We start from the raw sequence: 288358 nt of genomic DNA, 5'->3' as shown, positions 1-288358 counted from the left end.
AGAGCACCACTGTTGCCAATTCTTGAAATTTAAGTGTGAGTCTCCTGATATGGGGGGTTTTATTTAAAGTTCCAGCTCCTGGAGTCATGTGACTATGTAGAGTCTTAAAATTTTATTTTAAATTAAGTTTGAGCTCACTATTGTGGGGGAGAAAAGCTAGAAAATATGAACCCTCAAGGCTCGGAAACCAGAAGGCAAATCCCCATGCCCATCCCCAATTTTTTAAATGATTTTAAAGCCCATCTTATGATTTTGGGGGGTCGGGTTCATGATTTTTAAGCACTCAGAGTTTGCAATACTGCTCACTGCACCAGGGAATCAGATCCCTAGTATGCCTAATGCCAGAGACAGTTTGAAAAGGAAATTAGATGTAAAGCAGTAAAATACATGGTTTGCAAAAGGTGTAGATGTGTGATCTGTACATTTACAACAGACACAACCAAACCTAATTACACTAGTTTTTTTTTTTCAGTTGTTCTGTTCTGTTTAGCTTGCTGTTCTGTCAGGGAGAGAATGAACAAGAACATGTTTACTTCCTTTCATGCTGGAATGAAAGTTTTAATTTTGATTTATGCTGAGCTTCTCAAAGATGCAATTTTTATGCAAACAAGTCTGAGGCACCAGAAGACGTTTCTCAGCCCGTTCCACTTTTGATGCTTTATTACAAACCGTGTGCCATTGTCTCCAGGCTCTTTTTGGAAGGATCTTCAGTGATTTGATGATTTTCTAAGCTGCTCATTGTGTGTTTAGTGTTGAATAATCTCACAGCCAGGATATTTTATTATTGGATGCTATCCTTCCTTTTTAACAATAAAGATGTGGTAGATCATCTTGGCTTTGCAGTATTTAACTTGTCAAGTTCGGTTGTTGTCTTAAGCTTTGTCTACACAGTGATTCTAGCCACTCGTGTAGCTGAACTGGTACAAACCTCTGATTAGAGTTGATTTGGACCACTGCAATTTAATCTGGTCTCACGTCAAAGTAAATTGCACCAATGCAAATTGCACTGTAGCAGAACAATTCATATCTACATTAGGGATTTGCAGTGATGCAGCTATCTCAGGGTAGACAAGCCCTTAGTCATTTGACAGTGTTGTTTTAGGGACAGATTTTCAGTCACAAGCAATCAAATTTATATTCATAAATGTGTGTACAATTGTACATGCACAAATGAATATTTGCAAGTGGGGCACTTAAAACATCCTATTTGCATACACAAATTCCAGTTTTGCACATGTAAACAATTGGACATGGAAGATTAACGGCTCAGTTTAGGAACAGTGAAAAGCATCGTCCTCTTCAGTACAATTAAGTGAAATACTGAAACATTAGAGAAAATATCTGAAATATAGTTTCAAAATTAGTCATAGCCCAAGCAATAAATTCCTTTTAAAAGGAATCTGTCAGAAAAAAAAATCTACACTAATATTTGTAATAACTTCCTAAGAAGTATTACAGGTTTTCCATTCCTTCCTTATTGTTTACCTCTAGAAACAACGTCATGGTCACTTTATGGCCTTCTTGGGTCAGAAGGCGTTCTGTAGCACAGGATCCCTCCTACAAACAGCCTACCCCCATTTCCTGCCACAAGCTGAGGAAAGTCCCTGAGGTTGTCTGGCTCTTGCCATTGAGAGCATTGATAGTGAGGACTGTGAAGCAGATGCAGAATTGAATAGTGAGACCACACAGGTCACAGGGTTTCAATGTGAGGTGATGTCCCAATGAGGAAATGAGCCAACACTCTGTATTGGACCAGCAGAAGCTTATGGCCTTATGGTTAGATATAGGCAGAAGGCCTTGCATGAGGGACAAAGCAGGAATATTGTGGCTAGGTCTGCTTTTCAGAGGAAGGGCAAAGTCTCCCTATTAATGAAAAGATGGAAATGTTTGGGTGTCTAGATGTAGAGAAGAGTCCAAAAGGAATCTGGGACTATGCCTACCCTACAAGCTAGGGCTGTGATTCTTCTGTTCATGTTCACATACTTGCACTGCCGCTCATCGAGCTGTCACGAGTATCACTGCCAGTATAGCCATGGTAGCACTGGCAGAGGGAGCAGAGGCATGCCTGGGCCGTGGCAAGTACAAACCAGTGGGTATGTACTCTGCACAACTCAGTCCTGCCTCTGCTGCCACTGCCCATGCTACCACAGCTACACTGCGATTGATACTCATAATAGCTCAGTGTGAGCTAGCACAAATGTGTATGTGTGAGCAGTAGACTTACAGCCCTAGCTTGTAGTGTAGAGAGAGCCTGAGACTGCAGCCCTCTTGGAAATGGAAGGCACATGTCTCCAAAAGAAGGAACTTTGCTTTCTACCTGATCAAAGTATTTCCCTCTTTCGACTAGGCTTACGCCAACTGCCCAGGAGGTTATTTCTCTCAGATATTCAGGCAGCTGGTGGTGATTTGTTTCCTCCTGATGCATGAGGTGTATAGTTAGGTGTCATTAACATTTCAGTCTGGAACATCTTCTCTTTCCCACTAGTGGTTTGACAGGCGTTGACTAGGATAGCGTCAATTCTTGTGGGACCTGGCATATGAAAACTCTCAGGTACCAAAGAGTAGCTGCCCATCTCAAACCTCTGGGAAAAGAAACAAGTGAAGTCAGGCTAATGTCAGCCTCGTGATTCACTGTGTGTGTGCAGCTGGGCCAGCTATACCTTATGACTCACTACATTGAGGGATGCTGATATTAGGACAGAAAACCCCAACATTTTCCAATGCTAAATATCTGATACAATATTACAGAGAGCATGGTGTATAAAAATAAATTCACATTTACAGATCTATTTATATGAAGGTGTTAGATGTCTCCTGGAACTTTCATATCAGAAGGGTTGTACCAAAATCAGCATGGAAATTGATCCTTGCCTATGGGCGACTGCATGGTGTGATAGCCAATCAGAGTTACCTCTGTACACCTTCCAGGTCCACACTTTAGAAGTGTTACTAAACCAACAGTTGCTAAATCCCAGTTTTGAAAACAAAGTCCCAGGAAAACACATATGCTTAAAGATCAGAATGTGTACTCAGAAGTTGCTTGTGCAGATGTATTCTGCTGTTGAAATGTACTGCAAATAAAATACATTGAAAAGGTTTATTTTTAAGATTCAGTATTAAGAGTGCACGCCCTGAAAGAAAGAGCTGGTTTATATTGTAGTAACTGTAAAAGCAACCAGTATGATGAACACAGTATAAACACAGGAGAAGAAGAGAGAGAGAGAGGCTGATTATCAGAATTAAATATAAAATAACACATTTTCAGGAACTAACACAAAACTACTCTGTTTTGACATGCAAAAAATTTCAGGTCCCCCTTAAATGATAAACCAAATCTGCCACTTATTAATCTTTGAATGCTGTGAAACTGCCCTGACTCATTTAGGGACTGATCCAAAGCCCACTGAAATCAATGGGAGTCTTCCAATCGACTTCAGTGGGTTTTGGATCAGTGCCCAAGCTCATGCAAATCTCACATCCCAGAGCAATAGAGATTCTGCATTAGTGCGAAAGATTTAAAAGGGGGGATTTATGCTTTGTTCAAAAATATATTAAAAACAATATCATACGGATAAAAAATGTGTCTGACCTTCAATTTGCACTGCAGGATGCTGTCATCTCACTCGTTCCGCTCTCTGCCATTTTTGAAACAAGGGGTTGTTTTGTCAGACAATTCTCTCTGAAACTGCAGCAAAGTTTTATCATGGGACTGAAAAGGCAAGTAATACTGCTGTTAAAATCCAGTCTCACTGAAGAATAAATCTACTGACATTACTAAGGTTACCCTTCCAGTGTATTGCAATGTGTTTTACTAGATTTATGATGAATACATGTTGATGCAAAAATAGATTAGATTGGATAGAAGATGTGACAAACAGTGTAATATATTCTCTTTGACTCTGCTTTGAGCTGCTCTGTCTATGCTAGAGTGAGTGCTTGTATACACACAGTATATCACTTCCCTTCAGCAAAGATAATGATATATTTTTCCATACAATATTTAAAATTAAAATGGCTCTTATTTACATTTTAGGAAAATATTATAGAACAAGTTTAGTGTGAACATCATGCAAATTAAATTAAAATGTATATCTGAAGGAAATTTGCATATAGTCAGGGCACAGAGGATTGTTTTTCTTGAACATGCTCCAGCTTTTTCAATATGGTTTTTGACACACAAGCAGATAAGATGTTTACCCCAGGGTCACAGCACATAATAGCTAATGAGAATTCTATTTTATGCCACTCTTTCATTACAGCTAGGAAACATATATCCACATTGGGGGACCCTCAGTTCCTTTGGGAATGTAGCTCATGGGAGGAGCAAAGTCCCATTGCTCCATCTTGCATTTTTCTTCTTGGGATAACTCCATCTGAAGGAGAAATTCCCTGGTCACCGCTCTTCTGCAACAAAATACAAAGCTCATCTGAACCGATGCCCATTGAATTTAGTGGCAAGAATCCCATTGGCTTCTGTGGGCATTGGAACAGGTCCTAAGGGCCCAAACCTGCTCTCACTGAAGTCAGTGGGAGTGTTGCCTTTGATCACTGGGAGTAGGATCAAAGCCCTAAATACAGCTTTGGGAAATATCACCCTCCATGACGGAGGCTGCAATTTCAAAGCCCATGCAAGTGTGGGGAAAGCTGTTGAATTCCTCATCTTGTTGGCCAGTTTTCAAATAACTGTTTGTTGTTTATACTTTACAGTTCAGACACACAATCCACTACTCCTATAGGTGGGCAGGGAGCTGTGAAGTGATGTGAAAGTTCACTGTAACCCACGTGATTACATTGTAGGTCTAGTTATAGCTCCTTCATCCTTACTGACTAGCGGATCTGATCCGTAGCGCACAACCTTGTTTTCTTAGAACCCCCTTAAGACTAGCATGGGAGTCACCTCCCACCATTTTCCTGATCCCTGTTCCCTTTCACCATACCCTGACAGAGTTGCTACATTTCTATTTCTTGTGTGTGCATGGACAGTCTCTCTTTCTCAGCTCAGTACCAATCCTGGAGATGGGCTGCCAGCAGGGCATGGGCTAATGCCAAGTCAGCCATCTCCCTTCTCCCTCTGCTTTTATTTTTTGCATGATCTGAGACATAGACACCTCTGTGAGGCATCAGATCCCCAAGTGCTTGAGAACCCATTTGGGGCAGGCAGGCATTGGGTAATGTGAACAATTTTCAGTAGTGGGGGAGCAAGGCTGAAGCTTGGGTGCTTGCAGATATTAGGGGAGTAATCCTCCTTTAAGGAAGTAAACAAATACCAGAAAAGGAGCCGTGCAGAGATTGTTCAGGACAATATCAAGCTGCCAGTCAGGCCTGTGCCTAAGGCCACCTTGGCTTTGCTGCCATCAGAGTCTATATGGTGCACTCTTCAGCTTGAAATTCTCATTACACTGTGATTGGCAAGTTTTCAAAATTTATGTTCTTTATTCTGCAAAGTGAAACCACATAAATGAGGTTAACAGCCTCTCCAGGAACTAGACATATTTACAATTCCTTGTTTAAAACTGTAGAGTAAAACTTGCTTTATGTGAGGTAAATAGACAAAATAAACCACATTACAGCAGAGATTTTTTGGCATGGCTGCAGATCTCTGGTTTTCATAAGCTGGAAATGAAATATTTGCTTGCATACCAACCTTTGACCACTAAGAAGGTCTCATGTGCGGCATGCCTGTAAAGCATGCAATAATCTGCAATCTGTCGAAAAAGTTCCTAGGGCTAGTCTATTCTACCACGCTACATCAGCACAGCTGCATAATTACTCCACCTCAACAAGAGGCGGAAGCTATGTTGGCGGGAGAGCATGTCCCGCCAACATAGCATGGTGTGGACATGCTCTAAGTCAATGTAACTTATGGCGCTCAGGGGGGTGGCTTTTTCACACTCCTGAACAACGTAACTTACAACAAGTTAAGCGGTAGTGTAGACAAGGCATTAGTGTTTGCCTGCCAGAGAAGAAATTGGATCAGTCCTGTATTCCTGGTAAACTGTCCACTACATAAAGAAGCACTTATACAGGGCCGAATTTCAAAACCCTCTGCCTACCTTCGGAAGGCTCAGAAATCACTATGCAAGGATTGGGAAGGTGAATTCTGCAGTCTCCAACATACCATGCATCTGGACTTCACATGGGACCTCCTTGGGAACACAGAGGGGGGACTGTATGTGGGATGGAGAGTTTTAAGATATCACATGGCATGAGTTGATATACTGGATTTTACAGCCCTTAGAGGAAATTAAAATAGTGAGCTGTAACCAGGCTGTGCTGTTACTCTGTGCTCTATATCTTGTTTGGGGGAACATTTGGTCTGCCCTCAACATCTGCATAGCTCCCTAGTAAACAGGCTAGAATTTCCCTCTTCTTATATTTGGAAAATATGCTAAAGTAGTCATTATGTGGGAAATTAATCCTGTATTATGGAAGTGACTGATGTGACTCCTAAGGGTGAATCCCATGGTGCATATTCTCAAGGGTCCAGACTTTGAAAGGGACTGTCCTGAACTGCTAATATATGTTCCTTGAAGCTTGGTCTACAAGTCTGAACAGTCAAATCTTCTTTGTAGTCACTGTGGTTTTTCGCCTTCTCTATAGTCACTGTGGTTTTTCTCTGCAGCATTGGGGCATGGGTCACTTGAAGGTTTAATCTAGTGTAAATGGTGGATTCTCTGTAACTTGAACTCTTTAAGTCATGATTTGAGGACTTCAGTAACTCAGTCAGAGGTTAGGAGTCTACTACAGAAGTGGGTGGGTGAAGTTCTGTGCAATGTGCAGAAGGTCAGACTAGATGATCAAGATGGTCCCTTCTGACCTTAAAGTCTATGAGTCGTGCAAAACCACTTGCATCTCACTACAAGTCTGGTCCTATTGAAGGCTGAAGATATGGCTACAGTGCATTATTTTGCAAATACCAAGAAATATTTTGCAGTTTTTCCTGCAAAAATATAGTGATTACCCACCCTTTAATTTTTTTCTGAGAAAAGTATGTTTATGATGAGATAACAAAGAAAAGAAAGTATAATTTTCCCCATTTTGCCCTGGGAAACTGAAGCACAGAAAGATAAACCGACTATCCAAAGTTACACAGCATATCAAAGGCAAAGCCAGGGACAGACCCTAGGTCTCCTGACTCCCAGACCAGGTCCCTACTCACTGAACTATGCGGCTCCCTATAATCAATAACCATTACTGTGCCAACTGACTTTCATAAAATAGCTCTCATGAGTCAGGTCAGTCTGAATGTAGATGTACACTTTAAGGATGTAGCTTGAGTCCAGAATAAATCCTCTTCTGGTTCCCTGAAGGAAACCCTGCACAATTCTGTACTATTCTGTCTAGGTTCTCGTACCCCCTCCTGCACTATGGTATCTGAGTGCCAAAGCAACATTCCAAACAGGATGCTACAGTGTAGGGTATTCCCAGATCTATACCAGGAAACTCCTTGAGGCAAATAGGTGATAATTTGTAGGAAAAGGCCAAGGAGGCAAGCTCTGGATGCAGAAGATGTTTTTATTACATTCCCAGCCCTGATTCTCTGCTGCCTTGCCCACTGTGTTGTCACTCACAGACATACCAACAGCTACCAAATCAGAATTATTCACTCTCTCACAGCACGGTCGCAGATTGACACCCATTTTACATGGCTTTTAAAGGGGCATGCCAATGGTGAATAAGAGCCTCTGCATCAACTGGCATAAAAGTCTATTGCACTGGCATAGTATCTGGCTGCCTGGCTTGAGGATGATGCCTGTCCCTTATGTCAGTATTCTCGGTGTGTGACTCATGCTCCTTTAAGAGGCCATTACATGATCATAAAGGTAAAAGAGTCCAGTAGCCTATTCTGGGGCTTCCTGCTCCTGGAAGGCATGTGGCATATTCACTCATCAGTGTAAAACCCCACTCCCCTCTATGAAAAATGAGTGGTTAATATGACTAGGGATTCCTTTTGTTGCAGTGTGAATAGAATATTCAAAATATTCAATTTGAGTACAATTTGCACTAGTTGAGGTTCTTTGAATAATTCAGATGCATTCATTTACTCTTGATTAGTGGATCACATTCTGCAAAAAGTGAGTATTTATTTTATTTTATGATATGCAGCATTAATAATGTATTACTTTTCTCACAAGCAGCTTTTTAAAGAAAGCAAATACAAAAAATTTCAGGGAGACAAGGCTTGTGAATAGAGATTAAGGAACCATGGAGACACTTAAGCTGTCATTTGAAGAGGTCTATTGTAACTGCTATTCCTCAGGGAAAAAAATATGCAAGTCTGATAATCATGGGAGAGTGAATACCTTGGGTTAAACAGGTTATACAAAGTTAGACAGTTATAACAATGGTTTCAGTACACATGAAAAACAAGTGGCAGAGAGGAGGTGGTTTTCCATAGGCTCTTTGTGACAAGTACATGCTCAGCGAATAACCTTTTATATTGTGTATGAAGTAGTAGACTGAGCCTCTTTGGATTATCAAATAGTGAGTGAAAATAGTAATGGGTAAATAAAGAAATAAAGACAATTAGTAGGGCCACTGGAAATAGTCAGCCTGGCAAGCGAGCTCTGCATCACAGATTGGGGGGGTTGGGTATTTCTAATACATTCTGCAGAATTTTAAGCTGTTATTCAAAGAAGAAAAAAGTTTCTATAGCCTCTGGTGGTGAAGATATCCTTCTGAAGATTCTGCAGACATAGTAGAGCAATAGCTCTCAAGAGATGCGAACTGTACCATTAATCTCAGTTAGTTGTTAGCACTGTTAACTGTACAATTGTACTCAGTGGGCATCACAGTTGATATTTTCACTATTGGAATCATCCAGCTAATGGGCTTTATTCTGTGTGGTTGGATTTATTGGCGAGCATGTGCTAGAGCAATACAGTTAAGTTTTAAAGATACTGTGAGAGGCTGAGAGAATCTCTTTGAGATTCAATAAAAGCTTCAATAAAAGCTTCTTTATTTAAAAGTGTCTTTTAAAAAAAAAGTGCAGCACAATACTAAAAACACTCTTTATACTGTTTGTGGGAGTTTTTAATGACAGAAGCTTATAACCCAGAGTTCGTGACTAAAGCCTGGCCTTTGCTGGCCTCTCCAATGGAGACAGTCGCCCACATGCAGCCCATCCCATTTATGAGCTGAATTTACAAACCATTCACTTAAAGGATTGTATTTTTCTTTAAATCTCTTATTATCCTATTTCAATTCCCCCAAAATAATAATGCTTCCTTTAACTGATTATGAACAGACAGGCCAGAAAAAGAGAGCCACCCAGCTTTTCAATTACATTTCTCAGGTTACCGTATGCTTTTAGGGTAAGATTTCACAGACGCTTACCAGGAATAAATGTTCTAACCTCTGAGTCTCCCTCCATTTTAGGGAGCTCTGACTGCTCCGACACCCAGGGCAGACAACTGTACTCCAGTTCACCCTGGGTACTCTAACTGGATACACAAACCACTGTACCAGTACAGGAAGGAATCTTTCTGACTATTGGTGCATTGACCTATAACTCTTGAATTGACTTTTCTCCGGGCTAACTCCTTTGGTACTAACTCAGAGGTCTCAGAAGACTGGGAGAAGGGCAAACATGGTGTCTAGCTTTAAAATAAGGGAACAAAGAACCTGGGGAATTATAGACCACTCAGCCTAACTTAGATACCTGAAAAGATATTGGAACAAATTATAAAACAATCAGTAAGCACCTAGAGGATAGGATGAAAAGTAGCAGCCAACATGGATTTGTCAAGAACAAATCAAGTCAGACCAACCTAATTTCCTTCTTTAAAAGGGCTACTGGCCTAGTGGATAGGAAGGAAGCAAGCAGTAGACTTTATATCTTGAATTAAGTAAGGCTTTTGACACTGTCCCACATAACATTCTCATAAGCAAACTAGGGAAATGTGGTCTATATGAAATTACTATAAGATAACAGGTTGAAAAACAGTACTCAAAGAGAGAGAATAATAGAACTGTAGACATGTAGGGCTGGAAGGGAACTCAGAAGATCATAAAGTCCAGCACCTTGCACTGAGGCAGGACTAAGTAGGAGGGCTTTGGCTTCCTAGACCACGGGATGCTATTTGAGGAAGGACTGCTAGGCAGAGATGGCGTTCACCTTTCGAGGAGGGGAAAGACCCTATTTGGACACAGACTGGCTAACCTAGTGAGGAGGGCTTTAAACTAGGTTCGACGGGGACAGGTGAGCAAAGCCCGCAGGTAAGTGGGGAACATGGAGACCTGGGAGATGGGTCGGAAACGAGAGGGAGTGTGGGCTATATTAGCAGAGAGAAAGGAGGGTCAGGACAAAACTGGGAGGAAAGATCAAACCAGTATCTTAGATGCCTATATACAAATGCGAGAAGTATGGGTAATAAGCAGGAAGAACTGGAAGTGCTAATAAATAAATACAACTATGACATTGTTGGCATCACTGAAACTTGGTGGGATAATGATTGGAATGTTGGTGTGGATGGATACAGCTTGCTCAGGAAGGATAGACAGGGGGAAAAGGGAGGAAGTGTTGCCTTGTATATTAAAAATGTACACACTTGGACTGAGGTAGAGATGGACATAGGAGATGGAAGTGTTGAGAGTCTCTGGGTTAGGCTAAAAGGGGTAAAAAACAAGGGTGATGTCATGCTAGGAGTCTACTACAGGCCACCTAACCAGGTGGAAGAGGTGGATGAGGCTTTTTTTAAACAACTAACAAAATCATCCAAAGCCCAAGATTTGGTGGTGATGGGGGACTTCAACTATCCGGATATATGTTGGGAAAATAACACAGCGGGGCACAGACTATCCAACAAATTCTTGGACTGCATTGCAGACAACTTTTTATTTCAGAAGGTTGAAAAAGCTACTAGGGGGGAAGCTGTTCTAGACTTGATTTTAACAAATAGGGAGGAACTCGTTGAGAATTTGAAAGTAGAAGGCAGCTTGGGTGAAAGTGATCATGAAATAATAGAGTTTGCAATTCTAAGGAAGGGTAGAAGGGAGAACAGCAAAATAGAGACAATGGATTTCAGGAAGGCGGATTTTGGTAAGCTCAGAGAGCTGATAGGTAAGGTCCCATGGGAATCAAGACTGAGGGGAAAAACAACTGAGGAGAGTTGGCAGTTTTTCAAAGGGACACTATTAAGGGCCCAAAAGCAAGCTATTCCGCTGGTTAGGAAAGATAGAAAATGTGGCAAAAGACCACCTTGGCTTAACCACGAGATCTTGCATGATCTAAAAAATAAAAAGGAGTCATACAAAAATGGAAACTAGGACAGATTACAAAGGATGAATATAGGCAAACAACACAGGAATGCAGGGGCAAGATTAGAAAGGCAAAGGCACAAAATGAGCTCAAACTAGCTACGGGAATAAAGGGGAACAAGAAGACTTTTTATTAATACATTAGAAGCAAGAGGAAGACCAAAGACAGGGTAGGCCCACTGCTTAGTGAAGAGGGAGAAACAGTAACAGGAAACTTGGAAATGGCAGAGATGCTTAATGACTTCTTTGTTTCGGTCTTCACCAAGAAGTCTGAAGGAATGCCTAACATAGTGAATGCTAATGGGAAGGGGGTAGGTTTAGCAGATAAAATAAAAAAAGAACAAGTTAAAAATCACTTAGAAAAGCTAGATGCCTGCAAGTCACCAGGGCCTGATGAAATGCATCCTAGAATACTCAAGGAGCTAATAGAGGAGGTATCTGAGCCTCTAGCTATTATCTTTGGAAAATCATGGGAGACGGGAGAGATTCCAGAAGACTGGAAAAGGGCAAATATAGTGCCCATCTATAAAAAGGGAAATAAAAACAACCCAGGAAACTACAGACCAGTTAGTTTATCTTCTGTGCCAGGGAAGATAATGGAGCAAGTAATTAAGGAAATCATCTGCAAACACTTGGAAGGTGGTAAGGTGATAGGGAACAGCCAGCATGGATTTGTAAAGTACAAATCATGTCAAACCAATCTGATAGCTTTCTTTGATAGGATAACGAGTCTTGTGGATAAGGGAGAAGCTGTGGATGTGGTATACCTAGACTTTAGTAAGGCATTTGATACGGTCTCGCATGATATTCTTATCGACAAACTAGGCAAATACAATTTAGATGGGGCTACTATAAGGTGGGTGCATAACTGGCTGGATAACCGTACTCAGAGAGTTGTTATTAATAGTTCCCAATCCTGCTGGAAAGGCATAACGAGTGGGGTACCGCAGGGGTCTGTTTTGGGACTGGCTCTGTTCAATATCTTCATTAACGACTTAGATATTGGCATAGAAAGTACGCTTATTAAGTTTGCGGATGATACCAAACTGGGAGGGATTGCAACTGCTTTGGAGGACAGGGTCATAATTCAAAATGATCTGGACAAATTGGAGAAATGGTCTGAGTTAAACAGGATGAAGTTTAACAAAGACAAATGCAAAGTGCTCCACTTAGGAAGAAAAAATCAGTTTCACACATACAGAATGGGAAGAGACTGTCTAGGAAGGAGTACGGCAGAAAGGGATCTAGGGGTTATAGTGGACCACAAGCTAAATATGAGTCAACAGTGTGATGCTGTTGCAAAAAAAGCAAACATGATTCTGGGATGTATTAACAGGTGTTTTGTGAGCAAGACACTGGAAGTCATTCTTCCGCTCTACTCTGCTCTGGTTAGGCCTCAGCTGGAGTATTGTGTCCAGTTCTGGGCACCGCATTTCAAGAAAGATGTGGAGAAATTGGAAAGGGTCCAGAGAAGAGCAACAAGAATGATTAAAGGTCTTGAGAACATGACCTATGAAGGAAGGCTGAAAGAATTGGGTTTGTTTAGTTTGGAAAAGAGAAGACTGAGAGGGGACATGATAGCAGTTTTCAGGTATCTAAAAGGGTGTCATAAGGAGGAGGGAGAAAACTTGTTCACCTTAGCCTCTGAGGATAGAACAAGAAGCAATGGGCTTAAACTGCAGCAAGGGAGGTCTAGGTTGGACATTAGGAAAAAGTTCCTAACTGTCAGGGTGGTTAAACACTGGAATAAATTGCCTAGGGAGGTTGTGGAATCTCCATCTCTGGAGATATTTAAGAGTAGGTTAGATAAATGTCTATCAGGGATGGTCTAGACAGTATTTGGTCCTGCCATGCGGGCAGGGGACTGGACTCGATGACCTCTCGAGGTCCCTTCCAGTCCTAGAATCTATGAATCTATGAATAAGTAAACCTAGACCACCTCTGACAGGTGTTTGTCTAAGCTGTTCTTAGTAACCTCCAATGACCGGGATTCCACAACCCCCTTTGTAGGCCTACTCCAGTGCTTAACTATCCTTATAGTTAGAAATTTTTTTCTAATATGTAATCTAAATCTCCCTTGTAGCAGATTAAGCTCATTTCTTGTCCTCCCCTCGATGAACATGGAGAACAATTGATCACCATCCTCTTTATAACAGCCCTTAACATATTTGAAGACTGTTATTGGCTCCCCCCTCAGTCTTCTGTAGGATTGAGCCCTAAATTAGACATGCCTAGAACATGAAAATACAGACATGAAAAGGAAACAGATTAAAAGAAATAATATTTTTTGCTCCCTCTAATAATATACGTTATCATAGTTTTCAAGTGAAATAGGCCAAAGGGAAGGAGTGGACAGTACATGAATGGAAATAGCACTCAAAAGTCATGCTGTATCTGTTAATATATTTTTCAGTGTTGGTTTGTTTTCTTAAGCATTTGGCATTTTACTTGCTGTGATGGAGAATTCAGCTTTATAGTTTTACCCCTCTCTCTCTTTAAATCTCGAACTTGGCTCACAGGTCATCAGAAAGTGTTTTGCTGCAGGTCATCTCCATATTGAGCTGCCTTCTCCAAATTAGTGGGTAGTGTAACCCTTGTCAGCTAAAATGTAATCATTGATTTTTAAGCTTTGCAGCACTTATGCAAAATATCAATGTCAAAAGCAATAGGCACAAAACTGTGACTGTCAATTTGACTGTGTGGTAGACTCAGTGAAAACTGCAGCATGCAGTTGGCAAGAGAGGAACATTCTAACTGAGTTTAACACCATGAAAAGTCGTTATTGCTTAAAGCAAATCCTAAAGCAACGCATTCTGTGTACAAACTGAAGTTTGGTGGTACTTATGGAAGTAACTGCACTTTAGTTACTGCAGCTGCCAAAACTAACTAAGGATATTTCCAAAGATGTGCCTTTTTCGTCAATATTATTTTCCATTTAACTTTATCTTGTGTCTATTATTATGGTAATGTTAGTAGAGTTGTAAAGGTAGCTGTGCAAAGAAAGAGCTTTGCTAGGGGTGTAAGTCCCTGTAGCACTTCCACAGCTAGCAGTGTTCCTTCTCTTTATTTGCAAATATCTCTGTTAGTTTGAAGTGTATATGGCAGGAACTGCTGAATGTTGAATAGTTTGGAGAAGATGCAAGAAGCGTGACTCAGAGGCTAGAGCAAGACAAGGTTACAATAGTCCAGATGAAAGGGACTGTAACATGAACCAGGATTTGGGCAGTGAGGATTCAGTGAAGAAGGTGGATTTAGAAATGTAGAGGGAGGAGTGACAAGAGTTGGGAACAAGTATCAGAGGGGTAGCCGTGTTAGTCTGAATCTGTAAAAAGCAACAGAGGGTCCTGTGGCACCTTTAAGACTAACAGAAGTATTGGGAGCATAAGCTTTAGTGGGTAAGAACCTCACTTCTTCAGATGCAAGTCTGAAGAAGTGAGGTTCTTACCCACGAAAGCTTATGCTCCCAATACTTCTGTTAGTCTTAAAGGTGCCACAGGACCAAGAGTTGGGAAGACCTTGGACGTAAGGAAGAGGAGTAGTTGAAGATATCTCCAAGGTTTGAGTGATGGGGAGCTTAGTGGAGTTCACAGTAATCCTGGGCATAAAAAGAGCCAAGAGGATTAAGGAGGACTGACCAGACGTTCATGTTTGCCATAGTTAGTTTATGTAACAAGAGTGGTTTTCCATGAGGAGATATTGAGGAGAAGTCTGGACAGACTGGAAGCAATCAGAAGGAGAGGTGGATTTGAGAATCGCTATCTATATATAAACTGTATTGCTCGTTCTGTGGCACTGTGTGAGGTGGCTGATGTGAAAGATGAAACAGAAAGAGAAGAAGCTATCAGGAAGATCACCCACCCTTCCAGTCCCTTTACACCTTGAAAATCCACATTTTTTTCACTCCTACCACACTTTATTGCCTATGGCTGAGGAAACTTCCCTCCAAATAGTGCTGGCTGAAGCTGGCAGGTGTCTTGATATATCTGTTTCCAGTATTTGTTGTGAGCACAGCTTGCTCAGACACAAGAGTGCCAAGTACTTTACAAGCAGGTTAACTGTTTTAAAAATTAAGACTCCCTTCCCAGTGTGTGATTCCATTTTAATGAAATATAGACTATTTGCCAACTTGTTTTTACACTATAGAAAACTGCTCCCAGCATCTCTCTCTTGTTTAATTTCTTCTACACAAGAGGAAACATTATTTTTTTTGGTTGGTTCCTTTGTTCTACAGGTGCACACTCCTAAGCACAGCTGGCTCCTATGCCCTTTCAGAAAGATTTTTCTCAGAAAATAAAGCTAGTTGTCAATACAGCATTTAACAAGAGGGGTAGGGGCAGAAAGGAAACAACTGTAGTTCCTGCATTGTTACTTTTCTAAAATATATTCTGTTTGACGCTACAGGTGCACACTTTTGTGCGTGGCTGGCTCTTGTGCTTGTTAAGTAAAATTTGTCATGAGGAAAAAAATATTTGCCAACTTGGCTTTAATGAAAAACATATTATTGTACATACATTATATATCAGCCTTCCAATACGCCATTGGCAGGAGGCTGGCATGAAAGGGAAAACAGGACCAGTGCACCAGCCAAAATGTTTTGCAGAGGTTAGCAATGGCAACAGTGTTGCTTTCTTTTTTCCCCTTCCAAGCAGAGATTCTGCTCTCAGCTGAGTTGGTCTAGCAGCTAGTCAACCTCTCACAATCAGATCCCATTGTTCTCCTCTCAAGCTATGATTTTATATAAATAAATTAAAACCAATTTATAATTTCTAGAAGCTGACATTCCTAGTGTATTGTGGCTAATCTTTTTTGAGGAAGCACTAGTTACATTAAGAGTACCATGACTAGTCTCTCAAATATACCCGAATGTAACAACTCATTAGAGCCTCCCTCAAATCACACCCTCTCACCCTTTCTAGTTAGTTGCTTAGTTGCTAAGACCCTAGCTTAGCCATATGCCCCTAAAAAGAAATACTCTTTTTGATCTGCAACCATCTCACTTTAGCTCATTCCCATTTGTTTTTCGCATGATCCTTTTCCTTTCCCCCATCCTTGGCATCACAAATTAGGATTTTAGCTCACCCCTGACTATGATACAATATATTCAAGTTCATTCATTCATTCTTCATCCAATTTTGTACTGGGGATTTCATAGCCTGGCAAATATGCAGCAACCTTTGCATTACTGATAGCTAGGAAATAAAGCTGCCTGCAGCATAGATCCTGTTGATATTCTGATTACACTAGGAAATCTCTTGGCTTCAGTCTCCAGAATTCAACTGAAGCCATAGTTTGTCAAAGCACTGTAAATAGACACAATTCAAATTAAGAAAACTGACTATTCGCTTACATATACTAGAATGAAGTAAAAGTTTTAACTTGTGCATCTTAATACTTGTGTTGCTCAAAAGGATGAGACTACTGTAGTTAATTTTTATTTCATTTTTGACTTAGGATAGAAAATCAATCAGGATGCCTGTCAAAAGTTCCAACCCCCTTTTACAGATATTAAAAACACAAATTGTGCAAACAGGACTAAAACTAGAGATCCCTTCAAATGTGCCAAATCATCAGGACTGCTACTGGCCACATAGTACTTGAAGAAGCTAGCTTTTAGACCTGGATGTTTTGACAATTAAACTTAACTCTGCGATCTCACCCAGCCTGACCACTCTGTTGTCACTCCAAATGTATAACAGCTTTTGGTGAAATGATGGTTACTTGGAACCCATATGACCTGTTTTTGCCAATCCAGTTTAATGTTGACTGCACATAAACTTTTAGCCATATTTTAGCACATGTTAACAAGCACATACTAATGAACATGAACAGTGTGAATTCTACTGTAAACATTACACAATTTTTTTTCTAGGGCATGAACAGTTGTTGCTGGTTGTAATGTTCCCCAGGGGTACCCAGGGTTGTGAGACACTTCACCACTAACTGTCTTTGCATGAGAAATTCTTGTCTGTGCCAACTGTGGGTCAACTCCCCACCAGCCTGTGGCAACATAAGCACTGCCTTCCAGGCCTCTTCAGGCCTCATTCTCTCTCTATAGATTAGCGATAGACACACACCAACCTCTGAGCATTCCCTGGAGTGTCCAGCCTCTTATCTACTGAACACTGAGAGAATTTACCAGACTGGCTGTTCTCTAAGGAACACCACATCTTATCATAGAATATTAGGGTTGGAAGAGACCTCAGGAGGTCATCTAGTCCAAAGCAGGACCCACCCTAACTAAATCATCCCAGCCAGGTCTTTGTCTAGCCGCGCCTTAAAAACCTCAAAAAATGGAGATTCCACCACCTCCCTAAGGTAACCCATTCCAGTGCTTCACCACCCTCCAAGTGAAATATTTTTTCCTAATATCCAACCAAGACCTCCTCCACTTCAACTTGAGCCCATTGCTCCTTGTTCTGTCATCTGCCACCACTGAGAACAGCCAAGCTCCATCCTCTTTGGAACCCCCCTTCAGGTACTTGAACATAGAACACAGTTCTGCTGAACACACACCACTTGGATATGTAGAGAAAACAAGAAAAAGCTTATTATCAAAGACCAGAGATTCAAGTGAGAGTGAGTAAGAATATTGGGAATAAAAGGTTTATTTCTTCCTGCTACTTTTCTCTTTGAAGTCTTCACAATCCTTCGTTAACATTCAGTTCAGGCTGGAGAGTGGAAGGCCCAGTGTGCACCACACAATAATCAGTTTACCTGTAAACAGACAGATAGATAAACATTTCTTGCCTGAAAGAAAACCTGTTTATCCACCTTTCCTGGTGACCTGTCCCTAGACACCGACCTTAAGAACATCATTTTCAATGTATATACGTAACTCCTTACACAACATCCATGTATCCATTTGACAATGATAGATGACCAGTGTGACACAGGCTTTTATTAGCACCTCACAACAGCACCTCTGGTTTGGTGAACTAGAATGTAAATACCAGACCAGGGGAGCCCAGAAACCCCTATGCACACCCTTCCGTGACTCTTGCCAGGTAGCACTGGGAGGTTCCTGGGGCAAAGTTGTGTTTAATGTTCGTGTTCTAGCTGCATTTGTGTTGGGTAATATGTTGGGGCACAGCTAAAGATTTTTCTCAACTAGAATTTAAAGGGGTGTTAGAAGGGGTTCAAACATGTTCAAAACTACAGTGTAGATGAGATAGCCTTCAACTCCATCCACTTAGCATATGTTAATGTCTTCATTGCCTTGGTTATACAGGAGTGTCAGAATCTATTAGCTAACACCATCTAAAAATGCAGCTTTATCTCCCAGTCAAGACAAACCCTGAAAATTCAATTGTAGACAAACCCGATGAGAGTGGAAGACAGGACATAAGCTTGATATTTTCCGAGACTCTGCTTAGAAATTGTTTGGTGGTTCCACATTTAAACACCAAGTTACTGACTATAATTGGAAATACACTTGCCGAGACCTTTTATTTCCAATATTAAATGGACAAGAATGTGCTGGATGTGTGTTTTTATTCTAGGTCTCTGGGCTAAGTTTGTCTTTAGTGTAATTGCTGGCACTTATGTGCAACTACAGTTTGCTCTGAGTTCTGATAGCATAAAGCACAAAGCCTGAGTGTCTGAATTCCCCCTCGCTGCACAGAGTCTAAAAGGCATTTATATTCCTGACCCCTTTGCATACAAATTCACCACAATTTGACAGCATAAGCCCCAAACATTGTTCACTTTTTAGATCCCTTCCACAAATTTTAATAGTATATTTTGATGGAAATTAAGACTTGCATTAAAAAAACACACTAGACCTCTAGAATTGCTCTTGATATGTTGGAATGACAGCTCCTTGGATTAGAAAAATAAACATGAAGTTAATTTATCTTTATGTAAATATTTAGCAGTACTACATTGGCAAAACACTTCTGCAATTCAATGGGTTGAAATACAAAAATGATAAAAGATGTTAGAACAAATCTAAGTAGACTGAAGTACAGTAATTGAGAAAAATGCTCAAATAAAAAGGCTACCTTAATGTACTGTCTTACTTTAAAAGGTTGACTGCTGTATGAATTAGACTAGGTAATACAGCACATAAGCCTGAGACATGATGCTGTGGATTATTCTGCAGCATTAGAATACTTGTTTAGAATATTTGGGACTTGTTTTCTTTGCCAGTTTCTTGAGCGCATTTTTTTTATGAAGCCGTCAGCCCAGTCTTTCTAATCTTCTGAGATGTCAAGGTCTCATATTAGGCTTCCTATATTACTGGGCAGCCACAGTGCCAAACGTCTTAGTTGCTAGAACTGGCTCATTTTTTAAAATTAAAACAAACGCTCATCAGCAAGAATAGGCAACTTAAAGTTTGTGCCTATTTACAAAATTATACAAGTCACTTTAGCGTTACACTGACATTTACATCTTTTATTCATGGTGCACCAATCTTTAAAGCAAAAGCCTATTGGACAACAATTCAGTTGAATGGTAAATGTATGTAGATTATGTACCTTATTGTGTTTCCTAATGATAGAAGTCCCAATTTTTAAATTTTAAAACCTTTATGCATCTCTGTACTCTCTTTGGTTAAGATCACTTGAAATAGCTTTCATAACATTGATCCTCCATATTTCCATAACTCAGGAATGAATTTTAAGCCACAGACATTACCTATAAATGGTGAGACTGATACTTGGGCTGGAGATTTTAAATCTAAAGTCATGCCCCTTTTCCCTGCGAGAAGAGAGAAGACTTTTATATAGGGACTCTCTGATATTAACTAGACTTTAGCCTGTAGGCCTACAGGGAAGTAGGGATTTTTTAAACAGGCAGAGCCATGTTCTGGAAATCTCTAGTATTTCATTACAAACTTTGGTTGTGTTATGGACTGGGATGTAGGCGGTCTGGCCTAGTAGTCAGAGAAGCAGTTATGGCTAGTGGGTGAAGCAGGCATCCAGGTTGGGGAGCAAAGCCAAGAGTCAGCACCAAAGTCAAAAGCCAGATACCAGAGCCAGGGCTCAAGTCAGAGTCAGAACCAGAAGTCAAAGCTGAGGGTCAAGCCAGAGTCAGGGTCAGAAGTCGGAGCTGGAGCCAGGATGTGTAACTGATGATTGGAGGTGAGGCAAGCGTCAAGCATGGAGCAGGAGCACAGTGAGAACAGTAGTGGAAGCAGGAACAGAGCAGGAATTAGGAACAGGGTTGGGTGCAGGAGACAGGCACAAGCAGGGTCCAATGCAGCCACAATATGACATCACTTGTTGCTCAAACTTCCTGTGCCTCTCTCTGGCTTAAATAGCATGGTTGGACCAATTGGTGAAACTAGTTATCCTCCAATCAAGGCTCCTGTTGGTCATGCCTTGACTGAGGCTATAGTTCTACTAGTTTCTCAGTCCATCAGGTTTCAGTAGAGAGTGAGTTGAGGGCAGGATTTGGTGGCTGTGTAGGGACTCCCAGGCGTAGGATATCACAGGTTTGTTGTTTCAATAGATGCCTTTCTACCAAAAAAACCCCCAACAAAGTATATATTGTTCACTAACCAAATTAACACTGTAGCCTGCAATGGCTGTTCACTGCAGTTTGGCATCTTTGTTTACAGTTTGGTAAAGCTGATCATTTTACTTTACTTCTGATTCCCACCCCCCACCCCCTTTTGAGTATTTCTATCCCTCAGTATACAACACAGTCATTGTTTATCTTCAAGCCATGTAATCTTGTGTCAAGGCTGCTTCCCCACTCTGAACTTTAGGGTACAGATGTGGGGGCCTGCATGAAAACTTCTAAGCTTAACTACCAGCTTAGATCTGGTCCACTGCCACCACTCCCAATGTGCTAATTCCCTTCCCTGGGTAGCCTTGAGAGACTCTTCATCAATTCCCTGGTGAATACAGATCCAAACCCCTTGGATCTTAAAACAAGGAGAAATTAACCATCCCCCCTCCTTTCTCCCACCAACTCCTGGTGGATCAAGATCCAACCCCCTTGGATCTAAAAACAAGGAAAAATCAATCAGGTTCTTAAAAAGAAGGCTTTTAATTAAAGAAAAAGGTAAAAATCATCTCTGTAAAATCAGGATGGGAAATAACTTTACAGGGTAATCAAACTTAAAGAGCCCAGAGGACCCAACTCTAGCCTTAGGTTCAAAGTTACAGCAAACAGAGGTAAACACCCTAGTAAAAGGTACATTTACAAGTTGAGAAAACAAAGATAAAACTGACACGCCTTGCCTGGCTGTTTACTTACAAGTTGAAATATGAGAGACTTGTTCAGAAAGATTTGGAGAGCCTGGATTGATGTCTGGTCCCTCTTAGTCCCAAGAGCGAACAACCACCAAAACAAAGAGCACAAACAAAAGCCTTCCCCCCCCACCAAGATTTGAAAATATCATGTCCCCTTATTGGTCCTTTGGGTCAGGTGTCCGCCAGGTTACCTGAGCTTCTTAACCCTTTACAGGTAAAAGGATTTTGGAGTCTCTGGCCAGGAGGGATTTTATAGTATTGTACACAGGAGGGCTGTTACCCTTCCCTTTATAGTTATGACATCTTGTTTCATTGTCCAGTGGGTACTTTACTTTATTTCCCATTTGCTTAACCTACCAGCACCTAAGCCATTTCTTTACTCTGGATATGTTTCTCCCCCACACCTGCAAATTAAAGCTGGTCTATGAATGTGTGGCTAGCAAAACAGATGCAGTTGCGCAATGAATAACTTGATTCTAGTGCCTTGGAATATGTTTGTGTGCACTTACTACGCATCTACTCAGGGCCGGCTCCAGCATTTCAGCCGCCCCAAGCAAAAAAAAAAAAAAAAAGCTGCAATCGCGATCGGCGGCAGCAATTGGAAAAAAAAAAAAGCCACGATTGGTGGCGGCAGTTCAGCGGCAGGTCCTTCACTCCTAGAGGGAGTGAGGGACCTGCCGCCCCCAAATTGCCGCAGGTGCCGCCCCTCTCCCTTGGCCGCCCCAAGCACCTGCTTGTTAAGCTGGTGCCTGGAGCCGGCCCTGCATCTACTAGAGACCACATTAGAGCTCATGGCTTAGAGCTGAAGAAGTTTGGTGCAGTGCTTCAATGCCACTTGATTATCCATTAATCATGTAGTTTAGATGGGCATGCATATTATATTGCATTATTATAGGGACTTAGGCTGAGTGTTGCAGTGCCTACAGTTTAGGCATTTTGCCTAAAGTGGAATCTTCATGCATTGCACAGGAAGAGTTAGGTCCTGAAGAATGTGATTCACAGAAGCCAGGAAGCTGAACGGGGAGCCACCTAGGCTACCCAATAGGAAATATAGAGGAGAGAGATGTGGCTTAAGGCCTGCCCCACAAAGGGACTTGTGTACCTAAAATGACAGTTAGCTGCCTAAGTCCCTTTGTGGATCTTACCCTTAAAGGCTTCCACATCATACTATTTACTACTGTTGTCTAGGGGTAAAGGCAGAATCATAAGTAGATAAAAGCTCCAAATAACATGGTCTTCATAACATAATTTGAAGTAAAGGAATAAAAGAGGTCTAGGATTCAGGTCACGTGCACATCACCCAGTAGGTCCTGTGTTTCAAATCCAGCCTTGGTTAGTAGAGAACAAGATTCATTACCAGCGGAGGCTAAGTGACTAATAATAATAATTATTATTAATAATGCAACTATGTTCTCAGCTCCATTGTAGTGGACAAATGTCCACATCACTAAGACACCCCCCAAACATGACATATTGTCATGCTTGACAAAGAGTGCATGGGTTGAGTGGGTGTGGGAAACTAGCCCTTAGAAGGTTTAGGTGTGCTGACGCTGGTGAATCTGCTTTTAGTATAATGGATGACTTCAATCTCTGGTGTTGTCACTTTGGCAGCTTCCACCCATACATAATTTGATTATTTTTAAGTACGAGGAAGATGCTTGAATAGCTCCTTTATATACATATAAAACTTTTTTTTAGTTTAGTCAGTCATACCAGAGAGGAGGATGCGATGCAATACCTTTGATTACAGTTGCTTCTAAAGATACTGTTCTCTCAAAAGAGCCAGCAGTGCCCTACTCCACACCCAGCTTAACTCCTGAATATTAAATTGTGGGGGCATTGGAAATGCAATGGCACCTACAGCTAATGTTAACAGGGTACTGATTATTATGTTTAACATATCTATTCTTTTTGGACCCCACTGCCCCCTTGTTTCCTTCTAGCCTTCTTTTTGTTCATGCTTTAACTATTCTTGCTGGTCTTATGTTGATTGATGAGATGGCAATTTAGCGTGAGAACAGGCCAGACTTCACTAGTTTTTATGCAGTTCCTGTATCTCAGGTGTTTTAAGTGGCAATGAAGCCTGTGATCCACAACTTATAGTTTAAACCCTTAGGTTACTTTCTTACTTCCGTGATTTTTGGAGCATTTTGCCCTTGCTATTATGTCAAACTTCTGATGCTAACTGGTCTAGTGGCTAATCATCATAACTGACCTAATTACTCCTCTTTTAAACGCCCTTCTCTGTCTCAGCTGGGCGATTTTTCAGTGTCTTAACTTTCTCCAATCCTCCCTTGCAGTTTAAATATTAGAGAATATTGTTTCCTAAAAATGTAGTGCTTATCTTTTTAATTCTTCTGGTTCCAGTAAGACAGAGTAGTGGGTATAGTGGAAGGCGGTGTCAGAAAACAGTCTCTGTTTCACATGCTGTGTATGATGTTGGGCAAGTTATTTAATGTTTCTGGGCCTCAGTTTCTCAACTCTAAAGAGGCACTATTTCCATCTTTGCCCTTATATAGTGCTTTTTAGTCAAGGATCTCAAAAACATTGTCCAAAGTCTTTCCATCTGAAAATGGGAACCTACTGGGACCCTAAGTGCAGGTAAGATGTATGGTCTCTCCACAAGCTGCTGCAAGAAGTTATCACTTTAAAATATAGAAAAATTGCTTCTTTAAACCTCTTCCTATTGTGATATAAAAAAAACACCAGTTTATGTGGCGATAATTGAAGGCACCTTTTAGTACAGTTTTATTGTATTTAGTTGCTTTGTGATCTCCTTCAGCATTGCACATTGTCTTTTTCCCGGTCTGGCGACTCATAGCATAAGCATGATTAATTTTACTCTTATTACTTGAAATTTTTTTCTATACAGGTACTACTATATGGTCCTCTTCACTCAGAAAGGTTATCCCATTAGATTCTGAGGTATGTTTTAGGAGTAGTCCATCCTACAACTTAAACTTCACAGACAGGTATTCAAGTATCTCCTTGATATGTGACATAATTTCCATTCCAACAATGCCTCAGTGCTCTTCCATAGCCAGAAAACCCTGTTGCTGAATGCTGTGTCCTTGTTCATGCATGGGTCTCTATTATATTTGGCTGTGGTATGAAATGCAGTTGTGACCTGCAATATCCTTGAAAAACCTTATTGAATTAAGTTTGTGTCTTTGGAATCTGTTGTATTAAATACAAGGGTTATGTATTATTCTGGGCTAGGTTTGTAGGTAACCTCTCTGGGGGGAGATGTGATATGAACCCTGGAAAATGTTATGAACGTCAAAGGACTGCATTGAACAATGTGCCTGACAAGAATGGACTTTGGGGACAAATGGTTTGTCTCTAGGGGGAGGTGAATGCAAATTACCCACTTCCAAGTAATGCAAAACCCCAGACTTTTGAAGATATGCCCTGAGGAGAGGACCATTGTCTGCTGATTACCTATTCCCAGAGTCTCAAGAACAAAGATTCAAACTGTATAAAGGAAAGACTAACCTATTCATGAGGGTGCTAGTTCTGAGCTAAGGCTGTTCTGAATTCATAATCATGGAAAACCCCCTTTGTGGGAGTTGAAGGGCTGACTCCTAACCAGAGTCCTTGTTGTAGTTAGGGGGGATCTTTGGAAATGTACTTCCTAGAAGGGGCTATGTGGTAGCTTGTAACTCCTGGCAATGATAGCTCTTCATAGCCTCTGGAGAGAAAGCAAAGCGCACATGCAGGCCTGTTTAGGTGGTTTGGCTTGCTGGGAATATAACAGTGTAGTCAGAGAGTTTTGCAGCCTTGAATAACCCTAATCAGGAAACACGGGTCTCTGTCCAAGAGAAGTGCTGGCTGGGGAGCTGGTAGCCTAGCGTGGGTGTCTTTGGTGGACCATGTGGGTGGGGAGGGGTGAATCATAGACTGGAAGGGACCTCGAGAGATCTTTTAGTCCAGTCCCCTGCACTCAAGGCAGGGCTAAGTATTATCTAGACCATGCACGACAGGTGATTGTCTAACTGCTCTTTAAAATCTCCAGTGATGGAGATCTCGCAACCTCCCTCGGCAATTTATTCCAGTGTTTAACCACTCTGACAGTTAGGAAGCTTTGCGTAATGGCCTACCTAAACTGCCCTTGCTGCAATTTAAGCCCATTGTTTCTTGTCCTATCCTCACAGGTTAAAGAGAACAAATTTTCTCCCTCCTCCTTGCAACAAATTTTATGTACTTCAAAACTGTTATCATATCCTCCCTCCTCAGTCTTCTCTTCTCCAGACGAAACAAACCCAATTTTTTCAATCTTTCCTCATAGATCATGTTTTCTAGTCCTTTAATCGTTTTTGTTGCTATTCTCTGGACTTTTTCCAATGTATCCACATCTTTCCTGAAATGTGGCGCCCAGAACTGGACACAATACTTCAGTTGAGGCCTAATCAGCGTGGAGTAGAGTGGCAGAATTACTTCTCATGTCTTGCTTACAACACTTCTACTAATACAGCCCAGAATGATGTTTGCTTTTTTTGCAACAGCGGTACACTGTTGACTCATATTTAGCTTATGGTTCACTTTGACCCCAGGTCCCTTTTTGCAGTACACCTTCCTAGGCAGCCATTTCCCATTTTATAGGTGTGCAACCGATTTTTCCTTCCTAAGTGGAGTACTTTGCATTTGTCCATATTGAATTTCATCCTATTTACTTCAGACCATTTCTCTAGTTTCTCCAGATCATTTTGAATTTTAATCCTATCGTCCAAAGCACTTGCTATTGTTCACAACATCTATAAGTGTACTCTCTATGCCATTATCAAAATAATTGAGGAAGATATTGAACAGAACTGGATCCAGAACTGATCCCTGCAGGACCCCATTTGATATGCCCTTTCAGCTTGACTGTGAACCACTGATAACTACTCTCTGGGAATGGTTTTCCAACCGTTATGCACCCACCTTATCATAGCTCCATCTAGGTTGTATTTCACTACTTTGTTTATGACAAGGTCATGCAAGATAATATCAAAAGCCTTATTAATGTCAAGATATACCACATCTAGCACTTCCCCCCTATCCATAAGGCTTGTTACCCTATCAAAGAAAGCTATTAGGTTGGTTTGACATGATTTGTTCTTGACAAATCCATGCTTACTGTTAATTATCAACTTATTATCATTTTCTAGGTGTTTGATCACTTAATTATTTGCTCCATTATCTTTCCGGGTACTGATGTTAAGCTAACTGGTCTATAATTCCCCAGGTTGTTTTTATTTCCCTTTTTATAGATTTGAACTATATTTGCCCTTTTCCAGTCCTCTGGAATCTCACTTGTCTTCCATGACTTTTAAAAGATAACCGCTAATAGCTCAGATATCTCCTCAGTCAGCTCCTTGAGTGTTCTAGGATGTATTTCATCAGGCCCTGGTGACTTGAAAACATCTAGCTCATCTAAGTAATTTTTAACTTGTTCTTTCCCTGTTTTAGCCTCTGATCATACCTCATTTTCACTGGCATTCATTAAGGTAGATGAACAATTGCTACTAAACTTTTTTGGTGAAAACCGAAACAAAGAAGTCATTAAGCACCTCTGCCATTTCCACATTTTCTGTTACTGTCTTCCCCGCCTCATTGAGTAACGGGACTACTCTGTCCTTGGTCTTCCTCTTGCTTCTAATATTTGTGTAGAATGTTTTCTTGTTACCCTTTATTTGTCTAGCTAATTTAATCTTGTTTTGTGCCTTGGCCTTTCTAATTTTGTCCCTACATACTTGTGTTATATTCATCTTTTGTTATTTGACCTCGTTTCCACTTCTTATAGGATTCTTTTTTGAGTTTCAGATCATTGAAGATCTGCTTAAGCTAGAGAGGTCTCTTGCAATACTTCCTATGTTTCCTGTGCAGTGGGATGGTTTGCTCTTGTGTCCTTAAAAATCTCTCTTTGAGAAACTGCCCACTCTCTTGAACTGTTTTTCTTCTTAGAGTTGCTTGCCAAGGGATCTTACCTATCAATTCACTGGGTTTGCTAAAGTCTGCCTTCTTGAAATCCATTTTCCTTATTTTGCTGCTTTCCCTCCTACTATTACTTACAATCATGAACGCTATCATTTCATGATCGCTTTCACCCAAGCTGCCTTCCACTTTCAAATGCTCCACCAGGTCTTTCTGTTTGTCAAAATCAAATCTAGAACATCCTCCAGAACATTCCAAGAACTTGGTGGATAATCTGTGCCCTGCTGTGTTATTTTCCCAATAGAAGTCTGGGTAGTTGAAGTCCCCCAACACCACCAAGTCCTGTGCTTTGGATGATTTTGTTAGTTGTTTATAAAAAGCCTCATCCACCTCCTCTTAGAATCATAGAATCATAGACTATCAGGATTGGAAAGGACCTCAGGAGGTCATCTAGTCCAACCCCCTGCTTAGCGCAGGACCAATTCCCAACTAAATCATCGCAGCCAGGGCTTTGTCAAGCCTGACCTTAAAAACCTCTAAGAAAGGAGATTCCACCACCTCCCTAGGTAACCCATTCCAGTGCTTCACCACCCTCCTAGTGAAAAAGGTTTCCCTAATATCCAGCCTAGACCTCCTACACTGCAACTTGAGACCACTACTCCTTGTTCTGTCATCTGGTGCCATTGAGAACAGTCTAGATCCATCCTCCATACCTTTCAGGTTGTTGAAAGCAGCTATCAAATCCCCCCTCATTCTTCTCTTCTGCAGACTAAACAATCCCAGTTCCCTCAGCCTCTCCTCATAAGTCATGTGCTCCAGCCCCCTAATCATTTTTGTTGCCCTCTGCTGGACTCTTTCCAATTTTTCCACATCTTTCTCGTAGTGTGGGGCCCAAAACTGGACACAGTACTCCAGATGAGGCCTCACCAATGTCGAATAGAGGGGAATGATCATGCCCCTCGATCTGCTGGCAATGCCCCTACTTATACAGCCAAAAATGCTGTTAGCCTTCTTGGCAACAAGGGCACACTGTTGACTCATATCCAGTTTCTCATCCACTGTAACCCCTAGGTCCTTTTCTGCAGAACTGCTGCCTAGCCACTCGGTCCCTAGTCTGTAGCAGTGGATGGGATTCTTCCGTCCTAAGTGCAGGACTCTGCACTTGTCCTTGTTGAACCTCATCAGCTTTCTTTTGGCCCAATCCTCTAATTTTTCTAGGTCCCTCTGTATCCTATCCCTACCTTCCAGGGTATCTACCACTCCTCCCAGTTTAGTGTCATCTGCAAACTTGCTGAGAGTGCAGTCCATGCCATCCTCCAGATCATTAATGAAGATATTGAACAAAACCGGCCCCAGGACCGACCCTTGAGGCACTCTGCTTGATACCGGATGCCAACTAGACATGGAACCACTGATCACTACCCATTGAGCCCAATGATCTAACCAGCTTTCTATCCACCTTATAGTCCATTCATCCAGCCCATACTTCTTTATATGCCGGCAAGAATACTGTGGGAGACCGTATCAAAAGCTTTGCTAAAGTCAAGGAATAACACACCCACTGCTTTCCCCTCATCCACAGACCCTGTTATCTCCTCATAGAAGGGAATTAGGTTAGGTTGCCCTTGGTGAATCCATGCTGACTGTTCCTGATCACTTTCCTCTCCTCTAAGTGCTTCAGAATTGATTCCTTGAGGACCTGCTCCATGATTTTTCCAGGGACTGAGGTGAGGTTGACTGGCCTGTAGTTCCCCAGATCCTCCTTCTTCCCTTTTTTAAAGATGGGCACTACATTAGCCTTTTTCCAGTCATCCAGGACCTCCCCCAATCACCATGAGTTTTCAAAGATAATGGCCAATGGTTCTGCAATCACATCCGCCAACTCCTTTAGCACCCTCAGTTGCAGCTCATCTGGCCCCATGGACTTGTGCTCATCCAGCTTTTCTAAATAGTCCCGAATCACTTCTTTCTCCACAGAGGGCTGGTCACCTCCTCCCCATGCTGTGCTGCCCAGTGCAGCAGTCTGGTACCTGACCTTGTTCATAAAGACAGAGGCAAAAAAAGCATTGAGTACATTAGCTTTTGCCACATCCTCTGTCACTAGGTTGCCTCCCTCATTCAGTAAGGGGCCCACACTTTCCTTCACTCTCTTCTTGTTGCTAACATACCTGAAGAAGCCCTTCTTGTTACTCTTAACATCGCTTGCTAGCTGCAACTCCAAGTGTGATTTGGCCTTCCTGATTTCACTTTTGCATGCCTGAGCAATATTTTTATACTCCTCCCTGGTCATTTGTCCAATCTTCCACTTCTTGTAAGCTTCTTTTTTGTGTTTAAGATCAGCAAGGATTTCGTGGGCATTCACCCACGAAAGCTTATGCTCCAATACTTCTGTTAGTCTTAAAGGTGCCACAGGACCCTCTGTTGCTTTTTAAGGATTTCACTGTTAAGCCAAGCTGACCGCCTGCCATATTTACTATTCTTTCTACACATCGGGATGGTTTGTTCCTGCAACCTCAATAAGAATTCTTTAAAATACAGCCAGCTCTTCTGGACTCCTTTCCCCCTCATGTTATTCATCTGTAGCTCTTCTTGGTTAGGTGGTCTGTAGTAGATTCCCTACCATGACATCACCCTTGTTTTTTACTCCTTTTATCCAAGTCTGCTTCCTGTTTCCATCTCAACCTCAGTCCAAGTGTATACTTTTTTGATATATAAGGCAATACCACCTCCCTTTTTTCCCTGCCTGTCTTTCCTGAGCAAGCTGTAACCTTCTATACCAATATTCCAGTCATGTGTATTATCTCACCAAGTCTCTGCGATGCTAACTATGTCATAGTTTCTTTATTGACTAGCATTTCTAGTTCTTCCTGCTTATTGCCGATACTTCTTGCATTAGTATACAGACATCTAAGATACTGATTTGATTCCCCCCATATTCTCTCTTGTCTTTCCCTTTTACCTGTGCTGAGACTTAACCCTGGGGCATTAAAGCGTTCCATGGAGAGCTGTTCTGGGACTGATACTTTCATTATGTGGTACACTGTAATTGCCAAACTGTGGTGATCTTCTGCTACTTATTGTCCCTTTATTAGGATTCAGAGAACATCGCCTGTCATGGGAAGATTTGTTGCTGTGTGTCAGAGCTTCCTCAAATATAAGGGGCCTTGTTGGCTTGAAACTACACAGTGAGATGTAAATTTATGCTGCCCTACTTCGTCTATTCCCCTTGTAACCTGGGGGGATTGACCCTGATGGAGGGCTTCTTTATCATGGGGAAGGGCTCTAAGGTACATTGAGGGCTTGATAAGCTTCATTACATCTGAAACTTCTGCTGGCAAAGAAAGACTCTAGGCTGGATTTGAACTGACATGTTCAAAACTAGCATTTGGATGATAGAGCCTTTGTATTGTGGAAAAATCCACTCCTTGAAGTCTGCCAAATGTGATGCAAACCCTTGTCTATAGCATCTGAGTGTGTGAAAGGGCTGGGGGTTCTTCCTCCTGTAGCTTTCATCTTGGCTACCTGACATCTTTTGCTATGTTCTTCAAGCAGTGGCAAGGATGCATGCAAGATGTCCCTGTGGGAGCTGAGGGAAAGAAACCTCTGTAGGTAGAGTAGTAGGGTAGCTACTGCAGTGGTTACAGCAGCTGGTATGTTGCCCATCTTTTATATCGCTCCTCAAGCCCGCTCTCAAAATCCCACTACGTGCTTAAGCAGAAGTCTGCTTTGTACAAGGGATGTAAGACATCAACCCCCCCCCTTTACGTTTCTGCAATATTTATTGAAAAAGGCCAGAATTTGGCCCTTTATCAGGTGATGAGGGCTTGTGATATCCCAGATAGGGTACTGCACTGCCTTATTATGCATCTTCTCTGATTTAATATACTGCTTGCCAGGTCCATCTGGTCTTTGAACTTGAGGCGTCTGATCTAGAGCCAAAATAATCAACTCCTTCATTGAAAGTTTCTATTTTGAGTTCCATTCAGACAGATCCCTTTAGGTTTTTAAGTTGAGAGCTAGATATGTTTCCAAGTATTGTATGGTAGCCAACTCCTGATTTGATATTAATTTATTGGCAATGTGACCATGGAAAATACTGAAGTGTATTGTGTACAGTTTTGATGGCAAAATGGCAAATTTGTGATGGTAGCGGAGAGTGGAGCAGGCAGACAATCTACACACACAACTTCCTCTAAGAATATCTACAAGTGAATAAGATGTTAGGGTCATTATTACAAAAGTGTCTTTTGAAATACTGTAACTGGATATTAAATCATTTTGAAGTAGGATATTGGGCAGTGATGTCTCTTGCTCTTTATTTTGATTGTGGCTTCATCACTTTGTACACAAGCTGAGAGGATATTCGTCTTAGCTCAGTAACATTTTATGCTCAAATTGAGAAGCTATACTTTAGGTCTTTAAACGAATCCAAACCTTTTTTAATGAATTACAATGAAAAAGAAGCATGTCAAATGAAGAATTGTGTGTGTGTGACGTAATTAATATTAACCCCAATCCTACAAACTGTAATACTCAACTTTCCACACGAGTAGCTCTATTGACTACAAGGGGACTACTACTCGTCTACATGAAGTTGAACATTTGTACATGAAATTAAACACTTGCCTGACTTTTATTTATAAATATCTTTACAGAGGAAGAATTTGTGGGGGTGGGGAGGAGGGAGAGAATGTAGGAGAGTTTATTTTAATTTGTGAAATACTATTTAAAACCCACATGTTCCTAGAAGGGTAATCATGAAACCTAAAGAATAAAACAATCCAGAAGCGCAACCTTTGGTTTTGTGATCTAGTTTATTAACAAGCATCTTAATTAACAAGACAACATGCTGTACAGAACCTGGAATAGAACTACTGTGGATTGACTGGACTTCAAATGCTGTTGGACTATGGCATATGATGTCCAAGTGCATGATCTCTAAAGCATGATTAGGGCTGTTTCAATACACAGACATACACTGCTCACTTTCAGATCCTGTAGTATACTACAGAGTGGGGAAATTTCCCAAAAATACAAACTCAAATATTTACAAAAGGTTTTCACTATCGCTCTAAACTAGGGTAGACATAAGTTATACACATTTTTCCTACATTTACCAAATAAAATCTTTGCCTTCAACTTTATTTTGTTTGTTTCTATACAAACCAACCTCCTCCATTATTAGTCTACCAGTGTGGACCCATTTTGGACACAAAGGGGTAACCCATCAGCTAGAAAAATTTCATTGCTACCCTGTTAGGTACAGCTGGTGGTCACCACCAGGTGGGATGTGCCATTTTTCTGTATCACACAGTGTTTAAACAGTATTGGGGATCCAATTAAAAAAAATAATACAATCACAAAAAATGGCCATAACTCATAGAAACATAATTTAATTTGGGCCAAAATTGGCAGAAAGCCTCTGAATACAATTGATAATGCAACTATAGACTCAAAATATTGCTGTTTTGGAAAGTTTGGAAAATATTTAGCCCACAGTGATATTTTTATGCATTTTTACTTTTTCACCTTTGGTTAAAGCAAGTCTGTAGTCACACGACAGTATGAGCTTATTTGTACCATGTTATACATCAAAAATATTTGTCATTGTTTGTAGAATAGACTGATTTGAGAAAAGCTTTTCTGTCTACTATTTTGATGAAGTTATGTACACAAGACCTCCTACCCTGTGATTATAAAAAAATGTATTTTTGATGTTATCTGTTTGGCTAGAGCCATAACTCTAAAGCATACATGATACAACTGTAATGATCTTACTATCACTGAATCCAGTGACAATACATATAAATTACTTATATGACAGTCATGACTCTTAGTAGAAGGTTTTGTGTGAATAACAAAGTATAACCATGTACCTTTATGTAACACCTACATATAACCATGAGCTACTGCATGTCTAATGCATCACCACTTCAAGCTATATATACTCACAAAAGTAGTCACAGTAATTTGCAGGCAGTTGAAATGTTTCAGTTTCCCCTCAGAATCTGTGTCTGATGTGTTAAATGCTCTGTTGCTGCACTTGCTGTCACAGTTGCATGCACCGGAGCACATCGGATCTTCCCTGTGACATTTGTTCCTCCTTGTTGCACAGCTACACTACACCAAGGTGAGGATGGCATCTGGAGCAGGTGGCAGGCAGCACCATCATTTTAGGATATTCCATGCTATCTATCACCCAATTGTTGATGACAGGAGACACTTGAAGAAAGTGAACAGTTACATGATTCCATATGTATGACTGATAATTTGCACGTTTCCGGCGCTGCCTGAAGGAGGCTATTGTTGGTGGCAGTTTCTCACTTGTGGTGTTCTTCTTAGCAAACAACACATAGGCTATTGTTGGTGGCAGTTTCTCACTTGTGGTGTTCTTCTTAGCAAACAACACATAGTATACATTATGCAGAGATGATTGCTTCTTATCACAGTACAATAAAAATACCAGTGAGAATTAGGGTGCTGACTCTGAAAAAGCTGCCATTACCTATCATCAAATCTTACTAGTGATTCTGCTTGATTCAGCTATTCATTGGTTCTTCATTAAGTCTCTGGTTAGGTAAGGTCTGTCCATGCCATGAATTCAAAGTAGTAGTTCTAATTTATAAAGCCATCAAAAGGCAGAGGCATCACTACCTCCTAGACTGTTATATCAGCTTTTGAAATGTGATCATGTCTCAGTGTTTCTGCTCTTTGCCCTCAAAAATGGCTCATGCAGTTAGATTACTGAAACACCACAGCTGATATTTCATGCTTGTTCCTCAGAAGGGAAGAAATCACTTTTCTTTTGAACAAAGCTAGGGGGAAAATGAGCAGCATCCACAAACGTGTGTCACTGGCCTTCCTCTGAGCTGACCAACATACAGCTTAAAAAAAAATTAAAAAAAAAAAACGAAGAATTATTAGCCTTTCACTTTGGTTCTACACAGTGGTGCTGCTGTGAGCAAGACATGGATACACAAGACACACAAAGGATGTGGTAGCATTTGTGCTTAAAGGTAAACTTTCTAAGCACTCTAAAGTTCATAGGCAGAGTGAGATTGGCTTGGAGAAGGCTTTGGGTAATATTTGTGATGCAAATTTGGGGTTATAGTCAAGGGACTCCTGAGATACAGCTCTCGTCCCCTCCCACCAGACGAGTTGTGTTTAATTTTAAAGTGCTCTAAAATGCAAATGCGGAGACAGATTGGCATGAGACGTGATATGCCAGACAAAGACCCAGAATATTGTCCGGGGTACAATTTTTCGGTCAGTGACTGGAGCATCCCCTTTCCCCGACCTGTTTTTACAATGGGACAAATTACTGAGGGAACTCCAGCAGAGTTTTAATTGGTGATAGGAGAGATCTGCCACCTCTCAGATGACTGTGCTGAGAGGAAAAGTAGCTCTGTCTCATCTTTAGCCCAGTGGGTAGGGCAGTCACCTCAGATGTGGTAGACTCTGATTGAGTTCCTTACCCTGCTAGCTGAGAAGGCTTCTGCCATCTCACAAGTGAATGCCCTAAACTAGGGGATATTCTGATGGGGGTTGCTCTTCATCTCTTGTTGAAGCCATTCCACTTTAATTAAATATTAATTTGGCCACAGAAAACACAGAGGTCATTTTATAGTCCAGTGGCTTGGGTACTTGCTGCGGACATGGGAGAGGTTGTTCAATCCTCCTTCAGTGTTGAGAAGGGATTTGAATGGCAATCTCCTTACCTTTCATATGAATGTCCTAGCAGCTGGCTGATGTGGGGTTCCCTCTCATTCTTTCTGCTTGAAGCTGCTCCTCTTTAATTAAACAGTAACTGGGCCAAAGCAAACATGAGAAGCCCTCTATAGTTCAGTGGCTTGGGTATTGAGCCAGGAGAGTAGAGATCCTGCTTCAGTCCCTGGGCTGTGAGGTAGCCTGATGCAGGTTTTCCTCTTGAAGCTGTTCCACTTTAATTAAATAGTAATTGGGCCAAATCAAGAACCTGATGTGAGAAGTCCTCAATAGGCCAGTAGTTAGGATATGAAGCTGTGATAATGGACATGGTGATTCAAGTCCTCCCTGCCCAGGCTGTGGAGGAAAAAGCATGCAAATAGGAAGGCAGCATCTCATGCTTCACTTTTAAAATAAATTTTAATTGGGACACATGAATCTTTTGTCCCCAATGGTTAGGATACTCACCCAGGCTGTGAGAGACCCCAAGTCTTCATCCCTGCTCTGTGAAGGGATTGGGACAAGGCCTTCCCACCTCTCTGGGTAGTTGGAGATCCCTGTTCCAACAGGCATAACAGGCTTTTGAACGGGACCCTCCCCAAGCAAGTACCTTAATCACCAGACTAGGGAATGAGTCTAACCCTTTTGCTGGTCCAGATAATACTTAACAAAAGTGGAACAGCTTCACCAGTCAAGTCTGAGGGAACCCCACCTCTCAGCTGTAGACCCCTTTGTCCAATGATTAGAGCATTCAGCAGAGTAGGGGCTTATTCGTGTTCAAATCCCTTCTCCTCATCAGGCAGAGGGGGAAACTGAATCAGAGTCTTCCATATCATACCACTGGACTAACGCTCACAGAGGACACTTCTGCCTCCTTCCCCCTCTCCCTTCGGCTGTTTTGGAGGTGTTAGGCAGGGCCCTCCCAATCTCCTAAGAACCAGTTTAGGCACCTAAAACACCTCACTCCAGAACCTGGGTTCCTGACTGCAGATTGCATGCAGAGATAGGCATCCAACACCGTGAAAAACAGGGCTTACCAACCCTCCTCCCTGCATTGCTTAGGAAGCTCGCTGCCCAGTGGGCTGCCTTTTGTGGATCCCATTAATTGACGAGAGCGCCTAAATGCCTAATTCAGGCTTTGGAGATCCAATTATTTTCTAGACATCTAAAAGTTAGGGATGGCAACACTGTGTATTGCCAACTGTAAGTCCCTTTTGGGATCTGGGCCACAGGGCTGAGACAGGGTATACTTGTTCCATATCACTGGCAAACAGCACTGGGACAGTAAGAGAGCTGAGAATGGGCATACCACAGGCATATAGCTGAGATCAGAGGAGGGGGTTGCTGAGAGTGGGCATACTCAGCTCATACCACAGACACATCACTAAGACCCAAAATTGCTGATAATGCACATGCTTTTTGAATGCCACAAGCACTGACATCAGGGTGGGGAATGCATAATAGACACCATCAGTGCAGGCCACAGCCTCACACCCAAGACCAGGGTGGGGAATTGAGACTAAGCAGATTCAATGTAGCCATAGACTCAGAGCCCTGAGACTGGGGGTTAGGGTGTCCAAATGGCTGTGAGAGAGGCATGCTAGAGCGCCCCTTCCTCCACCCTCCTGTTGCTCAGGAGGCAGATGGGAGCGAGAAGAGCTCTAAATTCCTTCTCCACCTAGTTCTCTGGGTGCTCAGCTGCTGTCTTTAGCCAACTTTTTTTTTCTCACACCCCTGAATGCTGAAATAGAGTCACAACCACTGGCAGCATGAATGTTTGGCAGTATAAGATACATGTCCATTCCTAGCTCTGTAGCCACTCTGTGCACAGGAATGAATCTCTTCTTTTGGCCAACACGAGTTTTGAAATAGAATTCATCTATCCCAACAATAGCGCAAGAACTTGGGCACGTAGGTCCAACATCGAGTCCAAGCTCCACATTAGTACCCTGTTTACTTAACGTGTTTGCTTTGCATGAGCAACATCCAAGAATATGTGTGAATCTGCTTTCACATGATCTGCCTCAAGTTCTGATATTGCAGGCAATACTTTCACTGCTCATGCAATGTCATGAAATCCATAAGCAATGTATACCTCATGACCAGGTGACAATCTCTGGTTATGCTTCATGATCCAGTCACTAAGGAGAATGTTTGCAGTGGTCAATTTATTCTTTGAATTTGCTATCATCTTCAATCATTGCTTTGGTAATGGTGTTAACATGGTGGGGTTCCAAACTTCTTGCATTTGGATATTTCCCCTGCAGGCTATTTCTCCTGATTTGATTGATTCTTCATTTGCATAACTGTCACCAACACCACCAGTGTATTGACATTTGCGTCCAAGGATAATGTTCAGCAGCTGATCAGACAGCTCCCCCCAAATTTTGCACTTGGCAGTATCAGTGCACACCATCTGTAGAAGCATCATGAGGTCAATAATGGTGAATGCTGGCTCATCAGATGCTGGTATCTTGACCATTGACAGATTTTTCTCCAGCCAAGGCAGCATGTTGCTCTTTTGGGTCTTTCCTAGAGATCTATCCAAATTGGAGAGGGAAAGTGGGACAGGTGCCAGCTCATACTTCATCAAACACTGAATACCTATATCTCTGGACTGGGCAATAACTGTCAGCTTGCTTAATATCTGATGAGCAATAGTTATTGCTTGTGTTGTCTGCTTCTTTTTTGTTTGATTGTTTTGTTGTGATTGATTTAAGATTATGCCTTTTTATGGGCTCAAAGAGGTCTACCTCACCCCTTTTCAGCCTACTGGTTACAAACTGCTTCATTTCTTGTGTGCCATTCTCTCTTATCATGCACAAACTTTTTGCAGTTTCAGGTGGGGACACAGTAGATGTTACAATGGTCACAAGTGGCTGTCTGTTGCCTGGGTTTATTTCAGGTTCAATGCAAAAAGGATTTGTCATTCTTTAAGTCACAACTTTTATAATATCTTGGACAGTAGTTTTGTCTGCAGCCATATGCTTTGTGGTAGCGTCTTTGTGGGGAATCTGTTGATGAAGGCAGCATTCCACACATCTGTTTTGTCATAGCTGTTACAGCTGTCTTAAAATGTGTTGTCAGATGATACTTGGTCAGAGCCTTTTCTTTTGTGCAAATATGCTGATGCTTCCCACAGTCCTTGTTGAGAGAGAGTTTGATGGCCATGTCATTCCATAAACTACTGAAGGATAGGGCAGTCCAGTATACTACTCCCTGCCTATCCACTAGGGCAGGGGTTCTCAAACTTCATTGCACTGTGATCCCCATCTGACAAAAAAAATTACTACAGGACCCCAGGAGGGGGGACCAAGTCTGAGCCTGCCTGAGCTCCGCCGCCCGGGCAGGGGGTCAAAGCCCAAGACCCACCACCCCAGGGGGGGGGGCAAAGCCCAAGGGCATCAGCCCCAGGTGGTGGGCCTGTAACCTGAGCCCTACTACCCAGGGCTAAAGCCCTCAGGCTTCAGCTTTGGCCCTGGGCAGTCGGGCTCGGGCTTCGGTCCCAGGCCCCAGCAAGTCTAACACCAGCCCTGGCGACCCCCTTTGAGTCCCGATCCACAGTTTAAGAAATGCTGAACAAGGGCATGATATATATCTGGCTTCTCCTCCTCCAGTAGACTGGCTTCTGCTACATTTACACAACCCCATTTAGCATAATTCACACAACCACACTGGAAGTCAAGTGTAACCATCAGTGCAAATGTCCATGGATTGTTATCGTCTCTCTTACCAGCTATGTAATCATCAGTAGTTGGGAGAAATCTGTTACATTTTTGTTCTGAGAACACTATGTATCTGAATAGTTTTTTTCCTTGGGTAACCTAAGTGTCCATAAGCTGGTGAGGAGTGATTGGGTGCTGTTCAGGAAGTCTGCCAGAACATTCGGTGCTTCCAATCTGTTTTCTCTGTGTGCCTTCTTCACATGATCAAATGCTTCAATGCATGTTTGAGCTTTCTCCAATATTCATCTCTCCTCATCTGCTGGGGGATCATTGTTCATGAAATCATCAAGTGCAATCCATTTCAAGCAATTTATTTCCTCATTCATAAATTTGTGGATTCTAACACTATTGTTATATGCTTTCCGTCTAAGAGCATGGCTGTTGACTGAAGCATCACAGATATTGACTTCCACAATGATGTCGCCAAACCCACTTTCCTGTATCACATGGCCTATATCACTCATGGAATTCATTGCATGACATATACCTCCCATTTTAAGGTGGTCATTGTCAAATTTGTTTTGACTCCTCTAATAAATCAACTTATGCTTTGCAATAGATTGCTTCATCATATACAACGTAGGTCAGTCCAGAGAATCAAACGTATCTTGAAAATATTTCATCATGTTTTACTCATCAGTTGCCAATGCTGGAATCACTAGACAGTAGCCAATATTAATAAAATAGCGGACAGAAAAACTATTCTCAGATCATCCCATTCTACAAATAATGACAAATATGTTGATGTATTACCTGGTATAAACAAACTCATACTATGTGACTAAAGACTTTTGCTTTAACCTAAAGCAAAAAAGCATGGGGAAAATGCATGCAACATATTACCTGGGGCTAAATATTTTTCAAAACAGTACTATTTTGATTACATAGTTGCATTATCAATTGTATTCAAGGACATTCTGTTAATTTTGGTCAAAATTGAATTACGTTTCTTTGAGTTATGGCCTTCTTTGTGATTCAATGTTTTTTTCAGATTGGATTCCCGATAACATTTAAACATTATGTGATATAGAATAACTGCACTGCTTCCTGTATTTACATCCATGCTGGTGATGACCACCAGATATGTGCCTAGGATAACAGCAATAACATTTTTCTAGCTTATGGTTACTTTAACTCTTAAATAAAACCTGTTTTTTAAATCTGACTGGTAAGACTATATTATAATGTCGCCTGCTAAATATTGGTTATTGATTGCAATGATTTAAAAAAGTTACAAAAACTGATTTCCTTTAGAGACTCCGTTTCAAATATCTTTGTCACACTACTTGCCATGCAATGTTGTTTACTTCCTTGCCCAAATCCAGAAAATGTTTTTTCCCATGAAAGGAATAATATTTTCTAGACAAACTATGCTAATTAGTAATACAAAATGATTGTTGCCAAAAAGGTGGCGGGGGGAAGGGGCATCTGAGGGAAAAAGTGTCATAAAATGACATGATTTCTTTCTTGAAGGAAAATGAAATTTTGACATTTTTGTAACACTAGGCAACAGAAAATGCAGTGCTATTGCATAACTGTTATTCCTTCTTTCTTGGCAGAATTAAGTTTACAGTTCAGAATATTTGAACCATTCTTAAAAGTACATCCTTCAAGTCTAGTTTACATGTTTTACTTCAAAATGGTAAGCCCTGGTCTACAATACAGCGTTAGGTTGATGCAAGGCAGCTTACGTCAACCTAACTCTGTAAGTGTCTACACTAAAATTTCACTCCTGCCGATGTAATTTTTCCGCTGCACCGACTTAATAACTCCACCTCCATGAGAGGTGCAGAGTTAATGTTGATGAGGTTAGGTTGATGCAGTGTCAATGTAGACACTGTGTTGCTTACATCAACTGTTGCTGGCTTTCAGAAGCCATCCCACAATGCCCCACACAGTTAGTTCAAATGCACCGCTGACACAAGGAGTAAAGTGTAGACATAACATGTGATGTAATTACTGCAGCAGCTGTATGCTGACATAAGTTAGGTCAACTTAATTTTGGACTGTAGACATGTCCTAAGTCTGTGCATAGTGTTAAAAAACAAAATGAAACAATTCCTCTCCCTGACTTCTTTAAAATGAAGAAAGGACCTTCCCACCCCCTTTTTTGATTAAATATTTACAAATGCACCAGCCGTGCCTCTGTCAGATTTTTTTTTAAAATTACAGTTAAGACTGTGCAACACTCAGTTTGAAGAAGGCAAAGGTTTTCCTTTATTGTTACACTGTATGAAACAAATCTATTCATATAACTACCATTGTACTGTATACCATATATAGGATTGTTTCTTTTCCACAAATTCACACAAATAAAGTAAAATAAGTTAAATGACTAAATAAGATTACACAAAAAATGTACAGTCTATGTCTGGATAAATTGTTTATATGTAAGATGTATAAAAAGTCTACAATGATGTTAGTCCTCTGGGTACTGACATAGGGCATTTCCTCTTGCCTTTTGGGAAAATGTTGCTTCAAGCAAAAAAAAAATTATAGATATATATAAAAATTTTAATTATTCTGTTGTTATTGCTTGTTATAAGCAAGTCATAACATCGTAACTGATTTTTGCAGACTTATACTTCATTTTCTATGGCATATTTATCGATGTTGAAAAATGTTTTACTTCTCTCGTGACTCCTTTATATTCATATATTGGAATTTCTTAAGCAATATACCATAAAACTTTTGAAACATTTACAGGAAATCACAGTCATACTAAATTTAGCCAAAGCTGTTCCAGATAGGCATCTCTTTCTTCTAACTAACAGAAAATAGGTAATTTTTAAATTAATATATCATTCTAGGCTGATTAATGCAAATTCATAACTAGGCAGCAACAACCCACAGTATATCAAGTTCGATTTTGCTGTAATTCTGGGAGAAACAGTGAAAATTAAGTGTAATTCTTTGTAAGTAGTAGTACTTAATTTGAATGTCACACTTAAAATGATCGACAAAGTCTGAAATAAATTTAGAGTAACAGCCAAGAGAGCCATCCAAATGGAATTCAGACCTTTAATAGAGGTCCACCAATAAAGAAATAACTTACAGATTTGGGGATAGATGTTGAAAATAGATCCTTCTGGAGTCCCCTTCCTTCAAGGGAGTTCTTGTGGGTGCAGGAAACTTCCTTCAGGGGAGTTTTCTGTGGGGCAGGATGCCTCTGGTTGCAGGATCTCATCCTGCACTGATCTGTGTGGGTAGACTCCTGTGTGATACAGCACCCCACAAAAGCCAACAGGACTGTTGCTTGAGGAATAATAGTAAGACTTTTAAAACTTGAATCTTTGTCTATTCCAAGTCCTACTAGATGTAGCAGGAATCCTGGAAATTCTCAAACTTCTTCACAGGATGGACTGTATCTTAACAGAGAGCACTTCACTGAAGGCACTTGAGAAATTTGTCATTGTAAGTTTTCTTTCTTTAACTTCTTAGTTTTGGTAAAAAATGAGACTCTAAATCAAATTCATTTTTTCACAGCATGACTGCATACAGAAAACCTTTAGATCTCTGAAAATTTGCCCTTAAAGTTCTCTGGGGAAGGATCAAGTCTGTTTCCTAAACATTACCATACTTTAGAAAGCAGAGTTGTATAGAGCAGTGTTTCTCATTCTTTGTGATACCAGGAACCAGCTTGCTGCCTTCCTAAACTGTGTCAGGGAGATCTCAGGGACCGGTGCAAGCCAACAAACCGGTCCTTGAGAAATATAGAGAGTTCAGTGATCCCACTTCATACAGAAAGGGTGTGATTTTTTGTGGGGAGGATAAGGTATGGAGAAAATCAACTTGAACAACAATAAAAATAGACTAAAAGGACTACCCAAAGTTGAAAGTCATTTTTGTTTCGATTTTGGAAAAATTCTGCCAATGAATTTCCAACTTACATCCAGTAATTTTAGCAGTGAAATGCTGTGCCAGAGAACGTTCTCTTGCGATTTCCAACCTGACTGGAAATCTTACAGGAAGAATTATTTTTGAGAGTTTTCCAGCACAAATTTTCAAATAAAGAAATATAGAAGCCTTTATATAGATTAAGCCTGGATTAATTTGTCAAATTCTTACTTATGCCTGAACTAGAAGTAGCTATTGTGTGTCAATATCCAGAGGATTAACATTTTTTCCAGGATTTACATGCAACTGGAAGCCAGTGTGCCACATCTTTCTTAAACATTATTGAGAAATATATATAAAAAGGAAAAATACACCATTAGATATTCTGAGGTTTCATTAATTAAACCCTATCAATAGGTTAAAAGAGAAGCTTCTTTTATTTTGCACATTAAAACTACATGTGATTTGAATAGATTTACAGTGGGAACAACAATATATAAAGCTACTTATACCTGCTGGGCACATAAGAGAAGCTGTCTTAGCATTCATTGGAACCCTGAACACCTGGAATTTCTATAAATTTTACAAGCAGCTTATATTACAGCATTTTTACACACATTTTTGTTTATAAATTACAGATTTAAAGTTACATTAAGAAGCCTACACAGAATTCCATCCACAGGAAGTAGTCACACATTCCCTTCCCCCTCCCTCCCATCAAACTTAGATTGTCTCTTGATTTAAAGTAGCATTTTAACTGATTTTGTTATGAAAAAAATTGTTTGATAGTGGAATGTATGCATCGTTCCTGACATAATGGATGGGTAGAAACAAAATGCCAGGAGGAAAATACTGTAATTCTTTCATCTAAGAAAGACATCTTCTTTGTGTCCAATATAGGATTTACTAGCTTTCTTTTATGCTATGTAAAGAGTATCTCATCCAGCGTTAGGTTCAGGCAAGACTGCCTAATCTTTCCAGTACATCACCTTGAGCTCCTGTAGAATAGCATAATTGGGGTGTATTTATAATTACATCCATCCAACATTCACCTCCTGGCTTCCTCTTTCTTTGCAGAGTAATGTCAGTAATTTTCTTCAGTAAACTAAGCTAGAATGACAAGAGCGCCTTAGTCTAATAGGTTTAGTGTGCCGTATCTAAGGTTATATTTAATTCTTTACTGAAAACCTGCAGTGACTGACTATAGGGCTGTAAAATTAACATTTAAATCACCATAATATTCTCTAGACAACAGTAGTTTACAGCCACGGTACTGCATCAGCTGTAAAATCTACCCAGTTTCCTTCTGTGTTTATGTAATCCCCAATTCACAAAGACATTAACCAATATGAAATTTTCAAGGTAAAGACATGATTAGTGATGGACTCATGCCTGAAAACTGGCAGGTGGAATATGGGTTGTGACATAGCTTGCATTAGTCTAGAAAAACAAATCTTGGAAAGCAAGAAACTCTCTTTGTAAAATTGCAGTCCAGTCATCACTATAGAGGTATCTATTTAGCAACCGGACATTAAGGTCAAATAAAATATTCAGTTTCATGCTTCATTTAAGCTATTTTTTTTCCAAAATCCGAATACAGGTAAGCTGAGTGAGTACAACCTTAAAATAAAAAGCAAGAGAGATCAAGAAGACTTTTAACACACTTCTCTTTCCTGTCATAGAAAACATAAAATATTGTAAAAATGCCTTGCATCCAAAGAATTAAATCACTCATTTAATCACTGATTTCAAGTAATAGATTGACAAACTGCCTACTTGATCTCTATTTGCTATTGACTGATGAACAAATGGAAATGTGCCTGATGAATGTGTTAAATATAATGTACATATAAAACAAAAAAGAGAATTTGAGAGTCATCTATATGACTATTATATAGATTGTGATAGTGCCCAAAATGTGTTAGGAAATTACCAGACAGAGGAATGGTCCCTGCCCTAACAAGTTATTATTTGTGCTATGATGACCCAGTTGGGGAAATAAAATGAACAGGGTTTTGTTTGTTGTGCATACTTTTGACCAACAATTATGGTAAATTTCCTTTAACTCAGTACTAAGGACTCAGCTCTTCAAATTCAATTCAGAATTCTATTTACATAAATATTCACAAGCCTAACAGGTTTGTATATGCAGTAAAGTTAACTGTTAGGATGTGACTATATACACTTACACTTTAAAGCCTGAAATAGCTGATTTTGATAGACATGCTTTTATAGCTGGTGCTCATGTATAAAGGCGTTACTCCCAGACACTGCTGCCTGTTGAGATGGAGTGAAGTTTGCCAGGGGAATCACCTTGACTGGATCTTCAGTGGTACAATGTCTTTCACAGGTGTTGTAGAACTGGGGCCGTGGACCACCTTGGCTTTTGTCAGTATCATCCTTCTGCATGGGCCTTCCAAGCGCGTGTCTTCCCTCGGGTATGGTTCCTCGACCCCATCCTTGCTGGAAGCCAAATGATGGCAAAGGAGGGTTGGATTGTTGGTACTGTGTCAAAGAAGGTGGCATCCAGCAGTTGTCAGAATGGCCTAGGATAAGACATTCTTGTGTGCAGGTTTCGGAAGCTTCAGCAAGGGCTTTTTGGAGATTAATTTCAATAGCTGGGGAGGGGGAAAAATGACAAGAGATTATCTAGAGTTCAAAAGATTCTGTTGAGAACAGAGTCAGGCCTACTGATGTGGACCCCAATCCTGCAAATGCTTATACATGGTTGCAAGGGAACTAAGCATATGTGTGTGTGCATGCGACGGGCCATAGTGCTCATTAGCAGGTATACGAAGAAACATTAATATTTACTCTAGAGACTATACCACATCTTATATCCATATAATTAAAGTTCTCACAGTTCTACTATTTTCTCTCCCTGGACACAAAACTATCACCTGCATTATACATCAACCTGTAAAGATTATAATAAATTAACCCCCTATTTACTAGAAAGTTTGCTCAGAATTGGCTTGTACAGAATTTACCATTGTTAAATAAGACCTTTTTGAATATACTCTTTGAACATTTGACCCTTTTAAAAAAGGGCAAAGTAAAATGAATCTGGGCACATAGTCTATTGGATTCAAAGATGTGATTGAGAGTTTTAAGAATGAAAGACACTGTAACAGCTATCATAAAGGGAATTGATTTCTCCATGCCTTCTATATTTGAAACCTTGACGAATCAGAGGGTAATAGCAGGAGAAACTGTAGCCCTCTTTAAAGTATGAGGTGTTGAATCACAATAACTTGTGTAAATGTAGCAGGTTTCATGCACTTGAAAAAGGCTTATAGACATTTTAATTTGTTCAAAGATACGTTACTAAAACTGCATGACAAGTTTTTACAGTACATAAAATGTAACATACTGTGCCTGAAATAATGCTGGTCAGTTACCTTGAAAGGCTGTTAACTTTGCTATTTAATGAAACTTTTAATGATACATTTAGTTGGATCTACCAGTGCATTATCTGCAAATGCTTTCAGAATGTATGTATTTTTTTGTGAGAACACTGTTTGAGTAATCATCCCAAAACAGCCAAAAGGCTTTTAAAGAAAGATACTTTGTGTTGGCGGCATATCACTAAATAAGCAGGCCCTTACCAAAAAGGATAATTTTTTAAACCTTTTTTAACCTCTGAGCCTTTACCAGAAGAACTTTTAGAAATGGATTCTACCATGTTACATATTTAAAAATAAATTATGCAATAACTACCTCTAAAATTAAAGCAATGCAAGGTTCTGAGTGAGAGATATTTTGGCTTTTTTTTTTTTAGGTATATATCAAATAAACACTGCAGTGCTGATTTTGGATATTTTTAGAAAGTCTGAGTATGGCTAAAATGTACAAAATCTACCTTCATGCAAGGGCTGTACATCTATGCTTAGAGATGTACTGTAATATGTATATACTGTTGGACATACAGAATACAATTATTTTTGTTAGACTGCTACTGCCAAATAGGAATTTTTCTACTATAAAATATCTTGGCTAGCATTATGAAAATACCAAACTCTGGATTACTCCACATAAAATACACTGAAAAAGTGTGCGTTTGGTAACGAAATATCTGGTTGTTCAAAACAGCAAGTTTGTTCTGATAAACTGGGCAGTTCAGCATCTCTCTCGTCAGTTTGTCTCAATATTTTTTTTAATTTAACCCTGACAATGATTTGGCACTCCTGAAATACACATCCGGTTATCCTGGGTAAAGGGCCAGATGGATAGTACTAGGCATAAATGTAGGAGTCAGTGAAGTGTTAAAGCCCAGGCACACACACACACACAAGTTATTACAGATGGACTATTCCAGTCTTTCCAGCATCTGACAGTAACTTTTAGTAGACACATCTGTTAAGATACATGTAGTCAAGTTTGCTTTAAGTTCTTATATAATGGGATTGCATGTACTACTCATTTACACTTGTGTAAAATTGGGGTAAGTCCACTGACACATATATGTCATTGACTTCAATGAGTTATTCTGGTTTTATACCAATGTGAATACAAGTAGAATTTGACCATTTTCAAGCATTAGTGAAACCTTTGACATTTCCAGCACCTATGCTTAATCCCTCATTTTAAATTAAAATGGACATGTGTCTATGTACACATGAATACTTACTTAAAGAAATCAAATTGTTTAAGATTTTTGGCTGTATACAAAAGATGATATAGTCCTTAAACTGTACTAATATCTCAACATCTGAAAGGGAATAAGCATAGCAGTAAATGGCAGACAGCAATGATTTCCAGTGAAGACACTAGATGAGGCAATGGTGGACTATAAGCCAATTTCGGAAATGTCCTCTAGAGCCATTTTGGCAGATCAGTTAGAGCGATGTTTTGCCAGATTAACACTGGGTTCTGAACACACTTTAAATCAGGGATCTCAAACTCAAATCACCACGAGGGCCACATGAGGATGAGTACATTGGCCCGAGGGCCACACCACTGACACCTTTTCATATAAACATACAAAAGCCCCCCCCCCAGCCTTTGGCCCTGCCCCCACTCCACCCCTTCCATGAGGCCCCGCCCCTTCCCCACCCCCAGTACAACCCCTTCCCCAAAGTCCCCACCCCAACTCTGCCCCCTCCCTGCCCCTATTCCAACCCCTTCCCCAAATCCCCGCCCCTATCCCACCTCTTCTCCACCTCCTCCCCTGAGCATGCGGCTCCCCGCTCCTCCCCCCTTCCTCCTGGAAAATGCTAAGTGCCACCAAACAGCTGTTTGGCGGCCGGAAACACCTGGAGGTAGGCAGAGGAGCGGTGATGCGGTGCGCTGGAAGAGGAGAGGGGGAGGAGAGCTTGGCAGCCGCAGGAAATACCTCCGGAGGGGCGGGGAGCTTGTGGGCCGCAGCAAATAACACCGTGGGCCGCATGTTTGAGACCCCTGCTTTAAATGTTTGCAGAGAGACATTCTCTTAACTGACAAATATATTTCTCTGATTTTCAGCTTAGGCACAAATTTAACAAAAGAATCCTGGCAAAATCTAAGTATAAGTCATAAATACTATACAGTTATTTCTTAGACTGCAAACTGTGCAGTTCTGATCTTGTGTGCAGGAGTGAGGCCCTAGATCAGTGGTGGGCAACCAGCGGCCCGTGGGCCGCACGTGGCCCGTTAGGGTAATCCACTGGCAGGCTGCGAAACAGTTTGTTTACATTGACTGGCCGCCACTTCCCGCAGCTCCCATTGGCCGGGAACAGTGAACCGCAGGCATTGGGAGCTGCGGGCAGTCAATGTAAACAAACTGTCTTGTGGCCTGCCAACAGATTACCCTGATGAGCCGTGTGCAGCCCGCAGGCCGCAGGTTGCCCACCTAGATGGTAAACTCTTTGGGTGTGTCTACACTGCACACTAAGCCTTGGTCTGTGGGACCCAAGGTTGTGGACTCAGTGTTTCCAAGACTGTGCTTGAGTAGGGTGACCAGATGTCCTGTTTTTAAAGGGACAGTCCTGTATTTAAGCCCTCCTGCTGGTGTCCCGACTTTTTCTTAAAAATGGATAAATTGTCCCGTATTTTCTGTCTCCCCCACATCAGTACTGGCGGGTCCTGCTGCTGACCAGATTCCTGCTTACCAGCTGCTCAGGGTGGGTGTGTAAGGCTGGTGGCGGATGAAGATGCAGCGCATGAGGACAGCTGCTCCCCCTGCATGCTAGCTCTTGGCCAGCAGCCCCACCCCACCCCGTCCCTTTTCCGGCTGGCAACGGCTGGACCAGCATCTTGGGAAAGCCCAAGACCCGCTGGCCAGGAGGAGCTGAGCCCTGCATGTGCCAAAGTCCCACACAGTGCTGGGATGGGGAAGCCTCTCCGCCCCTCAGCTAAGCTCTGGAGTGGCGGGAAGTGATTTCCAGCCTGTTCACGCTCCGAACCTGCAGGCTCCACTGCAGCACCCCAGACAGAGGCTTAGCACGATCTTCAGCCCCTCCGCCCTAGGTCCTGCCCCAGGAAGCACCCTCCCCTGCTGAGCCATGTCTCTGGCCAGGTTCGCTGAAGTCCCTGAAGTCACCCTATGCTTGAGCATCCACACTGCATTGTAAACCTGGCTTTACAAATGCTGGACCTGGGTCTCATAGTCATCCTGGGTCTCATAGCATTAGCATCCATAATGCACTACAGAGACTTTCTGACTTGGGTCTGAAGTTTGAGCTGTGCCCGCACTTCAAAATGGCAGGACTTGGACGTGAGTCACAGCTGGACTCAGGTTCTGACCTTCCCCCCACACCGGGGTCCTAGGACCTGGGTCCTTAGTGCTTGTTAACCCAAGTCAGACTGAATTGTGCATGGAAAGAAGGGGGGGGGTGAAGGGTGGGCTCAAACCTGAGTAGAACCTAGGCTTAGTTTGCAGTATAAACATACCCTCAGTGGCCAGGACCTTACCTATCTATATGTTTGCATAAAGGCTAGCACAGTGGGCCCTTGAGTGTGGTAGTGCCTGGAGACCCTAATCATTATAACATATGTATAATGTACAACTTTCACAAATTGTACTGAGGGATAACACCATCTCAGCTAACCATCTTTTCTGGGGAGTTGAGGGAGCAGAAGAGGAAACAAAATACATTTAGTAAACTTAAGCAAACCCACAAAATCTCCTCTGCAGGATGTCTGACTGTAGAGTAAATGTCCCTCACAGTGTAGTCAACTCTTTGTTAAATAAATGTATATACTATGCTCATTTTAAAAACACGAATTGCTTATAAGGATCCTTAACTAATTGTCTTGCTTCAAAAGAACCAAAGATCTGAAAGATAAAAGATAAAATAATTGTTTAAATCTAAATTGGCTGTGTATAGGAAGGACCATCAGTGTAGCTCTGAGACAGACATCCTCAGGAGACTGGGTATGTTGCAGGAAATCAAAATAATTCAGGATGTCACAATGAATATATTGTGCGACAGGCAAGGTCCCCAATATCTACATGTAAAGGGATCCTGGAAAACCTCAATAACTGATCTCACTGGTCTACAATTTTTGAGAAGTCGTCTGCTTCAGAAATAAAATGTGCTATTTATTATGTATTTTGATGTGCTGAATTCAAATATGACAATTAAAACAACTGATTGGCTACTGTTTCTAAGATATTTAAGTTTTTACATTTTATGTCTATGTATATTGTGTAGATAGTAGAGTTTTAATCATAAATTGTAAACCTAGGTCTTTTCATGTGTTTATGGTTGCTTTACATGGTAATATTTCACCTGTCCTGTTAATGTAACACTTTAAAAATCAGCAAAAGGGTTATATAAATAAAATTTATTATGAAACAAAAGGCAAAAAACTATTCTGTACATAGTTTAGTCCTATTCAGTGTCTACTCGGCGCTTCTTGGCTTGTCTCTTGTATTCATTAAATGGAGCATCTCTTGTCACTGTCCAGCAATAGTCTGCAAGCATTGATGGGATCCATTTGCCCTGATAGCATTTCTCCATTGTTGCAATGTCCTGGTGAAATCGCTCGCCGTGCTCGTCGCTCACTGCTCCGCAGTTCGGTGGAAAAAAATCTAGATGAGAGTGCAAAAAATGTATCTTTAGTGACATGTTGCAACCAAGGCTTTTGTATGCCTTGAGGAGGTTTTCCACCAACAACCTGTAGTTGTCTGCCTTGTTGTTTCCGAGAAAATTTATTGCCACTAACTGGAAGGCTTTCCATGCCGTCTTTTCCTTGCCACGCAGTGCATGGTCAAATGCATCATCTCGAAGAAGTTCACGAATCTGAGGACCAACAAAGACACCTTCCTTTATCTTAGCTTCACTTAACCTTGGAAATTTTCCACGGAGGTACTTGAAAGCTGCTTGTGTTTTGTCAATGGCCTTGACAAAGGTCTTCATCAGACCCAGCTTGATGTGTAAGGGTGGTAACAAAATCTTCCTTGATTCAACAAGTGGTGGATGCTGAACACTTTTCCTCCCAGGCTCCAATGACTGTCGGAGTGGCCAATCTTTCTTGATGTAGTGGGAATCTCTTGCACGACTATCCCATTCGCAGAGAAAACAGCAGTACTTTGTGTATCCAGTCTGCAGACCAAGCAAGAGAGCAACAACCTTCAAATCGCCACAAAGCTGCCACTGATGTTGGTCATAGTTTATGCACCTCAAAAGTTGTTTCATGTTGTCATAGGTTTCCTTCATATGGACTGCATGACCAACTGGAATTGATGGCAAAACATTGCCATTATGCAGAAAAACAGCTTTAAGACTCGTCTTCGATGAATCAATGAACAGTCTCCACTCATCTGGATCGTGAACGATGTTGAGGGCTGCCATCACACCATCAATGTTGTTGCAGGCTACAAGATCACTTTCCATGAAGAAGAATGGGACAAGATCCTTTTGACGGTCACGGAACATGGAAACCCTAACATCACCTGCCAGGAGATTCCACTGCTGTAGTCTGGAGCCCAACAGCTCTGCCTTACTCTTGGGTAGTTCCAAATCCCTGCAAGGTCATTCAGTTCACCTTGTGTTATGAGGTGTGGGTCAGAGGAGGATGGGAGAAAATGTGGGTCCTGTGACATTGATGGTTCAGGACCAGAAGTTTCATCCTCTTCCTCGTCTGACTCAAGTGAGAATGATTCTGGTGCATCAGGAACCGGAAGCCCTTCTCCGTGGGGTACTGGGCGTATAGCTGATGGAATGTTTGGATAATGCACAGTCCACTTTTTCTTCTTTGACACACCTTTCCCAACTGGAGTCACCATGCAGAAGTAACAATTGCTGGTATGATCTGTTGGCTCTCTCCAAATCATTGGCACTGCAAAAGGCATAGATTTCCTTTTCCTGTTCAACCACTGGCGAAGATTTGTTGCACAAGTGTTGCAGCATATGTGTGGGGCCCACCTCTTGTCCTGATCTCCAATTTTGCAGCCAAAATAAAGGTGATAGGCTTTCTTAACCATAGTGCTTATACTGCGCTTTTGTGATGCAAAAGTCACTTCACCACAAACATAGCAGAAGTTATCTGCACTGTTCACACAAGTACAAGGCATCTCTGCTCACTTTGGCTAAACAGAAATGTGTCCCTTTGCAAAATCAAACACTGACAAATAAGAGAGCATGACACTGTATGATTTCTAGAGCTGATATAGGGCAATTTGTTCAGCAGAGTGATGTAAGCTTCGTTATGATTGCATCATCCATGACTTCTAGGAATAACATGATGCAATTCATATCATGTATGACGCAATACCAGCTTCAGATTGCATCATTCATTGTTTTGCCTAAAAAGCAAGTACTGTCCAAACCCAGTCATAGATTTATTCATAGATCCACTCAAAGATGTATTTTAGTCATTTCTGGTTTATATTGAGATCCCTTCACTTTATAACTCACTTATCCTCCGCCATTCCCAAGTCAAGGGTCGTATATACTGACCCAATAGCATATCTTGAAAACTAGAGCCAATCAACAATTTTAAGCATCATTTTCGTTCTCAGTGACCCAGAATTAGTAAAGTTTGACTACATTTATTTCAGAAGCATTTTGGCTGTAGAGCAATAAAATGTGCTAGCAAGGATAATTGGGATGCAAAACAGTCTGTGCTTGGTAAGGAGCAAAAAAAAAAAAAAAGAAAAAAAGAAAGAAAAAAGACAGCAGTATGAAATATTATGTTTTTAGCCCAATGAAATAAGAACCATTGTTGGAACATAATTCATCAGCTCTTGGCTGAACCTAAAATGAAATATTGTGAGTATTCTGCATGAATATTCACCAGGCACCATCTTTTTTGTACCTGCTTTTTCCAAGCAGTGTTATGTATCTTCTTTCTTTCTGTGACTAATTCATTCTCCTTTTTCCTTCTATTTTGTCACTCTCTTTTCTCTACCATTTGGGGCCTCCCTGAATAGCAATTTGGCACTGGTGCTTCATTGATGTCTAAACTAGGATTTAGTCATACAGTATTTTTTTTTATGATTCCCTATTAATAGGAAAGAGGAGCTTCACACAGGTGAAATATTATACTGAGAGTACCAGCTGAAGCATAAATATTGCACCTGATTTCTGAGTATTCTGATTGTGGATCATTGTTACTGATCTAGAACAGAAAAAGATCATTGTCTTTATGTAGTTATGTTCCCACTCACCATAAGATTTAGCTCTCTCATCTCAGAAGGGGGTTGATGGTTAAATTGAGAGGAATAAAGAGGCTGCACAACTAAGGTAAGTGTGAAGTTCAAAGTTTAGGAGGCCGGTTGCCAGAGGCAGCATGACTGACCATGGTGCTTTCTGGATTCACTCCCTTGGCTTCCCTGTAGTGGCTGTGGCATTTGTGTGCATGTATATACCTGTGACAGGTAGAGCTGGTGAAAATTTTTTGTCAAACTTTTTTTTTCAGAACTGCCAGCGAACTAAAAATCCATTATTCACAAAGCTTGATTGGTAAGCAGCACTGACAAGTCACTGTTGGATTAAGGGTGAGATGGAATTTTCCTGAATCCCTTCTATTGATTGATAGGCAAGGGGTCAAAACACTGGTTCTCATTCTGTCCCTTGCCTCATTAGTATTTTTGTGAGAAATCATGGGTACATCAGCTCACCAATCTCACTGGTCCTGCCTCCACCAGATGAACTGAAGAAGGCCCTTGATGCTTCCTGCCTTGTAGCTTTTGAAGATCATATTTTCAATAGCCACGTGTTGCTTTCTACTTGCTACTGCAATGCAGAATCTCTAGAGAGTTCCCTCTCATATGCCAGAAGGGGTGGGGCTATTTTCCCTGAAACTAGGAAGAGGAGGATATATTCTCAATATTTGCATATAATAATAAACAATATTGGAAAAGGTAGACCTAGATTGGGTTCTGATATATCCATCCGTATGGACCCCCACTTTAGAGCACTCATATACCCTCACCAACTCTTGCATCTTTCCCATTTATAGTGTGAGTTGCGTTTTAAAGAAAGAGAGCATTTTCAGTTCACAGAATGGACTGGACTCATTCACAAAAATACACTTACTATTTTTATTTGAACTTTAGATTGCTTTTGGCAACTAAATGGGGGATCATGTTTATTTTATTTGTCTGCCCCAGAATGAAGAATGCTTTTAAAGGACTACTCTGCCAGGTGAATTCCTGTCTTCTCAGAGCAGTCAAGTCTAACTGGAAACACAATAGCTAAAAAGCTTCCTTCATTGTTCCACAGCCTTTGTCATTTGTAGGGCAAAGCAGTTTTCAATAAAGATATGTAAAAGCCAAGTTTCAAACTCCAGTATTTCCACTAGCCAGTCTTCAGTCAAAAACTGATCATTTAACCTTATTTGCTTTTCTAAATATGTGCAGATAGGCTTTTTACCAAAGAAAGAGCAGGACGGTACATACAGTAAGTATAAAAGTTGATTGACTACTTTTCCCCTCAAGCATTAATTGCTTAGGTTGGAACAAAGAATCATAGAAAGGTGATCTTTTCCTCTCAATATGTAAAGGAACCCAAGAACACAAAATTGACACAAACAGGCATAGACACATGAAATCTGTATCAAGTATCAGGGGGTAGCCATGTTAGTCTGTATCTACAAAAACTACAAGGAGTCTGGTGGCACCTTAAAGACTAACAGATTTATTTGGGCATAAGCTTTCGTGGGTAAAAACCTCATTTCTTCAGATGCAATCTGTATGTTTGCAACAAAACTGTAATATTTCAGCACCGCTATTTCAAATCCACTGTGAAGAACACTTTTCTGAGAGCATTTTAAAAAGCAAGGGTTGTTATCAACTCCTAATTCTCATTAGGTTTGGCTTTGATCTAGAACTTCTGTTTCTCACTGTTGAGGTTTGTACACAGTTTATGAATGACTATCAGTTCTGTGACACCTGATACTGAGAAAGATGGTCATATGGGTAAGAATCAGTCAAGACATCTGGTTCTTGTTACCATTGTGCCACAGACTTTCTATGTGCCCTTGAGCGAGTTACATGAGGTCAGATTTTCAAACGTGCTCAGCTTCTATGCTTGATGCCTGAGTTTTCAAAAAAGCTGAGCACGCAATGTGCTAAATTCTTCTGAAAATCCCTATGCCTCAGTTTCCCCATCTGTATAACATGGGCAAGAATGCTTATCTATCTCACGGGCACGTGAGGCTTTATTCATTAATGTTTGCAGCGCATGTGGATATCCGTAGATAGAAATGTATAGACATACCTAATCTACCTTTAAATGTACTGTATCAGTGCTGGCTTTGTGCCTGCTTTGGTGCATACAGAGGACTGCCTTTAAAAAGGAAAATTAGGAAACAAGTTAAACACATAACTTAAAATATTTAGGCAGCCTAAGTTATCTAGTTGAAGTCTTAACAAAAAGCCAGGCCTGAATATGACACGTTCCGGATGTGAACCATCCAACATTGCATTCAGCACACTCTTGTTTCATTACAAAGAAAGCAACAATTAGCACATAATTAAGCAAATTGCCCATAATTATGCCATCGCTGAGCTATTTTTCATATTTTCACAACACAGCCCATACACGAATACATAGCTTGTGGTGCCAATGTTATTCTGTCAGCAGCAAGAAGTGCCTCTCATTTACTGAAGCATTTCTTATTAAAAAAGCTCCAGTAGCACTTTTAGTGCTATCTGCTCAGCAGGAACTCACCAGAGTGATGCTGATGAGAACCTTAAACTGCTCATGTTGGCCAACAGCTAATAAGAAATGGATCTCTCTTTTTTTGTGCAGGAGGTGGTACTCAATCTAAGATGGAATGCAGCCCTAAAATAGGGAAATTATGGTCCAGAATTACCCTGGTGACCAAAATTAGCCACTTGGGTAACATATTTTAGCAACCTTAGCTATGTAAGAGACCAGAAGCGACAGTAAAAATTGAGGGGGGGGGAAAGAAAGTTGAAATGGTCTGTTAGTATAAGCTGCGTTGCTTTAATGAGGTCAGCAGCAAGATGCTTTAATGTAGAAATCCTAAGTGATTGCTGTTATAATATACTCTACCTTTTTGCTTTAATAATAAAATACCTTTGGGAGCAGATTGCTATGAATATTTAAGTTTCAATAAATTGAAGAAAAATAAGAGAGAGTGATTATTCCAGGCTTTGAAACCCTTTATTCAAAGACCCACTAAAGCACTAGGCAGCTTTCTTTAATTCTTCAGTCTGATATACAGGTCCCATTCTCTACTGGGACAAGAAAGAAATCATACATTAACAATGGGAGACCCTCATCTGTTCTGTTTGGGTTCAATCTGCATGTGCATTGAAGAATTTAGATACTTATCTGAGCTATCAGAACTTTCTGAGCCTGCAGTCTTAGGCTGGAGATTTTGCAAGAACAGGCTTCCTGCCACCTCTGATTTCAGTCCAGCATGAAATGAATTGTTTCCTGACATTTTACGTCCTGACCAGAAACTGAAAAATCCTTCCCAACATTTTGATACCTTGAACAATAGTTTAATTCAATATCATAACTCAAAATAAGCAGAATTGGGGTGAGGCACTTAATCCAAACTGAACTGTTCAATCCTATAAACAGAATATGCCCTTACATTTTGGGAGAGTTGCTTTGGATATAGCTCTACAACTCTTACTCAAGTAAACAGGAATGCTTTAGTTCAACTCCCGACAAATTTCAGAAAATGTAAAGGTAGATCATTGGCAGGGTTGCTGGAGGGTGACGGCTCCACCCCTCTTCCATTTTCTACCAATGCATTCCTGTTCTGAAATTTAAGTAGAGGTTATGTCTTCACTGCAAAAAAAAAAAGTAAGTGTGGTTTTACACTGAGATAGCTAACTTGAGTAGGCATCTCAATGTAAAAACCTAGTGAAGACAAGGCCTGGGTAGTTTTACCTTGATGTAGTAGCTCAACACAAATTCAGGGGGCAGTTATAGAAATCACCATGACTAGCTACATTGAGGTTAAAAACTCCTTGTGTCCATTAGGTTTTTATGTTGAGACAGCTATTTTGATGGATAAATCCCAATACTTTTTGCAATGAAGACAAAGCCAGAAATAAAACTCTAATAAACAGTTCAAAACATAAACCTTTTTAGGAGACTTCCAGGATCCTGCATCAAAAGTAGTGAAGCCTGAGGCAGAATATAAATGAATTGGATTGTGTCTATGGGTTAGGGACACGCTGAGACTGGGCTAATGGGAGCAGCCAGGCAGTTGATTGCACTGTTAGGGAGGGAAGATGTTTTGAGGTAAAAATAGTGCCACCAAATATTTTTTTCTTTCTTACTGTTAAGGTGTACCGTGATATATAAATCCCTTGCTTATGAAGAAGAGAGTAGACTCTTTAAAGTGGAAAGGTGTAATTGAATAGTTTGTTCTCAGTGACCAAAAACCTTATTTATGCTCTCATCAGATGTTTCTACAGCATGTCAAATCTTGTTTAGATGCAACTCCTTGTTTTCCAATGACAATGTACCTATCCTTAGTTGACAGAAGACAAGGACAGACTTGCTGGGCCCCAGATTAGGATGCTATTAGGTAACAGTGAGCATGCAAGTATATAATCCAATTCTTGGACCTGATTTTTTCAGAGGTGCATCGTACCCACAACTTTCATTAACTTCAGTGTGACTTATGAGTCCTCAGCAACTGTGAGAGGCAGGCTTTCAATGTCTACTTAATGAACCACACAAGCTAGAAAATACTGCTATGCGCACTGCTACAGTAATTCACAAACATATTGAAAACGACCAGTAGGCCCTCAGGCCAGGCTAAACAAACAAACAAAAATCAAATGGGGCAGCACAGGCCATTTATTAGATTGATCAGGACGTTTTTTTCAACATGCCAAGCATCCTGGGCCAGTGTGCCCTTATCAAAGAGCCAATCCAGGGTCTGGTAACTGTGCAATTTTAAGCCTTCCTTTGCTATGACTGGCCAGCCCAATACATGATATTGCCAACCTGAAAAGCTTCAAAATCATGACTCAGACCCCCAAAATCATGATATTATTGGCACAAAAAATGAGTATTTATACAAAGATTATACCAGTCCTTTTGGTTGGTCTTTTGATTTTCAAACTCTCTCTGTCCCCCACCAAAGTGTGTATGATTATTACAGTGTTGCCTAAATTTATACAGCAAGGTGATGTTGGTCTCTGCTAAAGGAGTTCTTGCTGGAAGACCCAACTGAGATCAAATTACAAATGATACAGTTATAAATTGCTGTCTACAGGGACTAAGCTTCCAACTTCTTCCCAGACCCTAACATTCTAATGAATTAATTGTGTGCCCCCGCAGCCTGACATCTGTCCTGGCCCCTCAGTGCGCCTGGTCTCCTCCTGCAGCTCCAGGGTTTCTTCGTCCCACCCTCACACTTTCTATTGCCTGGATGGAGAGAGGAGTGACAGGTAATATAGGATTGTCCATTTAAGAGTACAGTCACATTTTATATATTATTTATAAATGAAAAACTTAATATGCAAAATGTCAGTAGATTATAAGCATGTTACAGACACAAGTAGCATGTGGTACTAGATGTTTATCGGCACATCATTAGAAGGGATTATAGCTAGTTATAAGCACTAGTTATAAATACCCTGTTGGCCTCTTTGACTCTATAAGAAACAACTGATTAAACACCTATTAATCATTTACTAGCTCTTTATAAATGGAGCCTTAATATAAAGTATGACCGAGATTAAAATTGGATTTCATACTAGGCAATAATTTAAATGACTATACTGCTCGCATCTGTTTTATGGGATTCAGGGCCAGATTTGTAATCATATTTAAGCACCTAAAATGCAGACAGGAGTTTAACACCGTTTGGAAGTCAGGGCCCAGATTTTAAAAAGTATTTAGGTGTTGCAATGCCTAACTGACTTAGGACCCTAGATCTCGTTTTCAAAAATGTCTTAGGCACTTAAGCCCAGATCCTCAAAGGTATTTAGGTATTTATATGGGAGTTAGAAACCTAAACACCTTTGAGGCTCTGGGCCTTAGGCACCAAAGTTCCATTGACTTTCAATGACACTTAGGTGCCTAAATCCAAAATTTAGATCCTCAAAACCCCTCCTTAATGCTTAGGGGAATAAAGTTTTGCCGGTAAAGTCCCCTAGGTGCCTAAATTTCTGCCAGTGGGCGTACACAATGACTTAGTGGTTCTCAAACTATGGAGTGGGAATGTGTCAAGGGAGGCAAGAGCTGCGTGCCTCTTTAAAAAAAAAAAAAAAAAAAGAGCTCCCACTGTCAGCCCTGGGTGGCTGGGGCTTGTGCAGAACAGCCGTGCACACCCGTGAGGCAGGGGGGAGGGGATACAGGGGACAGCTGGAGCCCTGCTGCTCCAGGCTGGCAGTGGGAGCCAGGGGCAGCACTGGGGGGGCTTGCGGCAGCTAAAGCCACCCCAAAATTTGCCTTAGCACTCTGTAGCCACCCCTCCCAGCACAAAAGTCAAATGGGCTGACCCGAGCCAGGGCTGGAGCCGTGCACACCCGTGCCCGCTCCCCAGTGCAGGGGCAGCTGTGCGGTGCTGCAGGGCGCAGTGCATCCCCAGGCAGTGTGGGGGTGATTGGGAGGTTAGGGGAGAGGAGCTGGGTGTGGGGCCATCACCACCTTTACTTTTCCACTGCTCCCATATTGTTTTAGTAAATGATGGGGAGGTGCAATCATTTTCTCATCGCTCAGGGAGGCTCACTATGATAAAGTTTGAGAACCCCTGTCTTAGAATAAAGATACCCTTAAGGTAAACATCTCAATACAGAGAAGAATTAGGCTATGCATTCACTGAAATACAATGCATCTCTTCTACTTACAACATTTTATGTTTTTTCTTGGAATTCTCATGCAAGTGAAAGACAGCAAAAGTGATTAGCTAGGTATACAAAATATGGTTTACTTCCAAACTAATAAGTTTGGACTGAATGATACTGCAGCATCTGCAGTCTTGAACTTTCCTGCTTGAGCTCACTCAGCCTCTGGATTCACATTTAAATTAGTGCCCTGGGTTTTATTTTGTTGTAAATTATTCCAAATTATAAATATGACATTTTGCTAAAGAGCCCCACTGCTAAACTGTAAATTACTTAGATATTTAGTACTGTAAAGTTATGATTAACTCTTCAATGTTAATATAAATATGTAAAGTGTAATGAATAGCCTAGAATTTAAAGTATATTATTAGAATAAATGGCAATATAAGTGCTTGATAATATTTAAGGTATAAATATCGTGTTTCATTTAATATTTAATTATCTAGCTCACTTTTGTACTGCTCCTTGTTCATTATTGATAAAGGGTTCATTTATTTAAGATGTACTACACATTTAAATCAAAATCACTTAGGATATAAGGTGAAGCTACAGTGAGATAGATGCTTCATGCTCTAGTAATAACCGCTGAACTAACCAAAGAGAAAAGAGTGAAATTTGCAGTTTCCTTCATATCTGAGAAGACAATGGTGACTGTGGCCTGAATGATAAAGCCAGCTCTTGTAATGAAGCAGAGTTTTTGGCAATAAACCAAACATCTGGGTATAAACATGCAGCAGGACAAAAGGTTTCAGCTGCCACTTTTCAGCTAGCCCATGGAAAATTTTTACTTTTTTTTGTCCAGGGCACTTGTGACACTGCAGATGATTTACTGTGCCTTTTGGTCTATACAACTTTACTCTCTATCTTTCAAGATTTAACTCTTGTTTGCAGTAAGAGAATGAACTCTTCAATGTGAAGCTGGAGCAGCTTAAATAATTATCAACAGAGATTGACTGCCTCATCAACTGATGCCCCTAAGTTTAGGGTAAGAATTCTGCCCCAATAGCATTAATGGGACAACATGGATGATCACAACTGTAAGTTTCAGTTTCATGTGCAATTACATGGGTTTAGCTAACCATCTAAGGAGGTGCTTGCTTAAGTGCCCACATATTCTTGGGCTTGATTCACTTTAAGGCAGTGTTTCCCAAGTGTGGAGTGAAGAGAACTAGCTTTGGGTCATGGAAAGAGTTTTCAGTTGTTCTCTAGAGTCTCAGCTTTTGTGTTTTATAAAACAGTCAGTCTCTAGCTGGTATGGTTGCACAGAAAATATTCTAAATGTGAAGCGAGTGCAATCAATGTATAGGTATCTGCCTGTGTTTGGAGAGAGCCTGATACAATAGCTATCACAGTAATTTCAGTGGGTGCTAACTCACCTGATGATACTTTAAATGTCAGTTTTGTTTGCTATTTCACTGCTCATAAATGCATGTCAGAAAGGAGAGGAAATATCATACAACTCCATCAATTTTCTCCCCAAAATGTGGGGTAGAGAAGATGTATGAATAGAGACATATAGGGCTCTAACACTACATCGTGGGTGGATTTCAGGAGGAAAAAATTGTGCTTAATGTCAATTTCCTGAAGTGGGGTTTGTTTTCAAACATTTGGGAAACACTACTCTAAGGTCCGCCTAGCTTCCACTGCCATGAACTTTTGTAATGGGACTGCTGCCCAGAGCAAGCCCACTTTGATATCTGGGAGGAGGGATGGCAGTGCAAGTCATCTGTAAGCACCAGTCTGTACTGTCTGGCTCAGATTTGGTCAGCAGCACCCCAACCTGGAACTAGCCAGGGAAGAGGCCCTCTGATTTAAAAAAATCTCTCCTCTAGGAAGACACACAAGGCAAGAATTTGTTTTTTCTGAGACTAATCCCGCTGGGACAGTGGTTCCCACTGGGGTGCAATTAACATGTAAACCACACTATTTACATGACTAGCAGTGATCCTTATGAAAAGATTCCTGCTTGGAAAAGGAAACCTGCTTGAAAATATCAAAGGAGTATCATTCAGATTAACAAAAAAGAGCTTGGAAGAGAAATAACTGCATGCCTATTTTCATTAGCAAAAACACAGTTGGATATGTTCTCTGCAACAGAAAAGGTGGTGCCATGCAAACGTGGCACTTCAGAAACAAAAGAAGGGATAATTGACAGAAAACTGCTTAAACCCTGGACATTTTGTAAAAGTATCTATATTCACTTTTACCATCACTAATTATTCAAGTATCGTACCTCATTAGGAAAGCATATAAGAATCAATTACCACCAATTAAACAGATGTGTATTCACTTACGTTCAATTATTTATTTAATCAAGACCTAGTACAACATGGTATGTACTTTCATTATATACATTCTTTAGGAGAATCTTTTGTCTTCTGGGGATTTTTGGTCAATATTATTATTTTAGATGAACTTGTGATAAGGTAAAAGTAGAGTGAAGAGAAAAAGAAAAGAAATCTTGAATACTGTGAGTAAAAACCACTTTTAAATTCCTTTACTAAACATCATTTTAATTCAGATACATTTTTGCATCCTATTAAATGTAGTTTATTATCACTTATATTCAATTATTTTTCAACTATTTGGAAAATGTGGCTTACAGATGAAATCTTGTTACTGCTGTACTGAAAACACGGCAGTTTTCTTCCCCTGGAAAAACTGAGAAACAGGTGAAAAAATGTAAAATGCAGGGGATTTTTGTTTTACTGGTAAGGATATCCTTTACTGCGCAAGAACTCTGTTTGCTTCAGAAAATGTAAATGAATAATCCCCAGTGCAGCTTTTTGTATCTTCTGCATATAAACCTGGGTTAAGTATGTAAAAGAATTTCTTGATCCCTTTAAAAGTACCAAAACTGTTATATAGCTGCAGGATTTTACTAGAAATTACTGAATACACCACGTGAGGTGGAAGAAGTTGGTATATAGAGAGCTCAAATCCTTAAATCTTTATAGCCTCTCTTGCCTAGGCAATATTGAATGTTACATATAAGATGTCCCTGTAAATGTGTCTGCTACCGACATGGTAACTGGTTGCAGGCTGAATAATTTTGTTCTCCTCCAAATGTGCTGTGCGTGTGTGAACACAACTATGCACCCACCCTTTGCCTATCATTTACTGAGTTTAAAAAGGAAAGAAGATGTGTGAGAGTGAGAGAGTTCAGATCTCCCAATTCTGGAAAGAATAAGGCTAATCTAATTAAACATCTTTCAAGAGGTAATTTCTAAGTGCTGTTAATGGCAGTGTGATGTTGCACTCTATATATTTCATGGAAATATGCTTATGAGTGTGAATATGAGGTAACTGGAATATGCTTTATGCAAAAGGTCTCTTGTAAGGTAACATAACAAAGGTGATAACCTACTGAATATATTCCTCTTATTTGTATGCATGTATCATTCTTGTATCTGAAGCTAGAAATATGAAGTATAACTCTGAGGTCCTATTGTAATTATGCAAAGTGTGAGCCATTAATGGTGGTTTAGAATCTTGATGGCTCCCACTGACTTGGACAATTGGTTGTAAATAGTTTATTTACCTGCACGACTTCCTGTGTACGTGTGGGCCAACCCAGGAAGAATGGAGACTAGGGGTCTTACAGTGACATGTGACCATGTCACATGATACTGGAATCCATCTTAATCCTTTGAGGTGGGGTGGGGACAAGCATAGACAAAAGATTCCCACCTTGTGCCAAAGCTATAAAAGGGGGTGTAGCAGGACAAAAGGGGCTGCCAGTCATGAGAAAACCCCTGCTTACCATCTGAGATGTCTGCTGGAACTAACAAGGACTGTATCAGGGGAAAGGATTGGACCCAGACTAGGAAGGAGTCTAGTCTGTGAAAGAAGCTTATTGGAATATCTCTGAGGGTGAGCTATTACCTGTAATCAGTTTCTTAATGTATTAGGCTTAGTCCTGCGTGCTTTTGCTTGGCAACTTACTTTGTTCTCTCTGTTATTACTTGAAACCACTTAAATCCTACTTTTTATACTTACTTATAACAGTTGTGCATATCTCTCTATCAGTGATATAGAGGGCGAACAATTTATGAAAATTTACCTTGTATAATCTTTATACAGAGTAAAATGGATTTATTTGGGGTTCAGGCTCCCAGAAAGGCTGAACACTGGGTGTTGGGAAAGTCCCTGTTAACTGAGAAGCCCCTGGCTGAGTGGATCTCAGTTAACTGCAGAGAGGCGTGGCCCAACCTCTGGATCTGTGCTGGAGCTGACTGGAGTGTCTAACTCAGCAAGACAGGAGTGGAGGGGCATCTGTTCTGGCAGGAGGGTTGTTTTCAGTGGTATCTCAGCTCATCGTGTGACAGTCTCGAGGGGAGTCTCTGTGACCGAATCCGTCACGGGCAGTCCTGGAAAATGAGGGCCTCTATAATCCATAGACTAGGTACAGCACAAGCAGCAATAATGCAGACTGCACTAAGTCTGGACTGCAAGAACAACCTCTAAGATCTCAGTGCTCACCATACCATTCACCCTTCAAACTCTCCACTGGTGATCACTGAAATGATGCCACAAGATGGCTAGAAACTGATTTTGAGATATGTAAGGTTTTCTTTTCTATGTAACTAAGCTAAGGAGGAACCTTCCTCACTGGTCTTCATAAAGTATCCTGATGATGAATGTAATGCAAAGCATTTCCTCTCTTTTAAAAAAATCTCTTTAAGATTGCTACAGTTGAATGGAAGAATTTCATACAGAGTGCCATAAAAAGAGAAAAATCCTACAGCCTCTGGAGGGAGGTTGTGCTAAGTGTGCTAAACTCAGGGTCTCCGATATATGGGATATGAACAGAGGTGTCCTCTTTTACAGTGGTCTACAAGGGGCTATGGGACCTTGCTCAATAATACGGATTGTGATGTACAGAGATATTATAAACAGTAGTCAGTAAAGGTGAGCTGACCTCTTGATTACCTGCCCCATAGCTCAGTGCACAATCTCCTATTCTCTGGTGTATATATATATATATATATAGTGAGTCTCCTTCTCTCAGAACATTGCCCAGACTTGGCAGTGCAACAGAAACATTCTGAGTCAGCTGAAATACAGAGTCATGCACTATTCAGTATAGCAGAGAGCTGTGGTGCTCAATGTCAACAAGGATACTTGTAAGAGCCAACTGAGTCAGATAGTTTTATAATGTGGACACCTGTCAAATTGGAAGTAGACTGAAACCACTAATTTGTTTTACAAACTGGTAGGTCACTACCCAGATAGTAATTGCCATGGATAACTTTGGCCCCAGTACTCGTATCAGCTCTGCGTAGGCAGACCCTTGCATCTGTATGGAGCCTTGTTGACCTAACTGGGGTCTGCCAAGGCAGATTGCAGGATCGGGAACTTTGTTTCTAATTACTTGGGCATCATTCCAAATGGTGAATTAGATGTAGGGACTTGTTAGTCATTGCCACCCCCTTGAGCCATCTACGGCCCTGCTAATATGTTTAAAGAAAGTAAAACAATTAAATTTGTTTTAAAATCCCACATGCAATCAACTGACAAATGGTACATATACAACTTGAAGGGATACATTTAGAACAAGAAAGGCTCACTTCTGCTCTAAAAAGTGCTCATACTGTTTCTGCTGACTTTACTGACAGTTGCACAGGTACATCCAAGTGCAAAACTTGGCACTAAACATTATTTAAATCTGTCTTCTTTAAAAAAAGAATATAAAAACACAGAGTCAAATGTGTATTAATATTGTATTAAATTAAATTTTAATTGAATTATCTCTTTAAAAAAAACCTTAATTATCTTTAACTACACTGTAGCAATGCATTTCGGCATCTACCCATGGCTCAGATATTTTCATTAAGACCTAATATTCAAGACGAAACAATGAAAGTTTGCTGCCAAAAAAGCTAGTGTACATTCTGCCTTTGAGTTCTCAGCCAGGGCTGAGAGAGAATGCTTTGAAATTATAGTTTCATTTGGATGCATACTGTCGTCCAGAAAGCAGTCTGAAATCAGATGCTGCTCTAACCACAAACACCGGGACAGCTATAATAATATTCTAAAAACCTTCATATGGATGTTATACTGCTATTATAATTAAATTTGTATTTTCTTTATTAGTCATACGATCTAGGAAAATAATCAGTTTTATTAATGTATTTAGCTTGATTTTTTTAAAGAGCCAATTCCAATGGCTCCTAGCAGTTTTACAATATTTAAATATACAAACCAAGGGTAAAATCAACTAAATATATATTAACTACCTATACAAGCTACCTATAGTAAATTTCTTTCCCAATAAAAATAAATTAAATCTTCCTAGAATAATCCACTACACATAACTTAACCCACACCATCTCTAAATTCCTGATTTAAAAAATAAGTATTTTTCAGCATTCCCTAAAGATGAACAAATATGGGCTCCACCATTATAAAGGCATGAGTGGGGTACCTTAAACTAAACTGTGATGGAGTGCCTGCCCCACACTGGGCTCTAAGGGATTAATAGAGCCCTAGAGAGGCTGCGCAGGAGGCAACCAATCAGCGTAGGGCTGAGAGGAGCAGCCAATCAGTGCCTGGCAGGCCCATATAAGAAGAGCTGCAGGGCAGAGAAGAGATCAGTAGCTGACTGGAGCTCAAAGGGGGAAGACCAGGCTCCTAGCAGGAGGAAGGAGTGCCAGCAACTTTGACAGAGCAGTACTGCAAGGAGGGACCCGGGGAGCTAGAGAGAGCTCCTGGCTGGCTGCTAGGGCCTACAGGATGAGACCCTGAGATAAGGGCAGAAGAGGATGCTGGAACTGCATGGAAAGTGGTTCCCGGACAATGGACTACAGTTGCCACCGAGGAAGTGGGTGGACAGAGATTGCAGGTTCCCTGGAATGGGGTACACATGGTGTGACACAGCCAGAGGATGCTGTAGTCCTGGGAGTGGCACGGGTCCAGGAACAAAAGTGATGGTGGTGAGGCAACATCACAGGAGGGCGCCCTGAGCAGAGCTAATTCCCATGACAGCTGGCAGGAGGCACCAGAGTGGTGAGACCCGCCCTGTCACAGTACCCAGAAGTCAATACAGAGCATTTAGAGAATGTGTTCTTTGCACACAGCACCTCTTAATATTTGGGCAGTTGCATTCTGTATTAACTTTAGCTTGCAAAGTGAAACCACGGAAAACAACATATAAATATATGTGTATGCACATGTTTCTGGGCAAGTGTTGCTTTCAATTAATATTTTGGCAGAGAAACTCAATTTAATTATATATAAATGTTTGATTTTTTGCCTTGATATTATACAAATTATATTTATTATACTGAATATTATCTATATCATATTTAACATTTGTTTCGACATTATCAAAATGAAACATTTTTGCCATATCAAAATGACATTATTCAGCATTATTAAAACAAACTGTTTCAATATTTGTTTTTTTAAAACTCCTGTTTCACAATAAATTTTGAAATTTCCATTTTTTGTTCTGATTCAGAAGGAAAAACAATTTCAAAATGTCAGAATTTCCTGCAGGACAGACATTCCTTTTTCTGATCAGCTCCACACAAACAATATTACTGAGACTGAAATCCTAAGAAACCTACTGAACATTTTAAAATCACACAACAATAGAAAAAGTCTTCATTTCAACCAAATACCTGCTATATTATGATCATCACTCATTACTAAGAAATATTATTGGCACACCATACTGCCTAAAAAATTTGCTATGGATTAAAATGAGCACATTGCAGAAGAAGCAAGAGCTAACTTAATCTATCACATTTTCATATTCTCTGTGACTCCCCATCATTGACATAGAAGTACAAACCCTACATTGCAGCTTAAACCTGGAAAATCCAATAAAAAAGATCATAATTAGCCTAATATGTGGGGGTCAACAGATCAGATTTATTAATGAAACAGCACAATTTAATTTTCCTGAACTGGTTGGTGGAGCTTCAATTCTGTTGTGCTTATTAGTCTGCTTAATCATGTTGTACAACCTTGGCTGGAAAGACAGAGTGGCAGAACAAGACCTTGGCATACAGTGTGTCTCACAGCAGGACAAAGCAGCTCCCCTCCCACAGCCTTTTCCCCCCCCTCCCAGTGTGAGACTTTCCTCCATATGGCTGACACAGGGATGGGTTTGTCACTTGGAAAACCCTTTGAACCACGGAATTCTTGATCACTAGACAAGGTTTGTAACCAGTTATCAACACTAGTGTTCTGCCACTACCACTTTGTCAAATTGCCAAAGCACACCCTCAGCTGCATTTTAAATCTGCTCTTCCTTTCATTAAAGGAAAGAAAAACATGGAATTCAGAGAAAGGGCAGTGTTTGATTAACAACTTTCTTATCAGTGCATAAATGAAATTTGAAAGGTAATAATTACATTTGTAATTACTTAGACTTAAGTCTCTTATGTTTTCTATTTCCTCTGTTTCTGGGCAGCTGGAGCAATGACTCATTAATAATAATAAAGTCATTTAACCCTGCAGGCACATTACAAGGAGAAAGATGTCATTTGTTATCAACGCAAATAGAACAATCATTGGATGGTACAAAAAGACCATATTCATTGCAGAGGATAAAAAGGACATTTTGCACTCATTCTTAACATGACATCCCAATCTGCTTCTTAATTATCAATAAACATAAGGGGACAGCAAACAGTGTATGAGGGACTACTAATGGTGTATTGTCCTGCAGTGACATTTCCATAATCACTTTAAATCTACCCTATACATATGTACTAGTTAAAGCTTTCTGCTGATGAAATTGTACCCCCCAGTAAGAAATAAATTATGCTTTGCAGTTGTAGTGCATTACAGCCCTCTTTAATGAGTGTGTGAATATGATACCTAACTGAGTTATATGGTCTCTTTATGTAAGTGATACAAGTTGGCATTCTATTGCACTTGTGATTGATTACAGTCTGACTTAAAAATAATTTGATACACTTGCAGAAATCTGGGAATTAAATAGAACACAAGTACACTTATCACATCAGTATAAGAGGCCAATTATAGTCACCTAAAGTTATGAGCTTCTTATGGTTTTTGTAAAAACAAAATAATAGTAACAGTAATTCTACCCTATTAATTGTTCCCAACAGTAAATTATGTCTATTTCACTTTTATAAAGCCACTTTTAACATGTGTAGGAGTCCAATTTTTCACCACATAGAATCAGTCAAGAAAAATGAGCTCCAAACAGTTATTTACATAAAGCCAACTTTAAAGATATTATCTGATGTACACAAGAGCTTCTATTCATTCAGATGCAATTTTTAAAAAATAGGTATACAAAGAGAACACTAAACCTACAGACAATATTTTGCAATAGCATTGGATACGATGATAAAATCATATATTAACACAGGTTACTACTAATTCAGTATTCCTGATCATATTTTTTAAAAAGTATGGTCTTGGACCAAGGAACTCCTGAATTCGTATCCCGACTCTGACACTGATTCTTCCTTTAGCCTTGGGCAAGTCACTTCATCTCTATGCCTCAATTTCCAATCTGTGGAAAATAGAGGAAACATGTATGTCTCCCTATGACTATTCAGTTAATATTTGCAAAGTGCTTTGAATATATAAAGAGATATATAACTACTTAGCAGTTTTATCATTATCACGTTGCTCAGAAAAAATCAACTCAATGTATCTGATGTGTATTAAAAGCAGGGAGTGCCTACAAACACAGGATGGCAACAAAGCCAATTGTGAAGAGATCTGTTTTTTTTAATACTGTTCTGATTCTCATTACATCAATTCTGTGAGAAATACCTAGTATCAGCTACTTTAAGTACCTAATAGAGTATTTCAGATTTACTGGACAATTATTTTAAAGAATTACCGAGATATCTTTCTGTCCATGGAGTAAAATGTCTAAAGAAGGAAGAAGGGACAAGACACTCTATCTTCCCCCTAAAGGAAATATTTATTTTCAGATTTATCCACAAGGAATTCAGCTCTGAGGAAAATCTAGTGAATGTCACACTATGATATTACAATGGGAAAAAATGAGACTGAGATTTCATGTGAATGAAAATCACTGTAATTGGAGCTTTATCTAAATCAGGCTAGAACTTTAAAATTCCTCTTCGTGTTGTACATATCTTACACATTTGTCTAACCATCCTGCATATGAAAAGGACCCTAGTACAAACCTAACAACATGAAGTCTAAATTACTCCTTAGTACAAACAACCCCTTCCAAATCTATTCATATTTTCTGGAGTTACCATCATACATTAGTGTAAAACTTTATGAAATTTAAGGTAAATATATTTCAGTGTATGACACAGACTTGCATATCAAGAATAAGAGAGTCAAATCCATAGCTTACGTTTTCATTATTAAGATAGTGGCACCACAGAAAAAACTAAATGTGAAATGAAATGTCTTGTGAGGCATCAATTTAGTGTTTAAAAAAAGAGGTCTAGTCAAACTGACAAATGGAAATAATAGGAGTGCTACAATTTTCACATCAATTTGAGGTAAAATGTTTTGAATTACAGTCATTTTTATCCTATTTGATAAAGAAAATTATCTTAAATGGGTGATAATTTAAACCAGCATAATCCAGATTTCATTGTGCATCAATCAGACATAACTGTGATGTAGTGTGTGTCTGAATGATTTGTAGTAACATACAGTATTTTTGAACAATAGTTCAGTGCTACATTCAGAATATGCATTTGAAAGAAGGAACGGAATGGCCAATTGGAGCTTACTTCATTCATTGACTTATGTACATTCACATTCTCATAAAACCAGAAAATCACCTACTGTGACACAGTTTTACGATCTCCTTGGTGCTCACTAGGCACCACTGGCACCTTGAGAAAATGCACCCTGACTCTGAGAGTGTACTGCTAATGCAGCTTTCATCACTTCAGACATTCATCTGTGTCCAATTTGTGCATGGATGTTGCTTCTTTCCTTTTTTATGCCACTCTTCCAACTACTAAGACGTGTGCTCCATGTAAGTATTTTTGTCTACAAGACACTAATGAACAAATGCCACAACTTCCCTCCTTTTGTCTGTTCTACCTCACCAGAAACTACATGCTTTTACAAAATCCACTCTGTTTAGTTTTCATTCGCATCTGGTTTCTTTTAAACCAAATATAACATCATGTCCCAGCTTCCCTGTAAAACTATCTTCATTTCTCAAAAATGTAAGTAAAGTGAAACCCACCTCATTTAAATCATGGTGCGCATGATGCTAATGGTGGCTGTTCCTTTTTCAACCTAAGAATAAAAAGCTAAAAACCCTTTTAGTTCCTGGCCAACTGTAAATCCTTTATGCCGGGATGATGCTTGATACTGGTATATATTTTTCAGTACAACAGCTAAGCAAAAGATGTAAAATACTGTAGAATAGAGAGTATATCATTTTGTTGATCTGCTACTTTTGTTAGATGTACATTGGGTACCACATATCCTCAGAAGACTATAGTATGATGACCTTAAGAAAGCACAAGTCTATGCCACTTAAATTGCATTTAAAATTATTTTGAAGGCTTTGCGCTGGCTTTTGGCACAGGGGTGAATTTCAGCCTTTGTGACTAACAAAAGGGTTGTCTTTACACGGAAATGGTTTCAAGCACAAATTGTCGGGGTGGGAAAGAAAGATTAAAAACAGACCCAATTCTCCAAGAAAATAAACATCAGTGCTTAAAAACAGAATGATTTACAACTGTTCTTTAAAGAATTTTTTTTTAAATTTGAATATAGAAATTTCTTCCTTACGACAGCACATTATCTACATAAACTGAGAATCCCAAGGAGCTGCAGTATAACTAAGGAGCTTCCAATTTCATAGTTTTGAACAGATCTTCCTTGCAAAGCACAATATAAAATGATTTTCCAGATTTCCAGATATATATTTAATAGACCCTAATTGTCTTTGTTAAAATTTAACTTTTATTCCTCTTGATGACTGTTCATATGATTATGTTGAAAAAAATATGCATTGAAATCATAGATTTAATCTCATTGTAGACTAAATTTTATACTTATTCTAAGAAGATCTAACATAATAATGCTGTAAAAAGAGGCTTGTAATCAGCATTCAGATTGTTCAGCAATTTAACACTTCTGTTCCCTGTTTTGGAATATATGCCTCAATCAGCCATTTCTCAATTGTATTTGACAGTTGTTCTCTGTTGCCTATGTCCATTATGCAGGGATGTACCCATTAATATACTGCTCTCAACATTCATAAAATCAAGAGTTATTGCAAATAAACTCCTGAATTCTAAACCAAAAAAGTCCATCTAATGGCCAGGTTAGTTTGCTTGATATTTTCTTACTTATGGATTTATGCTTGGGGATGTCACTAGAAGTATAGAGAGAGTTAGGATGATCCAGTGGTTAAGGCAATAGCCTGAGACTTAGGAGATCCAGATTCAATTTCTTTCTCTACCACAGATTTCCTGTGTGACCTTGGGCAAGTCACTTAGTCTAGCTATGCCTCAGTTCTCCACTTGTAAAATGGGGATAAAGGTACTTCCCCACCTCACAAGAGTGCTGGGAGGTAAATAGATTGAAGACTGTGAGGTGCTCAGATACTATGGCAATGGGGCCCACCTAAAATAAATATTGAATATTTTCATACACCAAAAATTACTTTACAGCACCTCCATTTGAGGACATACTTAAAAAGTGCCCAACTTCCATTGTGAGAGAGAGCTCAGCACCCAGCTCTTTTGAAAAAATGGCCTTTCATGTCTGAAACTGCAGAGCTCTTATGAAAATCTGGGTGCCACGGTCTTTGGGATATTCTGGCCATCATAGGTACACATTATTCAAACATCTGCACATCCAACTGAAGTGATCTCAGAATGGTTCCCACCAGAAATGAAAGTTCAGATACTAAAACTAAGCCGTACAATTTGTTAGAGACCGCAGATCCAGGAGGGCACGACTGGTTTATTGTTTTATATAAGCCCTAGAGAAAGTACAACCTACAAATCTGGGCTAAGTGCTGCTATGGTGAATGTAGAAAGCTTTCACTGTGCTTGGCACACATACCCGAGTGTGAAGAATGTGCATACCTGAATCTCTGAGAAACCCTTTAAACTTCTGTGGGATAAATGCAACCATTTTTAAGAGTGGTGGGCGGGAAAGAAGAATTTATACCTGTTCTGACAATTTGCCAAATGGGTCCTTTAAAATCTCTCTGTAGTATTTAATTAAACAATATTGAATAGAAAAGAGCCTAAGAAGAAAATTACCAGCATAAAGCTTATTAACAGTGTTCATGTGCCTGTTATTGCACCTTTCCACCTATTTATCCCTTAATTAATCTATCTTCCCTTAAAAATGCCATTAATATCCTTACAGTTAATTCATTATAGCCTATTGCTTTCATTCAAGTCCATGTTAGCAGAATATATTCATCAAAAATGATCAGACATGAAAAGGCAGATTGGGATTCTGACAGAGAATAATTTATCATAGCTGAGAAGAAGCTTCCCACCAACTGGGATGTTTGAAAGTTGGAAGATGAAAATGTAATGACAAGAGAACCTCTGCAGAAAAGAAAATTAAAGGCTGGGGGAGAAAAAAAACAGTTTATGGCCCAAAATATGCAGGGTTACTGACACTGCTTCCATTTCTTTTTACACTCCCAGACCTTACGCCTCACTCTCCTGGCAGCCTCAGGGCAGCAATAATCATTAAAGTTTTTTCTCTACCTCATTTGCATAGTGCAGAAAGTACAAGGTGTGCAGTGGCAACTCAACATACTAAAAGGGTTGACAGTGAATTTCAAAGCTTTTCAGAAATGTTATTGATCCACTCAGAATCACAAACTGTTAATCAATACGTACATTTAGCAAAGGGCTTCACCTTAAAGCTACATAAAGCAATGTCACTGGATATTTTTTTCACTCACAACATACTTACTGTGATTATAATTTCTATAACGGTGACTAATAGAGTTCTAGGAAACTGGCAGTTCCAAGTATTATATCACACTTTCTAGGAATATACAGATTATTTGAGTCTCAGGAGCAGAAGCGTACAACAGCATTTATAATGTGCTATTATGTACTACTATAATGGAAAACTGTCCCATTGTTTTTGCCATTATAACTCTATTATATTGTAGAATTGGAAAGTTTCCTGTTACTGTCAGGTACTGGGCACTGAAGTAACATTAATTGTAGAGATTTGTTGTAAAATCTGCAAACACTTGAATAACCACATTGTGGACCAAATTCTGGTCTCTCAAGGCACAGATCTGACTGGGGGATTGGGGGGTGGGGTTCCCTCCCCCGAACCCCACGACCAGAGGCTACTGTGTAAATGCCAACTATTCTCCCAAATTCTGGAGCAACTGAAATGATGAATGACACAGACACTTCTCCGGGATCCACAATAATTTTATAAAATTCTTTTTACGCAAACAATTTCAGGTACTTGCCCTGATCCCCATCTCTTTTTGTGGCATTTTGTGAGGGTGATTGCAGTCTCAGGGTTATGTTCAGCTATATCCCTGAACAAAGATAGAAGGAGACTAGAACCTGTGCCAGACTGTTCAGGAAATAGGGAGTTCACTTCCTGACCCTGGCCAGGTCCCTTGCACAGGTATTAGGGAATGATCAGACCCTAAATAGTTAAATGTGCAGGTTCCATCTGTTCAGTTCCCTCTGTACAATTCTATGTTGTGTTTTCAGTGGCAGGCCAAAGAGGAATGGAATTCTGTATTTGATTAATTGGTATTTAAAGCATGATACTGCCATTATTCTGTTGTTGCACTTCTGCATGCATTCTCAGGAAATACACTTATGAGTTTTAATCACTGCTTTTCTACTGTATGTTAAGGACACCTTGAAACCATAAGAAATCCGCTGACATAAAGCCATTATATAAATGCTCGGTAGAACTGCTTAGTATATACCATTACATTACATATTTTTTTTAAAGTTGTACGCCAAGCACTCAAAAGTTAGGAAATGTGAGTGCACCTGATTCAACCACTCTGTGCGTATGCATTATGATTCAGTCTTTCGTTACATGATCATATACTTTTTTTCCCATCTGACCTCTGCCTCACTCAGCGAATGGATAATTATTCAATATTTCTCTTTTTTCTGTGAAAATTAGTGTGTGGCTACAGACCCTTATTTAAAGAATACCACCCAAATCCTGCACCAAATACAGAACTATTAATTTCCTCATGGATATTTTTAAGGTGCTGTCATCATGGTATCTGAGTACTTCACAAACATTAATGGATTTATATTATTTATCCTTGTGAAATTCCCATTGGGGAACTGAGGGACAGAAAGATTAAAGCCAAGTTGTCAAAAGCGTCCACTAATTTTCCTCACCATTTTATAGCACTTTATATAAAATCAAAGCACAGCTCCAATCTATATCAGTCACAATAGTGAGCACCCAACAATTCTGTAGATCTGATTTCAGGTGTCTTACGCGGGCACCCATAAAAGATGGAACACACAATTAGTGGCCACCCTTGAGCCTGAGGGTGGAAAATTTCAGCCAAAACTGTTGAAGTTTGGCAAACTGTAAACAGGGTCCGATAAAGGGAAGTGTGGCACTACCAGCTTCCCTACTAATAATACAGTACAGTAATTAAAGATAATAGAATGTGTTTTGACAACAAATGATTATAAATACGCATTTCTGAGCTTTCTGTTGATTTTTACTTTAGAATGTTTATCAGTTAAATACAAATAATATGTTTTGAAATGACGTAGTAGTTTCAACTTTTTTCACATCCCTCACAATGAGCTGTTATACATGCAGTTTATAGCGGTTTTTTAAAATATTTTTCTGATAACTTTTTATTGCTAAATAAATCTGTTTCCATCTATTTTTGTTAGTTTATGAAATAACAAGTTTTTATAGTAAATTTTAATTTCACCAAAATCTAACTTTACTTCAGTCAATTTTGTATGTGCTTAAACACTGCAAATGTCAGGCTGTGGCATGAAATTGTTGAAATACACAACTAATGTGGCTTTATAAAATGCACTTGTTACAGGTATCATAGCTACAGGAGAGAGAAATATTGATTCAGGTTTGGGTCATTGTTGGGGTGTGGAAGGAAAGTCACTGAAGCCCATTTCACATAGTCCACAGTTTCACTGACCTCAATGGAACTACTCAACGTGCATAAGTCTGTAAATGGTAATTACTTATGCTCACTCCTGAGCTGAAACTAGATTTGAACTGGTGATCGAAAATCTCTGTACCCCATTACCATTCCTTTCAAGAATGATCTCTGCACCACTTTACTTTGAGCTTTGAAACTATGACAGTATTGTACAGATATATAAGACACAATGCCTGCCACCAAAATGTAATCTAATTTAGATGTAGCCATAACAGTTCAAACATACATCTCCAAGAACATTTGCTGTCCATAACTCATAATACCATATACAGAGCACACATTATCATTCACTGTATGGGAAGTCTTCTCCAAAGGACTTAAAAAAAGAATTAAGAAAGCTAAGCCCTTCCTAAGGCTGGTTTCCAATATCCTTTATTAATGTTCTTCACCGGAGATGCAATGCTAAAGCTGCTGGACATTGCCAGCTGAAGCTAATGGGATTTCTTGGTGCACAGTACCTCTTAGGATCTGGCCCTAAAAGAGTGTACCATTTGGTGGTCAGTTATCACATATGCTATCTTGTCTGTATCACTGTGGGTAAAATTTGCTCCTGTACAAAGAGCCAGTATAAAGCCTGCTTAGTGGGACTTGAATGATATATCAGCTTCTTCTGGCCCTTTACACAGGGCGGGGTGAATGTCTCTCTTTCTATTTCTAGAGAGAACATGGTGAGAATACAGGCAAGAGTCCCTTGGCATAATACCATTTTCAGTCAAACATAAAAGCATAATAGAATACAGCAGAAACCCTCCTGTTTTATAATACATATTAATGTGCAAATTTGTTACAACAAACTTTTTCCACAAAAAAACTGGTCATGGTTCATTTCAAGAATAGGCACAAATAAAATTGTTATAACAAAATTAGCTCTCTTTGGGGGTTGGACTAGATGACCTCCTGAGGTCTCTTCCAACCCTAATCTTTTATGATTATATGATATGAAATTTGATAATCATAACACAATTTTGACCAAAAGGCCCTCTTTCATATGGTGATCAATTTATACATGCATCTGAGCCCAATATATTCATTGCTGCAGAAAATGCCAGTCAACTGCGCTTTCAGACATAGTGTAACTATTCAATAAGAACCACTGCAGTTCAATTAATTATATTGTACTACAACTCTACTCTGAATTATCTGGGATTCCAATACCCCCATTCACATATTTTTCAATTAGCATAGTGCCCTGTTTTTCTTTGCTACTTAAGTACTGTCAGTAAAGTTAGTGTTATAGGAAAAATATAGCAGCGTGTTCAAGGTGCTGGACTGGGTTCTGCCACAAACTTCCAGTGTGATCTTGGGAAAGTCACTTAATCTCTCTGTTCCTTCCTCTCTCCTCCTATGCAAAATGCAGCTAGTAATACAGTGTCACTGTGAGGATAAATATATTAATGTTGGTGAGGCCTCAAATGGTATAGTGCTCAGATAAAATATCTGTTTTTTTCAGTATTAAACTGAAATACGCTATCTGGTCCTAGCAGAAGTGTCTTTCTCCAGCTTTGTGTACCCCACACAATGGCCAGACAAAACACTAGGCCCTGTACTGGGGGAGGTATGAGGGGGCTGTGACAGTCAGGATTCAGACACCTCAAGGGGAGAACAGGAGGTTTGAACCTCCTCAAAATAAGTAGTTAAACCAGCTGATTGCATACTGTGTTATTGAACTAAAAAAGTATATTCAGTAAAGTCTTTTATGAAAGCTGGTAATGTTCGGAACTCAATAATCATGATGAGATATGTATACAGATTGCGGTTATGAATTTATGTTTTTGTGTATATAGTAAACTGTGCTCATAATTTTTGGTGCAGTCAGGAGGGAGGAGCTGCCTCCCCAACCAAAGGAGACTAGCTCCAAGCATCCACCCTTGAACAACCCAGGAAAAGACAAATAATGGGTCATTAGAGTTAAGAGGAAGACATTGAGACATCCCAGCTAGAATTTCCCCACCCTGAATAACCATGTGTCACCATGACATAAGAGAAACTAAAAAGAAGAGGAAAAAGCCCTTTTTAAAATGAGGCTTAAAACTGAGGTCTTCATCCAGAAACCGTGGGACAGTTACTTGGCGGGAGCTGTCTATGAGACGCTAGCTGTCCTGTATGGTAGGCGGTATGCTGGGAAACTGTTCAGAGGCAACAGGTAACTTGTGTTAGAAAAGGGAGTTTATCTAGTTTGACAGTGTAAAGACTGAGCCTGCGTCTTTGTGTTTCTGTGACTTGCATATGGTTGCTTTTCCTTACTGTTTCATCTTTGAATCTGTCATTTTTCTACTACATAAACTGTTTATTTTTACCCCAAGCAGATCTGTGCTGTGCAAACTGTGTGGAGGGTGTGTGCCAAAGTAAACTGGTATCTGGGGCTGTTTTCACATCTTCAGGGGTGACAAACCAGTTTGGAAAAGTCCAAGTGCCCTGTAGTTAAGAACTCGGAGTGGATGGATTTGGGGACCCTTGGGATGGGAAGGGTTGTTGGTGTCATCCTGCAAGGTGTGACTAGGCTGGTGGAAGCCAGGGGGAGACCTTGTGCTTGTGGGCAGGCTACTAGTGTCAGGGAATTGACCCATTGCCACACAGCAAAAAGGCACCCAAAGTTACAGGGCATGGCAGGTGATGACAGAACCACTTACTGGTCTGGGTGATCCCCAAAATGTCACAAGGGGATAGGGATTACTCCCTCCCAGAACACCTGGGGGCACCAGTCACCCCCAAATAAAGTTGGGAGGAGGCAGAGCCATGGCCCTGTCCCCACAGGCTAAAGGAGCCTGTGGTAAACATCCACATTATTCCTGAATTCTTGGGTCCTCTGTGAGGGATTTTTCCCCATCCCCCAATTCATTCTGTGCCTACCTGGCACAATCAGGTCCTACGGAGGAATATGTTACAAACTAAACTACAGAACAACAATCCCAGGCAAACATGCAAGCCCTCCTCCCCTTGTCTGTAAAGTACTGTACCAAATACAAACTGGCTGAGCTCAGAAAGTATAGGGTTAGATGATGGTACATATCCATCAAGGGGACAAGTGTCCGTAAAATGCTAATGCTTTCACCAAAGGGAAAGTCAGAGAATTATATAAAATTCTCACAGTGACAGTTTTTAAAGCTCTTAGACCAGAGGTGAGAGCATTAGAGCTGAACACTAGTCACTGATTATGTAGATCAGGGTCATCCAAACTTTGACCCATTGACTGTGTACACCTTTAGATTACACTGTGTCCCACCAGAAACTACAGCTCCCAGCATGTAATACTCTGTTTTAGTCCAAATGATCTCCTATCCATCATTAATCTATAGTAATCAACTTATTTTTAATATTCCTACTGGATTTCCTACCCAGAAGCTGATGTCCATGAGAAAGCAGCAATGTGAATTGTGAACATGAAGGCCTGGGAAAGTTCCATGCTGTAGGTACTGTATTAGGGATGTCGCACAGCAAAACTGCCTTCTACTAACTAATTCTGTTCTGTACTGATAATCTACGATGATGGGGCAATGTTAGTGTGTCCTGTCAAACACTGGGAAGCTGTGATATGTTGTGCGCATATTTAATAATAAAAGATCTATGGTAATACTTTTTATCTCAAGGTGTTCTACAAGTGCGTCTCATTCAATGACATAAAGAGAATTCCACAGACAGACTATCACTGAAGATTCAAAATAGAATTGAGTACAGAATTTTAACCCATACTTAATAATTTCTGCTATTTGCTGATTACATATGTACATTCATTTTGAAAACAATATTTTTTTTCATTCCAGTCAGATAAAACAATGAAGATGCCGTTTAGATTCTGTACTGAGTTTGGGGTAAATTAAAGTGAGCCTCAAGCGCTAAAACAATCAATAGCATTTACTGATTTTGAGCTTCTGTCCATTTGTAAGTGACATGCTAACAACTAGCTTTTCACAGTCATTATTAAACCTATACATTATTCCGAAAGACCAATCCACTCTTTCAACAATCCCGCTACCATAAAGAGTTTCTAACAGTCAGAGGGGTGAAATTTTGGAACAGCCTTCCGAGGGAAACGGTGGAGGCGAAAGACCTTTCTGACTTCAAGATTAGGCTTGATAAGTTTATGGAGGGAATGGTTTGAAGGGATAACGTGATTTTAGTCAATTAGGCATTAACGTGCCATCGCGGGTAAAATGAGGGTCCGGCTGTAGAATCTTGCCTGTATGCTCGGGGTACTGCTGATCGCCATATTTGGGGTCGGGAAGGAATTTTCCTCCAGGGTAGATTGGCAGAGGCCCTGGAGGTTTTTCGCCTTCCTCCGCAGCATAGGGCAGGGCTCGCAGGCTGTAATATTCTGTTGTGGGTGGGTCAGCTTTTGTGGCCTGCATCATGCGGGAGGTCAGACTAGATGACCATATTGGTCCCTTCTGACCTTAAAGTCTATGAGTCTATGAGTCTATGAGTTAATGAATTATTTTAATACAAGATCATAAAAAAGGCCTAGAGTAAATGATTTGATAGTGGTATCAAGCCCTGGTATATTTCCAAAGATATTACCCATCTTAACTTAATTAAATTCAATTACTTAATAAAGTTCTAGTTAGTAAACCAATATTCTAATTTCTTGGAACTCCTCTAATTTTAATGAACTTGTTTGGAACCAGATTTTTTCCCCCTTTGTGAACCAGATTAGAATGTAGTTGGAAATGTCTCCATTGAAAATACAATCTCTTTTGGAACTGATTACCTATATAAATCATCAGTGGATTCCTCTTTTAATCATACACAATCCACAGATGCAAGCACCAAAAGTAGCTCTGAAAATCACATATGGATTAATCCAATTCTACTTGAGTGAGTAAAATCTACTTTCACAACCTAAGTGTCCTTAGCTGAGATAATGAGGACCATCTCAATATGAAGAGTCTATTCAGTGAAAGGTGGGGAAGGTCTGATAAGCTGTGCTCCTTCTCACCTATCCCTGCAGTCAGGCTACATTTTTTATCCCGTAAAGGTGCATACTTTTCCCTGGACAGTCAAGTTACATACAAATGTGGCTATTAAAGGGGAGAAAGGTAGTGCATTCTGAAGGAAGGGAAGTATACTTACAGTAGTGAGTAATCTGCTCTGCCTTTCTGATCACTGCTCCCTCTTCAGAAATAGTACAGACACTCTTACAGATTACTTTGATACAGACAACAGAAGATAAAGGGCCAAATTCTGAATTGTTGCATAAAGTAACTTAGACTCTATTATACTCACTCATGCTCCCCTGAAACAATTTACAGTTGCTCCACCCACGTCTGAAGGCATTAGGTTGCTGTCACATAAACAACGAGGTGCTGGAAAGTATAAGGTAAAGTAGGTTGGGGCTACTTTTAATTTACACCTTGCTGCTCCTCTGCATGCAATTCAGACCAACACAGACTCCCCTCCACATGGCAGAATAGATGAAAGTAGGCCGAGGGAAGTCTAAATAGGAAGGAGAGGAAAAGAGGTCTAACCTACACCACCTAATGCAACAATTCATACTTTGATCCCACACTATTAATGTTACAATGATTAGCTAAAGCAGGCATTGATGGTGAAGGGAGAGAGAAAGCAAAAAAGTGTGTGTATGTGCACCTGGGTGGGAACAGACAGAAATTTGCTTATTCAATGTACAAATATGTTTCTTTTTCAAAAGCATTCTAAGAGTAGAGGAAATGTTTGTGTGGCTGGGTGTAAGATGTGGGTGATGACAAGGTAGATAGATACATACTGACATGTAGTTAGTATGACTGAATATAAGGTACGAATAGAAACTCAATTCAACGTTACAAATGAGAAATAAAAACATACTGCATGTTGTATGCTAAAATACATTGTTAGTCATGAAGCTCTGGGCACATACACCACATTCTGTCAACTTCCTCCTCCTTGTCCTTCAGAAAGTGAGAAGGAAATATCATCTATATTTGACAGAATTCCCATTCCAGCAACTCTACTCTGCAATATTCAGACTGCTTTTTCATACATCAGTGGGTATCCTGCAAGATAACTATCTGCCTGCACACATCACCTAAGCGTGTATCTGCTACTTGGACTCAGAGATGAGCCATTAAAATCAAATATTCAGAAAGTGATCTGATACCTGTCACCAATCCATGTCTTTAGTCACACAACATAGCTAGAATATAACAACATTTTCTTGATCAGAAAAAGAAATAGTCATTCCATGCTTCATAGCTTTCCTCATAAGACTGCTGCAACTTCCCACTTCCAGTTTAACCATCATCCAACCGCACTGCTGATCTTTCTGGTCTCACCTTGTCACATGCTCTCCTATGATTCTTTCACTGGATCCAAATCTCCTTCCACATAACAATCGAACAGTTTGCCCTTGCCTTCAATGTTCTACATAGCTGTGCCCCTGCTTTGATCTTGTCTCATGTATCTGATCATTTCCCTGCTCAGATACAAGATATGTATCACTTTCCTATCCTTCTCCTAAAAGCTGCAAAACACTTCACCTCTACGCTACCTCTTGCTTCTAGAATGTCATTCCTAATCCTTCAGGGAATACAGTCTCCCTGCTTTCCTACTTCCTCCTCTGCAAAGTCCACTTCTTTCTATTGTCTCTCACTCCCAAGCCAAACTAATAAATGAACATTAGGAAGTGGATATCCATGCCCCTGGAGTTCAAGGGAGCGAAAAGGATGGCATGAGAAAGAGACAGGCATGACCCTCTCCTTCCTTCTTTGAGATGAGAAAATGTAAGGTTGAGAAGAGGAGATGGCCTCCAGGAGTTCTCATGCCAGCACTTGTAAGTAGATCCTGCAGATGTTCACCAACCACTATTCAACACCGTCCCCGTTACTGTGATGAAATGAGGCTGTCTGGTTCCCATGATGGTTGCTTTGTTGTGAGCAATTTGCAGACCTTGGTAGAGATTTGTTCAGTGAAGTGTATTTTCCAATTTGAGTTTTAAGAAAGAATTAGGGAGGCCATTTGTCTAAAGAGTTTTAAATATAACCAAATTTGAGAAGTCTCACAAATTCATAATAAGCATCCCGAGTGCAATCTGAACTCTTCATCCAGCAAATAATCCATTGAGGATGCCTATTAAATTCAACATAGCTAACATAACTTTTGCTGGTCCTGCAAACTAATGGGAACTGCAAGGACAAATGTTATTTGCATATAGCTATGTTGATAATAAATTTGGGATGTCATCAAAATGCTATCACAACACAACAATTCCTGCTGGAGCACCTGGATACAACCGAAAACAATGTAATAGTGAGCATATTTCTATTTCATTCAAATATTGGCATGCTGGAAAAACCTCTAAAACCTACAAATTCTTGGCACAATCCAATTTGCAGTACGAATACACCTGAAAAGATACATTAAAAATTAAAAAGCTTAGGCAAGCCATTGTAATAACTGCCATTGAATTTGAAGGGTTAAGATTATGTCCACTTCAGTGCCAATGCTACGTGAGGTCATGATTTGTTTGGATCCTACTTTGCTGACAAGTAATTGTTCACTATTTTTTACTCCCATCATTTACCATTTATATAATGGTCCCCAATCCTGCAGACGTATTTTTCACGAGGGTCACCTCCCTACTTTCTGTGTTTGCAACAGAAATTGAGGAGGGGAAATGATTTGCTTGCCATATAATGATCATGAAGGAGTGTTGCCATCAAAAATTCTATTGATCCTATCCTACCCTATCAGGTCCAAAACAGTTTTGAGGCCTTCAGGGTTTTAGTGTTTCATTGGAGGTCCTGTTAACTTTTTAAGAGCATGCACTTTTATGTAAATCCTTTGGCCTAATGTTCCATCTCTTCTTGAGAGATCACCTTTCTCTTTGGTAGTTACTATATTAACTAGTCCAGCAAAAGGGGAATAATCAGAATAAAGAATCATGAATGTCCAAAACAAACTTATCATGAAGCTAGTGGCTTCACTCATTGTATTTTTTTTCCAATTCACAGAAAGGCTTAATAGGGATGCCAAGTTTTATTCTTGTTTGCAGTGTTGAATGAGGATATGTCTACACTGCAATTAAAAACCTGTGGCTGGCCCATGCCAGCTAGCTCATGGGGCTGTTTAATTGTGGTATAGATGTTCGGGCTCAGGCTGGAGCCCAGGTTTAGGACCCTGCGAGGGTGATGAGTCCTAGAGTTCAGGCTCCAGCCCAAGACTGGCGAGCCTAAGCCCTACACAGCTATTTTCAGCCCCATAGCCCGAATCCCGTGAAACCAAATCAGCTGACTCAGACCAGCCGGGGCTATGCTGCAGGGCTTTTATCCCCATGTAGACATATCCTCAGTCCCTGCCCTCAAAGGAAACCTTCAAAAGATGAGCATAGGAATGTAAATTCATAACTCTTCTGGACACTAAAAAACATGATCTTAACAGAGATGCTGGTTTTATGGCTCATTAGAAGAATTTGTAACACACCCTACTGCCTGCTAATCCTTCATTGCCCACTTCATTTGAAGCAGTCTCCTTCAGTATGTGTGAACCCCTTATCTTTAACAATCTGTCCCATCTTGTATTTAGATTGGACTATGCCTGCCAACCCTCCAGGATTGTCCTGGACTCTCCAGAAATTAAATATTAATCTTTAATTAAACATTATGTCATGTGATGAAACCTCCAGGAATACATCCAGCCAAAAGTGGCAACACTAGCTTGCACACTGGTTACCTTCTCCAGACCAGAGCAAGAGCTTCTGTAAAAGAAGTTGATCCAATAGAACGTATTACCTCACTTACCTTTTCTCTCATATTTGATTCTTGATCATCCAAGCCTTTATGAGCATGCTAATACTGAAGTGTGAGCCCAAGAGCTGATGCTTAGGTCTAGGGAGTGCTAGCTCAATTCTAATTTTGGTACTGGATTTCTTCTTCTTCTTCTTCTTAGTTAGAGAAGTTTCAAGGTTGCCTTATATGTCTTATGAAGAATTGTTGTGGTAAAGTATACAAGAAGAATGGATTACTGTTTTCAGAAGAGAAGATCGAAGATGAATACACAATAATTAATTAAAGCACCTATTATGCCAAATAGTGACCATATCAATGAATAAAGTGGACACTTCTTAAAGTTTATACTTGAAATACAAGCCACCAAATCAGCCCTTTTCCTTCTATTAGTGATCGGACACAAAACATCTAAAATTAGCATTAAAATTAGTCCAGACTGCTATATATTTGTCAAAATAATCCCATAGTCTAACTGTTTTTAAAACTTCTCTAATAATATGTCAAGATCCCACAGTCTGAGATATATTTTGATTTCTTATGCTTTGGTACATAAATTCCAATGACAGTTTATGCTATTCATTGTATAGCACTTGTGTCACCAACCAAGGTGAATACTTCACAAAGCATCTTGGGAAGGAAGGAAAAATAGGTGAGAAGAAAAAACTGACATTGCAGTATTGAGTTTGGCATGTGTTTCAACAGAGATGGCTGGGATTAACTGAAATTCGTTTTGGGGATGCACATCATGTTATCACAGTTCTGACAAGATCAGCAAGTGTCACTGCAGATGCTAGTGACAAGATGCCAAAAGGACAGATAAAAGAATAAAAAATAAACCCGTGGGAAGGGACTGTGATGCTTCCTTTACTGTATTTTACTGATATCGGCTGCAGAATATAAACCTGTATCGCAGGGGTGGGGGAATACTATTCATGACAAGGATTATCTTGCCTGGAGCTACTTGGGCATTATGGTGTCTGTTTTAAGTGAGGAGACTTCAGATCATTTCAGATCACTTTTCACAGATCTGCTACAACTGATTGAAACAGTTGCTTTAATTTCCTTCTTGTCCCTAGAGGGAAGATGAAATGGCATTTTAAAAGGTGACAATGGAACACACAGGGCCTACAAATAATTAATTTCCTATGTAGGCAATGAACTCTGAATTCCATTTCAGAAAAGGTACAAAGCACAGTCCTGTTTCACTGCTGTTTTTATAGACAAGAGGGGAGTAGAGTGAGGGTGGTAACTCCTTCAGTATAATAAGTGACCAATTACAAAACACAACAAATGATCAGCTGCAGTTTGCTTCCCATGACAATTGAATGTGGTGGGCTTGCACTGATTAAACAAAAAATGCTTTAAAATTAAGCAATTGTTGAAAGCTACTAAAATTCATGCCACTGCAACATGCATTTTTAATTCCGGTAACAGCATAAGCAAAGTAACTGGCAAAGTTCATGAAGAAATGAAAACACACACACACACACACACACACAAACCCCAGGTTGTACTCCTAGGTGGAAAGTCTAATCTGCATTTAAATAGAATTTTTCCAAATAACAAACAAGAGCCTCAAGCAACATTTTTTCAGAAAGGCTTGCTGCTAGTTCATAGTGTTTTATTATAGAGCCTAATCCTTCTATCTCTAATCCTCTCTCCCCTTGTATGCTCACTTCCCTACCAGTTTATCAAGGCATCTCAGCAGTTCCGAGCTCATGGCATCAACAGTCACTGGTGGTATTTCCTCACTAGAATTTTGTAAGTGCAGACTGAAACAATTTCAACTTTGTAAGGTCTGCAATTCAAGGTGAGCTATGATGAACCAAGCAGCCTTTATTAAAAAGAGATTGGGGGTTGGGGAAGTCTGAACTGAAAAAGTTGGAGTTGACTGGCTGAAGAGGATGCACTCACATAAAGTAATACTAATTACAATGGAAACATAACACTTCCAGAGTGTAACTAGAATATGCTGTGATTGTTATGTAGCTGCAAAATGTTACTAAAAACGTCTCTGATCCCTTTGAAAACGTCACCATTAGAAATATACTTCTACTCAGTCCTAAAAAGTTAAGAACAGAATACTAAATTATACATTTTACTGAATTTATGTCCTAAAATCGCCATATAAAAAAAACACTGTTTACTATTTATTTCATGAGGTTCCTAGTAGTTTGTGCCTCTCCAAGTAAGTTACAAAAGCAATACTTGCAGAAAGTTATGCTCCCTAAGTAGGAATCAAAAGAATGCCAAAGTGAAAACAAGGTCAATTATAAGTTAATTTCATTTTGGACAGATACTGTGCCAACAATGAAAGTCTTTTAATATAAAAATGGATAAGCTTAGTTCTATCATATCTAAAAGGGAAAGACAATTTGGAAAGTTGTTGGTATTTGCCAAATGTTGTTAGCTCATGTTCAACAAAAAAACAAATCCACTACAATGATTCCAGTCAAAATGGATATAGAGAGTTTTACAAAACGCTTGCACTACATTACATTTTTTTAAAAGGGACTAAAGTTATAAATATAGAGAGGTTTTAAAAGCCTGATCCCCCTCCTATGAGAGTCTTGCATTGAGTTCACTGGATGTTTTAACAGGTCCACAGAGAATTTCAATATATTTCAACTTAATAGACATTACATTATGACAACTACTAATAGTGTCAATGGAGACTATAGGATGGTAAATGTCAGCACAAGTGATTAGAGGAACACACTGCTACTCTAAACAACAACAAAATACTAGGAAGTATTTACCAAAATGGGTAAATATTACAGACCAAATTTTCAGCTTAATCTTAATTAACCCTCAGGATTTTGCACCATAAAAAGTAAAGAATTTCTAACTAGGTAATTTGCAAGCACAATTTAACTAAGCCATTTAACTTTGACATTTAACTAAGAAGTGGGAGCATATAATTGCAGGTGCAAATGTCTTCTGCCTACAAACTGTAGCTGCAAATGCTTTAAAAATCTAGGGTGAAATCCCACCCCCATTGAAGTCAGTGGCAAAACTCCCATTGATTTCAGTGGAATCAAGATATCAATCCTGGCCTTCAAAATGAATGATATCTCACCTCACAATTCTCCTTTAGTTTGGAAGGATATGCTATAAATTTTGAGGGCTGTAAGAAAGGGACAGTGTTATCTATGGGAACTGCATCAAGGATGGGGAAGAGGGCAGACCCCCCAAACATAATCATGTGAATCTGTGATTTCAGATGGTTTCTTATAAAAACGTAGATGGTTTTGACTTGGTTTTTATTAATTACTATTTTTATTTTTATTATTTTTATTATTATTATTATTATTATTATTATTATGGCAGCATATAGTGAGCCGGTGTGGCACCCCTCCGTCTCCGACAGGGCCGCCCTTCCTCCAATCCCAGCGTGGGCGGAGCCACCGGGTCCGGGGCCCGCCCCTCCGAGGTCACGGCCCCGACCCGGAAGTATAAAAGCCCGCCAGCAGAACTCAGTGAGGCCCAGACCGCCAGAGAGAGCAGACGTCCCGGGCCAAGCTCCCGCTTGGGAGACCGCCGCAGGCCGAGAGCCGCCTGCTACACACCCGCGCCGGTCAAGCCTACCTCTCGCCAGGTACCCCGAGGAGGACTGGCCCAGCCTGCCCCGGAGCCGTTACCCCGAGGAGGACTGGCCCAGCCTGCCGCGTGCCAGCTACCCTGAGGAGGACTGGCCAAGCTTGCCCCGGACCAGCTGCCCCGAGGAGGAGTCAAGCCTGCCCCGGGCCAGCTACCCTGGGGGAGAGCCGCCGGACCGGCCCCCAAGCCCCGCACCCGAGGAACCGATGCTCCTGGACTGGCCCGAACCCGACATCGCCAAGGAGGTAGGCCCCGAGGGGGAACAAGGAAGTAGCCTGGGGATAGCCGACCCCGGTCAGGCTGCAGAGGCCTGTGAGCCGATCTCAGTGTGTTTCGGTCAGGATACCCCACTGACCGGCAGCGACAGTAGCCGCTGCTAGGGCCCCGGGCTGGAACGCAGTGGAGTGGGTGGGCCTGCGTCCCCCCCTGCCACCCGCACTCACGGGTGGCAGGCTTTCCCCTCACCCAACGCTCAGGTAGGAACCTGGGCCCCTTAACTGCTTGTTTGCTCAACCCCTGCCCCAAAGGGCTTGAGCTGTGACTGTTTGTGCCCCGCCCTGACCCAGGGCCTGGGCCCCTTAACTGTTTGTTTGCTCAACCCCTGCCCCAAAGGGCTTGAGCTGTGACTGTTTGTGCCCCGCCCTGACCCAGGGCCTGGGCCCCTTAACTGCTTGTTTGCTCAACCCCTGCCCCAAAGGGCTTGAGCCGTGACTGTTTGTGCCCCGCCCTGACCCAGGGCCTGGGCCCCTTAACTGTTTGTTTGCTCAACCCCTGCCCCAAAGGGCTTGAGCTGTGACTGTTTGTGCCCCGCCCTGACCCAGGGCCTGGGCGACTTAACTGTTTGTTTGCTCAACCCCTGCCCCAAAGGGCTTGAGCTGTGACTGTTTGTGCCCCGCCCTGACCCAGGGCCTGGGCTCCTTAACTGTTTGTTTGCTCAACCCCCTGCCCCAAAAGGGCTTGAGCTGTGACTGTTTCTGCCCTGCCCTGATCCAGGGCCTGGGCCTGTTTAGACGGTTAGTTAGCGGGCAGCCCCTACCTAAGGGCCTGAGCTCCGGAACTGTGAGCCGCTCAGCCCTTGCGTAAAGGGAACTGAGGCTAGACTATCGGCAATTTAGTGAGCCGGTGTGGCACCCCTCCACCTCGGAGGGTAGAGCCCCGGCTCAACCCTACTACACGTGGCGCCCAACGTGGGGCCCTTGCCCAGCATGTGGGCACGAGCCCTAGACCCCTGTGAGAAGGGGTCCGGGGGGGAACGATCCCCCGCCGGAGACATGGATTTAACAAAGTTTTTCACACTCCTGACGGAGAGCCAGGAGCAACAGCAGGCGGCCCAGATTCAGCAGCAGCAGCAGCAACAGACCGCCCAACTGCAACAGCAGCAGCAGCTCATCCAGCAGCTGGGAGCCCAGCAGCAACAGCTGATACAAGACCTGACGGTGAAAACCCAGGAATTCCAGCAGCAGTGTCTACAGCAGTTGGCGACCGCTCTGCCCCGGCCCGCGGGGCCCCAGCCAGGAGATCCGGCTGGGGCTCCTCGTTCCACCCTGCCGGTAAGGCTGACTAAGATGGGGCCACAGGACGACCCAGAAGCCTTCCTAGTGACTTTTGAAAGAGTCGCACACGTTGCCGGGTGGGCGCCGGACCAGTGGGCCACTCTCCTCGCCCCGTACCTGACGGGGACAGCCCTTGCGTAAAGGGAACTGAGGCTAGACTATCGGCAATTTAGTGAGCCGGTGTGGCACCCCTCCACCTCGGAGGGTAGAGCCCCGGCTCAACCCTACTACACAGCACCAACTAAAATCAGGTCCCAGTGTGGTAGCACAATACAGAGACATAATAAGAGTACCAGTACAGAAGTTTAAATTGGCAAGTCAGACCAAGGATGGGGGAAAGGGAGTATCATTATCATCCCATTTACAAGTTGAAAATTGAGACCCAGTAACATTTAGTGGCTTGCCCAACATCATGGAGGAAATCTGTGGCAAACCCAGAACTTCATCCCTGATCTCCTGATTTTGCTTTGAGATGGAGTTCATTTGAATGCAAAGCACAAACAAGTATTATATTGAGCACCTGGCTTGGACCAGGAGAGGGGCAATCTCACAAACACAGACAAAGCAAACTTGCCAGTTTCTACTCAGCTTTACATTTTGAATAATTAGAATTCCTTACTCCTCCCCCACCCATCTTACACATTTATTTGTTGGGAATGCCAGTGACAGTTAAAGGCAGTGTCACGGCCCACTGTATCAGCACAATAGTGATTAGTAAAGAAATTGGATGCTGACATTTAATTCCCCTGTCACTAATGTGTAGAACAAGAATTACCACTACTATATTTTGCTTGCCATCAGCCACAGCTTAAAGATTTGTTGGAGAGAAAATACACTTTCAAGTTTGGAACACTTACTGAAGATTTAAGATTAATAAATATCAGATTTAACCTACCAGTTTTGGAAGGTGCCTGGTTGATAAATTCTGAGAGAGAGACCTATATGGTTTGTCTGCACTTTACAGAGTATTACAAAACCTCCTGACAAGTTAGTTTTGTATTTTGGCTCAATAAGTTGACTCTGGGCTAACCCAACACTGGGCACAGTGAAGAGAGTTCTGATGAGATGCTCTACTCAGTTCCAGCGATCTATATTTTTTAGATGGAAGCATGCTCCCAATTGTGCAGGGTCGTCTTTGCACCTGATGAATTGTGCTGACTGCACTACAATCTGTTAGTCACTTTCGCATATCAAGATATATGAACCTACTATAAGTCCACCCAGTTCAACTGCAGTTGAAAAAAATGACCCTGCACAATTGGAGAAAATGCTACAGTTATATAGACGAAAAAGCCCAGATGATCAGTGTGTGAGTTAAAGGGCTTTGGAAGTACAAAAAATAAAAGGAATGCTATAGAAAATGTTAGAAGAAGTTGTCATAAAACGGCCTCCTTTATTACCTTTCCTCCACTGCCAGTTTTCTCCTCTAAGAGACTGTCTCTGCTGCAAGCTCCCTGTTCCTCAAAGACCTTGCTTCTTGCAAAATATTCTGTGTGTTTCAGTCTCCATATTTTCCTTCAGGGCTTGCTCGCTCTCAGCTGAACCTTCTCTCTCATCAGAGAGGAGACCCGCTCCAGGAAACTGAACAGGTTTGTTAAATCGAGTCTCTGTGGCTTAGCTTTATAGATGGGCAGGTGCCTGGTTGGGGAAAAGGTAAAGTGTGAGGTTGGAGAATGAAGATGCCCATCGTCTGGGATGATAAAGAGTATGTCTGAAGAGTCAAGATGGGGATTCAAGGAGCCAAGGTGAACATCTTCAAAGAATGGAAGCAGCAGTTGGAGCTTGACAGATTAGCTGGCTTTTCTTTAGAGAAGTGAATTAGGTTATGGCAGATAAGCAGAATAACTGTGTTTCATTGACAAACTTTGCAAAATTGCTACATCTGAACTCCTATATGTGAGTGTGGAATTTGGAGTTTGTAGTGACTGTGGTTATATAGCTACCCAGTCATTGTTTTAGATTCCCAAAAAGTCAGACTATCAAGGAAACATTCGTAAAAGGAATAATTTATAAAATTATTTCTTCTGCATAGACAAAAAAGATATACCTTTGCTCTTAAGAATGATTGTTAGTTTTGAACTAAACTCAATTACTCGAGTGTGTGAAATAGCAGAAATACAGTCTGAAGTGCTTTAATTATGCAGTCGCTTACAATGCCTCATACTCACATGTGCCTCAAAAAGTGCTGCTTAGAAACTCACTAGAATATGCAACCATTAACAATGTTTACCCTTTTAGAAGGGTTCTATTTCCAGATTTGTCAATGTCTCACTGTGTAGTCTTGGGTGAGTCACTTAACCTAATATGTCTCAATATTCTCAGCTGTAAAAGAGGAATAATGATTATTTGCTATGCACCCTGCTGTCTTGGATGAGTGCTGAGTATAATTATAATTAATTATAATAAAATATGTTTATGTAAGTAGGATACATTTTGAGTTGAAAAAGTAATCAGATGATAGTGGGTTAGATAGAGCACCTCTAAATCTATCTGTGAAAAGAAATAGATAACCTGTTACATTTGCTCCACCTGTGTATGTTACCAATGCTTTTATAATGAAGTTCTTCTGGATTTAGCATGTGGTAGATTAAGAATAATCTAATTAGAAAGATTACAAAAATCACAAGGTCATGTTTGGGAAGGAAAGGTGGAACACCTTGCTTATGAAGACTATCCTCTTACTTAAATGTTAAAGAGAAAAAAAGTGTAACTGGTCAAAGCATGCAGTTTTCCCCATTGCTCTCTAACAGGTAACTTGCCAGATTGTTCAAAAGAAAAGGCTGGGACTGCACCTTCTGAACAGAAACTGAACCTCAGGTTTGGTGTGAAAAGTTTATTATTTGACTAATACTTTGATGAAGAAGATTAATGGAAGCTCGCAAATATGATAAGGCCTTCTCTTATGGAATGAAAACTCAAGACCACCATAAACTGCATTCTTAGGCCTGGTCTACACTGGGGGCGGGGGGGTAGATGTAAGATACGCAACTTCAGCTACGGGAATAGCGTAGCTGAAGTCGATATATCTTATTTCGACTTACCTCCCGTCCTACGGCGCGGGATCGACGGCCGCGGCTCCCCCGTCGACTCCGCAACCGCTGCTCGCCCTGGTGGAGTTACGGAGTCGACGGGAGCGCATTCGGGGATCGATATATCGCGTCTAGACGAGATGTGATATATCGATCCCCGACAGACAGATCGCTACCCGCCGATCTGGCGGATAGTCTGGACATACCCTTAGTGTTCTCATTTGAATTCCTAAACTAAAAAATCCTTCAGACACTAATATAATCTATCCTCTCAGTAAAGAAATGCAAGAATTAAAACTTACACCATAACTGTATTAACAATAAATCAAATCATTCCCCATTCCTTTAAAAAAAAAACAGTAGATGGAGTCAATAGAAATGTTTAAGGAGGGTATATCCTTAATTATCCCTCATAATAACTAATTTCCTTACATTTGTGCTTTCAGCACCAAAAGCCATCATCTCAATACTCCTTAAGGCATTTTGCTGTCCTACTTACTATATCACTATAAATAGATTTTCCAAACTGGGATTATATTTGCTAGAGATCTCTTAACCAACATTTTTTACTAAGGAAATTTTTACTAATTTATGGAGTTTAAGATAATTAGTTAGTTGGGAAGGATAGATAGCTATTTTAGCAAAAGTAAGATTTAAAATGTGTAGAAAATTCCTTTAGGCCCATATTTCCCAACAACTTTCCTTTCCATCTGCCTTGATAGCATCACCATCTTATGATCTCAAACTAAAACCTGCATTCACTGAAAATAATGTTGGGCAGTGATTATTTTAGTGCTGCAGGCTAAGAAGATCTGCTACAGAATTCTGTTTCTTTGGTACTGATCCAAATCTTACAAGCTCCCTTGGCTGTAACCCAAATCTTGCAAGTCTCTTTCTAGAGGTCTTGATCTTATGAAGTCAGTTTATTAATTTACCAGAATCCTCCTACATTTTCTAAAGTCATCAGTACAGAAGAAAATGAAGAAAGATTAGTCTGAGGACAATTAGTTCGAGTAAACTGATATGAAGTGACTTTTCTGTACTTACAATGCAGACACCTGGAAAACTATCCTAGCCTGGTAGAGAGATCTTGCATTTATACATGATGACTAGGAATCCCCTAGAAGAAAGTTAGTGTTTTTTAATTTGAAGGATTGCTAAAGGGGCTGCAGAAAATGAGGTGACTTTTCACCTTCTTTTGTTTCAGAGAGAATTCCATTCACTGTGCAATTTACATCTGGAGTCTTGATGTGTCTTAAACAGCTCAAAAGCCCTTGAGTTTGATTTCCCTATGGGACTGGAAAAATACTGAAGTGGCTGCATAGGAAGGTGATTTGCTGCTGCACTTATGCATATAGTAAACACTCAGAAGAGCATATTTTACAAATCGGACTTTCGGCTAGACTATTTTCAGTATACAGCCATTGCAATTAATTTCCGGTGTTCCAAATTAGAAATCAGGAAATGCCCATATTTATGGACCTGATCTAAGCAAATCTCTTGGTTGTAGAGATAAAATTGCCTTCTTATGGATTTTTGAATTCTTTATGATAACTAGCCTTGTTCAGAAACATGAAATTCAGGACTGAGGGAAAGCCTTCACTTTTCTTGTGCACTCTGAATTATCTGGAAAGAAGGCTCTCTGGAGAGTGAAAAGGCACTTTATTTATTGCATTTTTAAAGTAGATCCTGAATTCTTTTTATTATAATTCCACTGCACTTTATAGATTTCTGGCACTTGAGAGGTTTTATGTTTTGAATAGGAGGAAACTGCATGCCAAAAATAAATTAGAACATCTTTTGAAATGGCAGACAGAATCCAATTGTCTGATGCTATTTTGCCCCCCGACATAAAATGTTTTATTCTTATTTCCAGAGGTAGTAGATTTTTACATTAGCTATAGTCAGAGACAGTTGTTGAAAATTCCAGCTATCCTTTTGTTTTCTGCCCTAGAGGAGTACTTACATGTTGAATAGCAGGAATTAAAAGTTCACCCGAAAGAAGGCGGCTTTTCCTTAAATATACAAACTCTGAAGAAAAAACTTCAGAAATGAGAAAATTCTCTGGAAAGAAAACTGAAGGGATCTAGTAACTTTTTCCATTCTCACTCTCTTAAAATCCTCCTATAGGTCACCATCGGTTTGTAGGTGTGTGAGGACAAAATTTGATCCTAAATTTCAGCAGATGAGAAGCAGAAAGCATTCCAAAGTAGGTTTACCAGCTTCTCTCTCAGTCATTGGAAAGCTTAGTGTGGGCTTTGTGATCAATAATCAATTGATTATTGCAAATCACTCTAATTAAATGAAGAAGCCACTTCTTTATGGATCTGAATGTCCAGGTCCGCTGGACTTTGTCTCCTTAAAAACGTCCACCTCAAACTTTCTCTACACTGAACATGACTGCATCATCTTAAAAGAAATAGTTATGAATTCTACAATACGGGGCAAATTTCTGGCTCTGCTGCATTCCTAACTTCTATTTTAAGCCCTTGAGCCTTTCAAGTGCTGAGCACATTTGACTGTCAATGAGCCAGTATAATCTGAAGGTGCCAAGCACCTGGCATGATCAGAACCCAAGAACTTGAAGGTTTCTCCAGGAGACACAGATTGTAATATGAGTTGTGAAAGAGCTCTTTGATTGTCAAGAGGCAGAGATTACCTAAAAGTCACTATTCCCCCAAGACTGTCTGTAGCAATTATTCTCTTTGGAGGAGGAAAAGCCTGTAGTATTAAGGATTCTCTAGAAGGAATCAGTAAGCTCCTTTAGCTAAAGGAGCTCAGGATAAGGAGCTGAAAATCCCCCAAAGAAAAATTCTTATTTCCCCTGCACCCTTAATAGGGTTGGGGAACAGAAATGATCACACAAAAGTGCAGCGATCTGGCAAAAGAAGTTACCAAAGGAAAATTGCCTTGAGGGTCATATGGTTGTTCTTAATCATTTTCAATTTCCTTACAATGGTAAGGAAACATACTCAACCTGGTATAATATGAAGAATGAGGGAAGAAATACCTTTTACTTGAAAACCCAAACTAAATAAGGAATTTTGATTTTGTAACAGGAGAAACCTGAGCAATTACTGAGGCCTTGGCTACACTTGCAAGTTACAGTGCAATAAAGGAGCTCATGGTGCACTAGCTCACTACCCATCCACACCGGCAAGGCATGTAGAGCCCTCTGACTCCGCGGCTACAGCGCTGCTGGTACTCCACCTCGGCAAGTGGAATAACATTTGCTGCGCCCCCGCTGGAGCGCCGCAGCGCCAGTGTGGACGCCCTGGTCCTATAGTGCGCTCTGATCAGCCTCCAGAAGTGTCCCACAATGCCTGTGCTAGCCACTTTGGTCATCACTTTGAACTCTACTGCCCTGCCCTCAAGTGACCAACCATCAGACCCACCCTTTAAATTCTCTGGGAATTTTGAAAAATCCCTTCCTGTTTGCTCAGCCAGGCATGGAGTGCTATCAGTGAATCTTTCCAGGTGACCATGCCTCCATGCACCAGGCGAGCCCCAGTATGGAGCAATGGCAAGTTACTGGACCTCATCAGTGTTTGGGGGGAGGAATTACGATACCTTCAGGCAGATATCAAGGGACATGATAGAAAGGGGCCATGACCGGGACGCACTGCAGTGCAGGATTAAAGTGAAGGAGCTGCATAATGCCTACCACAAAGCCCACGAGGCAAACTGCCGCTCCGGTGCTGCCCCTGCGACTTGTCATTTCTACAAAAAGCTGGACGCGATACTTGGGGGTGAGCCCACCTCCACTCCGGGGACCACAATGGACACTTCAGAGCCCAGTGCAACAAGGCAGGAGGAGGAGGAGGAGCTGCAAAGCGGGAGCGAGGATGCTGAGGCGGAGGAAGACACCCCGGAATCCCTAGATGCATGCAGCCAGGAGCTGTTCTCAAGACTGGAGGAAAGTAGCCAGTCGCGGCGGCCGGTGCTTGGGGAAGGACAAACAACAGAGGAGGTTCCCGGGAAGCAGGTTTTATTTTGGAAAGGAAGTTATTCGGTGCGGGCTCTTGGAGCGAGGAGGGTTAGGGCTGCATACATGCCTAGATGCGGAATAGGGCGTTGATGTGCTCTCTCACATCGCGGTAATCGGCCTCAGTGATCTCTTCAAAGGTCTCATCCAGAACTTGGGCAATGCGCTTGCGCATGTTTCTTGGGAGAGCCACTGTGGTCCTTGTTCGAGTCAGGCTAACTTGTCTGTACCACTGGGCCGAGAGGGGCGGGGAGACCATTGCTGCACACAGGCAAGCTGCATATGGGCCAGGGCGAAAGCCGCATTGCAGTAGAAGACCCTCCCTTGCTTCCCAGGTCATCCTCAGCAGCGAGATATCTTCCAGGACGAACTCCTGTGGAAAATGTGGGGACAGTGTTCAGTGTAGGGGCCCCCTGCTACTGTTGGCTCTCCCCAAGGCACAGAAATCCAGAGGACAGTACGGCTGTGAAACAATCAGGCATGCTTGACCCTGTGCTTACTCTCCATTTTGGGGCTCCCGTGGTTTAAGTGTGCTCGTTTTGGGACGGGCAAATTATGCTATTGTGTAGACTGTGCTTGCCCTTAAGTATGGGGGAATCATCGTTCTGTCTGGTGTGAACAATGCTGCCTCTGTTAAGTGTTGCATTTTGCCTTTACAGATGCAACCTTGAGATCTCAGCTGTCTGTGTTATCACCGGCCAAAAGACTCCAAAGAATCAGAAAAAGGCCACGTAGAAGCAAGGAAGACATGTTGCATGAAGTAATGCAGCATTCAAGTAATGAAAATCAAAAAGTGCAGGAGTGGCGGGAGAGTGAAAGGAGGGTCCACCAGCAGAATGCGGATCGCCAGCATCAAAGCACAGAGCGGCTGCTAAGCATCATGGAGCGTCAAGCAGACTCAATACAGGCGCTCGTAGCTATGCAGGTGGAGCACTACCACGCCTATCTCCCCCCCCCCCCTGCAGCCCTTGTCCCAAAACTCTTTCTCTTGTGCTCCCATTTCATCTCCAACCCACTTTCCCCATCATTCGGGTTTTACCGCCACCAGCTGCCTCCAACACCTGTAGCTTCACCACCCAGCCCTGAAAACTATGACCCTTACCCACTGCACTCAACCCCCATCACCATGCAGTATAGCCATCCTGGAGTGCAGCACTCATTGCACAGCACTCCAGACAGGACATACGCAAATCTGTGATTGTACCATTCCCCACCCCACCCCCTTGCCCTTTCTGTTTCCCAAGGAGTTGTGTCTCTTTTCAATAAATGAATTTTCTTTTCAATAAATGGATTTTTTGGCTTTGAAAACATTCTTTATTATTGCATAAAGTAAAAGATACCTTAGCCCAGGAAAGAAACAGGCACTGCAGGTCAGCGTAGCGAACACAGATTCCTACTAACATTGGAACCACTGCACTTCACTCCCATGCAGGGCACCAGACATGACTGGTGGCTTTCAGCCTCAAATTTCTGCCTCAAGGCATTCCTTATCCTTGCAGCCCCGTGCTGAGCCCCTCTAATAGCCCTGCTCTCTGGCTGTTCAAATTCAGCCTCCAGGTGTTGAACCTCCGAGTTCCATGCCTGAGTGAATCTTTCACCCTTCCCTTCACAAATATTATGGAGGGTACAGCACGCGGATATAACTACAAGGATGCGGTCATAGGCCAGGTCCAGCTTCCCATACAGAGAGCGCCAGCGGTCCTTTAAACGGCCAAAAGCACACTCCACAGACATTCTGCACTGGCTCAGCCTGTTGTTGAACCGCTCCTTGCTGCTGTCAAGGCTCCCTGTGTAGGGTTTCATGAGCCACGGCATTTAAGGGTAAGTGGGGTCTCCAAGGATAACAATGGGCATTTCGACTTCCCCTACGGTGATCTTCTGGTCTGGGAAAAAAGTCCCGGCTTGCAGCTTCCTGAACAGGCCAGTGTTCCGAAAGATGCATGCGTCATGCACCTTCTGGGCCAGCCTGCGTTAATGTCAATGAAACGCCACAGTGATCCACAAGCGCCTGGAGAGCCATCGAGAAATACCCCTTCCGATTAATGTACTCAGAGGCTAGGTGGGCTGGTGCCAGAATTGGAATATGTATGCCATCTATCACCCCTCCACAGTTAGGGAAACCCATTTGTGCAAAGCCAGCCACAATGTCATGCATGTTACCCAGAGTCACAGTTCTGAGCAGGATGCGATTAATGGCCGTGCAAACTTGCATCAACACGATTCCAACGGTCGACTTTCCCACTCCAAACTGGTTAGCGACCAATTGATAGCTGTTTGGAGTTGCCAGCTTCCAGATTGCAATAGCCACCCACTTCTCCACCATCAGGGCAGCTCTCAATCTCGTGTCCTTGCGCCGCAGGGTGGGGGCGAGCTCCTCACACAGTCCCATGAAAGTGGCTTTTCTCATCCAAAAGTTCTGCAGCCACTGTTCATCATCCCAGACTTGCATGACGATGTGATCCCACCACTCAGCACTTGTTTCCCGAGCTCAAAAGCGGCGTTCCACGGTGGTGAGCATGTCCGTGAATGCCACAAGCAAACTTGTGTCACATGCATTACTCGAGTCGATATAATCGTCGGAGCTCTCACTGTCACTTTGGATCATAAGGAATAACTCGACTGCCAAATGTGACGTACTGGCGAGACTCGTCAGCATACTCCTCAGCAGTTCGGGCTCTATTCCTTCAGACCAAAAGGGAAGACAGAACGCGCAGTACAAAAAACATTGAAAGATGGCACCAAATGTGGACGGAAGCAAAGGGAATGCTGGGATGCGAACCGATGCATGTTGGGACAGGACCCAGAATGCCCTGCATTCCATGCCCCCTTCCCACAAGCCACAGCGCTAGAATGGGAAGAGGTGCTCTGTGGGATAGCTGCCCATAATGCACCGCTCCCAATGCCGCTGCAAGTGCCGCAAATGCATCCATGCCAGTGCGCTTGCAGCTGTCAGTGTGGACAGACTGCAGTGCTTTCCCTACTGCGCTCTCCGAAGGTGGGTTTAACTCACAGCGCTCTACATTTGCAAGTGTAGCCATGCCCTGAATCTCTAAAGGAAACACATCCCCTTAAAGAAGAATGTTGCTCCTGACCCTTGCTTAGACAAGTACTTGGGAAGAAAACTATTATATAAGATAACATTTTCAAATGCATCTAAGTGACTTAGGAGCCTATGTCACATTTTCATAAGTGACAGGCCAAGTACATTGGAAACTTGTATCTGTATAGTAATGTTCCTTAGGGGTGTTACTTTAAAAAAAAAAATTCTATTCCAGCAAAAGCCTTAGTGTGCCTACTATAGTAGTAGTTGAGAAATGCTTTTGCCAGTATAGCTTATTTCACTCTGGGAGCCACTATAAGTGCAAAGCCAGAATTTAGCCCATTTAGTACATAAAACAGATCATCAGCAGTTTTTTGCCAATATGAGCTGCATCTATACTATGAGAGTTTGCTAACAATACAGGCAAACCTTTATTAGTGTAGACTAGCCTAAGGCAATTACGAGACTAAGTCCCATTGATTTTCAATTCAATATTCATTGTTTAAAATGGGATGTCTCTATATGAATCCTTTAAACCATTATAAGCTTCCGATGCATTGTTTTCATTCCCCTTACTGGTACCACTTTAGAGGTGGGGGAAGGCAGTCAAATGCCTCAATTTTAAGATTCTACTTAGAGGACAGGAAATACCTAACTGAAGTAAAGTAATGGCAGTGTTTGAATTTCTGAAATCAATATGCTGGCTGCTAGATGAAATGGGACACCAGATCAGAGAAAATTTTACATTTACAGTACAGCTCCCTCCATATTTTATTCCATTGAGATTTTACTTTCATCTTATAGAGTAATTCACTTAGCATGATCATGTTATTGGTCCAAAGCAAACTTCTAGAAGAATTTTGTATCTTTCAAAATTCACTTGTGCTTCGTGTGTACAAATTTAAATTCCTGTTAGGAGGGGATGGGGGCTAAGGGAAGAAAGCTTACAGCCAAAATGCAGCCAATTTATTACACATCTATAACTCATCAAAGTTGTTCTGATTATTTAGCTGTCAATTATTTACAAGAAGCTGTACCTTCAATACCTTCCTTTTCATGAGCTTATTTTCGCTAATGCCAATTGTTTAGTCAGGTGAAGAGGGGGGAAAAGGCAAGCATTGTGGGTAAATCATAACAACAACATGATGAGGATATGTGGCATGACTTAGTTTACCTAGATTAATCTGTAGCAATGTGGCTATTTTACTAAATTCTATATAATCTTAACGGAGAATGCCTAGCAGTGCATCTGTAAGGCATCCGTAACAATGGAGCCCTGGCCCAGTTAAGGCCTTTAAGTATTACAGTAATACAAATAATTGTGTCTTGTAAACTCTTGGGGCCAGATCCTCCCACCCTTTCTCATAACGTACAGTAAATTTCTCTGTGAACAGTCTCATGTTGGTCAATGGGGTGACTCAGCATAAGGATGGTAAAATCTAATCGCCTAGCCAGCTATATGGTTTCAATGTGTATGAACAAAAGCAATTTTGCTAGTTGACATTTCTTTCTGTTTTTTAATCATTAACTGTCCAAAATGGAGGTTGTAAAAAATTACTCACTGCAGTATTAGTTAATTGTTAGCTTTCAGAATGAAATTATACTTTGTGATTTTCCTTTAGATGAGAGAGGTCCTGATCCAAATAGCCCTGCAAATTCCAACTTCTAAAGCCACGTTGCTTTGGCAGCTGGCTTTCATGTCCTTCCCACTCTGAATTAGAGAAATGAGCTCATGAATTCGTCTCTGATATTGCTGATGGATCAAGGAGGGGCTTATTAGAGAAGAAAAAATAATACCAGCACTTTGCACTCCTGAAATGCCCTTCATCCAAAGATCATAAATGACTTAGCAAAATATATTGTAGGGGAGGTTTTAATGAATAGCTGCCAAAAGAAGTGGTTTAATGCTCCACCCTCCGAATGAAAAGCATGTACTTTTAGTGGAGTGATAAAAGCACATATAAAAGATGATCATGGACATAAAGGCTAAGTAAAATGGTCTCCAATGTTGCACATGCATTCAATTATGGGTGCTATTTTATGGGTATGAATAACTGTAGTTAGAAATAATACGAACATATGGATGGCCATTCTGGTTCAGACCAAAGGTTAAGGCTAAGATTATGGTTGTCGGAATCCATGACATTTCTTGCTTCAGCCACGGGGCGGTAGGGCTGGAGCTGTCAGCGGCCCTGGCAGCTCCCAGCCGCTGTGGAGGGACCCAGAGCTCTGAGTCACGAGCCCGAGAGCTCCCAGTGTTTTAATCTCTCCACATATGGAAGCTGTTCCATATCCCTAATCATTTTTGTTGCCCTTCCTTATTTTCCATTTCTAATATATCTTTTCTGAGATGGGGTGATCAGAACTGCACATAGTATTCAAGGTGTGGGTGTACCATGGATTTATATAATGGCATTATAATATTTACTGTCTTATTATCTATTCATTTTCTAGTGGTTCTTAACATTCTGTTAGCTTTTTTGACTGCTGCTGCAGATTGAGCAGATGTTTTGAGAGAACAATCCACAGTGATTCCAAGATCTTTTTGAGTGGTAACAGTTAATTTAGTCTCCATCATTTTGTGTGTATAGTTGGGATTATGTTTTCCAATATGCATTACTTTATATTTATCAACATTGAATTTCATCTGCCACTTTCTTGTCCTGTCACCCAGCTGTGTGAGATCCCTGTGGAACTCATTGCAGTCACTTTTGATCTTAATTAATTTGTATAACTTCACCACCTCACCTTTTATCCTTTTCCAGATAATTTATGAATATGTTGAACAGCACTGGTTCCAGTACCCCGCTATTTATCTCTCTCCACTGTGAACATTTTTGTTTAAATTATTGAATTTAAAGGCCAGATTCTGCCTTGTTCTTAGATGGGTGGTGAACCTGGGGAGGGCATAAAAAACTTATTCCAGCCCCTACACAGTCCATCTAAGGACCAGGCAAGGGACTGCTCCTGAGGGCACATGGCAGGACAGAGGAGCTGGAAAAGAGGTAAGACCCCCTATTACCCACTGGGCAGGGAATGTGGGAGGGTTGGTGGGGAAGATAAATTAACTGTATCCCACCAAGGGTTATATAAGTGGGTGCAAAGACGCTGCATGATTGGCAGAACAGGAAGACATTCTTCCTGCAGAGCCTTTCTCTGGGCCAGTGCAGCTCTGTACTACTCCTCACTATTCATTTGGTGCAATTGGCACACTATATCCCAAGGCACATTACCTGGTGTCCTGGCCCAAGCAATCAGGTGTCTTATTTATAATGAGGCAAAATGAAAATAAAGAACAATTATGAGAAAAGTGTACTCTTTTGATGATGTTCCATGGAATTGCATACGCTTATGCCTGATATGATGTTGGATGTGGCTTTTCAACAGTGAGGGAAAGCCAGCCTAAAGAAAGAAACCCTATAAAACATGATGGGGATGTGGTCAGCTGAGAGGAACAACCTTCTCCTACCAAGTCACAAGTGGGCAGTTGTGAGTCGATATTTGAGTGAAAAAATCAGTATTGCAGTCAGGGGTGACTCTAGGCACCAGCTAACCAAGCAGGTGCTTGGGGCGGCAAAATATATGGGGCGGCAAAATATATGGGGTGGAATAATGCTGGGGCTCCAGCTCAAACCTGAGGCAGAGTCTTGGGCTGGATCCTGACCACCCCGGGGGGGCGGTAAACAGCTTGTTGTTCTGCCGCCAGGGTGTGGCGGGGCAGAGAGCCGGCTAAGTGGGGAGCGTGTCCCTGCCGCTCTCCCATGGGCAGCAGCAACCCCCCCTCAGGCGGGAGCTGGTAGCGCAACCCTGCCCCAGCTGCAGAGGACGGGCTGCTCCTCCTCGGCTTGTCCCCGCCGCTGCAAGCCGAGGAGGAGCGGCCCGTCTTCTGCAGCCAGGGCAGGGCTGCGCTACCATCTCCTGCCTGGGGGGTGGAGGGTGGCTGGTGACCACGGGAGAGTGGCGGGGATAAGCCGAGGAGCAGCGGCCCGTCCCCTACAATCCATCCAAAGATTTACTACTTCAGCTGAAGAGTCCAGAAACAAAGAACTGTTATCCAAATCTAAAACTGAAGAATAATTATTGGAAGGTGGAGAGACTGACATAGGATTGGATCCAAGTACATGGCCGACAATAATTACTGATGCAATGCGAATGATTATTGTGAAAAAAGGTCCTTCAAAACGAGATCCTACATTTGAATATCCATTTAATGAGTCGCATCATCGATTTATGCCATCCAGTATGAAGAAAAAAATTAAAAATGGGGAACAAATTAATAGATCGTGGTTAGTGTATTCACGGACCAAAGATATAGTTTTTTGTTTTTGCTGCAAACTGTTCTGTAACTCGGACATTCTTCTGGCAACTGCAGGTTTTAATGACTGGCTAAATTTGCATCAGCATTTGAAAGACCATGAAACATCAAAAAATCATTTACGCTCATTGACAAATTGGATTGAGCTGTCAAACAGATTACGTTCCGGTACAACAATCGATGTGGTACAGCAATGACAACTACATTCAGAAATTCTACGTTGGCAAGCGGTGTTGGAACGTTTACTGGCAATCATTAATTTCCTAGCCGAACAGTGCCTCGCATTCCGTGGATCCTTGGATATTTTACATAAGAATAACAATGGAAATTTCTTAAAATTGGTTGAGTTACTGGCAAAATTTGATAATGTTATGGCTGAGCATGTACGGAGAGTGAAAGTTGGAGAGATTCACACCCATTATTTGGGTAAAAATACACAAAATGAGATAATAGAATTAATTTCTAATGGCGTGCGTAATGAAATTTTATCGAATTTGAAACATGCCAAATATTACTCAATTATAGTTGATTGTACTCAAGATCTGAGCAAAACTGAGCAAATGTCAATAGTTTTACAATTTCTGAAAATTGTTGAAAATGCAGAAGTGAAAATTTGTGAACACTTTCTTGAATTTATACCAGTGAACGAAACTACTGGGAAAGTCCTCACAGATGTAATTCTACAGAGATTGGAACACTGTGAAATACCTTTAGAAAATATGCGCGGCCAAGGGTACGATAACGGCTCAAACATGCAAGGACGACATGCAGGTGTACAGCAAAGAATATTGAATTTAAACAAATCGAGCTTTTCTCATTCCTTGCCATGCGCATTTGCTCAATCTGGTTGTCAGTGATGCTGCCAAATCATCTAAAGATGCCGTTTCATATTTTACCACAGTGCAAGCAATTTACAACTTTTTTAGTGCTTCCACACACCGTTGGGCAGTCCTGAAGAAGCATCTTGAACAAAAACTCACACTTAAACCTCTAAGTCAAACTAGATGGGAAAGCAAGATAGACGCTATTAGACCATTCCGATATTCATCAGGAGAGATTTACAATGCACTATTCAAAATAAGCCAGGACTTGTCGTATGATCCTTCATTTCGACATGAAGCTGAAACATTGGCTCAGAAAATGATGCAGTTTCAATTTTCATGTTGCACGGTTATTTGGCATAATATTCTAAATCAAATTAATTGGACCAGCAAAGTTATGCAGAACATAACCATAGACATATCCGAAGCAAAGACGATTTTGAATAAAACGCTGGAATATTTTAAAAAAATACCATTCAGATGAAGGATTTGAAGAAACTGTCAAAGAAGCAACAACAATAGCAGAGGATCTTGATTTTGAACCGACGTTTGAACCTCAACAATTAATTCGTCCTCGGAAAAAAACAAGACAGTTTTGTTATGAGGCTCATGATGATCCTATTATCGATCCAAACGAAAAGTTTAAAGTTGAATGTTTCTATTGTATTTTGGAGGTAGCTATAACTTCCATTGAAGAAAGATTTTGTCAGTTGCATGGTCATTGTGAAACTTTTACGATATTGGAAATATTAAAAATCAGTTTTCCAAAGAAGACCTCATGAAGCACTGCCAAGACCTACATTTAGCGCTCAGTACTGATAACGCTGCTGACATTGATGCAGTAGAATTGTATGATGAATTAATAGCTTTATCTGAGCTAATAAGTCCTAAAACTTCTCCTCTAAAAGTATTAGAATTTATAGCAAGAAATGATTTTTTCACTCCAAACACTGCTATAGCATTACGCATTCTTTTAACATTACCAGTATCAGTGGCTTCTGCTGAGCGCAGTTTCTCAAAACTGAAATTACTAAAAAATTATTTGAGGCCCACCATGTCTCAAAATCATTTGTCTGGACTCGCATTAATTTCAATTGAAAGTACTATTGCAAAAAAATTAGATTTCACTGACTTATTAAAAGACTACACAAGTGTAAAAACCAGAAAAATTCAGTTCATATAAATTCTTTTAATTTATAAGAAACTGGAAGGCACTAACGTTTTTCATTACAGTGTATAGTTGAACTCAAATTGTTTGTAATTGTGTTTTTGTTAAAATTAAATGACTACGCAAGTATAAAAACCAGAAAAATTCAGTTCATATAAATTCTTTTAATTTATGAGAAACTGGAAGACACTAACATTTTTCATTACAGTGTATAGTTGAACTCAAATTGTTTGTAATTGTGTTTTTGTTAAAATTAAATGTTAAAATTACACTAGTAGGAAATTGTTTTATTTCACTAACTACAAATTCTCTGTTTTCATTTTTTTTTAATTTTAAACAGTCAAAACAAAACTGCAAAGTGCAAACATGTTTAAACGCCAAAAAAAAAAAAAACCGCGCGGGGGTGAGGGGGCAGCCAAAAAATTTTTTGCTTGGGGCAGCAAAAAACCTAGAGCCGGCCCTGATTGCAGTACACCACAAGCACTCAAGAATCATGAGTCAGGCCCAAAAAATCAAAAGATTTGCTTTAAAAATTATGAGTTTAAAAAATAATAATATTTGGGATTCTTCTGTTTATTGAGCCTTTAGGATTAATGTTTTCAAGCTGTTCTCTGTAATCATGGGGGCTAGAAACTTTTTTAAAAAGAAAGCTGAAATTCTAGCAAAAGAACATGATGCCAGGAGATGGGACTTTCAGAAAAATGCCAAATACTACAAAACTCACAGTAAAATCATGAGAGTTGGCAACACTGGTAAAGAAACATTGTCTATATACCACACAACTGCTACAGTTTATTGAATCATGGAACCATCTAAACTAAAACCTTTATGCAAAATTGTACATTTTACTAATGTCTCCTGCAGTTATTTCGGTGTTTTGCCAGATTATTTGCTACGTTTAAGTGCTTTATCACAGTAATTGCTTGTTCTCAAGGACTACTACAATGAAATAATAGCATTCATAAAGTCACTTAGAAGTCAAAAGTAAATAAGAGTTGAACTGAAGTAATTAGACCATGTAATATAAATGATTAATCCATTAGAGTTCACAGCAAAGGTAAGAAGCTGATATTACATGTACAATATTGCTAATGGAGAATGGATCTAAACATTTTAATTAGATGGAATTAAGTGGCCACCCCTCTTAATTAGAATGAAGACAGAATTTAAAGTAAATCAGAGGGAAAACCAATTTAAAAAATAGCAATATAAACCTCCCCCTCCCCCTCTTCTGAGCAGTCCTACATCCTGACTGGATCTCTCCATTTGTTTTCTTTATGTCCCTGCTGCCCTCAACACCATTCAGGCCAAGCACCTTCTTTCAGCTGAGGATGACTGGGCAAGATTCACTTTAGAGCCTTCACTGCCGCTTCTCACTCAGCCAGAAGGGTTATTGTTGAAGCTGAAACACACACCCCTTCAGGAGCTGAGCATGCCAATTTCCTTACCACTGTAGGCACTGGCCAGCCATAAGAGTGAGATGGAAATAAAAAGAGAACAGAATTGCTCACTGTCAGACCACTAAGTTACCCACAATAAAACATTTATTTCACCATTATTCTGGACAATAAGGAGACACAAGTTATTGACATACATGTATCTACCCTTTACCCATTTATACTTTATCTTGGTAGTCTGTAGTATCTGTGATAGTATCAAAGATCTGGGAAGATCATTTCAAAGGGAAAAGTCTCTCAATAAACAGCAAAACATAAAGCTCTACTCTAGCTGTATGCAGAACCTTAGCATTGCCCAAGATACTAGGATTGCACATCAACTTTAGCCCCAAAATATCACAATTTTAGACTCATTTCTAAAGAGAAAAGCTTGTTCATTTGAGGAACACAAGTCACCTCTGAATATTAAGATTCTTAATGCAGTTTGGCATTAACATAACAAATCACACTTCTCCCACAATCTTACTAGGATCCATGTAGAAACCATGGCAACTATCTTGATGTACAAATTTTATTCTCACAAAAACACACCACAGAGTACTGCAAGGATTGCTATCTAGACATTCTTAGAGCTGCAATCACTTTTTAGCTGTCGCCTCATAATATTAGTAATTGGAGTTTAGCTATATTATACCAATCAAGCAATAACAAAAAAGAAACTGTTGCTAATATCGGGTCTTCTGTGCTTTCTATGTCAAGATATCCAGTAGTGATTAATAATATAGCTGTCTCAAGTAACTGAGTAATTAATTACACTAGTTTGAATTTTACTGAATAAAGTCAGGTAGCAGACTTTCACAACCTGGTCTTCCTTTCTTCTTATGCTTATGGGCACAAAGGATGCATGTAATTAAGATCATTTAGATAACTAAATCATAACTAATAACTTTGAACAGTATTAATCATCCAGTTTTGAGAGGCCTGCTGCACTTTAGAGATCTCTTCAGCACATCTATCACCTCAGTGTACCTAAACATTTTCCCAAGCACTGCAGTTTTTCCAGGATGCTATTTAAAATACACTGAGGAGAACATCACTGTCCTAAATAAACTCTTCCATTGCTCCCCGCTAACAAAGAGAATGCCCTGCCTGTAAGAAAGAGGCTAGGGCATTCTCTGTGGGATAAATAACTGCAAGTTCCCACTCACAGAGTTTCAACTGCGTGGATGGGATAGGAAGGGGAAGATACAGTTTGATCTCCATAGTCCTGCAGAAACAATGTGTGGACTCACTCGGAAAACTTGTGGAGTTCAGGAGTTCTGCAGAGCCTATTGTCTCATCCACATTGTCTTCCAGTTCACTAGATAGCAATACCACCTATTCTACTGCTGTTCCTGGACCTCCCCCTGCTTCAGGGGGATAGGGGCTTACATAGTTACATGGTTCTCTGACAAACTCAACCATGTTCAGGAATAGATTTGTTGAAAGTCACAAACCTTCTAAGTGAACCTTTGTCCAAGGTCATTGTTTTGCATCAAAATTTTACAAAATGCATGACATGGTATGATTTCCACATGAAACCAAGAGAAACTGGACATGTTTTGTTCAAAATTCAAAGCAAAATGTGGGGGTTTGCAAATCCAGGGAGACTGAAACCCAAAAACAAGCATTTATATTTGCATACACACATCATCATCATATCTCACACAAGTTTATTTGTAATTACTGTTTCAGCTGTGTATTTAGACAAGATATTTTTTCATATTAGGGGGCATATTTTGGTGCTCAGTACAATCTTCCAATTTTATGCATCTAATATACTATTTAAAATATAAAGCTGTATTTCTGAGTGCACAAAATTATATTTGGAATTCCACAAAGTTAGAACCTTTGTTTCTCTGTGACTTCTGAAAGTATTATTCTTAATACACACAGCTTGTTTGGTTTCCTACATATATGACACCTTTGAATTTAATTTACATGAGATGAGAAATCTCATTTGAATAATACAGTGTAGAGTCTTAATAAAGTGCAAAGTGTGAACATATAAACTGGGACATCTTTACTTCATACTGGGTCTCCAGGCCTATAACCATCATTACAGACTAAAAAATCTGTTTTGTCTATCTTTCATAAACAACCGATGTCAGGTTGTTACACTACTGTTGTTAGTAGTGAATAACAGCATATTATTATATTGTGTATATTATATTATATATAGTGAATAACAGCATATTAATAACACCTCACAAGTACTTAAAAATAGAAATAAACATACTCTTTATTTCTTACTATCTCTAGGGAGAAATAATGTGATTATTGTCTAGTGGTTTTATTTGTCTGTGATGTACATGTGTGAAAATTGAGGGGTGCACTCGTGTAAATTCTATTTCAATATAGGCACCAATTAAAACAGAGTATTTAACTGTCATAACTATAAAGGGAAGGGTGACAGCTCTCCTGTGTACAGTGCTATGGAATCCCTCCTAGCCAGAGACTCCAAATCCTTTTACCTGTAAAGGGTTAAGAAGCTCGGGTAACCTGGCTGACACCTGACCCCAAGGACCAATAAGGGGACAAGATACTTTCAAATCTTGGGGGGGGAAAGGCTTTTGTGTGTGTCCTTTGTTTAAGGGGTTGTTCGCTCTTGGGACTGAGAGGGACCAGACATCAATCCAGGTTCTCCCCATCTTTCTAAACAAGTCTCTCTTATTTCAAAATTGTAAGTAAAAGCCAGGCAAGGCGTCTTAGATTTACTTTGTTTTCTCAACTTGTAAATGTACCTTTTACTAGAGTGCTTATCTTTGTTTGCTACACTCTGAACCTAAGACAGAGGGGAGTCCTCTAAGCTCTTTAAGTTTGATTACCCTGTAAAGTTATTTTCCATACTGATTTTACAGAGATGATTTTTACCTTTTTCTTTAATTAAAAGCCTTCTTTTTAAGAACCTGATTGATCTCTCCTTGTTTTAAGATCCAAAAGGGGTTTGGATCTGTATTCACCAGGAGTTGGTGAAAGGAAGGAGGGGGGAAGGGTCAATTTCTCCTTATTTAAGATCCAAGGAGTTTGGATCTGTATTCACCAGGGAATTGGTGAAGGTCTCTCAAGGCTACCCAGGAAAGGGAATTAGCTTTGGGATGGTGGCAGCGGACCAGAACTAAGCTGGTAGTTAAGCTTAGAAGTCTTCATGCAGGCCCCTACATTTGTACCCTAAAGTTCAAAGTAGGGATACAGCCTTGACATTAACGATTTCACTATTGTTCCCCCACTGCAATTTCTGTACACTAGCGCAATATATTGGCACTTTTGCCAGGCGCTGATTTCCCATTCCATTGGAATGTTGGTACTTTAATTACAATGTACTGGATACATGGGGCATTATTGCACATAGGTTCAAAATTGGGTAGGTGATTGATTTTTTGTTTTGTGAGAGACTAAATGGATCATTACTTAATCTGTGGAAAGCTGTGAGTGGCTGAAATGTTATGGTTTTGCTTTTCTGATTCCTACTACAGAAACCTCAGAAGGCTTTGACTCAAAGATTCTTTTCCCTTTGTATTTAATTGTCCTATATCCTGGAGTTCTTTGGGGCTTCTAGTTATCATATGTCACTGTCTTTTCTTCCAGATGACTTGGTACAGAGTCTAGTCAGCACTTTCCCCTAGGATGCTATCAGATCCCAGAAAGGTCCCTCAATGTTGCACCCCTTTGGCAAATTATTTCAGGCTTGTCTTGGATTGAGATCATGATTCAATTATGATTTGGAGTCTGTGGGTCAAACATACTCCTGGTCTGCCCAGCAAAGAGAGTTGCCTCCCTGACTGGTTTCCATTGGTTCAACACTTTACAGGACTGCTGACATTATAATGAGCAACTAGTTTATAATGGACAACTACTATAAAACACATATAGACATTGGGCCTTAAGGCTGTAGCTTTACATTGAACCATGTGATTTTGGTTCATTCTGTGTCTACTTCAAGTTTTTAAACAAGAATTAATAATTTCCAAACAAATATTGCTACAGCTTTTTTGGATAGATCCCAAACTCTGTAGAAAAATCTTATACTCTCAGTTATAGGTTACCCTTTTTAACAGCCCTTGTGGTGAGTGAAAATCTGTTTCTCTTCTAAATGTATATTTCTGGTTCAAGTCAGTAAGGAGAAAGTGAATTACAAATGGATTATATTAAAAAGATTTCTTGCCTTGCTTGAACTGTTTTTGCTACTCCAAAATAATTAAAAATTCTCAGGAGAATAGCTGAATTTCTTTAGTCTTCTTACTGTTGGCATAGTCTGCCAGTGGGGCAAATGATTGCAGAGGTGTAATTGAACTAATCAAAATAAGGCCAGAGCTTTTATCAAGCCTGTTTTCTATTATGGATTACAGCACCATTTGATCTGTGAATTCCTAATGTTCAGTGCTACATTTTTTTGGTGTTTTGTTTGTTTGTTTTTTAGGAAAAAGTCATGCAAGAGTGTTCAACTTGCAACTGCACAATGACATTTCAGTTAATTTAAACAGAGCTAATAGCTTTATCTGTCTTTCAGATCTGTCTCCCAGAAGATACGACTATTTTCTGAACAGTGGAAGCCCTGGAGAAGAACCCTTTAGCCCCATCATCCTTCTAAATCCTTATAGGAAGAAATTTACAATACTGTGCTGAACTCTGACTTTTGCTTACAAAGCCTACAAGAGAACAGTGAACAGTCGCTGCTTGATTAGGGGTTAGTTCTTCACCATCTCAGCTCAAATAGAATGACCCTTAATAGCATTCTCTTTCCCTGCACAGATAACTATTCTCTGCTGTGTAAGTTACTGTCTTACAGAATGCTTACAGAGAAAGGAAGAAACTAACAAATAGAAGGAATGTATGCAAGCTATTACCATGGTGAAGCATGATAAGACCATAAAAGGGAGCATTTGGGGACATGTGGAAACACTTTCAAAGGACTTCCATAATTGCACCTGAAATATCTGTAATCACATATCATGTGTATGTTTAATTATCACGGTGGAGAAATGTCTTCAAAATACCCATTTGTGCATGACCCATTGTGCATGCAAAAAACTCACACTTGACACACAAACAGGAAAACTGTGCTCTTAACCTGTTTGTGTGTTCAATTTAGCTAAGGTGTTTACACAAATAGATGCTTGTTTGCATGCTCAAATAAGGATTTTTAACAGCAAACATTTTAACTCACTTATAAGGCAGGAGCAATTAAGGAAGCCTTAAAAAAGTTACCAGCAAGGACATAGCAAATACAAATGGAGATTAAATTTTCAAAGCTTTTTTTATTCTTTATTCACCAAAAAAGACACAAATAAAACAGAGAAAAAGAGTGCTGAAAATAAAATATTATTAATATAGTTTGGCTCATCAGCCCCGTGAACTCTAAAACTTGTCTTTATCAATCCAATTCTATTTCTCAAACGCCCATCTTATTGTCATTTGACTATGCCAGGAGATTGATCAACGAGTCAATTACTGTTTATTATCCTCCTGCCACGGCTATTGTCCTTCATCAAAATGTATGAACATCAATAAATAACGGTGAAATAGAATTAACCTGGCATGCCAGAGGGGTGGTTGCAGCATTAAATGATAGCTGCAGTAGACTGTGATTATCATTTCACTGCAGGGAAGCACAGCTGTGTTCTGCTGTTAGAGTAACATTCACAACCATGGAATAAATCGGAATCAGTGTTGGAAACCCTGACTCAAATGCATCTAGCATGAACTAACCACCCAAGAGCACAGAAATGGCTCTCTCACTTTCCTACATGAAAGATAACAGCAAACTCATCTGTGTTTATCATCTTGGAAACCTCTCCCTTCAACTATCTTTTATTTTCTTAGACCAAATCCATCTCTTCAATATTTTTCCCTGCTTCACACTTTTGGGGACCTTAAAGTAAAGCAATATTTATATTATATTTTATTTACTTTTATAAAACATTACCACAAATATGAACTGTTCTCATACAGGTGGACAATACTGTATTATATACTAAAGTATCTTTTGTTATGTCAAAGCATATTACTCACATGTACAAATTAAGCCATATGCCCCTAGGAAGAATGCAAGTAGTGTGACAGCCATTTTATAAATAAGACATAGACAGGTTTAGTGATGGTCCCAAGGTGAATAAGGTAAAAATGGTGAATAAGTGGAATTGCCCAACATTCCCAACTCCAGTCCTCTGCTCCAATATCCAATCTATACTTCCTTCTGATTGAGTCAGCCTAATGTATCAGACTATAGCCTGGTTTCACAAGCCAGTAGTGAATTTCCACTTTCTCAACTGTAATGTTTGGATACTTGGAACAGATCCATGTTTGCACTAATTAATACTGCAGCAAAAAGAGTATATCCATGTGTTTGACCTGAATTTCAATCTCTTTGAAGACATAACATTACAGGAGACACACATAAATGAACTACCATCACGGGAAATACAAATGAGTTCACCCTTTAGTGAGTTGGAATTACCTGTGTTCAGGGTTCTAAAAGTGGAACATGGACTTGGAGGTTACAGAGCAAAAGGGAGACCCAGCATTCTTTAACATTTATCCTACTTGGATCAAAGGGACTGGAATATAAGGCCTGTAAGAATGATTTGGAAATGGTATAAAAGAGAATGTTAATGTATAGTCCTCCAGTTCTGTTTTACTTCAAAAAAGGGAGTTGGCTTATTGTAAAGTACAGTTAATCACAATGAGGAAATGACAACATCAGGGCCGGCACTTCCATTTAGGCGACCTAGGCGGTTGCCTAGGGCCCCAGGATTTGGGGGGGTGGCAATTCAGCAGCGGGGGGTCCTTCCACACTCCGGGTCTTCGGCGGCAAATCTGCGGCAGGTCCTTCACTCGCTCTGGGACCCGCCGCCGAAGTGCCCCGAAGACCGAGAGCGCGGAAGGACCCCCCCGCCGCAGAATTGCCGACGACGACTGGGAGCGCGGAAGGACCCCTGCCTAGGGCGGCAAAAACCCTGGCGCCGCTCCTGGACAACATCATGGCACTACTGTGACAGTCACAAGGCTGCTAAACCCTAAACTCTGTGAGCCATCTGTGATTCCAGTATGCTGCACTAGAATCAAAGTAGCTAGTCAGCATGTTCCAAGTCCCTATATGCATGCATGTTTCCAGGGAGAGATCCTGAAGAAGAGTAGGGTGGCTCATGAGTACTATGATGCTGGAGGTTTGGGAAGTAATAGTACAGGCTTATCCTCCTTGGGCTACTCTTTTTTTTCTTTACGGGAAGGAGACTCTTAAAAATTCATAAAGGGTTGTCCCTCCCTGAGAGTGGAGGCAGTTTGGGAATGTGTGTGGAGGGTGGGTGTGGAGGCTCTGAACATGACTCCTGTGCTGAGCATTAGCATCACAGCTAGCTGACAGCACATGCACAGAACTACCATGGTGGTAGCAGCAGCTTTGCAGTCACAAAAAGTACCATAACAATGGGCTTGAATCCCGGATCCAAAACCACCCCGAAGTATGGGAAAATTTAGGTTCAGATCCTAGTCACTGTAAATTACATGTATATTACAATTTAGTTTCCCTATTTTGTAGCTTGTGTTCCAAAATATATCACCCCAACCTTTGGTGAACTTTGGAGGAGAAGAAATTAAGCACAGAAGAGAAATCATGTTGCAACATGTGGCAGACATTTAGAGAAATCATTTGGGCACAAAAATCATTGTGATGATTATATAAAATACCCCTCCCCCCACTCCCCTGAGAGGCGGTGAGTTGAATGCTGCTTTAATGAGTTGATGGTGAAATCTTTATAGACTCATAGATTTTAAGGTCAGAAGGGACCATCGTGATCATATAGTCTGATCTCCACTTGGACAATACAGGTTACAGAACCTCACCCACCCACCCCTAACCTCTGGCTGAGTTACTAAAGTCCTGAAATCATGGTTTAAAGACTTCAAGTTACAGAGAATTCACTATTTACACTAGTTTAAGCCTGCAGGTAACCCGTGCCTGATGTTACAGAGGAAGGCAAAAAAAACCCAGAGTCTCTGCTAATTTGACCTGGGGGGAAATTCCTTCCCGACCACAAATATAGTGATCAGTTAGACCCGAGCATGTGGACAAGACCCAGGAAATAATTCTCTGTAGTAATTCAGAGCCCTCCCGTCTAGTGTCCTGTGTCTGGCTGTTGCAGATTTTTGCTACTGGCAATCACTGATGGGTAGGTTGGATGGATGCGTGCGCTAGAGAGGAAGCAGATGCGCTGTACTGTGCAGTCTCTGTTTGCATTATAGTATGTCAGCTTATGTCCAAGCCAGTCTGCCTATGGAGGAGGAAATGACATCAGAGAGCAGGTGAGGTTGAGGTTATATAGGGTCATGAAACTGAAGACCTGTAGCTTGACTATAATCCAGTAAAATACAATAGGCTCAGTGAGGACCGTGAGATGGTTGGAAGGGGAAGATGACTTTCGCAGCAGGATAATGAGAATTACCATGCAGATAGTACTGTGAAATTACACCTCCTGGAGCTCTAACTTGTATTGGATTAAACTTGATTACTTCAGTAACTTAACTAAATCATGTGAAATGTGCCATGTGCTATTTTGTCAGATGAATACATAATTTCTGATTGATTTATGTCTTTAAAGATTGAAATTGGCATCATTTTTGGAGGGGCTTCTTGCCATAAAGATAACTCTAAAATCCCAGAGCATATGGCAAAATTTAGATTCCTTCCTCCTTATTAGTGTTCTCATTTGGCATAATTTGTCATTTTCTGATTACTTTAATAGCAGAGAAGTCCTAATTCAGCATGCATAATTTTTCAGCAAGGCCCCGGCATAATTTAAGCACACAAGGTCAATGGGACTACTCTGGGGCTTAAAGTTATGCAAAGGCCTAAATACCTTGCTAAATTGGGGCCACATTCATAAAATTATTTACATATGATTCTCCTTTCCACTGAAACAATCAGACCAAACCTTCTAAGCAGATTTCCACTTGCTTTAGTGACAAAGGTAAAATGGAAGAAGAAAAAAACTAGTCTTTGCTGATGCAATGTAATATATTTTGGGGTGTAACTCACAAACTGTTACAAAAACATCCTTAACATATTGTGTATGTCAAAAATAATTTGCATAAGCAATGGATGCAACTTGAAATATTGCCTGGCACATTTAAGAAGATCTTTTGAAAAAGTGGTTCTTCAAGACCTGCACATGCTTTATAGGAAACTTTGTGGGTGGAAAAATTGATCCCACTGATTATTCCTCACTTGAAGTCTGCAAACTGCATACCATCAGATTAGGCCTGAATAAAGACTGGGAGTGGTTGGGTCATTACAAAACCTAAACTTAATTTCCCCAATACTAATTTCTTCCTACTGTTACTCACACATTCTTGTCAACTGTCTGTAATGGGCCACTCTCTTACCACTTCAAAAGTTATTTTTCCTCCCTTGGTAACCTGCTTAATTGATTTATCTCGTTAGACTGACCTCACACTTGGTAAAGCACCCCCATCCTTTCATGTATTTATACCTGCTCCTGTATTTTTCACTTCATGCATCTGATGAAGTGGGTTCTAGCCCATGAAAGCTTATGCCCAAATAAATTTGTTAGTTTCTAAGGTGCCAGAAGGACTCCTCATTGTTTTTGCTGATACAGACTAACACGGCTACCACTCTGAAACCTTCAGCTCTCAGTACACAGGCGCATCTCCCATCGACTTCAATGAGAATTGTGCTCATATATCAGAGGGCTGAATTTGGTCTATTATCCTCCATTTGTGCCACTACAGTTGTTGCCGTTGAGAAATATTTATGATGTTACAGAGAGAGATTTTATTACTACAAATGCTAAACTGCAGGACTTCATGAACTGTTCAGAAACTAAGATCTTATTTAAATCAATGTAGTCTATATAATTTTTTAAAAATAAGAAATAACCACAATAGCAGTCTTGTGCTTTGTTTCTACTTTTTTTTCCAGTTTTCTATGAGGTAAGAGCAGTTCATTAGGAAAACAGACTAAGAGATGAATTTATTATAATGAGTGAGTAGCCATACTGAGAAACAAAAACAAAGAAAATCCTATATTGTTGTTGTTAGGGGTGAGGGGCAGGGAGATTTGTGCCTCCAAGAGATACTATTTAGTACCAGGCATTCAAGCTACATGACTATAAATTAGATAATTTAATCAAATACTCTTGGTACAGCTCATGCTAAAAATTAACCTGTAAATCACAGCATTTATATATTCCATTGTTTGCAGTGTTGTTGTAGCCATGTTGGTCTCAGGATATGAGAAAGACAAGGTGGGTCAGGTAATACCTTTTATTGGATCAACTTTCGTTGGTGGAAGAGAAAAACTTTCGAGCTTCCCAGAGCTCTTCTTCAGGTCTGGAAGAGGTAACCAGAGGAAGAGGTGTCACATCTAAATACAAGGTAGGACAGATTGTTAAGCATAAAGGATTAACACACATTGCAAGAAACCACTTAAAATGAAGTGGGCAAGTAATACCTCTGCAGTCATGAATAAAGGAGGTTTAGTAGGTTACATATAGTTGTAAAGAGCCTGTGGCAGGGTGGACTAGGCCCTGCTGGAGGCCTCACAACCCTGCATCACCCTGTCCCAGAATAGAGCAGCGAGAAGTCCTCCAGCAGCCAATCCGGGGCCAGAAGAGCCCTACAGAAGACAAGCAGCAGAGCAGAGAAGTTCAGTTGCTGTCTGGAGCTCAATGAGGGAGGACTGAATGCCTGGCTGGTCGGCTGGATGAGCAGCAGGACTGTGGAAAGATCACTGCAGAGAGCTCACCAGGCAGAACTGAGCCCAGGGAAGGCTGGCAAAGAGCCTGGCTGGATGGATGAGCAGCAGGACGATCAAAAGGCCAGTGTGGGCAGGCTGAGCCCAGGGGACTGAACTTGGCCAGACCAGACAAGGATACCGAAATGGGCCCTGCAGTTCTGGTTGCAGACTGAGCCCAGGGAGGGTTGATGAAAGGCACCAGCTCAGGGTACCGAGATGGGCCCCGGCTTGGTGGTTGAAGAAGGCCGTGCCTCTGGGAAGAATCCTAAAAGCTACAGCCCCATACCAGGGCCACGATAAGAACTTGGGATTGTATATCCCGGAAGGGGGGGCAGTGTATGTGGCTCAGCTGAATCACTGAAGACCCGCTGAGAGAACCATTGGCTGGGGTGGCACTCGTGAGAGGCGGGTGCCACCCCAATATAAGAACTAAAATCAAAAGCAGGCTCACACCCAACCAAGAAAAGGGGGCCATCCACAAGAGGTGGGTGCTCCCCCATGAAAAAGAACTGTATGAGGGCACTATCGGCCAAAGAAAGGGGGCGCTCGCGAAAGGTGAGTGCCGATCCCGTTACAGACCCATAAAACTAATGTCTACATTGAGACCATGATTGTTAGTGTCTAGCAGAGTTATGGATTTAAGTTCCCAGGCTCGTCTTCAGAAGGTGTTAGGCAGGTTTCCTTGGAGGATGAGGACTGATTGGTCAGATATGGAGTGATCCCTTTGTGAAAATTGTTCACAAGGTATTTTTGTCTTTTTCCAGACCTGAAAAAGCGCTCTGTGAAGCTCAAAAGTTGGTATCTTCCACCAACACATGATGGTCCAATAAATGTTATTACCACACCTGCCTTGTCTCTATATTAATATAAACATTTGGAGTTCATTTAGAATTAATTTTGAAAATAAAAAATGATGCAAGTTTTTTATGAACCTGCAAAGTGTTCAAATCCATTTTAAGCTGTATTTGGGCACATAAAGCTTCTGGTGCCCTAATGTAGTCTCTTCAAAAACTAGAGATTTTTACACAAAATAAAAGAGAGGCATTTTGAGTAAGGGTCAGTGCTCCTAAGATTTGTTGCCTTGGAGGAGAAAGAGGAGTGCCTGTGTGAACAGCTTTACATGCAGGTATCATCACCAGGGATTCAATGGTCTGCTCCCTGAATTTTTAATGTCTGACTCAATACATTCAAACTGTAAAGCTCCCTTTAGTGACTCAGTTCAAAACATGTTCCACAATAGTCCCTTTCAATTACCAAACAAATATGAACACACTAATCATTAAATACAAAGCATGAGAATATTTCCCTTAATCCCCGGCCCAAAGAATCACCAAGTTTTTTTATACGTTTTATTTTCAATTCTAGGATCTATGTTCAGATGTCACTAAGGCCCTGTTACAGCATGTGCTTGGAGAACTGGAATTATAGACACTCCAGTTCCTGCTTTCTGTTGCCAATTCCTCTAATCACGAACAGTAAGTCTGACAGAAAGAGGGAGAGAGGTGTCAAGTTTAAGATTTTCCCTGTTTCTAACCAAGGACCAAAAACTTGCATGGTCATTCAACCCTAGTAAGTGGGCTGAGAATAGGAGAATTCCATAGGACACACGTGGAGAAAGGTTTCAGAGGTAGCCGTGTTAGTTTGTATCTGAAAAAAAACAAAAAAAAATGAGGAGTCCTTGTGGCACCTTAGAGACTAACAAATTTATTTGGGCATAAGTTTTCATGGGCTAGAACCCACTTCATCAGATGTATGAAGAAAAAGATATAGGAGCAGGTATAAATATATAAAAGGATCCTTCCATATAAGTGAGAGAGTAGAAACAGAGCCTCACCATCATACCTGCTCTATCCTAAATACCCCAAAGCCCTCACCATTTTCCTCCATGATGGGGGGAAAGAAGATCAGACAATTCACAGAGTGGTGGAACATCTGGCCTTACTTCTGCTTAGCCCTGATTCCTTACAGTTCCTGGAAGTTCCTGGATAAATTCCTGGAAGATAGGACTATCAACAGAATTGGTAGGGATGCAACACCATGCTCTGAATGTCCCTAGCCTCTGTTTGCCAGAAGCTGGGAGTGGATGACAGGGGATGGATCACTTGATGATTGCCTGTTCTGTTAATTCCCTCTAAAGCATCTGGCATTGGCCACTGTTGGAAGACAGGACACTGAGCTAGATGGACCATTGGTTTGACTCACTATGGCCACTTTATGTTCTCATGGATTCCAAGCCACATAGAATTTTCAATGCTCCTTCCTTGGCATTCCCAAATCCTGCCTTCTCTGCAATAACAGAATCTGTGCAGAGGGCCCCCTTCATGCACATGGAGAAAGGGATTTATTTCCATATCTCTCAATGTGTCTGTAAAAAGCACAAAGGCTATACACTAATGCATACCTGAGATTTGCCCCAATATTAGGATATAGATTTGAGAATAAAAAATATTAAATTAATCATCCACTCTACCTTTAGATTGTCTGGCTGCAATAAACTTAATACTAATCATGGCCTTCGGTTTGTTTTGAAGCATAGGGCAGAGGTTGGAAGGAGGTGGTCTCAAAAGAGTTCAGACTGTCAGCCTTTTTTTAAAACTTCAAGAACTTGAAGGCAATTTCTACAAGATTTTTTTCCCTTACAAGTTAAATCCTTTTCTCCTCCTCCTGTTCCACTCCTCTTAACAAAAAGCAGCTCATAAACCAAACTCTAATCAACCTGAAAATCCCAATTTTATTTCTTCAGCTCCCTAGGGGGTCAGAACATTTTGCAGAAATCTTTTATTTTCTAAACTCCCCCACTTCAGGACTTCTGTTTGCTGCCTACTTTCTCTCCAAATAAAATTACTTTCATTTAGGATTATCACCCTCCTTCCCTTTCATGCACACACACATGCTTCTTCAGCCTCCTGTGATTGAAAGTATTTAAAGCTCTGCAATTTAATTGGAAGAAACATGATGTGAGGGATTAGCAACCCCTCAATTCAATATGCAGAATTATGTTTACACAGCCAAGAAGAGATTAATCTATTATTTCTCTAATTTTGCTCCTGTTTTCAAATCACAAAAATCGAACACCCAGCCAGTATGCTGGGTACTATATGGAGAAAACATGCCTGCGGCACAAGATAGTATCACTAGCCATAAACACTGTTAACAATGATTATGCTGAATTTTCCTACAAAACGTGTATAGTATAAATACATTGTCTTACTTGAATCCTCTTCCCCACCATACAGATTTCATTTTCGGAACAAGGTTCTGATCCCTTGATCACATGGCCGGCTCCAGGCACCAGCGCAGGAAGCAGGTGCTTGGGGCGGCCAATGGAAAGGGGCGGCACGTTTGGGTCTTCGGCGGCAATTCGGCGGCGGGTCCCTCGGTCCCTCTCGGAGAGAAGGACTGGCCGCCGAATTACCACCGAAGAATGAAGCGGTGCGGTAGAGCTGCCGCCGAAGTGCCGCCGATCGCTTTATCTTTTCTTTTTCTTTTTTTTCTTTGCCGCTTCGGGTGGCAAAAAAGCTGGAACCAGCCCTGCCTGATCAAGAAGTCAGTTGATGTCAATGGACTTTGGATCAAATCCTGAATGAACTTTAACAATAACAAACCATGAATGTGTTGGTTTTAGCCTCTTATTAATGTTGCTATTGTATTTGTAACATATACATTTGATCCAACTCCCCTTAGCAAAACACTGGTTTGGCTAGAGAATATTTTGCTTTAAAATTTGGAATAGATCAAGCATAATTAACTGTACAAATGAGATAATAAATGTTGTTTCTTCCACTTAGCATATTACATTTTTTAAAGTGCAGGACAGTTTAAAATCTGATATTTTTGAAGTTACTAAGTCCCTTTAAGGCAAATTTATGGTTAGAATAATGGCAAGAATGAATAATAAAGCAGTCTTAGAATAGTAGGATAAGGAGAAATGCAGCCAGGACAAACAAATGAAAGGAATGTTTCCTACAAGGCCCCCTTCTGTGGTTCCCAGAATGACTAGCACTGCCTCTAAGGTGGTGAGATAAGATTTCTATTGCAATTTAGGAAATCACTTCCTACAAATGAATAGAGTTATGCCTAGGGCATCAGTGTTGAAGGACATGAAAGCCCCACAGCAAAGACTTTAAAAAAAAAGTGTCTTGTTTGCTTCATCCTCTTACCTACTTGTTTGCTTTTATTATTTGATATGAACAGCTCTGTGCTGCAAGGGGGAAATCGAAAAGAAAACTTCAAACAATTAAACTTCACTTTTCAGTCAGAGGCATGCTCAGACTTTCTTGCTGCAGACGTAGTTATTTCCTTTAGACCTATTTGACTGGCTACGGCCTGGTCCCCACTAAGCCCCCACTTCGGACTAAGGTACGCAAATTCAGCTACGTTAATAACGTAGCTGAATTCGAAGTACCTTAGTCCGAACTTACCGCAGGTCCAGACGCGGCAGGCAGGCTCCCCCGTCGATGCCGCGTACTCCTCTCGCCGAGCTGGAGTACCGGCGTCGACGGCGAGCACTTCCGGGATCGATCCCAGAACATCGATTGCCTGCCGCTGGACCCTCCGGTAAGTGTAGACGTACCCTAACATAAAGAAGTGGTTTTGCATGGTCTGTGGCTTTCTGGAGTTTTTTAACCAGGAATATATTTCTTTGATTTTGAAAGATGGTTTCAATATAAGACATTCAAATTCATGCAAAACAGCTGCTAGAATAAAAGGAAGGTTGGAATGTACGTTTGAATAACAAGACACACAAAATAAAATCATTGAGTTGGATTTTTCTTACGATGGAATTGTTAGTATTTCTCCTCTAGCAGCAGGACCGTCTGGGGCAAATAAAAATCAAGAGCATTTCTAATTTGTGGCAATATTTTACTTTAAACCACACAACTCTTCTATGAGAAACAAGTCCCAGCCCAAATACTGATGCCATGTGGACACGTACAAGTACACCTCTACCCCGATATAACGCTGTCCTTGGGAGCCAAAAAATCTTACTGCGTTATAGGTGAAACCTTTCGAACTTGCTTTGATCCGCCGGAGTGCGCAGCCCCCCCCCTCCCCCCGGAGCACTGCTTTACTGCGTTATATCCGAAGTCATATTATATTGGGGTAGAGGTGTATATCAAAACTTTTTTATATCTGAGCTACTGCTTACATTCACTAGATCCAACCAGGTTCTTATCCAGAAGTCATGAAGTGGTATGTCTCAAAATAACAGCAAATCAAAACTTTTTCTACTTATCTGATTTGTCCACAGATAGCTCAACTGTTCTAGTGATATTTATAGGTAAAGGGTGAGGGGGTTTGGGATTTTTGCTGTCTCACTCTCTTTTTCAAATCACAATAATTTTATTCCTTCAATACTGTACTAAATTTAAATTAATTACACAGATTATCATCATTGTTCCCGTTGTGTACGCATAATTTCCAGTAAACTACTTGCATGAGCGACCATGTCTTTATTCAACTGTAGAACGCCATGCACACCTCTGGAACTATCTGTAAATGTTAAATAACAGAAATAATGCACATAAATACCCAAACATAAGAACCAAGCTGCTACTTTTTTCTGCCAAAATGTCATTTCTGTGCATAAACCAGTTTGTGCTGAAAATCTCTAGATCTGGTTTAGACAGGATTATTAGTTTGGTTGGATAATGTGAACTAAACCACTGAACCTTAATTAGACTCTTTAAACATTTTTCTTTATATTCTGTGTCATTGTTCAAACAGACTTCCAATAGAGTAATTCAACAACGGCAGTTAACAAAGGAGTTCTTCTGAGGAACTGATCTCAACTCCACACTGAATGTTATGAGCTTAGCTCCTTCAGGACATTTAAACGGTATTTGTAAAATATTATTTAGAACACTAATGGATTTTTTAGTATAAAATTAATATGGATGACTGTAACTTGCAAAATAATGGTCTGTGTTAACCAGTTGGCTAGTTTACTGCAATGGAAAATGTTGCATGCATCTGGGCAGGCTACATTTCAGGGAGATGTATCTATCTGTTCTTCCTGTGAGGAAGATTGCACAGTTCAGATACAACTCAATGAACTGTGCAGATGGTATCACTCCATCACTTACAAAAGTACAGGTAAGAGAATAGGGATTTGCATGAATGTGCTGATGCTTTGGAGAAATGGAGGACTACTTTAATGTGTCCTTCACACAGCAGATGGTACGTGAAATCTGTTTCACAGCTGATAAGCATTCTAAAGGCTTGTAAAGATTTGTGGCCACTGCTCTAGTGACAGAGCAGAGTTATGTGATCAGGTCAAAGGTACCAAAATTCTATGGTAACAGCACCCATTTTATAGAATACTTAAAGCACAGGTTCTTGAACTATGGAAATATACCTCAGTTTTGGTTAAATCATGGACATGATCAAAACAGTTATATGTCCCCCAAAGAACGAAACACTGCTCATGTTATTTGCAATACTGTCCCTTAAGGTTACTTTCACAAATAGGAGGAACTTTGGGGGAAAAAATCTAACGAGGATGAAAGATCTTTCAACTGTGGCGGTAGTGGCTTTAGAAAAGGAGACTCCCCATGAAAGCCAATGATTGAATGGCCTGGGTACTGAAGAACCCTCTCTACCACAGAAGTTGTCCATACAAATCATATTTGAGAAACAATGACAAGGTGTCATGGGGCCTGTTACTGTGATGAATATCCATTGTTGTTAATGACATTTGCTACATTTCCCCAAGTAAATATAAATATTTAAATATATAAAATAAAGATAGGGTGACCTACTGAACACAGTATTCCAGGTGGGAGCATAACATTGACTTATACAAAGGCATTATACTAAATAGTTATCCTCCAATGAATGTCAAATAGCAGGTATAAACATAATTTTAGTTTTGTAAACTGTCTTTCATGTCAAATATACAGCACTAGTGAAATGGTGCCACCCACGAATAAGGTATGGTAGTGAAAAGCAAAACCAGGACAGCGCATTCCACTCAAGAAGGAAACCAACTCTTACAAATAGTGCCATAAAAGCTGTAGTGTCCACCCACAGTAGAAAGAATTTTGGTTTTCAAGTCTCATCTGAAGGACAAACCAACAGAAAATTACACAGAACTCTGCTTATCTACCAGAGAAGCATGAAGGCTAATTTAATCCTTTCAGGATTCAAATCTGAGATTGCAAGGAGTGTGAGTGTTGCAAACATGATATGAACACCACACTGTCAGTCCACTAGTGTTTTATATAATCATAATTTGCACTCACAATTTTTCAGTTTTACTTTTAACCTCCTCCCTTATCTTCACTCACAATAACGCAGGAATTGTCACACTGGAGCTGACTACTTGTTCATGTGGTCAGTTCATCTGACAGTGACTCAAAAAACAACAGAACATACGCCAAAGCTTAGGCTGCTCAGTGACCCCAGGAGTATTCAACAAATACCTATTTTGAGACATCTTTGCAAACAGTAACCTATTCTTCAGAGATCAAAAGTCTCAGTTCATTCATCTCTTTTCTAAGCCTACAGTCCCAGTCTTTTCAATCTCTCCTCTAAGAATGTCTTGCCATACTGCTAATCATTTTGAGGCCTGTCTCTAGATAGCCTATTATTTCTGTTATTTCCATTTTGAGATAGGGTGACCTACTGAACACAGTATTCCAGGTGGGAGCATAACACTGATTTATACAAAGGCATTATGATATGTTTAGTATTATTTTCTTTCTGATTACTCATGTACCTTCATGTTTTGCTTACATTTTTGACTAGTGCTGCATACTGACCTGAGGTTTTCAGTGAGCTGTATAAGCTTACATTTGGTTATTTTCCTGAATGGTTACAGTTCATTTAGTACCCAGGAAAGTGCATGAGTAGTCAAATTATTCTTTCAAATGTGCATTACCTTGCATTATATAAACACTAAGTTTACTATTTATCAACAACAAATCTATCATTTTGCTGCACATTCACCTAGGTTTGATAGGACCTCTGAAGTTCCTCATTCTTCTGTAGTCTAGACCAGTGTTTCTCAAACTTTTTTTTTCACAGACCACTTGAAAATTGCTGAGGGTCTTGGAGGACCACTTAATGATCTTTCCAAATGCTGTTTGTACCGTTAGCTAACTATTGTAAAGTGCTTCGGATAAAAGTGCTACATAAAAAAAAACCTTTTAACTGTTTTTGTTCTACAAATAAAAGCACACAACTCATATTTTAATATCAGTATTCTTACCTTTCTAATGTGAGGATGTGCCCTCTCTCTCCTGCTATGGCAGCCCCCAAGCTGGGTCTGGGAAGGAGGGGGGTCTCTCCCTCTCTCCCCCACTGCAGTAATCACAGAGCTGGGGCTGGGAAGAAGGGCCGTCTCTCCCTGGCAGCCACAGCCCTGGAGCTGGGGAAAGTTGCCTCTTTCTCTGCCCACCGCAACCCTGCACATCCCAAATTCCCCCCACCCCCGCTTCTCACCCTACTGCTCCCTCCCACCTACTCCCTATTCCCCCCAAGGCCACCATCTCATCTTACATGTGCGATTTCTCCAGGGTCCAGAGACCTAATTAGTGGAGTCATGCCTGTGCGGCTCCACTAATTAGGTGGGTGGCCTTTTATTCACTCATGTGCGGCCACCCAGGTGCGCACCTTAGAGGGAACTATCCGTGGACCACCTGAATGGAGCTCATGGACCACTGGTGGTCCACGGACCACAGTTTGAGAACCTCTGGTCCAGACCAACCCACATAACTATGTGTCATCTGCATATTTCACAACCTGCTTGCTAGCTCCTTTTTATATCATTAACAAATATATTAAACTGAACCTTGAAGCAAACCACTTTTACTCTTTCACCATGTTGAAAATTGCCCATTTATTCCTGCTCTTTATTTTCTGTCTGTTAGCCAATTTCTAATCCAAGACAACACTTAATTTGCACTACATGACCACTTAGTTTCTTTATTAGCCTCTTGTCTGGGACTTTGTCAATAGCTTTTTAGGGACCAAATTAATGGCAGCTGGCTCTAGTTTATCCACTATTTCATTAATATGTTCCAGGAATTAACAAACCAGAGAAGCATGATTTTCCGTTATAGAAGCTGACCTGGTTTGTACATATAGTCTATCATCTTCATCCGTATGTTTTATAATTCTTTCAATTATTGTTTCAACTAGTTTTCATGGTACTGAAGTAAAACTCACTGGCCTGTAATTTCCCAGGATCAATCCTTGCACTTTTAAAAAAGAGAGATATAACATTTGCTGCCCTTCTTTCTTCTGGTGCTACTGTTAATTTTAACACATACTATTAACCACATAAATAAGTTCCTTGAGAACTCTAAGGGCTGGTCTAGACTGAGAACTTGCATGGGCATAGCTATGTCTCACTGAAGTATGAAAAATCCATATCCTTGAGAGATATAGCTATGCCGACCTAACCCCTTGTGTGCAAAGTTCTAAGCTGATGGAAGAATCCTCTTGGGGGGCTGGATCAATTACAGCAACAGGAAAACCCCTCTCGTTGTTGTAGTGAGCATCTGTGCTGGAGCGCTACAGTGCTGCAGCTGTGCTGCTGTAGCGTTTTAAATGTAAACATACTCTAAGATGACTAGTGTCTAGTCCCCAGGGCTCAGTACTCTTTAATCAATCAATTTGATCCTGCACCAAAATTGCCACCTCAGTTTCTAACAGCACCTCATTTTGATTACCTGTTGTGATGTTTGCACCTTTCATGCAGAGGGCCTGCAGCTGACCCTGCCCAGTTGTCAAGCAGCCGATGAGTGCACCTGGGCCACAGCAAAACCACCTGAGTGGGGTCTTAAGACCAGCAGCTGTAGCGGCTCAGTGGCTGCTCAATGCACATGTCTGCAGATTCTCTGCCTTCCTGTGCCTGCCTCACTCCAAGCCCTGCACCCAGCCTTGCTCCAGCCTAGACCCTGCCCTGCACCTGCTTTCCCTGACTCCAATTAACCCAGTTCTAGGGTGACCAGATGTCCTGATTTTATAGACACAGTCCCGATATTTGGGGCTTTGTCTTGTATAGAGCTGCCTATTACCCGCCACCCCATTCCGATTTTTCACACTAGCTATCTGGTCACCCTACCCGGTTCTGATCCTTGGCTCTGATTCCTGGCTTTGATTCCTGCTCCCACCATTTGACCTGATTCCTGCTCTGACCTAATTTCCTGGTATGTTCTCAAAGACTCATAACAAGATTTCTGAAGACAGTACATACGTTTTATAATCACTTTGGTGTATATATTTGATTTCACTGTCCTGGTTGCCCAAACCTCATTAAAATAAATTCTTGAGAAGTGAGTTTTTATACAACCCATATATCACTGTGGTGCTAATGAAAAATTCGCAAATGGCAACTGACCAGACTGTTGCAATATGGGAGATTCAGAGAAAAGGCAAGGCCACAGTTGATTTTACTGATGCCTAAGTGTGGTATCTTCTCATTTATAGAATATTCTCAACCAGCTATATTTGAATGGACTGGAAGTGAATTATAAAGACTCACTCCTACCTTGCAAATATTTCAGAAAATTCTAATTCTATATTAGGTCCCTAAAATGTTATCCATAGTTTGACTACTGTATGCACAAAATAACTGATAAAGCATATTGATTACTACTCTTGTTAAACCTACGTTTCATTTTTGTGCTTCAGTTAAATGAATAGAAATTCATTCACATAAATAAAGTTTGTAGAAACCATTAATGACAGTTAGTCCTGGAACCAAAAAGGCGAGAGGCTATTCTTGATTTAGTCCTAAGTGGAGCACAGGATCTGGTCTGAGAGGTGAATATAGCTGATCTGCTCAGTAACAGTGACCATAATGTAATTAAATTTAACATCCTTGGGGGATGGGAGGAAATACCAAAGAAGCCCTCCACAGTAGCATTTAACTTCAGAAATGAGAACTACAAAAAAATGGGAAAGCTAGTTAAACAGAAATTAAAAGGACAGTCACAAGAGTGAAATGTCTGCAAGCTGCATGGAACTTTTAAAAACCACTATAATAGAGGTTCAAATTAAAAAGAATAGTAAGAGGACCAAAAAAATGCCATGATGGCTTAACAACAGAATAAAAGAGGCAATTAGAAGTAAAAAGGCATCCTTTAAAAACTGGAAGTCAAATCCTACTGAAGAAAATATAAAGGAACATAAACTCTGGCAAGTCAAGTGTAAAAGTATAATTAGGCAGGCCAAAAAAGGATTTGAAGAGCAAACAAAAAAGACTTAAAAACTAACACCAATTTTTTAAGTACCTCCAAAGCAGGAAGCCTGCCAAACAATCAGTGGAGCCACTGAATGATAGAGGTGCTACAGGAACACTCAAGGCAAGGCCATTGTGGAGAAGCTAAATTAATTCTTTGCATTGGTCTTCACTGCGGAGGATGTGAGGAAGATTCCCACACCTGAGCCATTCTTTTTAGGTGACAAATCTGAGGAACTGTGTCAGATTGAGGTGACAATAGAGGAGGCTATGGAACCAATTGATACATGAAACCGTAATAAGTCACCAAGACCAGATAGTATTCAACCAAGAGTTCTGAAGAAACTCACATATGAAATTGCAGATCTGTGAACTGTGATATGTAACCGATCACTTAAATCAGTTTCTGTACCAGATGACTAGAGGATAGCTAGTGTGACCCCAATTATTTTTTAAAAGGCTCCAGAGGTGATCCTGGCAATTACAGGCTGGTAAGCCAAACTTCAGTACCAGACAAACTGGTTGAAACTATAGTACATAACAGATTTATCAGACACATGATATGTTGGAGAAGAGTCAACACTGCTTTTGTACAGGGAAATTATGCCTCACCAATCTACTAGAATTCTTTGAGGGGTTAACAAACATATGGACAAGGGTAATCCAGTAAATATATTGTACTTGGACTTTCAGAAAGTCCCTCACCAAAGGCTCTTAACTTTGACAAGGTCCCTCACCAAAGGCTCTTACGCAAAGTAAGCAGTCATGGAATAAGAGGGAAGGTCTCTCATGTATTGGTACTGGTTAAAATACAGGAAAAAAGGGTAGGAATAAATTATCAGGTTTCAAAATGGAGAGAGGTAAATAGCAGAGTCCCCCCAGGTTTGGTCCTGGGACCAGTGCTGTTCAACATATTCATGAATGATCTGGAAAAAGAGGTAAATGGTGAGGTGGCAAAGTTTGCAGATGATACAAAATTACTCAAGATAGCTACATCCAAAGCACACTAGGAAGAGTTACAAATGGATCTCACAAAACTAGGTGACTGGGCAACAATATGGCAGATGAAAGTAAATGTTGATAAACGCAAAGTAATGCATATTGGAAAACAGAATCCCAACTATACATACAAAATGATAGACACTAAATTAACTGTTACCACTCAAGAAAAAGATCTTGGAGTCAAGGTGGATAGTTCTCTGAAAACATCTGCTCAATATGCAGCAGCAGTCAAAAAAGCTAACAGAATGTTATGAATCATTAGGAAAGGGATGGATAATAAGACAGTAAATGTCATAATGCCACTATATAAATCCATGGTATGCTCACACCTTGAAAACAACATGCAGTTCTGGTCGCCCCATCTCAAAAAAGATAGAAAGATTAGAAATGGAAGAGGTACAGAGAAAGGCAACAAAAATGATTAAGGGTATGGAACAGCTTACATCTGAGGAGGGATTAAAAAGACTGGGACTAAGAGGGGATATGATTGAGGTCTACAAAATCATGAATGGTGTGGAGAAAGTGAATAAGGAAGTGTTATTTACCCCATCAAAAAACCCAAGGAAGGTCACCCAAGGAAATTAATAGGCAACAGGTTTAAAACAAAAAAAGGAAGTACTTCGAATAATGCACAGTCAACCTGTGGAACTTATAGCCTGGGGATGTTGTGAAGGCCAAAAGTATAACTGGGTTCAAAAAAGAATGAGATAAGTTCATGCAAGATAGGTCCATCAATGGCTATTAGCCAAAATGGTCAGGGATGTAACTCCATGCTTTGGGTATCCCTAAGCCTCTGACTGCCAGATGTTGGGACTGGATGACGGGGATGGATCACTTGATAATTGCCCTGTTCTGTTCATTCACTCTGAAGCATCTAGCATTGGCCACTGTCAGAAGACACTGGGCCAGATGGACCACTGGTCTGATCCAGTATGGCCATTCTTATGTTCATATTTAGGTAGTTGAATCTAAAACATTCTTAATCAATTAACTTATTTGTTTGTGTATATACACTCGCATTATATTTCTACTGAGAAAAATAAGACTTCTGAAAAGATTGTTTATTTTTATCTGCTATACATACTGCAACTATGTGTTCAGCAGCTGCTTTCTAAATACAGACCATTTAATCCCCACAAGGTATTTCCATGTACATTAATGTGTCTTCCATTAGCCACACAACAGCCTTTGACCACCAGGCAAACAAGGTAGGGAATAGCTAATTCTCCTAGTTCTTAGGGATCATGATGCTGAATATTTGTAACAGTTTGCTTAGCAAGAGTACTACAGTACCAGACAGTGATATCCAAAAGACAGTGATCAGATCTAATGCATGCTCATTCATTCTAATTTTAACTGAAGAAGAGAAAGAGAAGCCTAAGTAGAACCCATTTTGTTGGTTTCACTTTTGTTAGTGACTCCTTTTGCCTGATCTTTTATTCTCTTGTTTTCCTTGAAAAGAGATTGTGGCAAAATTTATATCTCATAGTGTCTATCTTGTGAGCTTTTCTAAGAACTACATTACAGAAATCGGGTTTATGTATCATAGCAGGTCTTGTAGCTGATTTCCTCATATGCATGCTTTTGTTTGTTTGTTTGTTTTCTCCTACCCTAAGATACCGAGTGCAATTTCCATCCCATCATTTTGGCTAAGAAGCAAAGCTGACAATTTATTACAGCCCTCCTGTGCCAGATAATGGTCCAACTGATGGAATGTGACAGAGCAGCTTAACTTCAAGAGCCAATGCTTCTTCCTATAACTGCTGTCACTTTTGCTTTTCTCCGTTTCACCTTGGTAAATGATTTTCCTGCTGCTGTTTTAATTTTGATATGTCTTGTTAACTGAGGAGGTGTCCAAGAAAGTGAAAAAAAAATAGGTAGATGTAAAAAAAATATTTTAAAAGGTACATCATTTTCTAACATAATCACAGTGACAGAGTAGTGTGGAGAAATATGCTATACTTATGAATGAATGGGTAGTGTGTTAACTTGACAAAATGCCTTACCTTCAAGACTATAATTAATCCTTTACATAAAAATAGACGGCTTTTAATACATGCTATCTCCCTCTTCTTTGGTGTGAAGCGATTAGTCCAAAAGAGATACAGAGTTTTCAAAAGTTTTCTGTGACTGTAGGGCATTCCAGGTAACTTATTTTCTATTCCTAGTCATTTTTCTTCATCAATTAGTTTGTAAAATCAATATAAAGAACTTAAATTGGCAGGTAGATTCTCATTCTGGAGAACCGTTTGTTATTTGACCACAATACTCAGGTAAGTTTGTCTTTCTCCCTCATACTACCATCTTTTCAGTCCTGATTTCATACCAGTATTACAAAATATCAATACAATATAATGCTCTAAAGAGACAGTAAATGTATCTTTAGAGGGTTCTACTAACAGTAACAAATCAAATAGATAAAGGAACAATGCTACACAAATAAATGACTCATCTGAACACACAGCCCCAGGTGACTTGAAATCATTGTTTCAAAGGCAGGAGATTCTTTTTCTCCAGAGGAATTTCACAGTTATTTTTAAAAGAACTGCTACAGACTCAAGGAGTGAGGTAATTGATTTTTTGAGACTGGATACCTCTTAGAATTCTGTATATATGGAAAAGGATGACAAACTTCTTACTAAAAAGAGTCCCGTTTACAATGAGGTACAAAAAAAGTCTATGAAATTAATAAAACTCCAGAAAGTTTTAAAACATACCTTCTACAATATAATATATACACACACAAGTACATTTTGAAAAACCCTCAGATACTTTTTTCTGTATACCAGGTTTTTTTAAAACTAAACCGAACACTTTCTCCTTCCATGAACTTCATTGGCTTCAGTTAGAGCTTCTGGGGATGTGCTTCTTTATCTGCTTCTCTCATGCACTCGATAATCAACAGCAGCTATAATATTTTTCTTCAGTGAAAATACTCCCACTGAAAAAATATTCACTTCTATCTTTAAAACAAACCATTGACAACCATACTGTTAATACAATTAATCTTTTCTAAAACAACAGTACATCTGTAAATTAAATAATAATACATTATTATTATTATGTATCTGCATTAGAATGGCACCATAGGATACCAGTCAGTATCAAGGACCCCCCTGACCCCCCCCCAAGTGAAGAGCTGTGCAAAAACATAACAAAAAGAAGGTACCTAGCCCAAGAGTTTATGCTTGTATGTTTATATAGCAGCTTCCATCCAAAGGATTTCAACATCCTTTACAAACTTTAAATATTTATCTTGACAAGACCCAGTGAAGTACGCATGATCCTCATCTTACACATAAGGCAATTGATGCTTGTGCCTGATTTGTGTCGGATACCTCTTGGAATTGGCCTCAAATTTCTCTATTTGATCCCAAAATTGAGGCACCCAAAATCACTGGTCAGCTGCAAAAATTTGGGGCTAACTGACCTCTCTAAGGTCCTACAGGAAATCTCAGACAGAAATGAAAATAAAACCAACGTCTCCTGACTCTGAGTTCTATGCCTTCAAGCACAAAAGCATTCCTATTATCACTTTGTTCTGAAAAGTAGAAAATTAAGCATGAATACAAAAGAAAATAATTCTGCAATGAAACAGGAATCTTCTCACAGCATCAAAACAACCCACACCTTTGTGTTCTGTACTCTCAAATCATACACTTCAGTAGCCATAATTAAATTATTTTTGGTGCCCCCAATGGCTAAATGGTTTTGAAGGGTTCCACGGCCCACATCAATTTCAACATAAGTATGAAAGAAGCAGCAAGAGCACTTACAGATGAGTGCACTCTGAAGCACGAGGGGGAGGTTTTCTTTTTAGAATTTTATATTTCTTTGTGTAGCTTCTTTCCAGGTTGTAAGCCTTTTTGAACTCAAATTTCTTTCAGGGACAAAATGTATTAAAAGAAGAAATGTTACCACTGTAAAATAAAATGACAATGTGATTGTATTTTAGGGCTAATTCTTGTTCCCCTGCCCAAGGAGTATTTTTGGTTGCCTACTATACTAAACAAAGCAGAACAGATGGATAACAAGTAAAAGAAGAAAATTTTCACATTAGAAATGTGTTATAAGCAATTTGGGGCAGAGACCATCTTTTTGTTATGTGTCTGCACAGTATCTAGCACAATGGGGCTGAAACCTCTAAGCTGTACTGCAATTCATCTACAAGTGTGAATGAGCTTTTTAGTATAATCTGTACTGTATTGCCACAAAGTCCGGTAGTACCAGTATTGCCAAATGGAGTCAGTATTTCTATTGAATCTGAACTCCAAAATGTTTCTGGGTGCATTAACTGTGCTGTACAAATTAAGAACCTGATCCTTCAAACCCTTACTCCTGTGAGTAGTCCATATGACTTTCTTGGGCTTGCTTATGGGTCCAATCTAGCACCTACTGAAGTCAATGGAAAGACTTCTATTGACTTCAATGGGCCCTGGACCAGACCCTAAGTGCACAGCATCGCCTCTAACTCTAGGTTCATTTTTTGTGTACATGGACTTGGCAGACAGCTACATGTCTATTTTCAAATTATCCTGTGATACTACATAGGAGTGCCACTGATTTCAACAGAAGCCCCTAGGTGCACACAGAAATGGGGAAAAAAACCTACTTTACTCTTATTTACCATTTTAAATAAAACACCCACAAATTAAGGCTCTGATTACATAACTGATAATACGTGAGCAGATCGTTGTTCCAGGCAGAGAACCAGTGAAGTTCAAGGGGAAGGAGGGATGTGAGGCTCTACGCCAGTGTAGCAATTGACCTGCACTCTATTAATTGCAGGTTTGCAGCCACACATTGGACTCAACTGATTTCTCAATTTAAGGGTATTTTTTTTAGCAATTAAATATTTACATATCTGACACACTTTTATGCACTCACACAGTGCAAGTCAAGACCATCTGCAATGGGGAATAAATTTTGGCAAGTGATTAGTCCATAATGTGTATAAATTGCTTTTGTTTTTTATTTATTTTATTTTATTTTACATAAGATAGTTGAGACATTCAGCTTTGAGTATTGGCTGCTATACAAGTTCCACAATAATTTTTTTATAATGCATAATTATTATCTTTACACCAAGGATGCTTTTATCCGTGTTGGACAGGGATATACTCATCTACCGTCTTTTACTATTAATAGGAGTTTTAAGAATCTAAATCAGCATCTATTGTAATGCAACTTTATCCCTAAATATATGTTTATACAATTCAACTTCATCCTACTGAGTTAATATTTCACATTTTAAAAAATGTCGAGGTAGGTAATTGTACTAGAGTGTCTCAGCTCCAAACAAGCTGTTCTGACCTACCTAGTAAATAGTGCATCTTAACATTGTCTTAGACCAGCATGTATACATATGATTTATCATGCTGCTATATACAGTTCTGTGAGATAGCCTTTTGAATTCGTAAATTTTCGTAAAAAAAAAAAATAGACAAACTGAGCACAGAAAACTACATTCACACAATAGATACTGTAAGAGTATCTATTTAAGCTCTTAAGCCAGGATGTTCAGAGTTAAGGCTGAAACTCTGTTAACCCACCACATTGTATTCATGCAGCATAGGTGTCTCCAAAGAGTGGGTGATTTTGCACACCATATGTCCTGCAAAGTGGTCCTAAAAGGAGGGGCTATAAATTGTCTAGAGTGAGGAAATTCCATTTTATCATTCTTTGAATGCTTGTGTCTGTGTGCATGTGCATGCATCATTTAATGAACATTTCCTCCACTTAAAGCGACCCAGCACAGAATAGCGTCTCTTATAGGAACCAGGCAGGATCCTGTTATTTCTCCATTTAAAAATGCTTTGTAGTGTACTCCTTCAAGTTCCTGTAAAATTACACATACGCCTTTTCCACTGAAAATGCAAAAGTGTTACTATTTTGCTCAACAATCCAGGTCACACTGACCTTTATGATGACACTATTTGGATAACTGCAATATGAACTCATTTGGGGAATAACTTTAGACATCTGCTCAATCCTGTCTCAGTCCTATTTTTAATGTAAACAAGGTCATTTTCTGTTATAACTATTAATTATATGAAACAAAGCAATGCTAAAAACTTTAGTGGATTATCAGATGGCCTTTTAATTATAGTAGTGCAGAGTACTCCAATAGAGTTTGTCAGAATTTCCATTACAATCCTCTACTTGTGAGGGGCATATAATTTGAAGTAAAAGGTCACTGCCATCTGAAACTTGACTGAGGATGTCGGTGGTTTCAGAATACTGGTCACTAATGTGGCCAAATGACTGAATTTATTTCCTTTTTTTAGGGGGAGTGAGGGGGAAATAGCATGATCTTAGGCCAGCATTCCCCTAGTTCTAGTATTTGTGGTTGTCTCTTATTTCAGATTCAAGTCCTTATATTTTTAATAGCTTTTTTATTTTATTGTATAATTCATTTCATAGCCCCACTCGACCAACCTTCCTCCACCTAGGGAAGCCAGGTGGATCAGAAACCCCCAAAGGCAAGCTGTTTCCCTCACGTCACACATTGTTTTTATAATATCCTCATACAAATGGTCATAGTGGATCACAAGTTGAATTATGCCCTGAAGCATCGGGAGTTTCCACTCTTCCAATATTCTTTCTTATTTTTTAAATACTTATTTCAACTCAGGATATTTTGTATCCATATAAATGTCCAATCCTTTTTTGAAACTCTTAGCCTATATTATATCTTTTGCCAATGAGTCCCACACATTAATTGTGCTTTGTGTGGAAAAAAATATTCCTGTTATCAGGTTTGATTTTTGCCAGCTCCTCTTGTCCTTGTGACTAACAAACAGGGGGCATGATTACCTCTCTAAGGCCTGGTCTACACTGGGGGGGGGGGGGGGGCGGGGGCAGATCGATCTAAGTTACGCAACTTCAGCTATGTGAATAATGTAGCTGTGTTGACGTACTTAGATCTACTCACCGCGGTGTCTTCACTGCGGTGAGTCGACTGCTGCCGCTCCCCCGCGCCTGCGCCTCTCGCACCCGGCGGGTAGTATAGACATACCCTAAGACAAATAGTTCCAGTCTTTTCAATCTTTCTTCATATCAGGAGTAGTCCTCTTCATTTCTGTTGACTAAATGGAGGGAGACCTAGATCTCTAGGAAATGGATTAGGGGTTGCTGTGCTGGTGAATGTTAGACTGGATGGCATGGGGTAGGACAATTCTTTGGCATTGGCAGGGACTTCAGTGGTTTTGGTCTGGCTTTAAATGGGCAAAGAATGAATGTTGTAGTTGGGATGGTTCTATGGGCAGCTGGGAACACAGACTGTCCAGTGGTTCAAGAGCTAGGCAGCAGGCTCAGGAGACCTGGGTTCAATTCGTTGCTCTCCCATAGACTTCCTGTGTAACCTTGGGCTTAGTCGCTCTCTCTCTCTCTCCCTCTGTGCCTCAATTCCCCAATCTGAAAAATTGAGGATAACTGCACTCTCCTACTTCACAGGAGTGTTGTGAGGACAAATACATTAAAGACTGCAAGGTACTCAGATACGACATTAACGGGGGCCACAGAAATAGTTAGACAGATAGTTGTGTAGTGGTCGAGGAGCTACATTTTGCAAACTAAAAGAAAATCAATCCAGAGAAGAGGCAGAGGAAAAAACAAAACAGACAAAGGATTAATGGTTAATGTTTTTTTTAAAAAATGGGGAAAATCCTAGTGGTCAGGCAGAGAGCTTGCATGTTTTCAGACCATTTGGGTTTTTTTTTGCCTTTTTAGATTGGAAGCTCTTTGGGACCATGACCTAGCTTATGGTTTTGTACAGCAACAGGTGCATTTGGGGGACTATCACAATATGGTAATAGTAACCCCCAGGAGACACAATCTCTACCTGTGCCAGTGCATCTCTTTTCATTGTACATGACAGAGCATGGCAGTTTTGGCTACTGAGATAGCTGCTTCAGCAAAGCATGATCTTGCCAGAACAATGTATTGTGGGTGGTATACCTGGCCATAATGTAGTGGGAGACTGTTTATTTATGCTCCTTCCTAAAATAGAAATGGATGAATTTTAAAAATAAAACCCAGTTCATTTATAGTGACTTACACACTTCCATGAGAGACTGAAACAGGGAGGGGTGTGTATATGTGTGTACATGTACTAGGGTGGGATTATGTAACAGGATGAAATACTGAGATAAGAATAATCTTACCAGTGTAGTACAATAGGCTAAAATAACTTCAATGAAATATATGAAAATGCCTGTGATGTACAAAGGTATTAGACAGATAAAAACAAAGACTATAGACAAGTAATAACATCTGTCAGCTAAATTGGTTTATACTTTCTGTCAAATAACTCTTAAAGACCAAAGCAGCATGGGCATTTCTAAGATTCTGAAAATCATTTGAGAAAATATAACCCTCAAAGTGCAACTTCTTCATGTATCGACTCCCTAGGTTCGCCGGGGGGTGGTGACCTAAACCCTGAGATAAGTGGGGAAGTGGGATACCGGGAAGAAACACAAGGAGGAGGGATGCAATGGGGGGGGGGCTCCTGATTCATACTGAGAAAGCAGGGCAATCGGCTAGTTATCTTAGGTGCATGTACACAAACACAAGAAGCCTGGGAAATAAGGAGGAAGAATTGGAAGTCCTGGCACAGTCAAATAACTATGATGTGATTGGAATAACAGAGACTTGGTGGGGTAGCTCACATGACTGGAGCACTGACTGGATGGGTATAAACTGTTCAGAAAGGACAGGCAGGGGAGGAAAGGTGGAGGAGTTGCACTGTATGTAAGAGAGCGGTATGATTGCTCAGAGCTCCAGTATGAAACTGGAGAAAAGCCTGTTGAGAGTCTTTGGGTTAAGTTTAGAAGCAAGAGCAACAAGGGTGATGTTGTGATGGGCGTGTGCTATAGACCACCTGTCATAACTATAAAGGGAAGGGTAACAGCTCTCCTGTGTACAGTACTAAAATCCCTCCTAGCCAGAGACTCCAAATCCTTTTACCTGTAAAGGGTTAAGAAGCTCGGGTAACCTGGCTGACACCTGACCCCAAGGACCAATAAGGGGACAAGATACTTTCAAATCTTGGGGGGGGAAAGGCTTTTGTGTGTGTCCTTTGTTTAAGGGGTTGTTCGCTCTTGGGACTGAGAGGGACCAGACATCAATCCAGGTTCTCCCCATCTTTCTAAACAAGTCTCTCTTATTTCAAAATTGTAAGTAAAAGCCAGGCAAGGCGTCTTAGATTTACTTTGTTTTTCTCAACTTGTAAATGTACCTTTTACTAGAGTGCTTATCTTTGTTTGCTATACTTTGAACCTAAGACAGAGGGGGTTCCTCTAAGCTCTTTAAGTTTGATTACCCTGTAAAGTTATTTTCCATACTGATTTTACAGAGATGATTTTTACCTTTTTCTTTAATTAAAAGCCTTCTTTTTAAGAACCTGATTGATTTCTTCTTGTTTTAAGATCCAAAAGGGGTTTGGATCTGTATTCACCAGGAGTTGTTGAAAGGAAGGAGGGGGGAAGGGTCAATTTCTCCTTATTTAAGATCCAAGGACTTGGATCTGTATTCACCAGGGAATTGGTGAAGGTCTCTCAAGGCTACCCAGGAAAGGGAATTAGCTTTGGGATGGTGGCAGCGGACCAGAACTAAGCTGGTAGTTAAGCTTAGAAGTCTTCATGCAGGCCCCTACATTTGTACCCTAAAGTTCAAAGTAGGGATACAGCCTTGACACCACCGGACCAGGAGGATGAGGTAGACGAGGCTCTTTTTGGACAATTAACTGAAGTTTCCAGAACACGGGCCCTGGTTCTAATGGGGGACTTCAATCACCCTGACATCAGCAAGTTTTTCGAGAGTGTTGGGGACAACTTCCTGCTGCAACTACTGGAGGAACTAACCAGGAGCTGTTCTCCTCTTGACCTGCTGCTTACAAACAGGGAAGAATTGGTAGGGGAAGTAGAAGTGGGTGGCAACCTGGGCAGCAGTGATCATGAGATGGTTGAGTTCAGGATCCTCACAAAAGGAAGAAAGGAGAGTAGCAAAATAGAGACCCTGGAATTCAGAAAAACAGACTTTGACTCCCTTAGGGAACTGATGGGCAGGATCCCCTGGGAGGCTAATATGAGGGGGAAAGGAGTTAAGTAAAGCTGGCTGTATTTTAAAGAAGCCTTAGTGAGGGCACAGGAACAAACCATCCCGATGTGCAGAAAGAATAGCAAATATGGCAGGCGACCAGTTTGGCTTAACAGTGAAATCTTTGGACAGCTTAAACACAAAAAGGAAGCTTACAAGAAATGGAAACTTTGACAGATGACTAGGGAGGAGTACAAAAATATTGCTCGAGCATGCGGGGGTATAATTAGGAAGGCCAAAACACAACTGGAGTTGCAACTAGCAAGGGATGTGAAGAGTAAAAAGGGTTTCTACAGGTGTGTTATGAGTGAGAAAAAGTTCAGGGAAAGTGTGGGACCCTTAATGAATGGGGGAGGCAATCTAGTGACAGATGATGTGGAAAAAGCTGAAGTACTCAATGCTTTTTTTGTCTCGGTCTTGACAGACAAGGTCAGCTCCCACACTGCTGTCCTGGGCAACACATTATGGGGAGGAGGCGAGCAGACCTCAGTGGTGAAAGAACAGGTTAAGGACTATTTAGAAAAGCTGGACATGCACAAGTCCATGGGTCCAGATCTAATGCATCCGAGGGTGCTGAGGGAATTGGCTGATGTGATTGAAGAGCCATTGGCCATTATCTTCGAAACTCATGGCAATTGGGGGAGGTCCAGGATGATTGGAAAAGGGCAAATATAGTGCCCATCGTTAAAAAAGGGAAGAGGGAGAACCCGGGGAACTACAGACCAGTCAGCCTCATCTCAGTCCCTGGAAAAATCATGGAGCAGGTTCTCAAGGAAACCATTTTGAAGCACTTGGAGGAGAGAAAGGTGATCAGAAACAGTCAACATGGATTCATCAAGGGCAAGTCATGCCTGACCAACCTGATTGCCTTCTATGATGAGATAACTGGCTCTGTGGATAAGCGGAAAGCAGTGGATGTGATATATCTTGACTTTAGCAAAGCTTCTGATACGGTCTCCCACAGAATTCTTGCCAGAAAGTTAAAAAAGTATGGATTGGATGAATGGACTGTAAGATGGATAGAAAGCTGGCTAGATTGTCAGGCTCAACGGTTAGTGATCAATGGCTCGATGTCTAGTTGGCAGCCAGTATCAAGAGGAGTGCCTAAGGGGTCGGTCCTGGGGCCAGTTTTGTTCAACATCTTTATTAATGATCTGGATGACAGGATGGATTGCATCATCAGCAAGTTCACAGATGACACTAAGCTGGGGGAGATGTAGATACGCTGGAGGTAGGGATAGGGTCCAGAGTGACGTAGACATATTGGAGGATTGGGCTAAAAGAAATCTGATGATGTTCAGCAAGGACAAGTGCAGAGTCCTGCATTTAGGATGGAAGAATCCCGTGCACCACTACAGGCTGGAGACTGACTGACTAAGCAGCAGTTCTGTAGAAAAGGACCTGGGGATTACAGTGGATGAGAAGCTGGATATGAGTCAACAGTGTGCCCTTGTTGCCAAGAAGGCTAACGGCATATTGGGCTGCATTAGTAGGAGCATTGCCAGCAGATCAAGGGAAGTGATTATTCCCCTCTATTCAGCACTGGTGAGGCCTCATCTGGAGTATTGAGTCCAGTTTTGCTCCTCCCCCCCCGAAAGGATATGGACAAATTGGAGAGAGTCCAGCGGAGGGCAACAAACATGATCAGGGGGCTGGGGCACATGACTTATGAGGAGAGGCTGAACTGAGCTTGTTTAGTCTGCAGAAGAGAAGAGTGAAGGGTGATTTGATAGCAGCCTTCAACTACCTGAAGGGGGGTTCCAAAGAGGATGGAGCTCAGCTGTTCTCAGTCGTGGCAGATGACAGAACAAGGAGCAATGATCTCAAGTTGCAGTGGGGGAGGTATAGGTTGGATATTAGAGGGTGGTGAAGCACTGGAATGGGTTACCTAGGGAGGTGGTGGAATTTCCATCCTTAGAGGTTTTTAAGGCCCGGCTTGACAAAGCCCTGGCTGGGATGATTTAGTTGGTGTTGGTCCTGCTTTGAGCAGGGGATTGGACTAGATGACCTCCTGAAGTCTCTTCCAACCCTAATCTTCTATTATTCTAATGCTGGGAACAATGATTTGTGCATATTGGCCTGGGATGCCGATTCAGTAATTCTATGCTTCATCATGACCAGTGGCCATTATTTCATACTTCCCAATACTGATACTTCAGAAGAAGGTGCAGAAATGCCAGAGTACAATGAAGTACACGAGAGAACAAATTACTTACAGATTCAGGCTCTCCATGCCTTCAAGAGGTTAAACAAGCAGCCACGATCACCAGGGCTTAGTAATACCTTGTCCAGCTACTCTCTTGCTGTAAGCACCCTGTGTTTCAGGGACTATGGAGAGGCTGGCGTAGCCTTGCTCTAGTTGGAGATTCTCCTTTATACCAGCATAAGTCTTCAGAGTTCTGGTTAGGCTGGTTGCTGGTTGCTCTGCACCACTTCCATGTACAGTAGCCAGAATGGACACAAGAATCAGGCCCTAAGGATTTTTGGTCAGTAAAATATCCTCCAAGTAGAAATGAGCCTGGCAAATCTATTTCAACACTTATGCATAAATACTGATAAAATAAGTAGTTACCATAACTACTGGTATATTGATACTGACCTGTGTGCTTTAGTTTGGTTAAATGTACAAGCAAGCCAGAGGTATGTATTGCATACACATTAATTGGCAGGAAATATTTAATGATTACTATAGGTTAGGGGTCGGCAACCTCTGGCACGCGGCTTGCCAGGGTAAGCACCCTGGCGGGCCGGGCCAGTTTGTTTACCTGCCGCAGGTTTACTCATCCGCAGGTTCGGCCGATCGCGGCTCCCACTGGCCGCGGTTCGCTGTCCCAGGCCAATGAAGGCGGCAGAAAGCAGCGCGGGCCGAGGGATGTGCTGGCCGCGGCTTCCCGCCGCCCCCATTGGCCTGGAGCAGCAAACGGTGGCCAGTGGGAGCTGCAATCAGCCAAACCTGTGGACGCGGCAGGTAAACAAACTGGCCCGGCCTGCCAGGGTGCTTACCCTGGCGAGACAGGTTCCAGAGGTTGCCAACCCCTGCTATAGGTCTAGACCAAATGTGCACTGGTGCTTAGCTTGCAAGCTTCCTATCTCACACCTCCTCTCCAAAAATGAAGGGCATAGATGTAGATCATTGCATTTTTCCAATGTATTATGTGAACCCAGTATTGTCAGTGAAGAAAGCATGGATTACTACAGTACTGGCCTGTAAAACTCAATAGAGAAAACAAGTCTCACTAAAAATCAAATATCAGTCAGCTTCTCCTGCACAGAAACAAAGTGAAAGGTGAACTGTTTTTATATACGGCATGACTGCAACACTCAAATACACTTCATTTTTCATGAGGTAAACTGACAGTGACATTTAATATGCAGAACAGAGGACAGATTTTCAAATCTATGAAAATCTTTGACAGGTGAGATACAGAAAGGCACTGAGATACTATAAAGATGTCAGGGCAAAACAAATCTCAGTGTTCTCAAATGGAAAGGACAGGATTTTAAAACTTTTCTATTATTTAAAACTTTTCTATTTTATTATATATTCCCAACCCAATCAACAGCATTCAGTTACTGTTTATCCTTCCTTGCTTTCAAAGGATTGGTGAATATCCTGCGAATTTAGCGTGCGAGCTCTTTCTTTAGCTCCCATTAGAATAGATTATATAAATTCACAACTTTAATGACATGACTGCTTGAACAATTATTATTATGATCTATTTCTGGTACCATTCTCAATAAGCCTAGCACTTTCCAAAACACAACAGAAAGAGATTCTGCTCTAAAGAGCTATGTTTTATTCAGAGTCTCACATAATGCCAAATCCCTGTGAGGTTCAGGAAAATGTAGATATTGACATTCTACACTTCAAACACATAGGTCAGAGGGGTTACTTTAGATACCCTTTCAGTTCCAGGGACGTCACCAGACTCTGGAATCTTAAATATAAATCCAAATTGTATTCATTTTCCATGGCACAACATTATTTTAGTGTTATGGAGGGGCCCTAATATAATGATCGAGCTAGGAGATACCAGGGCAAAAAGCAATTTGGCATCTATAGATTTAAGACCTTCCTGCAGATTTTCCTGTGTTCTGCAAGATGTGAGTAATCATTAAAAGTTTCCAGCCCTTCTAGTTCTGAAGATAGAATACTTACAGTACATGAATTCATGGCTATTTTCTTTGTTGAAACAATATAGCATTTAAAAAGTGTGAATTGTAGGTAATGTATTCAGCCGATGATATAAAAAAATTAAAATAAGTATATTAGCTTCCATCATTAACCAATAAATCACCACGTAATGTATATAAGATGATGTTATAATGAAAGGAAAATGTATATAACCAATGAACATTTATGTTTCATAAACATAAAACTATATCCTGAAAAGCTAACTCAGATGAGTATCTTTGATGGCACTATTTGTGTAAGGATAAGGCCAATATATAAAAAAAAACCCAAGAATTTACAAACTATACTTCCGCTGAATGAGTAGTTCCACTGAATTCAAAGAAATAATATCTACGAGGTTAATGCATGTTAATGTTATCTAAGACTCCACACCTATCTCATAATTCAGATTTTTACTTATTCCTGTTTATACACACCTCAAAAACATACTGTTTAAAAACCTGAGATTTAAAAAATATGAGGGGCTAATTTACCATATTGGTAATATTTACACCTTTTACTGACCAATTTAAGGTAATATTTTTAAATGACCTCCTTTGCCTTCTTTGTGTCTTACAATGATATTGAACATTAAAATATGAGTCATGCCACCTGAAAAAAAAATCAAAATCCCACACATTTAGAGATGAGCACCACATATTCATTTAAACTCCCTAGGCCAGAGGTTCTCAAACTGTGGTCCGCGAGCTCCATTCAGGTGGTCTGCAGATAGTTCCCTCTAAGGTGCGTGCCTGGGCAGCCGCACACAAGAGAATGAATGGCCACCCACCTAATTAGTGGAGCCGTGCAGGCATGGCTCCACTAATTAGGTGCCTGAACCCTGGAGAAGACGCATATGTAAGGTGAGGTGCTGGCCTTGGGGGGAATAGGGAGTATGTGGGTGGTGGCAGTGGGGTGAGAAGAGGGGATGGGAGGAATTTGGGATGTGCAGGGCTGCGGTGGCCAGAGAAAGAGGCGACTTTCCCCAGCTCCTGGGCTACAGCTGCTGGGGAGAGACTGCCCTCCTTGCCAGCCCCAGCTCGGGGGCTGCCGCGGCGGGGGAGAGAGGGAGAGACCTCCCTCCTTCCCAGCCCCATCTCAGCAGCTGCCACAGCGAGGGAGAGAGGGCACACCCATCACATCAGAAAGGTAAGACTACTGATATTAAAATATGAGAACAAATAAACATAAATTATTATTACGTTTTTTTTTATATAGCGCTTTTATCCAAAGTGCTTTACAATAGTTGGCTAATGGTACAAATAACATTTGGAAAGATCATTTAGTGGTCCGCTGAGACCCCCAGCAATTTTCAAGTGGTCAGTGAAAAAAAATTTGAGAACCACTGCCCTAGAGATTTGAAATGTCCTACTATATCTCGAAACAATATAGCAGACATGATTGTCACTGAAATCATGATCTTTGTATGAAACCACGCTTCCCTGGTTCTCATGTGTAATCCCATTGAAGTTACTGAGATTGCTCACATGAATCTAGTCAGCAAGATTTTGCCCTATAATCCCATTAATATATCTATATAGATTACTTGAGATTGACATGGATGTATTACTTATGAGAAGCAAAACCATGAGTGAGTTAGATAGTTCATCCTAATCGAGTGCCAAGGAAACCTTTAAGAGACACACCAAATAATTGTGTATTTTGTTTCGCTTCTATGTTCATACCAAATATTTTTCAGAAAATAAAAAAAACAATTTCAGACTTTTTTAGAATTCTGAAAAAAACCCAAACTCCGACCGTATTACTTGTATCCCTCTGCCTGCCACATATAGCTGCTTGAGTATCATGAGTCCAATATGAAGAGTGAAACTAGAGCTGGAGGGAGATGGGTACAGGTGGCTAGAGGGAAAAAAACATTCTGGAAGCCTCTATATAACTTAAAATAGCTTTTTTTCTGTAAAATTATTGTCTCTCTTTTTTTAGGGTTAGATTTTCCCTGATCTACCAGTGTTAGAAACAAAAATTGTAATCCATTGAAAAAAGAGGGACTCTCAGCTCTCAGATAATATAAAGCACATATTTGTTTCTCTCTCTGATGGTTCACTTGATACTGAACCTTAAATCTATTACTGGCCCAGTAATGAATGCTACCATTACTGCCAGCGTGATGTTGATCAGGTTATTAGTGGTGGTGTTTTTAACATATGAAAGCTACTCAGAGATTTTATATGTTAAAGGTCGTCCCAGAGAAGCAGAGTGCTATTAAGATGAACAAAGGTAAATATACTTGATCACATAGGTATTGCTCAGTATACATGGACTAGGTACACAAACAAAGTGTATCTACAGAAGTGTCTATACCTCATTATATATTTTGCCAGTTTCCATACAAATCTCTGTATGGTAGAAACAAATTGTCCATACCAATGAGAACAAAGTGTTTTTGTATGTCTTTAGTGTTAATTAAAATAAAATTATAATGCTAAAACAGAAAAAAACAGATTAAATTATTGCAGGAAGCATACAAAAAAGGATGTTTTTACCACAAATCTGTACTTGCAGTTATTTTCTTATTATTCAACAGCAGAGGAATACATACTTTAAGTATATAAATATGAAGAAGTATATAAAACTGCAATATGTACACATTTGGGGAATAACTTTAGATATCTGCTTAGTCCTGTCCTAGAACTATTTCTAATGTAAACAAAGGCATTTGCCGTTATAATTATTAATGACATGAAACAATGCAATACTAAAAATTTAGTAGATTATCAGATGGCCTATTAATTATACTGGTGCAGTTCCTGGCAGGAGAGTTAAGGGTTTGTCAGCATTTCCATTATAATCCTCTGCTTTTAAGGGGTTTATAAATTTGGCTGTAAAAACTCACTCTTGGCTGAAAACCTCTGCCCTGAACAGATTTTTTTTTGTCCATTTTTATATTAATTAGTAGAAACTTTGTGGCAAAAAAAGGGGGGGACATAATTGATTTCTGAATATTGTTTCATAATGTGCACTAGGGATTGTGTATTTCAGAGGAAAAATAAGACCGTGATTCAAGTCCAGCACTTTTTTAGCTTGATATAAATACTCACTCAGTTTAGACTGGTGGCCTGTCTTTCACATATTGCTTTTTGGTTTTGTATTTCTTACCAGTCCCATGAAAGAATCCAACTCAGCCCGACTAGTACTAGTTGCCCCACTATGTGGCAACCTATAAGCCACTAGTTGCCACACTATGCTCTATGTTATAGGCTCATTGTATAGCCTTGGACAGAGATGGCCAAATTATTCATTGCAGATTTAGCCACTTTCTCTTTGCAAATCATCCACAATCTGGTCCTGATCTCTGAGAACATGTTTACTATATGTATTAGATGACAAACTTATGCAAACAAATTTTATTGTATGGGTTGTTCATGAATAGCTAATTTGTCTATTTGAATATTTTTTCGTGGCGTGCAATGCAACAGACCATTTAAATCACATGGTATAGTTTCTGCATCTTGGCTGTTTGACTAATACTTTTTAAATGGCAGTTAACTAATACTAAATGAGGAATGATCCATAATAAACCTGTGATTGGAATTTTCAAATGTATAATAAATGTGAACATTTTTGTTATTTTGGGGATTTCCAAACAGTTTAATGAATAGCTTAAAAATCGCCATTTGAATGTTTACAAACAACAACTAAGATCAAACCTATTTTTTATTCCCTGTTTTTATTCCCAAATTAATTTTTATATTAGTCAACCACCACATGACTTGGGCGAACCTCTTTGCCTTAGCTTCAACAAATGTAAAATGGTGATAATGACCCTTACAGTGCCTGTCTCACAGGGTGTGTGTGAGAATTAATTAGTTCCTACAATACTTTGAAAATGTATAGTGCTATATAACACGCTATGTAAGCACTAATTATTATTAATATTATGATTATTATTATTTTATTTACATTTCAAATTTGATTGAACCACCAATAATTAATAAAACCTCATTTGGTGCCAGAAATGGAAAGCACGAAACAAGCTTCCAAACAAGAGCATCTATTTCAATGGAAAAAATGATACAGGACTAAATCTGATCCAGTGTGCCAATGCTGAATTGACGGATTTGGCACATGGAGGTTCCATTGAGGATGAAGCTAAATAAAATCCTCCCTCCCAGGCCTTGGCTGCTATTACAGCCTTGAGATTGCAACAGTCTTTACAAGGAGTTCATCATACCACTTCTGGGCCTGGTCCCCATCCCTAAACTAGTGGTCTGCTGTGGCCTAATTTTTAGACCCAACCAGGACCTGAACCAGACTCAAGCTTGAGAGGGTCCAACTGTTCTCCCACCCAACACGGCCCAGAGCCAATACTTGTAGTTGAGTTCTATCGAGTTTCGATCATGTTGCAGGGCCCTACCCTAAACCACGCTATATGAGGATGTCATTGAGCAGGATTTCCTGCTCTTACTCCCTGAAAATGGTTGTTGTTGCACAGTGTATCTGCACACACATGATCCACTGTACCTGGACATTTCCAGGGCTGCAGAAGAGAAGGGGCAGAATTTGTCACTCATCAAAAGAAAAAAAATTCAACAGGAAATTCAGACTCCATGACACAAGATATTCTGGTAGATGGGAAGGAGTAGCACAGGCACATCATTAGTGTTAAGGCTGGTGCTCATATGTAAAAACTGCCAAAGTAATAATTTATGGTACTAATATACCAAACATTGCCTTCTTATTTTTCTGTAAAAATGTAATAGTCACCCAGAGGCTCAGAACCAATTAGTAAGAAAAATTAAAAAAAATTGAAAAGATAATTAAACATGGTTCCCTTCAATTTTTTTCTAGCCAGCTAAAAAGTGCAAAGAAAGAAGTTTTGGATGAAAATTCAAAGTCCACAAATGGATGAGCCCAATCACTGTGCACCATATAATTAATATGTTGTATGTAAATCAACCATTTCAAGGTGCTAAATACAATGAATACATTTACCTGTATTTTTGTGTTGGCTTGCCAACATAAATTGCTTTAATTGTGCTATTTATGGTAAAAGCATTAACATAAAGCATCCATAAATCAGGCCCCTTGTGTTTTAAGCTATTTAATGCGTACAGCTCAGTCACAGTAATGCTACGCATGGAGAAATACACAATATTTTTTCCGTTTTATTTGTTGATAACATTGCTCCTGAGGGACACTAGCATATTTGAAGCATGGTTATGTATGCAACATATATTCTTCTTGTCTTTTATTTCTTTCCTATTTTTTATTTTTAAGCAAATTTGAAATTAAGATTCTGAGAATAGATGAAATGCACATTTGTTTGTTTGTTTTTTAAAGAGATTTGAATGGCAAAATGCTCACTCATGCTTTCAGGCAAATCCCCCTTTCTTTTGAATGCAAAACCCATTTTAGTTCAGAAGATAGATAACAGATCGCACAGGAAAGTCTAACAAGCTTCTGTTGAAGGGATGAGCTGCATCTTTTTATTTTTTTAAATTCTAGTCACTCTACATATGACAGCTCCAGAGCAGTTATAAATCCTTTAGACTCCACATCAAAAATCACCATCACAATTGCCACTAATTGGCAATATGGTTGGCAGATAGGCCAATGACTGAATGGGCCCTGCAGAATGAACTCCCCTCTCAGCCTGTCAGACATGGATCCTCCAGAATACAGTTGAAAAACATTTATTGGACAGTACTGCCCACTGCCTGTGCTGTACTTGAGGACATCAGTCTTTTGTACTGTCAATCTGACACCTTTCAGACACACTGACAATCAGTCAGAAAAAAATATTAAAATAATTTCCTTACAGTGACAACTTTCTAAGGACCCAATTTCAAACTGTATCCTCTATTCGTTTGTACTAATGACCACTGGCAATAAACTAGCAGGCTGTAAACAGATCCAGCACTTTCCAATGCAAGAAAATAAATGGGATACAGTATGATGAAACAAAAATTACACAGTGGGGCCATGACCTATAGAAGTAAAAATAATAAATGGGAAGATTAAGTTAGGGGGTTCAAGATTCATTAACTGACTAATGCAAATGCAAGGAATGCTGCAATAAAATGTAATGAAACAAACCCAGAATTTCAAGTAGATAGTCCATAGAAAACTTATAATTTAATATGGACATCAGAAAGCATATTTAACCCAAAGCATGAAGTGTTAGGATAGGACTTTGCATTTATAACTAATTTACAGTTTTTGGACAACAGCAAACGTGAGTAACATTCATTTTCTTGTGCAACTCACCCTGCTCTCAGTGCCCATTCAAGGATAATCAGCATTCCATCCAGAGAGCCCAGTCTTGCCAAGACCCCTGTGAATAAGGCTGCCAGGTCAAGGACCTTTCATAAACTAGAATTTCCATGTTTTGTTCCATATTTATTTATATTTGCACATAGGCTCTGTAACAGATGCACCAAGATCTAGAATTGCTTGTTCTTCTCCCAGCTGATGATTTAGTTAAGACTAGAATCTAGACATGACAAACTTCACCTTTCAAACTAGCATTTATATCAATGTAGATTTTCTAATAAAATATTAACGTCACTGTCAGTTCACCATTAGTACACTAAAAGACAGTCTTTGCATTGGGTCAGAAGTAAACCCTGGGTAAATCACAATTTTTTTTTTTTTTTAGAAATTCACAACAGAGTAAAGGGCCAAGTATTTTACTTCATGGCGTATAAACAGAATTAATTTTACAACCCACCTAGATAGCATGTAAAGATCCTTATATACCACCCTCTGTTGTGCATATTCACAGAAATCTATTCTTCCACACGCAGAAGAATGGTACACATAGGTACATAACAGCTGAGCTGTACAGTTTCCTAAAGTGATTTTTATATGAAATACTTTATTATATTTATTTTTTAAAGATTTTTTTAAAATCATGATTTGTGGGTATTTTCATGATTTCTGTGCACCAAAAACATGATTTACATAGGGCCCTAGTCACAAGGCAATTGACTGTGGTCACACCATGGGCCAGATTAGACATGCCATTGCATAAAAGTGCAAGCAGGGCTCCTTGTAGCTCCCACTCAGAGCCAGGCACAGTCATAGTCCCTCCACTCTCATGAGCACATGGACTGCTCCATCTAGTCACACTGATGAGGGCAGGGAGGGTGTAAGGTCATGTCACCATCTTCCACGTCAGCTGCATTTAGGAAGGATACCACATCCCCTAAAGGGCTGTAACAGTGGGCAGTCTCCTCTGACTACTCCCACTTGGGTAAGGTGGCTCTATAGTGCCCTACCTGAACCCAATCTGAAGATAAAGTAAGAATACGTAGAAGCCATCTAGTCCATTTCTGCAACTACAGACAGTTCAGACAAAGTACCATAGCTCTAATTCATCTCCTAACAGACCAGAGTGGAGTAGTCTAATGGGAAAATCACTCCGCATATTAATACAGACATCAGATTTCTCTCTAACTATTCCTCAGCATTCAAGGTTAATTGTGCAATAATTGAACTCTTCTACAGTATATTTATTAAAGGTTAAAATGTACATGTCCGTGTAAACACTTCATTAGTTTGCTAATATTATTAGGCATAACAGCAGCATTCCAGTTCATAATATAAAGCTGCGAACAGAGTAACTGTTTTCTAAATATTAGGAAAATAAAATACATCATTGGGAACTACAATGACTGACACTGTTAAAAAAGAAATGAGAAATGTTTTAATTCTGGTATTATTCATTATATTACCAAATTGAGAACATTTGGAATACTGCAGGATGGAAAACACTAAAATTTTTGAAAACTGTATACATACTGAAAACAATTAACATTTTCCTAATACAAATGACAGTAAACAGAATTTTAGATTTAGTTCAAAATAATTTCCACAAGAAATCCACAGTCCCCGGATGTCCTAAAAATGTGTTGAGGGATTAAAAACTGGAATCCAATTTTTTGTGTGAATTAGGGCTGTCAATTAATCACAGTTAACTCAAAAAAAGTAATCGCACTTATAACAATAGAACATCAATTGAAATTTATTAAACATTTTTGGATGTTTTTCTACATTTTCAATATTGATTTCAATTATAACACAGAATACGAAGTGCACAGTGCTCACTTTATATTATTATTTTTGATTACAAATATATGTACTGTAAAAACGATAAACAAAAGCAATAGTATTTTTCAATTCACCTCAGACAGGTGCAGTAGGGCAATCTCTTTATTGTGCAAGTGTAACTTACAAATGCAGATTTTTTTTGGTTACATAACTGCACTCAAAAACAAAACAGTGTAAAACTTTAGAGCCTACAAGTCCACTCAGTCCTACTTCTTATTCTGCCAATCGCTAAGACAAACAAGTATGTTTACATTGACGGGAGATAATGCTCCCTGCTTCTTATTTACAATGTCACCTGAAAGTGAGAACAGGCATTCGCATGGCACTTTTGTAGCCGGTGTTACAAGGTATTTACATGCCAGATATGCTAAATGTCCGTATGCCCCTTCATGCTTCAGCCACCATTCCAGAGGACATGCTTCCATGCCGATGTCAGTTAAAAAAACAATGTGTCAATTAAATTTGTGACTGTACTCCTTGGGGGGAGAATTGTATGTCTCCTGCTCTGTTTTACCCGCATTCTGCATATATCTTGGATGATGACCCAGCGCATGTTTGTTTTAAGAACACTTTCACAGCAGATTTTACAAAACGCAAAGAAGGTACTGATGTGAGATTTCTAAAAATAGCTACAGTACTCGACCCAAGGTTTAAGAATCTGAAGTGCCATACAAAATCCGAGAGGGACGAGATGTGGAGCATGCTTTTAAATGTCTTAAAAGAGCAACACTCTGATCCGGAAACTACAGAACCCAAACCACCAATAAAGAAAATTAACCTTCTGCTGATGGCATCTGACTCAGATGATGAAAATGAACATGCATCAGTCTGCACTGCTTTGGATCATTATCAAGCAGAACCCATCATCAGCATTGAAGCATGTCCTCTGGAATGGTGGTTGAAGCATGAAGGGACATATGAATCTTTAGCGCATCTGGCACGTAAATATCTTGCAACGCCAGCTACAACACTGCCATGCAAATGCCTGTTCTCACTTTCAGGTGACATTGTAAACAAGAAGCAGGCAGCATTATCTCCTGCAAATTGTAACCAACCTTGTTTGTCTGAGTGATTGGCTGACCAAGAAGTAGGACTGAATGTACTTGTAGGCTCTAAAGTTTTACTTTGTTTTATTTTTGAATGCAGTTTTTTTGTACATAATTCTACATTTCTAAGTTCAACTTTCATGATAAAGAGATTGCACTGTAGTACTTGTATGAGGTGAATTGAAAAATATTTTTTGTTTTTACAGTGCAAATATTTGTAATCAAAAATAAATATAAAGTGAGCGCTGTACACTTTGTATTCTGTGTTGTAACTGAAATTAATATATTTGCAAATGTAGTAAATATCCAAAAATATTTTAAATACATATTCTATTATTGTTTAACAGCGCGATTAAGCACAATTATTTTTTAATCGTGCGATTAATCACGATTAATTTTTTTTAATCGCTTGACAGCCCTAGTGGGAATGATTTAAAAATGTGTTGATGCGTCTATATTTATGTATTTTTAACTAATGTTGATTATATAGGTTGGATCCATTTTAAACTGAACACCATTTTTTTTTAAATTGAAACTATATGGGTAATTCTGTAAAGTAAACCTATTTTGGAGAAGAAAGGAAAAGGGTTGGTTCCAAAAAGTTGTTAGTCAATATGTGTTACTATTTTGCACTAAAATATAGAGAGTGACACCCAATGCAGACACCCCTTCTTGCCAATAAATCCCTATCAACTGACAACAAGGGAATTTAAGAAAATCTAAAATATCAAAACCAAAACCCCTACCTCAAGCAGAGTTTTTATCCTGTAAATGGAGAGATGCCAGAGACTCCATGAAGTCCACTAGGGATTTCACTATTTGCAACTGATTTTATATGGAAGGTGCTTAGACACTATGCTGATGAATGGCAATATAAAATCCTGATAAATAGATAGATAGTTCATGAACATACACACTAGCTGCACTGATTATGAATGTGTCCGAATTAAGAAGAGCCCAAATAGAGTAAGTGTAAGAAAAATGGTAACTACTTATGACTTCTCATATTCTGGTAGGCTGTCTAGAGGTTATAGCAAAGGACTGAGTGTTCCTGTCCCTAACTCTGCACCTAGCTGTCTGTGTGATCTTGGAGACACCAACATCTCTCTGTTCCTCATAGGTAAAAAAGAAATACTTCTTACATGTCCTTGTATAGACCTCAGAGATGAAAAGTATAAAGTATTGTTTTTAGACTGTATCACTGGTGGGCATTATAAATAACTTTCAAATGGGGCCTTGACGGAACAGACTGTAGCTTGTGAAGACACTCCTTTACTTTACCTCTTCCTCTAAACAGATATGAATACTATATTATACTGTATATAGCAACCTATAATAACCTAAACCCTGCTGTATTTAGCAACCTTTTATACTGGATAACCACATGCTGAAATTTTGGTGTTTTGCGGAAAAGATTTTAATCAGTCAGCCTAACAGAAGGGACATTCTGAGGGGCATCACAAAGTCACATTCGGCTACACAAAATTTTGTTATGGGAAGCACCATGGGCATAATTCTAATGTCACTTATAAATTGGGAATGGTGCCTCTGAAGTTCATACCAATGTGAATCTTTTGTAACTGTGCAAGAAGACTCAGACCCTATATCACTAATCTGGTGAGTGTTCTGTAGCTTGTGAGTGATACGCTTCAGTTTAAGACCTAACAACAGGATTATATGGAAGTAGAAAACTGACTACAGTGCTATATCTCTAAGCTGAAATATCAAGTTCTCTGTTGATAGAAGGATCATCTTACTGACACTTAAAGATGCATTTTAAAAAAAAATGTACTCAGTGTACGTGCTTAATTTTCAGTGCAAAGATAAGAAATCAGAATTTTGCTCTTGCCTTATGTATTTGCAGTGGGCCTGCTATTTGCTCAGCTCATTGTTTGCACAAGCAAAAATTGTTCATTGGAAAAGTAATGCAAGAAAGGGCAAAGACACATTTTTAAACCTAACTGTGATTTGTGCATGTTGAGTAAACACATGAATTTCCTTATAAAAAAAGTTTTTGGAATCACAGCTATAGAGCTGTGTTCAAGCTCCTTTTTGTTTGTTTAACCACTTTTCAATTTTATGCAATTGATTTCCAGTGTTATGCTCCTGCTGTCCACAGACTCCAATGTAATATGGCTTGCGGATGTTTCTCGCTGTATTTCATTTGCAGCTGCACAGAATTTAAAGCAATTAGCTGTTAATGTTCCTGGCTGATTTCTAGTGTTTAGTCTTCCCTATCATGGGGCTGCTTTTCTTATCTTGTACAGTTAAAGCCCGTCAGACTCATATGCTTGTTGCACATGCAAAAAACTTGAGTGAACTACATGGGCTACAGTTGTTTTTTAAATGTTAGATAATACTGCTTGTTTGTTAATTTCCTCTTCGCTGCGCTCCAACACATTGGCACTGCTTCTGCAATGTCAGCTAAGGTCAGCTACACACAATTTATGGTTTAAGTAAGTACAAAACTGGAGATCCAACACTTACTAACCCAGAGGTCCCACTAGTACAATGAAGTAAACTGCTAAAATAATGCTCATAATGGAACCCAAAGCAGACAAGCCAATGGGTTCAAAAGAGAAATCCACACAGCAACCCATTTCCTGGTGCAAAAATCTGGGCATGAATGAGGAGCATGTCTAATCTATGCTCATTTAAAAAGGCCCTCCCCAGACTCTACCACTCACTGTATTTTGTGGCCCACTCCCTTGCATCCCTATGTGCAGGTATGCGTTAAGCCAACATGCACCTGGGATACACAATATGCAGTGCTGTCCCCATAAAGTTATGACAAATGTCAAGACACTCTAAAAGAAACCCCCCACACCTCTCACAATGTTTCCTAGCCCGATACATAATCCACGTTCCTCTTGGTCATCCCACTAGCTAGCTCAAGGGAAAGCCAAAAATGCTAATATGCCTGAAGCGTGGCAAGAAGCGGGCTCTTCATTAACCCAAATTTGCTGCCATAAGGCACAAAACACAGGTAGACACCAATTCTGCAATAGGTGCCTATCCACATGGTATTCCCTGAAGAATCAGGTATCAGATGGTAAACTCTTTGGGGGCTACAACTTTGCCTTTTATTTGTTCTGCCAAATGTCTTGCAGACACTTGCCAAGAGAGCAGGTAGGTGGGAAGATCCCCTTTTGCTATCAAAGAATAAGCATGCCTTCTCTATCCTTGTAGCTGATTTATGCCTCAACAGGAAAGGCAAACAGCCAATCAAGTAAGCAGTAGAGCAGTGGTTCTCAAACCTTTTTTTCGCGGACCACTTGAAAATTGCTGAGGGTCTCGGCAGACCACTTAATGATCTTTCCAAATGTTGTTTGTATCGTTAGCTAACTATTGTAAAGCGCTTGGGATAAAAGCACATTATATAAAAAAATAATAATAGTTAATGTTTTTTTGTTCTACAAATAAAAGCACTCAACTTATATTTTAACATCAGTAGTCGCACCTTTATAATGCAATGGATGTGCCCTCTCTCCCTTGCCACAGCAGCCACAGAGCTGAGGCTGGGAAAGAGGGTCATCTCTCCCTGGCAGCCGCAGCCCCGGAGCTAGGGAAAGTCGCCTCTTTCTCTGGCCGCTGCAGCCCTGCACATCCCAAATTCCCCCCATCCCCTCTTCTCACCCCACTGCCCCCTCCCACCGACTCCCTATTCCCCCCAAGGCCACCACCTCACCTTACATGCACGTCTTCTCCAGGGTCCAGGCATCTAAGAAGTGCAGCCACGCCTGCACAGCTCCACTAATCAGGTGGGCGGCCCTTCATTCTCTCCTGTGCAGCTGCCCAGGTGCGCACCTTAGAGCGAACTATCTGCGGACCACCTGGATGGAGCTCGTGGACCACTGGTGGTCCGCAGACCACAGTTTGAGAACCTCTGCAGTGAAGCGTAAAGCCTCCAGTCAGGAGAGGGACTCCTCATACTTGTTTTACAAAGCCAGTCAGCGGCAGGACAGGGGAACTGAATCCTTTCTCTTGCTAGGGACTGCCAAAGCACACTCATAGTGCACTTTTTGGAAAGACTGTTCATATTTATTAGTATAGTTTTTGGAGCAAATGTGCTAATGAGGTGTAAATAAAGGTTGAAATGGATTCTTTCAATAATATTTCTTTTTGAAATAATATGTCAGACCCATTGAGCAATTTTTCATGTGAGAGTACAGTAATTTTTTATTTGACTATTGTTTCCACGACCTATGCCCTTTTCTGGATGCACAAATTTGCGTATGCAGTTTAAAAAAAAAAATAGAAACAATGATTTTTTTAAAGTTTAGTGCTGGTTGAAAAATGCAGGTTGACACTCCTCTAGATTCTCTATTTTACATTCACGCAAAAGACGACAAGAGCTGATCCAGAGGGTCTTTTCTAGGGGTGAGAATTCCATCTCCATGCCCATTCAGCTTTTGGCCTCTCTGCTAAGGCTATCGGCAAACCTGTCAACTGTGGTGCTATTTTTGTTCTGCGACTAGTGGCTTTAGTGCCCCAGACATGATTTGAACGTAGGCAATTCTTAAGATTGGTCATTTTTGAAAATTCAGACCCAAAATGCTGTTTTAAAAGAACAGATTTTACCCATTTCTAAAAGATATACTCTAGGAATTTTTTGGGGGGGTGGGAGTTGTATGGCCTGTGTTACACAGGAAGTCAGACTAGATCATTATGGTCCCTTCTGGCCTTGTAATCTATGAAAACCATTTTCCTACATCTCTTAGATTTTACTTACATGTGCTATATTTCCTTTGATTTCCCCTTCCCCCTCTTTTCAGAGCAGTCACATGGGTAAAAATGAAGACTCTTTTTCATTTAGAATCTAGTTAGTATTTTACCTCTAAACCTCTGTTCTGCATTCTGACAGTAAGCTTTAATCTGGTAATCTAACAAGAGGAAAAGGCAGTCTCAGCAGACGTGCTCCAACCTTGTGTTCGACCATATTAAGAATTAATACTTAGCCTTGCCGTACAACCCAGCTTTAATAAAGCTACCCAAATCCTCTTGGCTGCCTCTTTGGCAAGCCAGCATCCATCAAAGTGTTCAGCTTTTGTATTTGCTAATTCAATAGGCAGCCTGACAGGCAGGTTTTAAGATCCACATTTTATGAGATAATAAGGTGTTTTACATATTTCAAATTTTTGCTCTGTTGACAGAAAAATGAATTTGGATAACTTTGGGTTTTTTTTAAATAATTTTCATAATAAATGTTACTTATAGGTTTAAGAATGTTTTTGATAGTTCAGTTGATTAACCCTTTCTACTGCCAAGTTGTTTATTAAGAAGCTGGTTGTAGGTGTGGGAAGGAAGTAACTGAAAGCCTGTTTTAACTCCACTGGACTTTATGATCGTAAAGAAGTTAGAGTTAAATCTTCATTGATCTAAAATGTGTTATAAGCAGCTGTGCTTTCAAATACTATCACATATTTTTCCTGTATTTGTAGCACACTTTAATACACTCAGATACAATACTGTCAATTCTAGCTGGTATAATTAACCCCTTCATTAACGTAAAGGCATAGAGATGCATCCTCAGCAAAAACCACCATGGAAACATAGGATGTGCTGGGTGTTTTTGTAACCACATTGAAACACACTATTAAAAGAGCATACTATATAGTATCTGACTATATATTTAGCTCTTCATTAAGATTCTTGTTGTGAGGTACTGGCTGGTATGTGTGCTGGCCATGGCTCTGCAGTGAAGGAGGAAAAGGATGTTGAGTCTTTAAAACACTCTACAAACATTGATTTACTGGTCTACTTATCTACTAATAAAAACAAGTGCACAGCACTATACGCGTGCTAAGTATTATTACTAAGTTATGCTTCACAACATTCCTCTGAGTTGGGTATATTTGTACCCAATTTACAAGCATATAAAACTGAGGCACAGAGAGGTTAAATGCCAAAATCAACACAGAAAATTGTGGCAGTGACAAATAGAACTCACAAGTTTCGACTACCTGATCTCTGCTCTAACTGCTTCCTCCTACAAATAGATCTGCTCAGATGTTTGAATGTGCCTTCCTTTTATAGCTCAAAGAGATGGAGACCACTAATACTTTTGCGGTGAAATCCTGGCCACACTTACTTCAATGGGACTAGGATTTCACTCCTGATACCTGATGGAGATTCTCTTTTACTCAAGTGATAGTTATAACCGGGCTGTGTTCTTTGGGCCTAAAGATAACTGTTCTATTACTGATGCCAATTTTGTCATTTAGCTGATGTCCTTGGTTCCTATAATATCACAGATGGCCAGTTTAATCAGAGATTTTCAAACATAAAATGGTTCAGTTTTGAAAATAATCCTACCCATCAAAACAGTCAATAAGGAAAAACAAAACAAAAACATTTGATTTTTTTTTAAATCACAAAATAACCAAAAGGCCATTTTTTTTCTATTTAAAGTTTCCTTTGAAATTTATTAATAAATAAATAAATAAAATGTTCTTTTGCGGAAATTTTTTTTTGGAAAACAGAAAATTTTGACAGATTTTTTTTTCCATTTGAAAGAAAAAAGGAACCAGTTTTCACGTATAGATGGCTCCAATCCTGCAAACACATACAATAGTTAACTTTAAGCACATGAGTAATCCCAATGAAGCCAATGGGACTCAGGTGCTTAAAGTTCAGTTCTTGTTTCAGGATGGGTTCTGTATGTGGCTATGGAATGTATGCCTTGCAATACTTGCATATCACATTAGTGGTTTTCTGTTATGGCATTAACTTATAATACACGTATTTAGCACTTTGTGCCTTCAAAGTGCTGTATGGACATTATCGCAGCTTCATGTCACATCACCAACATGAATTTAGTATTAAAGAGAATGTCAAATTCTCATATAAGAGGCACTCGACCTATCAGCTCTATCTACATGGCTCATCTTCACTGTAGCATTAACAATCAGACAAGCATTTTGAGTTTTAATTTTTTTCCAACTCACTGTTTATAAACAACAGAATTTTGAACACTGTGGTATTTTGACAGTACTGTGGTTTGACATCATAATATAGAGTGTTTAGAAATGCCTGCGTATAATACAGAATGTCAGGGTATCTGATTCCTGTCAGCACAAAATACAAATCTGGGCAGTCGTCTGAGTTGTAATTTTGTTTACCACAAATTAACACCCTGGTTACTACTGAATTATTCTTACACAATTACAATTACCCGGTAAACAATTCTAGCACTGGGCACCTCAGACTAGGGGAAGAGCCATATTTTCACTGCCTGTGTCTCTGTCTTGTCCTGCCTTGCTAATATTGTGGGTTTTGGCCTCGTAATCCAGGGGTGAGTTAATTGACTGACTCCTACACTGTCACCTCTATTGTAGCCAGAGACTGCGATAGTTTTTCAGTCTTGTAGCACCTTCCTGGTCCTGCTAACCCTATGGTGACATTACGGTTAAAAGGTTATCAGCATTTTCAGTACCAATCACTATTTTCAAGGGGGTTGATAACTGTGCCATAAAAGAAATCATGCCAAAGTGAAGCTGGATGTATGAGCTCTCGCACATACATCTATTGAGTTATGGATTTTAAAAAATAAGTCACTAAAATGTTTTTCAAAATATAATTGTACAGCAACATGAGCAAGATTTAATGTGGACGTTATGGTGATGTTTTACACTCTGTTAATTGCATGGCTGTTTGCAGAGAAGGTCTATGACAGGGTGGAGTGGTGTTTGGGTAAGGGGATTAATTTTTTCCTTGTGTGTGTGCAAAGCTCCTAGCACAACTGAGTCCTGACTGAGGCCTCTAGGCCCTACTGCAATACAAACTATTAATAATAAATAAATATTGACAATAAATAATAGGCACTATTTTGAAAAGTGCCAAATTATTATATATGAACTACTTGGCCTGGATCTTCATCAGTGGCCGCCTAAACAAATTTGTTTAAGTAACTAAGGACAGTAGACACCCATATCCCATGCATGAAATATCTTGGCAGTGCTCTAAAGAGAGGGTTAATAAATATTTGATAACAATACCCTCCTTCTAATAATATTTCAAAGCAGTGTAATTTACAGTTGACATGGAGAAAGAATGCATGTTAAAAACCAAAAGATGTACTATTTTCTTAGTATGGTTCATTTTACAAATGTCAGTAGGGCTTAAAAAAAATTACAAACTCATTGAAAACCTTACTTGGTTGGACAAAAGCACATACACTGAAATAGATCGACTGCTGTTCTAATGTAATTAAATTTTCCAGCTAATGTTATATTTAACACTTTAATATAGTACTACAGGTGTTCATGGCTGCGTATAGCAAGTAAAAGCATAGTCTAGGTCAAGAAGAGCTCACAGTCTAAATCCATGCTGAAAACTGAATCTCGGGACCTTTCCTCTTCTATATACAACCAATTGTCTACTTAGAGTTACAGTAGGCATGTACTTCAGTAGCTGAACAGACTCCAATATATTTAACATCACTGCATCACTGCACAAGTATAATATCACATGCTGTCCTAATACTCTTGCAGCATCCAAGGCACATAAGTAGGTTAGCTAAGTAGGTAATGATACAATAAAAGCTGGAACACTGACATTGTTTGTTACACTTCAAATTGGACAACTAATGTTACTCACTTGTGGTCTAATGGTATTGTGAGAACGTTCTCACAAACTATGAAAAAGAAAAATGATGAGCTTCTTCACACAAAGCATGCTAGATTATCCCTTTCTTCTGTGTCTTTATTACTGTACTCTGTTTTGCTTCTTGTAAATATGTGGCCTATTTCCTGAAGCTTAGTCTTAGTTACAACAATCATGCTGAGAAAATTTCCAAGGAGATGGGGTAAAACATCCAGGAGGGTAAAGAAAAACCAAGACATTTTTCTGCAGAGGGAGAAGAGAGAGAGAATATAGGAATACATGCATATATTTGCTTGTCATCTCTTAGACATAAAAAATATGCTCAGAAAATGCAAATAAGCAACTCTGCTTGCCTACGGTCTTCAGTGTTAAACATTAATTAAGTTAACAGAGCACTTAGCTGAAGGCTAAAGGCTAAAACATATCTTGGATAAAAAAAGGTTTAAAGTGAAAGCATTTTGCTGATAGGAACTATTTAAAAATAATGAAAGGTTTTATTTATTTATTATTACTAAACAGATTTTAAAAATGTCAATTGACATATATAACATAGCACAGTAATAGCCTGTGCCTACAAAACTGTGATGCCAAGAGAAACAAGATTCCATAGATTCACAGAATAGATTATTTATTTATTAATTTTAACAGCCAAATGATATTTAGGCTCATTGACAGGAGGGATTCTAACTGGAGGCATTGTGGCAGAGGCTTGAATTCTGCTGCCCTCTCAGCCAAAGCAACTTGTTTATCATTTAAAGCATTTTTCACGTGCAGATCTCAAAACGTTTTAAAAGAGGGTGAGCACTATCATCCACCTACTGAATGCTATGCTTCATAGGGAAATCCTGCATGAACAGAAGAAGATGGGATGGACAAGATGAACTGATGGCAGAAAATGGAGATTGAAAAGATTTCTAAAAGAAAGTCCTACTGTACTGGCCAAAGTTTGTGAATCCAGAATACATCTGCAGCATTGTTTCCTGGTGTTTATATTTCCACGCCTGGGTTCTTAGTGCAGTGTTTATCTATTTTCCACTCCATTTTGGAATTCCACACCAACTTTCATGCAGCATGTGTAATCCTTATCTGATTCTAATGGAGCCCAAGGGATCATACAACTATAAAGCAAACATCCATTTCTAAAAACAAGCCCTCTGTAAATAATATGAGTATTTTTTCCATCAAAATACCAGGTGAACTGTAATTATTTTATAACCAATCATTATAAAAGATGGTCCAGTGGTGGTGAAAAGTGCTCAGGTTAGATACTTAAAAGTGGTATAAAATGTCATGGTTAATTTTTGATTTCTCTAGACTAGAGATAGTCTGGTGAATTATCCATGAATGTGAGGAGCTATCTTTGGATAATGTTACTGCAATACTGTATAACATTATCCAGAAGAACAATATAACTACATTATTAGCTACCTTAGATATGGTATCTGCTAATCACTTAATATTATACTGACAAACTATTTAAACTGCAGTATTACAGACATACGGAATATTACTGGAGAACCAAAATTAAATAAAGAATTGTCAAGATTTTCATACCTTTTTACAGCTATGAAAGAATGCTAGCTGATTATTCCAGGGTAAACATCTTAAGTGTTAGATAACACTGAATACTCCTTTCACTCTTTCTTTAACATGTTTGTTCTCTAATTATTTGATGCAGTTGTGACAGACAATGAGATGATTTTAAACACCAAAGCTTTTTTCACGGTAAAATAAGAAAGCAGAAGTGCCTAAATTAGACAGTGCATTAAATGAAAAACAGAATGGACAAATTTGAGTAATAAATGGGACCAAAGGATGCTTTTGACACTATTATACACACACTGTATATAGCATAGGGCCTTAACAGCCTTTGTTTATTTTAAAATCATGGGGAATGAAGGAGGAGAACAAATGTGGATTGTCACCTTAGCCCTGGTCTACACTACAGGGTAAGGTAAAATTTAGCTGCATTAGGTCGATTTTATAATGAATGCCTCTACACAAGCAACCCCGTTCTGTCGACCTAAAGGGCTCTTAAAATCGACTTCTGTACTCCTCCCTGGTGAGGGGAGTAGCTCTAAAACTGACCTGGCTGGGTCGAATTTGGGGTAATGCGGACGCAAATCGAAGTTATTGGCCTCCAGGAGCTATCCCAGAGTGCTCCAATGTGACCACTCTGGATAGAACTTTCAACTCCGATGCACTAGCCCAGTACACAGGAAAAGCCCCGGGAACTTTTGAATTTCATTTCCTGTTTGGTCAGTGTGGCGAGCTCAGCAGCACAGGTGACCATGCAGTCCCCCCAGAATCGCAAACGAGCTCCAGCATGGAGCGAACGGGAGACACTGGATCTGATTGCTGTATGGGGAGAAGAATCTGTGCAGGCAGAACTCTGATAAAAAAAAAGAAATGCTAATATATATGCCAAAGTCGCACAGGGCATGATGGACAGAGGCTACAACAGGGACACACAGCAGTGCTGCGTTAAAGTCAAGGAACTCAGGCAAGCCTACCAAAAGACAAAGGAGGCAAACAGTTGCTCTGGGCCAGAGCCCCATGCATGCCGCTTCTATGATCACCTGCATGGCATTCTGCGGGGGACCCTACCACTACCCCACCACTGTCCGTGGACACCTGCAAGGGGGGAGTCTCAAGCAACACGGAGGAGGATTTTGTAGATGAGGAAGAGGAGGAGAAGGAGAATGCGCAGCAGGCAAGCGGTGTATCCATTCTCCTCGGCAGCCAGGACCTTTTCATCACCCTGGAGCCAATACCCTCCCAAGGTGGGATTCCCAACCCTGAAGGCGGAGAAGGCACCTCTGGTAAGTGCACATTTGTAACTACAGTACAGGGTTTAAAAGCAATGGTGTTTAATGTTTGATTTGCCCTGAAGACTTGGGATGCATTTGTGGCCAGTACAGCTACTGGAAAAGTTGTTAACATGTCTGGGGATGGAGCGGGAATCCTCTAGGGCAGGGGTAGGCACCCTATGGCATGCGTGCCAAAGGCAGCACACGAGCTGATTTTCAGTGGCACTCACACTCCCTGGGTCCTGGCCACCGGTCCAGGGGGCTCTGCAACTACAGAGTTTAGTTATATATTATAGACTTATAGAAAGAGACCTTCTAAAACGTTAAAATTTATTACTGGCACGTGAAACCTTAAATTGGAGTGACTATATGAAGACTCGGCACACCACTTCTGAAAGGTTGCCGACCCCTGCTCCAGGGACATCTCCATGAAGCTCTCCTGGAGGTACTCTGAAAGCCTTTGCAGAAGGTTTCTGGGGAGGGCTGCCTTATTTGGTCCTCCACGGTAGGACACTTTACAACTCCAAGCCAGTAACAAGTAGTATGGAATCACTGCAGCACAAAGCATGGCAGCGAATGGTCCTGGGTTTTGATCGCATTCAAGCAACATTTGGTCTATATCTTTCTGTGTTAGCCTCAGGAGAGTGATATCATTCATGGTCACCTGGTTGAAATAGGGGAATTTTTGTAAGGGAACAGTAGAGTCATAGAGTCATAGACCTTAAGGTCAGAAGGGACCATTATGATCATCTAGTCTGACCTCCCGCACAACGCAGACCACAGAACCTCACCCCCCCCCCACCGCTGTAACAAACCCCTAACCTATGTCTGAGTTATTGAAGTCCTCAAATCGTGGTTTAAAGACCTCAAGATGCAGAGAATCCTCCAGCAAGTGACCTTTGTCCCATGCTGCAGAGGAAGGCGAAAAACCTCCAGGGCCTCTGCCAATCTGTCCTGGAGGAAAATTCCTTCCAGACCCCAAATATGGCGATCAGCTAAACTCTGAGCATGTGGGCAAGACTTACCAGCCAGCTCCCAGGAAAGAATTCTCCGTAGTAACTCAGATCCTACCCCATCTAACATCCCATCACAGGCAGGGCCAGTGCAAGGATATTTTGCGACCTAGGCGAAACTTCCACCTTGCCCCCCCCCCCCACCCCCCGCGCACATCGGTTCATCAAGGGGCAAATCCCAACGAGCCTTTATAGACCCCAGGGGCCAGCCATACCCAGGGGCTGCTCCCCAGACCAGGTTCCCCCCTCCCTGCCCCCTGAACTCCCCTGGAGGGTACACAGCCCCCCCGCGAGCCCTCCCCACCCGACCCCTGCGGTCCCTACCCCGAGTCCACTCACTGGCTTTGCTGGGCTTGGGCCGCTGCAGCAGTTCGGCAGGGAGGAGCTGCCTTCTGGAGGCACCGGAGAGCCAGAGCATCGGCTTGCGGGGGCGGCGAGCCCCAGCCATGGAGGAGCCAGTGCGGCACAAGGGGGCAGCAGCCCTGCAAAAGCAGTGGCATGGCTAGCGGCGAGCAGCCGCATCCCCCGTTCCTCCAGCCCAGGCTGCAACCGGGCACCCCCCCGGGGGCTCCTACAGGCTGCAGCGGATGCAGGCCTCCCATGGGCCCCCCGGCTGCCCCCTCGCCGTGCTTGGGCTCTGCGGCTCCCGGGCATGTGAGCCGCCACCGGGGCGCAGGGCCCTGAGCCTGCGCCGGGAGGGGCAGCAGCGGCTCACACACCCGGGAGCCGCAGAACCCGAGTGCGGTGAGGGGTAAGCCAGGGGGTGCGCCTGCCTGGGCTGCAACTCACCTGGCGCCCCCCTGGGGGCTCCTGCAGTGGATGCATGTGGGCAGCAGCCCTCGCACACCTCCCGGCTCCCCCCTGCCACGGTCGGGCTCTGCGGCTCCCAGAAGTGTGAGCCGCCACTGCCGTTGCCCCTCCCAGAGTAGGCTCAGGGCCCTGCGCCCCGGTAGCTCACATGCCTGGGAGCCGCAGAGCCCGAGCACGCTGAGGGGAGAGCCGGGGGGCGCACGGGGGCTGCCGACCACATGCAACTGCTGCAGCCTGCAGGAGCCCCCGGGGGGGAGGGGGCGCTGGGCCGCAGCCTGGGCAGGAGGGGCAGGGGGCACAGCTGCTCCCCGCTAGCGGTGCCACCGTCTTTGCAGGGCTGCTGCCCCCCTGTGCCACACTGGCTCCTCCATGGCTGGGGCTCGCCACCCCCACAAGCCGACGCTCTGGCTCTCCGGTGCCTCCAGAAGGCGGCTCCTCCCTGCCAAGCCAGGGCACCGCTTTTTTAGGGTTACCATATTTCAACAATCAAAAAAGAGGACGGGGGGGGGAGAGAGCCCACCCACATCCACTCCCTCCCACTTCCCGCCCCCCTCAGAACGCCCAACCCCCCCCCCGCTCCTTGTCCCCTGGCTGCCCCCTCCTGGGACCCCTGCCCCTACCTGCCCCCCTAGGACCCTACCCCCTACCTGTCCCCTGGCTGCCCCAACCCTTATCCACACCCCCGCCCCCAGACAGACCCCCAAGACTCCCAGGCCCCATCCAACCACTACCCGCCCCCTGAGAGACCCCCCCCCAGAACTCCTGACCCATCCAACCCTCCCCCCACCCCGACAGCCCCCCTGGGACTCCCCTTACCACCATGCCGCTCCAGCCACTGGCTCCACGTGGAGCCAAAACAAACAGGCTGGGGAGCACACAGCCCCTCCCCCGCAGCGTGCTGGCAACGCAACGCTGAGGCAAGGGGAGGGGGGAGTGGGGGAGAGACTCTGCCTGCTAGAGACCAATGGGAGTGGCTAAATCAGGCCCAGGCGTCCAATCAGCCACGCTGCACTCTGTGTGAGGGGAAGGGAGGGGAGGGAGGAAAAATCTTGGATGCCCCCAACCACTTGGCGCCCTAGGCGACCGCCTAGTTCGCCTAGTGGTTGCACCGGCCCTGATCACAGGCCATTGGGCATATTTACCGCTAATAATCAAAGATCAATTAATTGCCAAAATTAGGCTATCCCATCATACCATCCCCTCCATAAACTTATCAAGCTTAGTCTTGAAGCCAGGTATGTCTTTTGACCCCACTACTCCCCTTGGAAGGCTGTTCCAGAACTTCACTCCTCTAATGGTTAGAAACCTTCATCTAATTTCAAGTCTAAACTTCCTAATGTCCAGTTTATATCCATTTGTTGTTGTGTCCACATTGGTACTGAGCTTAAATAATTCCTCTACCTCCCTGATATTTATCCCTCTGATATATTTATAAAGAGCAATCATATCTCCTCTCAGCCTTCTTTTGGTTAGGCTAAACAAGCCAAGCTCTTTGAGTCTGTTTTCATAAGACAGCTTTTCCATTCCTTGGATCATCCTAGTAGCCCTTCTCTGTACCTGTTCCAGTTTGAATTCATCCTTCTTAAACATGGGAGACCAGAACTGCACACAATATTCCAGATGAGGTCTCACCAGTGCCTTGTATAATGGTACTAACACCTCCTTATCTTTACTGGAAATACCTCGCCTGATGCATCCTAAGACCGTATTAGCTTTTTTAATGGCCATATCACATTGGCGGTTCATAGTCATCCTGTGATCAACCAAAACTCCAAGGTCCTTCTCCTCCTCTGTTACTTCCAACTGATGCATAAAAGGACCCCGTTCATTCTGGGCTGTTTACGCTTGGCTAAAAGGGATCATCCCTGAGAATAGCCACACGGCGGGGGGAGGGGGAAGGGGATCATCCCAAATAGCCACGTGGAGGGGTGGGGGGAGGGGTGTGCAACACATCCACCCAAAAACCGCAGCCGCTCCTTTTAAATGTCAAACCCAACCGACATTGCTTGCTATGGGAAAGGAGGGCGCTGCAGTTTGAAAACATTCCCACATGTTATGAAGGCATTAGAAGCCAAACCCGCGTACCCTTTGGCTTACCATGGCTGCCTGGAAACCGAATTCTGTTGCCCAGTCGTGTGTGATGTGTCACCATACGGCAGGCGCTCAATATAAAAGGCAAAATGTGACCTTATACCTAAAGTCTGCTGTGAATTGCTTGATTCATTGTGAAAGAGTGTCCCTTTTGTTCTCAGAAATATATCATTTTAAATTTTACTCTCCCTTTTTATCCCCCTGCAGGGGCAAATGTTTCTATGCTCCCCTATCATCTCCGTCCCTGAGGTTATCACAGATTAGAAGGCGAAAAAAACGCACTCGCGATGACATGTTTTCCAAGCTCATGCAGTCCTCCCGCACTGATAAGGCCCAGCTGAATGCATGAAGGCATTCAGTGGCAGAGTCCAGGAAAACATTAAGTGAGCGTGATGAGAAGAGGCAAGATGCAATGCTGAGGCTAATGTGGGAGTAAACGGACATGCTCAGGCATCTGATAGAGCTGCAGGAAAGCCAACAAGAGCACAGGCCACCGCTGCATCCACTGTACAACCGCCTGCCCTCCTCCCCAAGTTCCATATCCTCCTCACCCAGATGCCCAAGAACGCGGGGTGGGAGGCTCCGGGCACGCAGCCACTCCACTCCAGAGGATGGCCCAAGAAACAGAAGGCTGTCATTCAAACAGTTTTGATTTGTAGTGTGGCTACAATAAGCAATGTGGCCTTGTCCTTCCCTCCTCCCCCACCCCACCCTATCCCACCCGGCCTACCTTATCAGTTATCTCCCTTTTTAAAAAAAATTAATAAAGAAAGAATGCATGGTTTCAAAACAATCGTGAGTTTATTTCCTTTGCCAGCTGTGATCGAAGGGGGAAGGTGGTTAGCTTACAGGGAATTAAAATCAACAAAGGGGGCGGGTTTGCATCAAGGAGAAACGCACACAACTGTCACACCGTAGCCTGGCAAGTCATTAAACTGGTTTTCAAAGCCTCTCTGATGCTCAACGCGCCTACCTGTGCTCTTCTAATTGTCCTGGTGTCTGGCTGTTCAAAATTGGCAGCCAGACGATTTGCTTCAACCTCCCACCCCGCCATAAACGTCTCCCCCTTACTCTCACAGGTATTATGGAGCACACAGCAGGCAGTAATAACAATGGGAATATTGGTTGCACTGGGGTCTAACCTAGTCAGCAAACAGCTCCAGCGAGCTTTTAAATGTCCAAAGGCACATTCTACCACCATTCAATGTTTTCCTGGACTCTGCCACTCAGCCTATAGTTGAACTGCTCCTTACTACTGTCCAGGGAGGGAGGGGAGACTGACAACATACCCAAAACCACCCGCGAGAATATTTTTGCCCATCAGGCATTGGGAGCTTAACCCAGAATTCCAATGGGCAGCGGAGACTGTGGGAACTGTGGGATAGCTAGCCATGGTAGTGAGGATGCACTCCGCCGACTTAATGCGCTTAGTGGGGACATACACAATCGACTGTATAAAATCGATTTCTAAAAATCGACGTCTATAAAATTGACCTAATTTCGTAGTGTAGACATACCCTTAGGGAATGGAGAGAACACAGCTCTCATAGAAGCAGGTGCAACACTGCAATCAACAGTGTCACACCCGTTTACATCAGAGCTGAATTTGGCCCACTGATTAAAGAAGCCCTGCAGAGTAAAATTGCCAAGTTTCCTAACACTCTAGTCATTTGTTTCCTGTTTGTTTAAAACAGATTTTTTTTCCCTGACATCTCTTTGGTTTATTCAGCCTACTGCATTTCAAATTATTTTGCTTAAGTCAACTGAGTTACTACCATGACTGATGCAAAATTATAATTTAACATAAAAAGCACCTTTGTTAAAATCCTTTGAATGTTTGTATTCTTTCTTCTGAATTTCCAGCTTCACGGCTTTTATAAACCATTTAAAAATAATTACCAATCTATAGCCCTGGCTTCTTCTGTCATTACAACCACAAACATTAATGTAAGTGTCATACCCATCAAATATGAACCAGGCACATTTGCTACTGTCTTACAAGGCAGCAAATCTTCATATTTCCCCCTCTTTCAGATTTCACTTGGCTATGCCTCAGTGTCCTAATGCTTTAGACTAATGATATTTTTACTTTATTTTTTATTTAAACTTTTTTTCGCACTTACCTTAGTGGTAACTATAGTGACAATGATGTCAATGAATTACTTCACTAACAACAGTTCAAAATAAGTCAAATAAGAAAGAGGTGTTGAGACCTAAAGTGCTGAATGAGCTCTCATACATTAAATAATCAGTTAACATGTAAAAAAGCAAAACAATTCGACCCTAACCAGCAGCTTCCTTGGTTTTCAGAAATGAATTCATCTTCAGAAATAAAGCATCACTCACCCATCTGGAAATCAAATGTGAAAGATAAATGCGGGGGGGGGGGAGGGAAATCACATCAGAATGTCTATATGTCTACAGGAAGACACACATTGTTTTGAACAAAAATATTAAAAAGAAAATACAATATTTGCCTAGTGCCAGGCACTTGCTTTGATTTGCCATGAAAAAGATTAGTTGATTATCTTACTATAATTAAAAATCCTCTAGTTTCTATTTTCTGTCAACTAACTTAAAATAGCTATACCTACAAAACTTTTTTCTGAGGAATTTAATAATTACATCAAATAAGGTATGTTTTACTGCAGCTTGAAGGCATAATACAAAGAACAAAAAATTCTCTGAATGCAGAATATTTACACACCTACATATTCCCTCCCACCTGTTCCCTTGAGTTGAGATTCTTTTTTTTAAAGTGGGTACCATCAGATACAGAGGGTCACATTTTCAAAGGTGTGTGCCCCTAAGTTACACCCACAAACCTCACACTTGCATGTGCAAATTACCATAATTGTGTTCTGCAGGGCTTATGTGGCACACAAAATTACCAAATTTGTCTGTGAAAATACCTGCTTCTAGGTGCAACCCTACCTCTGAAGATTTGCCCCACATTCTAAAGCTCAATTAAAAGAAAAGTTCTTTACTACACATTATCACCTAATGGTCAGCCCTGTTATTTTCTCTCCCTATTACAACTGAAGGCACTAACTTCTAGAACGATTTAGCAAAGCTAAAATCACTGATTGTCTGGTCCTGGCACATCATTCCTAGGAATTGTGTGGCAGTGAATCTCATGCCTTTGGAAAACGAGGCAGTTTGGCTTGCTTATCGGTACAGGAATCTTCTAGAGAAAATGTGCCATATAAGTTAGTGTCCATGCATGCCTCTGTCCACATGGAACCAGGCCTGCTTAAATGTCTGTAATAATAATGCCTCCAGAGGGTGACAAAAAGATATGAGCCTTAATACAATAGAATCCTCCTAATTTGGCTGCCATTGTGGCTGGTCTTTCATCCCAGTAAAGGGAATTTCCCATTATCAGAGATACAGTGAGCCTATCATGTTACTGGACACGTGCATGGTTTTTGGAGAAAGCACTACAGGACTAAGCATGATTTGCATCTAGGGACAGCTGTAAGAAAATCACATGTATAGCAACAGAGAGGAAGGATGGTCCAGTGATTAGGGCACTAGCCTGAGACTCAGAAAGTGGGTTCAATTATCTACTCTGCCACAGACTTCCTGTGTGACCCTGGACAAGTCACTTTGTCTATGCTTTACTTCCTCATCTGTAAATTAGGACTAATAGCACTGTCCTACCTCCTACGGATGTTGTGAGGGTAAATATATTAAAGATTGTGAGATGGTCAAATACTATGGTGTTGAGAGCTGTATAAGTACCTAAGATAGACAGTTAGTGGGAAGAGCATGCTGGGAATGGTCAACAAAAAGTAATTCATATACTTTCTGCATGAGTCACAGATATGGAGACACCTAAAACTGTTGTCAGAAGAGCAGACAGACAGACTAAACAAGGGATAGATACACACGGCACCTGAGCATCAATAAATCACTGGTATGCATCACTGTTATTTGGGAGTACTCTTCTCATTGAGTTGCAATCACTGTACCAAGTACACATCCTGATTGTACTAAAGGAGACCATCTTTGTTCTTTCGGGATGGACTCAAGCTGCACCTTTGGGAATCAGATCTTGATTTTGAACTTGCTGAAGCAGAGTGATATTCAGATCTGTTATGATTAAGCCCATTATGAAGAAAACAAATATGAACATTTCAGATCCAGATTCAGAGTCCAAACATCCCAGATTATATATGTTTGAATAAGAGGGTTTGATTCGGATCCGTCTTTCAACATTTATTACTTGTATATTATTAATGGCAAAAATGGGGACTCATGAAACTGAGCTTACAGCAGATAGAATTAATTCTGAAGGAATAGATCCCACCTCATTCTGTAACTCCTGCATTGTTTTCTATTGCATTCCTCATTTCATCCTATACTTGGTAGTCTGAGTAGTGCTGTATGTCTAGCTATACAACTAGCTTTCACGTCACTGTCTTAATTCCACATTGTACAAGCAGCATGGAAATGTCATTGAATTTTGTTACACATGGGTATGACAGAATATAACACAATGACTAACACTTAAAACACGTTTCTCCCATTGGACCAAATGCTCAATAATGAATGATTCAGACATTATCTGTGTCATCTGAACTTTTGGAAAATAATCCTTTTAACAGATATCTGGAAAAAGTTTTATTATCCTACATAAACTCAAAGATTGCACATCTCTATTGATTTGTCCCTTTGCATGGTGATGAAGTCTCCTTTGTACATTGCAAACTGAAGTTTTGTAGTCTGATTTTTTTTGGACCACAAGGGACACATAGGTGAACAGATTTTGTGTTGCTGATTTTCGTTTTTTCACAACATGTGAAATCACTGTTGTTGAATTCTTGAGATACAAAGAAAAATACTACCTACCCATTATTTTTAAAGAGTAGATAAAGTAGCAAGCCTTACATAACTATAGCAATAGATATATTGTGAAGTCACATGTATTTCATTCCATTTTATACAATGTGATTTATAGAAAAGCCCACTTTTTATGTTATTTTGAATATGTCAGATATAACTTCTTACATATCATAAAAAATATTAATTTCAGCACTTCAACTTATGAGGCTTCTTGGATAACCTTTGGATATACTCTGATGTGGATAATGTTTTTGTAAATAAAGAACAGCAGAAGTGTCATATATTGTATTCAATCTTGCAATCCTTCGAACATGTGGTCAAAGTGCTTGTAAGCAAAACTTGTATCCTGGGAAACTTGAAGAAAAATATAGTAGAAACGGACACTTGAAGATCAAATATTCAAAACAACAGTCAGTAGGAGCACATAACTTCATTCAAACTTTTAGAGAAAAAAGTAATTCTGATGGTATTGTAGGAGCTGCAAGATAACGATGAAGGAATATTAAGTCAGACTGTCACTAAAACTGAAAATAATGTAGGACTGAAGAGAGATTTGCTAATTAATTAGTTAAAAAAAAAGCTTTGAGACAGCCAGTAGGGAGTATTCTCTGTGCAAGCATTGCTATAATTAATTAGTGGGATTGTGTATTTTAATTAAGGCTTAAAAGCAACTGAATGGTGCATGTTGCAATGCTGATATTGAATTAATAATAATTTGTAAATAAGAATTCTAGTTAGAAGTTAACTGCAAAGTGAAGTACAAGTACAGTTCTTTTTTGGGGGGAAAAAGTTTAAGAAAACCTACAGAATAACGAGTTTCATAGATTCATAGATGCTAGGACTGGAAGGGACCTCGAGAGGTCATCGAGTCCAGTCCCCTGCCCTCATGGCAGGACCAAATACTGTCTAGACCATCCCTGATAGACATTTATCTAACCTACTCTTAAATATCTCCAGAGATGGAGATTCCACAACCTCCCTAGGCAATTTATTCCAGTGTTTAACCACCCTGACAGTTAGGAACTTTTTCCTAATGTCCAACCTAAACCTCCCTTGCTGCAGTTTAAGCCTATTGCTTCTTGTTCTATCCTTAGAGGCTAAAGTGAACAAGTTTTCTCCCTCCTCCTTATGACACCCTTTTAGATACCTGAAAACTGCTATCATGTCCCCTCTCAGTCTTCTCTTTTCCAAACTAAACAAACCCAATTCTTTCAGCCTTCCTTCATAGGTCATGTTCTTAAGACCTTTAATCATTCTTGTTGCTCTTCTCTGGACCCTCTCCAATTTCTCCACATCTTTCTTGAAATGTGGTGCCCAGAACTGGACACAATACTCCAGTTGGGACCTAACCAGCGCAGAGTACAGCGGAAGAATGACTTCTCGTGTCTTGCTCACAACACACCTGTTAATGCATCCCAGAATCACGTTTGCTTTTTTTGCAACAGCATCACACTGTTGACTCATATTTAGCTTGTGGTCCACTATAGCCCCTAGATCCCTTTCTGCCATACTCCTTCCTAGACAGTCTCTTCCCATTCTGTATGTGTGAAACTGATTTTTCCTTCCTAAGTGGAGCACTTTGCATTTGTCTTTGTTAAACTTCATCCTGTTTACCTCAGACCATTTCTCCAATTTGTCCAGATCATTTTGAATTATGACCCTGTCCTCCAAAGCAGTTGCAATCCCTCCCAGTTTGGTATCATCTGAGTTAAAACAGTATGGTATATCAGCTTGATATGTATAAACAAAAATTGGAATTCTGCTACTTTTAAAATTTCCTTTTTAGTCTCTGTTTACACACATTAGAAAGAGCACAGCATCCAGCCTCTGACAATCGGGTCCCAGAACTGAGACATCCACAATCTGTACTTGGTTTTGAAATCTTGGCCCAAAGTCCTTAACACATGGTTAGACAGTAAATCAGTGGTAGATTTGAGAACTGGACCCAGAACACCCAGCCTCCTTGCTCTAATAACTATACTACAAGCAGCAAAGAGTCCTGTGGCACCTTATAGACTAACAGACGTCTGTTAGTCTATAAGGTGCCACAGGACGCTTTGTTGCTTTTACATGTAAGCAGAGTCAGGATGAGCTCTACCCTGACATCTGGTGGTGAATTATGGCGAGTGTGGAAAAGAACTCCAGGGGCTGATCTTGTTTGCATAGGCACACCCACTCGCCTGGCATGAAACACAGCAACTGAAAGTGGTTACTTTGGCTGGTGTGGGATCCCCAGTTTCTCTATTATTGGGGTAGGAAGAATAAAGTTTTGTTACCCTGATTCTGTGAATCAAGGCCAGTGGAACTGTTGTATGACAGAAGGACTGAGTGAGTCCTTCACCATTACCTAAGTAGCACTTGCTTGACAAGGGGCATGGGTTACAAAACCCAGCGAATTGAGAGAGGATGGGGACAGGTATTTGTACCTGATAGTATGGGCTCCCTCTGACGGTTTGAAACACCAATTGCACCGCCTCCTCTCTCCACTGTTGAATGTCAGAGCTAACTTTGATTCCCTTAGGAGTCTAGTTACAGGCTGCTGAGCTGAATTCACTTTGGGCCAATGGTGCACCAGCACTGGGGCTCCCCTACTATACTATGAGCTGAAATCGCTAAGAGCTGAAATCACAAAAAAAGCTGACATTATTAAGAGCTGAGATCACTGAGTGCTGTGTTAACTAGTGGGGGAGCCTGAAGCTATATTGCTCAGCAGCTGGCAGAGCAATTTGTGGGGACGACTGGAGGAGCAGCGAGCGGCGTGGAGCCTTGCGGGGCCGGTTGGAGTGGCCCAAGGAACGGCGAGCGGAGCTGTTTGCGGGGACGGCTGGAACGGCTCACAGGTCGGTGAGCGGAGCGGAGTGGAGCGGAGCAGCTTGTAGAGCGGAGCAGTTCGTGGGATGGCAGGAAAGTGGACTGGCTCGTGGTAAAGGCTGCGGCGGAACCCCCACGGAGAAACAGACGGCTGGCCAGCCTCGGATCACGTAAGGTGCCCCTTAACACCCTGCGTGCCCCCCCTTTTACTCTGGGGCTGCACTGACCAGGGACAGAGACTTTGGGGGTTGTTGGACTTTTGGGACTTTGGGTGGTTGCTGGACCCAAGAGACTTTGGGGGTGTTGGACTTTGGGGACTCTGGATGATTTTTGGGTTGCTGGATTCAAGAACCAAAGGGAAAGGACACAGCCCAATTTGCTGGGGTGGGTTTTGCTCATGGTTTGTGTTATGAATCCTGTTTGTGGTGTTTTTCCAATTTTATGCTGATGTCGTTTACCTCATGTTATTAAACATTTTCTGCTACACTCAGACTCCGTGCTTGCGAGAGGGGAAGTATTGCCTCTTAGAGGTACCCAGGGGGGTGGTATGTAATTGTCCCAGGTCACTGGGTGGGGGCTCGAGCCGGTTTTGCATTGTGTTATTGAAACGGAACCCCTAGATACAGAACCCGGCCCTTGTTGCTGCCAACTTAGATGGGCAGAAGGGTTACATACAGATCCAGACTAACACGGCTACCCCTCTGAAACTATACTACAGTTTCATATATTCCTTCGTTAGTAAAAAGGCAGTTGGTTGAAAGTTAGTCAGAATTGCAAAGAGCAATAGTCCTGTCAGAAATGAATTAGTGAGCACAATGTAGGTGAGGAGATCAAAACTGAAACATAAATGCATCCACTGTTGCAGAAATAAAGATATTTATCTCATGATTATCATCACCACATACTGATATGTGGTAGTAATATAGATTTATCTATCATGATTGTTCCTATAATATATATCATTCATCAGTGTCCATAAGATTTATCTAAATGCATTGAAACTACCCTTTAATAAATACACTACAAAGCCGAAATAGCTGAGGATAACATATTTTAGTTCCCTGGAAGTCTTGCAGTTCTCAAGGTCAACAATGCACATATTGTACTTTGGAATTAGAATCATAGGACAGGAAGGGACCTCAAGACGTTATCTAGTCCAGACCCCTGCACTCAAGGCAGGCCTAAGTATTATCTAGACCATCCCTGACAGGTGTTTGTCCAACCAGCTCTTAAAAATCCCCAATGATGGAGACTCCACCAATTTATTTCAGTGATTAACCACTCTGACAGGAAGTTTTTCCTAATGTCCAACCTAAACCACCCTTCCTCCAATTTAAGCCCATTGCTTCTTGTCCTATCCTCAGAGGTTAAGAACAATAATTTTTCTCCCTCCTCCTTGTAACAACCTTTTATGTACTTGAAAACTGTTATCATGTCCCCTCTCAGTCTTCTCTTCTCCAGATTAAACAAGTCCATTTTTTCAATCTTCCCTCATAGGTCATGTTTTCTAGACCTTTAATATTTTTGTTGCTCTTCTCTGGACTTTATCCAATTCGTCCACACCTTTCCTGAAATGTGGCACCCAGAACTGGACACAATACTTCAGTTGAGGCCTAATCAACACGGAGTAGTGCAGAAGAATTACTTCTCGTGTCTTGCTTACAATACTCCTGCTAATACATCCCAGAATGATGGGTTTTTTTGCAACAGTGTTACACTGTTTACTCATACTTAGCTTGTGATCCACTATGACCCCCAAATCCCTTTCCGCAGTATTCCTTCCTAGGCAGTCATTTCCCATTTTGTATGTGTGCAACTGATTTTTCCTTCCTAAGTGGAGTACTTTGCATTTGTCCTTATTGAATTTCATCCTATTTACTTCAGACAATTTCTCCAGTTTGTCCAGATCATTTTGAATTTTAATCCTATCTTCCAAAGCACTTGCAACCCCTCCCAGCTTGGTATCGTCTGCAAACTTGATAAATGTACTCTCTATGCCAGTATCTAAATCACTGATGAAGATATTGAACGGAACCGGACTCAGAACCAACTGCTGCGGGACCCCACTCATTATGCCCTTCCAGCATGACTGTGAACCACTGATAACAACTCTCTGGGAACGATTTTCCAACCATTTGTTTGGCTTCCTCTGCCTTCTAAAGGATTTGGGGATACATCTACACTGCACTCTAAGGCCAGGCTCTGACACAGTTTTGAGCCCAAGCCTCCCTTTCATCCACACACAAATCAGTCTGACATGGGTCACCAAGCACCCACCACCTGGACCCTAGGAACCCTGGGGGAGGGGGGCAGTCAGAGCCCAAGTTCTGCTGTAACTAGGGTCCAAGCCCTGTCATTTTGCAGTGTGGACGCAGCTCAAGCCACAGTTCAGAGTCCGAAGGTTAGCGTAGTGCAGTATGAATGAGTTAGCACAGTGGTAAGACCTGGGTCCAACAACTGTAAACCCAGATTTACAATGCAGTGTGAAGGCTCAAACATGGGCTTGGAAACACCAAGTTCAAAAGACTGGGTCCCACAGACATGGGTTTACAATGCAGTGTAGACATATGCTTGGAGACTGCCCACGAACTTGCCTCAAAAATAACAAAAACTGCACACCCCATCACCATCACCACTAAAGAACCAACCACTGCAAAAACCCAACAACAAAAACCACAAAATTCTATACTAAATGCTACTTGCAACATCTCCAACCACAATCTGCTCTCTAAAGTCCAAATCTTAAATTTTTATGCACAGTTAGAAATTGTGTCCCTCCCCAACTTTAGGGTGGAGGCAGGCACTACTGCAGACTATCGGTTTTAGTAGTGGTGTGGCTATGGTAGTTAAAAACTGCATAGTTATGGACCTCAGTGGCTTTGCACACACACTACCAGCAGTGGCGAAAACTTGCCCTGTGGCATAAAAGGGCGTAGAGTCCCTCTTTGAGAACCCATCACAGCCTATTGTATTTAGATCTTTCCACAGTGAGGGGCAAGATTTGCCCTAAGTTTCCCATGCAAATAAATATCTAGGAGAAAAATTTTGCTTGTGGATACACTTGTGCTGCTTTTTCAGTGGGCTCTCAACTCCAAAGCAAGCTCTGAACAAATGACTTCTGAGAAATTATGTTTACCATAACATGATAGCAATTATCTGTCTAACAACTATTCTGCGTATCACTGCAAAAATGCAAGGAGAAAGGAGGCTGGCTTTGCTGAGATAAGATGGCTTTTGTCAAAGTTACAGACGCCTTTTTTGGAGTGGTTAAAATATCCCCCCCCCCCCCGTCCTGTAAGCAGTAGTGTGAACTTTACAGTATTGGATTTATTCATTAAAAGAACAAAAATAGAACTACATCAAGTTGTGTAAAGTGTAGTGTATGCATTGAAAGATAGAATAGAATACAGTGGTGTGAGGATAAAGCCACTGAACATGTGCAGCTTATTGGTATTAATTAGTTAGTGGGTGAGCAAAAATAGGAAGCACAGAGGGAGTCTGCTGGTGTTTGCTGAGCAGTGTAAATGCTGAGTATTTTAATCCTGAAAAAAGGGCAACGTGAAATCTAATCAGCAGCCTTTGTTATAAATATCCAATAGTAAAAAAAAGAACAACATTTAGATATTAAATCAGTGGTGCTCAGTGAAGCCAGTACATTGAGGACCATCAAAAACTTGCAGGAGGTACACAGTGCATTGCCAGTTTGGCTGAACAGAACTTCTTTCCAAGAGCTTGCCTGTGTGGTAACTGGGACTGAAATAACTAAATCAGTTGCAAATCACATCTTCAGTTATTTTGATGCAAGTGTGTTGATTTGTAACTGACTTAAGTTATATTGAAATAGGGCACAATTATCCTGAAATATGAGCGTCCACTCACAGACTTGCACCAGAACGAGAAAAGAGTGAATTACAACCGATTTTGGCTATTTTGGTTCCAATTACCATGTAGTCAAGCCCTGAATCAGTGCTGGCTTGACAGCAATTCAGAAGAGTTATCACATTGTGGGCCCAATCCTCCACGCACCTGCACATGTAGTTAAAGTTAAGCAAGTGTGTAAGTGTTTGCAAGATCCGGGCCTTTGTTGACAAAATTTGCTTTGATTTTCTGTGAGAAAAGGATCATTTAAGAAATCCTTTTCTACTTTAAAATTGCATGTGGAAGTTTGGATGCTTGAGAGTAGTGCCATATAAATAGCACCGGAGATCAAAATCTTATAGATGAGCACAGCACATGGGGAGCAGCAGTGGTAGCTTGCTTCATGCTGCTTCATTAAGAGGGTAAGAAGGAAGGATCTCATTCCCCTTCAGTCACCTTCCATCTTTTCTTTCACTGCTAGAGACTACCAAGAAAGGTGCCTAGAAGTGCTAGCTTTGTGATGATGGATTTGTTATGTCGGGACCTATCAGAAATGGACGTTCAATCATTAGTGACTGCATATATTAGTAACCACTTTCAGTCATTAGTGACTGCATATTAATCCACAAAATATACAGTAATAAACAAACTATTAAGTGCCCTGGAATGGACACCAAGGAGGAGCAGTTCTTTATCACAGGTTGGGTGTCTATTTATTATCAAGATGTTGTTGCTTTTCTTATTTTGTTCAGGAGGAGGTAAATTGGCAATTTGACAGGTTCAGGATCCAATTTCATCCTAGCCTGCAGCCATACTTCCATCTGTTAGTGTCTATTTGTTCACTATCTGACCAGGTAAGAAACATAATAACCTACTAGAAATGACCAGGAAGGTAGCTAAAGAATTTTTGACCAAATTCAATCTTAGAACTGTGTCTCTCTGTCTTTCCCCTCCAGTCCACTCAACAATTCCATATAGAGTCCCATGCTTAATAGTGACCCTGAAGATCAAAGGAATCCATGAATAAATGTTAATGTTAAAGCAACTTAATTATTCAATTCGGATGACAAGTAGCGTATATAACACTGCAGAATATGCCTCTGAGCAAGAACATCTATCCTTATATCATGTCTTGTTAAGCTTCCAAGGAAATGGGTTCCAAAGATATTACTATACATCTAGTGACTGAGTCATCTTTTGAAAATGTCTTTGATTGAACGGCATTGGTATGGCAGGTATGCAAGAGTGCATTCTGAGTGCATTTTCAAAGTGACCCTGTCAAACTCATTGTGACTGTATCTTCTTCCTCTGAACTTTTGATAAAACGTTTGTGATTACATGCTGATTTTGTCAGAAACTCCATTCAGGCATGAACAATGTATCTGCTGGCAGCAAGGTCATGATATAGCAAGTTTCTTTCCCGCAAATATCATATCACTGAGATCTCATTTTTGCCTATTTATTACCAAAGCTTCTATGCAATATATCTGTATCTTCTCTGCTTTCATATATAGAGTAGCAGCTGCTCCAATACTCTAAAGCTTTGTACATTTTTTAAAAAAGAAACTAGAGTGATAGAAACAAAACAAAGAGTTTTCACATCAGAGCTCATAAGCATTGTGTTTTTCAGTTTTCAGAGTAGCAGCCATGTTAGTCTGTATCCGCAAAAAGAACAGGAGTACTTGTGGCACCTTAGAGACTAACAAATTTATTTGAGCATAAGCTTTCGTGGGCTACAGCCCATTTCTTCGGATGCATAGAATGGAACATATATTGAGGAGATATATATACACACACATACAGAGAGCATGAAAAGACAACTCCCACCTTTTCATGCTCTCTGTAAGTTGTGGCAAAGTACCTTCTTCTCCTCAGCAGGCTCAGTCCTTTTTAGCCTTGGAGACACAGGTTTGGGCAAAAGCAAATCTTTGTAGGTAGCACAGGGGCTGGCTATTCCTTCCCTCAGTCAGTCCCTTGTGCTTGTTTTTCTTCCCTTCTGGGGACAGAGTGCAGCCTTCCTTGCTGGAAGGGTTCAGAGCCTTGCTACACCTAGTTTACTGGCAGCTTCCCTCGCTCTCTCTCTCCCCCCCCCCCCTTCCATGCTGGGGAGGGTTTAAAAAGGTCACAAGCAGTTGGAGCCAGCTGAACCTAATTAGTTCCCTGGTAACCCCTTGTCCAGCTGAACCTTATTTTCCCATGGTTATCCCTCCTCAGTGGCTTGGGAGAGGCCTTTTTAACCCCCTGGTACTAATTACTACCCCCCCCCCCCTTTGTAGCTGTTTGTCCTGGGTTTGCCACAATGTGTATATATATCTCCACAATATATGTTCCATTCTATGCATCCGAAGAAGTGGTCTGTAGCCCACGAAAGCTTATTCTCAAATAAATTTGTTAGTCTCTAAAGTGCCACAAGTACTCCTGTATTTTTCAGTATTCACTTTGGTATGCATATTGCCACTAAACTCATTCCATATTTACCAAAAATCAAGCAATATCAACCCTACATTTTTTACTGCTATGGTACATACTTATTTGCAATTTTTTTTAAAGCAGTGAAAGGATGACTGACATCAGGTATTAATGTGACACCACCTTGTATACTGTGGATCAAAAACTAAATTCAAAGCTAAGTCTTCATGTTCCTCTTCTTTTTACTTCTCTTGTCCTACAACTGCCCATATGATAGATAGGCAGAAACAATCTTCATGAAACGGAAACAACTTTATAGTGGTATCCTGGATGAAAACTATTTAAATTGGGCCAGCTTTCTTGACTCTTTTCTCTTTTCCTTTTGTTTATTTTTTTCTGGAGCGTTTTGGAGTTCACAAAAAGTTACCACCCCCACATTTATGTGAGAGTGACAGAATGCGAGCACCTTACGATACTTCTAAGGATTTTCATAAGGCAGTGGAATTTAAAATTGATTTGTTGATTGATTGAAATCAATTGAGCTATGACAACTTACACTAGCTGAGGATGAGCCCTTCTATGCTGGAAACACATATTCTGTTTTGTATGCTGAGCTTCAGCCCAAGAGTGAAATTTTATTTCTGAGATCTTCTATGCAAAGTCACAGCTTTCAGCAATTTTTTTTCCTTTGTAAAACGCATATTAAAATGGAATCAATAATAGAGCCTTACCTACTGTCTAGTGCCACTACTGGAAACTGCTGTTTTGTTTTTACTGTCTTTCAGAACAGGAAAAATCCTGTGTTTTAAATGAGTTTATCATAATGATATATATGGTTTTAATTACTCTGTATCTCTGCCAAGAACATTTAACTATTTTGTCATCCCGCACTCACCTCCCCAAAATCTATGTACTATTCCCTTTCATTTTAAAGATCTTAATTTAAGTTTTAGTTTATCATCTCTCTGAATGGGGAAAAATGAAGTAGAGGTAAATATAGATTTCTAACTTCACTCTAATAATTCTTCATATCATACAGCACAAACCCAGTAACGGCTGCTCAGAGCTTTGCAAAACGTTGGAAACTATTTTTAAAGTGTTCTAAATTTAAATAGGGTATTGGATGATCTCTAAAATCCCACCTTCCTCTCTGCACACATAAAGGGCTCAGAGAAGATGAAATATTATTTTAGCTAGCTTATGGTGTAGAATGTACATCAGTTTGTAGTAATGCAGTTGTAACTAATGAAGGTAGAGACTTGCCACTCCATCAGGCTAGGACAAATTTTGCAGGCTAGCAGTTACACTACTCTCTTTGACATTGCCAGTGAAATATAATCTTTGGTGCTATTTAGAACTGAGAGGTTGTAGATTCTCCCATAATAAATGATCATTAGGTAAGGAACAAAACACTTTGAATAATTTCTGCCTTTGTCTCTCATACTATGTATCATTTAGGATTATTGCTATATCTGACGTGCTCTATTTTGATTATATATACAAAGTAGTGTACATGAGTGATTAAACTGAAGTACTGAAGGTGTATTCATGAGATATGAATGGATTGTCTCATTGAGTTTTCATAAAGAAATAATGATACCTTCCCACATGCCAGATTTTAAAATGTGGCCTATAAAAATTTCAATACATTTATTCTTTAGAAAAATACAGCTTCAAAAATACCAGCGGTTGTATGTCCCCTATTTCTTATCTCCCTTTTCCCTGCTCCCGTTGTCATAAGCTACTATCCTATTTGTTGCTGGTTCATAAAAGAGTAATATATCTGTTGAGACAGTGAGATATAGAGATCACTTGATATGGATGTCAAGAGACGTATAGTGTAATTTTCACAGAACAGTCCTGGTAGTTGTGAGTTTGAGTGTGTTTATGTATATGTGAGAATATATTAAAAACTGTATTTAAGAATCATTAAAGTTAACAATACTTTATTACTGAAATACCGAGCATTGGCTATAAGTCTGTTATTAAAATAGATGGCCCCAAACAATAACCCCAAATCCTTATAACAATATAGACCTTTATGCTTTATAGTATAAACCCATCCCTAACTATTGGGGGGTTGGTTGGAAACCTTTGCTGGTGTAGGTGTTCCCATAGCTGCCTAATCCAGGGTTTCTTGCAACTTCTTCTGAAGCAGCAGGTACTAGTCACTGTCAGAGGCAGGATACAGAATTGGACAGACAGCTGGTCTGATCCAGTGTGGCTCTTCCTATTTTCCATTCCCATGCCTCTCTGAATTCTGGATGCTTGAAATTCAAATCCAGAGTTTGCATTTGGGTATGAAATGTAAACCCAGGGTTAGTGGGACTTGAGTTAGCTGACCCATGTTAGGAAACCCTGGACTTGGGCATCTACATTGCAACCATTTGTTAAGGCTTTTCTAACCCATGCTCAAACCTAGGGGTCTGGCATCCACACTGCAGAAGCCCTAATGCCAACCTCCCACCCCCAAAATGTGGCCACTCTAGCCCTACAAGTATGGTGCACTGTGGGAAAACTTTACGGCCTGCCCTGCCCATTACCAGGCAGCAGCTAGCTTTGCTTGATTGGTTTGCTATCCATTTCAAACCCAGGAGGCTCTCTAATAGCGTGCTTGCAGATTAGTGATCAGAAGATAATGGGTTAATGCTGATCTGAGCTGCTGCCACTGGCAAAATGGGGAGGGGTGGCTTCCATTTTCAATAGAGTGGATTACAGATTGTTGGGACAGAGGACTAAGGAAGTTGTCCCATGCAATTGTGGGATATTTCTGGCTGGCTCCCAGGACCCGGGTCAAGTGGAGCTGTGTGTTCACTGCAAAGCAATAGGGCTAGGACCTGGTTTCACTTCAGCTCAGACCCTCCTGAGATCCTGGGTCTGAGCTGTGGATTAGCGTAATTGCAGCATAGATGCAAGAGGGGTTAGGCCTGAGCCAGGGCTCAAGCATGGGCTTACACTACAGTGTAGACATACTCTTTGAATCCATCTAGCACTGCACCAATGTCTCATGGAGCTCATAATCCACAGGATTTCCTTCATTTTTCAAACCTTATGACCATTATACTGTGCCATAAGACCAAGACTAGGGGGGACACTTTAGGGACCCTACCATCATATTCTCAAGAGACTCAACTCATGGCCTTTTGTTTTTTGGCTTCTGTGTCTCTTTCCGAAGCTTTTTGGCTTTAACAAAAAGTTAGCAAATGTTTTATTTTCTACAGAATAAGTGGAATCTTTTCTCCTTGAGATTCATGCAACTTTACCTGAGAAGACTTAGAGGGTAAATATGTTTCTAATGAGGCTCCTTCACCAGCGCACTCTAGCTGATTTGAACTTCCTTCTCTCTCTCCTGGGAAGGACTGTGAGTTGTTGTGTACGCTACAGGGTATCTTTTCTTGGTATCTTACCCAAGCTTTATTTGCACGAGACTAGGGAAGACAGCCTACAACTAAAGAAAAGTTCCCACGTCAATACTGAGGTTTAACATTATGTTTATGCAGACAGAGATCCTACTGTAAACTACACAGACAGCAGAAAAGGGCATCAGAGCAAATAAGTTTTAAAATAGAAACCAAAGTCATTAACCAATAAGGTCCCTGGCAAAATGCTCTAGTCACCTCACAGGATTCCCTGCATGCTGGAAGGACAGTTGATAAAACAACCTATTACAACCAGTTAGAAGAATGGCTAGGTTTTCACAATGTATGGCATCCAGCTATGTAATATATTAGTAAGCACCCAGATGGCAGATTGTTTTGAGAGAAGGGACATAACTTTTATTAACTGCATAAGAACACGGCTCAGACTGAACTGACTGAGACCTATGAAAATACATAATAAACACTAAGCTTGTTTAAAAGCTCAATACAGTGACTCCTTGTTTCATCAACTATCTTTTGGAGAAAAATAGTTTTTAAAATTATTTAATTCAGTAACTTATCACAGTATCTCCCCATCTTATACAGTAACTCCTCACTTAAAGTCGTCCCGCTTAATGTTGTTTCGTTGTTATGTTGCTAATCAATTAGGGAGCATACTCATTTAAAGTTGTGCAATGCTCCACTCTTACGTTGTTTGGCTGCCTGCTTTCTCCATAGCTGGCAGCCTCCCTATGGCCCCCTGACCCCCAGTGCCTCTCGCCCGCCAGCAGACTCTGCGGATCAGCGCCTTCCCCCTCTGCCCCCCTCCCCAATCAGCTGGCTTGCGGCGTTCTGGAGGCAGGAGGGAGGGGGAAGGAGCGAGGACTCGGGCGCAGGCTCCCCCTCCAACGAACGCGGCAAGACAGCTGATTGCCCCGGGCAGGAGGGAGAGGGAAGAGCGAGGACTCGGCGTGCAGGCTCCCCCTCCCCCCTCCCTCCTGCCTGGGGCAATCAGCTGGCTTGCTGCCTTTTGGAAGCAGGAGGGAGGTGGGAGGAGTGAGGACTTGGCGTGCAGGCTCCCCCTCCCTTCCCTGCCTCCCAAATGCGGCAATCCAGCTGATTGCCCCGGGCAGAAGGGAGGGGGGAGGAGCGAGGACTCAGCGCGCCTCCCCCCTCCCTCCCCTAGGCAGCAATCAGATGGCTTGCAGCATTTAGAAGGGAGGGGAGGGAAGGGGGAGGAGCCAGGACGCAGTGAGCGAAGTAAAGGGGGAGGAGGTGGCGGGAGAAGAGGCGGGTCAAGGGTGGGGGCTTGGGGGAAGGAGTGGAGTGGGCGGGCTGAAGGTTGAACCCCCCGCCTCTGGTGCTTGCAGAGTAGGGGAAGCTGCCCTGGAACCTAACCCCCCCATTTACATTAATTCTTTGGGGAAATTGGATTTGCTTAACATCGTTTCACTTAAAGTCGCATTTTTCAGGAACATAATTGCAACATTAAGTGAGGAGTTACTGTACATGGAAGCCCAAATGAGAAATTTTCATCAGAGATCTCATCTGCCATGATAGCTCAAGCGGAAAGAAACCTTGAACCACACAAGGAAGTTATCGCATATTATGACAGAACTGCATACAATGACATTCTTTAGGATAGACCAGATCTGGTATAAACATGAATCCTTACACATCAATTGACTTCCAGGCCTGCTACTGAATTAGAAATATATAACATAACATTGTATTTGATGTACTAAAATCTGACAAGTATGACACCATAGCTGGTGGAGCCAACCAGTGTGTTAAAATAGCTACCTAGCCACCTTATAACTGTGCCCTGACATATGGCTTGTAGTACTGCCAGAGAAACTTTCTGCCATTTCTTAACCACCCCCAGCACTGACTTTAAGTCAGAAAGCTTTAATATTGCTGCAGCTGTCAGCCTGATATTTCTGGATGCAGTAAGGTCATTCTTCAGCATTCTCAACCTTGAGGCTTTCCAGGGGAGAAAGTATCTGATCTTTAGACCTCTAATCAAATCTTGTATACTGCAGACTAGCTAGTAACCAGCACCTTTGCTTTTGTAACCTTGACTCTTCCTGACCAAAATAATGGCAACCCGCCAGAATTTGGAAATTACAATCTGCTTTGATTGCTAAATTTGAATTACTAACTTGCCTCTTGCTCCTTCATATATTAGATATTAACTCTTACTGTATGATATTTCATCTCTCTCTGTCTATCTCTGTTCCTATTCAGTCTTTGACCTCTCTGCTGAGATCTGCATTTGTGATGATAGCTTTGTGATGTGGATAGCAAGAACTGGATGGAGCCAATCAGTTCATAAAAATACCAAACTAGCAATGAATATTACTGTTATTGGGTAAAAAGTTGAACTGACTTAATAACAAAAATGTGGTTTAATCATGTTTGCATGAGTCACACTTTAATGTTTAACATTTAGGCATAAATGTTAATCGAATTACTTCTCATCTGACCTTCCTTTTGTTCAATTTGTAACTATATGTGAATTTCTTTGTTTGAAATTTTACAAAGATTTCTATTACTGGAGAGACATTAGCAGTATATGTACTTATGGCATATAATTATTTTGTGTAGCACTTTTCGATCTTTTAATAATGTAGCATTCATTCTAACAATGCAGAATCATTTACACTCCATTTGTGGAGTCTGCAATTTTAAGATTACTATTTCATCTCATTTATCCCCTATTCTCTAACTGAAAAAAAGTTGTAAGTCCACATCAGAAATTAACATATCCCCATTTCATGGTGCAACATGCACTTTTTATATCAAATAAAACTTTAAAAAAAAACCCTTTTCTTTCTATATTTCAGCACCTGCCCATGGCATTTTGAAACATTCTTCAGATTCATTCTTTTACAGGTTGAAAACAAGTGGACTAAGCTTCATCTTGAATTGTATTTTTGTACATGTGCTACAAAACCTTGGATAATTGGGGTTAGGGTTTAAAATGGAAATATTAGTTTTGCCCACTTCCACCATTTGCAGTAAAAAAAAAAGGCCTGACTCTTCTCTCACACCAGAATGAATCTGGAGTAACTGCACTGACTATACAAAACTAATTTGAAGTGAGAGACAAATGAGGCTCAAAGGATCTCAGACTTCCATACAATCCTTGGGCTGATCCTAATAAGTTTATTCCATAGAATTATTGCCACCAGACAGAATTTGTCTCACCTGTTTAGAGGCTCCCGATCAGGGCCGGCTCTGGCTTTTTTTGCCGCCGCAGGCAAAAAAGCCTCCGGCTGCCGCCCCCCCCCCCCCCCCCCAGCGGGGGAGGGCGGCCGGAGCCCCGGGGGGAGGGCAGCAAGCCCGGCTGTGGCCCCACTCTCCCTGGCGGCCGGAGCGCCGCGCCGCCCCCCTCCAGGTGCCGCCCCAAGCACAAGCTTGTTGGGCTGGTGCCTGGAGCCGGCCCTGCTCCCGATGATACCCATAAAAAAGGATTCTACAATAGTGGCCCCAAACATCATCTCTTACAATAGCGCTTTGAAGTGTTCATTGTAGTACTCTCCTACTCTTGAATGTGAAATTTACAGTTGGTATGCCTCAGTGGTGGATCTTTCTGGCTCAATTAACTTTTTTTTAAAGCACTCTTTCAAAGTCTCTAGTTATAAAAGAAAAGATTGATAGAAACATACTGCAGGTACAGAATACATAAAAAGAAGAAAAAAACACTAAGTAGATTGGACTATACAAAAAAACAAAAGCCTGAACACATCTTTGCCCTGTCTTTATTACAATTATATTTCTATGCTAGACTTCTTCAGAAACAGACAATTATTAGACAACAGGCTAACCCTTCATGCACAACATTGCCATTACAAACCTCTGCTACAAAGCTGGTCTCTTCTCACCTCCCATTATGCAGCTACGTTCCACAATCTGGATTTTCGAAAACAAGCGCAGCTCCAAATACAGTTTTCCTTCGGGTCAATTTGTCTATGTCAGCTGCCAAACCTGGGACCTGGACTTACTACTACTCTGCAGTGCTAAGCTTTCAATTGTCATTAACAACCATTCACATGCAAAAGGCTTCTTTTGGTACGCTGCAGTATTTCAGAGGCTTGCAACAGGACCCTAGCAGACAAAGGTACATTTTGCATCAGAAGCGTGGAGTTGGTAAGGTGATGCTCTGATGCTTGTGAAAGCTGAAGCCTTTACTCAAAGATGTATGAAGATGGCAGTTCTAACTTGACGATGTGAAAAAAATCATAATTCTCAAAGAGACGATAAGCAAAACGAATATTTCCCTCCCTAGTAATTAAGCTACGTTCTGCCACAAAACATTTCACTAATATGTGATTTAACTCTGTCATTTGCATTAGCCAAGTGAATAAATGTATTGAACACTGAATAAGCTGAGACCCAAGGAACAGGCATCAATTTCTCATTATAAAATATGGGCCCAAAGCTGCAAGGTGCTCTACATCCTCAGCCACTATTGATGTCAGGATGCTCAGGACTTGGCAGGATTGGGAGCTGCATATTATGTGGTAAAGTGATGCCAAAGAGTTCAGGGGAATGAGAAATATTTAAACAATTTCATTTAAATGTTGTGCTATACCTTATAGTGGCTGCATCTCACCATATTGACTCTCAGCTTTCAATTATATCTAATTAACATAATAATAAACAATTTTCTTTTGGGGTACATAATAAAATTTGCTGTTAGTTTGCTGCCGTCCTTCCCTAAATTGGGCGTGGTGCACAAGACTGGGACAACTAAAGAACACTCTGGTCATGCAAGGTTTGTAAACAGGATGTTAAAAGTAAGAATTTATATCAGGAATGTTTTACATTTAGGCCTAGACCCTTTAATATGATCTGTCTCACTGGAACGTTAAATACCCATGCAGAGTCCAATGAAATCACCCACCTGGAACAGATTGAAAAATTACAGTGTTAATAAAGTCAGGCTCTTTTAACATAACTTTTTGTGTGTAACTTCCTACGTTTTTTTCAAAAAATCAAATGGAAAAACCTATATTCCATCATGTTGAATCACCCCGATGGATTATCAGCACTGCACAGACCTTTGCCACTTGACTTAAGAGGGTAACTGATAGGAGTAGCAAGTTGTCATCCTCTATATGGATCAGCACTAGAAGGGGATGGGAGACTTTGTCAGTCAGTTTCACAGCAGAAGAATGGGGAGACTCAGAACCTTCTTCCCCATTCTCTTCAATCTGTCCATGTTCCAATCCTGTTGATTCCCCATTCCAGCTTCTTCAAGCAGTCTCATTCTCCACACCTAGCCATTCCCAGTCTCTATTTTTCAGGCTTCTAATACCAGTCTTCTTGCCCAGCAAGTTCTAGTCTCACCCACTGTATCTCCCAGTCTCAGTCTCCTTACCATGTCCATTCCCAGTTGCCCCCAACTGCCCAGCTCCATGCCCCATCTCCTTGCTCAGCCAGTCCCAATTCTCACTTTCCAGGTCTCAGTCTCCCCTCCCACCAACTTGCTGCCACTTCCTGTCCTCCAATCTCTCCCTCCATTCCTAGTACCTTGGTTTAGCCAGTCTTAGTCTGCCCTCTGACTCCCAATCCCCTTGCCCATATAGACCCCACATCCCAACTCCCAGTTTCCCTCTCCCTCCTCTGGGCTAGCCTCCAATCCCAATTTTCACCCCCACCCCTAGGCACCTTGTCCAAATCTACTACTCCCATCCCCCAGCAGATCCACCTCTTGTACCCTCTGTATTTGAATTGGGCAGATTCCTCTCCCATTCTACCTTGCCCATCAGGGAGATCATTAAAAGCAAAGCAAAAACAGGCTCCCTGCTCTTAGTTCTGGTGGCCAGATCCAAAATGCCCTGCAGCAGAGCTGTAATTGCAGGGAAACTCCTGCTCATCCCAGGAGTGGAGCATGCCCAGAATAGACAGAGTTTTGGGTGAATTTAGCTGCTAAAATTTAAGAATTCTCTACTGAGCAATTTCAGTTTTTCAAAGACCTGTGTTGGGAAGTGTTGGGCAACCTTAATATATATACACACAATATATATATATGAAACTCTGTTCTATTTTGTAAATGTCTTCAATGCTGGAGTTCTTAATAGAAGTGTCCTGAAATGTGTCATTATCAGCATACTCAAAACATTCTAATGCACTCTGTTAAACCAATCAGGAAAAAGAATGGATAGAAAATGTTCTAACATGCAAATTTAAACATTAATAGCTTGTAAATGTGGAACTTATTTTCTTTTAACTTGGTTTTTTTTCTTTCTTCACTGAGAATGATTAAACAAGCCAATTTGGATATTTCAAATTTCACAGGTTTTGTGTTACATATTTCAGTTGGAACATATGCAAAAAGTGTATCTCCCACCCCCCCACACACATTCAAACAACTTGAATGCCATTAAACTGATGTTAGGCTCACTTCATCAGATTCACTTTTCGGCTGAGACCAAGGATGGAAAATGTTAGCCAACCAGGAGATTTTTTTTACAATACTATGAGCCATAGTGGCTCTAAACACGATTGGTTCAATATTGACTCAGCATGAAGAATACCATGTACTAAATGGCACCACGACTTCATGCAGCATCTGGATTTTCCTCAGAGTTCCAAGCATTGACCTAGCTCAATCTTCTTTAGTTTGAGACCTGGCAATATCACAGCTTGAAGTGGTACAGCCAGGGCCGGCTCCAGGGTTTTGGCCGCCCCAAGCAGCCAAACAAACAAAAAAAACCAGCAGGAGTGAGGGACCGTCCGCCGAATTGCTGCCGAACAGCTGGACGTGCCACCCCTCTCCGAAGTAGCCGCCCCAAGCACCTGCTTGGTAAGCTGGTGCCTGGAGCCGGCCCTGGGTACAGCTTTGAAGCCAAAAGGAAAAGTTCCGGCACAAATGGGATTTACACTTTTTTCTGTGCAGACCATGAAAGGATCAAGCTGCCCCTGTGAAGGAAGCCCTTCTGATCCTGTGTAAATCTCTGCATAAATGTCTGGGGAAGATCCCCAGCTGGTGCAAACGGTCGCAGCTCCATCAGCTGAGGAGCTGCCCCTGCTCTTTTTTCTAATATTGCAAAGTGGTAGAAACATGTGAAGCCAGGTTCTTGACTGTCAGCCTACGAAAACCATTTCCTCACAGCTGATTAATTGAGGTAAGTTCACAAATTGTGATGAGCAGTTTCCAGCAGTTGAACTGTATGATAAAGGATGGAATTAAACATAGAGATCTGAATATGTTGGACTAGATTCTCTGGTCCACACCACCTTTTTGCACTATTCAGGCAGTGCAAAGTGGCTGCATTCTGGCCAAATGTGCGCAATGGAGAATTCCCCTTGTGAAGAGTAACTCTCTACAGATATAAAGTTGGCAGACACAGCATAGTTGCTCCTCAACTTCTCTAATTTGTGCTAGGGTTGCATGGTGCAGGATCAGGGAGATGCATTTGGCTCCCACATGCTACCTCCGCCATACCAAACGTAGCTCTGGCACAGGGGAGAATTCAGCCGAATCTATTTAAAAGCCTAGAGAAATAAGAACTGAGAGAAATTAGGATTTTCTGTCCCATGGAAATTTTGACATTTAACATTTGGCTTTGGCCCAAATTGGGACAAAAAGTTGAAAGTTTGAATTTTTTTGCAGAATGAAAATTCCAAAAATGTCAATTTCAAAATGACAAAATGTTCCCTACAGAGAATTCTGATTGTGTAGAAACTGCATTTTCCACTGTAAAATCATTCTGCGGGAAAATTTGCAATCACTTCTATTCAAAACATTAAGTGTAAGACAACAGTTTTCCATCCCATTTACATCAAAACAATGTTCTCTTGGAGCTAAAAAGACACATCCAATCAGTCTGCCTTATTTTTAGTTCACTGCAAGTGTACAGGAGTTATTCCTGCAGTCAGAAAAGAAATGCAGCTCTTTGTGGATGTAAGGGTCAACTCACAAGGATCAAAATGCAAGACTGAGGCCATAGTCTCTTCTTCATCTATATGATGGAAAGGTAGCATGATCCAGAAGATAAGGCACTGGCCTGGGAGTCAGGAGACCTGGGTTCAATTCCTGGCTCTGATAAGAATCACACATTTCTGAGAGAGAGGGATAGTTCAGTGATTTGAGCATTGGCCTACTAAACCCAGGGTTGTGAGCTCAATCCCTGAGGGGATCTGGGGCAAAAATCTGTCTGGGGATTGGTCATGCTTTGAGCAGGGGGTTGGACTCGATGACCTCCTGAGGTCCCTTCCAACCCTGATATTCTATGATGTCAATAGGAATCTTGTTGGGCTCCAATACATTACAATCCCAAATGTTTTCCCAGAGTTAACAGCAAATGTGCCCATCAACTTCATATGGGCAGATAACACCAAGTAACTATTACTATCAACACTTGCAAAAAAGAGAGTGGGAGGGATACACCACCAGGAACTGTACAATGCTGATAAAGATCTGACACAATAGAGATTGTGCTGGCACAGGATAAAGTAGATTTTGAACACGGAGCCGTGTTCTGAAATAGTCACAGCAAGTCAACTGAATGACTGCAGATGTTGGTAACAAATGAGTCTCGTTAATTTGGCTATCTAAAAGATAATGACTCAACTTATTATAGGGAAAGAAGAAGAAAGCAGCAGTCTGTAAACAAAGCTAAAATAATGAGATTGCTCTAATGTCAACTCATTGGAGACCTATTACAAGTAGTAAAGTTTCTGAAGCAAGCAGCTACGCTGCATGTTTCAATGTAGTCTAGAAAGGGGCAATGGTAAAATACTATCTCAAAATTTTCAGAAATTGCCAATTTGGCTTATTATACTTGACAGCTGTGTTTCATGGCCTTTTTTACATGGAGACCAAAAAGAAACCTGCAGGGTATATGGTGTGAGTGTGTTTTTGTTTTATTTTGCTTTTTGTCATAAGCCACCTAAATCCCATAACTCTTTGTGACTGGAAAGGACTGAAGTACTGTAGTCTTGGAAAGAACCCATGGGTCATTTTGGGGTGCTATGAGAGGATGCTGGGGCTTGTGGGTGCTGGTGGGGAGAGTTATGGAGGGGCTCAGTAAGGAGTTATATGGCAGGAACCCTGGAACCCTGCCTTGGGACCATTTAAATGCCTGGTATATGGCTGGTTTCCAGCATAGTTAAAAGGATAAAATGAATGGTTCTCAGAGGTAAAAGACCTGGGATTTTACTGGTGGGTCTTGTGCTCATTGTGGAGACCTTGTGGCTCTTGCAGGCCCAGGTCCACACCCTTCTTCACCCTCTGTCCGCCTTGCAATGGGGAGGGTGATAGGAGCACAGCAAGATAAGGAGAGCCGCCTCCGAGTTAGAGGTTACATGGTTCCACTGGAGTCAATTAAAAGCCTGGTAAAGGACAGTCTGGGTGATGAGGGGATAGCAGTTAAAGGTACTAAAAGCTGTGGACTGTCACTTAAAATCCATCTATGTGTCTGTCCTCATTTTGCCACTGTGTCCAGATCAATTTCCAGACTTCAATGAAACTATAAAACTTTACACAAGCTAAGGATTTGCTGCCCCAGCCCGTTAAGGGACTAGTCCTGCAGTCCTTACAACTATAACTCACACTGAAGTAACTGAGATACTCTTGGTAAACCAAACAATATATGATGAATGTTTATTGCCTCTGTTGAATACAGGCATTAATGAATTCAGAGAGCTGTGTAAAATTAACTTATTGCAACTTTATAGCATTACTGTAAAAAACTAGCTGCCTGCCATTGGGAAACAATTTAGAGGGATTTAGGAGCACAAGTCCCACTGAAAGGCATAAGGTTTTGTGCTCCTAAATCCGTTAGGTGCTTTTTGAAAATGTCTCCATTACTGTGCAACTGTATGAATATATATATATTTGGCTGGTAACAAATTAAAAATGTATATAACATGAGTTCTGTGAAATAATTACAGAAACAAGAATTGTAAACATGTTGGACAGAATTAACAACCATACAATGAAGGATTTTTGTAAAAAAAAAAAATTAATGGGCCTCAAAGATATAGCTGAATGAGTACAGACTGTACTTTATACCTTCCTGTCACCTATTTTAAATGCAATCTAAAATTGAGGCAGTTAACTTTTCTACACAGTATGCTAATACTATATCATAATCCAGAACTACAGCAGGATTAACGATAGAGTAAGCAATGCACATGTAGTACATTTTAGAAATGTCAGTGTAAAGTATAAAACCTGCTTTTCCTTACTGCACAAATACTTGGTTTATGAATGATATGATTTTATAGAGATGCAAAGCACATAGAAATATGACAGACAAAAGGAAATAACAAGCCATGCTTTCATTTGATAATTTCTTTGGATTTACAATCCAAAACAAATGTTCAACAGAAACATTTTTTGGTTCAAATTCAGTTTTTGAAAACCTTTATTCTTCATTACAATCTACTTCTTCAATTTGATTTTAAAAAGAATTAGCAACTTATTGTTGTAGAGTACTTTGAAATTTCATATACTTATTATGGAAAATAAAGTCTGCCTGGGGCAGACTGTGTGACAAAGTGCTTGCTTTTCATCTCTGAAACTGCTATTCCAATCCAGCCCAGACTGCAGTGATCAAAACATCTTTCAAATCTGATCACTTGTAAAGGACACCAAAATTAATAAATAAATTCATTGGGTATGTATCTAAGGAAGATGAAATGCATACCACAAAAGCAATTCAATAGTCAAAGATCTGCCCTGTTAAACTCTAAGACTGGAAGTAGAGGATAGAATATGAAATATTTTAGGTACTAATAAAATGTTGAAAATTAGAGGACAGGCTCTGAGCCCCCAAAGCAGGGGGAGGAAAAAACCTGCGGGGTGGCCGGAGCCAGAGTGCAGGGGGACTCCCTGCGCTACAGATGTGCCCTGGCTACAGGGCCGGCTCTAGGATTTTTGCCGCCCAAGGCAAAAACAATTTTGGCCGCCCCCCCGTTTTTAATTACCCCCACCCCCGGCCCCGCCTCAACTCCGCCCCTTCCCCAAATCCCCAGCCCTGCCTCCTCCCCCCAGGCTCTCAAGCCTGGGAGGGAGGGAGAGCAGCGGCGCGCGAAACAGTTGTTTCGCGCGAAACGGCCGCTCGGGATCTCCCCCTCCCTCCCAGGTTTGAGAGCCTGGGAGGGAGGGGGAGACTCCGAGTGGCCACGGCGCGGGCGCTGCTTCTCCCCCTCCCTCCCAGGCTCTCAAGTCTGGGAGGGAGGGGGAGCAGCGGCGCGCGAGCGGCAGCGGAGGTGAGCTAGGGCGGCTGGGGCACATTTTTAGGGGCGGCATTCTGGCGCCGGCCATGCCGCCCCTAAAAATGTGCCGCCCCAAGCACCAGCTTGTTTTGCTGGTGCCTAGAGCTGGCCCTGCCTGGCTAGCGAGGAGGAGGGAGCGGGGGAGGAGAGAGAGAAGGGGGGCGGCCAGGGCTTCAGCAGGGCACTTGCCACGCGGCCCCGACTGCTGCGCTGCCTGCCGGGAGGGCTCCACGCCGCTCCGGTCAGCGGGGAGGGAAGGACGCGAGCTGCCCTGCTGGGCTTGCTACAGACCTGGGGCAGGCGGAGCTGGCCATGCCGCCCTAGGATTGGGCGGAATGCCGCCCCGTAGAATCTGCCGCCCCAAGCACAAGATTGCTCGGCTGGTGCCTGGAGCCATCCCTGAAGAGGAATACTAGCCCTCTCTTTCATCAACAGAGGTCATCCATTAATATCCCTACAATCCAATAACCTGATTCTGCAACTCTTAATCACGCCTAATGTTTGCTCACACAAGTAATTTCCTTCCTTCCATAGGACACTAGTAAAACACAATATTTATATAGAAGTCTTCAAATTTTTGTTCATCTGTTATTTCATTTTTCTATTCAGCTTAGAAATATTTTATGTAATTTCCCTTTCCCATTCTACCCAAGTCCTTTGGTCAAGGAGAACCTAAGAAAGAATTATTCACCAAAGAGAGTTCATGTCATAGTCAGGGTCCTATTGAGTGAAATAATTTTCTAATTTGAAATAAAAAAGGACTACTCATTAGGTAAACTAAGCAAATCCATTCCTTCTTAAAGATTGCATTTTTATTGAAATATATTTTTCTCTTCCAGTTTTCATGTTGTGCTTGCTGGTGGCATGTTGGTAGAGCTTTTTAAAAATATATTTTACACTTCCAGATCATTATTTTCAGTGAAAAGAGATAACCTAAGTTTATTCCAAACAATCACTATATTTGAGGCTACAAATACATAGTTAATCTTAGACTATATTAATAATTATTTATGCCATTCGAAGTGAAATATGTTACTGAATAATATATGGACAATAACGATTGCAGAAATAGATATTTGATCTGTAAGTGCATTCTCCTTTCAAAACCTGAATTACTTTAATGTAATAAGCCTACATTTAACACCAAAGGGAGAAGGATATATTTTTATGAATATGTATTGCATAGTTGTTTCTCTTCTGTTACTTATTGTATAATAAGTCCCATGTGTTATTCCTACCACAGAGAATCTCTGATGAGCCTTGAATTTACTTCTCCTAAATTATAGTCTCATTTATTATGAACTAACCTCAGAACAAATTTTCTTCTTATGTTCAAGAACAAAATTTCTTGTACTGAAGGTCAAAATAAGTAGTGAAGTCAGAATGAAAAACAAAATGCTTAGAAGCATGCAATGCCATAATAATGGCTCAATACCTATTTTTTTAGTTCTGTGAAGAGTATTAATTTTAATAACATTCTACCACAGGTACAAAAAATATTCAGTACTTTTTGATGTATAATTCAGGTAATCCTACTACATCTCCTGCTGATTGCAAAACTAATAAGTAGCAGCTTTATCATACTTAAGTAGGTTGTACAGTATTGTAACCACAAAAATGGTAAAGACCAAGTCAAATTTGTTGCAGGTGGAGGAAAGATTGACTTTAAAATCCTTGCAATATACAAAATACACAAAATAACAGACACCTCAACATTATATGTATATGTACTAAAATAATGAGACACCGGTTTATGTTGAGTAGAATGCTGGAAGATATAAAAAAATTCTATAATACGTGTATGGGTTTATTTTTCCTGCGGACACATAGTGCATTAAACCCTTAGGTTAGATACAAATAGCAACTTTAAATCTATCCTAATGCCAATGAAAGCTATAGAATTGCAGCATTGTTGTCATTAAAATAGCTTTAGTCACTCAACAACAGAAGTTGCTGTTTTACAAGCCATTTTATTTCACTGATGTCATAAGACCACTGGAAACAGTTCTATTACCACAGTAAGAATTTCTTTTGTACAAAGCCTTATACATTGCCTAAGGGTTTTGGGCACCCAAATTCCAACGTTAAAGTTAACAAGCAATGGGTCCCCAAATCCCTTAGGAGACTTTGCCAACCTCAACCTGAATTTCCTAAACCTGTACTTTGAGGTAAATTGAATGTTTGTTTGTTTTTCCTAGTTCACAAAAAGAGTCCTACAGAAATGTGATACATTGCTATACAGGCGGCAGCTGGGTCAGGTATACAATGCTAAACAAAAGCCGATCAGGAAGAACAATGGATAATAAAGTGTTTTCTCCTTCTTCTTGGCATATATGAGGGAATATTGATAGGATCATGAAAAAGTAAGACATAGCAAGATATAATGAAATGATAAAGCAAATTCCATAGTCTTCAGATGAGTAAGTTTATTTGCTTTGGGCTTTTCTGAATTTGGAAGGCAACACAGAGTTTGACTGAATAAAATTCAGTATACAAATGATCCATTTGACATGACCTCAGCTCACAGCCATGGGCAACTAGTCTAGAATAAAGCTCTTGCACAGAGACAAAAAAGATAAAAAGGAAGAAAGTCAATGATACACTTTGATTGGATTTTCTAGTTCTGAAGTACCAATCCACACTGTTACCATCATCATGCAGTACTGTGGGAAAAAAACACCATTTTCTGAAAAATAATGTGATGCCCATGGGAGCCATCAAATGGAGAAAAACATTAGTACATTTCACCACCACCACCGCCACCAAAAACACATTCTCCTTTCCTCTCTGGTAAACAAAGTATTCAAAAATTAAACCACACAAGTAGTGCCACAGGAATGATTTTCCTTTCACTTATGACAGGAAACAGATAAATGAAAGTGAATCGGCCCCATAGAACTTCAGTTATGTATAGATCTTGATCCACTAGACAAAGCATTTGCAGTAACAGCACAAGGAAACAACAGCTCATTGATATTATTTAGTGTTTGGCTTTCTTTTCTCCACCAATCAAATCACAGTCTTGTCAAACAGGGAGAAAAATGTTACCCTCGCTTTACTTTTGCAGTTAATTTCTGGGACTGATAATGGTTTAGTGATATTTTAAATTAGTCCTCCAGGAACATTTTAAAAGACTAAATTTGTTAAAAGCCTTGAAGTCTTGAATATTAACCTTTTTGGTGCTCTGCAGATGTCCAGAAATTTTGTATTTGTATGGCTCCCACGTCAATCAACTGTAAAAATACCAATGAAGTCAGTAGGAACAGTTAGGACAGTACTGAGCACTTTTGAAAATCTCACCCATTATGTGCTTGCAGATGACTGATATCTCATACAATACCTAATGAAGGAACTTGATTATTGTGTGCATCAAATCTGGTACTCACGGAATTAAAATAGAACATGTTTGTTTTGTTTTTTTCTTCTAAAGATTTTGTGGAAAAAAGCTAGATTAACTGTAAAGCTAAATTAATTGTCTGGGATTTTCTAATGCAAAATTTCCACATTTCTTAATACATGTCTTTTAAACAGTAAAGTTCAACTAATTAAGATGCAGCTTCAGTTAACTGAAATATCTCAAGGTCATCTTCCCCCGTGTTCTTTCCCTGTTAACTGATGGGTGAAAGATCTCAGGGTTTAAACCAAACAGCATGCCAAACAGCTTCAAAGTGAAATACGGGGGGATGCTATTACATTTCATATTTCCAAACATAGTGACAACCTTCTCTCTGGCCTGGCAGAAAACCACCACATATATTATAGAGAGAGAAACATTTATGAGAAGTAGAAAATCATGTTCAGCACATTTCACATCAATTATAGCTTCCCATGCCCCCCTGCTAGTACACTACTTTTGGGTAATTCCTTGAGGCAGTATATTACAGGGATAAAACAGAAGTGCAGAAATTATTTCCTAAGGAGCATCTTTCTAGCCTTGATACACATGTAACTACCATTAGAATAATGTAGAGAATGGGCCACTAATCCGCAAAAGGACATTGTTTTTGCATGTTTTAATGAGGTTTATAAAGAGAGACAGCTCTTAGAGTGATGCCTTTGCTTTCAAATTAACTCTTTGACATTGCTAGACTGATTTTTTTGATGTCATGGGTTAGTGCAAAATTTATTTCAATTAAAGTGGGCGAACACAACCTGCCCAGTATCAAACAATTACACTTCAACTTGTTTAATTAAAAAAAAGTTGGATCATCAAGTATGTATTTGTTTTTAAAGAGGCCTTTCCTAATTTTAATAATTTTGCATGATAGCAGAGAAAAGAGTTTTGTAGCTTTGCTGCTATCAAATCTGTGGAGATAAACTTCAAAGACACCTGAAACACTGAAATATATCTCTTTTTAATAAAATTAATCTTTAAAAGTTTTCAAAGCAGCATAGCTTAAGAGTAACTGCTCTTTTGCACACATCTCTTCCTACCTATTATATCTGATACAGGACGAAGAAATTAAATATCTGCTGTGATACAAGTAAAACTAGATAATTAAACGCCTTGTGCTGTATGAAAGGAATTCATGACATAATGTAAGGAAATGAGTCTTCTAACTCATTTGAGGGTATTTTCCCACTAGTAAAAATCAATTGTATGTTTTCCATTACATATTACACACACACACACACACACACACACACACATCTGCATACTACCACTGAATATGAACAGACAGTCCTTATCTAGTTCTCTGATTCAGGCAAAACTTGTTACTTTATTGGGAGTTTGTTTGGAGAAAGGACTACAGGATTTGGACCTGAGGTGTAAATTGTACAGTTCCAAATCAGACAGGATCAAATTCTGCCTCCAGTCACCCACGTAGTCAGTGGAGTTGCATGGAAATACCTGATGGCAACTTTGGCCCAAATTCCGCACATGCAGATGAATTTTCAAAGGATCTCCTTTGAGTGCTCTGGTCACTTATTGGGCACTCAGGTGGTAAGGGTAATTTTCAAAGGAGAAAGAGGGCAGTGCTTGCTCTTTGAAGATATGCATCCAGTAATGAGTGGATATGAATTCAACAGTCTTTTCATGAGTCGCCTGTGGCCTGCTGGGACAGTACAATGACTTCATCAGCACACGAATAGAAAGAAAAACCTCAAATAAATGGGAAGAGTGAATGAGACACTAGTTTTTAAAAGTGATGTTAAAGCACCTTTTCCTGTTTTGTGTTTCAATTATGGCATAGCAATATTCAATGTTTCATATAATCTATGGGAAGTAAATACTCCCGTAATTTACCTGCAATTTACCATGTCAGGTGTTAACTCCTGAAAATGAATTCCTAGGTTTGGTGCAAGTATCAGCTTAAGAGTAAATTTAGTGTCACGGTTAGAGCAAGAAGGAGACAAGGCAGAAACAAGCAGATCATATAAAAGAGATTTGCAGCCCTGTTCCATTCCATTCTGCTTGTGGAATAGATAGTTCTTATTTATTCATTTAGTTTGATTAGAACAGAAGACTGCAGAATCCCAAGGACTGGTTTCTAGTGTAAACAGATTTTAATACCTTGGTCTCTACTTTAGATATTCTTCCAATTTTCCTTAAGATGTACACAGTTCTGTAAGATAAGCCTACGCAAGTATCTCTTATGCTTTTAAGCTGTACATATTTTTACAAGAAAGCCTGTGTCATTTCAGACATACGAAGATTTTCATTTCCAAGAAACTTGCCAAAACATGATTTTGGGGTTGCTCAGTTTCCGTCTCCTTCTTTCCCCTATACAGTTCTGTCACAAGGGATGCATAAAGGCTAAATAAGGGAGTGTCAGGTTTTCCATTCAGGGAACAACAGAGAGGATACCTTAATTGTGCCGTGTATGTTGTAGAGGGATTTGGTGAGAATTTTCCCTATTATTTATTGTTTTCTTGTTTCATTCATAGTCATTTGTTAGTCTGGTAACACTTCTGCTTTTCTATTTAATACTTATTAAATTAAAAGGGTTACAGTACAAATAAATATCAGTCATGTTACTGTTGAAAATGTGCTTTTTAACACCCAAATTTCTGGGTTTTCAATAAAATGCTCCCAAACCTCATTTTGAATTCAAACATTCTAAAGCTACTGCAGTATCAATATGAGTCTATGGCCTACGGAGTGAGTCCGGAGAGAGAGAGAGAGAGATTACTAAGGCACACTAAGGCATGGGGCTGAGGATTGGGTTTCCCACCTGCTGATAACTGCCCTCTTTTTCTGGTGGACTGTATTTTTGTTCATAGCTAAGTATTGATAGAGTTTCTTGATTTTAAGCATTAACTGCTGGTCAACTGCATTTGGTATTACTTTTTATTCACTTACAGATGTGTACTCAATGCAGTAAGTGCATTTTTAGACCAAAAATATATAAATTAATTTCATTGGTTGATATTGACTTAAAAATGTATGTGCACAGATGTGTGGAAAGGACCATTGAAACACATCAACCTGATTGAGTCAATGAGCAAATTCTGGCTGGGGATACATAAGAACATAAGAATGGCCATACTGGGTCAGAACAAAGGTCCATCTAGCCCAGTATCCTGTCTTCCGACAGTGGCCAGGTGCCACCAGTGCCAGGTGCCCCAGAGGGAATGAGCAGAACAGGTAATCATCAAGTTATCCATCCCTTGTCGCTCATTCCCAGCTTCTGGCAAACAGAGACTAGGGACACCATTCCTGCCCATCCTGGCTAATAGCCATTGATGGTTCTATCCTCCATGCATTTATCTAGTTCTTTTTTTAATCCTGTTATGGTCTTGGCCTTCACAACATCCTCTGGCAAGGAGTTACACAGGTTGACTGTGTGTTGTGTGAAGAAATACTTCCTTTTATTTGTTTTAAATCTGCTGCCTATTCATTTCATTTGGTGACCCCTAGTTCTTGTGTTATGAGAAGGAGTAAATAACGCTTCCTTATTTATTTTCTCCACACCAGTCATGATTTTATACACTTCTATCATATCCCCTCTTAGTCATCTCTTTTCCAAACTAAAAAGTCCCAGTCTTATTAATCTCTCCTCATATGGCAGCTGTTCCATACCCCTAATCATTTTTGTTGCCCTTTTCTGAATCTTTTCCAATTCCAATATATCTTTTGTGAGATGGGGCGACCACATCTGCACGCAATATTCAAGATGTGGGAGTACCATGGAGTTATATAGAGGCAATATGATATTTTCTGTCTTATTATCTATCCCTTTCTTAATTATTCCCAGCATTCTGTTCGCTTTCTTGACTGCCGCTGCGCATTGAGTGGATGTTTTCAGAGAACTATCCACAATGACTCCAAGATCTCTTTCTTGAGTGGTTACAGCTAATTTAGACCCCATCATTTTATAGTATAGTTGGGATTATGTTTTCCAATGTGCATTACTTTGCATTTATCAACATTAAATTTCATCTGTCATTTTGTTGCCCAGTCACCCAGTTTTGAGAGATCCTTTTGTAGCTCTTCACAGTCTGCCTGGGTCTTAACTAGCTTTAGTAATTTTGTATCATCTGCACATTTGCCACCTCACAGTTTAGCCCTTTTTTCCAGATAATTTATGAATATGTTGAATAGGGCTCATCCCAGAACAGACCCCTGGGGGACACCACTATTTACCTGTCTCAATTCTGAAAACTGACCATTTATACCTATCCCTTTGTTTCCTATCTTTTAACCAGTTAACAATTCATGAGAGCACTCTCCCTCTTATCCCGTGGCAGCTTACTTTGCATAAGAGCCTTTGGTGAGGGACCTTTTCAAAAGCTTTCTGAAAATCTAAGTACACTATATCCACTGGATCCCCTTGGTCCATATGCTTGTTGACCCCATCAAAGAATTCTAGTAGATTGGTGAGGCATGATTTCCCTTTACTAAAACCATGTTGACTCTTCCTCAACAAATTATGTTCATCTATATGTCTGACAATATTGTTCTTTATTATAGTTTCAACCAGTTTACCCAGTACTGAAGTCAGACTTACAGGCCTGTAATTGCTGGGATCACCTCTGGAGCCCTTTTTAAAAATTGGCATCACATTTGCTATCCTCCAGTCATCTGGTACATAAGCTGATTTAAATGATAGGTTACAGACTACAGTTAGTAGTTCTGCAATTTCACATTTGAGTTCCTTCGGCACTTTGGGTGAATACCATCTGGTCCTGGTGATAACTGCGGTTTAATTTATCAATTTGTTCCAAAACTCCTCTAATGATACCTCAATCTGGGACAGTTCCTCAGATCTGTCACCTAAAAAGAATGGCTCCGGTTTGGGAATCTCCCTCACATCCTCAGCCATGAAGACAGATGCAAAGAACTCATTAAGTTTCTCCGCAATAACCTTCTCATCCTTTAGCACCGCGATCATCCAGTGGCCCCACTGGTTGTTTAGCAGGCTTCCTGCTTCTGATGTACTTAAAATTTTTTTGCTATTACTATTTGAGTCTTTGGCTAACTGTTCCTCAAATTCTTTTTTGGCCTTCCTAATTGTATTTTTACACTTCATTTGCCAGTGTTTATGCTCCTTTCTATTTTCCTCACTAGGATTTAACTTCCACTTTTTAAAGGATGCCTTTTTGCCTCTCACTGCTTCTTTTACTTTGTTGTTTAGCCACGGTGACTCTTTCTTGGTTCCCTTACTATGTTTTTTAATTTGGGTTATACATTTAAGTTGAGCCTCTATTATGGTGTCTTTAAAAAGTTTCCACACAGCTTGCAGAGTTTTCACTTTTGGCACTGTATCCTTTATTTTCTGTTTAACTAACCTCCTCATTTTTGTGTAGTTCCCCTTTCTGAAATTAAATGCTACGATGCTGGGCCACTGTGGTGATTTTCCTGCCACAGGGATATTAAATTTAATTATATTATGGTCACTATTACCAAGCGATCCAACTATATTCACTTCTTGGACCAGATTCTGTGCTCTACTTAGGACTAGATCAAGAATTGCCTCTCCTCTGGTGGGTTCCGGGACCAGCTGCTCCAAGAAGCAGTCATTTAAGGTGTCAAGAAACTTTATCTCTGCATCCCGTCCTGAGGTGACATGTACCCAGTCAATATGGGGATAATTGAAATCCCCCATTATTATTATTGAGTTTTTTTACTTTAATAGCCTCTCTAATCTCCCTGAGCATTTCACAGTCACTATCACCATCCTGGTCAGGTGGTCGGCAATATATCCCTACTGCTATATTCTTATTATTAGAGCACGGAATTTCTAGCATGGTTATCTCCCAACAACATTAGCAGGTGTTAGTGCATACATCTGAAGGCAAAGTTGGGATAAATGAACACAAAGATAAGTATTTAATAAAGAGTCTTCCTTGACTAAAGAAAAAAAGTCTTCTTCTTCAAGACATGGTCTATTTCAGGGGTGGCCAACCTGAGCCTGAAAAGGAGCTAGAATTTACCAATGTACATTGCCAAAGAGCCACAGTAATATATCAGCAGCCCCCCATCAGCTCCCCCACCATCCCCCACACCGGCAGCCCTGCCGATCAGCGCCTCCCCCTCCCTCCCCACACCTCCCGATCAGCTGCTTCAGGGGAGGGGGCGGGAAGGGGTGGAGTGGGGGCAGGGCCTGTGGCAGAGCCAGGGGTTGAGCAGTGAGCACCCCCTGGCACATTGGAAAGTTGGCACCTGTAGCTCCAGCCCCAGAGTCGGTGCCTATACAAGGAGACGCATATTAACTTCTGAAGAGCTGCATGTGGCTCCGGAGTCACAGGTTGGCCACCCCGGTCTATTTCATTACATGCAGCATTTGAGGAAAATGGTCAAGGGTAGCAAGGTCTGAACTTCCATATTACACTTAAGAAATGTATAGAATACTAAATGCAACTCTGTAGATTAAAGTAGCTTTATCCTGGGTTTGTACCCAGTAGTATTATGGTGAGCAATTATACAGGGGTTAAAATAAAACAAAATGTACACATCATTGAAAGCCTATGTATAGGGTGACACAAAATGAGAACAACCAAATTTAGAAACCACAATATTCCTAAACATTCCATTCCTATATGTAGAAAAAATACACTGCATTCCCTTTTTCTGTCCATCATAACTGCCACAAAAATATTGTTTTTGTCTGTTTCCCATGCTTTTTGTCAGCCCAAACATGAATTATTTTAGGAAGTTTGGAAAAAGAATGGTTTAACTAGATTCAAGCTATTCAAATGTAAAACAAACCTAACTTTTTCTCTCTATCTCTATATATTATGTATAGTCCTGTAGATCTTGCCTTCACTATCATCTTCAAAGTCATTTTTATGAATACAGTGAAATACTAGCTGCCTGAGCATCCCTAACATGAACAGGGAAAGTGTCTCGTTCAGATACTAACTGCTTCATACAATCAAGTCTCCTCAAAATGAAAGGGCATAATTCATATTAACCTTAATGGGTGGTAGATGCACACATCAAAGGGAGCATTAACTCCTGCATTTTTTTTTCATTTTAAAGTTAACAGGCATGATATCAATATGATCTATTTTAATGGGCTTCAGTTTTGTAAAACATGCCCTATATCTGAGACTAGATCTCTTTCTGCAGAACCCTGTGATATAAACAGACATATCATCAGGCTACATATAAATTTTGATTAAAAGATGAAGATTCACACAAAGATCCATGTGACATCCAACTGGAAAAACTGGGACTGAAATACCCAAGATGGCTGGGTTCTGTTGGGTCACATACAAAATGCCAAGGAAACTGATGCTTTACATGGTTCTCCTCCCCTGTAGAATTCTATGATCTTGGCACTTAACTTTGTACTGTAAGTATGACAAATTCAGACTCCTCTTAGAACATTACAACAGTCATCCCAGGTCTGAATTCTAAAAATGATAGTTACCAGCGTTTTTAGGAACTGACCATCCTCTACAACCCACCAGCTCCACTGACTGAGGATCATACTTTATCAGCTTTTAGAGACTCTACAAGTAGTTAGGTGTCAGACTGATCTTTCCCAGTTCCCTTACTTCTCTCTTAATCTGTTTGCTGATTTGAGAAAATTGCTATCCTTTTAAAATTATATTTCCACTATGTTAACAATAAATAACAATTAGAAGGTATATAAAGGGCTTCTCATAAGGAACCACAAAACTCCTGCATTATAAATACTGTTATAATATCTATTATTTAAACAGTATTAAATATCTATTATTTAAACAGATATTTAAACCGTAATATTGCTTGAGCTCCAAAAGTTCTGTATTCCACATATAAGGAGCATAAGGCGTGTTAAATAATATGTCGGGCAACTACTGTCCTTGTCAGATAAGACTGAAAAAACATTGATTATAATTATAGATGACTGGAACTAACGGCCACATTATAAACTATGGGGAGATTAATGCTGCATAGAATTAGTAACGTGATCTGAACAAAGATATGTTACATCACAGATGCTGGAGTAAGTGCTTGGGCATGTACAGGTAAAGCAGACTAGTTTGAAAAGGCCCATTAATTAAAGGCCCATTGAGTGAATGGGAAGGCTCCCACTGACTTCAATGTTCATTGCACTGGGGAAAGCTCTTGTGTTTGCTTTCTTGTGTACATTGCTCCAGGAAGAGGGGAGATTTTGATGAAGGAAGAATGAAGAATCCAGTATGCTATGTGTCTAGTATATCAATTTAACATTTGCTTTTCCAGGTTTTGAAGGAATGTACCAGTATGGACAATCCAAAACACTCAAAAGCATTCTCCCCTAATCAAATGAATCCAGAAGTTGAGGTTTTAAGACCACCATCAAATGCTCACCATAATAAAGTCTGGCAACACCGGACTGTGCACAAAGGGCTGGGAAGTTGCAAGCTAAACTAAGAATTCAGACGATATTAGTGTAAGTATCCCTTAGACCAATGCAGCCCCCCACCCTTCATGGGGGTCTGGAGAAATGAAAGGAATATGATGCTGTGGAGGCTACCATCAAAATATGTCAATTAAGAACTCTCTATCCTGCAAACGAACAAAAAAAAAAAGCTGAATTCTTTGTACTCAATTCACCCCTTCAGAAAAATCCTGAGTAAACACAGCATAGCCTGCCGGACAACAAATTTGAGTTTTGTTGTACCGAATGGGGGGAAATATCTCAGAATTTAGAGTCCTCCTTGGAGAAGGCCCTCCCTTAGACTTACAGCTCTGAGAACAGTTACTTCAAATATTCCTGATCTGAAGACTTACAGCTCTGAGAACAGTTACTTCAAATATTCCTGATCTCAACTTCTGAATTAAAGAGAGGTTGTCTCTAGGATACTAGAACAAAACCCTTGTTAGCTATACAGAGCAAAACCAATACCACATAGCACAATAGGAAGAATAGTAAGACTACAGGAGGCCTGGTTTTCAGATACAAGCTCTTGAACATTCCATGGCTCTAGCAGATTAACCTAAACAGCAAAAATAATGTACATTGTATATATATTAGCTATGTTAACTTACTAAACCTTTATAGAGAATCAAAAACTGAGCATTATTTTCAGACAATTATGCTAACACGTGTTAGAACAAATGGAGGTTTTTATAAACATTCTCTGAGTTACACACATATTTAGTCTTTATAATGAGTCACATCCTGGAAAGAAGGAAAATGCTTGCATAACTGTTTCACAGGGAAGCAATATCTGCTCTGATTGTCATGCTTCTGTAAAAAAAAATGAATCCGAAATGGACAAGAAGAATTGAAATGCTGCAACATAAAACATCTTAAAATCAAGTTAGCAATTACGTAGCCTTGTTGACCACTGGCAGGCTCCATGTACGAGTTCATTCAGTGAATGGATCACAGAAGAAGATTATAATGGAAAACCTCATGAATATGATTAGGCTATTTTGTACAGGACACCAGGTACTTAACTAGAGAAAAAAATATGCCTCAGTCCAGTCTCATTAGCATTTGGCCTACATTATTGGCAAGGAAGGGCTTCAGGCCAAAAGTGGCCCTCTTGAGAGATTTTATTCTATTAAACAGGAAACACACTTGTCCAACAGTTCTCATACCTCCAGTGGAAAATTAACTTCTTCATTAAATTTGTGACTGTATCAAATTTAATGAAGATATTAATTTGGATAAAGATCCATCCAAAATGAGAGAATTAAACCTATGTCGTCTGAAGTAAAACATTTCCATGAATACTTCTTTGTGTTCACAATAAAAAGTTACATGGATGCAAACTAATTCAAGAAATATGCTACTGAAAAGCATGACAATGCTTTGCATGTTGAACCTAAACAAACAAGGGCCAATCTTGGAGACCTAAATCAGATAAGACTTGCAGTGAAGTCAGTAGAAGACTTGCCTGAATAAAATGAGCAAAATCTATAAGGTTTGGGCCCATGAGCTGAGTCCTCTGGATCACTGGATAAAAAAACTAATTGTGCATAAGAGTTATTTATTGTCCATTTATTAATACAGTAAGTCATTTGACATGTCATTAGTTATTTGAAATGAATATTTAATAAAACAGTAGATGTACTTTTATTACACCAGTTATCCAATAGAGGAGAAATATTTCACATTGAGAATCAAAGACAGAGAGAAAAAGAAAATGTGCTGGCAGCAGGGCTGTTCATTCTGGGCACATTTAAGTGAACAGACCAGAAAATATGAAATTTTTTTCTCTCTATGTTCTAAATTGGCTTTTGTCTAAATGTCACATTTATTTTCCTAGTTCAATCCGCACCTGTGGCCTTTTGGGCCTAAATTTATGACAGATGGACTGGACTCTGGACTATTTAGCAGTATATTCTCTCTCTGTGGGTTTACATATCCATGCCTTGGGGTGCTATGGCAACAGCCCAATGGGCTTACTTTTTAGCACAGGCTTTGTTTCTGCCTCAAGTGTTCAGCCTTGGAGCCGAATATTTAAAAAGGATGGACCAACTATTGTGTATGACCCAGCCATAAATTACCGACTCTCTTCAGCATTATTATGACAATTAGTCACTGACTTCTACAGCTAAGTTTGGGAACCTATTTTTAGAAGAACAGGCATGCCAAAATAACAGGATCTGTGAGTGGGTAAAGAACTGAAATGCAATGAACACTGCAGCAATACTACCTAATAGCAGAAAACAATAAATGAATCAAATAATTTAAAAAAGCTTTAAAAATCACATGTATACGTATGTTCTATTTAATAGTCTTAATCAATACAACTCCCTATTTCTGCTTTTGAACAACTGAAAATAAAATCGCTGTGCTGTTTAGTGAGCCACTCAGTGATCATTTCCAGACAACGTCTCTATTTACTGAGCCTGGATTTTGAAAAACACAGAGCAGCTAGTGCGTCAAAGAATGGCAGTAATTTTACTGTAGGCATAAAGCCCTCTACTGGAGCAGACAAAAATAAAAAAGGTCTGACAAATATCTGGTGCAGAAAAACCTTGAAATAAACTCTGCCGTTTTGACTTCCATACATGTTGCATGTATGGAAGTCAAAGTACTTGCTTGGGGGGGGGAAAGGGATAATTTGGTTTGAGCACTTAATCTGCTACTGACCTCCACGAAGAGTGTTTCATACTGGAGCCTGTGTATGAGGTGATCTTAGAGAGGGTGTGCTAGACACAGAGTGATCAGTGCAGGAAATATGAGTGCACATATCAGGTCTGGACATGAATAAGCATGACACATCTAAGCATATTTTGAGGCAGTGCTGAAATACATTCATGTATTAATTCTGAAAACTTTTCTGTTAAAATTTGGAGTTTTATCAGTAAATGTTTCATTGCCATTTAATTTTTCTATCACTAATACTGTGCTACTAGTCCCACTCAAAACAGTGGCCAATGTATCCTGCTTTTTCTTTGTGTGAAATGAAACGATCACTCTGAAGCAAAGCAGAAAGGGGTAAAATTTACCAAATAATGAACTTATAAGGAAGCTGTGGTATGAAATATGGAAGGAATACAAGTAACAAAGATACAATCTGTCCAGTGGATATGTACTAGGAGTCAGGAGATGTGAGTACTATTCCTAGATCTGTCACTGAAGTTGCTGTCTGATTGCAGGCATCTGATTTTGCCTGTCTGTGCCTCAGTTTCTCCATTTCCATCATGAGGATAATGATATTCAGCATCCTTTGTAAAACATTTTGTGGCCTATGGATGAAAAGAGTTATAACGTTGGTACAGGTGTTGTTCTATGCTGGATTATTATTATAAAACCACAAGACGAGCCATTTTGATTTCAAAATGCTGTGGTGAGCGAAAGTTCTCCCAGATGGGCACATCCACTTAGACAATGAGTAAGTGCATGCCCAAGAAGATCAACAGTCCAGTCTGAGAAACAACTACATCTAGTGGTGAAAAACTTCTAAAGAACTGGAGAGTAGAGTTAGGCCATCCAGAGGTTTGCTTCAATTCTAGTTTTATCCAAAGCATCCTAATTTAGAAGCCATATTATTGAAGAGAATTGAGATTTAACATTTTCCCCCTTGATCTCTGCAGAACTAGATGTTCTTTTGTTCTTTATGTTTGCAACTTGTTACAATAACACAGTATGTACTGAAGTTTTGTACTGTATTATTGTTCTGCTCTCAGGTTGTATTCGTTTTTTCAGAGATTACCATTGCTTTTTTGTGCACAGCCAAAGGACTGTTAAAGCAAAAATACCCATAATGTCCCTTCAGACTTTCTGATCGTTTGTTTGCAATCCTGAGACAGAAGTATGATTTTTCTCTGCTCATTAAATAAAAAGGTTACAGGTTAGTATCTTTGAACTGACGCTCACTCACAGAGTGCAAACACAGATTCTCTTTCAATTCCTTACCCAGAAGCTGGCTATATGATTGATACAATAAACTTTAGAAAATGCTTCTAACTCAGCAAACATCTTTCAGTATAACAAAATGAATTGGTGATACAATAAGCTTAATAAGTGTTCCCACTCTGATGCCATCTGACATGATGTGAAAGCTTTGGTGGATTGTATAATGTTTTAAGAAAATTTAACCATTGTAAAAATCAACTAATTAAGCTTCACATTTGTGGTAAGACCCTTTTATCTTCTACTGAAGGCTGTTACAAATTTCACAAGACACTAGGATATCTCTGAAGGATCTGTCTAGGCAGCAAACAAACTCCTTGAGAGATATTTGAGCTTTTTGAAATTACTATCTTGATCTTTCCCCCCCTCAGAAAGCTGTTTTAGATATATTTCTTACAAAGTGGAAAGTACTCGAAAAACACAAGTGTTCAAAATTACATTTAGTTTTATTCCACTGAACATCCTGCAAATTATTAGAATGTAAGAACTATTATTTTGAAAATATGGCTTTTCTTATTATTATTTCTTTTACTTTGGCTGACTTAGCCAAAATCTAGATTCATTTCAGGTCAAACTATAGATCTACTAATTATCAGGATCTCCACTAAAAAAATATGTACATGATCTATACGCATACAATTCATCTTGGAGGGACTCCATTAACTGTCTGAGGCAGTTAACAGATATATGGGCAGATTCTGCCACCCTTACTAATGTTGAGCAGTGCTTTACACTGGTTTCAGTAGACTACTTGCAGAGTAAGTTATTACTCAGTGTAAGTATGGACAGCAAATGCTAGCACATATCTATATAGATCAATACAAGAAAGAGACGACATGTACTATGGAAGCAGAAGATAAATGTTGCCTTAGAGAAAGAGTGCACAAAAAAGGAATAGAGATAGAGATGTGATAGCTGTAAGAGAGAATGGTCCATGAGATGGAAAAGAAAAGCTTAAAGGAAGAATGCCAGGTCCTCAGAACTTTGTTCAGGTACCTAACTGTGGGAGATCATTTAAACTTGAAGATGGGTAGGTTTGTATGTTTACACACTACAGGGACAGAAGCAGTTCTTCCGCTGACCTAGCTGCATCTAGCGTAGGGGTTAGGTTGACTTTACTACATCGCACTGGGCATCAACGTTTTCACTGCCCTGAGTGATGTAGCTAGGTCAATCTATCTTTTAAGAGTAGACCAGGCCTCTGACACTAAGGTTGGGATTTTCAGAAGGGCCTAAGAGTGTTAGGCACCCCCCTCTCACTGAAATTCAGTGGAATTTGGGGGTGACTAACTTACTTAAGGGCCTTTGAAAATCTCAGACTGTTTACACACTCCATACTGTATATAAACTTTCTTACATTTTATGTGTGTTCCCATATATTATTAGTTTCCTATTTTGCAAAAACTTTCAGGCCTGGATTCTTCATTCCATCTGAGCAGGATGCAGTGGAAAAGGAGTGACTGTAGGAAGTAGGGTTGCCAGGTTTTTGACTGGAACGCCTGGTCGAAAAGGGACCCTGGTGGCGCCGGTCAGAACTGCCGACCGGGCCATTAAAAGTCCAATCGGTGGTGCTGCAGGTGTAAGGCAGGCTAGTCTCTGCCTGTCCTGGCAGCGTGCTGCGCCCCGGAAGCAGCCAGCAGGTCTGGCTCCTAGGCCGGGTGGGGCGGGGGTTGCACGGGGTTCCGCATGCTGCTCCCGCCACGAGCTCCGGCTCCACACTCCCATTGGCCGGGAACTGCGGCCAATAGGAGCTGCAGGGGCAGTGCCTGTGGGTGAGAGCAGCACACAGAGCCTCCTGGCCCCCCTGCCTTGGAGCCAGACCAGCTGCTGGCTACTTCTGGGCACCAGGCCAGGACAGGCAGGGAGCCTGCTTTAGCCCCACTGAGCCACTAACCAGGAGCTGTCCGAGGTTAGCCCACGCCCAATCCCTGAGCCCCAACCCACTTCCCCAGAGCTGAGCCCCCCGCCCCAAACCCAGAGCTCCCTCCCACACCCCAACCCACTGCCCCCTCCTTCACTCTGAATCCCTCGGCCCCACCCCCAGCCTGAAGCCCTCTCCTGCACCCCAAAACCTTCATCCCCAGTCTCACCCCAGAGCCCTCACCCCAGCCAGAGCCCTCACCCCCTCCTGCACCCCTACTCCCTGCTCCAGCCTGGAGCCCCTTCCTGCACCCTGAGCCCCTCATTTCTGGCCCCACCCCAGAGCCCACACCCCCTCTCTCACCCCAGCCCCCTGCCCCAGTCCAGTGAAAATGAGTGAGTGAGGGTGGGGGAGAGCGATCCCCGAGGGAGGGGTAATGTAGTGAGCGGGGGGTGGGGATGGGACCTTGGGGAAGGGGTGGGGCAGGGCCAGGGTCTCAGGGAAGGGGGGGTAGGGTGATCGGTTTTGTGTGATTAGAAAGTTGGCAACTCTAGTAGGAAGCCCATTGTGGTTCCTGGATCCAGGACTGCCTAGCTGTGGTGCAAGTTAGGGATACACTAGGACCTTGCACAGGGGAGGATCGGACATACTAGAGCCAGGGCCGCCCGGGGGGGGGGGGGCAAGTGGGGCAATTTGCCCCAGGCCCCGGGCCCCACAGGGGCCCCCACGAGAGTTTTTCGGGGCCCCTGGAGCATGGTCCTTCACTTGCTCCGGGGGCCCTGGAAAACTTTTGTGGGGCCTGGGCCCCCGGAGCTTCTTCCACTCCGGGTCTTCGGCGGCAATTCGGTGGCGGGGGGTCCCTCCGCTCCGGGACTCGCCGCCGAAGTGCCCCGAAGACCTGCGGCGGGGGGTCCTTCCGCCCCGGGACCCGCCGTCGAAGTGCCGGGCCTGCCGCAGAAGACCACAGGCCCCCAGAATCCTCTGGGCGGCCCTGACCAGAGCACTGGTTTAAGGCCACTTTCTGTTGCTTGTGAAGACTGGAAAATCCAGCTCTCAAACTTTTTGATGCTAGGAGGTCAACTTGGGAGGCACTTCAAATGTGCTCATTTCAAAGTCAGAAAAAGAAAGAAAGAGAGCAAAGCAGAAATGTTTCCTGTAAGACTTTCTTTCATGCTTCTCAGATTGAAACTGTTTTTTAAATAGCAGAGATTTTTATGCATTTAAAAATGAGTTATGTGATGATTACCTAAAGGAGTATTAAAAAAAATATGCAAGATAATTCCATCAAGGCTTTTTAAAATCCTATTTGCAATTTGTCAGTCTTTTCAGGGGGTTACAAATCTGAACTGCAGTGGTAGAAACAACCATTTATATGCCATTATTCATTCCCAAGACTTATTCATAAGCGCTGCATTACACAGTTTTCAGAGGGCGTTAACTATCTCAACTTTTATTCAGCACATGTACTGTCTGCACTATTCATTGGTTGGGTCATACACAACTTGCTCTTTTGTGCATTCTCAACCCATTTTGTAGTTTTATTTAAATGCAGTGTTATTTATTGTAATGTATAGAAAATAGCCACAATCCAAGGTGATTGCTAAGACAAAATGAGAGATAAATAGCTTTTATCATTACTTCCCACACAATATTATTATCTACACAGGTGTGCCTAGAGTCAGTCCCCTTCACCTCTTCATTTCTAAGACAGTTCACAACCTTTGTTTCATTATGCAGATGCCAGTGCTCTAAAATAGTTTCTAAGAAGCCAGCCAAAGAGAGGACTGCAGTCACCATATAGACTGTATGGAATTTAGCAAGATGGATTTTAATTCCTGGAAAGACCAGGAAAGACCCTGGATTTTTACTAACAACAATAATATTTTAAAAGTCCTGTTTAAAGGGCAGTTGTTCACCCATATATTTCAGTGACTTACAATCTCTAATAATTAGTATTGTGTGTGTAATACCCATGCACACACACACAGTATGTTAAAATAAGATTGTTAAGGCTGCAAAGTCAAGTACTCAAAAAAGAAGAAATGCATGAAGTAAGACGGCCTGTGCAACGTTAGTTCAGCCTCCTTGTACATACGCATTATGATACAGTCATTAATTACAAGGATACAAAATATTTCTCCCCAGAACCCCTGCCCCACTCAGTGCACAGAATTAACAGCACTCACTCAAAGGGCAGCTCTTCAGTATTTTGTTTTCTCTTCATCATTCAATGTGTGGATATACACCTTACTTATTGCACACTATTCAAACCAATCACTGTAGCACTTTGTGTGTTCAAAGCACAGCTCCCCTTTACTTCAGTTGTAGCTGTGAGTATTCAGTACTCACAGGATCTCATGTCAGGCTCCCAGAAAACAAGGAACACACAACTGATCGCATGTAAAAAGTTTGGTTTAAGAGACTTAGCATTATGTAGGAACTCTGTCACACAAAAAAGGATAGATCCAGTTCCCTAGGACAGCAGTCAACTGCCTTTATCATGAAACAATCGTTTCTCTCCTTGCAATGTCCTGCCCCATTCACTACTGGAGCTGGTTGACCATGGTGAGCGTGTCAGGTGGCTCCCCAAGAACTGCTTACTGAGGTCTGAGGCCTTTGACAGCTTTGAGGCTGTCTGGGATACTGTCTGAGGATTTTGAGGTCCTGTCTGAGGTACTGTCTGATTACCCAATTTTTACCCTCTAACCTTCCTTCACTCCCGTTCCTATTTTTTCATTTGTTGTTTCCCATAATTACCTGTGGCCTTTAGCTATGGGTGGTCTAAGACACACCATCTCCCAGGTCCACAACAGGTACTAGAGCTGGTTGGAAATTTTCTGTCACAAAATGCTGATTTGTGGAAAACAAAACATTTCACAGAAAGGTGTCAATTTTGATGAACCTTCTGATGGAACATAGGTGGGTTTTGAAACTTGCTTGGCAGGCAGATGTCACAGGGTGACTGGCCCCTTCCAGAAAGGGAGTGCACCGGGAATGATTACCTGCTGCAGGGAGTAAGAGGGCTCCTGCTGGGCCCTGAGTTAGCAGGGAGAAGACACCAGGAAAGGCCTGTGGAGAAGGCCAAATTCCAGGCCAGAGGTGCTGGGAAAGCCGGAAGGCAGAACCTCAGGGAGGAAGGTCTGTAAGTAGCTTGGAACTGGAGCAGAAGAATGTTTGAACTCTGAAGGGAAGGAGATGTTGGGCCCTGCTGAAACTGGGTGAAAACTTTGACTTCTATGTTGAAAGACTTTGTGCAGGCCTTAATAAGCTGGACCTCAGAAGGGGTAATGTTTTGAATATCTGGATGTGTGGACTTTTTGAGGGAGCCCAAGTTAAGGGGAAACTGAAGCCTCAGCAGAGTCATACTTAGAGAGAAGGGTATGTTACAGGACAAGCACACCTTTTGACAGCAGTTTTCTGTCAAAAACCTGCCTGATTTCCTGCCAGCTTGCCAGCTCAACTCCTCAGCAGCCTGCCTGAATGATTCCCTCAGAGTCGGGACCCTAGAGCTTCCAGACTCCAAGGGCTGCCCTATTTACACATCCTAGGGAGCCAGCTGCCCCAAGGGTCAGACAGCACAGACAGCCAATTGGCCCAGGATCCTGGCAACCTTGGAAGCCCCAACTCTACCCAAGACTCTTAGGGTCTAGGCTCTCTGACTCACAGCTGGCAGCCTGGAAGCCCTCACGGTAAAGGCACATCCCTAACTCAATGGCCACTCCTTGCCAAATTCCAAGTCTCTGCTCCAACATGTAGGGCGCTAGGCCTTTCAAAAGAACAGGTCATCTGAACACAAAGTATTTTTCTCTAGCCTTGATCTCAGAAATGGCTGAATCTTTTTGGCTGAAATTTTCAAGAAGAGTTCAGCATGAAACAGATACCTGGCATGGAAGATTTGATGTTAAACTCTTTAAATTGTTAAAGAAGTATAAAAAAGTTATAAGCAACTAAAAATGGGACGTATTGGACAATAGGTGGTGCTACCAGCCCTGCCCATAATATATATATATATATATATATATATATATATATATATATATATATATATATATACACACTCACAATACTGCCAATTCCAAACATTCAAATATTACAAGTTAAGCCTTCAAAATCATGAGTGGCTGAAAAATCATCAGATTTAAAGACAAAAACAACTTCTGAGTTATTTTTATTTGTCTTCCAGTTCTGGAGACTTCAGGATGCACTTGAGTCATGTTTTTAAGCTTTTCTTTGCAACCACAAGGATTAGAAACTTACTTTTCTTAAAAAAGAAGAAGAAGAAACTGTGATTTTCAAGTAATCAGGACCGAGGCTTTAAGTAAAACATCAAATATCATGAATTCATGATAAAAATTATGAGGTGGCAACACTAAGTTATACGTACATTTCCCACATCCTCACAAGCATTTGTGCAATCTATATATATAGTCCAACTCCAGAAATGAAAAAGAAGCTGAAGTGAAACAGGATGGAAGTTACTAATGAAAAGCTCTTCATTCTAGAAGTGAAACTGGATAACGCTGTTACTTCTAAGGCTCAAATAAAAACAAGATGACATAACTTGTAACCAGTCAGCAGACATGTTGCCAATGTGTTTGGTAGATTAGCAATGGCACCCCTCCCCTCTCCCCCTGCTTACCAATAAGAGTGTAACTTTAGTGCTGACCATCACTCTAGCTGAGATCCTGTCCTCCCAACCAGGCTTTGTAGTCTATTGACTACATACACTTCCCACACCCCCAGCATCCCAATCTCTTTGGCTGGTGTTGTGCCCCGCCATACGCTGTGAACCCCACTGAGACTAAATTACAGATTCATGACAACAGACTAGCATGAGTGATAGCAGCCTAAGTGACACAGCAATTTTCTACAATCAACCAAATTATTCCTTCTTCATGAAAGAGAAATAGCACTAAGAGGCATAATCAAGTACACAGGAGTCAAGAATATAGAGCTCATGGCACAAATTGTTAAATTGTTCTAAGTTGGGTATGCAACCAGCTAAAGGCATTTAACACAAATTGGTCACTTAGGTATTGGCACACTTTCATGTTAAACAAAGGCAAACAAAAGAGATCTTGCAAATGTCTGTTGTCCAGAAGAAACTCCACAAATGAGACATCTTAAGTAGAAGCAGAACAGTACTGCTGAGAATAACTTTAAATAACCAGCATGGGAACGATGGGAGGTAGCACTGGTAGTAATGAGAATTCAGATAGTCATAATCAAAAACTAGTTTCCCTCCGTGCAAACTGGCTATGGGATACTGTCATTCAATTCAGCCATGGGTCAACAAATTAGTACCACGTTTTTAGCTCCTGATCCATTAAAGGCCTTAAGCATGTGTTTAGCGCTGAAGTCCATGGGACTACTCACATACTTAAATTGAAGTATGTGCTTAACTGCTTCACTGGATCAGGGCCTTAACATGCACAATTCCACAATGTTATGCTTCATGTTACCTTAAGTAGAACTGTTAAAGTCAAACTACTATCTACTTATCTTGCCATCCACCTACTTTTATAGCTTAAATCAACTAAATATCCAACTGCCATTAATCCTAAAAAGAGAAGCATTTAGTTTCACAGTTTGGAGGGTATATATACAAAAGAATATATATTGCATATATGCCATTGATGCTATCCAGAGTTCTGTTATGATGCTAGTATAACACCGACAGACCCCAGTCGTCGGCAGGTAGGATTGAACGTGGGAACTCTGGAGCTTAGTGCACGAGCCTCTACCGCATGAGCTAAAAGCCAACTGGCTGTTAGTGAAGGCTGTAGAACAGACTCATTTTATCTCTCTCTTAAGGGGGTCTCAGTGCCACTAGATGGACAGAACACCACACTCAGAAGGTGTGTGGGTTACACTAGCATAGAATTCTGTTTATATTGTGAGCGTGATATAACCTTAGGCTAGGTCTACACTACCCGCCTGAATCGGCAGGTAGAAATCGATCTCCCGGGGATCGAATTATCGCATCTCGTTGGGACGCGACAATCGATCCCCGAATCGACGCTCTTACTCCACCAGCGGAGGTGGGAGTAAACGCCGTCGACTGGGAGCCGCGGAGGTCAATTTTGCCGCTGTCCTCACAGGGGGGTAAGTCGGCTCCAATACGTCGAATTCAGCTACGCTATTCGCGTAGCTGAATTTGCGTATCTTAAATCAACCCCCCCCCCCCCCCCCGTAGTGAAGACCTGCCCTAAGTCTCAATAGAACTCTAGATATAGACACTCAAGGTCATGTAGAAATACACAAGTAACGATAACTTTTTGCTGTATTCAATGCATAATGACTGGAGTACTGCGTGAGATGCCAGTACATCAGAAAAAAACAAATGAGACAATTATGATAGTTCAGAATAGTTGTGTCACCAGTCTTGTACTGAATGTTTCTCACTCATACTCTCAAAAGGGAAACTTCAGAAGAATATGGACACACTTTTGCACACTTTAATCAGTTGCTATTCATTCTAACATTCATTCTTTCAAGTTCTGGCTTTCTCTTCTTTTCTTTCACTATATCTTTACATGCTACTTATCCTTTTCTGAATACAGAAGAGCCACACTTCTCATCTCTTCAAAGCCTTATCTCTCTCACTCCTTTCTAAGAAGCATTTTGTGATACTTCTTATGAGGAATGATATATAACATAAATGATATTGTGTTCACAGTAGGGTACAAGTAGGTATTGCTATGCAGACACTATCTGATTATGTGAGGATATTGGATAGTATTGGTCTTTTCTGGGTCTAGAATTATTTCCTATTATGCTGCCTAATGATCCTGTGATATTGGTGACCATTGTTAATAATGGATGTTATGACTCATCTATCCATCCCTCCATACTTTTTGATGCCACATTGAAAAGATAGGAAGCCATTTGGGTAAAATAATCTAATAAATCATAACAATTTAACTTCTAATAGGTTTTATTATTACTTTAAATTTTATTGTAAATTTGTTTCATGCCTATTGATTTTGAGGGTACTCTACCCTTATAATTAAATATCACCAAGTTCTTCAGTATTAAATCATTTTCACTTTCTGACTTTTACAGTAGACCAACCCTCTTCATTTATCCTTTGATCTCTCTTACTCGTGTTACAATAACACAAAAACATATGCTCCATTTTCACATGGTCTCCAATGTAGTGAATACAAAACCAGACTCTTGTCCATATTCAATTTTTAATGAAAGCATAGTGTCTATGCTGAAAAGCGGCTAACACATCAAAGAGTAAATATTATACAACTTTATAACTTTATATTTAACTTTATGTGCTAAAGAACCATATTTAAAAAAAATGTTGGCAAGGGGGACAAATAACTAGAAAGTGATTCTTTTTGAAAGCAGCTTAGCTTAACACAATTTAGTTACAGTGGGGACAGGCGTGTGCGTTAGCTTGTCAGTTGATCCTGCCAAACAATTCCAAAATGTACACACAACATTCAGAAGCTAATATGCAGACTGGTAATTTCCAAGGCAGGAAATAAGTACAAAGGTTTGGTACATTGCAATGTACATCTCTCCCCCGCACCAAAAAAAATCTCTGAGCATTGTTTTTGGGAAGTGGGTTAAAAATGGTTGCTCTTCAGCTATCGGATTACATAGAGAAACAAAGGAATAACATAGAGCTGGGCAAAATTTTGGGGGGAAATTTCTCAACAATTTTGGCTTGACTTTTCCCTGTCCATTTCAGCTGAAATTTTTAAATTTTCTAGCCAGCTGTAGAATAAACAGAATTTCAGAGGGATGATTTTTTGCTGAATGAGATTACTGCCCCTCACTAAGATTTCTCTGCAAATATCACTGTACTTGAGCGTCCCACAAGCAATGCAAGGAAAATAATAAGTTAACTGAAATTATAAATTAAGAAAAAAACACCCACACTCAAATCGATATCCCTACCTATTTCATAAGGATTTGGGGATAACCTGACAACAGAGCTAGCGTCAAAATTTGAAAGTATCCTCTTTTATTGTAATAAACTGAAATCTTAAAGAAATAACTTTTAGAAAGAAGCTTTTAGAAACTTTGCTCTTAAAGCAGATTTTAAGCAGTTATTATAATCATTGCATAGTCTAATTTGCAGTTTCAGGTTCAGAACACTCATTGGTCAGACTCTGCATTTACCAGCATTATTACATACTTCACGGTATTCTGTGTACAGAACCTGAGGATGTCAGGAATTGTGAAGATGTCCCAGCATGTTTGCCCAGTGAAAGCTCCTTTACAGAGGCACCTGGGGCATCAGAAGAAAACTGTGAGTCACTGTCATCAAGTCAGTAGAGATGTTTAAATGAAAGTCACTGGTAATGCTTAAATGCAAGGAAGACATGGCATACTGGGCCCCTGATAAACCGAAGAAGCATTAAAAGAAGGGAGTGAGAAAGGGGCTAAGTCAGTGCAAGAGCTTAAGGAGAGACAGTCTCTGAAACAATGTTCCATGTTAGCTGAACGTTACTGAAAAAGCAGTGTGAGATATAGACAAGCTAATTCAGAAAGAGGAGGCTGACAAGAATCTGGACCTGTTTGAATCAATGCTGTAGCTATTAACATGTATCGTCCCAAAAGCTCTCAGACATAGACTACCAAGCAGTACGATAATTTCCATTGGCATCTCAGCCCATCTATTTCTCAACAAGCCCATAGTGTATCCTCATCAAAATCACTGGATATGGAGCGTTTTTCATGGACTAGTCTTCTGTGAAAATTTACATAAAAACAGCAAGCTCCTTTGGTTATAAAGTAGTGTTTTACAAGGCAGGTTTGCAGTTTGTTCTATCAATAGTGCTTGTTTAAGAATTACAGCATGAGCTACTTCCTTTTTTTTTATTAACAATTTTGCTGCTCTTGTGCACATGTTAAGCAGTTTCCCAGTGAAGCAGAAATGAAGCATTAAACCGTGTCAAGAAATGAAATCCTAACATTACCATAAAAAATACAATATGTGTAGTATTCAAGGGGGGAAATGGTTATTGACGCTCAGTTCTTTCAGAGAAACAAAGCGTTAAACAGCTCGTCAAGCTCTGTCAATTCCTTTCTCAGATTTTATACTATGTGCTTTTTACAAAACCTGGTTAAATCTTTCCTCTCTCAATGTCACATCCACGTCAGTTTACATCTCCCAGGGCAGCTCCAATTACACTTCCTTTCTGCTTTGAGCAAGCAACGGATGTTTTCTTCTATGGTCGCATCAGGCAATAGCAGAAGTATTCAATAATATAGACAAAATGCAGTCATTAATATACAAATATTTCTCAAGATATAGGCTTTATTTTTAATATAGACCCTCAACTTTCCTGGAGTCTTCTAAATGTACAATCAACTGCCACTGTCGCTTTGTTCAGATTATAATTGACAGTAATTTTCTGAGAGTCTCAGTCATCTAAATAACTCCCTCACCCAGATTACATGAAACTAAGCAATGTTATCTCCAACAAAAGAAGGTGAGGAAACATCATTTCTCAATAATCAGTCAGGAATTAAGTGGGATTTAAATGGTGCGCAGGCCTCATGAATACCCTCTCCACAGGGATAAACTTCACCCTCTAGAAACAAATTTCTATTCTCTATTTTGCCCTAGAGGCAATAGTGTGTGAAAACAGAGGACTCATATCAATGCAATTACATAGTAGCAATTTCAGGCAAGCACAGAACAGGCAAAGTCTAAGAGTAATACCAAGACCTCAAATTCCTGTTCTTCAATGTAAAATCAATGGTCAGGAAGATTTTTATCACCCACATCACAAAAGATGTCTTTAATCTGATTTGCATCACAGAAATCTGGCTAGATGATGTTGCAGGCTCACCGTTAGTCACCTCACAGGTTCCTCATAACTCTATAGACCTAGAGCCACAGAAGATAGCTACTCCACTTCCTTTCCTATTTTATTCCACTACAGACTCAAATGCAAAAGAAACAGTATCTTTTAAGTGCATCCATTTACTCTTCTGATCCAGAGGTAAAACCAACATGTGCATCCTGCTAATCTATAGCAGGGGTCTGCAACCTTTCAGAAGTGGTGTGCCGAGTCTTCATTTATTCACTTTAATTTAAGGTTTTGTGTGCCGGTAATACATTTTAACGTTTTTTAGAAGGTCTCTCTCTCTAAGTCTATATATAATATAACTAAACTACTGTTGTATGTAAACAAGGTTTTCAAAATGTTTAAGAAGCTTCATTTAAAATTAAATTAAAATGCTGATCTTAAGCCGCCGGCCTGCTCAGCCTGCTGCCAGCCTGGGGTTCCGTTCACGTAGGCCGGCAGCAGGCTGAGCGGGGCCTGCGGCTGGAAACTTGGCTGGCATGGGGCCGGCAGCCAGAACCCCAGGTTGGCAGCGGGCTGAGCAGGGCCGGCGGCTGGGACCCCAGCTGGCAAGGGGCCGGCAGCCAGAACCCCAGGCCGGCAGCCAGAACCCCAGACCGGCGGCGGGCTGAGTGGGGCCGGGGACCGGGACGCCAGACCGGTGGCGGGCTGAGCGGGGCCGGCACCCCAGACCAGCAGCAGGCCGAGCGGCTCAGCCCGCTGCCAATCTGGGGTTCCGTCCGCTGGCTCCTGCCAGCCAGGGTCCCGGCTGCCGGCCCCGCTCAGCCCGCTGCTGGTCTGGGGTTCTGGCTGCCGGCCCCTTGCCAGCTGGGGTCCCAGCCGCTGGCCCCGCTCAGCCCGCTGCCAACCTGGTGCTCAGGGTGGGGGGTGGGGATGTGGGAGGTGCAAGAATCAGGGCAAGGGGTCTGGGGGGGCTGGGTATGTGTGGGGAGTGCAGGAGTCAGGGCAGGGGTGTGTGGGGAGTGCAGGAGTCAGGGCAGGGAGGTTTGGGGGGGCTGGGTATGTGTGGAGGGTGCAGGAGTCAGGGCAGAGGGCTGGGGGCATGTGAGGGGATGCAGGAGTCAGGGCATAGGGTGGGGGGGCTGGGTATGCGTGGAGGGTGCAGGAGTTAGTGATGGGGTCATGGGGGGGGGATGCAGGGAGCTAGGGTACAAGGGGGTGCAGGGGTCAGGGCAGAGGGCTGGGGGAGGTGGGCTGGGATCAGGGGAGTGCTCCCTGCCCCCTGAGCAGCTCACGGCAGGGGGCTGGAGGGATACGTCCTGCTCCTACCTCCCTTCCCCCTGCCTCTTCTCCGCCTCCTTACCGATCTGAACAGCGAGGACACTGGGGCTGCTCTTCTCCCCTCCCTCGCAAGGGCCATCAGCGGCAGGGAGGGAGAGGAGGCGGGGCTCGATGCAGCACGCTGGGGGAAGAGGCGGGGGAGGGGGAAGCTTGGCTGCCGGTGGAGCCTGCCGTACAGCAGCAGCCGGCAGGACCAAGCTTGCTTCTGCCCCCTTCCCCTGCCAGAGAGAGTGGTAGGCGGGGGGTGGAGAAGAGCGGGTTGGGTCGGGCAGGATTTTTAATGGCACGCTGCTGCCTGCCGGGGTCCGGCTCAGCCCACTGCTGGGGTTCGGCAGCGGGCTGAGTGGGACCCCAGCAGACAGCAGCGTGCCATTAAAAATCGGCTCGCGTGCCATCTTTGGCACGCGTGCCGGTTGCCGACCCCTGATCTATAGTCTGACCTTCAACAACAAAAGGTGTCTTAAAGGAGGGGACTAAGGGCTTGTCTACATGGTGAGTTACTGTGTGGCAAGCCAGGGTGTAAATCTATAGCACACCATCTTGCCGCACACTAACTTCCTTTGTAGACACCAAAACAGTGCAGTAAGATATGTCTACACTGAAATCAGGGCCGGCTCTAGGCACCAGCGTTCCAAGCATGTGCTTGGGGCGGCCCTTTTAAAGGGGTGGAATACCGGCCCTTTGGGGGTGGCACTCCAGCTTCTTCTTTTTTTCTTTTTTTTTTTTGCTTCGTCGGTGGCACTCTGGCTTTTTTTTTTTTCTTGGGGCGGCAAAAAACCTGGAACCGGACCTGACTGAAATATAAAACCCATGGCTGACTCGGGCTCGCAGGACTCGGGCTGCAGGGCTATAAAGCTGCAGGGTAGATGTCTGGGTTTGGATTGAAGCCTGGGTGTGGTACCCCATTGTGGAGAGAGTCCTGGGGCTCAGGCTCCAGCCCAAGCCTGGATAGCTATACTGCAATTTTACAGCCCTGCAATCCCAGCCCCGTGAGCTTCAACATCCATATTGACAACACCTCTAGTGCATAAACCCACAATTTCCAGGTTTGATTTTCTCACACATAATCTCTGGGACTGTCATACCTCAGGCTCAATTTTCAGAATGGGCCTGGATGTAGGGAACATAAGAAACACCTTCTATCCTGGACTGACTTCTGCATCCTCCAGGCTGAGATCAGGTCTATCCCAATATACAAGCAAGAAGTAGCAAATATAACTGTCTGACCCCAGAAGGTCACCTACATGCAGTCAAAATTCCAAACACCCTTGGCAAATAACCCCATAGCCACAGTGTACATAATCACTTAGAGCTATCATAAAATGAAGCCCACTTCAGTGACTGAGTAAAGCTAGTAAAAATGATTAAAGACTTCAGGATTTAATCCATCACCCAAAGACTTTTTTTTCCCTTCTAGTGCATGGGGCAGTGACAAGACAAAGACAATTTGCTTATTTTTCCATGTATATCTTTATTTTTGTTCTATAGGAGAAGTTAGGCTGCAGTAATTGTAAATAGTTCAGACACTGAAAAGATACGTCACCATCTTCCCGCAGAAATGACAAGCCTATATGTGAATACAATATTTGAACACATTTAAACCTATTAAACTGTCCAAGATCATTATTGATTTTACTGTGTATAAAACAGCTGAAGCATTAAACAGCAGACATTCCTAGCCATAAACATTAAAAGGGATCTTTGTGTCTGCAGCAAATATATAATGCCATTTTTAATATAACAGATTATTTCACTTGAGAATCAGTCTTGAACGAGTCCTTGGTGTCTGATTTTACACATCTGAGTCACAAAAATAATCAGCAGGGCAAGACCATATCTTCATTCCTACAAACAGAGTGCCGTGTTGAGCACATGCTTGTACACGTACATTGCCTGAACTCTACCACTCTGTCTAGTCCTGGGGAATTGTCCATACAATCATGGGTTGGGTTGTAAATCCCTCATACTTCTAAGCCCTCCTTACAGGATTCATTCAACCTTTTGGCCACATTGCTTAGCTACAATTGGGGCCGGGGGTGAACTGATCTCTGTATCACATTTTTGCAACAGAATGATTTCAAAATGCAGTACAGAATGTGGTTTATGTGAGCTTGACGCACCTGATATGCTCCTTGAATACATGATAAGTGAAAGGTAAATTATCAATATGCAACATCATCTTTGTGAAGTGCTCATAACTGGTCTCATCAGAAGATTCCCCAGCCTTCAGTGATGTGTTTGATCCCAAGCTTATGCCAAGTATTATTAAGCATAAAATGAAGGCATTTTCATGGATTTCATTTGAAGCATTCTCAGTCTCACAACAATCACTAATACATGGGGGATCTCCTTTGTTAGATTTAACCAACTTTTCTTCCCTATCATTTCAAAGAACTAGACTTGCCCTACATACCTGCATTGGGGCATATAAAGGAAACATGAAATGAGCATGTCTACTTGAGGAGTATGTTACTACTCTGTATGACAGAATCTGGGCCATTACACTTATCCATATGAAATATTGTATATGAGGATATCTGAGTAACATGTTATCATGGGTTTGTTTAGTAGTGTGAATTTTTATAGCTGATGTGATTTTTTTAAAATATGTAAATATATAATAGAACTCTTGTATTTTTAATAAGGCAAGAAGTTTTGAATATGTAATTAACTTTGTATTTTTGCTCTGTCACTCATATGATATGTGGATATATGCAGAAATTGCAATTTTAAGGTAATTTTCATTAAATCATGAAGGGATCACTTGAAAATCAGAGATCAGGTTGTATATGATCCCATGGTTTTCAGTTTTTGATATGTGCATTTAAACTGATTTTCTTCTATTGAAAGTGAGTGTGCTGGAGAAGTTATTAATGTGTTGGTATCACACTGGTGGTGGGATAATGCTTGGAAATTGGTATTGTTTTGGTTTTGATAATTTCTTACAATTTTTTTCCTTTTAGGGTTTACACAATTGTAAGGAAATACACTTGATCAACTCTGATAGTTGATCAACCCAATAATTTATGTTTTCATCCATCGTAATTCTAATTATAATTCACTTCTCTGAAAAGAAAATTCAACACAAAAGATAGATTATGTAGTATCATAAGCACATTCATCTTTAATCCATTCACAAACTTGAAATGCATTTTATATTGACTCTAAAATTAATGAACATGGATGATGAACCACTGGGGTCTTTAAAAGTTCTCCTTTAGGCATGCAGTGCCTGATTCCAGGTTCTACTGATAAGTTAAGGTAAGAACAGTGCAACCAGACTTCGCTTTTCATGAACAATAAATTTCCCCTTCCTTTCTTATTTAGAGAAATAATGATGATTACATTATTTAAAAATAATTACCCCCCGCTTATTCAAACAATAGGGAAATTAAAAAAGGAATTAAATTGGATTAAGGCAATGTTATAGCACTCTGCTGGTGCAAAGTGGCCTAAATTCCAGTTTAGCTGGCTACAGCGGAATCACTAGAGTTTATGGGGATCTTTTGGCATGCACCATGCCAATCCCCAGCTGCCATAACAACACCGTGGGGATATTGGCAACCAGCACAAGTTATACTAGCCTTCAGAGGAACCATCCCAGAGCAGCCCCAGGGATTCAGAGCAGTGATTTGAACATTGGTCTCCCACATCCCAAGTAAGTGCCCTAACCACCAGGCAATTGTGTATTCTGAGGTGACTTTCTCTCAATCTCCCTGTTTCAGCTATTCCACTTTGCATAGGCAAATATTCATCGAGGCAGAGACCAAGAGACTGACTCTACAGCTTGGCGGTTAGGGCACTCACCTGAAATAGGGGTGACCCAGGTTCAAGTACCTGACTCTCCCACATCCCGGGTCAGTGTCTTAATCTCCAAAACAGGCAGAGGAGTGATTTGAACCTTGGTCTCTCACATTCCAGGTGAGTGCCCTAAATATCAGGCTATTGGTTATTCTGGGCCAGTGTGTGTTTCTCTCAATTCCATCCTTGATCTGAGACTCCTTTCCTGAAGAAAGTTTCAGTTTTGATCAAGTGGCAATTTCTGATGAAAAAAAATTTCCTAAAAAATTTCCGACGAGCTCTACCTTTGTAGGCTTTTCTACGACTTATTGGAAATGTATACATAGTTACAGTACATATAGTGTGTAGCTGGCAATCCCACATTCACAAAGCCTTGGCTCTTGTTCTAAGAAATATCCATGCAATTATTACATGTCCAGTTACCGTGACCATCAAGGGATAAGAAAAAGGAGATAGGCTGAGATTTTTGAAGGGGCCTAAAATAATTGGTGCCTAAATACTTTCCCAGCTGTAGCCTTTAGCTAGAGTTGCACTTGAATCTTCATATGGATAATTTAAAGTGAAGTGGTGGCTGGAAAGAGTGGATTGCTCACTGGTGGTGGCACTGCATTTTGAACAAGTAGTTTTACAGATAGCAGCAGGTGGAGTTGTCTCTCAAAGACTCCTAAAGGGAAAAAAATACCATTTTAAAAAGGTGCTATAGATCAGGCTCTGGCTCAGAAAAGGAGCATAGTTAGCACACTCAGAGCCTTTTAACTTTTCCCTTTCCCATTATTTCTCTTTCAACGTACAACTGTATTGAGCTTTTCCTGATTTCACTTAATATCCCCATTGACAAATAATTAAATCAGAGCTTGGTAACACATACACACACAAATAAAATAAAATAAAATAAAATAAAATAAAGTGAGAGATCTTGCTCACCAGGTGGGTTTTCCCCAGGAGCTTGCAGCACTAATTATAAATCGTAGGTAACTCAGCAGTAATAGCACACGAGTAACAGCACTGTCACTGCAGTGCTAGTTATTTCTATTTAGCAATTATGCTTTCATGTTTTTACTTGCCTGTCAGGTATTATCTACATTCACAGTTAATCTACAGTTTAGCAAAGAGTATAGTACAAAAGTGACAGCTTAGTCACTGTTAGAATTTTGACTTAATCTCCATGAACAGAATATTGTAATGTATACCATTTGTGGATACTTTGGCCATCCAGCTGTATTATTTAATGATGAAACATAAATCAAAACGTATATAAACAGATGAAACTCTTAAATAGTGGTGTTCATTTTTACTTATGGACCTTATTTTAAATCTCTACTCTAAAATTACACTGTTTTTTAAAATTTAAGCTTTAACTCCTCTCCTATAAAGAAAGAAAATGTAAAATTCCCAAAAGACCTAGCTTGCTAAATTGTCCAATCCATCTCCAGTCAAGTAACAAAAACACATCAAGTGACACCACACATTTTAAAACCATATGGAGTGCTAAATTGAAAACAACCCAATTAAAGCAGAGCTTAGTGTGGAAAGCCTGGAGTGAAACCAAAATTCAGGTTTCTTACAATCTTAATAAGAAAGTAACCCAAACTGTGTTGTTAAACACTGATAATTTCTGTGGTGTTATATTGCATGGATCACATTTCAGTGTACAGCCAGAATGATAATGATATTTTTTTCAAGACAATAATGGAACAGTAGGCAAAAGAGATTGTAAGAGGTCTTTGTTCACAAAAGGTAAAAATGTGAAACCCAATGCTAATTAGAGTGAAACTCTCCATTAAGAGATGTATATAAAAATGATTAAGTTTCTTTAATTGTAGAGCTACAATAGCTTAACAGTTGCTAGTACAGTCAGCATCACTTAATAAGAACACAGGTTCTCTTGTGGTGAGAGCACTGGACTGGAACTAAGGATTTCCTGGCTCAGTTCAGAACTCTGCCACGTAATTCCCGTGTGATTAAGGTCAAATAACTTAATGTTTTTGTGCCTCAGTTTCCGATCTGGAAAGTGGAAACCAATAATAGTTGCCTATTTCACAGGAATTTTGTGAAGATGAGCTCATTAATATTCACAAAGACCTCAGATACTATGGGGGAGCACCACCATTACCAAGAAAATTATGCTTTATCATTCAATCCTTTCAGGACGAACATCTTCATGCAGCTTTATGCATGACATTGTGACTTCAATCAGCAAAAGAACTGACATGATACCACAATCTGCTGTTCTTTCAAAGACGTGGAACAATATCCATTCCAAAAGTGCCTCGGCTATGTGGATACTAGCCTTCTTGGATGGCAGGCAGGTGCTAAACTTGTACGTGCAGATATTGTGAACAGGAAATGAAAACAAAATTTGGAACTGTATTTAAGATGGACCCAGTGCTGCAAAGTGTTGAGACTCCCTCAATCACACTAGCACTAATGGTTGATAGTGCACATTACAGGATTGGACCCAGCTGCATCACTCCTGATAGGTAGCAAACTATACAGGAAAATGATGGTGAGATTTTATTGTCTGATATGATCTCATATTGCAATAGTATTTGCATAAACCCAAGGTAGATGTTTAATTATTTTTTTCCAGGCATAACAAAAATATATTAGAACAGAATCAATAAAGGTATATTGAAACCTAATCACTTACCAAGTCTAAAGGAGCTACGTAAAACCTTTCAAACCTCACTGCCTAAAGTCAGGCATCTCAGTTGGATACCTTAATAAAGCGAAATAAGTTTACAGTGGTGCTGAGCACCCACAAGACCTCTGAAAACCAGGTTCCTTTTTTGTGCGTGCTTTAATATACAGTTAGGTGCCAAGTTTTAAATATTTTGACATGTCACCAGGTGCTGCATAATCATTTCATACAAACTTTGTATCTTCTTTATACTTCAGGAGAAGTTAAAAAACAAAATAAAACAAAAATGGTGCAAGAAACTCCCTAGCAGAAAGAACTTTCATTGTATAGGTAATGATATTTCTGTAAAACAATGCAAACACATAGGCCTGAATTCTTTGTCTATTTATTCCTGCACTTGAGGCATGAACCGGATGGTGATGGGGGCACAAAGGTGACTTTAAAGCACCTTTGTGCTTACCATGTTGTGGCGCAGCTCTGTGCCTGCCTGGCCCACAAGGAATGAAGTTAAAGCAACCTCAAGTATGCACTGCTAATTCATATTCTGCTTCCTATGGCTCTCTTGAGAATAACTGTACAAAGTTGGTCATATTCCCTTCCCACCTCCTCTTTCCTTTCATGCCTTGTATAGTCCCCACATCACGGTCTGGGAGCAGGGTCCTTTGTGCCCTTTGTGCCCTTATACCAGCTTTATAGCACCAGGGGAGACCATTTGCGCAGGAGAAATTCCCAGGGGATCATTTCCACTTCCTTTCACTCCTCTCCTTCGTGCAACTGTGAATCAAGCCTGTAAACTTAAAAACCTATGAATTACCATGGCAAAAGAACAGCTCATCAATATAACGGAAAGCACATGAATCAAAAATGATACATGCTTCAAACTGAAATATCGATTGAAAATGAAACTTGTAGGAGTTTCAAACAGTGGGTTTGGTGAGCATCCTTTATATACAAAGGCTTTAAAAATATGAAAAAGCTATTGATTTCCTACAAAAGGAATATCGTTATATAACAGCTCTTTTGTTTACCAACCACCTTTTAAAATGGAAAGAATAAGTTGCACCACCTATGGCAGGATATTAATCCATCCTATATTTAAATAATTGTCAGTAGTACTTTATTTTCCAGTCTAGGGGTGACCTCCAAATGCAGTATCTTCTGATTCACATTTTTAAAATAATCCCTGCAGGATCTCAAGGAATCTGAAGGAACCTCTTTGCAATGATTAGTATTTGTTAACACTCACCATTGCAGCACAGAGTAATTAAATAGTCAAGAAAATGCCATTTGTGTGAGCTGTTTTAAAGCAAAGCTGAATATTTGGGGGGGGGGGAACAAACATGCATGAGCATGGGGAATTATTCCTCTTCATGACCATCCCCTATCAGAAAAACCCATATTAACATTCATAAACAGAAATTCACACCAGTCCCTCTTATGCACAGGCAGTCCTGAACTTCTGTAGCAGTAGTATTCATTTAACAGCATTAAAATGTCTCAATATACAAGGCAGTTTTCTAATGAAAAATGTTAGCACTGCATCATGTTCACTTACACCACACCAGGCAAAACATCCTAACCTTGTTTATTGTCTCATTTATGTTATATGATCAACTAAATTGTTTCAAACAGTACAAAAGTAACAATATAATTCTCGCAGTCTAACACTTAAATATCTTTTCCTGGTTAGGCAGAAACAACTCTGTCATACATGTACTGTACCATATTCAAAAATTATCAGTCAAATGCAGTGTAAATCCATTCGGAGGCAAATATTTGTAAGGAATGTTTTTTCTCTGGGGTCCCTGAGAATATAAACATAAGTGAAAGGATCAGATGAGAATGTTAATGGAGAAAAATCAAATGGAGTTTGTTTCCTCATTGCAGGTTCCTAAACTTGGGGAATTCATCAGAGGACACTGTACTGGCAATCCCCCCAAACAAGGCTACTAATAAGAGCACTTTGCAGGGCGGAGCTCAAAAGCCTCTAGCCCCTTCAGAAACCCAAGGAGAGTTAGAGTAACCAGCAGCATAGGGGAAGAAAGCAGCAGTAGCTGGGCTTCCCTGGCCTCCCTTACACCATCCCCAAATGGAGCCACAGATATCCAAGCTCTAAAAACCAGAGCTATTTAAGGCATCTCCAGTTGGGCACCCAAAAATGGAGACACTCAAAATCACTAGTATTTTGTGAAAATTGAGAACCACAGCCTGAAGTTACTGCATGACCTTATTATTGTAACCCTGGTCCACCCTTTCCTGTACTCTAACCCTATCGCTTGTGTCACAGCAACTACACTTGGTCCACCAAAGGCATCCACATTAGGCTCCCAGCTCCTCTGCCATCACCTCTCTTGGATAGTGGGACACGTCCTGTGTCCCAGCGGCATAGATCCCTGCCCACACCATGAGTTCCCCAGCAAAGCAGACCTGCTTTGCTGTCTCATCAGAGGCTATAAACAGCAAAATTGCCCACCGCTATAAGCTGCCACACCACCTTTCCAAGCAAGCACATTTATTCTTAAGGTGAAAGCATTGCAGAGAAAACATATTAAAAACAATAAAAGAACCTACACACATATGAATAAGCTTACCAGTGAGCACCCCAACTCTAACAAGGGCTTTGGCCTTCAAAGGGTTTTTTTCTGTGGTTACAAGTGCATAACAGCTGTTAGCTCAGAAAAAAAAACACCATGAATCTGTGAGTCTCTCTTTATACAACTCAGGCCTTTGATCTTTAGATTCCAGGGATAAGTAAGGAGCAGATAAAGGTCTCCACCTCAGGGCAAAGCTTCAAAAGGCTAAGTTTTTGTTTTACCACAGGTGATACCCGTTGCAGTACATCTCCCTCTAGAGATTTCCTGTGAAACCCACTTAGCTTTGTTTGTCCCAAAAGTTTATTCTTGTCTGGCACATTGTATCAAATAGTCCTCTGAATTTCATAACCCTTCCCTGGGTTCACATTGGCCATTTCTCCCCCCAGAGAAGTTACAATCCCGCAATAATACATAAACTTTGAATTTATAATACAATGGACTCCAAATTTATTTCAATGAGATCTTCCAAAGTTATTGCAGGAAATTGCCATATCTGTCACTCGTCCCTCCTAAATAAGAGGGTATAACTAAGGTGCTTGACTGGCATCCTGGGGAAACTCATTGACTTATTTCTGCTGGTGTTTCTGCCATTTCCTTTCATAATTTCACATTTCAGCTATTTCATATAATAAACATTCTGCTAGCAAGGCAGCAAACAAGCTTCAAAAATCCGTACAGAGCCGTTCAATCCCATATCATTTCTCTCTTTAGAACCTATGGGGCTGAGCTCTCACACAACCGTTCTTACTCCCAAACCTTTGGATGTAAATCTGAGACCTGGTCCCCCCATACGTACCTGTCATCCAGTTTCTAGGGGAGGTGTGTGGTGTGTCCCTTTGTCCCTTAAGGGGTCAAGCTGCCCAAGCGATGGTTGATGTTTCTCCCCCGCACTTGGAAGTATTACAAGCAGCAATTCTTTGGACCAAAGGAAGACTTTGCTAGGGCATTTCCCACCCTGGGGTAAGTAAGTGTCATAGATTTGGCAGTGCACCGCAGTGCTTCAGATTCCTTTACTTTTGGCTGGAGACACTGCCATCACCGTACTCTGAATTGCCCCGGGTTCCCTGGTAATGGTAGTCAGAAAGCTCGTCCCTGTCAGCTACCCTGTTTGCATTTTTGCTAACACAGTCTTTGTAGGTCTGAAGCTGACTGAGTGGATCTGATGTATCCTTTCTGCTTTCAAAGCCATAATATCATTCCCTAAAAAGCAAAGACTATGGAATATCTGACAATATACCTACAACCAGCATCCCTGACCCTTCCTGGGTCTGTATAGAAATCTATGCTATAGGTAGAGTGAAGTCTATCCCAGGCACTCAGTCACACCACCTTCCGTTCCCTCTGATGATTCTATGGATCTGCATCCAGGAGGGTGCAGCATGACATGTGGGCAGTGGTTAGGCGTGTGACAGCTCAGAATGAACATCATGTGCCATGTGTGACTCCCTCCTTCCAGAGATTCAGTCAAAGTTAACTCAGTGAGGTTAGGGTGCAGCTAGGCCCTGTGGGCAGAATGGGCAATCCTGGGCAAAGTGACCTCGCTGCTTTTCCATAGTCTTTGCTTTTTAGGGAATGATATTATGGCTTTGAAAGCAGAAAGGATACATCAGATCCACTCAGTCAGCTTCAGACCTACAAAGACTGTGTTAGCAAAAATGCAAACAGGGTAGCTGACAGGGACGAGCTTTCTGACTACCATTACCAGGGAACCCGCTGCAATTCAGTAAACGGCACACTGCTTATCCCTTCTTGTCCCACTGGGTGTGGGTTTCAACCTGATCCCTGTCCTCTGATCCCATTTCATCCCTATTTGGTTTTCTCTTCAGACCAGGACAACTATCTCCATATTGGTTGGCCCATTTCACAACTATACTTACCTCTCTGGAATTTTTGTCTACTAACCGTGAATTGTTCTATCCCCCTTAATTCGTAATCCTGATAGACCATGGTCACCCCCCAAACAGTTCCCCGTTTCCTTACATGACCCTAATTTGAGTTGAAACCTCAACATAGGTCATATCCCCTTTTCTCTCAACTCCCCCAAACCTTCTAAGATATGCTTCAGGAGTCAGTTTAAATTTTAAAACAAAGCTTGTTTACATCATTCATAATATGTAAGGGTGAAAACATCCAAGGCCTTTGCTCCCAGGAGGTAGTGGAGCCAGATAACATACCATGTCCACCTACCCCAACTTGTTTAATTCACACTCAATTTCAAAAGCATTTAGACACAAATCCCTTTCTATGCTACTTGGCAATTCACACTGTTATATATCCTACCTTTGACATCATATATGTATTTTGTTACTTCAGTCGCTATATCTGAACTAAAACTTTGGTTTTAGGCTCTTCAGGTTAATGACTGTCTCTTCCTGATGTGTTTGGATGGCAGTTGGCATGTTTATGGGTGCATAGTGTGTGAATAATAAATAATAATAATGATAATAATAATAATAAAAATAATAATAAAAATATAATACTTCTTGGCAGTATCAGCACACAGAGTGAGGATTGAATGGAATGGGTGAATTTACTACTTCTAATACATTTAAAGGGAATTTACCAATTGCTTTATCCTTTTGTCTTCAGCAGTCCATAGCCACCTGCTATACCTTTTCTCTTCTCCCTGTGACCTTGACTATACTTGCGGTGCCATGTAGGGTCCATGTAACTCACACTGCAGTTAAAGGCAGGCTGCATCCACACTCACTGAAGTGTGTAGCAACAAGCAGCAGTGAAAGGCTCTGGCACAGGAAACTATGAGAGGAAAGACTGGCAGCAGGACGCTACACTGTTAAAAATAGCAGTGTAGATGTGGAAGGCACTGCTTGGATGAGTAGAGAGTTGTGTAGGGTTCGGGCATGTAGGGCACTCTACTAACCGTAGTCTAAGCTGTGTCTCATTGTCCGTGATGCTTATAACCATACTAGCTAGACATGTAGAGTGTGTATTCTACATACCACCATAATGGTAGACCTACCCTGTGACATCACCTTACTCTGATGCCAGATTTCTCATTTATTTTATCCATATCAAGTGCACAATCCAGGTTTATTACATGCTGCAACACTATTCCTAGGTGTCCAAGTTGAGTTAGTAGCCAATAACTTTTTCTTCTGCCTATGCCAGGTGAGAGGAGTGTGGCCTTGACACTGCTATCCATGCCTTTGTCACCTCAAGATTAACCTGCTTGGATGTACTCCTAAGAGGCTCCATATTAAAGCCAACTTAAGCTGGTGCAGAAGGACCATTTATTAAGCAGATTTATATGTCAAGAGCACATTACATCTGTCCTCCGAGATCAGCACTGGTTGCTGGTAAGCTTCTGGGTGGAATTCAAGGTGCCAGTTTTATCCTACAAAGCATTATGGGCCAGAATTTTAAAGATATTTAGGTACCTAAAGATGCAGAGAAACCTAGTATGAGTTTCAAAAACACCTAGACTCACAGTGGGAGTTAGGCACCTGGGCGCTTCTGAAAATCCACTAGGTGCCTATCTGCATCTTTAGGCACCTAAATATCTTTAATAAAAATCTGGCCTTAAATGTTTTGGCACCTAGTTTCTTGAAAGACTGCCTCCTCCCTGGGGTACTACTACCACAGCTGAGATAGTAGAGAAGTTTGAGCTGAAGCCTCCTTGACAGATGATTTCACAGTGATTTTCTTTCACACAAAACATTTTGCTGTCTCAGAGAGTAAGAAATACATGATCACGGACTCTGAGTGTGTGTGGGGGGAAATCACTCTTTCAATTTGATATTTGCTTGGGAACTAGCTAGTCAGACAGTCAAGCCTGCAGATGAGCTGTCAATTAACTGAAGATTCCTACCTCTTATTTTTGCTTTCCCTTAATTTATTTTATAAGGTCTCTGAGTGGTTTATAAAAATGGAATATTTGTGTCCTTCCTTGTTATTACTTGTTACTTGTAACACTTTGGAGCCTCAATAATGGATCCTAACCCCACTGTGCTAGATGCTATATAAATACAGAACAGAGAATTTACAGTCCATTGTTCCCACTAATTCCTACATGTGGCAACAGAAACTTCCAGGGGCATACGTTTGTTTGCTTGCTTGCTTTTTGTTACTGGTGTTATGTTCTCATTAGATTTTACCGACTTTAGATATTGACTACTTTTTGTGAAATTAATATTTATATTTTAAAATTGCAGAATGGGAAGTGGGAGGAAATACCACTTTAGCTTATGATATATTTCCTTTGTGTGGCCCACATACCTTCTATAAAAAAAAGTTGTGGGTTTTTTTGGAGTTAGAGAGTATAAAATATATGCAAAAATGACATAATAGATATTTTTAAATGATTTGTTCTTCACATTGATTTACAAAAAGGGAGTTTATGTGTTTTCCAGCAAGGTCCTTTTGCAAACATTAATCGTCAAAGGAGAAGAAAATGCCTAGCATTGCATCAGGACTAAAGCACTGTTCACACACTTCTAATGCAGTCCCACACATCTGGGATCACTGTATTTACAAGTGAAACTTTCCGGATGCTGCGAGTGAACCTTGTGCACCTCCCTTAAACCTCCTTAAGCCTCTTTAAACTGTCAGAAAGTGAGGTGGTAAAATTCTCCTGCCGCTCCTACACTTTTAGTCCTGTGAATTCAGAATCTGCCTTCCCTACCGAGTGTTAACTCAACAAGAGCATTATCACCTAGAGGTGTTGAAGTGCCACTTAACTTCCTTCTCCCCACCCTCCCACCTCCCCTGTCCCCCGAAAACCACAACAACCCATTTTTCTAAAGGTTAAATATCTCAAGGGAAAAAGTCCATACACAACTTTTATAAATATACTTAATGTGTAACAAAAACTTTTCCACAAATGCAGCAGTATTCTCAGGGAGAATTTTATTAAGGAAATTTTCCAATGTGTCATTCATTACAAGCAAATGTCTGTTTTTCAACTTCATAATGAGAAGAAGGGAAAAGAATTCACTACCTGTAAATTGGCTTTCTTCAATTTACATCAGCGCACAGGCAAAGGTGAGAAAAAGCAAGCTGTTGCAGCTTGCAAAAAATAAAATGCAATTTGTTTCTTTGTTTGTCAACTGCAATGTGCTCCGATTTCCAAAAAAAAGGGACAGGACATCAGCTCAAATGAAATTTATATGTTTTAGTATCAGCTGCAGCCTAATAGTAGTGGAATTCATTTCACTCTTAACTGAAGTATTCATTTCTATCACTGCAGAGCTTTGAAAAATCAGGGCTTTGAAAAAGGGAAGACAAGCATCAAAATACTATTTAGTAGTGGACAAAATCAAGTATATGTCATTGTATAATGATCTTGTGTCAATTATATACAAATAGGAGTGTAAAACTAGCTTCTGTTGATTTAGATATAATTATATAATATTTTGTTCCCGCCTCCCTACATACAAATGTTCCAGAGTATATGCCAGTAGATATTTAAAAACTAGCATCTCTTACAACTCAGCATTTTAAACTATATGATAAGTAAAGAAGAATACCCTGTGCTCTGGAGCAGGACAACATTTTTCAGATAAATCTACCCCTTGGGACTGTCACCTGACGTGCTGGAATTACTTCTGAGCTCATTTTCCCTGCCAGCTTGGGACTCCAGAACCCTGCCTTATTGAGCCAGACACGCTAGCCTGCTGCAACACAGACCCAGGTCTGGTCCAAGCCCCCAAAGCTGCAGACTTTAACCAAAAGCTGCTCAGCAGGTTACTTGCCTCCAGCACCCAGACACCCAGATCCCAGTGGGATCCAAACCCCAAATAAATCTGTTTTATTCTGTATAAAGCTTATACAGGGCAAACTCATACATTGTCTGCCCTCTATAACACTGCTATTAATCACTTACTCTAGGTTTGTTAATAAACAAAAGTGATTTTAATTTTGTTAATAAACAAAAGTGATTTTAAAAAGTATAAAAAGTAGGATTTAAGTGGTTTCAAGTAATAACAGACAGAACAAAGTAAGTCACCAAGCAAAATAAAGCAAAAACACACAAGTCTAAGCCTAATACATTAAGAAACTGATTACAGGTAATATATCACCCTCAGAGATGTTCCAATAAGCTTTTTTCACAGACTAGACTCCTTCCTAGTCTGGGCCCAATCCTTTCTCCTGGTACAGTCCTTGTTAGTTCCAGCAGACATCTTAGGTGGAAAACACGGGCTTTCTCATGACTGGCAGCCCCTTTTGTTCTGCTCCACCCCCTTTTATAGCTTTGCCACAAGGCAGGAATCTTTTGTCTCTCTGGGTCCCCACCCCTCCTTCTAAATGGAAAAGTACCAGATTTAAGATGGATTTCATTATCAGGTGACATGGTCACATGTCACTGTAAGACCTCATTCTTCATTACCCACGGGCTAGCCCACATGTACACAGGAAGGCTTGCAGGTAAATAAACCATCCACAACCAATTGTCCTAGTCAATGGGAGCCATCAAGATTCTAAACCACCATTAATGGCTCACACTTTGCATAATTACAATAGGACCTAAGAGTTATACTTCATATTTCTAGCTTCATATATATGAATGATACATGCATACAAATAGGATGAACACATTCAGTAGAGTGTAAGCTTTGTAATGATACCTTGCAAGAGACCTTTTGCATAAAGCATATTCCAGTTATGTCATATTCGCATTCATAAGCATATTTTCATAAAGTATATGGAGTGCAATGTCACATTCCTCATATCATAATCCTTCCTTTTGTGTGAATTCCACAAAGGTCTGGGAGAAAAATGCCTTAGAGTTAAAGGAATGCTCCCACACCATTTCATCTGCCCCAGAGTCAGGAACTGTATTGGTTCTGTAAAGGCTCTTAAGCAACTAAGCTGTCATCAGATAAGAGGGAAGGTCCTCTCACGTATCAGTAACTGGTTAAAAGATAGGAAACAAAGTGTAGGAATAAATGGTCAGTTTTCAGAATGGAGAGAGGTAAATAGGTAAATAGAATGGAGAGAGGTAAATAGGTAAATAGGGGTGAGTACTGGGACCAGTGCTGTTCAACATATTCATAGATGATCTGGGAAAAAGGGGTAAATAGCGAGGTAGCAAAATTTGCAGAGGATACAAAGCTGCTCAAGATAGTTAAGTCCAAAGCAGACTGCAAAGAGTTACAAAGGGATCTCACAAAACTGGGCAACAATATTGTAGATCAAATTCAATGTTGATAAATGCAAAGTACTGCATATTGGAAAGCATAATCCCAGCTAGACTTATAAAATGATGGGGTCTAAATTAGATACCCACTCAAGAAAGAGATCTTGGAATCATTGTGGTTCTCTTAAAACATCCACTCAATGTGCAGCGGCAGTCCAAAAAGCTAAGAGAATGTTGGGATAGATAAGAAGACAGAAAATATCATATTGCCTCTGTATAGATCCAGGGTATGCCCATATCTTGAATACTGCATGCAGATCTGGTTGCCCCATCTCAAAAAAGATATACTGGAATTGGAAAATGTACTGGGGGAAAAATGTGTAGGGATATGGAACAGTTTTCATATGAGAAGAGATGAATAAGACTGGGAGTTTTCAGCTTGGAAAAGAGATGACTAAGAGAGGATATGATAGAGATCTATAAGATCATGCCTGGTGTGGAAAAACTAAACAAGGAAGTATTATTTACTCCTTCTCATAACACGAGAACTAGGGGTCACCAAGTGAAATTAATAGGCAGCAGGTTTAAAACAAACAGAAGGAAGTATTTCTTCACACAATGCACAGTTAACCCATGGAACTCTTTGCCAGAGGATGATATGAGGGCCAAGACTATAACAGAGTTCAAAAAAGAACTAGATAAATTCATGGAGAATAGGTCCCTCATTGGCTATTAGCCAGGATGGGCAGGGATGCAAAACTATGCTTTGAAGTGTCCCTAGCCTCTGTTTGCCAGAAGCTGGAAATGGGTGACAGGGGATGGATCACTTGATGATCACTTGTTCTGTTCTTTCCCTCTGAAGCACCTGGCATTGGCCACTGTCAGAAGACACCATACTGGGCTTGATGGACCATTGGTCTGATCCAGTATGGCCATTCTTATGTTCAGTCTGGAGTAGAGTTCAAGTGGTGTGAACTCCATACCTCACAAAAATCTTCTCTCCCATTTTTCCAGCAAAGAGGAGGATACTTAGTCAGAAATAGGCTTTGAAACGACCTGGATTACCACTGAGAGTTGGAAGGGAGCTTGCACAGTGTCCAAAATATTAAGATACATTTTCTGGTCACTTCACAAATGGTTGGTGCTTGATTTCAATAGGACTTGATTACTATTATCTATGAAAAAGTGGACTGACTCTGGAAAGTCAAGCTGAATATTTTTGGAAAGAACTTCTAAAATCACTGCAGTCTAGATCATGAGTTTGAAATCTGACCTGAGCAAAAAGTAGCACATTGCTGTACTGCACCTGGAGCAGCTGGGATGGAGGTTGTGAACAGAGATGGTTGGAAACTTTCTGATGAAACAAAGTTTGTCAGAAAATACCTATTTGTTGAATCCTAAATAAATGCAAAAACATCTCTAGTTCAACTAATTTTCACCAAATTTCAGACAGGATTCTGATGAAGCCCTGTCTACCAGGCAGGTTTCCAACCTGCTTGGCTCCCTGCCAGATCACCTGGTGGGCTGTCCGGGAATACAGGGTGCACAACTCCAGAAAAGAGCATGAAACCCTGGTGTGGCAGGGCTGCCCCACAACTGCAGACCCTGGAAGCTTAGGGTACTTCACTGCAGAGCCATTCTCATTGCAGACCTCCCCAAGAGCTGCAGACTCTACCTGGGTCCCCCTGAACGGCAGGTCTGCCCCATGCCTGTATACCCTGGAAGCTCTGAGGTCCCCAAGCCGGAGCAGTCTGCATGGTGAAGCTGCCCTGCCACAGGTGTCTGAGCCCTAACAGCTGCTGACTGAAACTGACGAGTATGTCAATTTCAGACAGTATCTGCTGAGGTCTGTGGGGAGCAAATTTTGGTTACAAAACATGTTTCACTGTTTCCGAAACATTTTTTTCAGCATTTCCGGTTTGTGGGAAACTTGTTTTAATTCTGAATCAGAACAACCCCATATTTTGAGATATCAAAATTTTCCACAAACTAGAAATCCCGAATTTTGATCAACTCTAGTTGTGACATGTTGAGCCACTATTCTGGTCACCAGCTGATTTGGCTGCCCTAAGCAGCCTCATGATGGTACGAGTTTGCCAGGTCTTGGAATGGCTGGTAAGACTGTGTGCTGTATTTTTCCAGCAGCAAGGTTGTGAGAGAAAGGCAGCACCAGAAAGAGAAGCTGCATCTCTGATACTTTTATCTTTGTTATTCTTTTCTCTCCTCCCCTGTGTGTGTGTTCATCTTGTTCTGTCTTAAAGGAAGTATGATTGGACTTTAACAAGAGCAACAACAACAGTCCCAGCCCATCTCAACTAACTTCTCTTCTCCTCAAAAGCACAGTTACTACTAGCTTTGTTACCCTCTACATTCTGTCAAACAGGGGACTTTTTTCCTTCTAAAGATTATCTACAGCTAAAAGGGAACAAGGGATATTGTTAAAATGAAAGCCTTACTTAATATTTTGCCCCTTTTTTGACCCCAGTGGCTAGTCAAAGTTTAGGGCTCTGGGGATGTTCCAGTTGGAAGTAGAAATTGGTGATAGGTGCATCTTGGATGCCATTTTGTCTATTTACAAAGAATGCCCAAAGTCTTGTGTCTCAGAACACAGAAGGAATCAAGAACAAAAAGAGCAGTTTCTTAGCTTGCAGCCGCGCGTCCCCCCCTCCCACCCACCGCACAAGGCTCCGTAGCCAACATCAGACACAAAAGCTTTCACTCTAGCTTTTTCCAGGGGTCACATTGTGCTCACTGGCTACTGCTTGGCTTTCTTCCTTTTTTTCTTCTCAGTCCTGTTGTCCGTTCCCATTTCTTTGTGTGTGTTCTCTCACACCCTCATAGCCACCTGCTCACAATACCCAGTCGAACCCTCTGCCCCCAAGGTGCTAGTTTCGGGGGGCGGGGGGAATCTTTCGGCTTTGTTTTATGTGTGTCCCCTTAACTGTCTCTTACAACTATCGTAAATGGAGGACTCGTTCATGCATCAGCTCAAAGGAGGTTTTAACTCAACCCATAATAAGGTTTCATCCAACTCATAACAACACCTTACATTTCAAGTGTGTTAACTCTTTTTACTTTATGTTCTCTATCGCTAATAAAAGGTTAAAAGGATTCTTAATGGTGAGTCTTCCATGGTATTAACCAGGCTGAGGTCTCTGTATACCCGCTGTACAGTGACTGGGTCACTTTGACTTTCTGGATTCTTATGTTCCAATGAAATTAATACAACAGTAGGGAGTTGCAGCTGCTTACTTCCCCGCTGTCCCACTCTGTGAGTAGCAGTATGGGTAGCAGGGGTGAGATAGTAAAGGGATAATCCTTATGTGCCGCTAGTATCATGCATGGCCTCACAACCTGGGCCACAATCTGGCCTTGTGCTTCAGCATTGTCTAACTAGGGACTCAGCCATCTAGTACTCCACTAAGCAGCCAAACTCCTACTGAAAAAAATGGGAGGTTGATGCACAAGCACTGCAGTCTGAGAACACAAATTTGTAATGGAAACAGAGCATAAAATTCCCACATAATTTTAAATGTTACTTTCTAATCTCTGTGATAGTTTCCAATACTTTTGTTAAGTGGCAACAAGAAGATAAAATCATTTTACCTCCGCAAACAGAAATCAATTTACATTGCTATTCACTGAATGTTAATGCATTTCTATCGAATTTTTAGAATGAATGAACTTTTCATTTATCAAAGTAACATTGTTACTGTGTGACTAGGTATTATTCCATCTGGTATCAATAGATCAGTGAGAAGTTAGAATGGAATCTCAGCTAAATGACCACCTAAAAGCAAAATGAGCCAAAATGCCCATTCATGAAAATAAATATACCTAAATTTAAACTATATGTTCAGTCATGAAATTGCTCATAAGTTTAGACAGCTATTTTATATGATAAAGAAAAAATATCAATCCCACATTATGTATACAATTTCCATGTCAAATATTATCCATCATTCAAATCTTGTTCTAACATTAGCATTATTTTCATTAAAGGAAGAAGAATCAAAAACAAGGAACAAAGTCAGTAATAAAACATTTTAGAATCAATAATTCATTGAGACTCAAGGTCTTTGTAGAGAATGTAGGAAAATATTAAACATATGTAGGTGACACTCCTAGATCCCTTTAAACATGAAAAAATTTCAGTTAAAAGAGACAACAGAACTGGTCTTGGGGAATCTACAAAGTATGCAGCTTCCCTTGTCTTTTCCCCTTTATTCCCACCCCTCCACAGACCCACACACTCTCTCATTCATTTTGGGGACTCTATAATGTATAAATGCCAAAATAATCTCACATCTTATTTTTAAAAATCCACACCTTTTCACTGTGGAGAAAGTTTTGACAATATGAAATGATCACTAGCATTGACAATTTGTCAGTGATATTTCCTACAAGTCAAGAGTAATTCAGTTGCTTCTTCAGCCATCTGGAGTGGGGTGCAGTGGGGTCTCTGGAGTGGGGTCAGTGGTGTCTCTGATGCTCACAGAGAAGGAAGCAGTTGAGAACCTGTGGAGCCCCAAAGAATCACCTTTGATGACATTCTGGAAAACCCTTAAGCCACTCCTGGGACTGGTGTGTGTACATTAAGCGAAGCAAACATTCCTATGCAAAATAACCCCAATATATATATATAGTTTGCACATACATATGCACACACACACACGGGTGCACACAATACATAATAAAGGCTTTCATAGCTGCTTGCCAATACTCGCACATGCCCACAAACACTGGGCTACATTCTATGCTGCTTCTTTTGAGAGTTGCAATACAGAAGGCACAAGCCAGGGGGAGGTGGGGAGGCTGCTACAGGGCCTGAAATGGTCTCCATAGAAAATTAGTACAGCCTTTAACTTATGGTAGCTTTAATTGTCCTGCCTATCAACTAGTCTGGAGCTCAGAATCCATGTAGCACTGAGCACATCTTCGTCATACCACCGGATCAACCCCCTCCCCCAAACACATGCCTTAAGTCAAGGTCTAAGAGTAGGGGCAGTTTATGGATAACGACATTAAGCTTATATTGCTCCTGCTCTGGGGGAATTATCCCCTGGCTCACTGTGGCCATGTTACGTAGTAGCCAGAGTATGGGCCACAATCTGTCCTGGTGTATGTCTATACACTTAGAAAACGTGAGGACAAAGAGTATAGTTTTTAGGAATGCTGAAAAAAAACATACATAAAACTTACGATGCTTTTATCTTACATGCCTAATAAACATAAAGAAGGGAAACACACTTAGAGCCATCTCGTACTGAAAATATATGTAGGGGTAGACAAATTCAAAAGGTCTGAATAGATCAGCTGCATTCTGACCTGGTTGTAGAAAGGAATACACATAACATATTGTGGAGTTGCTTGAGAGACTAGAGAGGAAATCAGAAAATTTGGGCTGGGGATGAATTCTGCAAAGTGACGTTCCTGGGTGTGCATATGTAACACAGAGCATTGTTTTAAATTTTACCTAAAATTTATTTGGAGAGCAAAAGTGGACTTATAAGTATTGGTAAGTGATGAAGTTTGTATCATCCCATTAACCAGTGCAATAAGGCCTAATGTACATTCCCATCAGGACATACTAAAAAAATAGCTGAAAGAAATGTGACTTGGAGATGCCAGCCAAAAACTATAATGGACTCATTTCAAAATTATTGAGAGATTCAGTGCTATTTATACGAAAGTGACTCTAAGCATCAGCTAATAAAAAATACAAAAAAATTGGGCACATTTCTACTATACCAGCTGTAAGTGGGTGGGAGAGAATAAATTACAGAAAATGAGTTAAGTATAGGATGGACTTCGTGTTCTTGTCAAGAAATAGCACATAAATAACCAAGGACTTTTGTTCTGGGGGAAGGAATGTGTAAAGATAAAACAGTGCATTGTTATTACAGTGAAGATTGTCAAGCCTCCTAGAAATTGGACTAAACTTCAAGATTTAGAAGAACATTTTTGCAAGCTTCAGCGGTGATCAGAGCTAGGATTTTGGTTTGGCTCTTCTGTGCTCCCTATTTCTGTTCTCACAGTATCAGCCATATGTCTATGTACCAAAATAGATGGGTCAATCCACACAGGGAAAACTACATTAATGCAGATGACCTTTGTTCCATTCCACAGGAGGATTTACAGTGAAACACAGGGTGCCCTGGCACGGGGCCCCCCAACAACAGCGGGCCCTAAGGCCGGGTAGCTGCGGGGGCAAAAGCTTGGTCCTGCCAGCTCCTGGGGCTCCTGCTGTAGGCTTCACACCCACCAGCACGCCTCCCAGCACTTTTCCCGCCGCCAAACAGCTGTTTGCCAGCACTCAGGTCGCTCCGGGTGGGAGGAGAAGGAGCGGGGCCACAGCGCGCTGGGGCAGGAGGTGGAGAAGAGGCGGGTGTGAGGCCTTGGGGAAGGGGGTGGAATCGGGGCAGGGCAGAGCAAAGGTGGGGCACCCGCACTCTGCCTGCACATACCCCCTCACCCCCCTGATGTGAGCTGCTCAGGGCAGGGGGCTGGGATGGGGCAGGGGGCTGGGAGCACCCCCACAACCCCAGCCCACACCCCCAACTCCGTGCCCTGACGCTGCACCCCCTCACACACCCCCAGCCCCCTGCCCTCCCTGACTCCTGCACTCCCCCACACACATCCCCACCCTGAGCAACAAACAGGAGCTCCTGCACACACACACACACCCACATCCCTACCTGCACCCCTCACACCAAATGGGAGCTGCCCCAGGTAAGCGCTCCACACCCCAACCTCCTGTCCCAGCCCTGAGCCCCCTCCCGCACCCTAACTCCTGGCCAGATCCTGCGCCCCAAGCCCCAGCCTGCTCCTGCACCCTAACTTCCTCCCAGACCCTGCACCCCCAGCCCTGAGCCCCCTCCCGCACCATAAGTTCTGGCCAGATCCTGCACGCCAATGTTTTTTTTACATTTTTTTTTATAAAGCGCTCTTATCCAAAGCACTTTACTATAGTTAGCTAATGGCAGGGGGGAGATAAGAGAGAATGTTCTTTTTCTTAGCTGGGTCCCAAGTAGGGGCCCCAAAAATGAAGCTGAGCACAGGGCCCCACTAACTCTAAGTCCTCCACTGTTCCATTCTGCTTCTTAGCCTCACTGGGCCCTGGATACTACAGCTCCTTTAGACAGCCATTCGGCAGCTGCCCCCAGAAATGCCCCATCCCATCTTTGGGACCATGGATGGTCCCACAGCTTGACATGGAAATCAAATTTTAAAACCCTCATCTGTATTAATTTGTGCTACTCTTCTCCATGGTTTTGGAATGGGGAAGATTTCCAGAACAAATCAGCCCCCTCCAACATCATGTAGCAATAATCCTGCAGAGGCCTCCTTTTAAGGGTTTCCACAAGCTCAGGGGAAAGGGAGAACATGCTACTGAGATGGATTTTCCCCTCTTCCTCAGGCCCAAAGTGCTTTAGGAAACATTTTGCATAAAAGACAACAAACAAACAACAATTCCCTTGTATCCTGTATTGTCTTTTCATTCCCAATAACTGTAGACAGGTTTTTAGGGTTTGTTCTGAAATAAAAGAGTCAAGTGCTTTATCTGCTAAGGCTTCAAATGAAAATCCAGGTCTAGGCGATAGATCCACTGTAGTTAGACAAATTTCATTGGTCCATGGCGTTAGTTTGCTTGAACCTTACTACAATAGTGGATTTTAATTTTCTTTACTAGGGAAATTTATTTCAGACATACCTTCTAATTTTGACATTGCACGGAATTCCAAGGTATGGACTATAACCAACATATGGTGCTGAGTCAAATGGGAAGCAACTCCTGCTCATGATAAATTACGGAAAATTATACAGAAGGGGAGGAACAACTTCTCTAAGGACCCCAATAATGATTAGCAGTCAGTGCTTGAACAAACCACAGCATGTGCAGAAAGCAGTGTTGCCAACTCTTGCAATTTTATCACAAGTCTCACAATATTTGGTGTTTTTCTTAAAGCCTCATGTCCTGGATGCATGTTAATATATGAGAATCTCAGCTTTCATTCAAAAACAAGTACCAGCCCTCACAGTTGCAGATAAAAATGTGAAAACATGAAGTGAATGCATCCCGAAAACTCTGAAACCAGCGGGCAAATTAGAAGAACATTTACGATTTGAGTAAAATCCCATGATTTTTAAGCCAATCTTATGATTTATGGAGCGAGACTCATTACTTTTGAATTCTCAAGATCGGCAACGTTGGGAACGTACCCATCTATTGTCTTATAACAAGGTTTCCTCCATTGTAACTGAGCAACAGCATGTGCACTGAGGGATCAGGGTCAGAAATCAGAACTGGCTCACCAGCTGTGAGGGCAAGGCTCGGCAAAACTGTCCAGGCCCAGCGTACTATTGTCCCAAGCACATAAGGTGGCAGGGAGCAATGGTAAAATATGAAAAGGGCATCGCTAAATATTGCCTTGTTTGGTTTTATTAGTTCTCAATCTAAGTAACACAACACAGTCTGCTATAGACCAAATGTTATATGACATTTAAAGGGAAGCATCCTTTTTTTTAAACATTCTATTATGCTGTATCAGTTTGAAAAATTACTTAAAGAATGATAGCCTTCACATCTGCATTGAAAAGGAGTTGCATGTGAAACATGGTTTGTAAATCAGCCAAATTATCTGTGGATAGTTTAGCTCATCACAGTGCTTGTTGCATTTCCTGAAGCATTAGTCCTCCAACACTCTGCATTCATTCAACTGATGACCTTCTAATGTATAGTTTGTAAGGTGCTATGAGTTAGATGCTTTTCTCCTACACTATCCAGTCCATCATTCTTTTGCAGCGCCTGCCATTCTCTGATGAATATTTCTGATTGTTTATAACAGAGCGATGGTGGGGAGCATTAGAAATTGAACTCAAGCAGAATATAGCTGCAGTTCAAGATATAATGCTCTATGTCTGAGCTTTCATTCACTATGTTATCAATGACCTTAATCCTGACCCTTCTGTAAATGCCAGAGGTAAATAAGTCTGCTTTTCTAGCCTAGTACAAGGCATTTGATAAACAAATACTGAGTAGCTGTGTGTGATTGAATATGTCCATTTATATGTATCTGGCTCATATTGTTATTCATAAGCTTCTGTCTTCTAATTCATCTTGATTTCTAGAGAAAAAAGATAGTCTCTCTCTCCCCCCATCTTACTCTCAATACCAGGAAACAATAATTCTATGTTGAACATTGCTATTATTCATTAAATAAATTATGTGACAAATAGCCTCCAACCAACTATAAAACTGTTTGTAATGTAAAAATGTATTCACTGAATAATATATTCATCAACAACAGCAACATTTGTTGAATAACACTCAAATAATAATATTTGACCAGCTCAACTCCAATTAATAGAAGTATAGCTGCAAAAGATGTATAACTTCATGGAGGATAGGTGCATCAATGGCTATTAGCCAAGATGGTCAGGGATGCAACCTCATGTGCTGGGTGTCCATAGGCTCTGACCACCAGAAGCTGAGAGTGGATTACGGGGGATGAATCACTCAATAATTGCCCTATTCTGTTCATTCCCCCCCAAGCACTAGGCACTGGCCACTGTCAGAAGACAGGATACTGGGCTAGATGGACCATTGGTCTGACCCAGTATGGCCATTCTTATTCTCCATATGACACCGTATACTTAAACAGCTGTGAGAAATTATTACTCCAGGAGCACACACAGCAAAATTAAGTAAATACTAATTCTCAACATTCTAAACAAGGAAATAGTACTGTTGCACATGCAATTTTTTTTTATGACTCTTCTTTTGCAATTGATTGTCTTCAATCAGTTGGTCACTGGTGCAGAAGAAAACAAAATAGGACACCAGATCGTCATGGATAAAGGAAAACTGACAAGGTGGGTGAGATATTATTTATTGGACCCACTTCTGTTCCTGAGAGAGACAAGCTTTTTAGCTTACACAGAGATTTTATTTTCTTGTCTCTTTCACGAACAGAAGTTGGTCCAATAAAAGATATTACCTTGCTCACCTTGTCTCTCTAATATCCTGGGACCAACATGGCTACAACAACACTGCGTATGAAAAATTTTGCTTGTGCGACCTAGAGAAAGAACAAGCGAAAGGCAGGCTATTTCTAAAATGTCTACATTCCAACGCATACTGTATGAGGGCGACTTAGTTACTGAATCTGATATATATTTTTAGCTGAGTAGAAGCCTTATAGATTTCTTTTTTTAAAAGTAAAACAGCTGAAAAATCTATATTTTGCTTTTGTCATTAGCACTATTCAAAAGCTCTTTTATTATCCGTTCAGGTGAAATTTTTCAGAATTTTCTCAAGCTCCTTCCATTCCTAGCCTAATCCAAAACACCCATATTTTCACCAATTTCAGATGGCATCAGCAAAGCTTTATTGTCATAGTACCTGTTTCTTTGTTACCAGTGCTTTATGAAAGTCTATAAATACCATAAAAGTTTCTACAGAAAACATGAAAACTAGCCCCCACCCCCACCAAATATCTAATTTAAACTAAAAATACACTTATATGATGTAATCTATACTATGGAAAGTATTCCAGTCATCTCGAGTTGATATGGGTATAAACATATTTCCCATTCCTTATTTTATGTAATAGTTTTTTTAAAAGCATCAGCTAGTAAAATAAAATAAAATAAAATGATTAATAAGTAGTTGTATGATAAATACTTAAAATTGATTATGGCTTTAAAAAGCTGTCTCTTAACAGACATTCCTGCGAAGTCTGACAAAAAAAGCAACCATAAAAAGCATTCAGATGATATATTAATCTGAAAAATGTAACAAAACGTAATTAACTCTTCTAATGCTAAGGGGGAGACCATGCATGCAGGAATGAGCACTTCTGGTGATGAACATAAATCTGCCACTATACATGGAACTAGGGAAAAAACCCCAACAACCCTGTTTTCTTATATTGTCTTATTCATCTCACCCGTGATCAGTCCCACTGCACTAATCCTCCACTTGCTGTCCCTTTGCTTCTGTGGCAATATTCAGAATGCCCCTTAGGGATTATCCAGTGAGATAATGGCTACAACTGTGTCCACTTGATCTACTGAAAAATTTCAGCAAGTGTAGACTTTTGGATGAAACATTTCTGTAGATTAGTTCCTTGTGCCTTCCCCCCTCCCACCTCAAATGTCAAATCAAACTCTTTAAGATGAGCAAAATTTCTCTCCAAATAAGCCAATACTTCATACTGTGAAGTAACCACAATTAGAGACATCTCTGTTTTTATTTACATCATTATGAAAAGCAGTTCCCTTTGTCAGGCTATGAGGTTGAGAATGACATCTGTGCAGACATCGTATTAGGCCTTTCTATATCCAGGACATTGTCTTACTATGATGATGATTTTGACATAACAATAAGCTCTGAGTTCAATCAGAAAAGATGTCACCAAAGCATTGGTCAAACAAATAATAATAGAAAAAGCAGACTGTGATACATGGACAATCTTTGGTATAGTAAATTGTACTGAATTTTCTCACAAAAAGTTAAATAAATACCTTACATTTATGTAGGAAGTAGTTAAAATGATGAGCTTCTCCTCAAAGAGAGTCCAAGTGTAGTACATAAAGGAAGGACAGGACCAAAGACAAACCTACATCACTTAGAGATGATCTATGTGGTGGGTCCAGCGCAAGACAAACTATAGAATTTTGCATTATCCTGCAGGACATACCATGCTGGGTCACGATTTTGGATTCTTTCTTCTGAGAAGAAAATGCTTGTGGCCATAGCTAAGAATATATAAATGCTGTGTTTCTTATTATTATTTAATACTTATTAATACCAACTGTGTTCCTAGCACCATACAGCACACAAAATAAGGACAGTTCATACAACAAAAAATTATCATAATTTAATATGGGCCATATTCTTCCACCCTTACTCAAGTTGAGCAAAACCACATTTCATGAGTAATCCCATTGATTTCATTGTTCAGTGGGAGAAACTGGCTCTATTTCTTTAGTGCTGGACCCTGCAGTAGGATTGGTTTTTAAAATGCTTTTTTAAAGTTCAGTATTCTACAGAACTGCACAATAGCATAGGGTTTTGAGTGGGCCTGGTGCCTCATTCCCAGTCAAGCTGGTGATGATGGTGCTTATCAGTCCTTGGAGTGAAGCTCTTGTGGCAAAATTTAGAACAAAACATCTGGGTGAAAACAAAACTGAAGGAGCACTGCATGTGACATACTAAATATTATATTCACCTTTAGTATTTCTGCTGCCGACAAAACAGACCATTCTGCTATTGCAAAATTAATGAAAAATGCTACAATCATAGAAGACGAGGGACAGATGAGGCACGGGCCATGGGGGAGTTCTTACAGACTTATCAAAATTCTGTGATCTAGTGAGTTTAAAGAACTAGGAACTAAAGCATTAGGTACTAAATCTGAAAAATATAGGGGTTTTGCCCTGAGCATTTTTAATTGGTAAATGCACAGATCATAGACAAAGGCAATTAGTGAATATGTTAGAAAATTGGTGATGTCTTCTTGATATGAAGCTGAAGATGCCAGAGGGTCCAATTTGAATCCCTTTGAAGTTTTCAGTTTTAGTTAATGAGAAATCCCAGTCTGTAGGAACTCTGCATGTAGCTGTAAACAGACAGCAGAATTCTGTTTGGGTCCTGTCTTTTCCCCCTAAGCATTCAGCCATATAACTTGATGATCTGAAATAAATGAGTAATATTATGATTTCATGATTTATATGACAGAAAAGTTATACACAGCACTAAGGACAGGTCAGCAATTAGAACAATAAGCTGGTAAGGGTTTGCATTTGCTGTACGATTTGGGTGGACTGTGAGAAATGAGGCCATTGGCTTTCTATCTTCAGCCCTCCAAGAAGTACACCAAGATTCTGATCCAAATCTTACTAAATTCAACAGGAGTCTTTCCACTGACTTCTATGGACTTTGGATTAGACTCTAAAAGCCTACTTACTATACACTCTGAAATGGCTTATTGTGGTTGGAGTATAGTTACTGGTAATTAGTTCTGCATTTAAAGATTTCAAAATGTTTTGAGTGTGTCCTTCCACTATGAAAAGTAGTTTCTAATAATGTTTTCTGAACTATTTGGACCACTGTTCTCATAAACCCAGCTTCTATTTTAAGCAACAGTTTGTGACCCAACCTCATATTTCCACTCACTCTCTTTTATAATACTGGATTATTCAACAATGGAAGAGATTCCATCTCCAAAAGCTGTTGTTTCAGGCTATCTGCTGACTCAGGTAGAATCTTGGTTCACATTAAGATATGTAGACCTCAACCATTCATTCATCAACACATACTTTAAATACAATAGATTTGATGAAAAACACTCAACTATAATTGCAGAATAGATGTAAATGATTGTGATGACTAGCAGTGTGAAATATTTAAAAAATGCAAAGTAAGGCCCTGATTAAGCAAGGTATTTAATCATGTGCATAACGTTAAGCAGGTGAGTAACACAATGGAACTACTTGTGCTCTTTACAATTATCCACAAGCTTAAATAACGTTCCAAATTAGGACCTTAGGATCTCAAAAATCAGTGCATTAGTCAGAGTGATCCCAAAATGGTTTGATTACAAAATTCTTCATGGAAAAATGATTATAACAAACTAATTAACAGATTCAAAAAATCCCAGAAGGTTCGTTATATACTCAGTGCCTGATCCTGCACCAATGATGTCACAAAAACTTTGCCTGAGGCTCAGAGAAGATTTGGGGAGAATATATTAATTATTATTATATAACAAACAGATTTAATCCTTACCCTAAGAGCAAATCACAACTATAAAAATGGAGACACTACATTGCCTCTATAATTAGATTAAGTTACATGGTTGTTTACTTCTTGCTTAGTTAAATAAACTTAGTATTTTAGTTTAGTTTGAAAAAACAAATTCACTGGAAGAAAAGGTGAATTCATACCTAAGGATGTTGTACCAATCAACAAATTGTAATAAACAGCTTGTTTGTAGAAAGGTTACTGCTCATACTGATTATAGCCTGGATTACTGTTTTACGAACCTTTGAACATAAAATTACATTTTTCTGTCAAGCCTTCCCTGGTAAACAAAGTATTAAATGAATTATGACTTCAAATGAATAAAGATATGACATGCAATATGTGTAAAGACCTCACTGCTACACAAATTATACTCAGGCATTGACCAATGCCATTTTCGTAGTTTTCCTTATATACCTGCATACTATACTAAAATGGTAATTTACAGAGCTATCATTTTTTGATAAGCTATGTTATGCAGACAGCACAGGGCAATCTCATGTCTCTCATGGTGAATAATAGCATGAATAATTCATTAAGAGCTCGTGGGAGTTAAACTCGTAGTATTCAAGGTTAAGAATTCCCACTTCTCTGTGTATAGAATTACTTGCTTGCTTATCCTGAGAATGTGTTCATTTAAAAGTCATTGTAAAAAAAAAAAGGCAAAACAAATAAACAAAATCATGTGATATGTCTATTTTAACTTGCAAGGTAACCCATTAAGATATTAATAAATGGCTATATACTGAGTATGATTGCATTATATAATTTACATATGTTACGAACACTGTGCAGTTAATGTTTTTTTTAAGCATATTTCGTTCTTTAAGGTTAATAGTATGAGTGGCTACATTTAATTCAACCATAATGAAAACAAAGCAAAATCAAAAGACTGTATCTAGGTGGGTCATCAGATCATTTAAGATAAATAAAATAGACAAATATGAGGCAGAGAGATATCTCTGACATTGTTGGACCAACCATGCTATCAGCATTCATGCTATCAGCCATACACAGTGATAGTCCTTTGATTCAAAAAATCTAAAGAGCAAGGCCACGGACACAAGCCAAAGTTATTTGGGTGATGGTCCATGTTAATTAAAAGCACCAGCCACACACCTAGCTGCATTCAAGTCTTGCTAAACAGAAAGTACTTTCACAGTCTCCACCATGGCAAAACTCCCATTGACTTTAATGGTACAAGACCAGGCTTTAAATGCATGCTTAATGTAAAGCATGAACTTATACTCCCCCTTCCTGAATGAAGATGCTTGCCTGAAGCACAGCCTAAAAGAATAAAAATGATTTGACAACACTCTGCATGGGAAGCCATTATTAATGCACTGAAAATGACAGACCATAAAAGAGAAACAATTACAATTTTATGACTTTTTACTCATGTATATGGAAGAATACAGTGACCAATATTTACTTGATTTCTACAGCTGAGTCCTTCTTACCTGCTTAGCTGAACCACAGTTTTTATTTATTGCTACTGCAAATGATAACAAATTATTAATCTGTCTACAGATGACATTTACTCACAGCATAATGCAGAAAGCTACACCACAGAAAAAAGTAGTACAATAGCTTAATAAAGCCTGACTGTGAGTTCCCCGCCTCTGCCATTGGTAAAATAAATGAGCTAGATTTCTATGCTCCCAGTGAAGTAATAGTCCACTCTATGAAAGCTATAATTATAAAGTGGTGTTGAACTTCAGAGAAAGTGTCACTTAAGCAGCTTGGGAAACTGAAAACACAATCAATCATATATTATTTTTTTATTCACACTTAACAAATAGTAAATTGCTGAGAGGAGAATTGTAGCAACAGAAGCATTGCTTCCTAATGTTACCAAACAGAGATACAGGACACATGTTTAACTGGGAATTTCTCAGCATATAGGTGAAAAGGAAAATACATCTGAAAAGTTTATTGGTAAGGAAGATAGTTAACAGTTTTTTGAAGCAGTGCAATTACAATTAACAATCAACTCCCTACAACATAATATCGATGTTCAGCTCAGATGCTAATTTTTTGGCCAACAAAATATGCATTCGAGTGTAAATACTGCAGAAGAGCACAAAAATAAGACCTGAGATTATGGATACTCATTTCAGAACTCCAGCAGGCAGTCTCAAAAGTAATATATCAAAGAGATCTTCATCTTAAATTGAAAACAGAAAGCAATAGCAAAAGATTATTTTAATTCCTTCTTCATTTATATACCTAGCATAGCAAGCGCAAAGTGGACACAAAACCCATTAAGAAACAATGGGTGTACGTCTCCTGAGTTGCATTCTAAAAATGTACATGGAATGTCTAATGAGTCTTATAGCAATGTTCCCCCTCACATAATCTGACTTGCAAAGCATTCTTTCCTTGAAATAACAAAAATACTTATTTGTAGTTTTCACATTATTCACAACCATTTTACTATCAGGAGACAGAGTGAAAGTACGTACATGTATGTATATGCATGTGACAGAAAAAATAACTCAGGTCGTAACTCAAAGTGGAGAAAATTAAGTAGAAAAAAAGAAAAATAATTATAATTAGGATGGGAAGAAACGTGAATTGTTAGTATTTATTTTTATTTACTTAACATATCTATAAAGATCAGTAGTTCACATACATAATCCTGTTTTCTTTCCACATTATCTGTTACTGAAGGTAAATGGGAGCCTCATAATTATATAGTGTAGCTCAGCAGTCATTTTTCTTCTATATGGTCAGCCTAAACGACTGTACTCCCCTCTGGCTGAATCGTTAAATGATTATAAGAAATCCTCCCACTTTTCACTTTAAATTAACTAGGATGGCTTGTCTGTCACATGAGGAGCTTTTAAATCACTAACCTTAAAATCTGTTCTAGAGTGTGCACTCTAAAAGTTAACTTCATGACGATTTAATTGGTTGCTATTATTCTCTGTTTCTAACTACAGATTAAGCTAACTGTTTTCATTACTCCAGACTAACTCCAAGGTTAATTTTCCGTTTAAAAAAAAGATGAATAATGGGAAGATACTTATTGATAAATACTGCATTTGTCATCTGAAAAAGAGATTTCATGCTCTAGTAAAATCTTCTATGGACCCCTAATTTAAATTAGGTTGGTAGCCTAAGGGCAGTTAAGCCAGATATTTAGGCAGTAAAGAAAGTATGAAAGTACATATAGCACAGAAACAGAGGAAGGATTCTCTTGGGAGATGCTGTGTGAAGAAGGAATGGGGAGGGAGCAGCTAGGATGACACAGTGACAAAAATAAGGGCAAAGAATTGAGTGACTTGTACTCAGCAACAAAGCATGCTCAAGCAAAAAGCTTGTGATGGGGAAAACAAATGTGTGAAGCTCTGTAAACCTGAAGTAGATGGCACGGAGTGGGTGCCAACTGTGAAAAGAAAGGAGATGGACAAGGATTTGGTTCTGGTTATACACGTCTACCCAGATATATGACCCGATATAACATGAATTCGGATATAATGCGGTAAAGCAGCGCTCCGGGGGGCGGGGATGCGTGCTCCGGCGGATCAAAGCAAGTTCAATATAACGCGGTTTCCCCTATAACGCGGTAAGATTTTTTGGCTCCCGAGAACAGCGTTATATCAGGGTAGAGGTGTATTTGGATTAACTAAGTTGAGTTACGGTTTACAGTGCAACATTACTGGGCCACAAGCTGTAAGACTCATTAAGTGGAGACAGCTCTAGTACGTTTGAGTGAATATTTTCCATATCTTTGCCTTTTCTCTGTACACGACTTGAGGAGAATTTTTGTTTGTAGCCAAAATAGAAATAATCAGTATTGCCAACTCCTCAAGTTCAAAAACCATGAGATTGGCTTAAAATAATGCAATTTCATTTTATTTTATTTTCTTTTTTTAAATCACATTTTTTGGAATATGTTTTCTGATTTTTGAACTCTCAAGCTCAATGGAGAGATCTCCATTGGAAATGCGCAACTGCAACACATAGGGAGAACTCTTGCCTTGATTTTAGAAAGGGCCCGTATCAATTCAAATCTCCATCTTCTTCCTAGCCTCATCTGAAAACTCTTCCTTTCTCCTTTGCTTACAATTGTTATTTTTTCTGTCATTTTACTGTTACTCATTATTTAACCCTAACTGTACTGTTCGACTTCAAAGTATGTTGGGATACACTTCATATGAACGAAGCTAAACAAAATAACAGTGTATTATAATATATACAGTCTTGCTAAATCTCATAATTCTATCACAAGTGTCACAATATTTGGGGTTTTTCTTAGACCCCCAGATGCTGGAATCATGTTTTAATGTGAGAATCTGAGCTTTATTTTAAAAACAAAAAGAGTAAATTTCAGGCCCTCATAGTTGTTCAGAAGAGCTTTAAAATGTGACTCAAACATTCCAAAATCAAAAAGGCAAATAAAAAAGAGCCCCACATTTATTATTTTTAAACATGTTATATTTCTGAAGCTAATCTCAAGAAGTTTGGGGGTGTGACTCAGGATTTTTAAACATCTGGGACTGGCTGTCTATGCACTTGCTAACCACTGCAGACGGGAGATATGAAGCATATTTAAAAGCTCTGATCAAGAATAAAGTATCTGATAAAAACATACACATGCTGATCTCCCTCTCAAATTAATGAAAAGTTAAACTTGAAAAGACTCTACAAAACTTAATAGAGAGCTTGATAACCCTGATGTAAATCAGATTCCATCGGTGTTTCCTTTTACAAACCCCAATTTTCAGTCATTTATAACTCATTCATCAGGCTAGAATTTGGAATACCACTTATCAGTTCAGATGTAATGTTTAAATAGTATCCTATCAATCAGTCAAATAAAAATCAGTCAAGACATTTCTAAACTTTTCAGACAACAACAACATATTTCTTAAAACTTTGTTAGGGAAAGATCTAAAACAGTAAAAATATATATAAACACATCTAAAACAAAAGCAGCAACTAACTCCTCGGGGAACAGCGGATGGTTTTTAGATACTGGAAAACGTGCTCTGTTATGTTAGACTAGCATAGTGGTATGTGTGTTGTGTCAGGCTCCACAGCTTGTCTACAGACTGAGAAAGACTGAAGTTCTGCCCTGTATTCTTTTGCATAGAAATGCTCACTTTCTGCTCTGCAATGTGTGGCTCTGTAGTTGCATCTAAAAGGGGCCTGCCTATATGTTCATTTATAGTACACTCCATGGAAGAATGACGCTATATTTCACTTAAGGGGGAGATCTTGCAAAATACAGGTGAGTACAATAATTTTTAAAAATCCTTAATTAAAAACACACCTGGTACAAGGGCAGGAGGGATAAACAGTAAGTCTTCATGGTTCTGTTAAAGCCAAGTAGAACTTCCATCTTGAACACTTTCAAAAGTCTGTGTCTCTAGTAGAAAATAAAGCAAGTTGGCATACGCAGGATTCACAAATTTTCCTAATTTGAAGAGACTGCACTATGTTCCATTACTGCATTTTAACTGTGTGCCAGATTTGTCAGTTTCTCAACTTATTTTGTGTGTGTGCATATTTATACTATTTTATCACATTTGTTAGCCATGTGTATCATTTCCAGAATCACCATACTCTGGAGCTCAGTAAAAGATGCATGAACATTTTCACAAACATGCCGATCTTCCCTTTGACACTGATTACAACTACTACCTAATTGTATGTGCCTATCTCATGATATTATACACATAGTTTGAAAACATTAGGTCTCAGAAAGCTAATCACAGCTCTCCAGTCAGCTTTAACTTAAAGTACCTTATTTTTCAACGCAATTAGCACAATGTATTCTACTTAATCCTCAACACATTTAGTTTCACAGGTATCAGAAAACTAATGTGCAAAACTTAATGAGCATGAGGAATGGCAAAATATCACTTTTACCCTGTATCACTTTAATAAGTTACAGATGCCTCTGTAACTCCACTGTGAAATGAACGGGATGTTTCCAATAATAATAATGTATTATGTGGAATAACAGTATGTAGAATTTGCTATGTAGATTCAGGGCCAGCGTTAGGATTTGGGGGGACCCTGCAAAGTTATCTCAGGGAGTCATCATCCCCTCAGTCTCCTCTTCCTCCTTCCACCTTTACTCTTTTTCATCCCTTGGTTATTTGGAGAATGGATCTCCCCTGTTTCTCCATGACTTACATACTCAGGAGGAGCAAGAGGCCTGGGGAAAGCAAGGAAAAGTAGAGCTAAGATGTCCTGCTGAGCAGGTAACCCAGATGTTTCAGAGAAGAATGGGAGTCTCATTGAGAGACCATGTGTGTAACATACACAATTGAGTAATGGGAAGAAAAAAAGGAAATATGGGGATACTCCCACTTGCCCAAGAGCAGGACAACAAAGTTCCTGTTCATCCACTCTTGTTTTATTGAAGAAAAAAAAAGACAGTTAAACTCAAGGTAAGATAACTCTAAGACACAACCACACCTTTTATTGCACAAGGTATTGAAAAAGGTGTCAAAATGGCTATTCTTGACCTTCAAGATGAGAAGGGCACCCAGTAATAAACCCGAAAAAATGCCATGTGACAATCACTATGAAAATGTGCCTTTTCCCAGAAGTGTGGCATTTCCAAAGCGGAAAATTCTGACTCGGGTGTTTCCAATTCCACAACTCACATTTTCTACAATTCAAGGTCCCAATCTTGCAATCAGTTCCATGGGGACCCTGGCATCTGCATGGGGCCCCAACTGATTTGAATGGGACTTTCTGTGGGCATAACTGTCCATTGAAGTGGATCCAATTGCAGGACTGAGGCTCTAAGACCCAGATCCAAGGTATTTAGGTTCCTAACCTGAGTTTCTGGGCCCAATTTATCAATCAATCAATAACAGATAAAATCTGATTGATTAAAATATATTAATTTTAATATGACAATGTCCTCTTAATGCTGCTTTGTTATTTGCATTGTATTGATATAGATTCTTGACATTATACAACACATGTGAATTTCACTGTATCATCGAGGTCACAACATTAATCTCAGAACCATGTTACTTCTTTTTTTAAATCAATTGCTTAATACATCCCACCAACTTTTAAAAAGTGAAAAGCTTTTTTTTTCCTTTTTACACCTATGCTGAAAGCGTAACTCTTGAAATTAGATTGCTAAGGGGGGAAAAGATATGTATTGAATACTTCACATGACGGATGTTTAATAATACATTTATTATCACCCCTTTACTATATTGAAAGGGGTGAAGCTTCAAATAAAATATGAACAACCCTACAAGTGAAGCACTGAGATTAAATTTATTACTTACCAGCCTCTCCAGCATGTCCTCAATATCTATATCACAAATGTGTTTTATTTGTAAGATTGTTTTCAAGATCTGCCCATAACTCTATCACTTCCTCTCGTGTTATATGGTAATCATATTGTGTCTCCATGAGCAATGTTTTAAAAATGGTGACAAAGAATCCTAATTTAATGATCAAACAAGGGGTGAGATATTTATTGTGCACCCGGAGATCTGCACATACAGCAACCTGCATGGGGAAAGAGGACTTGGCTGGCCGGGGGACAGCTAGGTTAGGGAGATGGGAGAAAAGGACTAGTGGCATCTAAATTGTGTGGAGGGCACAGAACAGACAGGGAGAAAGTGAATGAACAACATGAACAAAAAGGATGGGAGAGAGAAAGAGAAGAAGAGGGAGAATGAAGGATATGGGGAAGGACAGGGAGGATAGGGTAGGAGAAAGACAATGGGAAGAAAGGGGGAGGGAGACACAGAGGGGGAGTTAAGCACAGAGAGCAAATGGAGCAGATTGAAAGGGAACAGCACCAGGAAAGGAGGATTAAGAAATACATCAAAAGTAGACAGTGTGGTGACAAAAATACCACCTACTAAACAAGAGCAGGTCAAATAAAAGAAGAAACAACGTGGGAAGACAGAAGGACAAATACAGCTCAGAGCTGCTATATTTTGTTAAGCACTTTAACGGCATCTGTTTTTAAGTGCAGCACTGTCAAAAGAGCAGGGAATCTGAGGTATTTATTAGGGGAAATAAATTGATTGAGGAATTTGTGGCACCTTAAATGTTTCCTTGGATTAGGTGACAGTGTGAGAAGGAGGCATGTGAGTGTCTCACTAGTGTAAAAGTGACAGGAAGAATGGAAAAAAAACAACCTTGAGAATCACTTCATTCAACCAAGCCGCTTCACACTTCCCTCTGCTTTGAAACTTAAGTCAAGGATGACTGCTTCAGGCCAGATAAAATAGTGTGAGCCTTTTCTGCTTAATAGCAGTGTCTAATCTAACCTCATTTACAGCCACACCATGCATTGGTTCAATTAGTAAAAATGGGACATGTTTGGATTTATACAGAACAATGGCTGCTTTGAATGTAAGTGATAGTTTGTTAAATTCAGTTAATGTCAGTTATGCTAATTCCTTTTTGGGGGTGAACTTTTTCCTGTTAACAGCTTTCCCTACAGAAGAAAAATTGAACTAAAATTCATAGCTGTAGCTTGGTTTTTTTACAAGTATTTGTTGTGTTGTTGGTATGAGGCAAAGGAGATGTTAGATTCTCAGTTCCCACTGGGGAATTGCCTTTTTTAAGGCTGCTGAAGTCACTAACGAAAACGGAGTCGGATGGCTGTAATCTTATTTCAAAGACTAGACACTTTGATCATCAAAACTCACTACAAAAATAAATTTAATCAAGTGTTACAGAATTCAGTAACTTTTTGCTAAAAAGAAACTGAAAAAAAAAACCCACATGCTTTAAGGCAGCACATACTCAAAAATAGCAGTTTTACTGCACACATTTTCATAACCATTTTCAGTAAATGTTACCACTCCACTAACTGAAATTGAATGAGAGCTTGGTTAGGCAGTGAATGCTAAGGATTACTAAAAGAAATGTACAGGAAGTTAGGCCTGATCCTACAAACACCAGTTGGACTTTACACCCATTGAACTCCTGGCTGCCATTCAGCTCTTCTGCTAGCCTTGGTAGATCCAGTAGTTATGTGCTAGCAGCTACTGCCTCACTACTCCCAGCTGTGCTCTGTGACATGACAGAGATGAGCCACATGTAGGAGAGATTTAATGGGCACTCTGCATAACTTTGCGAGTTGCTAGTCTATGCTTTTGGAAAAGGAGGCATGTTGCTAAAGGCAGCTCCTATCTCCACCATGGATTCTGCCTGCTTGTCTGAGCAGGTCTTTGGTAGAAGGTAGGGAGCAAGATGCATGTCCCAAAAATGTTTCATCAATGCACTGCCTGGAAGAACAGGTGTGCTACTGTTACTACCTATTAGTATGTGTCGTTGACAAATTTTAAGCAGATCGACAAAACACATTCATTTTCTGAAGTTTCAAGCTCTACATTGTCCGGAGTATGTCATTTCTAGATCCAGACTCTAGACAGATGAGAGATTTTGCAAAATTATCTTCTCATACAAAAAAGGGAAACTTATCTTAGTTAAACATAAGCACAGTGTATTTGTACTGCAATTGCAGGATAACACTGGCCTACAATTTTTGAGAAGTCGTCTGCTTCAGAGATAAAATGTGCTATTTATTATGTATTTTGATGTGCTGAATTCAAATATGACAATTAAAACAACCGATTGGCTACTGTTTCTAAGATATTTAAGTTTTTACATTTTATGTCTATGTATATTGTGTAGATAGTAGAGTTTTAATCATAAATTGTAAACCTAGGTCTTTTCATGTGTTTATGGTTGCTTTACATGATAATATTTCACCTGTCCTGTTTATGTAACACTTTAAAAATCAGCAAAAGGGTTATCTAAATAAAATTTATTATGAAACAAAAGGCAAAAAACTATTCTGTACATAGTTTAGTCCTATTCAGTGTCTACTCGGCGCTTCTTGGCTTGTCTCTTGTATTCATTCAATGGAGCATCTCTTGTCACTGTCCAGCAATAGTCTGCAAGCATTGATGGGCTCCATTTGCCCTGATAGCATTTCTCCATTGTTGCAATGTCCTGGTGAAATCGCTCGCCGTGCTCGTCGCTCACTGCTCCGCAGTTCGGTGGAAAAAAATCTAGATGAGAGTGCAAAAAATGTATCTTTAGTGACGTGTTGCAACCAAGGCTTTTGTATGACTTGAGGAGGTTTTCCACCAACAACCTGTAGTTGTCTGCCTTGTTGTTTCCGAGAAAATTTATTGCCACTAACTGGAAGGCTTTCCATGCCGTCTTTTCCTTGCCACGCAGTGCATGGTCAAATGCATCATCTCGAAGAAGTTCACGAATCTGAGGACCAACAAAGACACCTTCCTTTATCTTAGCTTCACTTAACCTTGGAAATTTTCCACGGAGGTACTTGAAAGCTGCTTGTGTTTTGTCAATGGCCTTGACAAAGGTCTTCATCAGACCCAGCTTGATGTGTAAGGGTGGTAACAAAATCTTCCGTGATTCAACAAGTGGTGGATGCTGAACACTTTTCCTCCCAGGCTCCAATGACTGTCGGAGTGGCCAATCTTTCTTGATGTAGTGGGAATCTCTTGCACGACTATCCCATTCGCAGAGAAAAAACAGCAGTACTTTGTGTATCCAGTCTGCAGACCAAGCAAGAGAGCAACAACCTTCAAATCGCCACAAAGCTGCCACTGATGTTGGTCATAGTTTATGCACCTCAAAAGTTGTTTCATGTTGTCATAGGTTTCCTTCATATGGACTGCATGACCAACTGGAATTGATGGCAAAACATTGCCCTTATGCAGTAAAACAGCTTTAAGACTCGTCTTCGATGACTCAATGAACAGTCTCCACTCATCTGGATTTTGAACGATGTTGAGGGCTGCCATCACACCATCGATGTTGTTGCAGGCTACAAGATCACCTTCCATGAAGAAGAATGGGACAAGATCCTTTTGACGGTCACGGAACGTGGAAACCCTAACATCACCTGCCAGGAGATTCCACTGCTGTAGTCTGGAGCCCAACAGCTCTGCCTTACTCTTGGGTAGTTCCAAATCCCTGACAAGGTCATTCAGTTCACCTTGTGTTATGAGGGGGGAGGGATAGCTCAGTGGTTTGAGCATTGGCTTGCTAAACCCAGGGTTGTGAGTTCAATCCTTGAGGGGGCCACTTAGGGATCGGGGGCAAAATCAGTACTTGGTCCTGGTAGTGAAGGCAGGGGGCTGGACTCGATGACCTATCAAGGTCCCTTCCAGTTCTAGGAGATGGGATATCTCCATTAATAATAATAAAAGGTGTGGCTCAGAGGAGGAGGATGGGAGAAAATGTGGGTCCTGTGACACTGATGGTTCAGGACCAGAAGTTTCATCATCTGACTCAAGTGAGAATGATTCTGGTGCATCAGGAACCGGCAGTCCTTCTCTGTGGGGTACTGGGCATATAGCTGATGGAATGTTTGGATAATGCACAGTCCACTTTTTCTTCTTTGACACACCTTTCCCAACTGGAGGCACCAAGCAGAAGTAACAATTGCTGGTATGATCTGTTGGCTCTCTCCAAATCATTGGCACTGCAAAAGGCATAGATTTCCTTTTCCTGTTCAACCACTGGCGAAGATTTGTTGCACAAGTGTTGCAGCATATGTGTGGGGCCCACCTCTTGTCCTGATCTCCAATTTTGCAGCCAAAATAAAGGTGATAGGCTTTCTTAACCATAGTGGTTATACTGCGCTTTTGTGATGCAAAAGTCACTTCACCACAAACATAGCAGAAGTTATCTGCACTGTTCACACAAGTACGAGGCATCTCTGCTCACTTTGGCTAAACAGAAATGTGTCCCTTTGCAAAATCAAACACTGACAAATAAGAGAGCACGACACTGTATGATTTCTAGAGCTGATATAGGGCAATTTGTTCAGCAGAGTGATGTAAGCTTCGTTATGATTGCATCATCCATGACTTCTAGGAATAACATGATGCAATTCATATCATGTATGACGCAATACCAGCTTCAGATTGCATCATTCATTGTTTTGCCTAAAAAGCAAGTATTGTCCAAACCCAGTCATAGATTTATTCATAGATCCAGTCAAAGATGTATTTTAATCATTTCTGATTTAAATTGAGATCCCTTCCCTTTATAACTCACTTATCCTCCGCCATTCCCAAGTCAAGGGTCGTATATACTGACCCAATAGCATATCTTGAAAACTAGAGCCAATCAACAATTTTAAGCATCATTTTCGTTCTCAGTGACCCAGAATTAGTAAAGTTTGACTACATTTATTTCAGAAGCATTTTGGCTGTAGAGCAGTGTAATTAGTCACTGTATTATAAAGGGCAACCAAATAGTACACCTTTACTGCTCTTAAAAGGCTCAACACATTTATAAATAATCATTACAGGTCGGTATAATTACTTACAAAAGTTACAGTGTACTTATTTAAATTAGGGTTATGAAATAAGGGAAAGGTGGCTGGTAAAATGAAACAGATTCAAATTACTGGAGTCTTAGCAGGGAATGAACATCAAAATATAGGTTTGTTTCTGTTGTTTTTGGATAACAAACAAATTGTAGGTGCTTTCCCAAAACTATCCACATCTCTGGATTCTGTGAACTGTGCCTAGAAAGCCCATGAAAATGGGGTCAAATTGATGAGATTTCTACTTCTTCCTGACTATGCTTGGACCCAAAATTAAGCACAAATAGACTCTCTTGTGATATTTTGGCCCTTTCAATACCTGATCCAACAAGAACCAAGATGTGTAAAAATGAACACACTAGATTTTATACAATCCAAACATCTGAATCCTGAAAAAAGTTTTGGCACCCATCCTTATGTTAATCAAGACTGGTTCAGTAAGAGAGTAACGAGAACACCTGTGCAGCACAAGACTCATAATGAATGCAATATGAAATATAGACCTTCTCAGCAATTCCGCTGAGCCTATACCTCGGACCATATGCCTGTCAAACTGCTCATGTCATGCCGTTAGATTTGAGACCACACAAACTTTATTGTGTACAATTGCTATCATATAATACTCAATAACATGATCCTATTGCTTCAACTACCTGTAATTGAGTCTGGAGAAACTGAATTCTTGGTTTCCGGTTATACTTAGGGTTTAGCTTTATTTATTTAAGTTTGTACAAAAGTCCATAGAGTATAAACTAACTTTTACAAAAAAATGCTTATGTTGTGAATACTAAACACACCATCTATAGTTCAGAGTCCCCTCTATTTCGGCATTGTTAACACTGGATTTCAATCATGGTCTTAAAGAAAAGCTAGTGATTAAAATCAGTGGAGCCACCCAATTCTATTCACCATTTTTTTTTATATTGGCAGCTTATACCTGGAAATTAAGTCTCACAAAGGGAACTTGAAAATGTGACTCTCTGATATTTGTTTTGTTAGATATTATCTAGCAGATAAAGTCTTGCTTATTGCCAGGTCTTCTCTGCTCTTCTGATTGCAATCTCATTTCACTTGTCCTTGGCATGTCGTGTTTGCTATGACCTCCAGCTTGTTAAATATTCAGCAGAAAGTTTATGGACTTTCCCATAACCTTGATTAAAAGCCTATTGGGAACCTGAATGCTGAAACAAGAACTTTATTTGAGAAGCAACTTGAGTGCTCCACACTGATTTCTGTTTCACTCATAGCACTTATAATCAGCAGTCACAGGCATAAAGATGAGGCTAGAGGTAAAATATGGAGAGTCAATCTTTCCCTGTTTAATACTTATTGTATTATCATGCTAAATTAGGCTTTTATCGTACAACCTGAAAGAGGATAAGTTGGTTCTTCACAGATCATGGAGAAATCACTAATATGTTGCATCTTGTAACAAAATAGAAAAAAAAATTCCAATTACTATTCATTCTCAGGAATCCCAGTGATTTACAGAACTGAAGACTATCTACATATGTGGATCATTTTAATTCACCCACCACCTTTGGGGTAGGATTTTACTACCATTTTGAACACATCAATCACACTGCACAAAAAGTTTTCAGATTGGAGGTGCTTAATGTGCTCTTGAGTTTGTTAGTTCTAAAAATTCACTGATAACAGGGGTTTTATAAGGCTACATGAGCAACAAGTTGTGAACAAAATTCCTCATTATATAGTACAATGAAACAAAAACTGAAGCCATTTCTTCACAATAATAAGATATAATAATACTTGGCACTTTTATAGAGCTTTTCAACTCTGAAGAGCCTGGCAAGTGTTAATCAAACTTCACAACAGCCCGTAACACTCTACTTTTATTCTTCCCCAAATACACAATGAGGGTAATTGAGACACAAACGAGGTGATTGGTTCAAGGCTGCAAACTGATGTCGAAGAGACATTATTAGACTCAGGATTTTCTATCGCTGTCTCATGCCAGCCCATTAAACCACAATTCCTGAAATGAAATGAATTTCAAAATGTAAGAAAATGGAAAGTGCATTTTGTGTTTCATTAATGCCCTTTTATTTAATCTTATATGAATTGGGGTGATTTGGTATAAATACACACAAGCATACACTGAGATTATACCTAACTATAATATCTTTCTCTCTCACACACACACTACGCCCAGAATGTAAATTTAAGTATGCACATAAGTCTTTGCAGGATCAGGGCATAAACACTGAACAGGTAAACAGTCCTACATATGTAGATCCACTGTGGAGTTCACTCAGCCTGCTGCTCTTTGCCCACAATTACAAAGTAGTGTGTATTTTTATTTTTACTTAAGTAATGTAAATTATGGTGGAAAAGTGTTAGCATCCACTGGTATTTGTCACTGAAGTATTTTCTCTCTCCATCAAAATGTGGAATTTCCCCTCTTGAAAATCTCCCTGGCAAGTGGTCGAGAATGGATTCAGTTGCGAGCAGTTAGAGATAATATTTATAGAATTTGTCCCTATCTACACAGTTAGATAGATAGAGAATTATACACCCATATTACATATCTATATACACCTCTACCTCGATATAATGCTGTCCTCGGGAGCCAAAAAATCTTACCACGTTATAGGTGAAACCGTGTTATATCGAACTTGCTTTGATCCACCGGAGTGTGCGGTCCCCGTCCCCCCGCCCCGAGCACTGCTTTACCGCGTTATATCCGAATTTGTGTTATATCGTGTCGTGTTATATCGGGGTAGAGGTGTAGTTACAGACATATAGAGAGGATTTGAATAGACTGCCCTTTCCAACCTTAAATTACAGCAGCACTACCAGCAGTTCTATAATTTTACCTCTAAAGCAGATTTTCAATAAGCAATGCAGGAAATACAAAAGAAGCCAAACTGCATATAATTATTTTATACAGTTGTATTATAAATCCTTCCATTGACTCCCTCTAGAAATGTAACATTTTGTTTAATGATTTTTTAAATAATTTATTTATTTTGCTAAACAACTTTCCATTTCTGTAATAAAATCTGCCAAGTCTGTAACAGACAGAACATGGAAAAATTAAAAGGAAAAAGAAAAAGTAAAAGGAATTCACTTGCAAAAGGCAAAATTTGATGGAGCTCATTTACATAGAGACATTTCAGATGGAATAGCCAACCACTTGCATTCCATTACTACTTTCAATACTATTAAAACACAAAATACAACATTGTGTTTGATGGTATTTAGTCAGGTTAGAGTTTAACATTGCTGGCTGCTACATATACAATGAAGCACCCACCAGATAGGTCTGTATTAAACAAAGAAAAGGGAGCGATGAATAAACTTAAGGTGGCCCGACGCTTCACACTACAAAACTCTGTTTTCAGGTGCTTTTAACTGTGCCAAATTAACATACTTGGGCTGAAATTTTCCATGCTGGGTGTCTGCCTCAGGCTCTTTTTTTTTTTTTTAAATTCATTTAGAATGGTTCAGCCATTACTTGGAACGAGGTACAGGGAAAATGCATTTTAAACCCATGTTAAAAAAAATGCCTACGGTCATTTAATTCAAAAGCTCTAGTGCCTCCATGCTTTGGAAAAGGGATTTAAAATTTCTCAGGGGGGGTCTCACTGATGCAGTAAGGTACCTTTTGCTGTTCTTGTGAAAAATTACCCAAATTTGGGTATGATATAAACCGCTGAAAAATACCAGTTCACACATGGTCAGTAGAGACTTATTAGAGATTGGCACCTAAATCCTCCATAGATTCCATCTTCACTGAGAATGATCTAACTCTTCACACCTCCTGTCTACAAGTGGAATGCACATTCATAATCCCCCACAGCAACTGAACACTTCAATCCTTAGTGCTGCAGAGGCTAAGCAAGATTTCCCCCAGCAATTGCTCCTCCTGGTTGTCAGGGTCCACAGGAATGTTCCCCAAGTTGGCTCCCAGAAGTGTGGATGAGGAGGAGGAAGCTTAAGAATGTAAGAATGGCCATACTGGATCAGACCAAAGGTCCATCTAGCCCAGTGTCCTGTCTTCCGACAGTGGCCAATGCCGGGTGCCCCAGAGGAAATGATCAGAACAGATAATCATCAAGTGATCCATCCCCTGTCGCCCATTCCCAGCTTCTGGCAAACAGAGGCTAAGGACACCATCCCTGTCCATCCTGGCTAATAGCCATTGATGGACCTATCCTCCATGAAATTATCTAGTTCTTTTTTAACCCTGTTATAGTCTTGGCCTTCACAACATCCTCTGGTAAGGAGTTCCATAGGTTGACTGTGCATTGTGTGAAAAAATACTTCCTTTTGTTTGTTTTAAACCTGCTGCCAATTAATTTCATTTGATGACCCCTAGTTCTTGTGTTATGAAGAGTAAATAACAGTTTTTTATTTACTTTCTCCACATCAATGATGATTTTATAGACCTCTATCATATCCCCCTGTAGCAGGGCAGTAACCCCGCTCCGGCCCTGAAAGGGTTAAAAGCCAGCCCTTGGAGAGGGCTGGGGCTGAGAGTCAATAAGAATAGGCTGATTGGGAAGGCAGACACAGCTGGGGGCATGCCCAATTAGGAGACAGCTGGCCCTATAAAAGGGCTGTGAGCCAGGAGCTGGGTCAGTCTCTCTCTAGCTCTTGGGAGAGAAGGACTTGGCTGCCTGGGAGCTCAGGGAACAGAGCAGGGCTGGGGAAAGGCAAGAGGAGCTGGGGAGCTCCAGCTTGGTAAATCCCCAGGCTGCGGGCCTTGCTAAAGGCCAAAACAGGTATTGGGGTTGCAAAAGTGCAGCCCGGGGCTAGGCAGAGGCAGCAGGTCCAAACCCCCCTTTGTCAATGATGAGTGGTTTACAGACTGCAGTCTGCCCCAGTGAGCGGGGGGCTAGATGGTGACTGGCAGTAGCCACTGAGGCAAGGTTGGTGAGAGGGTTGGGGGTTCCCCTGGGAGGGGAGACCGAGAGCATGGTGGGGTACTGCTGGGGCAGAACCCTGAGGTAAAGGGCACTGGGGTCCAGGAGAGACATGGGGGCCTGAGGCAGGCGAGGAGCTGCTCTGTATGCTGGAGAGATAATTCCCAGGATAACCAGCAGGAGGCGCCGCACCAGTGAGTCTCACTTTGCTACACCCCCCTTAGTCATCTCTTTTCCAAGCTGAAAAGTCCCAGTTTTATTAATCTCTCCTCACACAGAAGTCATTCCATGCTGCTAATCATTTTTGTTGCCCTTTTTTGAACCTTTTCCAATTCCAATATATCTTTTTTGAGATGGGGCAACCACATCAGCACGCAGTATTCAAGATGGGGGCATACCATGGATTTATAAAGAGGCAACATGATATTTTCTGTCTTATTATCTATCCCTTTCTTAATGATTTCCAACATTCTGTTCGCTTTTTTGACTGCCGCTGCGTATTGAGTGGATGTTTTCAGAGAACTATTCACAGTGACTGCAAGATCTTTTTCTTGAGTGGTAACAGCCAATGTAGACCATCATTTTATATGTATAGTTGGGATTATGTTTTCCAATGTGCATTACTTTGTATTTATGAGAGACCTGACTTGACTACAGAGGGGTGAGGGATAGGGCAAGGGAAAGGTGGCAGGATTTTGGTAACTGGAGGAGAGTTAGGATGTGGGTTGGAAGCAGGAGCCAGAGGGGGGTATGGGGCAAAGGCAGAAGACAAGAAAGGGAAAGGAATAAGGTGATGGGGGTCAGGGCCGGCTCTGGCTTTCTGGCCGCCCCAAGCAAAAAAAAAAAAACGCGGCGGCCAGAACAGCAAAGCAAAAAAAAAAAAAAAAACCCTGCGGCGCGGCCGGAGCCAGGGTGCAGGGGGACTCCCTGCCCTGCAGATGTGCCCCAGCTAGCGCAGGGAGGGGTAGTGAGCAGGGGGAGAGAGAGAAGGGGGGCGGCCAGGGCTTATGTGGCCCCTCCCGCCGTGCCCCCTGCCGGGAGGGCTCCGCACTGCTCCGGTCAGCTGGGAGGGAAGGACGCGGGCTGCCCTGCCGGGCTTGCTGCAGGGCGCTCCCGTCCTCCACGCCGCTGCCCCCTACAGGGCGGCCGGAGCGGAATAACAAACAAAAAACAAAAAAAACAAAAACAAAAACAAACCAAAAAAAGCAGCCGTGCCGCCCTAGGATTGGGCAGAATGCCGCCTCCTACAAGCTGCCGCCCCAAGCACCAGCTTGCTCGGCTGGTGCCTGGAGCCGGCCCTGATGGGGGTGAGGGTCAAGAGCAGTGGAGGGGGAGCACTGGCAAGAAGAGGAGACGTAGTCAGCAGCAGAGGGAGGAAGACAGGACAGAAGCCAGGGAGTGGGCAGAATAGGGGTAAGGGCTAGAGCTGAGAGGAGGATAAGAGCAGGGGAGAAGCACAGGAGTCAGAGAGGGGTGATAGCAGTAGGAGTGACAGGGAGAGGCTTGGGGGAGTACAGTAGCCAGAGTCTGTAAAAACTAGAGAACAACTCCCTTGGCATTGTTTCTGAGTCTCAACATTCTTTTGCTGTCCTGTAAATAGTTGTGAAATCCACTGGCAAAATATGTGCCTCCCCCCGCCACCCACCACCCTCTCCCCATTGGCAGGTTCACATAGAAGATAACAGCCTTCTATTACTTCTACTGAGTTAAACCAAGAGGCAGATACCAAGCCTGACAGTAATCCATAAGAGGAGGGCAATACAGTTCCACATGATGAAAATTTTCTTTTTTCAGTTTTTAAGTTTTAAAAGAAACTTAGGAAATTACATAAAACAAACTACAGTAAAAGAATGTTAAGGCTGCAAAGTCAAGCACTCAAAAGTTAAGAACTACCAAAATTGAGACTGCCTGTGCGATCTTGCGTGAATGCTTTATGATCATAGGCGTGCGCACGGGGTGTGCCGGGTGTGCCCAGGCACACCCTAATGCAGGGGTGGGCAAATGGCTCCATTCCCCGGTGCGGCAAGCCACGGGGTCTGCGCTCCCAGGCCGGAGCGCCCGGCCGAGCGCAGCAAGCCGCCGGCCCCTCCCCCCGCCTTCCCCCCTCCCCTGGAGCCCTGCTGCCCCGCGCAGCGCTCTGGGGGCCGGGGCTCCGCAGGGAGTCAGACACGCTCCCCCCACCCCATGAGCCATGCCGCCGTGCGCGCAGCGCTCTGGGGGCCGGGGCTGCATGCTCCCATGGGGCAGTGTTTGGCTCCGCGGTGAGGCTAGGAGCTTCATCTCATGGTAAGGGGTATGGGGCCATGGGGGTTGGATAAGGGGTGGGGGCAGTCAGGGGACAGGTAGGGGGTAGGGTCCTAGGGGGGCAGTCAGGGGACAAGGAGCAGGGAGGCTTAGGTAGGGGGTGGAGTCCTGGGGGGCAGTTAGGGGCAGGGGCCCCAGGAGGGGGTAGTCGGGGGGACAAGGAGCAGGGGGTGTGTGACGGGTTGGATCACAGAACCCCCCTTGGGAGCTGCCACCCGATGTGCAAAGACTACCCCTGCTTCTGTTTTCCCTGCCAGCTCAGGACTCCAGGCCCCTGTCTTGCTGAGCCAGACACTCCAGTCTGCTGCAACACCGACCCAGGGTCTGAATCACTTGTCCCAAAGCTGCAAGTTTACCTGAAAACAGCTCACAGAGGTGTGCTTGTCTTTAGCACTCAGATGCCCAACTCCCAATGGGGTCTAAACCCAGATAAATCCGTTTTACCCTGCATAAAGCTTATGCAGGGCAAACTCATAAATTATTTGCCCTCTATAACACTGATAGAGAGATATGCACAGTTGTTTGCTCCCTCAGGTATTAATACATACTCTGAGTAAATTACTAAATAAAAAGTGATTTTATTAAATACAGACAGTAGGATTTAAGTGGTTCCAAGTAGTAACAGACAGAACAAAGTAAGTCACCAAGCAAAATAAAATAAAATGCGCAAATCTATGTCTAATCAAACTAAATACAGATAATTTCCTCACCAGTTCCAGAGTACTCCCTTTTACAGGCTAATCTCCTTTTAGCCTGGGTCCAGCAATCACTCACACCCCCTGTAGTTACTGTCCTTTGTTTCAGTCTCCTTCCAGTATCCTGCGGGGGGTGGAGAGACTCCTTCTTTAGCCAGCTGAAGACAAAATGGAGGGGTCTCCCATGGGTTTAAATAGACTCTCTCTTGTGGGTGGAGACCCCCCCTCCTCCCTCCTATGCAAAGTCCAGCTCCAAGATGGAGTTCTGGGGTCACCTGGGCAAGTCACATGTCCCTGCATGACTCAGTCTTTACAGGCTGAAGCCATTGTCCACATGGCATCTTGCATGTCTCCAGGAAGACTTCTTATGTGGATTGGAGCATTCCAAGATGCATTGTTCCCCAAGTGTTTCCTGATCAGTTACTTAACCTGGCAAATTCCTTCCTAAAGAAGCTGACCAAATGCCTCACAGAGCTTACTTAGAAACCAAGCCAGCATACAGCCCATATTCTTAACCTCAAGTAGAAAATGATATATATGTACAAATAGGATGAATAGATATAGTAGACCATAACCTTTACGGAGATATGTTACATGGCACAGGCAGCACAAAACATATTCCAGTTATGTCATACATACATTTATAAGCACCCCCTCCCCATGAAGCCTTATGGGGTACGCTGTCACAGGGGGGTTGAGGGTTCTGAGGGGGGAAGTCAGGGGGCGGGAAGTAGGAGGGAGTGGATGGGGGCTGGACTAGGGCAGGGGCGGGGCTAGGGCGGGGCTCCCTGGGTGCACACCCTAATGAAATGGGCTGCGCACGCCTATGTTTACGATACAGTCTTCCATTACAGGATCACTCTTTTTTTTCCCCACACAACCCCTGCCTCATTCAGTGCACAGGATGGACCTGCTCTGGGAATGTTTAAGGAAGGAGACTGCTGTCTGTTGAACTCCTACCTCATTTGTTGCAGAAGTCAGCAGGTGTGTAGTGAAGGAGACAGGAGACTGCAGTACGATAACAGACTGTCTCAAGGATAAAGTAGTTGCATGCTGCCCTGCACAAATGGATTCTATATCTCTGCCCCTGCCCCAGAGTTCCTATAAAATTCTATTCAAGTGAGTTAAACCAAACTTTCTACAGGTGATTACTAATTGTATGTTCCTCATTTTCTAGGTGCCCAACTTAAGCCCCTGGTGTCTGCTTTGCGGAAGTCCTGAGCACTCACGGATGCAGCTGAAGTCAATGGGACCTGAGCTTTGAATGAATAAAGTACTACATAATGCTAAGTACTCTGAAAAATCAGCCCTATATCTTTCTCATTGGGCACCCAAAATTAGTGGACACACCTTAATCTCTCTGTCCCTCAGGTCCCCATCTGAAAAATGAGGATAATAATAGACCCTCACTTCACAGTAGTGTTATGAAAATAAATTAATGTTTGCAAAGCACTCAGATTATAGTGATGAGCACCATAGACAAATCTATGGGGAAATTAACAATTCTCTATGTAGAGCAAAGCTTGAATAAATAAGGCATGGAGTCATATATTGAAAAATGAAAATAAAACAATTATTGAATAGCTGTTCATTCAATGAGCATCATCCATCTTGTGCACTGAATGAGGCAGGGGTCCTGTGGAAAAAACAATATGTGATCATGTAATTGAAGAGTGTATCGTAAAACATATATGCACAAGGGAGCAAAACAAAGGTTGCACAGGCCACCTTAACTCTGAAATTTCTGCTCTTTTGACTACTTGGCTTTGCAACCTTTATGTTTTTTTAAACTTTTAATGTAATAAAGGTATAATTCAGCCTTATTGTGCGGGCTATTATGTACCCTCAGCTCTTTGCTGAAATGAATGAATGTGAAATGAAAAGACAAACAAAAACAAGTTTTATAACAAAGAAGGCACATTAGAAACACCTTTTCTTTTCAAAACTCTGCAAGAAGAAAGGCATCTGGCTTGGTAAACAGAAGCTGTCTGCCACTCAGTCCAATCACTAATGGTGTTGTTTGTTAAAGTAATGGAGTTATGCCATTAATTAAATACCAGCATGCAGTGCAAATTTGCCACTGATTCAGACCGATACATTTTCCTTCCCCAAGTGGGCCAGTACTTATTCAAGTTTAAATTACTATTGTAATGAAAGACAACATGACACCAAAAAGGAAATGCTGCAGTGCAGTGTGATGTTCTGGCAGAATGAAGCTACAATGCAATAACTCTAAGATATATATTGATTTGAGCTGTTCCCATAATAAACAGACTCTATTTGGTGGAAATTGTGGCTTTGAGGGGGTGAGAAGGCCCTTGCACACTAGCAGCAACTCCCAGACACTGCGACAGCACGTGCAATGCCTCTGTGAAATACATGGCCTTTACTACACCCTTTAGCAAACTGCAGTGTGGGCTACTCCCAAGGTGGACCAAATATTTGTTCTTCTGTCTCCTTGGTTTCTAATGCTGCTGGTGGTGCTAGAGTCAGATAGTAGCTGGTAGGTGTCAGATGCTGTGGTGATGGGCACAGAGCGAAAACCTAGATAGGAATTCTCTATCCTACACAGAGAGAGAAATGGTCACTGTATGCCAAGAGCAGAAGAGCACCATAGAAGTGATTGTGAATGCAGGCCAAAGAGCTTTAACACTGAACTTTGTCTAAATATCATGGAGGTCTCAAAACAGAACAGAATCTTAAGTAATATGCTCTCCACATATCCACAATAGGCAGAATTGGGAATAGAATTTAAGCCTGCAGAAAAAAATATTTCTTTTGTGGCTTTAAGATGGACCCATGTCTTTGCCATGATATGTTTTTCTGTGTGCGGTCGATAGATTATTCCAGGAACATCTAAAAATGCCCATATTTTGAATACTCTGTTGTATAAACACAGCATTTAATTGCTCCCAGTGAGATTCTGTGTTCATAGAACATTCATTATCCCATCTTACCTACACTATTATTCTATAACAAAGGATGCACACTCATTAAACATATATTACTAGAACCACCCTGAATGAAGTAATTTTTTCTATTGCAGTGGACCATAAAATAACAAGCTGCCATAATCAACCAGTTTACAGTGTATGTGGATTATTCATATTTGCATGTACCATATTTAGAGAGACAACAGCCTATTAATTCAATTCAATTATTATTATTAATTTCCAAAATATAAAACTTGTGTTATTCCTTCTTAGAAATATTTTTGGTATTCAAAATTAACAGGCAGAAGACAGCAAATGTTCAATATTGAACTAGAGCAGGGGTCGGCAACCTTTGGCATGCGGCTCGCCAGGGTAAGCACCCTGGCGGGCCGGGCCAGTTTGTTTACCTGCCGCGTCCGCAGGTTCGGCCGATCGCGGCTCCCACTGGCCGCGGTTTGCCGTCCCAAGCCAATGGGGGCAGCGGGAAGCAACGCAGGCTGAAGGATGTGCTGGCCGCAGCTTCCCGTTGCCCCCATTGGCCTGGAGCGGCGAACCGCGGCCAGTGGGAGCCGCAATCAGCCGAACCTGCGGACGCGGCAGGTAAACAAACTGGCCCGGCCCGCCAAGGTGCTTACCCTGGCGAGCCACGTGCCAGAGGTTGCCGACCCCTGACCTAGAGCATAGATGACCATATGAATTAATGGATCATCAACATTCATTAGTGTAAAAATAACAGGAGTACTAGTGGCACCTTAGAGACTAACAAATTTATTAGAGCATAAGCTTTCGTGGGCTACAACCCACTTCTTCGGATGCATATGCATCCGAAGAAGTGGGTTGTAGCCCACGAAAGCTTATGCTCTAATAAATTTGTTAGTCTCTAAGGTGCCACTAGTACTCCTGTTATTTTTGCGGATACAGACTAACACGGCTGCTACTCTGAAACCATTCATTAGTGTGCCTCTTATCACATAAGATGATGTGACCTGGACATGGGACATCATATTAAAAGTCAGGCATTATGTTAAGAATCAATTAAGAATGAATCTTCTTCTACAGACAAATACTGTACTTTTCTGTTTCTCACTAGGAACATGATTACATTGCTGTTAAACACCCACAGCTGGCCCATGTCAGCTGACTTGGGTCCGCGGGGCTCAGACTGAACGTCTATACAATTGCAGTGTAGACATTCCGGGCTGGAGCAATTATAGGCCCTGCAGCCTGATTCCTGAGCCAACCACAGGCGTTTAATTGCAGTGTAGACATGCCCTGAGGGACTGTTCCAAAATCCATTACAGTCATAGTGTCTTGCATCTGAAGAAGTGAGGTTCTTACCCACGAAAGCTTATGCTCCCAATACTTCTGTTAGTCTTAAAGGTGCCATAGGACCCTCTGTTGCTTTTTAGTCATAGTGATGACTCCCATTGACTTCAATGGGCTTTAGTTCAGGTCCCAAAGGATTAAATCTTAAAGTAAACAAACAAAAAAGTGGATATTTCTGGGCTGATCAGCTTTAGTAGAAAATAAACAGTACAAACACTAAGTTTTTGTTATATTTGATACATTACTTTGTTATTATCCCACAGTAAAACCCTGGAGTATATTTCTAACTTAGAACAGAAAAGCGCCTTCAGTATAATGTAATACTATCTAATACAGAAAATAAACCAGTTAAAAATCACACGAACAACCCCTTAAGAGGCAATGAAAAGTATTATCTCCACAGCTATAGCATTTCTAGTTAATAGTTGCTGTTCACCTGCAAATCATGTATCCCACCAGAATCCACTAAATGATTTTATAGTATATTCCTTCCTTACATAATGAAAGAACCAAGCCTTTTTCGTGTGTGTGTTACAGCAAATTTTTGATGTAGTTAACAACCATTTATATTTCAAGAATGTAACTTAAAGTTATAATGCTAGATTGCTGGTGTCCTATTACCATTTCTTAGTGCCTAGCACTGCTCTGTGAAACTTTAATTACAAACCCCAAATGCAAGAAACTTGTTTTGTTTCAAGTTTTGTTACCAACTCAATCTATATCCGATGAAATGTTAATGAACCTTTTGAGCAGATGTAGGCCCATTTTCAAGCAACTCTGGATCAATTTATTTTATTGTTTGATGTCCAAATTGTGCAAAACCTCAGATTTTGAAAGAGTCAGTAAAAACTAGGTGAAAATTTAGGTTTGCTTTGAATTTGTGTTTCAGGTCCAAGTGAACCTATACTGGGAACCTTCAGGGGTGGAAATCCTTGCAGATCAAAAACAGAAGAAAATATTTATGCAAGTCCCTGTGAGTCAAGGCAATTGTGTTTCACATACATCTTAGTACTGTGGTACTCCAGCTCTACACCCATGTAACTGGTGTAAAAGTGAAATGTCACAGTGGTCAAGCTACCCTTATGATCCTAAGTCAGGATTGATCGAGTTAAACATGCGAAATAATTTTCTTCAGCACGAGGGATTGCAAATATTACAGCAGTATTGTGAGTATAACTAGTCAAATATTACACATATATATTCAGTAATATGAATCAAATTTGGCCTTCAGTTACAAAAGTGCAGCCCTATTAATTTTAATGGCATTGCACTTATGGGCAGAATATGATCTATATTACTGTACATACAATTTGTGTCATCTATTCTACATAGGCAATCTCTCCCTTCTCTCATACTGTGTGCATGTGTGTATAGAAAAATATAAAGCTGCAGTAACACAGGGCTTCTAGAGCAGGATAAGATTATTGGCACCATTTAGGGATCATTGAGCCTTCCCTCATACAAAAATGATGTCTGTTTGCAGCCCATTTCTGTAGTTGCTTTTCAGAGTGCAGTAGTGGCTAGGGATCTGAGAGAATACAAATGAGACATTATCATTTGATCTACAGCATTTTCTTAAAATTGCAAATCTTCCAACAAGAACTCTCATGCATACCTAACACTATCTTCATTAGATAATTACTCATTATAAATCAGCACAGGCTGTAGTCTGATACTCTGTTCAGCATTCCAGTTGCATGGAGGATTCTTGTGAAACTGGAGTTAAATATTGTTTAAAACAATTTTCATTGATCATAAATCTGTGTGTGTGGGGGGGTTATTTAAGGATAGTATGTTGTGAAGCTCATAGGAAACTGCCTTTGTATCTTGCAGTAAATCAGTGTAAACTGCGTTATTATGAAGTTATTTGCAGAGGTATGCTGCAAAATCTTGTATCTTAACAATTATTTCTTGGACCTAGAGATAACAGAGTGGTGAACAAGCTGGAACTGCAGTTGGGGACTGATATTGAGGTTAATGAGGCCTTTCATCCTTAGGACACTGGTTTGACTCCATCCCTGTAATGAGTGATGTTCCCTACCTAATTAGATACTATGGAAATGAGCCTGGTGGCAATGCTCCAGTTCACTATGGACATTAACAAGACCCAACACCATAAATAGCACTAAACTACCAAACTTGTCTCAGGGCCCAAAGAGGCTCCACTAACACTTCTCCCCTAGAGATATACCCTAAGATCATTGCAAAGGCACCCATCGGCATGGGAAATGTGTATGGCTGCCTCTAATCTACCTGTTCTGTGGATAAATAGAGGTCTTCCGCCTATGGGGCTATCAGCACCTCTCGTGAGCACTAAACTCACACAATTTATCTTTTTCATATTAAGAGATTAGTGTTTCTTGTGCAGATTACTGACTATTATGAAGAAGGCCTGCCTACGAGACGAGTTGCTTTTAAAGTCTATCTTGCTAAGTATAGAAGCATTATCTTCACATACTTGGAGACACAAGGTGTCATGTGTTTTACAGGTAGAGCCACAAGTATATTGCAACGAGTCATCATTTTACCTAACAAAATTGCCTCATCTAAAAGTAAGCTACCGAATTTACAATGCACATTTAGCACTAGTCTGTGCAAAAGTAACTCCCTCCTGTTTTCTTAATTTTCTCACATACCTTAAGTGGTAGATATAGAGCAGATACCTATTCTGTGCAACTGTTTTCTTGGTCTGGGGTGTGCAAATACCAATAGTGGAATGAGCAGCAGGGTTTTGAAATTTATATGCAAAATATTTTCTGGGATAGAGGCAGTGAATGCAAATCTACTCTAGTTACCCAGTTCCATGGTAGGACTAGGGCAATAAGGAGGTACTTTTACTATATGTGCCATTCTCAGTCACATTATCAGAAAATGGGTATTTTAGAAACAGATAGCACAACAATGAAAACAATAGTCATAGGAGGAATCACATTATCCACAACATGGTGGGGCTATGCATTTGTTTGTTTGTCTTTGGAAAAATTAAACTATTCTTCTATTGAACTTCTGGAGCTGAACCCTTAGCCCTCATTGCAGCTGCTCCACATGTTTAGACAGCACAAACTGCTGGAAATCTTCTCTACAGAGCCATTTAAGGATTTTTCCTTAACAAAGGGGAATCCTTGGATAGTGCAAAGCTGGTGTAGCCGGGTCTGTGCCATTTCTTTTGACACTTCCTAGAGCTCTGAGATGGATTCCATAAGCTATGGCATTTGATTAGACATTGGCAGGCACAATATTGATCTCCCTGAGGATTTCTTCTTTCCATCCTAAAAATTTACAGCTGTAGCATTAGCCATCCTCCTTTTATAAACACTGAAGCAATTAATTAATTTAATTATTTTAGCAATACCTATCTCTTCCATCAATAAAATGTCCCCAGACATCTCTCAAAGCTCCTGGTTCCTCTTTCATACATATCTTGCTACTAATATATTGGAACAATTTATTAGTATCTTAACCTCTTGTTTCATATTTCTGTAATTCTCCTGCTCAATTTTTTCCCTATACCTCATCGCTTCCACTGTAGTTTTTTTGGTCTCGATATCGGATACCTTTCCATGTGCCTCTCTCACCCTTTCTTACCTTTTGCACTTCCTTGTTCATTTGCACTGACCCCTCTTTGCTTAGAATGTATTTACTGCTAAGTGGCAGCATAATCCTTCAGCATCCATTATTTTATCGTTGAACATACTCCATTTCTCTCATTGTCCTTTTCCTCCCATTTTATTTATCCCATTTTATTCCTTTCAGCAGCTCTGGTTTTCTTCCAAACTTTTTTCTGATGAAGCAGAAAACCTGATTTTTCATCTTTCTGGTCCCACTTTAGGACCGGTGACCAATCCAACAGATTATCTTTTATCTCCATCTTCTGTACTACTCAAATTTGAAGTCAACTGTTACTTCATATGGAATTTATTTTTACATATGCATGGAGGCTGTCATGATCTATCTCTTGATGTTATACTTTCCATTTAATGACCAAATTCAGCTGCATCACCTGCTGCATCAGGGTATTTCCTAGTTTGTTTTAGCAGTTGTAATTGCAACCAGTAGTTGTAATAGTTTATGGCTCAATAGTTCTAATTATTAATAGTTCTATGGTTCTTTTAATTATTGTCATTCTCTCATCTGGCTGCTCTATTTAATCAATTGCCTATGGCACCTATCGGCTATCACCATAATCTAACCTCACTAATTTTGAGACATAGAGTTTTCCTATAGTGCCCATCACCATACTTCCCAAGTGCTGATTCTAGCCCACCTGTAGGACCTCACTTCTATCTGTTATTTCTCAGATTTAGTTTGGAAATAAGACTTCTGCTGTTCTCACTGATTTCTATTCCTTTTAAATAGAGGCAGAGTACAGGGTTTGGAAGAAGCTGAGGATATGGCCAGAGAAGTAGGTGGGACCAGAGAAAATGGGAGCAAGGGAAAGGATTTGAGGAAGCAGAGACAGGTGATAGGAGCAGCAAAAGATGAAGTTGATACACAAACCTTTAAAATCTGCTGTGTGCAAAATTTCTTTTAGCAATGCATGCTGGTTCCTAGTCTACTTGCAAGCATAGCGCAGAAAGTGTTTCTGAGAACAGTGTTTTCCTGTTCCCTTAATCTTGTTTGCAGGACCTCCAGTACACTTCTTTCTATCTATGACACTGAACCAATAGTACACACAAAAAATATTTCCCATCAACATCTGCCAGAAGCTCAAAAATCTGTGACAAAGTCGCTTCCTACCATGGATTGTAAGACACAACCAGCCATATGAGATGCAGAGTCAGAAGAATTGTACCATTATCTGCATTTCTAAATGAATTTATACAAGAATCATTGTAGCTTGTGCTGCTACCAAATCACAAACATCTCTTTTAGCTTAAGTCCATTATACCTCAGACACATTTTCTTATAATATATAGAAATATTTGAAAAGGTAGAAAAATAATGTAGCAGAATAAACAGGGATAGCTCAGTGGTTTGAGCATTGGTCTGCTAAACCCAGGGTTGTGAGTTCAATCCTTGAGGGGGCCACTTAAGGATCTGGGGCAAAAATCAGTACTTGGTCCTGCTAGTGAAGGCAGGGGGCTGGACTTGATGACCTTTCAAGGTCCCTTCCAGTTCTAGGAGATAGGATATCTCCATTAATTAATTAAATTAAATAGAACAATTGGCCAATAACTCTCCACTCTCACTGGCTTTCGATACTAAAGTAGGAAATAAATTAAAGTGAGAACACACACACATGAATCAGAATTTTCCCAATTAAAGTATCCAGTTCACATGCATTGAAAGGTAAAAGAATACTTTCCCCTCAGTTCCTCCTGCTCGTTTCTAACTTTCCAACGCTGACCCTTCCCTGTCAGCGGCCCTGACTCACAGAAAAAACAGCTCATCAACTCTCACGCTGCTCCAAAATTGTTCTTTACCAGTGGCTGTATAATGGGTAGCGTAATAACTAGGTGTGCATAACAGACATTTGCTGACTCTGTTAGCTCATACTGCAGACAAGGTTCTCCAGTTCTAATTCTAATGTCTGCTGCCTCTCACTATTGATTCCCTTTCTAGAAATTACTAGCTTTGCTAAAAAATGTTCATGGCTGATAACTGAAGATAATTCTCTCACTGGCAGCCATGTTTAAAAAAAAAAGGAACACAGACTTGCACATCACATAAATGATATAAAATAGGATGGTTGGGTGGTTGGTTCAAACAAATGTAATACAACAAAAGCAACACTGTTGTTACAGGTACATGTATCATAGCTTCTGTAGCAGAATAACTTTCTTGGCTAGAATTTAAATAAAATATTATTACATTAGTCCTCTTAATCTGAAGTTCCCTACACAGTAATTTACACATTTTTACACTTTCCCACAAGCACCTCCATGATGGGGGGCAAAAGCTAAGCAGATAACCAGAATAACAGGGATGAAGCTGAAACTTTAGTTCAGGATTTCAAGGCAAAGCCCTTATTCTTACAGAATAGTTTTACTGGATTTTAATACCCTGACAAAGCCAATAGGACTTTCAAGTTTTTAAAATTGGAGACCTACCCTGAAAAAGAGACTTTGTGAAAATAGAACTGTGGGGTTCCATAACCCTTGTCTCATTTATTTCCATACTAAGGCCTGGTCTACACTAGTCTGCTATTTCGGAATTAGCCGAGTTAATTAAAAAAAAAAAAAGATTCCGTCCACACGACCAAACCGTTTTTTTTTATTTAAAGGGCTCTTTAATTGGATTTCTGTACTCCACCTCGGCAAGTGGAGTAGCACTTAAATCAAGATTGCAATCCCGGGTTAAAGGTATTGTGGACGCAATTCAACGTTATTGGCCTCCGGGAATGCTCCTTTGTGACCGCTCTGGACAACACTCTCAACTCCGATGCACTAGCCTGGTGGGCAGGAAAAGCCCCGGGAACTTTTGAATTTCATTTCCTGTTTGGTCACCATCAGCACAGGTGACCATCAGCACGGTCCACCATCACAGGCGACCATGCAGAGTCCACCATCACAAGAGATCATGCAGTCCCAGATTCGCAGACGAGCTCCAGCATGGTCCGAACGGGAAGTACTGGATCTCATTGCATATTGGGGAGACTAATCTGTTATGGCAGAACTACGTTCCAAAAAAAGGAACGCAAATACGTACGCTAAAGTCTCCAGGGCCATGACAGAAAGAGGCTACTCCAGGGACACAGAGCAGTGTCGTACAAAAATCAAGGAGCTCAGGCAAGTGTACCAAAAAGCCAGGGAGGCGAATGGGCGCTCTGGGTCACAGCCCCATACATTCCGCTTCTACCGTGAGCTGCATGCAATTATTTGGGGTGACGCCACCACGACCCCACCACTGTCCGTGGACACCTGCATGGGGGGAGTTGCATGGAGCAAGGAGGAAGAGTCATTGGAGGACGAAGATGAGGAGGAGGAGAACAGTGCACAGGCAGCAAGTGGGGAATCCGTTTCCCCCCCAGCCAGGAACTATTCTTAACGCTGGAGCCAATAGCCTCCCCCCACTCCCAAGGCGAGCTCCTGGACCATGTCCCTGGAGAAGGCACTTCTGGTGAGTGAGAGCCAGATCGGAGCCAAGCAGTGGGGGGCGGAGGGGAAACCCAGCCACGCTGGGCTGTTCGCGTCTAGTTTAAAGGGCTCATCCCTGCTCAGAGCCTCATCAGAGCCATGCTGTGCGTTGGGGGGGGGGGGGAGAGGGTGTTGTGTGAAGCGATCATCCCAGAGATCCCACAGGCCCTCCTTTTATATGGCAAACCCACCAGGCATTGCTTGCTATGGGAAAGGGGGCCCAGCAGTTTGAAAGCATTGAAATGAATGTAGAAGAAGCAGAACCCCACGTGCCCCTAGGCTGCCTGCAAGCTGAATTCTGTTGCCCG

Source organism: Emys orbicularis, chromosome 9 (genome assembly GCF_028017835.1).
Source record: "Emys orbicularis isolate rEmyOrb1 chromosome 9, rEmyOrb1.hap1, whole genome shotgun sequence".
NCBI classification, from domain to species: Eukaryota; Metazoa; Chordata; order Testudines; family Emydidae; genus Emys; species Emys orbicularis.
This window is presented reverse-complemented; position numbering follows the sequence as displayed.